The sequence below is a fragment of the Anastrepha obliqua genome, chromosome 4 (assembly GCF_027943255.1).
Source record: "Anastrepha obliqua isolate idAnaObli1 chromosome 4, idAnaObli1_1.0, whole genome shotgun sequence".
NCBI classification, from domain to species: domain Eukaryota; kingdom Metazoa; phylum Arthropoda; class Insecta; order Diptera; family Tephritidae; genus Anastrepha; species Anastrepha obliqua.
The window spans coordinates 28,153,154-28,398,088 of record NC_072895.1 but is presented as its reverse complement, the minus strand read 5'-3'; the positions used below and the strand labels follow the sequence as shown (position 1 = coordinate 28,398,088).

The window sequence follows — 244,935 nt, the reverse complement described above, 5'->3', positions numbered from 1 at the left end:
TTTTCCCGATGATTCGGCTACACGAGTTGAATGGCAAACGGCAAAAGACGTAAGGCGTAAGGCGAGTGGTACAGCGACGACGACCGCGATTCAATACTTTTGGGTATAACAGTAGCAGTTTGCCGAATTTGAGTTCAGTTCTTAAGGGTAGTTAGTTGGAAAACGGCGTCAAAATCGGGCTAACGGTGCCGCACAATTGGGTGGATAATAATTTTTTTTGTATTGTACTAAAACTAGTGGTGCAGCAGAGGGCAAGAGGCGCACAGAGGGCCTAAGTAGAAAAATGTATATATAAATTTGGTAGTAAATGCAGAAAAAGTGTATACGGCAGTGTAGAAAACATAAAAAATTCATTCAAAAATTGTGTTCAAATGTGAAAAATTCCGATAAAGCAGTTTAGCAGCAACAAAACGAAACGAATGCATTGTGCAACCCACCAAAAATCACACAAAAGGTATATGAATTAAGAAATTTACAAAAAACCAAAAAAAAAAAAATTGAAGAAAATAGAAGACGAAGGTGTAATGGAGGAAAATTTTTACTAAGTGGTTACGCTTACCAAAAAAAGAAACAAAAAATTTTACCAAAATTTCAATAACGAAAAAAATGTAGCCGAAAAATTCTTTGCAAAGAATTGAATGAGTGAAAAAAATTAACGTGAAAATTTTGTTGGGTATAACAGAGAAAACGGTGTAATGACCACGCAAGTGATGTGAAAACTGGAGTGCAGCGCGAAGGCGGCGACGAAGTAAAGTGGCAGGAGGGAGTTTTCTAGGTACAGAAAAGTGAGTGCGAGTTAACGCGAAGTGATGTTGAAAATGTTGGAAAAATTCATTACGCCTGCAAGCGCACACCAACAACACAGCGCGCACAGCATACACAGACGTGGCTTACTTGTTTGTTGTGTGACTAAAAATAGATTTCCCGAAATCGGTTGCATGCGTGAACTGATAAAAATATATGAAAAAAAAAAAAATAATAATAATTTTTTGAAATTAATTTATTTAAAGATATTAAAACTGAAACGATAAAAGCACAGAGTTTAAGAAAATTAAAAAAAAAAAATTATTAAATCTTTACCTGCACAATTTTGATCAAGCGAACGCCTGAGGTCTTAAAACCAGGCGCTGCAAAACTGTGCTACTATGTTAAGCACATTTTCATGCACAGACCTACATATGTACACACACATGTATATGTATGTGTGTGTATGTACAAGAGTATTCACTGATTACATTAAATGCGTGTGCATGCATAATTTTAGGCGTTGGAGCGCAAGATGCGACAACGACAAGCAAAAGTTACATTTCTTAAACGCCAAGGCACTTACCGTTGGCGCCGTTGAGTGGCCAGCAGAGCAGAGCAGCGAGCGCGGTAGTGTGCCTCTGTTTGTGTGTCTGTGACTGTGTGTGTATATGCACTCGTCACAGCGGCAAGAGGGCGTAAGTAGCGTAGAGCAGAGCGCAAGTAGTGCAGGTTCATTGTATTAACTCAATCCAGCGTGGAGGTGTGTGATGTCTATCGATTGAAGGCAAACACGAAATTTATTATAAATTACAGCAACCTACATCTGATAGTGTATCGTGTGTATTACATACATACATACGCATGTGGCCATACAAATATATATGTATGTATATATGAACATGTAAAGCTCCATATATCCTTTTGCCATATACATACACAAAAATTAGCGCTGGTGTTGGAGCGCCACAAATGTACATGAAAAATTATCACAGTTGGGGAATATCGAGTCTATACGAGAGTAGTCACTTAGTAGAGTCACCCAGTGCACAACAATCGGTCGGCTATCGGCTGTCAGCGCATAATTTTAGCGGCTCCAGAGTGGCCACTAAATGTTTCCACCAAATGCCTACCACTGCTTGTAGCACAGCCAAATTCCAACAACAATGCAACGCAATGTTGCTATTCTTAGGTTTAGCGCACGCACCAGAGCAAAAGTAAAGAAGTGCTGAGCATAAAGCGAAGTCGAGTGCGGAAGAGTAAAAATAAATTAGAGTGGAGTTGAGTAGAGACGCACACATTGAGTCGCATTCAGTCGTGTGAATTTGAGTCACATTTGCGCTAAAGTGCAGAGTTGAGAGCTACTTGGCATTCGTTGTTTGCTCCACAAAAGCAGCATCAAATATTTGTGCGGCTTAGTGGTGGGTGGTTGGTGTTTGTGTGTGTGTCTAAATATGTATCGGATATGTGTCAATGTGACTATGCATTAGCTGACTGACTGACTGGCTGACTGACTGAGTGGCTGACTGACTGGCTGACTGGCTGATTGACTGACTAACTGAACGAGTAATAAACGGTCTGCGGTAATAGCGGCATATACAAAGTAGGGAAATGATTACAGCAAGCGAAGTCGCGAGCTCGTTTTAGTTGTGAGTTCCAAATCAATCAACTTGCCGATGTGTGCAACCAAACACCGTTAAAGTTTTGTGTAGTTTACTTTCAATTTTCAACCCAGATATGGATGAATACTTAATGCTTTACTATCGATTTGAATTCCATATTCCACAATAGCGAAAATTTCAAGTGATTTCCGGCTCAAGTGAGGGGTTAGCCTGTCAAGTAGTTATTGATCTCTTTTCTCATACCAAAAAGTTCCGACTATCCGACTTCATATAGAAACTGGGATTTCCTGCGGTATCACTGTGTAACCCAAAAAATATCGAGCATAAAAGTTGCGAAAATCGATTCTATGTCTGAAATATTCAAGATAAAAGTTGCCTATGCAAGCTCTGAAACCAGTTCCTCAAGATATTCTAGAAGAGTAGCTCGTAAAACGGAAATATTAAGACATTTGTTTTTACGTACAAACAAATTAAATTTCTATTAGTATGCCGTGCGACTATCAAATGCATCAAAAAAAATTTCAAAAATATCAACTTAATATTTAAAGAATTATACGCACAACGAAAATGCATCCAGGTTCTTAAAAAAATATTTTTGTAACTATTCACCAGGACAAAAGCCGCCGTAGCTGAATGGGTTTGTGCGTGAGTACCTTTCGGAATTCAGAGAGAGAACATTGGTTCGAATCTCGGTGAAACACCAAAATTAAGAAAAAGTTTTTTCTAATAGCGGTCGACCCTCGGCAGGCAATGGCAAACCTCCGAGTGTATTTCTGCCATGAAAAAGCTCCTCATAAAAAATATTCACCGTTCGGAGTCGGCTTCTAAGTGTAGGTTCCTCCATTTGTGAAATAAAATCAAGACGCACGCCACAAACAGGAGGAAAAGCTCGGCCAAACTCTCAAAAAATGTGTACGTTTTTTCCTTGCAGAATCTGCTTGGGACTACTCACTTCCCACATGAGCTGAATATTGGAAGTTTAGAGCGCCTGGAGATTTGCGAATGCACCAATACTTTACGCATTCGCCCGAGTGTCGTCATTGCTTGGTTTTGCCTACAGTTGACACTTTCGTTTGCTCCTCCGTCTGACGTCTGCCGTGATAGTGCAGCCGAGATAGCAGAAGCTTTCGACAACTTCCACTGGACATCCGTTAATGATTATAGGTCTTGATTTATTGTGGTTGTCGCTCAAAACCTACGTCTTGGCGATGTTGACCTTCAGTACGACAGTGCATGTCAGAGTGACTAGTCTGTTCGCCTTTGCTTACATGTCAGTGAGTTTGTGAGAGAGGAAGCAGATATCATCGGGAAAGTTCAGGTGCTCAAGAAACTCCTTACGATACCTCTTTTGTGCAGGACCAATTGACCCATGATGTCGTCTAGGACAACCTTGCCTTTCGCCTGCATTGGTGATGAATGGGTCACTGTTGCCGTTGTCAAACACTGTCAGTTCAGTTTCTCATAAAGGGCTGTGATGAGATGGATTATTTTAGCGGGAACTCCCTCTCAAGATAACGCCAGCCAGTTTACGTCTGACTTCTCGTTTGGTTGTGTCGAATGCCTTCTTAAAGTTAACGAACAGCATAGAAAGCGGGAAACATTACTCAACTGATTGTTGGCTTGGTCAGCGCAGCTTCGATGAGGGCGATATCCAGCTTGCCAGTCTCTTAAAAAGCGTTCGATACACTGGAGTCTGGCTTGCACGATCGTGACTACAATTTTTTAGATGGCGTTGAGCAGGGTTACTCCTCGCCAGTTGCCGCAGTTGACTTTTCGCTGTAATTTGCAAATGGGCGATCAGTAGTTCTGGCTGTATGCCATCTTTTTATATTTTGAAATATCAAGGCCCTTTAAACAACTAATTTAATAACAAAAATGAAAAACTGCGTACGCAAGAAAAAATCTTTAGTTAATTAGTTAGCATATACAGTTTTTCCTGGATAGCAAAAAAAATTTATTTTTGTTGCACTGTGTTTTAGACTGAGCAAAATAGAAACGACAGGAGGTTTGTTCTGATAACTTCGAGTTTGTTTATTCAAAACAGTCCCCTCTGGCCTCGTTATACTGTTTTGCGCGATCTGAAAGCTTTTCGAAATAGTGTTTCAGGTCATTGACCGGAATGTCCTTTAGGATGTCGGTAAAAGCCTTTTGGATGGCCTCTACGGACGGAAAACATTTTCCTTTGATGGCCAAACGCAATTTTCCGAATAGGTAGAAGTCACAGGGAGCAATATAAGGCGAATTCGGGGAGTGGTTGATGGTTAAAATGCGATTTCTGTTAAAAAAATCAGTCACAAGAGTGGATTGATGAGATGTCAAGCAATAAGCGCCAGCTTCCTCCTTCGCGGTATTCAGGGCGAATTCGACGAATGCGATGCAACAAACGCTTCAAAACGCCAAGATAGAAAATGGCATTGTCGGCTTGGCCCATTGGCACGAACTCCTTGCGGACAATTCCTTTGGAATCGTAGAAACAAATGAGCATCGACTGGATTCTTGACTTCTCCAAACGCAATGCTTTGGGTGGTGGCTCGTCTGGGACCTTCCATTCGGCCCTTTCACTTTTTTGACTTTGTTTCATGTCCATGTTGGAAACACCACGTTTCATCACCAGTTACTATGTTGTAAAAGAAGTTCTCGTATTTTCTCGCCTCTTTAATGAGGTCTTTCGAATATTCAATTCTGAGCAATTTTTGGCCCTCAGTTAACTTATGCTGAATGAAACGTGTACAGACCTTTCGTAAGCCGATACGATCAGTTAAAATTCCATAAATCGATGTTTTGGAGATATTCAAATCCAATTCATTTCAACGAAGATTCCGGTTCATTTTTGATAAATTTACGAAAAATTTCAATGGAGTTTTCGGTGATTACTGATTTTGGGTGGTGATTACCGTATGTTCAGTGTCATGTGTACATTTTAAATGTGGTCAAAAGTGGACTTATAACTCCATTGATCACCGGTGCAGGGCAAGCAGAGTGAGGGTCAAATGATCAGCAGACTTTATGAAATGAATTGAGAAGCTCCCAATTCTTGTGAATTCAACCTGAACTTACCGGTTTGATTTAATTTGAATTGAAACACATAGAGATGCGATTTCCGCTTTCACACAAACAAGAAATCTTCAATAGTGAGTATGATGACTCCAACTCCAACTCCACTATTGCATACACAGTCTGTCTGGTTGGACATTCATTAATTGCTCACTCATCTCAACAGCTGTTCGAGTGGCAAAATAGTTGCACAACATTGGGAATAAGCCCCTAGACCTAAGTGGTGCCATCTACATTCACGCGGAGGGTGGCAACGCGCGTAACCAAGCCCAACTTAACCCTTGCTCGTTCTTTGATTTTCACAAATTTTCAAACTGTAAACAATACGTGACGTTTTGACACTACAAGATCGTACAAATAACTATGGGGTTATTAAAGTAGCTTCTACTCAAATATGAACGAGACGCTATCAATAAAACGGTCCGCGGATGACATATGGCAAAAATAAATTTTTTGTTTTTTGGTAGGACTGTTATAAGCTTATGGCGCTGAAGTTGACCCTCCCAAAAAATTGGATCTGGATGGTGTTACCCATTTTGGCTCTTCTATTTATCTGAAGCAAAAATGAAAAAAAAAATTTTTTTTTTTATTTTAATAATTTTAAAAATTGTGCTGAAGTTTACCCTTCCGAAAAATTGGACCTGGTGGTGGACCGGTGTAGTCCATTTGTGATCTTCTATTTATCTGAAACATAAAAACGAAAAAAAAGTAATCATCAGTACGAGTATGACTGTAGCCATGTCCCGTACTAGATTAAAAAAAAAAAAACAAATTTGACGAAATGCCGCGGTTTTGAATTTGACACTCTAAAAATCTGATTTCATCAGTTTTTAATAAAAAAAAAACCAAACAATTGAAATAATAATATGATTCTAGTACAGGTGATAGCCATTCATGTCTATTAAAATTTCAGACGATTCGATTAAATAGTTTTTTTCTTTATTTGACAACACCAGGCCGAAAAAAAATAGTTTTGAGATACATAATTGAATTTAAAGTTTTGCGAGTGGATAATGCGGCCAATGATACCACCGCGTTAGGAATCTGACTTTACCTGTTAAAACGGCTGTAGAATTGAAACTACTGGAAATATGCTTCCAAAAATTTGACAGTACATTCCTAAATTCGAAATATACAAAAAACAAAAAAACATCGATTTTATGAAAATTCTAGACGACCGAGACCCCTTTCGGCAGAAAAGCTGCTCTGTACTATCCACATCTTCCAAACATGATTGTGGATTGTTGGGGATGCCTAGGATGACCACGTATCATCTCCTTGGATTTTGCCCCATAATTATTCCTATTAGCACTCACGGCTCACTTCTCCTCTTTCTGAGAAAGAATTTTTCTACCATCTTATTAGGCCTATTCAGGAAATACTTGGTTATTTGTTCTAGCCCCATTACTGCACCAACTGCTCTCATATGATTTATCGATTAAAGCCATGATGCCTACGACTGTTACTGGTACGCCAAGCGCTTAAATTAGCTCCTGGGGACACTTAACTTCATTGATGCTGTATACATTCTCCCGAAGGCCGCCATTGCTTTGCTTAGCCTGCAGTTGACCTCTTCATCTGCTCCTCCGCCTGACGTCTGCCGTGATGGTGCAGCCGAGGTAGCAGAAACTTTCGAAAACTTCCACTGAACACCCGTCAATCATTATAGGTATTGCTTTATTGTGGTTGTCGCTCGAAGCCTTCATTTTGGCGATGTTGACCTCCAGTACGACAGTGCATGCCTGGGGTGACTAGTCTGTCCGCCTTCGCTTGCATGTCAGTGAGTTTGTGGGAGAGGAAGCAGGTATCATCGGGGAAGGTCAGGTGCTCAAGATATCTAGTGAAACTCTTAACGATGCCTCTTTTGTGCAGGATCAATTGGTTCATGACATCGTCCAGGATGATATCGAGGAAAAGAGGTGACAGGGGACAGCCTCGTCTTATGCCTGTGTTGATGGTGAATGAGTTGCTGAAGTTGCCGTTCTGAAACACTGTCAGTTCGGAGGTTTCATAAACGGCTCTGATGAGGTGGATTATCTTTGCGGGAACTCCCTCTCTAGTTAATGCCAGCTAGATTACGTCTGACTTCTCGTTTGGTTGTGTCGAATGCCTTTTTAAAGTCAACGAACAGCATAGAAAGCGGGAAGCACCACTCAAGCGAAATCCAGCTTGCTCGCCTCTTAAAGAGCGTTCGATACATTGGAGTCTGGTTTGCATGATCGTTGCAAGAATTTTGTAGATGGCGTTGGGAAGGATTATTCTTCTCCAGTCACTCAAGTCGCCTTTCTTGGGCAGCTCCACGGTGATGCTTATTGTCCAGGAGGAAGACAGCTTTTCATTGTCTTAAATATTCAAAAATTATTACGATTTTCGATCGAATTGAGGCTTGCCCTTTATTGTATCAAATTTCAATAGGCTATAGAATTACGTACGCGAAATTTGCAATTTCTGATCAAAATAATGCGAAATGGAAGTTGTGAAAATGCAATGCATAAAAAAGTGGAGCTTGAATTTAAATATGAAAATTTGTATTGGCTTATGCGTCTGCAAACAGACAACGTTAAGTCCGTTGTACTGCACCCTTTCGGGTCCGGTTCGCTTTTTAATTTATTTAAATTTACCTGACCTCCGAATAAATAAATTTTGTGGTGCCGAGGAGCCAAGATAGTCGCTTTTCAACACATCAGAGCCAAAGGCTTCAAGCCTGAGGCGAAGTGGAGCGAAGGCGGGGCAGACGCATAGAAAACGGTCCACCGTCTCATCCTCCTCTCCACATGCAGGGCAGATTGCACTGTCTGAGATACTTCGTCCATAGAAAGTGGCCCGTCAGCGGTCTAACAAGCTGCCTACACTCCCTTCTGCTTAATGACAGATAACATCAGTTTTCTCCATATGAAGCTCCTCTCAGCCTACCAAGCTCACTTGTGGGTCGAGGTAACCCGCTTTCTAACCGGTTTGGTTAGCTTGGTTGTAATGGCTACAGAAGGGAGTGGCAGAACGGGCTTCGGACTAAAAAAGTTGGCCTCAGAGCCCATCCTAGCTAAAGAGTCAGAGGTCTCGTTACCCGCGATACCTACGTGTTGCGGGACCCATATTAGCATCAGGATATTAAGTCTACCAACATAGTTCAGTCTGGATTTACAGGACTCAACTACCCTTGAAGTGGTTGGTGGGCTGTCTAAGGGCAGTGGACTGTGTGGACTTACGTCGTTTAGATTTGGGGGTTTTCTAGCCAAAGCAAAATTCAACTAATTTAAGTGCTTAAATGTGCCGTTGGTGCGCCTTGGTATATCCGTAGCTTTGATCTCGAACGTGACCTCGCACTTGAGTCAGTTCCAGACACAATAAAGAAGATGGAGTCAATAGGGGAAGAACTAATTTTCCTGTAGGAACGTTTTTTTAGTAAAACTTCTTCTTCTTCTTTTTAAGCATGACAATCCTGGGTGGACGGTGGCCGCGGTAGGCGAATGGGGCGGTGCGTGACTGTCATTCTGAATTCAAAGAGAACGTAGATTCGAATCGCGGTGAAAGACCAAAAATGAAGAAAAAGTTTTTTCTTATAGCGTTCGCTCCTCGGCAGGCAATGGCAAGCCTCCGAGTGTATTTTTGCACTGAAAAAGCTCCTCATAAAAAAATATCTGCCGTTCGGAATCGGCTTGAAACTGTAGATCCCGCCCTTTGTGGAACAACGTCAAAACGTACGCCACAAATAGGAGCAGGAGCTCGGCCAAACACCTAGCAGAAGTGTACCCGCCGATAATTTATTTATTTTATTTTTTCTTTAGTCCCGGGTGTACCACTGCTTCCGCAACTATCCGCTTCCAGATTTCTCGATCCGCTGTCAATCGCCACCAATTTTGTATGTGCATCTCTGTGAGGTCTTCGATAACCGAATCTAACCAACTTTTCTTTGGTCTGCCTTTAGTTCGCTTCCCAACGATTGCTTCTTGAAGGCCCGTTTTGCTGCTCTTTGCTCTGGCATTCTTTCCACGTCTGTATCTGAGTATTTTATGATGTTTCGCCCTTTTATAAGGTCTTCTAGTTCTAGATTGTATCGAATGCGATATGTGCCATCTGCAAAATTGATCGGGCCACATATTTTTCGCAAAATTTTCTTCTCCAATGTCGCAATTTAGTAATTTAGTTCATTTGTAGTATAGGGTGGGCCATGTAAAATTTGCTTTTTGAATCGGCTATAAAAAAAAAACTAATGAATATTTTTTCAAACTTTTTTTTATTTTGAAGATTGAACATTGTCATTTATGAATGAAAAATAATATCGTTCAAATGACTGCCACGACAGGCTTTACAGTAGGCCATTCGATCAACCCAATTTTTAAGCACATTTTCGACTGTTTGGGCTCCAATTTCATGAATGGCAACTTCGATTTCGTGTTTTAAAGCATCAATTGTCTCTGGATGGTTCGCATAGCATTTGTCCTTAACAGCTCCCCACAAAAAATAGTCCAACGGGCTTAAATCCCTGCTCCGAGGCGGCCAGTTGATATCGGAATTCAAAAACGGTGGCCAAAAGTTCGAGTGTAACTTTGGCAGTGTGACAAGTTGCACCGTCCTGTTGAAACCGAATGTCGTCCATGTCATCCTCTTCAATTTTTGGAAACAAAAACTCGTTGAGCATATCACGGTAACGCTCGCCAAAATGGCCCGATAATGCCGCCAGACCAAAAACCGCACCAAACAGTGACTCGTTGTGGATGCATTTGCTTCTCTACAGTAACGTGAGGATTTTCTGAGCCCAAAATCCGAAAATTTTGCTTATTGACGTAGCCACCGATGTGAAAATGAGCTTCATCAGAGAAGAAGAAGAAGACTTACCACTTTGGAAATAGGTTTTCAATATTTCCCAATTTTGTTCAAGCATGCGTATAGCGTCCCATTTCGTAAATGTCAAACCTTTAAGTAAATTATGAACACATTTGACATGTCATTTGTGTTACCATTCTCAAAAAAACAGGTGGTTCAAAAGGCAAACGCTATATGGCCCACCCTGTATATTGCAAAATATTTTTTCATATGCAAAATCCAGTATTCAATACCAAATTTGCCATGCAGGCAGCATCAGATACTTCAAAGCAAAAACAAAAATTTTAGCTCTCTCCAAAACTCTCCGAAATTAAAAAAACAGTCTCGCAAAGTGTAAAAATTTGGTGCCACCGAAAAGTATTTGCGTTTAATGAAACCATATTTTTTTTATATTATATTAATATATTTTTTCCATTATTATTATTCCCCTAAATACATACATACGTGCACGAAATAATATAACAAAAATAATAAACAACAACAACAAACGTGTTCCCTTGTGTCAACAACCTCCACAGCGTCATGTAAATAAATCGCCAAGAACAAAAATTATAAATCACATTTGCCAAGAAACTCAACATCGCCAACAGCGGCAGCGGCGGCGACAGCTACACTCATCACTCGCAGCAGCAGCAAAGACAACAGCCGACTAACCTGCCAACAACTACAAGTAAAATAGTCACAAGAATGCCGTTTGGGTCGACAGCCAATTGACCGACAGCAATCAAACGACAAAGCACCAGCGCCAACGGTAATAGCACCAGCAACAACGCCTAAAAGTAGATTATCGCAGCTACGCGCAACACAAGCGCACACAAACGCGCGTCCAGTGACAGCATGCAAGAACAAAATATTTAAAAAGCAATAAGAAAAATTATTGTCACTTGGCCAACCAACCAATCGACCAACTGAGCGGAGGGCGCACAGCCTAGACTACCACAAGAATTTTTTCAAGTAAACGGCAGCCGGCCGACGGTAGCAGCAACAGCAGTAGCAGCAGCATTTATTAGCAACCAAACCTGATCAAGAGCTCCCCACTTAACCCTCGTCGTAGTGTATGCGTAGCTGAGGTGAACCGTGTAGGCGGTTATTGGGAAATATTCTTCTGTCAACGGTAGTGCCAAGAAAGCAGTCAAAATTCACCGGCTAAGTAAGAGTGGTAAGTAGGAGATGGACGTGGGACATGCGCTTGCTTGCCTGAGCTTAGTATATAAATATTTATAGATATATATATATGTATGTATGTATATGTATATGTATATATATGCATACTGTATGTGTTAAATTACATGCATTTATGCAGGTTAAATTGCCGGCAAAAGCTAAATTGATTTCACAAACTTGGTAAATGCAAAATTTCTATGCAAATTTATTCATTCACATCCAATTCGCATACCTTTTGATGTACTCGTTAATATGTATGTATCATGCAATAATGTATGTACATATATTTATATGTATGTATGTAATCGTATATGATGAGCACACTGACTCATGTAAGTACGTAGATATGTAAGCGCTCAAGTACTACATAGTTGGCTTGGCAGGACCAATCTAAATGATAATAAAGTTGAGCGCCGTGAGTCGGCGACGTAGAACGGCGTAGAACGTAAGGACAAGCGCACTAAGTAGGTATTTGAATGGAGCGCATTCTAATTTGCAGGCATATTTATGAGGCAGGAAATTAAAAAAAAGGGAATTGTATGCTTAACATTTTCAGAAAGTAATAAGAAACTGTGTGAATTGTAAGAATTTTTTTTACTTAGTTTATTTTTATTTATTCACTTTTAAAATTAATATATTGGGTAGTCGAAAAAGTCTTTTCGTATTTCTAATCAAACTTGAACTCATTTTTTTTATATTTATAATGAATTTTATTCAACCAAATATGTACCATTTTGATCGACCACCTTTTGCCATTTTTCTTCTAGAGACATTATTCCATCAGTGTAAAACTCTTGTGGTTTCTCGGCGAAAAACTGCGACAAGTAATTTTCACAGGCTTCCCTTGAAGCCAACTTTACTCCATTAAGGGAGTGCTGCATTAACCGAAACAAATGGTAGTCCGATGGTGCAAGGTCAGCGCTATATGGTGGATGCATCAAAACTTCCCAGCCAACCTCTCCCAGTTTTTGCCGAGTCATCTAAGATGTGCGTGGCCTAGCGTTGTCCTGATGGAAGACGACGCCCTTTCTGCTGATCAGTTCTGGCCGTTTTTTTCGATTGCTTGCTTCACTTGTTGACAGTAAAGTGTAGAATCAATCGTTCGAGCAGGCTGGAGCAGCTCATAGTGGATGATTCCTTTCCAATCCCACCAAACACACAGCATAACCTTTGCGACCATTTGTTGAGCTTCACCACCCTTGCACCATGATCTTTTTCGCACATTATTGTCGTATTTGATCCACTTTTCGTCTCCTGTTACCATTCGCTTCAGAAATGGTTCGATTTTATTTCGTTTCAGCAAAGAATCGGAGATGTTAATTCGGTCCATTAAATTTTTCACAAACAATTCATGTGGTACCCAAACATCGCGCTTCTTTTTGTAACCAGCCTTTTTTAAATGGTTCAAAACCGTTTGGTGATGAATGTTTAGTGCCTTGGTGATGTCATGTCAGCTTACGTGACGACCCTGGTCAATCTTTTCCATAATTTCATCGTCTTTTTTAACGATAGGTCGACCGGAGCGAGGTGCATCTTTCACATCGAAATTTCCAGAACGGAGGCGAGCGAACCATTGTTGTGCTACACGAACTGATTCAGCATCGCCACCGTAAACATCACAACTTTCATTGGTGGCTTGCGTGGCATTCTTCCCTTTTTTATACAAAAATTTCAAAATATAGCGAATTTCTTCATTATTTTCACTCATTTTTGAACAGCTATAACTTTTTTTCAACTTCTCCGAATTTAATTTTTTTTTATTAAATGAAGCACTGGAGATAGATGACTCCAACGACATCTATTGACAAAATACGCAAAGGCTTCTTCGACTACTCAATATTTTATTCCACTAGCGCCTGTTTTCAACTTATTTTGTTAAAGTATTTTGTTTTATTTATATATTTATGTATTTTTTTTCAATAACTTCAAAATTTTTACTTTGTGCTGAAAAGTCTAAAAATTTGTCTTCTATTTAGAAGAATCCTTTTCGCCACTCTAACTCTTCAAGCATCCAATATGAAGGAAAATGAAGTCCGCACATGCAGATACTTCGTTTATTTATTTATTTTTAATTGGCACTTACACTTTTTTTGGGAGTTCGGCCGAGCTCCTCCTCTTAATTGCGGCGTGTGTCTTGATGTTGTTTCACAAATGGAGGGACCTACAGTTTTAAGCCGACTCCGAACGGCAGTTCATTTTTTGATGAGGAGCTTTTTCATGGCAGAAATACTCTGGGAATCTCGCCATTGCCTGCAGAGGGGCGACCACTAATCGGAAAAACTTTTTCTATCATTTTGGTGTTTCATGCTCGAAGATTCGAAACTACACCTAGACTTCGTTGACAATAAGGACTACGAGAATAGTTTCGGTCAACTTAAATGATCTTGATCTTTGGCTCCTAGAATGCGGATCTTCGGCGAGTTTTTCAAGCGCCTAGCGAATGAAATTATGACGCTTCGGCCGGAAATTATCAGATTGGCCGGCTTCGAATCTTGGACTAGCTGTATTTTTTAAGCTTTCAAACCAAGATCTCTGCGTAAAATTTCCCAAGTAGTGCCAGGAGATAGATATTGAGATGTTGCGATCGGCGCCGAATCGATTCTTCCAGATCTTTGGCAAAACTTTCATTTACAGCTGCAATATTCTCTTCACTTCGGGCTCTACGTAGTCTAATCTGTCGAGTATCACCCAATATGGTGAGATTATTATAAACTTTGCCGGTGGTTTGCCGAATAGTGCGTTCGGTAGGACGTTTATGTACACCAAAAGGTCAGAGCGCGCAAGGAACACATTTCACAGAGCGTAGATTTTCATGGTCCAATTGTACGACTTCAAAATGTTGTTCAGGTGTAAGACTTTCGATAATGAAATGTCAATGAATACTGAAAAAAATGTATTTAGTTTGTTGGTAGTCACGCGTTATCTGTCAAAAACCCCTATTGGAAGAAGTACCTTCAACATGATCAGCAAAACTTGTCCTGTTCTGAATCAGTTTTGGCTCCATGTGTGTTTTTTTATCTTCTTGATAATAAATTGAGTCCAAAAAAAAAAGTTAATGTAACATTACAATTTAGTGTTGTTCCTAGTCGGAACATAGGTCGAAGCTCTCCGGTTCTTGGGCATTTCGGTTTTACGGCTGAGCTAACAACCGTGCGCTACACCACGCACGTCAGTGGGGAATACATCTGGAGAATACATCTTAAGGTATCTAGTTCTACCTGTCATATCACATTTTTTATAGCGCGCCGCTTGCTCCAAGTTCATATACCCGCTTTCGACCGCATCTCACATGATGAATCAGACGTCGAGGAGAGTTAGCTTTTTAACGAAGTGTACATCTCCGACCTGTGTGGTCCGCGGAAGATATTTCATTTTTCTCCTACTACCCATATCTGGGAGGTATTCCCCTATCCGCCACCAGGGAATGCGCTCTCTACGGATAATAAGCTACCTCGAGCGCCATGTGCTCTCACCATATTTTCTTTCTCATGTTACGAAAGGCTTCGAAGCTTTTGAAGCATAATAAAGTCTTGAAAAAAATTATATATTGATTTTTTTCTCGAATATCTCTTCTCAAAACTATCACGTTCTCTACAGTTAAGCTGGTACTAGTAAGCAGCTTACAGGAGCATAATTCGAAACCAGCTCTTCTCAGCGATGGCCGTGTTCGGCAATGCCGCTAAGCTAATATGCTTAACGCGAACTACTACTCGCACGCACAATGTAAAAAACGTTGTAAGAACTCAAAATGATCTGTCGCGGGAGTTCGCCACATGAACGGACTCCGGTAAGGGGAAGGACTCTCGTGTGCTCTCTTTGATATTGCTCTTGCTCTGGTTATCAGAAGTTCAGGCGTAAACCCAAAGGAAACTATTTTATTTATATCGATTTAGTTGTTGGCTTACGCGGACAGCATAGACATTATCGCATCAGCGCTGCCTAATTTGAAAGAAGCCTTCGAAAGTATAGGAAGAGCAGCAAAAAATGTGCACTAAAAATAAATGAAGCCACAATTATAGCACTCTTCGGACTATGTCAGACACAATGTGGGTCAAATACTCGAAAGCGGCGATTATAGTTTTGATGTAGTGAAGAAATTGAAATACTTAGAAGTAACCATTGATCATGACAACAAAATTTCTGCATACATTGCTCACAGAATCTTTACGACGCGCCGCTTCATTACTCTCTACGCAATAACCTCAAGAACCGGCTTTTTGACAGGAGAACGAAGATTTCTCTGTATGGCTCAATTATTATTCCAACGGGTCACTCAGAGATGCATATAAACAGAAGCTGATGATATTTGAAAGTGGGGTTCTACGAAAAATCTTTGTCGCGATATCGAATGGCGAAAAATTGTACAGGCACCCGTCTGCCACAGCCATAGAAGAAGGAGTTGCACGCCGCTCAGATGAATTGACGGTGTAGATGAAGTCGCAGGTTTTTTGGGATTTCAGGCATGGAGGACGTAGGCACTGAACCGGGGCGATTGGTGTCATATTCCGCAACAGGCGGAGACACGAACAGGGTAGTCCATTAGTTCCTTTACTTTTAGGTAAAATTGTATAGCTCTACCTGAAAGAGATACCATGTCATAGACTGAATAAACGGAAATCAAATGAAAAGGAATATTCTCCAAGTAGTAACATTTTTCCAATCTGAAGTTCGACTTTGTGCATTCACTCAGAAAGCGCCAAGTTGGCTTTACCTGTTCCGCCTATTCCTCAACTTTGCAGCTTCTACTGAATTCTCGACGCAGAATTTGGATAATATCTTCAATAATCCAGTGCCTCGTTAGTATTCTCTTGAAATTCCGAGCTTCCAATTGCTAGACTGCCGCCTTCTTTCAAGCTAAGCCCTGGTTAAGCAACTCTTTTGTCAATTTTTAAGCCTTCATTGGTTAGGCCACCTTCAAATCACTGGACGAACCCTCAGCAAAAATAGCGAACGAGTGCAAATAAGCTCTGTGTGAGCGAATTCAAGGAGTGTATAGCGAATACCCAAACAACTTTGAAGCGAACGATTTTGGCAAGAAAAGTAACCTCCCTGTAAAATACCGAAATTCGAAAAAAACTATTTTCGTCATGCAAACAAAATATCACTCTCGCAGGACAGCATGACAATATTGACCTAAAATCGCGAATAAAAGACTTAACCAATTTCGAGCAAACTTTCTTTTCTTCAAGTGACAGACGCTAATTGAAAACCCTTGTGACTGAGTAGGATGGCTTTGGCAGCAAACGACTTTTACTGCAGCAGCGGTACTGCTGAAGGAAAGGAAAGGTTGCGTTAGGTGAAGTGGCTGCTCTTCGACCTAGGCCCAGTAAAGCGACACCGGGAAATCTCTCACAGAGTGATGCACCCGCATTAAAGATGTCCTGTAAAAATTCGTTGAGGCTCGGTACTCAATAAACTCCGCGCTCTTCGTTAATCGACTGTTCACTGAAGTGTTCACTCCTCGCTATTCGGCAAGCGTTCAAATTAGTGCATCTGTTATTTGAAGGAATCATAGAATCATAGTTCCTATTTGTGGAACTGAGAGGCCCAGAGAGTCTCAACGAAGTCGAGGGCATGAAATACCATGAAGTCGAAGTGCAAACCTCGTAAAGTATCTATCTATCTAAGACGGACTGCTGGGCAACTACTTCTCCGGGGGTGTTTGTCAGGGTGGCCTTAACCAAATTGGCCAGTTTGCTGCTGTTGCCCAGTCTTGCAAAATTCCGGCGATTTGGAAATTTATTAATAGCAGATGCTTATATGTGTTGCAATCACAACATTTTTTAATGTTTTATTGAAGTAAGAAAACTTGGTATGTTGTTGAACGTCTTGGCGGGAAGCCAACTGGGTATTCGCCCAAAATGTTTTCTGCTGCAATTTAAAGTATCAATGTAAGAATGCTGGAAAGACCTTATAAGATGTGTTAAGTAGCGTAATTCCGTGGAAATTTTCAAAGGAGGTTTTGTTGTCTTTTTTATAGAAGGGGGGAGTTTTATAGTCGCTTGAAACTTGCACTTTCTTATACTATAAAACTGCATACCCAGAAAAATTCTTAAAACTCCAATTAATAGTGCATAGGGCATACCTCACAGAAATAAGTATATGTGCAAGGGTATTTTCATATGGAAAACTATAAAGAAGCAGAAGGAAGGTTCAACCAATAATTTTAATATATATTTACAAAAATTGGAACAATAAATCATACTGTGGGCAAAAAATAAGGTAAATTTATTTGTCAAACTTCGCGGGATTAAAATTTCGTTCTAGTTATTTTTTTCATGAGTTGGCAGCACTGTTAATAACATCTGGGCCAACTTTCATGTGAATGTCATTATCATTAATATATTTACGCTTGTGTTTACCAAACGACCAAGAGTGCATTTTTCGATTTTTACAATGTCTGATTTGATTGAGCAGAGAAGTGCCATCAAATTTTGTTTGCGGAATGAAATTTCGGCTGCGGAAACGTTTAGAATGTTGCAGAAGGCATTTGTTGATTCGACCATGTCGCAGAAAAATGTTTATAAGTGGTACAAAGACTTCAAAGAGGGTCGAGAACGTGTTGATGACTTGGAGCGTTCCGGACGACGATCGACGTCAACAGATGACCAACACGTCAATAAAGTGAAGGAGTTAGTGCTCAAAAATCGTCGGTTGACTGTTAAAGACCTTACTGATATGATCGGAATATCAGAACGATCTGTGAAAACCATTTTGAAAGACCATTTGGGCCTACAAAAAGTCAAATCTCGTTTGGTACCGAAAACTCTCAATTTCTTGGAAAAAAGTCGTCGCGTTGATGTGTGTGAAACAATACTTTCAGACTATCAGGACAAGCTCAAATGCATCATTACGGGAGATGAGACTTGGATTTAGGCTTACGACCCTGAAACAACCGACCAATCAAGAGAATATCGTGCTAAAGGCGAGGCCAGACCGAAAAGAGCACGTCAAAGTCATGATGACAGTTTTTTTCGATTTTCGTGGTGTGGTGCGCTATGAATTCCTTCCACCTGGCCAAACTGTTAATAAGGAATATTATTTGAGCGTTATGCTTCGTTTACTTGAAGCAATTTGTCTAAAAAGACCAGAATTATGGGCCAACAACTCTTGGTTTTTGCATCACGATAATGCACCGTCTCACACTGCACTCGTTCTTCGTGACCATTTCGCCAAAAATTCCACGCATGTCGTTCCGCAACCACCGTTATCGCCTGATTTGGCTCCGTGTGACTTCTGGCTATTCCCAAAACTCAAGAGACCACTCCGGGGAATGCGTTTCGAGTCGATTGAGGAGATAAAAGCTGAATCGAAGAAGGTGCTGATGGCTATACCGGAAATGGACTATTTGGCATGTTTCGGGGATGGGAAAAATCGTTGGCATAAGTGTATTTCATCGAGAGGGGATTATTTTGAAGGGGATGAAATTGATTTAAAAGAATAAATAAAGATTTTTCATTTTACAACCAAATTCACCTTACTTTTTGCCCATAGTATACAACAAAAATTCAACACGACTAAACTTATTAAATTAAAAAAGAAATTAAAATAACTTCATATGAAATAAGTATATGTGCATTGGCCTTTCTTTATACTTTTTTCAACGTTTCTATAACTTTCGATTTTCTAATAATTAATATGTTTTCCATTTTGAGAAAGGACATCATTTATACGTTATAGTCATTATACGGCATAGAGTCTGTCAAGTTTTGAAGAGTGAAATCACCTATCTTATCCCACTCTTCCACTAAAGCACCTTTCAGGTCTTTGATTGTCTCAAACTGCCCACCTTTTTTATAAATACGGGCCGAAAATATTCCCCAGAGGTCCTCAATTGGGTTTAAATCGGGACTTAGTGCTGGCCAATCCAGAACTGAAATTTTTCTTGCCGATAGGAAGGCCCTAGTTAAACGAGCCCTATGGATTGAGGCGTTGTCTGGCTGGGTAACACAGTCGTCTCCGTATATGTATGTTTCCCACAAACCCAATGAGAACATCCTCTAATATTTCAGCATAGAATTCCGCCTTGGTTCTAGTCGGAATAAAACAAATTGGAGATTTTCTACCATGTCCGAAAGCGGCCCAACTCATCAAAGACCTGCCACCGTGGTTCCGCTTATGGTGCGTTTGCCGTGGCTGGATAAGGGCCCGCCAATATTTCTGGCAACCATCTGCACCATCTAAGTTGAACTTTTTTTCGTCCGAAAATACAACGTTTTGGAATTCGCTTGTCGAAAATTGATATTTTCCGGCAAATGCTAAACAGGCCTTAATGCGGCGTGCTAATGGTCTTGGTACCGGCTTCCGCAAACAATATTTAAGTGCTACGTCCTCGAACAAAATTTGATGTATTTGTCTATCGGTGACCTTAAGACTTAAATGGTGTTTGATTTCCTTGCATTTCTTTTTGGGCAGCCAGATGACAAATTTCTCTTTTGCATCTGCTGTGGATGTTAGCTGGCCTGCCGCTTCGTTTGAGTTGACCATAAGTTTCGGGATTTTTAAGAAAGTTGCTGATGGTATTCCTACGAGTATGCCGATTTACTTTAGCAGTCATTTCATGAATACTTGTGCCACTTTCGCTTAGCCCTTTAATCAGACCACGCTCTTCACTGGATAAATGGCTTCCACGTGGTAGTCTACAGATTAACCCATCAAAAGAAGTAATCCATTTTACTTAAATTTTTCTTTATGATACCAATGCGAATAGTTAAGTTGGACTGCAAATACAGACCTTCTCATACCAAACAAAAATTTACCGTTACTATCAAGAAAGATATCGATATAAAAAAACTTTGCATATATACTTATTTCTGTGAGGTATTTGAGATGTCAGAACGCTTGACACAGCTTTAACACCTGCGTAACAGTTAAATTCTGCTTTAAAAGCACTGACAAAAAGTTCTAGCGAAATTTCTTTTTAAGGTATTGAAGGAATGAACTACGATTTCTGGTTTGATTGATCGTTGATGTGCAGTTTATAAGACCAACTTATGGCTGTCACAGTCGTCGTCGTCGAGGTTTTGTGCGATTTCTATGTTTTTGGCCAGCTTTCGCCAGTCTTCACTGTCCATTAGGCCGGGTCGATTTGTGGGGAAGCAAAAAAATCGCCCATTACTCTGTGAAAATCATATTCTAGGGATCAAAATAAGAAACTTTGCCGAAGGAACCATACCTCTAAAACGAATTCTTATGTCCCCCAATTTGGGTCGAACTTTTAAGTTTCTTTTCTCATGTAAATGCCAAAAATGGTGATATTTTGAAATGATTGTATGAGGAACCCCCCAGGAGAGTTCCAGGGGGTGTGCCACTGGCATGGGTGGAGGGGCGTCCAAAGTTAGTGGGGGTCGGTCATACATTTGGACTCGATTGGAGCACTCTAAATGGGTCAAAGTGGGATTTTTCATTCGACCCAAATTGGGGGTCATCAGAATTTGTTTTAGAGGTATGGTTCCTTCGGCAAAGTTTCTTATATTGATCCCTAGAATACGATTTTCACAGAGCAATGAGCGATTTTTAAATCGACCCGCCCTACTGTCCATAGTTCCTGCCTTTCTTTTCAGATCTTACTTGGGATATTTTTTTTATTATTCCTTGCGCCTACTCAATTCTATCCAACGATCAAAGCGCTTTGCCTTACCAGGAAATGTGTAGTCCCTGATTGTCTACAGCAGCTCCTTGCGCTCACTGTTCTTCAGCTGCATAACCAACTTGGAATTTTCCAGAGAACTCCACCAGACTGATTACCCTACACCGCATTGTCGATTTTTTTGTCTTACACTAATAGCTTTTCTGTACCCCACTGAGCAAAGCAATCCATGTCTTCGTGATCCTTTTCCCATTGTAATCGCCATTAATTTGCCTTAAGAAATCCACTTATAGATACATTTAAATGTATTAGTCCGAAACAATTTCCCTAGATGTATGTAATCGCATTTCGAAAGCAATTTGGAAGAAAGAAAACGCCGTTTATCTATTAATAATGGAAACCAAGTAATCGTAGACTTGGTCTCTCTGAGCAATTACGCATTTTACAAAGCAACTGAAAAGCGAGTAGATAATTATCGTAAACGCTTTTATATGAAAAACATGACCTACATATCAAGCGACTCAGAATCGACTATCAACTGAGGCACGCAACTCTCCACGAAAAGCCTATCGCACGCATACAGTGGCCACTTGAATGTGTAGTATTTGTTGTATTTGTAGATACAAGTAGAACATATGGATGTACATACAGACACACACAGCCACACAATCGTACCCACACATAAAATGGCAAGCGTTTAGCGGATCAAGCGATGAATTATCAAACGTCGGTTCCGAGAAGTCAGCAATAAAACAAATTTCAGTTGATTGTGTGTATGGAAATATATTTATTTATACGTGTAGAAGCAAGTTAATACATACACTCACGGTGAAAATAATAAGTACACCATATTTTGGCCTATTCATACAACTTTCCTTTCTGTTTTTGATTTTCATAAATTTTTTGTAAAACTATGGGTATGGGAAGGAGATTGGCCTCTGGGCGCAACTTCCTGTAGGACATAGTAGCATCATGGAATCAGATCTCTCCTTCCTTCTCCATACTTCATACTCTCTCTCTCTCTCTCTCTCTGATCTCTCCATCCGCAAACAGGGTTTTAAGTTAGGGCTATCTTTCCGAGCAGGCAAGTTTGGAAAGAGGGGAGAGTCGGCACTGATATATATTAGGTACCTCTGTTTTCACTGACGGATCCAAGATGGAATTTGGAGTGGGAGCGGGGGTTTTCTCTAAATTAGCCAATATTTCATTCTCCTTTAAACTGCCGGAAACAAGCAGCGTTTTTAAGCAGAGGTCTTCCCGATCCTGCAGGCATGCAAAATGCTTAAGGATCGCTGTTGGGAGGGAGGCATTAATATTTTTTCTGATAGTCAAGCTGCGATCAACGCCTTGTCGCCGCCGTATTGCAGCTCTCTTCTGGCTAACTCCTATAAGGAGGAACTCAAACGTCTCGAACGTGCAGGAAACATTTCTCTAAACTGGGTTCCGGGGCACAGGAATATAGAGGGAGATGAAATTTCCGATGAGCTTGCCAGGAAGCGGTCGACAGAACCGGCTTCAGTTGTCCTCAGACATCAGTGTCCCCTTGACTGTTGTTAAGGGGAAACTGCACAAATTCTTTCTAAAAAAAGCGCAAGACGGATGGAGGTCAACTAAATAAAATATTAAATATGAATATAAAACTGCAAAACCTCTCTGCGCAGAAAAGTTCGCATTACTAAATCCAGAAAACTATGGCTTGCATGAAACAATTAGTCGTGCACAATACCCCAATCAAACAATTTGTTTATTTACTTTTTTTTGGGACAGACTTGCAAGTACGGCACTCAGACACCATTAAGTCCATTGTACTGCACTCGAGTTCCCTTTTAATTTTCTTTAAACCTACGTGACCTCTGAAGAAATCTTAGTAGAACTTGTGATGCCAAGGAGCTAAGGTCATCGCTTCTTAACACATCAGTGCCAAAGACCTCAAGCCTGATTCGAGCGAAGGCGGGGCAGACGCTAAGAAAGTGGTCTGCCGTCACATGCTCCTCTCCACATGGAGGGCAGAGTGCACTGTCTGAGATGCGCTCCTTTTCCATGTGCTTTGCCCATAGAAAGTGGCCCGTTAACAGACCAACCAGCTGTCTGAAGTCCCTTCTACCAATATAGGAGGATTTGCGACAGTCGCTCGCACATGACAGGTAACATCAGTTTTGTCCATCTGCAGCCTCTCTCAGCCTGCCAAGCTCGTTTGGGGGTTAGGGTTACTCGGTTGCTAACCGTGGCTTTGATGGCTGCAGAAGGGAGTAGCAGAATGGGCTCCGGGCCAAGGAAGTTGGTACTAAGTCTGTCTTATCTGGATTTATTTCCAGTTCGTCGTACTTCCAGTTCGTCCGTCCAGTAGACGCAATTCACTTGCAGATTTTTCTGAGTGCACTTGTGAGTATTTCACTCATCGTTTGAGGACATTTATCCGAGATGATAACAGCCAAGTCGTCAGCCTATGCTGTCAGTTTGGGTCTGCTATCTCCAAGTTTGATGAGTATTTGAGTCTTCGCTAGATTCCATAGAAGATGGCAGAGCACTCCTCCCTGTGGAGTCCCTCTCTTTGACTTTGTTGCAATTGTACTGAACCCTCATTCGAGGGTCTCAAAAAGCGCGCTGACTTCATACATAAACTTGGTTGCACTAAAATTGAACGAGGTATAAAACTACATACCCAGATGAGGTTTGAAAAGTTGAACATTTCGATGAGAAAATTTTGAAATTTGTTAAATTGTTGTGAATTTTATGCTTTCATTTATAAGGTTTTTGTCATAAAGGGTGGTTAAGTTTTAAGGGCCGGTGTTGATTTTAAATAAAATACAATTTGTTTAGGAAATTATTATTATTCCTCCTTATTATGATTATACTGGTATGGCTCAATTACGAATAGAACAAAATATCGGCCTCGGCGGCACACCTCCATCCAATGGACCAAATTTTCGATGACGCGGAGGCATAATTGAGGTTCTCTACCATTAATGTGCCGAATTATCTCATCCTTTAGCTCTTGAATTGTTGCTGGCTTATCGACGTACACTTTTTCTTTCAAATAACACCAAAGAAAGAAGTCCAACGGTGTCAAATCACATGATTTTGGCGGCCAATCGACATCGCCGCGACGTGAGATTAGTCGGCAATCAAATTTTTCGCGCAAAAGAGCCATTGTTTCATTAGCTGTGTGACAAGTGGCACCATTCTATTGAAACCACATATCGTCCACATCCATATCTTCCAATTCGGGTCATAAAAAGTTCGTTATCATCTCACGATAGCGAACACTATTTACAGTAACTGCCTGACCGACCTCATTTTGGAAAAAAATACGGCCCAATGATGCCACCGCACCAAACAGTCACTTTTTGTGGGTGCATTAGTTTTTCGGCAATCACTTTTGGATGATCATTCGCCCAAATGCGGCAATTTTGCTTTTTGACGAATCCACTGAGGTGAAAATATGCCTTATCACTGAAGATGAAGTGCGCGATATGCATTTTGATTTGAACGCCCGTTTTCATAATAAGCCTGAATAACTTTAGCGCGTTGCTCCATTGTGTATCTTTCCATGGTTCAAATTGTGTTAGTCTGAAATTGAAAAATGTCAAATGAAATGCAGAGAAAAACCTAACGTTTAGGAATGGTTCACATTTAACATCGGCCCTTAAAATTTAACCACCCTTTACAATAAACAACGTTTTTGTAAAAAATTTACGAAAAAATAATTACCATGAAAAATTCTGCCAGTATTGCAAAAGCTTAAAAATAAAACTTTAAAAGCTTAAGTGCCTTAATTATGTGAGCTCAAGTGTACCTGCATATGTAGATTTTCTGTAGCGATTACACTGTGGTACAAAAAAAAAGTTGCAAAAAAACTTTGGATCGGATATGGTGAGGGTTGTAGCTTATGAAAAACTGAAAATAATGGTATAGTTGAAATTTCCAATACACCCCCAAAATCTCATTTTATGGCCATAAAACCGTTTTTCAGTAGGTTGATATGAACAATCACTCCTAACTTCGCCAATTTCCATCCGATTTCGAATTTGCTTTTTTAGTTCGAAAGAACAAAAACAAGCCTTTTTGACAGTGTGTTAACATTTTTTCTGAAATGACAACTGACGAGACTGTAGACGGAAGTATTTGGAATTTTTTTATTTTTTCTCTATTTTTTCGACTTTGACATAATTTTTACGATATTATCCGATATTGAGGATTTTTTTTAGTACACTACTGTTATAGTAAATTTAATTTTGCGTCAAATGAGCTATATTTGACTGTAATTGAATTAAAATTAATAGAGTTGTGTGGGTTTTAAGATTTTTTCTTTTTTTACTACGAGATTTGGTATGCGTTTCGAAGCATGAAAATAATAACAAGTGTCTTTATAATTATAATAATAATTATCTTTATAATTATAATTATAATTATCTGTCCATAAATAAGTATGGCATTCAAACTCATTTTGCTGAAGTAAATACATACGAATGTCAGCTAATGACTAATGTGCCTACACACACACATACACACACGCATAGTTATGCGCGCCGGTATTTGTATGTTTATGGATTTGTGTATGAAAATAGGCGCCCCTATAAGTGTGCTCTGAAAAAGGGGTCGGAAGTGGAAGCACATTTGACAAGGTTTTCATGTCATTTATTTATTGACAGGCACCTGAGTTCAACTCAACGCCTGCGCGCAATAAAAAATATTCCATACATACCAATGTTTCCAAAATGAAATAGAATGCGAAACAAATTCGTTTTTATGTACTTCTTCTTCTTCTATTCAATACTTAACTTTTTTATTACGAACACATAAACTTTGTTATGCTTTTCCACTTCGATTGATTTGGATTGGAGATACGGTTTTAGCATTCGGCAGCAGCGCAGTCAACGACTTTGCTATTTTTAGCGCAGAGTAGAATATTTTTATTGATTTCAAATGTCAGCCTTATTTTACGTTCATGTTGCAATACCAACAACGCAACATAAGTAAAGCACAAACAAACAAACAAACAAACAACTGTGCATACCAGCAGAGGCTTCTCCACTTCTCCAATAGCCCGCTGTAATGTATGCCATTACATACCTATTGATTAATGCTCTTACATTGGCGAGCTCGTGCGCTCGCTCACTCATTCGTAATGTTGGGCTCGTGTGCGCTAATGGCAACAGCATTGTTGTTGTGGCTTGCTGAATGTTGGCAGTGACTTAATACAAGCATGAACAACACACAGCTCTAACCATTGTTATGCGGTGCACAATAGTTTATGCACACCCCCACACGCATGCCGTTGTAGGGTAGATGGATGTTGGGTGCGTTGTAGGGGCCGGATGGGATGAGCGTCGTAAAAATGCATCTAAGTGCGTGCTTTTTTCTTTTTTCTTTTTTCTCGAGAGTATAAATCGTAAATGACGATATCGTTTAGTCGTCACTGCTGCGAATCGTAGGCATTGATATGCATAAGCCTAAAAGTGTGTGTATACACTTCGGTAGGAGTATGCACTCACCTGAGAACGAGGTGAGGGTGAGTTAGTGAAAGAGAGCAAATGAGTGAAAGAGATGAAGTGTGAGCGAAAGATAGTGGAAGAGTGAGAGAGCCAGCTAAGTTGCAGAGCAAATGACAATTGGGAGTAATCGATTATGAAATCGAGAAATTCTAAGTGTGAAGAAGATTGAGTTGAAAAAATTACAGAACTTTAGGAAAAGGAGCAGGTCACGTAAGTCGTCTGCCTTGCGAAAAAGCTTCAATAGAATTGGCAGAGTAAAGGCAAATTCAATTGCTGTTTTCACCAATTTACAAGAGCGAGCAGAGATAAGTACACACATATGTACACACACATATGTAATATACACACATATATGTATAGAAATACACACTTGTATGCACTTCTATACATTAGCGCTTTTAACGCTCTTTCTCACGTGGAGAGCAAGATTCACTTATTTGTAGTATCGCTCAGTAATTTGTAGTGTAACTGTCAAAAAATCGACCCAACTGTCAGCGTATCTTCCCTTTTGTCTAATTTCGCCATTCTGCTAGTATTTGCCAACATTCTATTTGTGCACTTTCTTATTTTTACCTTTTCTATTTTCGTTTGCAAGTTGATTTATTTGTTTTCTATTTTGGCGCGGAAATGTGCATTTTATTCAATATCTCTCCTTTTGAACTAACTACCAGCGAAAACGCCAACATTATCGAAGCTGGGGATGAGTTCTACTACCTCGGTAGCCAAATCACAGATGCAGCAACTCGCATTTGTAAAGCACAAACTGTGTTTCATAAGCCAAGCAGACTGTGGCGATCTCGCACCCTGTCACTAAAAACAAAACTTAAAATCTTCAACACCAGCGTAAAATCAGTTCGCTTAATATGGTTCTGAGACCTGGCCTGTGTCTGACCACATAAAAAGACGCCTTCAAACGTTTGTCAACGTTCCGTATCTTTTGGGCGAAAACAATATCCAATATGGACCTTCTTCTGCTTAGTAAAATATATATATATAATTGGCATATTTGTGGTGTGCGTCTTGATGTTGTTCCACAAATGGAGGGACCTACAGTTTCAAGCCGACTCCGAACGGCAGATATTTTTGTGAGGAGCTTTTTCATGGCAGAAATACACTCGGAGGTTTGCCATTGCCTGCCAAGGGGCGACCGCTATTAGAAAAATGTTTTTCTTAATTTTGGTGAGAACTGACGTTCTCTCTGTGAATTCCGAATGGTAGTCGCGCACCAACCCATTCGGCTACGGCGGCCGCTGCTTAGTAAAAGCTGCCCAATTAATTTCGAAATAAAAAGACGAAAATGAAAACCATACACTCCGTAGAGCGGACGACAATGTTGCTAAAATGGCTTTTCAATGGAATTCGCAAAGAATGTCCACGCAGAGGTCACCCACGTCAAACTCGGATGCGCACAATCTCCCTCGAGAGTCCTACCACCGCCACCTTGGACCAAATCAGACACATAGCGGCTGACACAAATTTTCGCCCTATATTCCGACTAGAAGCGATGTATTATGCATTGTAATACTTTTTTTAAACAGGACCAGCTGTACTCCTCAGGTAGCTCATAAACTACAAACTCACATCTACCCCATAACCAGAAAGTACAAGAAATGTTTAAATAAAACAATACAGAGTTAAATTTCTGGCAAATTTATTTTATCTCCTTCAAAATATGACACGTCTGAAGCAACACACCTGTGCCAACGTTTAACCCAGTCCTCCATGCACCCCTGGTAAGCCGGCGAAGGGATGGCCTTCAGCTCCTTCGTCGCATTCTCTTTGATCTCCTCTATCGATTGAAATCTCCTTCCACGAAGTGGTAACTTCAACTTGGGAAACAAAAAGAGGTCGCACGGGGCCATATAAGGCGAATACGGTGCTAGCACGATGGCATTTACTTGGTGTTTGGTCAAATAATCCAACACAATTTGGGCTCGGTGCGATGGCGCGTTATCATCATGCAAAATCCAAGAATTGTTTGCCCATATTTCCGGCCGGCCAGGCAGACACTAATCCGATCCGATGACGCTAAAAAGTGACAGATGTGTGTCTTACAGTCCTACCAACATAAGAAAAAAATATGGATCGGTTCGGACCATGTGCGCTGTTCGTTTAAATTAAACATTCCCGGTACTTTTTGAGCATAAGTCAAAAAGTCATCTCAACTAACGCATCTCCGATTTAGTTGCCGAGTTTTCTCTATTTGAACACTTCGTGGTGTGAAGGTTGTGGAGAGGAACGAAAAGTGATTACCTACAGTTGTGTGTACTGCCTCATATTACCGATGAAAATAATTGGGCCTGTTATATGCGCACACAGGGAGAGCCAAGATGCATAAATCTTAACCCCACGAGAACCGGGCATTTGAGGAGAAGGTGCTGAGATGAACTCATCTTTTCTATTAGGGATCTCTTTTAGGACGAAAGTAATACCAGGTCTCTTCGCGTGAACGCCTAAGAGTCAATGTCTGTCAAGCTGTCTGGAGGACGAAGTGGAATCATCTCAGTGGCTTCTTCTCAGCTGTCCTGCTCTCATAGGGCAAAGATTTGGACTGCCCAGACGTCACTTTTTTGCTATTCCTGCAGATAATGCGGACCTGTCGAAATTCAGCAACAACATGAAGCGGTGAATACGCACGTAATTAGCGACTATTGAGCGCCATCCTCTAATCCAAACCCCCTTCTTCCTATATCTATTTGTTTGGTACTTTTCCATCCTTTTTTATAGCGACCTGAAGTACATCATGACTGTACTTTTAATATATAGTAGTTTCCCATCATCAAAGTACAGGTCTACAAAGGAGCTCCGTTCCCTAAATTACTTGGGCTACTTATTTCGATGGCTCTCACTCCGTAATATCTCATTAACTTCGCCCGTCCATCAAACTTCGAGCCATCCATGAACAGATTCACCAGCTCCTGTTTCCAAATACTGTATCCGCTCTCTCTTTCCATGAGGAAATATGATTGGAGAACGTCCTGCTCGGACACAGAGAGGGTTTACATGGATCAGTCACTACGTAGATTAAACTAAAAGTTTCTAAGAATAGTGGGATGTTGGTAGCTTTCGTCTAGCTTTCAGTCCGAAGCTCTCAGTTTGATTGCAGCAACAGACTTCGATGCCTGCGTGGTACCCGTTGGTTCAGCATTCCGCTAAGCGCTAGCGTAGGCGCGTTCCCAAACAATCCACTAATTCCAATAAGGGTAGATCATGAACTCTCTGCAGCTTCTTAATCGACTCGTCTTTTCCAGCGAGTTCCACCAGACCAGCACTCCTTACCACAAAATTGCCTTTATAATTCCGCTATTTAGCCAGAATCGAAACTCTAAGCGAAAAAACTCTAGGTGAGACCTCTCATATTTTGTGAATGGCATCATTTAAGTATTTCTTAATCCTTTCCTCAAATATTTGACTTGTTAGCTGTTAGCTTCATCTCAAGGACGAAGTCCTGGTACTTGGCCCTGTCAAGCAACATCAGCGTAGCACTCCCCATTTAGAGATGGAACTTGAGGTGTCTAACACCTCCTCGTGAATAACACAACCTCCACTTTGAGAGGATGTATCGATAGTGCGAATTTTTACAATTGCGATTAGGGAATCTTGCATCAATTCATACAGAATGTCCAGAGCCTTTCTTCTAACAATAAGTGGCACGTTATCCACGTAGGCAATCACCCTATAGCCTATTAACTACAACAAAGCAGACTAGAGGTGAGAGAACACCTCTTCTTAACACTTTATCGACCGGTAGCCTATAAATAGGCTTTTCGATTGCCAGCGCTTATTGACCGGTAGCCTATTAATCGGCTTTTGGTTATCGACGGTTTTTGTCAGTGGGTAGCTCTTTTTATAACTACGCAGCGCCAACGTCGTTAATTATTTGCAGCTTTGTACTGACCTCTCCTTTTATAAAACAAATACAAAATAAAGTATAAATATCAATAAAATTCCATTACTTTAAAACAAAAGGAATAAGAACAACACAATGCATAGTGAAAATTTAGCCGGTACTTACTGAGTGGCAGCCTCAACCACAACCGGTCGATAAAGTGTTAATTAGCGCGATAACCGTTTACGCGATTTTGGCCGAGTTTAACAAATCGCGCCAGTCGTTTATTTCTCGTGCTAACTGGCGCCAGTTGAACCCACCAAGTGAAGTCACGTCCTTCTACACCTAATCTTTACAGCGCATAGCGGACTTTTCTCTTCCTCTGCTATCACCAGCTGGTACCACATCGAATACTTTCAGAGCCGAAGCGTTTATATCCATGACCCAGCCAACGTAGCCGCTAGAACTTTATTCGCTGTGCTATGTCTATGTCGTCGTAAAGCTCATACAGCTCATCGTTCCCTCCCCTGCGATATTCGCCATCGCCAACATGCAAAGGTCTAAAAATCTTCCGCAGAAACACCTCCTCACTAGAGAACACCTCCTTGCGTAGTAATCATTCTCGGTTTCAGCCAGAGAAAGGCGTTACTCCACTCTACCACAGCCATTCTGTCGCTAAGCATTCGAAGCATTAAAGTCAATTCCGAATCCAGTTTTTCCAAATTGTTCTCGAAAGGGTAACTTTTGCGACGCAAAATTCGTAACTCTCCCCAGAGAAATTTTAATCACGTCAGAGTTTTGAACAAAGTTTACTCAAAGTATCGAAAAGGTACCTCTTAAGTAAAGTACCTCATCTGATACTAAGAACAGGGTGACCTTTGTCACATCTTTGTCATATCTTTGCCTTTAATTAGGTGCCTATCTTGTCATCTAACTCAATCCCAAATACCTCTTTCTCTTGTCGGGCAAACGATCTGACCCTTACGAGTAAACTAAACTGACCCATAAAGAGTAAATAAATATCTGGCCAAAGTTTAGCCATTTTTGGTAAAATCCGATTCAACACAAAATGAACCCTCCGGCGGAGGCCGAAGCGAAAGAGGAGGCTCGGTCAAGCTGAACCAATTTTTAATTTTTTCGCTAAACTCAGGAAAAAAAATTTTTTTTTGCGCAAACAAACTCGAGCAAAAGCATTCTCGTTTACTTAAAAACTGTTTTTGGTTATTTTTAAACACAAAATTCATACACAAATTCATTATGTCGTGTAGGGCATAAAAAAGAAAATTCGCGCCAAAAAAAAACGCAAATTAAGATCAACGAGAAAACCACGAAAAGTTAAAAAAGCGTCTTTGGAGAGCTTAACGTGTTAAATTCACACCCACACACACACACAATGAAAGTTGCAGGCCTGCGCTGGGGTAGATGCCGTAGAGCGAACCTCTTGATGTAACTAAGCATGGCAATTATTTATATGCTTCAGCCGTTGGGTGGGTGAGCGGTGATTGTGATGAATGTGCACTTTCCCCGAATGCGTGACTGCGTATGTGTGCGTGCTTGGCAAATAATACTAAGTTCGCACAAATGCACAAAAAGTGTAGAAAAATATAGCAAAATGTAGGAGGAGTAGGCGCTGCACCCTAACAACAGCGACACGTCATGGCCAGCCGCCGGCCGTAAGTGAGCTAATGTAATCTTTTTACTACTGTGCAGCACTGCTGTTTGTGTGTGTGTGTGCTTTTTATTTTGTTTTGTTCTTATTTTTTGCCTAAAGTTGTACCTATGGCTAACTGTACTCAATAGAGACTTGAAATCAACTAATTTCAAACTGTTGTGGTTCTGGGAACGGAACTTAAATTTTACTTTTTAAAAATTTTACTTTAAAAAGAAAAATCTATTTCATGCGGCAAGTTATTGGATTGTCCGGAAAGAAATTACCGATTTTTTTAAAAGAAAGGAAATACATTTTTATTCACACTTAAAACTGAAATTGAAATTTGAAAAGGTCGAGCCAAGGAGCACCAGGTGATTTGGTGGCTCCTAAAACACTCAGGCTAAAAAAGCCATTGTATTTAAAACTCTGGAAAGGGGGTAGATAGTCAAGGAGAAAGAGATAGGAAAGAATAGAGACAGAGATAGAGATAGTTAGTCCTGTGAGAATTTTCCAGATTATTTGACAAATCTGTAAATATCCTCCAGTTTTAGAGAACGAATATTACTCATTCTCAAGACATCGGAATCTAAAACTCGTAGCAGAGCTCTAGCAAAGGCAGGACACTCACAGAGAAAGTGCTCAGTGCTATCCGCCTCCTCCAAGCAAGACAGGCACATTTGGTCCTCAATAACTCCAATGGTGGTCATATGCTGACCCCATGGGCTGTTTTCTGTAATAATACCGACCATCAACCGAGTTTGTCAGTTTTCTGTTCGGACCTTTCACAAAACACTTTGCAGTTCTGCAGTGTTTAAGACCCGACCATCGCTCTTTATGTAGATTGCCTACATAATCGCTGATCCAATTCATGATTCCTGCGGAACTGATTTCAATTATTGGCTCTGGCCCTTGTGGGGAACCGCTGATCCTCATTTCCAGCTCATTTCGTTTCCTTGAACACCGGAGTGTCCTGGAACCCATATAAGTACAAGCCCTTTTTGTCTTGCGACAGAATTAAGCTTCTTCTTACATTTTTGACCAATCTTTGAGGTTTGTTTCGCGTTCTCCAGGGCCTTCAGTGCAGCCTGACTGTCACTGAAAACTCCAATCTGCTTCCCGCTTCATCTCCTCTCGATTATCCATTCGGCTACTTTCAGGATGGCAAAAATTTCCTTTTGAGGAGCAGTTGCTATTCCTCTCATAGTGTAATGATACCTATTATTCTCGTTTAAGTACCATCCAGCTCTAGACCCTATTTTGTTCTTCGAGCCATCGGTAAAGAAAATATCCGTCAAACCTCTTGTAATGCACTCTGGATTACTCCATTGCCCACGCAAAGGAAATCTGACATCAAATTTCCTTCCAAAGGAAACTGTGGGTATCAGGTCGTCTCCATATCAGATGAATTATCAAGCTCGTCCTCAATTTCTTCGTTAGTCAGTGTTCGATTCATCCTGAGATTATTTCAATAACAACAACTAAATTCGTTTGATAGGGAATTACATCCCACACTACAGCACTGCAGGGATGCATATGTCCCGATGCAACAAAACAAGGTAAATATGTATACAGACGAACTTATTCTTATATATGTAAATGTGATATGCAATTTACCTTTTCCTTTCGTTACGAGAAACAGAAAAATTGTTCACTAAAATACGTAGAAAAAACTAAAAATATTAGGTTAGGTTAGGTTGAAGCGGTTGTCCACACTCAGGCTCATGGCCCATTGTGATGCCGCGTGGGGAAGTAGCCCCTATCCCTCCCGAAACCAATGTGTGCTATTCAAAAATTTCGCAAGACCCTTAATTTCGACAGAGGCAAGGTCTTCTAATTCGTTGAAAAAATGTCCGCCCAAAATGGCGAGTCTACGTCTGGATAGAGTAGGACAGTGACACAGAAGGTGCGGGGTCATCTCTTCCTCTTCCTCGTCTAGGCAACGTCTGCATACCCATTCTCTGGCGTGCCCCGCAATGACTGAAATCAGTGTTAAGACTATGCTTATCTCTTCGTAGTAGAAGTTCTGTGCGTTTAGCATTGAGAGTCGGCCACATCTGTCAGGCTATTTTGCAAGTGGCTTCGTTACGCCATCTTTCAATCGCTGCTCTTACAATTTCCTCGCGGCTACGTAGTCTACATATTTGCTAGGGCATACCTATATCATTGTCTATGTACTCATCAGTCAATTTGGTACCGATTTTCGCTAGTTCATTGGCTTTGCAGCTCCCTTCAATGTCACAATGGCCAGGAGCCCATGTTTGAAATGACTCAGCCAACTCGTTAGGAGATGCGCGGCATTTCATGGCTACATTCGGGATTGTCGACTGTTTTGTAAGGAATTTTATCGCCACCTGGATATCAGTGAAACTGTAGATATCATCTCCAGGTATCGCATCACACTGTACCAGTGTCACGGCTTTCATTATTCCCATAAATTCAGCCTGAAAGAGACTACAGTAGTTGGGAAGCCAAAAACTGAAGGAGTTCCCCAGATGCTCGGAATATACACCTCCGCCCACCCTGCCCTCGAGCTTTGAGCCATCTGGGTATACATATATGTCTTACCACGTCCCGTTCCCACTCTTCCCTCGAGGGTAGGAGGATCACGAACGTTGTAGTGGCAAGTATAGGCGGAGATGTATAGTCCACCTGTCTGGGAAGCCCCAACGTGCCGGATTTTACCATAGCCATAGTCCCTGTTTGACCACTTACTTAAAGCGCTCAGCCTTATTGCTGCGCTGCCCGCAATGTACTTTGCCTGCAGGTCTACCGGAAGGAAGTTTAATATCACATATAGTACATTCGATGGTGTGGTTAATATTGCAGCGGTTAGAAGAACAGATGCAAGTCTTTGGACCCAGTCAACTTTTTTAATGTTCACGCCCTTCTCTAGAGCATTCCACCATATTGCAATACCGTAGTAGAGAATTAGTCTAATTACTGTATTACTGTGTACAACCAGTGAATCATTCTGGGTTTCAAACCCCATTTTTCCCCAATGAGCCTTCCGCAGGAGTATAGCGCCGTCGTATCTCCATTTGCGTACTCTATCTAAGACTGTGAGACTCCAATTTAGCTTCCTATCCAGTACAACTTCCAGATATTTAGCATTTTCTGTTACCTTAAAGGGTTTACCCCCTAAAAGGCTTTTTTGAAGAGCCGGTATTTTATGTTTTCTGCTGAAGAGTATCAGTTCCGTTCAGTGACGGTGCATTCGGAACTGGTCAGGGAATGCCTGACCTCTCTTTCGACTGCGTCCGACTTCTTTGACATTAGCCTCATCTGGGTTCCTGGTCGCAGCGACATTGCGGGAAACTGCGAGGCGGATGAGGTGGCCAGACAAGTGACATGTGAGGTGATCTCCCCGCGAAAGGAGAGAATTAGGATCCCCCTGGCTACCTGCGGTCTGCTCCTGGAAAGACGGGCATTGCGCCAACTCATCGAGCGTTGCGCAAGTACACAAACTTGTAAGGTCGCCACGTGTGGACCGGGGCGCTCGAGCGAGCTTCTGAAGTTGACAAAATATCAGCCCTCGAATCTCGTAGGTTTTCTCACAGGTCACTATGCGCGAGGAATGCATGCTGTGAGACTTGGAATTACCTCAAGTCCCTTTTGCGATGGATGTATGGAGGTTGAGGTGGAATCATCTCAGCACCTTCTCCTTAGCTGCCCTGCTCTAGCGAGGCTAAGATCCAGGCATTTTGGCTCTTACTTCTTTGCCACGCCTGGTGATATAGCTGGCGCTGACATTAAAAATCTGATGAATTTCATCAGTAGCACAAAGCGGTTGACGCAAACATAGTCATCGTTCGTAATCCGCACGCTCCTAACCATCCCAGCACCACCTCTCTCCGCCCTCTCCCCGGATCCCATCGGTTTTGCTCTCTCACCTTAGCTCCTTCATAATGGTATCACCAAAACGAAACCGTTTTTCCTCGTCCAAGTGTGCTCATACCTTGGGCAACCATACCAGCCTAACCTAAACTAGGACTTATATATCCCCGCAGTTTTGAAAGGGTTAAGATACTATACTTTCGAAATATCGATAAAACAAAAAAGTCGATTTTTTGAAATTTCTAGACCACCGGGTCCCCCCCTTAAGTGTGAGTGCATATGAGGACTAGTTGTGGGTTTATCGAGGGCATCAACCTTACCTACCGAGCGCATGGACATTCTTATGCTCACGCGCGCTCTGGCCCTTCAAATCTAAATGCAAATCCTGTTGTGGAAACTATTAGAGTTTTACTATATTTTTAGCAAATAAACATGGAGAAAGATTGTAGGGGAATAAAGACCAAAGATATGGTTTTCTATTTCTGATATCTACATGCGTGTGTGTGTGTGTTTCTCAATATGCCATATATTTTTATTTATAATAAGTGTATGTATGTATGTGCACGTGCAATACTTATGCACGAAAGTTATGGGTGTATTAAGTATTTATTGTCGTCTAGGTGGCCGTTGCACGCGAGGCTATTTTCAAACGCGTACGTAACTCACGATGCCATCACCGACATCGCTAACACCCTTAACGTCACCTTTTCCACGCATATAAAAATAACTCTGTGCCAATGTGGGTGTGTGGGTGTGTGGGCGGCGTTTGTTGGGTGTTTGTTTTGGAGGCAGCCCAGCAGGCACCCGCGTCTGTGGTTAGCAAAGAAAGCGCAAGTAGATGTAGCGGCGCTTAGTGGGCTGTTGTTGACCGTAAGGCGGTGGAGGCGGATGTTGTTCATAGTTGTATTGCGCCATGTTATTGCAGCATTAGCTCGCATTCTCGTTCTTCTTGTTGTTGTTGCTGTTGTTGCTCTTGTAGGCACATTAGTTGCGTTATTGCGGTTCGTTCTATTCGTTTGTGAGTCGACTCGTCGATTACATTTCGTTTCGAAAATTCGTTTGCAACCTATTCATTCATAAAGCTTGCAACAACACCAGCCCATAGCAAATGGCAACAGCAACAATATCAGAAACAAACTACAGCTCAGCTTGAAAGTGTACACACACAAGTGGCAGTATCAAGTAGCCTACTCAGAAAACTTTGTGTGCGGTTCAACGTTTGTTGTTGGGTGGGCGTGCACGGCCACTGGTAGCTGGCTTAGGTAACTTACTCGATTTTTAAATCGTTTGAATTGAATTTCATGTAGCCAAAAGGCGGAGGCGCGGGCGCCGGGGGTCAATTCTCGAGTGAAAAACTGTTTGCATTTTATGAGTGCCCCAATGTATTGTACAACTACAAATTCATAACCCATGCGCGCCATTTTTCCACACACACACACGCCCCTCACTTAACACACCCGCCACTTTTGCGCCGATACGAAGGCGTGGAGTGAAAGCTTGAAAATGGTGGGTGTTGGGTGGCATCTGTTGGCTAAACCGTTTCATGTGGAACTAGTCAAAGTTGGGCACTTACATGGAAATTGCGTCTAAACCCATACACACACACACACACATACACATACACATACATACACCTATACCAAAACATCTCTTTTTAATTTTTATATGAAATTTGCAGAATCTCGTGTGTGCGTGTGTGTGCGCGTGTTTGCTGCCGGTTGAGTGCATTTTAAGTAGTTTTTGTGTGCAAACAAGAAATTAGCATTTATTTCTGCCATAAATCGTGCAGCTAAATGAAAAATATTCGCATATGCACATTTGCACATTTTTAGCGAGCAAAATTTTACTGGTTGGGTAGCTTCGAACCCATTCGCTTTTTATGGTTTTTGGCTTCACAACACAAAACAAAAAATTAATATTTTCTAATAAATGCTTTTGAAAATAAATTTAAAGTTGCATGTCCTGATATTTTACCGTTTTAGCGTCAATCTCTGATAAGGCGCGCTGGCAAACTATTCACTTTGCGCTAGATTTGCTTTTAACGTAGGAGGGCACATCGTACCCCCCGCCACCGGCGGCCGTCGTAGCCGAATGGGTTGGTGCGTGACTACATTTCGTAATTCAGAGAGAACCGAGGTTCGAATCTCAGTGAAAGACCAAAAATGAAGAAAAGATTTATTTAATAGCAGTCGCCCCTCGGCAGTCTATAGCAAACCTCCGCGTGTATTTCTGACATGGGAAAGCTCCTCATAAAAAATATTTGTCATTCGGAGTCGGCCTGAAACTGTAGGGAGGGACCTTTTTGTGGAACAACAGCAAGACGCACACCACAAATAATAGCAGGAGCTCGGCCGAACACCCAAAAAGGGTCTAGGCGCCAATTATATACATATATATAAGCATCGTACCCCGAACCAAACCTCCTACCGTTAATGTACACATATCTTCCCGATACTTCTTCTACGTTATTGGCGCGCTAACCGCTAACGTAATTTTGGCCGAGTTTAACAAAGTGCGCCAGTCGTTTCTTTCTCGTGCTAACCGGCGGCAATTGGACACACCAAGTGAAGCCAAGTCCTTCTCCACCTGATCTTTCCAACAGACAGGAGGCCTTCCTCTTCCTCTGCTACCACCAGCTGGTACCGCATCGAATACTTTAAGAGCCGGACCGTTTGTAACCAGTCGAACGAGATGACCCAGCCAACGAAGCCGCTAAATCTTTATTCGCTGCGCTATGTCTATATCATCGTGAAGCTCTTACAGCCCATTGTTCCATCGCCTGCGATACTCGTCGTCGCCAATATGCAAAGGCCCAATAATCTTTCGCAGAGTCTTTCTCTCGAACACTCCAAAGGATGCCTCATTGGATTTTGTCAGCGTCCAAGCAACTTTACTACGACAGATCTACTCTGCAAAACTTAGTCGAAAATATGTGCGAAGCGCACAAAATCCCTACTCAGTTTCGGCAAACCGGGCAGCCGCCTCACATTCGATGCTCTCTACAGGGCATTGCTCCCTCAGTCGCGACTTTATTAAGACACTTGAAGATATCAGATCCATGAAGGCAATTGCAACTCCCCGCGGCATCACAAGAACGTGCAGCCTAAATTTGCCTCATTAACCAAACTTTGGTTGCAGATAAGTCATGGAGCAAAGCGCACAACTAGAAGGTTTCTCCATCGGTACACAAATCTTAGTATTGCAAGCTCACTAATGTTTCAAAGAGAGGGCTGTCGAAGTCTGATAGGACTGCATGCCGTGTTTTCAAATTGACCCGCACAAAGGATAAAAGACGCATGAAATGTGGGTTAAGGTCTTTCCTTAACCGTGGATCACATTGACGGTATGTGCCAAGCAGCACTGAGCAAGCTAGACTTAAGTTGATGCGGGCAGTACAGCTGCGGAGAATACCAAAAACAGAGTTGTGTTCCAAAAATAGCTAATCCAGTGGGCAGAGATATTATAACTTATTTCTTTGGCTGGTTATTCAAAGAAGTTCTTTTGCAAATATGCAGTACAGTGGCAAAAATGGTGTTCCACACCCTCTACTTTGTAGTCATTCTAGCTGAATTCAAATTCAAACGCGATTTTTAAGTCACTTGAGCTACGATTCCGAGTGTATTTTTGTCATGAAAAAGCTCCTCATAAAAGATATCTGCCAGTCGGAGTTGGATTTACCTTTCGCGCTACCTTCAAGTGCCGCTTTTGGTTGGGCGATTGGGGGAGAGCCGAATTAACCGCCGGTCTTTCGTCGTAGTCTTTCGAGGGTCCTTTGTTTCTTCATAGTCTCTGCTAAGACATCGCATGCTGCCATCCATTTTTCCCTGCTCTGCAGCATGGATTACACGAATGAATCTGGGTCATAGTTTCCCCCAAATATGCTGCGAAGCTTCAATCTAGAGCCATAAAAACGCTTACATTCGAAGAATACGTGGTGGACGTCTTCTATCGCATTTAACCCACAGTATTTACAAGTGGGATCCGATTCATGTTTGAACCGATAGAGGTATGCTTTGAAGCATCAATGCCCAGTTAAAAACTGAGTCACGTAAAAATCCACTTCTTCGTGTTTTCTTTCGAGCCAGCTTCGGAAGTCTGGAATGCAGCGAAAGTGTAGGTACCTCCATTTGTGGAACAACAACAGGACGCGCGCCACAAACAGGAGGAGCAGCTCGGCGAAACACTTTAACAATTTGATTGGTAGTGATTATTTTGCACCGATATGCTAAGCTGAAGATTCGGTGGCAGAGGAGATGTACTATTGGTGTAATGTCTCATACAGTTTTGCTTATCTATTTACATTTTTTTGTATGCCAGTTTTTTAAGTTGCTTAAAGAAGTTTTATTTTTCAATTTTTTATAAAAATATTAAGTTTTTTATAAGGTGATAATGATAATGATAAGGGTTATATGACTTTCACAAAAACAACGTAGGAATAGCTAATTCATTTCTTAAAATGTTAGTGCTTGAGAGGATAGTGTAGGAAAATAATTTTAAAATACTGTAAGGTCTATGAAAAACTAAAAATTTAAGAAAACAAAAAAAAAAAATTAAAAAAAAATGGAATGTAGGCATCAAATGCTTTTTTCAATTGAACTGCCATATTATTATAGGTGGCTTGTGCTTTTGTTTTTTTTTACTTAATTTGTTTGCATTTTTCTGCTTTGATATGCTCACTTATCTTACGTGCGACACATCCAAAGTAAAAATTTAGTACTGCGTTAGACGCTTACTTTTATATGAACTAACTTTTAGCTTTCATTGGAAGACTATGCAGAATACCATTTTGCGTTTTCGTTCATGCTCTCGTATTTCTTTTTGTTACATTTGCAGATTTAGAAACGTGACAGATACAATACCAAGAACAAACAAAACAAAAAATATGAGTAAAAATATGAAAATAAAAAACCATACAGATTTACACTCTAAACGTTGTAGCACCCATTCGGGCTTAAACTAGGATCAGTTGTTTGAAACTTAAAAAAAATACAAAAAAGAGAGAGCACTCAAGCAAATTTACATAGATTACTTATTGCGTCGCCTTATAATCCTAATCACACATGCACATGCATACATACATACAGATGCCATTGCATAGCCGTATGTGAAAAAGGAAGGGAGCAGAGCAAACCAAAAACTAAAACTCAAGAAACAGACAACACAAAGCAAAAGCAAAATATAAGAATTGAAAATAAAAACTGAACTAGAGTATACCCCTCCACTGAAGGAAAGGTAATCGAAGAGCAGTGTGAAGCGCGACAGAAACCGCGGATTAACCGCGGCATATTATGTCACGAGACGATTACAATCCTGTAACTAGCTCTGGTGTTCGTAGCCCGGGTCGCTCAAGGCGGCTCACGGAATTGCCAACAGTCGATCGGTCGCCATCACGAGACTACGGTACACGTGGAAGTCCTCTAGGTGATAACCCCAAAAAAAAAATACAATTTTAATATTTATGCAAATACATAAATTATTGGTTTATTTGAAGTTTTTTGAGATTTTTTCACAGTTTTCAGTTGTAGTCTCTGATAAGCAAAAATGCATTTAAATGGAAATGGCAACAAGCAAACAATTATGATTTTAGTTATTTGAAAAGGTTTGCAATGCAAAAGTAGTGACCAAGCAAATTTGAGTTGATTATCTTAAGCAAACAGCACCAAGCAGTTAATTAGAATAAGTACTAAAACTTAATGCGTACTAGAAAATTAAAATTCAAATTAAAATTAAATTATTTATAAGAACCAATTTGAATTTCAACTAAGAGGTGGATTGTGTTGCAGCAACTGGCTAGGGCACAAATGTCATCAAGTTAATGAGCAATAAAATATTAATCCAAATTTAGTACTTAACAAAAGTGCCAACCAAGTTAGTGGATAAGTACTAAAAATAATTTATTAGAGAGTACTAATAATGGAGTTAATTGTTTTGTTAAATAATTTCTTTAATTTTTTAGTACGGTTTGAATTACTTGTAGAACTTAGAGTAATTTTTAGTACTAAAAATGTATTACTTAATAGGAATACCAATTTAATGAGCGCAGAAGTACTAAAAACCATTTATTAAAGTGTACTAATAATGAAACTTTTATTTTTTTGTTAGAAATTCCTTAAAATGTTTAGTATTTCTTGATTAACTAGTAGAATTTAGTACAATTTTCAGTACTAAAAATGTATTATTTAGCAAGAGTACCAAAAAATTAATGGAGAAGTTCTAAAAATAATTTATCAGAACACTTAACAACAATACCAAACAATTTAGTTGAAAAGTACTAAAAAAAATTTATCAAACTGTTCTAATAATGGAATTAATATTTTTTGTTAAAAATTTCATACAATTTTTAGTACTTCTTGATTCACTAGCACAACTTAGTATAATTTTTAGTACCAAAAATGTATTATTTAACAAGAGTACCAAATAATTAATGGAAAAGTACTGAAAATAATTTATCAGAGAGTATTTATAATGGAATTCATTTCTGTGTTAAATAATTTCATTAAATTTTTAGTACTTCTTGGCTCACTTGTAGAACTTAGTATAATTTTTAGTACTAAAAATTTAATATCTAATAAGAGTACTAAACAAATTAATGGGCATGTACTAAAAAAAGTTAATCAAAGTGTACTAATAATGAAATTAATTTTTTTGTGAAATAATTTGGTTCATTTTTAGTACTTCTTGATTGACTATTAGAACTAAGTATAATTTTTAGTACTAAAAATGAAATTCCTTTTTTTGTTAAATAGTTTTTTTCATTTTTTAGTACTACTTGACTTACTTGTGGAACTTAGTATAATTTCTAGTACTAAAAATTTATTAGTTAACAAGAGTACCAAGCAAATTAATGAGCACGTACTACAAAAACTAATCAAAGTGTACTAATAATGAAATTTATTTTTTTGTTAAATAATTTCTTTCATTTTTTAGTACTTCTTGATTGACTATTAGAACTTAGTGTAGTTTTTAGAACTAAAAATGAAATTAATTTTTTTGTTAGGTAATTTCTTTTATTTTTTTAGCACATTTTCATTCGCCAGTTTATTTAATTTTTAGTACTTTTTATTTTGGATTAATTTTTCTGCATCATTTAATTAAATTTTTTTGAAGTCATTAATTATTATTATATTTTTCATTTCTAGCTAATAGAATTTTTTAGAACTAAACAATAGAATAGAATAATAGAATTTTTTAGAAACTAAACTAATTTCTTACAACTAATTTATTCTTAGGGGCTTCATTAATCTTACTAGTAAAAGGGTGCTAAAAATGTGTGCTTACAACTTAATTAAAAAGTATTATAAAAAGAATTTGCCCCAAAGAGCTGATTAATAAGTACTAAAATATTTATTTAAATGAAGCTGCAAGGAAGAAGAAGACGATTAATTTGTTTAATTTAATAAATTAGTTCAAAATAATTTACACTAATTTAAATAATTATTTCTTTGATTTAATTAGAATTAACTAATTAATTTATTTAATTGATTTTCAGTATTTTTTTCTTAATTAATTTGATATATTTTTTAGAACTTCTTAATTAATTTTTGTATTACTAACTACAATTTTTAGTACTTCTTGATTCACTAGCACAACTTAGTATAATTTTTAGTACCAAAAATGTATTATTTAACAAGAGTACCAAATAATTAATGGAAAAGTACTGAAAATAATTTATCAGAGAGTATTTATAATGGAATTCATTTCTGTGTTAAATAATTTCATTAAATTTTTAGTACTTCTTGGCTCACTTGTAGAACTTAGTATAATTTTTAGTACTAAAAATTTAATATCTAATAAGAGTACTAAACAAATTAATGGGCATGTACTAAAAAAAGTTAATCAAAGTGTACTAATAATGAAATTAATTTTTTTGTGAAATAATTTGGTTCATTTTTAGTACTTCTTGATTGACTATTAGAACTAAGTATAATTTTTAGTACTAAAAATGAAATTCCTTTTTTTGTTAAATAGTTTTTTTCATTTTTTAGTACTACTTGACTTACTTGTGGAACTTAGTATAATTTCTAGTACTAAAAATTTATTAGTTAACAAGAGTACCAAGCAAATTAATGAGCACGTACTACAAAAACTAATCAAAGTGTACTAATAATGAAATTTATTTTTTTGTTAAATAATTTCTTTCATTTTTTAGTACTTCTTGATTGACTATTAGAACTTAGTGTAGTTTTTAGAACTAAAAATGAAATTAATTTTTTTGTTAGGTAATTTCTTTTATTTTTTTAGCACATTTTCATTCGCCAGTTTATTTAATTTTTAGTACTTTTTATTTTGGATTAATTTTTCTGCATCATTTAATTAAATTTTTTTGAAGTCATTAATTATTATTATATTTTTCATTTCTAGCTAATAGAATTTTTTAGAACTAAACAATAGAATAGAATAATAGAATTTTTTAGAAACTAAACTAATTTCTTACAACTAATTTATTCTTAGGGGCTTCATTAATCTTACTAGTAAAAGGGTGCTAAAAATGTGTGCTTACAACTTAATTAAAAAGTATTATAAAAAGAATTTGCCCCAAAGAGCTGATTAATAAGTACTAAAATATTTATTTAAATGAAGCTGCAAGGAAGAAGAAGACGATTAATTTGTTTAATTTAATAAATTAGTTCAAAATAATTTACACTAATTTAAATAATTATTTCTTTGATTTAATTAGAATTAACTAATTAATTTATTTAATTGATTTTCAGTATTTTTTTCTTAATTAATTTGATATATTTTTTAGAACTTCTTAATTAATTTTTGTATTACTAACTACAATTTTTAGTACTTCTTGATTCACTAGCACAACTTAGTATAATTTTTAGTACCAAAAATGTATTATTTAACAAGAGTACCAAATAATTAATGGAAAAGTACTGAAAATAATTTATCAGAGAGTATTTATAATGGAATTCATTTCTGTGTTAAATAATTTCATTAAATTTTTAGTACTTCTTGGCTCACTTGTAGAACTTAGTATAATTTTTAGTACTAAAAATTTAATATCTAATAAGAGTACTAAACAAATTAATGGGCATGTACTAAAAAAAGTTAATCAAAGTGTACTAATAATGAAATTAATTTTTTTGTGAAATAATTTGGTTCATTTTTAGTACTTCTTGATTGACTATTAGAACTAAGTATAATTTTTAGTACTAAAAATGAAATTCCTTTTTTTGTTAAATAGTTTTTTTCATTTTTTAGTACTACTTGACTTACTTGTGGAACTTAGTATAATTTCTAGTACTAAAAATTTATTAGTTAACAAGAGTACCAAGCAAATTAATGAGCACGTACTACAAAAACTAATCAAAGTGTACTAATAATGAAATTTATTTTTTTGTTAAATAATTTCTTTCATTTTTTAGTACTTCTTGATTGACTATTAGAACTTAGTGTAGTTTTTAGAACTAAAAATGAAATTAATTTTTTTGTTAGGTAATTTCTTTTATTTTTTTAGCACATTTTCATTCGCCAGTTTATTTAATTTTTAGTACTTTTTATTTTGGATTAATTTTTCTGCATCATTTAATTAAATTTTTTTGAAGTCATTAATTATTATTATATTTTTCATTTCTAGCTAATAGAATTTTTTAGAACTAAACAATAGAATAGAATAATAGAATTTTTTAGAAACTAAACTAATTTCTTACAACTAATTTATTCTTAGGGGCTTCATTAATCTTACTAGTAAAAGGGTGCTAAAAATGTGTGCTTACAACTTAATTAAAAAGTATTATAAAAAGAATTTGCCCCAAAGAGCTGATTAATAAGTACTAAAATATTTATTTAAATGAAGCTGCAAGGAAGAAGAAGACGATTAATTTGTTTAATTTAATAAATTAGTTCAAAATAATTTACACTAATTTAAATAATTATTTCTTTGATTTAATTAGAATTAACTAATTAATTTATTTAATTGATTTTCAGTATTTTTTTCTTAATTAATTTGATATATTTTTTAGAACTTCTTAATTAATTTTTGTATTACTAACTATATTAATAAAACTTAATTTAGTTAATTTCTCTAATAATAAAAAAATTTAGCACCACAGAATTGAATTATTTTCTTAGAACCAGTACAGATATGACCCTTTTGCATTTATAGTATTAACAAATAAGTATTAGTACTAAAACATTAAGAAAAAAATATTAGTACTAAAACACAAACAAAACATATTAGTACTAAAACCAAAATCGTACTAAAACATGAAAAAAAAATTGGTTGTACTTAAAATAAAATGAAAAAAATATTAGTACTAAATATTATTATAAAACTTAATCTTGGTGCACTAAGAAATGAGTTAAAAGTTCTAAAACGATAATTGAATAATTTGGTTTCAATTAAATCAATTTTAGCAAAAAAATTATTAATATTAATGGCATAAAAAATAAATACAATAAATAAAATTAATTAAAGTTTTTTTTAGTTAATTAATTTAAATTTTTAAGTAATTTTTAAAACATAATAATGATGTGCACACATCTTTAAGTTGCTATACATAATTTCAAAAACCGTGTGGGTTGTTAGTTTCGACAGAAGTTTAGTATTTTACTATTTTTAGTACCAAGAAAAAAGATTTCAAATGATTTTAGTACTAAAAATCTTTTTTCTAAAAATAGTTAAGTACTAAACTAAGAGAAAAGTGTTTTAGTACTAAAATCATTTGAAATCTTTTTTTTAGTACTAGACAAATGTACTAAATTTCTGTTGCAACTAACAATTTTAGTACTAAAATCGTTTAAAATCTTTTTTCTTAGTATAAAGAAAAAATATTTTCAGTACTACAATCATTTGAAATAAATTTTCTTAGTACTAAAAATTGTTAAGTACTAAATTTCTGTTGAAACTAACAATTTTAGTACTAAAATCATTTGAAATGTTTTTTTTTAACCAAAGAAAAAAGATTTAAGTACTAAAATCATTTGAAATCTTTTATTGAAAAAATATTTTAGTACTAAAATCATTTCAAATTTTTTTTCTTAGTACTACAAAATCTTTTTTCTTAGTACTAAAAATACAAATGAATAGCTCAAAGCATTAAAAATTAGTTACGTAAATATGTATTTAACTAGTACTAAAAAACGTAACCGTTAAGTAGCAAAACGATTTTATAAATTATTAAGTACGAATTAATTAAACTTTTTAGTACTTATAAATGAATTAAGCGAAAGCATTTGTGTGCTAATCGGTTGCTGCAAAATAATTAGAAGTACTAAAATAAGCTTATTACCTAAGTACTAAAATTATTAGTAGTGCTAGTTTTAGTACTAAAAACAAAAATCTAATTAGTACTAAAACAAATTAATTAAGGAATACTAGAAAATTTAGCTATTATAAATACCACCAAATGATTTAATTTGTTAGAGCTAAAAGCTTAGGCTGCGCTCTCAGTGACATCAGCTACCGAAATACGAGTATCTGCGACCATATCAATCACTATAGAGAACTCCATGACGGAATTTGAAAACAGTTCAACAAAAACTTAGAGATAAACTTTCACTGGCTATCTTTGAGCTACATTTTTGCACCAAAAGGATGCAAGGGAAATATGACAAGAAAAAATCTTTGCCAAATAAACTTTGAATTTCGAGAACAGAGCATTTTACATTAGCTTTTTATGTCAAAAAACAAAAAGAAAAACAAACAACTAAGTTGTAAAAATACGCATTTCTTGGTGGTTCCTTTATTTCTCAAGAGAAATATTTTATTTTATTACTTTTTTGCAAGGCTATTTGCTACTTATGGCCAGGGATTTATGCCTTATGACCCTTTCCTGAATCATTAAAAATTATATCCAACATTTAGCAGGGCAGAAAGATTTGCGCATTCGCAACATATATTCCTATGAAAGCAGAAAAAAATGTTGCATATCTTAAGGCGGACTGCCTATTTGCTATTTTAGTTTCCATAGACTGGCAGTCAACTTCTTACTAACTCTGGACAGTGTACCCCAATCAAAGTGCCTACTCCACTAGCCACTTTAGCACCGTTCGCATAAAAGTTAAATGAATTACGTTTGGAGCCAAAGGCCTTACGCCATCCTTCTTTTTCGATAGTAATCTTAAACTTCTTGCCCCTTTAAAAAGCGGGGCCATGCAGTCCATATAGTCCTTTCATTATTCACCCATAAAATGGCTGCTTCACTGTGCTGGGACTTCTCTGAAAGAAAGCGGCCATTCAAATCCATCCGCCCAGTCCCTTTGGTGCAAACACGGATCATCCGGATCACAGTGTGATTATGTATATAAGTATATATTTCCTTAGGTCCCAGGTGCAGCATAAGGTCCCTTGTATAGGTCTCTTATTTGCAATACTATTGATCAATATTTACATAGGTATCTAAGTATGTATGTATGTAAGTACTTCCCTTCTGTTCTCGTGCAGTGATGTATGAAAAAGAGAATTGGTAGTGAATTGGATTGAAAACTTTTATTGAGCATCTAAATTAAGAATTGCAATGTATCAAATGTTTACTCTCATATATTTGCCATGCACTCGCATACGCACACATGCACACGCACACACGCGCATTTAAGCCACGTTGTTTGCATTTATGCGTTATCAGGATTTTTACAAAAGGCCAATAAATCAATACGAATGCAGTATTTGGTAAAGGCATAAAAAGAATATTTGTAATTAATATGTGTGTATGTGTGTGCGTTGACATTTGACCTCTCCGCGTGGTGTGCCTGAAAATATATGAGCGTGAAAATATATGTACATATTTATATTGAAAATTTTTATTAACTCATAAATAAATGACGACAATTTGTATATTCGTAGTTGTGTGTGTGCAGCAGGGAACACATGGAATTGGCATGTGCAGTTGTTTGCAGGAAAACGGAATTTAAAATTTGTTCAACTCAGAAAATGCAAATATTTTTGCGCCACTGAGTGAGGCTAATTGCACGACAACAGTTTTCAAAATATTAAAAACAAGAAACTAAAGTTATATAGAGTTGATTATTATTATAGTACAGTTTTTTTTCTATTTTTCTATTTAATTTTTTGGTACTGAATCGCATATTTGACTGATGGCAAAGTGGAGAGTGAAATTGTTTAAAATTTTCAAAGAAAAATGTCTTTGTAAATATCTGTCCAAATTTTACCCAAAAAGGTTTGAGAACGCAATTTTTATTCCTCGCTTGGGCTTTATATTTTTTTTCAAGTCACAGTAAATGCTGATACAAAGGGTTTTCGAAATAAGAGGTGTTATTCCCGTAAAAGCTCAATGGTTTCGTTGCTTGTGTGACACGTAGCGCCGTCTTGTGGAAAATAAACGTTGTCCAGATCAATACCATCCAATTACGGCCATAAAAAATCGCTAATCATCTCTCGATAGCGCAATCCATTCACCGTAACTGTTGCTCCAGCTTCATTTTCGAAAAAGGACCAATGACTCCGCCGGACCATAAACCGCACCAAACAGTCACACGTTGAGGATAGAGAGGCTTTTCAACAATAACTTTTGGATTTTCTGAGCTCCGGATCCGACAATTTTGCTTGCTGACGAAGACACCGAGGTGGAAATGGGCCTTATCTTTCCAGATGATTTTTCGATGGGATTCCGGATCATTTTCATGCATTTCAACGACCCAATCAGCAAACACACGACATTGTTGATGATCGGCCGGCTGGAGTTCTTGTGTTAACCGGACTTTGTAAACCTTAAAACCCAAATCTTTATGCAAAATACGGTGTAATAACGTTTGTGGGATGCCTAATTCCAAAGAATGACGAGGAATGGACAAACTTGGGGTTTCCTCAACACTTTCGGCTTCAACAGCACTATTTTCGGCTGTTCTTGAGCGACGTGCACGAGTTTTTATTCTTCACATCACTAACTTGTCCCAACAGCTCGAGTTTTTTCACCAATATCTGTATTGCGGTCCGACAAGGCGCTTCACGATGACCCAAAAATGTTCGAGTTTTACTTTTTTTTCTGACTATGTTCAAGCGGGGGATGAAGATGTTGCTGTCTCAGGATCACTAACCAATGGCGAAATTTTATCTGCGACAGATAAGAATGAAAAGAGCAACGATGAAGATGAAGTTGATCCATCAGAACCTTTGGCAGAGGTGTCAGTTATGGTGGCAAGAGCCTCATTCGATAACTTACAAAGCTTTTGTCTACAAAACGAAACTGATAGCACTTTTTCTCCTTAAAAAAACAGGCTAGACTTCTTCGAAATGTGCCGCTTACTGAAAATCTCATGCACTGATCACATTTTTAACTGTGAGGTTCTTCGTCGAATGCACCAAGGCAGACAACTCCATGCGACAATAAAGGGAAGAGACTGCCTATCTGGGGCATATTTTTTGTAATCAAAAATGCAGACCGCTTCAACTCATCCTGGAAGAAAAAATTGAAGGTAGACGTAGGCATAGACAGGAAACAAATGTCATGGCCGCGTATTATTAGACAAAGGTTGGGAATCGGCAACATTAGAGACCTATGGAATGCGACGAGGGGACGAATTAGCTTTTAGCGAAATCTCAAAATAGTAAGGCAAGATATATAATAGTTGACGTGTGTCCGGTGAAATTTGTCCAAAGCTTCTACTAACTCGGCTGCATTTTCACGGCAGAAGGCGGAGCAGATGAAGATCACAACTGCAGGCTAAACAAAGCAAGGGTGGATGCGGGCGAATTCTTACAGTATCGACGAGTTCGCAAATCTGCAGACGCTCTTAACTACGAATATTCAACTCATATGGGAAGTCAGTAGTGTCCTACAGATGTAAAACATGGCTGGTTTCCCACACCATCCCAAAGACGCTTCAATCTTTCGGCTACAAATACCTCTGCACCATCTGCAGTTTATTCTGGCCGAACACCATCAAGAACGAACGACGCGCTGTGGAGATCAACGAATGAGGAACCTATCCTATGACAAGCAAAATGCAGAAAGTGGCAATGGATAGGTCACAGGCTTAGAAAACAACCAGATAGCATTACGAGAACGACCACGGACTGGAATCCGCAAGGGAGTAGAGCTCCCGGTCGGCCAAAGAATACTTGGCGAAGGTCGATGTTGCGCAAGCCAGCATATGCCGACATGACATGGGATGGCGCGAAAACAACAGCTAAGAACCGTGTACGATGGATAAATCTTGTCGAGTGAACAACGAAACTTACAAATTGTAAATAAAAGGGTTTATGCTTTCATATAAGAAGCAGTACATATAAGACGCAGAATAGCTGACCCACGACACAAATACATACATATAAGGTGAAGAAATAGATGAAGGCTAAACAAACGAACTAAAATAGATCGGAATCTTTTTGTAAGCTCACCAAGGCCCATGTGAAAGAATTTATTAAAGAACGACAGGTCTGTGAAAACAGGAAATTCATACAAAATTGTGTGGGGAGTCAAAGGCAGCGGCGAGCTCAATAATTTAAAAACCTAAAGAGCATCAAGTACATTCTTAAACCTGGATAAAGCGGGCTTACGAACTCTCACTCAATACTATGTGGAACATTTTAGTCAATTGCAGGTTCGCGGTCTAACACAATAAACCACATTGGTGGTCGCAGTGCCTTCTACTTCTTCTTGAATGGTGCGATAAAAGCTTAAGAGATTTTGGCTGAGTTTAACAAAACCCCCCAGTCGTTCCTTCCTCGTGCTAATCGGCGCCAGTTGGACACTCCAAGTGAAGACAAGTCCTTCTCCACCTGATCCTTCCAACGCAGAGGAGATCTTCCTCTTCCTCTGCCACCACCAGCTGGTATCGCATCGAATACTTTCAGAGCCGGACCGTTTGCATCCACACACCTAGTGAACCCAAGTCGTTTTCCACCTAATCTTTCTAACGCACCACCTCATCTTTCTTCCTCTGCTACCGTCAACCGGTACCGCATTGAATACTTTCAAAGTCGGAATGTTTGTACCCATTCGGTCGACATGACTTAGCCAACGTGGCCACTGGATCTTTATTCGCCATGCTATGTCTATGTCGTCGTGAAGCTCATACAGCCCATTGTTCCATCGCCTGCGATATTCGCCGTCGCCAATGTGTAAAGGTCCAATAATCTTCGCAGAACCTTTCTCTTAAAAACTCCTGGGGACGCTTCATCGGATTTTGTCAAGGTTTAAGGAACTTTACTGCGGCAGATCTAATCTGCAAAGCTTGACCGAAAATATATGCGAAGCCCATAAAATCTCTACCCAGTTTCGGCAAACCGGGCAGATGCCTTACATTCTCGCTCTCTACAGGGTATTGCTTGCTTGACCTACACGCTTGAGCGTTTCTTGAAATGACTGCTGTAGAAGTTAACTAGGTAATGGATTCGAAATCTCAGTCGCGACTTCTTTAAGGAACTTAAAGATTTTAGATCCACGAACATCAGAAATCTGACGAAATTGATTTTGAACCTAAATGGGTTTGGAGGTAATTGCAACTCCCTGCGGCATCACAAGAACACGCAGTTTAAATGTGCCTCATTAAGCAAACGAAAGCAGATAAGTCATCCGCACAACTAGACGGTTTCTCCATCGGTACATAAATCTTAGTATTGCAAGCTCACTAATGTTTCAAAGAGAGGACTGTTGAAGTCGGATAGGACTGTGAGCCACATTTTGAAATTGACTCGCTGAAGGGATTAAAGATGCATGAAATGTGGGTTAAGGAAAGAAATCGTGAATCTCACTGATGGTATGTGCCCAGCAGCACTGGGCAGGCTAGACTTAAGCTGATGCGGGCAGCACATCTGCAGAGTTGGGAATACCAAAAACAGAGTGAGGCTCCAAAAAGCACTAATTCAGTGGGCAGAGATATTATAAATTATTTCTCTGGCTGGTTATTCAAAGAAGATCTTTTGCAAATATGCAGTACAGTGGCAAAAATGGTGTTCCACACCCTCTACTTTGTAGTTATTCCAGCTGACGTATCGAAAGTTACCCCTTATTACCATTAGACAGTAGTTGCCACAAGTTAGTGGATGCCTATGGAGTCCACAGTGGAGTTTTTAGCAACGCTTCAGGGAGCAAAGCACCACATCGCGTGGCTAACCAGTTCAGAATGTTGAAGAATTCAAAAGCGAACTATGAAATGATACTTTGGTTTGCGGAGATCTAATGGTAGCTCTTTTACGGTCCAAGGTTCACAAGAGAACGTGCCGAGAAGAGCCGTGATCGTTGGAAGGCATTCAATTCAAAGCAGGGATGATGCATGGAAATTTGTCGAGCGAATTTTGCGTACGATACGCCAGCAGGACGAAGAAAGGCGAGCAAGTTCCATCTGCTTCGCAAGGAAAATAATGGCGTCTCCATTAGTGACGTATAACCTCCATTTGGCGTAGGTAGAGAGCCTAGACGCAGGTTTATTTTGTGGCTCCACCCTCGATGTAGTGCAAATGCGGTCACGGTGTGGAAGTCAAACGAAGAGCGGAGATATCTTTTAGTAGGGTCATGCGCCGCATATCAATGCTGGGACGGGCTCATTCAAACTGACATTTCTGACATTTTTAGCCTCCCCGTCCCAAACAAAAAAAAAATTTGTAAAATAAAAAATTGTCTGTCGGTTAAATTGTGTTAAATATAAGGCAATTTTTGAGCTCCAAAGCTGGCGCTCCTGTGGCTAGCGACTCAGCTTGTGGAACTCTGCAGTGGTTTTCCTCAGTGATGATGGCAGACGTATGCCAGTTTAGTCTTCACGAAGACCGCTTATGAGAGCCACTTAATTGTGCACTTAGAATTTTGATAGATTTTCTACAATGTCTCTCTTACTTCGCCCATCATTCAAATGTACAAAAAATTCATTATTTATTTATTTTTTTCTTTTATAAAAATCTATTTTTTTTTTCGAAATATTTAATCTAGAATAATTACTATTAATGTAGTCAAGTAAGAACATTTTTGTAAATTTTTTTAACTTTCAGTTTACTTACGTATGTACGTATATACATTGATTAATATATATGAAAGTTGTACTTGTAATATTCTAATTTATTGTTTTTTCTTTATAAAACAAAAAACTGCAAACTTGAACCTAATCTTCATTTTATCTTACATCACGCATGCGCATGAAACATTTTTCTGTTGCATTTATCATCGCTTGGCGCAATCATTTTCATTTTCATTTTTCGTTTCAATTTCATTTTCTTTTATTGTGGCAATATGTTGCATACTACCATAAACGCACACATACACGCACACACACATAATATATGTATACACCCCCTCTCCCTCCTTGATTGTCAAAAGTAGTTTAGAAGTAACCAAATTTAGGCTTAACTCTTCCCAATTGGCCATCAGGCAAAGATTGCCTGTGCAGTCGTGGAGACTGCGTCGGTTTGTTGCAAGACGCCTCGCACTCATTTCTACACACGTCTAACAAATAAAGGTTCCTTCTTTGTGTCGTAACACAATAAGGCAGCAAACTGGATTACAACTATGGTTAGTCAATGCATTCATTCATTCATTAATCGCTCCATTCATTCAATGCGTCAATTAGTCGGTCATTAATGCATTCAACTGACATGAATGGCAACACTTAACTGATGAACTCGTTTAATTTGGTATTCCCATATTTGAGTTTCGCGCCTTAGCCAGATTTTGTTTGAATGTTACATTTGCAACTGACCAGAGAGCTGCGCTTGTCACAAAGCAGATTTTATTTTTCGTATTCTCACTAATCCCGTGTGACAATTTAGAGAATTTTTTTGCTTCTTATTTAATTTTAATAATTTTTTTAATAAAAATATATCCAGTTCATTTCCTCACAAAAACCATATAAATTCAAGTTTCAGAATTTGGATTGTTTTTTTTTTTCAATTTAAAATTAAAAGAAAAAAAAAATGTATATTAAAATTTGTTTAAATTAAATTATTTTTAAAGTGAGAAATTTTTATGGAAATTAAAAAAAAATAATTAAACTAAAATTCTTTTTAATTACATTAAGGTTTTTTTTAATTTCCATAAAAATTTCTCACTTTTCAATCAGAATTTTTAGAAAAATTTGTCGGGTACGCATTTTTATAGCCCGCGGAGTTTTGGTGTAATAAAGCGCAAGTTTGAAGTCGCTGAAAAGTCACTTGATTTTGAAAAAAAAAAAACTTTTTTTATCCATAAAAATTTCTCACTTTTTATAAGAATTAAAAAAAAATCGAGTACGCAGTTTTACGGCCCTTGAATTTTAGGAGCCATTGGCGGCCTTGCACTTTTTCTACACTAAAAATTTTAAACGGGCTTCCGACTTAAAAAAAAATATGTCGGGTACGTATTTTTATTGTCCGTGAATTTAAGTACAATAAAGCGCAAGTCTGATATAACTGAAAAGTCGCTTGATTTTGAAAACTAATAAAACTTTTTTTTTTTTGCTGCGATGTTGTCTATTTTCTGCACAAGAACGCGATTTTCTAAGTTCTCCATACAAATTTCTCGTTTATTTATAAGGATTTTTAGAAAAAAATTCAGGTACGCAGTTTGATAGCCCGTGAACTTTAGTGCCCCGTAACGGTCTCGTCCAGTGGCTGAAAACCCGCGTGGTTTTTGAAAAAAAAAATTATAATTTTTTTCCGATGTTGTCTATTTTCTGCACAAGAACGCGATTTTCGAAATTATCCATAAAAATATCACACTTTTTAGTCAGAATTTTTCGAAAAAATTTGGGCTTCGCAGTTTTATAGCCCGTGAGTCTTAGTAGCCCGCGGTCTTGTCCAAAACATTTTAAAAATAAAAAATTATTAAAATTAAATAAGAAACAAATAAATTGTCAAAACTTGTCAATAAGTCACTGGTGGAATGAGCTCTTATTATTCTTGATTGGCATAACAAACAGCTTATGATCGCTCATGGTCTCTCATGGTCGAGTTCAGCAAATCATGTAAGTCATTTCTTCACCTACAACAGCAAGTGCAGCTAAGTCCTTCTCCACTTGGATTTTCTAATACAGAAGTGACTTTCTCTTCCCATGCCAACAACAGCGGGTACCAAATCGAATAATTTCAATGCTGGAACATTTGTATTCATTCCTAAGATTAGGCCCTGCTAGCTAAACTGCAAATAGTGTTATCTAGTGCCGGAATTTTTAATAGCGATATTTTTCCCTGCATCAAACTTGGTCAGTAATCCCGTGAAAATAGAAATACGGAACAGTTTTACTTTTTAACAAAGTCCCTTTCAACTCTATACCTACAATTCGCCCAACACTTTACAAATTTTGTAAAGAAATCCTAATATATAGAGAGCGATTTCTTGGCGCCCTTAAAATAATGATTTGTCTCATCAATGACCAACAATTTTACAAGAAACACTAGTTCACTTCTACATCTAAAAAATAGACTGCAATTTCACCATTTGACTGGTGCGATAACCGCTTAAGAGATTTTGGCCGAGTTTAACAAAGCGCGCCAGTCGTTCCATTCTCGCGCTAACGGACGACAGTTGGAAACCAAGTCCTCCTCCGTCCGATCATTTCAACGCAGAGGAGGCCTTGCACTTGTTGGCAGGAAAGACTCTCTGTTGGATTTCCAGGCTGTCTTTGTTATCGGTCTCCATGCTGGTTCAAGATTAAAGAAGTCCCTTACAATCTCAAAATCATACCTGCAACAGTGGGTGCTGATACGCTAGTGCAGTGACTGGTTTTTTGATGACAGGAGGTACTTCGTTTTGTCGATCCAATAGCTCAACATGATAACTACTATTGATAATTCCATCTTTTTCAAGGTATTCCTTGTGAAACGCCACTAGGATATCTTCAGCTTCAATTTATTCAACTTGCGAATAACTTTTTTATTTCCAAAGCCTCACAAACCTGTATCTTCTTCAAATTCGAGTGTTCTACAAACATCAAGTGTCCAACATCATAGCGAGTACACCATTTATTGGGTATGTGTCCGCACTTCTCCTCCAATTTGTGAGGTACGCCTATTTATTTTTATGCCGCCTCTGAGCGCCAAATGTATGCTATGACCGTTTTTTTAAAGCAAAAAGAAGATTCCACCTTCTCCTCCAGATGGCGTGTGCAGAAAAGACTTGAAGCAATCCCAAGTCTCATCGCATAGACCCGTAACGGATAGTCTCCGGCAATGATACGGACCAAATCAGACAGCTGCGGCTTTGTTAACCTTAGAAGCTCCCTCGAGCACTCCCAACCTACCAGAGGCCCGAAGGATCTCACGACTTCGCACGTTTGCGCACTAGCCCAGCGCTCACTGAGTTGACGCGAGGCCCATCTCAGCTCAGGAGTAGACCACAGGTTCTTAAGTTGAAACCATCTCCAAGGACCCTGTATAACTAGCTCATCAGCGCAGCAGTTTCTCTCTATGCCGCTGTAATCGGGAGCCCAAATGAGCCTAATATCGAAGTATTCGACTGCAATCGAGAGAGAACGCACAGCCAACAAGAGCACAAGACTCAAATTGTCGCTTGGCTGTCGGAGTAAATCCTTTGCAGTAGATACAGAAGTAAGCAATCAATTTCCTGCTTCTTTAAATTCGGCTACCTCCACTGTAAAAACACCACAGTGGTCCAGCAGTCTAAATTTGAGCTTGATAGAGAGCTCCTCGGAGAATACTCCCCCTTCAACTCTTCCGTCCATCTTCGAGCCATCCGTAAATTGACTGACTCCTCCTCAATCGATTCCCTGCTTCTTTAAGTGCGGCCCCCTTCGCTGGGAAAACACTATAGTGGTCCAGAAATCTAAATTTGAACTTGATAGAGCGCCCCTCGGAGAATGCTCCCCCTCCAACTCTTCCGTCCAACTTCGAGCCATCCGTAAATTGACTGACTCCTCCTCAATCGATTCCTTGCTTCTTTAAGTGCGGCTACCTTCGCTGGGAAAACACCACAATGGTCCAGCAGTCTTGAGCTTGATAGAGAGCTCCTCGGAGAATACTCCCCCTTCAACTCTTCCGTCCAACTTCGAGCCATGGGTGGTAGAGAGCTCCTCGGAGAATACTCCCCCATCAACTCTTCCGTCCAACTTCGAGCCATCCGTAAACTGACTGACTATGGTGACCATATGTCGTCCCCGTTGATTGTGCGCCGTACTTAGAGCTATTGGCACTCGTAGTTCACTCTTTCTCTGTGTGAGAATGAATTTTTCTCCCATCTTGTTAGACCTTTTCAGAAAACACTTGGTTCTTTTTTAGTTGTCAGTACTGCATCAACGGTTCAACTGAGCTCTACTAAGGCAAGTCCTGATTTACGCGATCTTTCACGCTAGGCTTGAACCTAAAAATTTCAAAGTAAAGAACCGCAGTCCGTCCACTCATCGGCCACCCATTCGTGGCCTTGAACACCTCATCGGCCCGGCAACATACAGTGGCATGTAAAACAAAGCATAAAAGAAAGGCTTCGAGTGTCCACTTCGTGAAAAATAAAATGCGAAAATTGTGCCGAAGCCTCTTTTGCAGAACTAAAGAAGCGCCAGCAACACTTCAGCCCATTTTGTACTTTGTTTATGATGGCATAATTAAAAATATGCATATGTATGTGTAAGTGCACAATTTGAGTGGCTCGACGTATTATTATTGGCAAGGCAAACCGTTGCTGATGCTGATAACATCGCTTTTCCACTTTGTTGTACTGTTTGATAGTAGCCCAGTGCACGCACAACAATCCCAAGGCGATAATTAAAATTTCCATAGACCGGTCAAAGTTCCTCATCCACACAAACACACACATTTCCGAAGCTAAATATAAAATTAACGCCTTTAGTTCAGGAGCAGTTTCATGCACGCCCTTTAGCACACACATACATGCACGAAAACCAAACACACACACACACACACATACTCGCATAATAACTACTTTTTCCAATTAGTTGAACTATAAAATTATATGAAAGCTTTTGTCATTCTAGTTAATTTTCGTTTATTTTTCTGTTATTATTTCCATTAATTAACTGCTTTTCACTCTGTTGCCAACAAGTAATTCATTGCCAACATACTCATGCATATGTATTTGTGATAGCATTGTATTTTTGCCTACAATTCTCAGTTTTTTTTTGTTCATTTATTTAATTTAATTTTTTTTTTTCCTTTTTTAGTTCAACACTTGTTAAGAAATTTTAATATTTTGAAAGCGTTCATTTAAATGCTTTGACACGTACTAGCAATTCCAGAAGAAATACGATAAATCCCCAATGCACTGTTTATTTTGATACGTTACCCGATTCCGCAATAAACCACCTGATCAGCCAAAAAATTAAAAGAAAAATATCCCCACCAGCAATCACCAATTAACTAACACCACCGACCACTCTTCACAACCACATCCATAATCCTTGCGCAATCACGTCTCTCTCTCTCTCTGTCTCTCTACTATCACGTATCACATCCCTTAGCCTCATCACCCTCATTATTATCATCGTCATAATTGTGTGAATTACAGCAATGGGCAGTCCATACTATAGAGACATGGATGAGCCAACAAGTCCAGCCGGTGCGGGCCACCATCGGAGCCGAAGCGCCAGCAGACCACCGATGTCACATGCCATGGATTATCCAAGTAATTTGAAATTTTTTATTTATTGCTCAATAAAGCTGATCTCTAATAATAGTCAGTTAACTTTAAAGCACAGTTACAGTAAGATCGAATATTAACTGACAGTTAGCGTTTATATTAAGTGGCTGCTAACTGCTGGTTAAGAATAAATTTGAGCGAAAATTTTAACCCCATTAAATAAAAGAGCTGCATCCATAAATGAAACGCTAATTGTCAGTTAGCGGCAAGCAATCTGTGCTAGGTGATTGACGCCTTAACCTAACCCCACTTAGCTGGCGGTTAACCTTGAGCTTGAGAAATCAGCCTCAATCGAAAGTGGGCGTTATTACCGTTACACATATCTATTTTCTACTGTTGCTTTCATAAATTTGTTTAAAAAAATCCTCACCTATTCTCTTTCACACAGGAACACGCTATCAGTCGCTGGATCGCGGTGGTTTGGTGGATCCGCATGATCGGGAATTCATACCTATACGTGAGCCACGCGATCGCTCACGTGATAGATCGCTCGAGAGGGGATTGTATCTGGAGGATGAGCTGTATGGACGATCGGCGCGACAAAGTCCCAATCCTATAGGTAAATTTTCAAAAAATTTTAGAGAAATAAAAAAATGCGCCTTTTACTTAATAGCAAAAAAATAACTGAAACTATTTATATGCGAGTAGTCAAGTACATTCCCGCTCCTCACAAAGAAACATAGGCTTCCTATAGTCTACCCACTATATTAGTTTTTAAGGGTGTGCAGATAACTTTGATGGAGATTTTTAAGTACATAAGACTCATATTAGATAGGCAACTCATGTGGAAGTCTTATATTGAAGAAAGAATAAAGAAGGTCAACGGCGGATTATACGCTTGCAAAGAAGCTAAGACCGCGCGTTACACATTGGCACTACACATCTGCAGTGACGTCATTCTTAATACGAGTATATGGCATACTTGTATGGTGACCATTTGCTCAAAAGGCGATTTACGCCAAGGTTCAATGAACAGCCTTTTTATGCATCTCTGTTGCTTGAAGAACTACCTCAAACAAACCGCTGGAAGTGCTACTCAACTTGCCTGCACTAAATCTTATAGGGAAACACGTGGCCGTCGCCTAGGCGCTTAGGCTTAAAAGTACGGTGCTATGGAAAGATCAGTGATTTGGGCACGCCTCTAGTTTGCGTACTCTAAATAGCCGCAAACAAATGAACGACTATTCCTAGACTTAGCTCCGACAGACTCCTCAAAACGAGCGTACCATCAAATGGAGAGTGGCAGACACCAAGGCCATGGAAAAGGACTATGAAGAAGAGAAGCTATGAACTATTTTCGAAGGAATTGGGACCTGAACTATCCGTACGGCTACCAGTCTACTGCAGCCTCTATCAGGCGGAAGTTTTAGCTGTTCTCGCTAAAAGAAGTGGCACGCCGTAACAAAAATTTGAGAGCTGATATTTTGCCAGCCTTAGAAGCTCGCCCGAGCGCCTCCGGTCCACACGCGGCCAGAAGGATTTCGCGACCTTACACGTTTGTGTACTTCCCCAGCGCTCGCTGAGTTGGCGCGATGCTCATCTTTCCAGAAGCAGACCGCAGGTAGTCAGGGGGATCCCAATTCTCTCACTTCGCGGGGAAATCACCTCACATGTTCCTTGTCTGGCCAACTTATCCGCCTCACAGTTTCCCGCAATGTCGCTGTGACCAGGAACCCAGATGAAGCTGACCGCGAAGTTTCTAAGGATGCTTGAGTGCCCATAAGTGAGGTTGAGCTTAAAGCTCCAGCCCCTCAGTCTGATTGCGGTACGTGTAGCGGCTATTCTGCCTGCGATGTCTACGGGTACTAACTTTAACATTACGTTGAGCGGCAGAGTAGGAGTCGTTCGAAGCGCCCCACTGATTCCAACGAGTACCGACCTCTAAACTCTCACCAGCTTCTTCACCAATGTCGACTTATAAGCTTGCTGTCAAGGATTATACCTAGGTACTTCACCTTGTCAGAAAGCATCAGAGGAGCGCCCCCTAGTGGGGGAAGTTGAGCTCTGGGTATTTTATATTTCCTCGCGAATAGGACGAGCTCCGTCTTAAGAGGATTCACCGACAGGCCTTAATCCGTTGCCCATCTAACAACTACATTCATCAAGTTGTACAGAGTATCCACAAATTTTCCTCTAACGATTAATGCCACGCCATCCGTGTAGGCAACCACCCTGCAGCCCCCTTTCACCTACGAACTTATTATGTATCCAGTGAATTTTGTTATACGCCGACTCCTGTCTACCTGATTAGTATTATTTTATTTTTTATTTTTTTGTGAAACTTTCAAGCACTAGGATCCATGATTTTAGCTAAGTTGAAGCTTTATAACATTTTTTACATACAAATGTAGAACGACAAAGGATTAAAACAACATGACGAAGAGACCTTTGAGGCACTTAATACTCCATAAATGGCACAATTAAGTGAACTCTTAGCAGAAAGTAAAATCAATATCACTTTTACATCATCTACGTCATCTCCCGCCATAGGAGTAACAAATTAATGAAACGCCATTCAAATGTAGAACAAAATTCAATTTTTTTTTTCTACAACTCATCATTTCCACCAATCAAAATATGTTGCCTAATTACTCAATATCAAACACTTTCTCCCTTATGTTCACTTATTAGGCTACCAAACGGGCTTACCATCATCGGATCGAGCGTATCTGGGTGATTTGCAACATCAGAATACAGATTTGCAGCGCGAATTGGGTCAGCTGAAGCGTGAATTGGAGCTGACAAATCAAAAATTGGGCAGCTCAATGCATAGCATAAAAACGTTTTGGTCGCCGGAGTTGAAGAAGGAGCGTGCGTTAAGGAAGGAGGAGAGCGCCAAATATAGTTTGATCAATGATCAGCTAAAGTTGCTGAGCACAGAGAATCAAGTAAGTACCCGGCATAGCTGCCTACTATTCACGCTACAATGCAGTGGATGCTGGTGAAAGCAGCAGCATATTAAAATCCATTATTATACGTCTGAATCAAAAGCTTGAAAATATGCAGCCTTTTTATTATTGAATCGAGTTGGAAATCATGGGCAATAAATTTATTTTCTTTTTCAAAAATTTGGCATGTTTCAAAATAGAAATAAAGCGCGCTAATAAATATGATAGTAGGAGTTTTTGAAAAGTTTTGACAATTTATGTGTTTTTTGTTTAATTTTAAGAATTTTTTTGTTAAAACATAGTCCGTTCTCCTAAAAAAACCGTATCGTACATGTAAATCCTTTTTTCCAACTTTGTGAAAATTAAAAAAGAGCATTTGAAATTTTTATCCTTTTATTTTGCACTGTTAAAAAATTATTGTGAAAATTCGTAGCAATTTTAACAAAACACAAAACATTTCACCATATAAATATACGCGAAATTTTTTATTTTATTTTTTTTAACACTGTTAAAAAATACCGTAAAAAGTTTAAACAGTTTTAAGAAAATAAAAAAAAAACATTTCGCCATTTAGAGAATACTCACTACACTAAGTGTAAATTTTTTTTATATTTTTTTTTACACTTTAAAAAAAATAGTCAGAAATCGAAGCAATTTTAACAAAACAAAAAGAAATTTTTATCATATAAAGAATACTCAAAATTTTAATTTTTATTTTTTTTTACACTGTTAAAATATTATAGCCAAAATTCGTAGCAATTTTAACAAAACAAAGACTATTTCTCCATATAAAAAATATTCAAAATATTATATATATTTTTTATTTACTCTGTTGTCAATGTCAAAAGCAAAGCAGTTTTAAGAAAACAAAAAACATTTTACCATATTCAGAATACTTAACATTTAAACTCATGTAAGGTCAGTCAAAGAAATAAAAAAAAAGAAATTAAAAAAAATGTTTATGCTAATGAAAAAATATAGTAAAAAACCAAGGCAATTTTCAGCCACTTGAAACTTGCATTTTGTTATAGCACAATTTAATGTGCTAAGAAACTGCATAACCAAAATTTTTCTAAAAGTTCTGATTGAAAAGTGTAAAATTTTGAGAAAAATTTGTTGAATTTTTTTTTCTTTTTGTGCTTCCACAAGGCTTGAAACTTATATTTATACGAGTATGGCTTTTATAAGATTATAAGAAATAATTATATTTTCATAAAACCTTCATATTAAAATTAAATGAACAACAAATAAATTTTCGAAATTTTTCAATCAGTAAATAATCAGTAATAAATCAATAAATCAATGGCTATTTAACGCAGCGCACAAGAGCATTTTAATAAATATGTTGTATGTATTTAACATCTCCTTCTCTTTACATTGCTCCACTATATTTTAGTAATGTTAATCATAACAGAGTACTCAGCAATACTCAGTACTCAGTAATCTTGCATTAAACTGCAAGAACAAAGTTCTCATAGTGTTACGCTATTTTTGCTAACATTAGACTAACATAACAGAGTTCATCATAACAGAGTACTCAGCAATACTCAGCAATACTCAGCAAAGCCCTGCAAAAAACTGCAATAACAAAGTTCTTATAGTGCTACACTACTTTTGCTTACATTAACCCAACATAACATAGTGCTCACATGCTTTAATACCTTTATTGAAATTAAAAAAAAATGTAATACAGTTTTTTAATAATAATATAATTTTCTGCATATTCTTACAATTAAAGATTTTCTTTTAAAAAAATGTTCATATCAATGATTTTCTATGATCGCCACTCCTTTCTGCAGAAACAAGCAATGTTGGTGCGGCAATTGGAGGAGGAGTTACGCATGCGCATGCGGCAGCCGAATATTGAAATGCAACAACAAATGGAGGCATTGTATGCGGAAAATGATCACTTACAGCGCGAAATAAGTATATTACGCGAAACAATTAAAGATCTGGAGTGTCGCGTAGAAACACAAAAACAAACGCTTATTGCACGCGACGAAAGCATCAAGAAATTGTTGGAAATGTTGCAAACTAAGGGAATGGGTAAGTGCAAAGAAATAGATTTTAAACTTATTGTAGCTGTGGAAATAACTGAACTTGCTCCAAATATTTATTTGAAAATATGAAGGCAAACCTGTGAAAAAATCCTAACATGTTTTTATAAACTTAAACTTATTTCCAAGTATCATAGGCATGAAAGTTTATTATAACTATGTAAGCTTATTAGAAGATATATAATTTGTATATATGTTTAGGTATAGTATAGTAGACCCAGATCCTACAGTAGATCGAAGAATTCATCAATCTGATTCTGATTGCTTCGATTACGAAGTTCTCACAAGGACCGTCACGTGGCATGATAAATCCTGCTGTGCTGAAACCAGGTAGATTTGGCATGCACTGTTACACGGAAATTTCTACTTATGAAGTGTCAAATATCGTATGATTGGGTTACCAAATATGAATTAAAGTTTTGGCTGATGAAAGTCTCTACTATTAAAGTGGTAATACAATTAGAATAGCTCTTAGTTTGCCATCCATGTGACGGTAGCGCCGTCTTCATTTCGAAAGAAATAAGGAACAATGATGGCGGCAGCGTGTAAACCGCACATAAAATGGACGAAGTGCTCTATGAACTTCGCGAACAGATTTTTTATTTATTTATTTTTTTTTTCTAAGTAAATTTTCCCGATTTGAAAACGTTGTTCTGGCGCTGTTAGCGCCTTACTTACGTAGAAATGTCAACACAGTTTGCCATTCTATATCAAGCAGCTAAAAGAAACACCCAAAGTAAGTTGCTTAAAGATCTATATGACTCCGAAAGATCTATATGACATAAGGATCTACTCCGTTGACTAGGATTGATGTTGGAATGATCAGAGATATTTTGAAAATTAGCAGTCATCGCATTACCAAATCTATGGGGGACCACCTAACTAGAAGCCTAAAGCAACTTCTCTGTATATGAAGAGCATTGCGTTAAATACGGCACTTGACAGGGACTTGGACTGAAAAGAGTTGCCTAATCCTAAGCGAAATTTTAGATCGATAATATGCAATTAAAAGAAAAAATGTATAAATACAGGAAAAGACGGTTTCAACCTAAACCGCTATCTAAACTCAACTATATTAACTTGACTCATCAGTCAAAAAACCAATTCGATTTGATTTTTCTTGCTTTTATCCGTTCGTTGGTTCAAATAAGACGAAAAAAATGTGGATGCAGCTGCCGGGGAACAGTATAACATATTCGAGGCTCCTTAGGTCATTAGCTTAACATTGCATTAGAAGAACATAGTATTCTTTAGATCAAATTCTGTAGAAGGAAACTTTGAAATCTTATTAAAAGTCGCCTAAAAAGTGGCTTAAAGTGTCACATTCAGGAAAAAATGTTTCAGCACAGCGCGGGACAGACGGAGCTAAAGAGAATGAAGCCGGATTTTTTTATTACAACTGAAAACAATACAATTTACGTTCTTGCTTAGCTTGGCTAAACAAATTGTCTTCTGTTGTCCAGCATTGGGTTGGCATTTTTTGTAATTTTTTTTTTATATTACATTTCTATTAAAAAAACATTTATTTTACAAAATTTTTATTAAAACAAATTTTTTTGTAATTTTTTTATTTATTATTTATTTTTAGTACTAAAATTAAATTTTTTAAATACATTTTTTTATTGAATTTGTTTTTTATTTGATTAATTTTTTATTATAAGTGTTTGTTATTTTAGTTTTGTTTATATTTTATTTATTACTTGTACTTATTATTAAAATTGAAATGTTTGAAAGAATTTTTTTTGATTAAATTTTGATTAAAAGTAATTTTTTTTAAATATAACAGGTGGTTAAGTTTTAAGGGCCGGTGTTGATTTTGAATAAAACACATTTTTTTTTTTTAAATTATTGTCATTTCTCTTTATTATGATAATATTGGTATGGTTCAATTACGCATGGAATAAAATATTTTTCAAATAACCGCCGCGGCCTCGGCCGCACACCTCCATCCGATGGTTTAAATTTTCGATGACGCTGAGGCATAATTGAGGTTCTATGCCGTTAATGTGCCGAATTATCTCATTAGCTCTTGAATTGTTGCTGGCTTATCGACGTATACCTTTTCTTTCAAATAACACCAAAGAAAGAAGTCCAACGGTGTCAAATCACATGATCTTGGCGGCCAATTTACATCGCCGCAACGTGAGATTATTCGGCCATCAAATTTTTCGCGCAAAAGAGTCATTGTTTCGTTAGCTGTGTGACAAGTGGCACCGTCCTGTTGAAACCACATATCGTCCACATCCATATCTTCCAATTCGGGCCATAAAGAGTTCGTTATCATCTCACGATAGTGAACACTATTCACAGTAACTGCCTGACCGGCCTCATTTTGGAAAAAATACGGCCCAATGATGCCGCCGGCCCATAAACCGCACCAAACAGTCACTCTTTGTGGGTGCATTGGTTTTTCGGCAATCACTCTTGGGTTATCATTCGCCCAAATGCGGCAATTCTGCTTATTGACGATCCACTGAAGTGAAAATGTGCCTCATCACTGAAGATGATTTTCTTCACGAAGTGCGCGATATGCATTTGGATTTGAACGCCCGTTTTCATAATAAGCCTGAATAACTTTAACGCGTTGCTCGATTGTGTATCTTTCCATTATTCAAATTGAATTAGTCTGAAATGGAAAAATATCAAATGAAATGCTGAAGAAAACTTGACGTTTAGGTGTGATTCACATTCAACATCGGCCATTGAAATTTAACCATCCTTTATATGTTTTGTTGTAAATTTTTTTTAAATTAAATTTTTATTAAAATAAATTTTTTTTTCATTAAATTTTTGAGTATTTTTTTTCATTTTTTTTATTTATATTTATTATTAAAATTAAAATTTTTTATATTAATATTTTTTTACTAAAATTTTTATTAAAAGTAATATTTATTTTCATTGTTACTGGTTGGTATAAGTATATAACGAGCTATTTGTTTAGGGTTTTGCGTTATAACTATGAGTTATGATACTCCGCACAGTCCTTGCAGAGTAGTTGGCTGCTGGTTGAGGTGATGCCGCTATTCACGCTTCAGTCGTTCTTTCCACTCATTCCATTCAGTGCGAGCTAAAGCTTTGCTATTAACATGGCGAGAGAGCTCTTTCATGTGCGTTATGACATCTTTGCGTAACCGCCAGCAACTGGCTCACTACCAACATCACGTTCGAGCTCGCTACTGCGTACGAGCCAAGGCGCCACTCAAGACTTTGTTTGAAATTAAATAAGACACAAACAACTTGTCAAAAATCGTCAATAAGTTCCTGCGCTATAATTATAAAACACACTGTTTTATAAATATTATATTTCCCATATCAACTGGCTAGGATTGAAAACAGTGTATTGAAAACGCTGTATACAAGTTTAGCTGATTCTTTAAATCTGATTTTGTATATAAAATTGATGAATTTCAGAGAATTATCGCAATAGCATTTCATTATTTCCCTCGCTTTCTATTTGAAACTTTCGAATTTCTCATCCAACTCTTACAGGTAAAGAAGAGGAGCGACAAATGTTCCAGCAAATGCAAGCCATGGCCCAAAAACAGGTAATTACTGTTTAAGTTACATATGAAAGTCAACAAAATAATTCGAAAAAGTACAAATAAAAATGAAATTAAAAATTAAAAAAATTATAAAAAAAATAATTGCGCCAAAATAAGAAATTTCAATACAAAATAAACCCATACAAAGAAAACAAAAGAAATTTTCAAACAATAAGCAATTCACGCTGAGTTTAAAAAAAAAAATTGTGGAAAAAGCGCTGTGGCCACAAAATCATTCATTTGATTTGCAAAATCCACATAAAACACCCCAATTCAAAAGAAATTTCCTCACAAATTTTGCAATTTTTCATACTTTCCTTTACTACTACATGAAGTTGGTAGTAAAAACGCTCTTTGGTTGTGTCTTTCGAAAATTTTACATAGCGTAAAGTTTTTTGTGTTTTTTTTTGTGATTGAGCAACATTTGAAAATTTACACCGAAAAAAATTCAATACTCATTACTATGTTTAACTTGGCTTTAAAATTATTAACGAACACACACATTCACAAGATGTTTTTTTTTGTGTTTTTTTTTTCTTTAATCTGTATGAAAATTAAGTACTTTCTTACTCGTTATTTTTGAATCATTGTTAGCATTTTAGAAATTTGCTACGAAACTTTTCTAATAATATGCTCTTAAAACGTATATGATATGCTGATGCTCTGTTATTTAGCGTAACAACAACTATTTAATGCTATACTATTTTATTTTTTTATTTTTTTTTTACTTTGGTTTTTTTGATTTCTCATCTGTCATTATGCAGCTCATCATCATAGGCAAAAGAATTGTTTTTTGTTGCAAGAAACTTTTTTGTTGTTGTTTTTTTTTTTAATTTTTCATAAGCATTTAATATGAAAGAAATCTTTATTTTTTGTTGTTTTTTCAAATTTTTCGTAAGCATTTAATATGAAAGAAATGTTTTTGATTTTGTTTTTTTTTCAATATTAATAATAAGCATTTAATAGAGAAGAAGTTTTTATTTGTTGTTTTTTTTTCATATTCTTCATGACCATTTAATATTAAATAATTGCTTTTTTTTTGTTGTTGCTTTTTTTCAAATTATTCATAAGCATTTAATATGAAAAAATTCTTTATTTTTTGTTGTTGCTTTTTTCAAATTATTCATAAGCATTTAATTTGAAAGAAATCTTTATTTTTTGTTGTTGTTGTTTTTTTTTAATTCTTCATGAGCATTTAACAGGAATGAAATCTTTTTTGTTGTTGTTATTTTTTTCAAATTTTTCATTAGCATTTAATATGAAAGAAATCTTTATTTTTTGTTGTTGCTTTTTTTACTCAAATTCTCCGTAAGCATTTAATATAAAAGAAATTTTTTTGTTGTGGTTTTTTTTTCAAATTCTTAAATAATTGTTTTTTTTTTGTTGTTGCTTTTTTTCAAATTCTTCATAAGCATTTAATATGAAAAAATTCTCTATTTTTTGTTGTTGTTTTTTTTCAAATTCTTCATAAGCATTTAATGTGAAAGAAATGTTTTTTTTGTTGTTTTTTTTTCAAATTCTTCATAAGCATTTAATATGAAAGATATGTTTTTTTGTTGTTGTTTTTTTTTCAAATTCCTCATAAGCATTTCATATGAAAGAAATTTTTACTTTTTATTGTTTTTTTTTTTTTAATTCTTCATGCGCATTTAATATGAAAGAAATCTTTTTTGTTGTTGTTTTTTTTCAAATTCTTCATGAGCATTTAATATGAAAGAATTTCTTTTTTTTTGTTGTTGTTTGTTTTTCAAATTCTTAATGAGCATTTAATACAAAATAAATGTTCGTTCTTGTTTTTGTTTATTGTTTATTTAACATTCGACTCTAATTCATGAGATCATCGGCTCAAATGCTGCGAAAATATAAAAAATTCGAACGCAGCTCAGATTCTACGCATACATAAAAATCATAATTTTTTTTTTTTTTTGTTTAATTTTTTTCCTCATAATTTCATTGAAGCGCACACACACCTACAAGAACACATACCCACACAAACATGCCTAGAAATTTGCTCATTACATTAACTTGATTATTAGTTTGAATTTTCGTTTGGTTGTTGTTACTTTTGGAATTGTTGTTGCTTTAACTTGCATTTGAAACTGTATTTAGAGCTAAAACAAAAGGAAAAACAAAATGAAAAAAATCAAACAAAAAGAAAACAATGAAAAACCATTTGACTACCATTTCGTCGTGCATACAAATATTTCATATTTACTAGTACAACCATTTACCTTTCATAGTGCATACATACATACCTAGTATGTACAAAGTATCTATGTGTGTGTAAGTAACTGTTAGTGTAGCATTCACTCGTAAATATGTTCCACCACCACCACCACTCCCTGTGCGCCGAAATTCAAGCCGAAAGTAATAAGTCAGCAAACAAATAAATATTCCTAAACTTAGTTATGAATATATGTGTATGTGTGTGTATATGTGTGTATGTGTGTATGTGCATATGTGTATGTGTATGCACTTTTGTGTGTCGGCAACATTGATAGAGCAGAAATTTTAATTTCTCTAAAAACCCTTGTCTCCAAATATGCATGCACACATACATGCATACACATATATATATACATATACACATATATATATACATATACACACATATATACATATACACATATACATACATCCTTAGGTATGAATGTAAGTAAGTAGGCTCATAGCATACGAGTATTTAGGCTGTAGTGATATTGACATGGGACAGCTACAATGCGCAGTGAACTGTTCCAGATTCATAGTAGAACAGCGCACTCACACACACACTCACACGAAATTTGCTGTTATTTATGTAATGTAGCACCTCACCGTATCCTTGTCCTGCTCGTCCTCATTTCTCACGTACACACACACATGCATACATATTTCCAATACATTATGTTGCCCATTTCTCATTTCATATTCATGTCTTTGCTTTTTCTACATGATTATTGCTTTCTTCCTACATTTTTGCCCTTTTTACAGTTATTTTCTTTTTAAGCATCCAACTATTTGTTTTTGTTTTTTTTTTCATGTTCCATCCCTTGACAAGTTTCTTAAGTTGCGAGTGCATCTGCATATACAACAAAATTCAATTTGATAGATTTGCTTGCCCTCGTATCCCCACACCGCTCCACTCGCCTGCCTTCTTTGTTAATCTGACCCGTATAACTTAAATGAAGAAAAATATTACCGTAATATGTTTTCGCAAACTACGTACTTTACTCGTACTTAGTCTATTTGTATTTTCCGCTCATTTGTTGTATTTGTTATGTTTTTCATTTTCATAATACTCGTCTTCTTCTTAGTCGTCTTCTTCTACTACTTTGCTACTCTGCTTAAAAAGCTGTCTATTTATTTATTACCGCAGTTTCATTGTTTTTGTATTCTGTGCAGTAGCGTTTATTTGTTGTTGTTATTTTACTTATTGCATCGTTTTGCACTCCGTGTGCTGTTTGCTGTGTACTGTATTATATTTGTTGTTGGTTTTATTCGTTTTTTCTTCACTTTTATATGGAACGTAGTTTTACAAAGCTCCCTATTTTAATTTGCTCGTGATTTCCATGGTATCTTTGCCTTTTAATATCACTTTTTCTATTTTTACGTACATAAAGTCCCACTTATTATGCAGATTCTCCTCAACAATTGTTTCTTGCATTCATTGCGCTATTTATAAAAATATTCAAGCATACGGTGAGGCGCTTTCACCTGAATTTACGTGCACTAGTCAAATATGTAAATTTAAAAATTTTCATAAAAAAGTGTACATAGACGTCTCTTTAAGTCTCAAGCAATCAAGGGTCCATTGTTTGGAACATTTTTTGTTTAAAATTTGTGATAAGTAAATAGGGTACTAAGGGGTTCGGCTCACATAGGACAAAGCCCATGGGTTCAGCATATGATCGCCATTGGAATCATTGAGCGCTCGACTTTCCTGTCTCACTTGGAGGAGGTGGACAGCACAGAGCATTTGCCCGGTGGGTGTTCTGCCTTTGCTAGAGCAAGGCTACGTATTTTGTCTTCCGATGTCATGAGAATGAGCAATGTTCGTTCTCTCAAACTGGAGGATGTTTACAGATTTGCCAAAGAATCTGGAAAATTCTCACTGGACTAACTAGTTTTGTCTCTGTCTCTATTCTTTCCTTTCTCTTATACTTTTCTCCTTTCTTCCTTGACTATCTACCCTTGTACTGTCCAGAGCTTTGCATACAATACGCTGTGTTTTTTTTTTTTTTTTTGGTGCGTGAGGTAGGGTTCAAAATGCCTTCGCACTTACAGCGACCGTCGTCTACTGCGTCGTGTGGTGTGGCCACTAAAACGATACCTCCTCTCCTTCTGGGGAGATACCCTTCCCGGAATTGCTTTCTATATTACTTCGGGAGGGCCCAGAACGGCATCCATAAAGGACCAATTCTATTCACCCACGGCTGGGTCCATAGGCTCGTCTTCTTGTGTCTCTATCTGTGCGGTTTCGCTTTGTTGCACTGTGTCGAGGTCAATCTTTTTTTTTTCGTAGTACGCTTTCGATGTATTTCTTTACCGCGTTCCAGTTTTCCCGGCGTTCGAGCATTTTGCTGATTATATTGCTCGGCGCGATGTCGCCAATCTGCTCCCTCAGAGCATTTCTTTCTGCGAGCCATCTGTTACAACTAAAAAAACGTGTGTTCAGCGTCATCGCTCGGTGCTTCGCAGTATATGCATTTGGAATCGGTTACCTTGCCCATACGGTTGGTAACTCCGGAAGTATACGTGGCTCGAGAGGAACTGGGTTAAGAAGTAGTTCACTTCTCCGAAGCTCCTTTGGACTCGTTTGTCAATTGATGGAATAAGTTTCGCCGTCCATCTGCCACTCGGTTCAGTGTCCCATCAGCTTTGCCACCGCAGCATGATTACGCGTCTCCGTTCTGGGAAGTTAAAGGATGACGTGTTTCTTCTTGGAATCCTACGCATCCATTCGTTCCCGGACCATGAGGTCGATGGGTATCTGACCGCTGATCATCAAAAAAATTGCAGCGCCTAAGACATTGCGGTAGGCTGAGGCAACTCTGAGTGCCGCTGTTCGGTGCACAGCCTCCAGTGCTTTGCGCTTGGATTTGCAATTCCCCATACCTCGCTGCCGTACAGGAGAATTGAGCTTGTTGCCGCCATAATTAGCTTTCTTTTACTCTGTGTTGGCTCACCGATGTTTGCCATTAATCTAATTAGCATACCCGTGACCTTTGCTGCTTTGGTAGCCGCATGCCGTATCTGGGCCCAGAGTGTAAGCCTGCAGTCAAGTTGAATACCTAAGTATTTTACTATTTTTTGGGTCACTAAGGACGTGTCGCCTATTTGCATGCTGACCTCGAGTGGCATGTGACCTCCTGTCATAAGGATGACTTCGAGCTTTTTAGCCTGAGTGTTTTTATTAGAAGTTACCATTCTCTCGTTTCTCTCGGTGCTTCTTGGTTTGCCCTTTTCAAAATTAGTAACCCTACCAGGTTTTTTGTTTCTAACTAAGCACAAATGCCTCTCCAACCCCTAAATACTGAGCTAACCAGAGCTAATTTAAAAAAAAAAGGCGAAAACTCAGCAATGCGAACCATTATACGAAATATCTTATGGTGAATCACGAAATCTTTGTGATTTATAATAATTTTATCAAATTCTTATTAATCTGCTTCAAACTCTTCTTACTGACCGCCTCAGTCGAATGGCTTGTGTGTGAGTGTTACTGCGTGTGAGTTGGGTCTGCTTTTTAACATCAAATGAGAAAATTATTTCCTAATATCCCTCATCCCGCAGCGGGTAACGAAAGGCATCTACATACATTCTTCCTTTGAAAATGCTACTCATAAAAGCTACCTGCCTTTCGGAGGCGACGTAATATTACACTGTGACCTTCAATTTGGAGGATAACTCCAATATGCGTACCAGCCCCATGAGGGGGACCTCCGTTTTGTTTGTCGTTGGTTTTTATTAATAGCCGAGGCTCTGTTCAGTAATCCCTGAGAAATTCATAGTGGGATTCTCGCAACTTTTGAAGTGTTTTCAAAGAGGGCAAAAAATATTTTTCATCAAAAATTTTGAACGAAAAAATTGAATTAAAAGAAAATAGGTGAATCAGGTAAATATATTTTATCTCCAAAAACTAAAAAGCAATTTTTGCATTTCCAAAGTGCCGAAAACATTTGATTTTGAAATTTTCAGCATTGCAAAATCTCAAATTTCCCCTACGGCTTTTTAATAAACAATGAAATTGTTTCCCAAACTAAAAATAAATAAAAATGTCAAAAAGCGCCGAATTTATTTCATTCTGAAACCCTCTATACCAACATTTTCAGTATTGAAAAAATCTCACATTTTTTCCAAAACTTTTGAACAAAATAAAAAAAAAATGTTAATTAAAATTTTTATATGAAACATATTTTTAAATTTAAATTCATTTCAAAATATTTTTAATTAAAATTTTTGTATGAAAAAAATTTTTAAATTTAAATTTTGAAATGAAAAAAAAAATTGCTGAATTTAAGTTTAAATTAAAAAAATTAAAAAAAAAATTAAATTTAAATTAAAAAATTTTTTTTTCGAACTTAATACAAAAATTTTCAGCATTGAATAAATCTGAAATTTTGTCCCCAAATATTTTGTTCAAAATTTTTGGGGAAAAAGTACTTAAATTAAAATAATTTTTTTTTTTTTGAAAATTCTATACCAACATTTTCAGCACTGAATAAATCTGTAATAAATCTCTACACAAAATTATTGAATTTTTTCCCAAAAAAAAATTTTTATTTAAATTTTGAACTTTTAAAATATTAAATTTATATTAAAAAAATATTTGTTTTTGAATACTCTATGCCACAACTTTCAGCATTGAACAAATCTCAAACTTCTTCCAAAAACTTTGAGCAAAATGCCTACATTCTATCTTAAAAAACTAAAAGGAAATAAAATATTTCAAACTGAATTTATTTCATTTTGAAAGCCTCTAAGCCAACATTTTCAGCATTGAATAAATCTGAAACTTTCCCCAAAAATTTTAAACAAAATGATAAAATTTTTTCAAACAAAAAAAATTTTCAATTTAAATTTTTAAAATATTAAATTTAAATTAAAAAATTGTTTGTGAAAAAAATTTAATCATTCCGTTTAAGATTTTTGGAGGAAATTTCAGATTTATTCAATGGCGAAAATTTTAGTATAGAATTTTCAGAAAAACAAAAACAAAAAAATTTTAAATTAAATTAAAAAATTGTATACTTATATATATACTTTTGTTCACAATTTTTGGAGAAAATTGGAGATTTATTCAATGCTCAACATGTTGAATACTCTATCCCTAAGTTTTCCGCATTGAATAAATGTCAAATTTCCTCCAAAAATTTTGAACAAAATGATTAAATCTTTTGGAAAAAAAGTATTTAAATTTATATTAAAAAAAACTTTCTTTGAAAACTCTACACCAAAACTTTCAGCATTTAATAAATCCCAAACTTCTCCAAAAATGCCTAAACTTCTTCCCAATAAAGTTAGAAAAAAAAATAAAAAATTTCAAAAATTACCGAATTTATTTCATTTTGGAAGCCTCTATAGCAACATTTTCAGCATTGAATAAATTTGAAATTTTCCCCAAAAATTTTGAACAAAATTATTAATTTTTGTTTTTTTTTTTTAATACTTATACTACATTTTTCAGCATTGAATAATCTCAAATTCTCTCCAAAAACTTTTAGCAAAATGCCTTAAAATAAAATAAAAAGTGCCGAATATATTTCATTTTGGAAAACTCTATACCAAAATTTACCACATTGAATAAATCCGAAATTTTTTTTTCTAATTTTTCCAGTTTGCTTCTTATTAAGCCTACCCAATTTTCCGAAAAATTTACAACAATCATTTAATAATTCAAGGGTACAAACAAGTACAGTTCCACGTCAAAATACGCAGTTACGTCGGACTATATAAACTCAAATAGGAAGAAGCTGCCGTAACAACAGCACAGACGAGCACAGTTTTATGATGAAAAAATACAAAAAAAAAAGAGTAGTAATGACAGGTCAAGTTTGTGGATTTTCATCCCGCCACTTAAATTATAGTACAATTAAGGTCCTTTACATATCGCTGAAACTCCTGCTACCTCCCTAATCAGAATACCAGAAAGCAAGGCAAGTAGCCCTATATTGGCAAAAGCTCAGTGAAAATTTATTAAATATTCATCAAAGCTGAAGCAAAAATCAACTTGAGGGTCACTCAATTCGAAGTACTTTTATTAAATTACCAAATGATTTTTTTATTCAAAACTTCAAGCGGATGCTGGGCACTTAATTGCTGCTGCTGCTAACAGCCAGTCACACTTTTGTTATTATACGAGTTTATGCGCAGTTATCTATCAGCAAGAAGCTATTAAGGCCACGACAACTAAAGCGAATGCCAAAAGTGCGTTGGCACATAAGAGGAAAACCAAGAACAATAACAAAAAAAAAAAACACCAAACGGAAATAACTTAAAGTGCATACAGATTGATTTCATATTGCGCTAAGAGCAGAACTTTTTTTGTGTGTGAATAATCATTTGGCAGCGTAAATGGGGGCAATTGAACATAGAAGACATAGAGAGAGAGACACATCCACTCATACATACATTCGCGTACGTATATAGAACGCAAAGCAGCGAGCACAATTCACGGACCGCTGCGGGCAGCCAAGCAAGCACTTTGCGTGACAAGAGCAACAACAACAACCACGTCTGAGATAAAAGCGCGGCAATGTGCCCGAAACCAATGGTGTGACAAGCTGGCGCATATCCTTCAGCTTTCCACGATAGTCGACGGCAGTGTTTGCTGCAAAGTGAAGTGTTTCACACTGAGTGTGGCACATGCACAGTGATGATAGCCAATAACAACGACAAAAAGTAGAAAATTGTGGAAGAAATTAGGTCACTAATAATTGCGTGGTAATAGAATCCATGTAGCTCTGGATTTATGGCCACCGGCCATAATGGCAACATGAAAGGATATCTTGTAAAAACGCGTAGCCTGTAATTGCATTATACGACCGATCACAGAGAAGCGCTGGAAGCGCGGCGAGTGTAATAACAACGGCCACCAGTAGGGGCAGGGTAATTTTAGCATAGCGGCGACCATTTCATGGATTTGCTTAAGTTTTGACGCAAAATTGCAGTTTGGTGAATTATTGCCACTAAGGCGTTGCTTGTTTGGTCACATATGTATGTATGTATGCATGTATGCGCGTATGTAGCGGCTATGCGCAACCACTTCATCCTTTGTGGCACCTCCTGTTGCGTGTTCGCTACTCACTCTGGCATGCACTCGCTCGTAAATTCCTACGAATGTGTCTTAATAAAATGCTTCTTAAAGCGTAGCAAATGTGCATATCTCATGCCACCAATGCTCCACTTGCCAATGCCTCTTTGCACGTCGCCTAATTTTCAATCTTTGCTCCTCCCTCTCACTTTCGTACTCTAATCCTTTTGGGCTGCTCGTTGTAAAGTAACTAACTTTATATGCGGAATTGTCGTATTGGTTTCCGGTTGCGGCGCCAGCGTAATTTACGCACCTCCTCCTCCCTTTCTATGCCGCGCTGCAAGTGTTGTGCCAGCTTGGAATTAATAACTTCGCACGCAAAGGATGTAGTGAAGTAATAAAATCCTTTCGAAAAACAAAAAGGTAGCACATTTAGGAAATAAATACCGCCGGACGCAGTTAATACTTACACAGTTTTTATGCGGATTCGACGACTTTGTTTTCTTGAATAGTGACTAGGCTAAGCAAAATGCCTATAGCTACCGTTAGCTACCGATGTCATGAACTGTACAAGCAAAAGTATGTAGGCTTGAAAAATGAATTCCTGCTGAAGCTAAATAAATTACAACCATGTGATTCTGTATTTCCCTCCCTAATATATGCGTATCGAAGTAAACGGAGTATTTAGAATTAAAAATAAGTATTTCGAAGGCCTTTGACTTTGACTCGCAAAGCAGTTGAAGCCCCCAAGGTAGCCATGAAATGCCGCACATCTCTGAAAGAGTTGGCTGAGTCTCTTCGCCCGAATAGAATACGGATGCCTGGCTATTGTGACATCGAGGAGAATCGTAGTGAAGATGGACTAAAGAGAATCCATATAGAATTTCTTCTCCTCCTTCATGATTGGCGCGAAAACCGATTAATAGTTTTGACCGAGTTTAATTAAGCCGCCAGTCGTTCCTTTCTCGTGCTTACCGATGCCAGTTGGGCACACCAAGTGAAGTCAACTCCTGATATTTACAACGTAGACGAGGCCTGCCTCTTCCTCTGCTACCACCAGTTGGTACCGCATTGAATACTTTCAGAGCCAAGCCTCTTTATCCACTCGGACGACATGACCCAGCAAACCGAGCCCTTGGATCTTTATTCGCTGCGCTTTGTCTATGTTGTCGTAAAGCTCATACAGCTCATCGTTCCATCGCCTGCGATATTCGCCGTCACCAACGTGCAAAGGTCCAATAATATTCCGTAGAATGTTTCTTCAAAACACTCCAAGCGTCGCCTCATCGGATGTTGTCATCGTCCAAGCTTCTGCACCATACGTTAGGACAGGCATGATGAGAGCCTTGCAGAGTGTTACTTCTCAGTTGCCTACTTAGTCCAAAGTAGCACTTGTTGGCAAGAGAGATTTTACGTTAGATTTCAAAGTTTGCATAGTTATCGGTGTTAAGGCTGGTTCCTAAATAAACGAAGTCTCTTACAACCTCGAAATCATAACTGTCAACAGGGACAAAGGTGTCGAAACGCGTCTGTTTATTTGATGGCGGGATGTGTTCGTTCACCACCAAACCCATTCGCTTTGCTTCTTTATCATTATTATTTTTTTACTTTTCAAGACTTGGCTTACTGTGAATATCTGGTCGATTGTGAATTTTCCTGCTCTAAAACCCCTCTGACAAGATTCAATCAGTTGATTGGTGGGAGGCTTCAGTCTTTCTCACAATACGCTCGCTAGGTCCTTATATGCGGTACTTAGTTACCAAACTACCTAATAAATCCATAGAGATTTTTATGGCTGTAAGGGTAAGCCATGCAAGCTACTTGGGCTCGAGAAATTAGTGGAAAAAATGTGGTTTCTGGTGGTTGACTCTCATGCCAATCTTTGGTGAAAAAAGTTGCGTGCTCTTCTTCACGAGCTCCTATTGCTCATCGTGAGCATTTTACAAATGCGTTAATGCCACATATTTGCTTGGAGGCTTGCAATTCAAGCTTTCGGCAATTCTTGCGTGTCGTTAAAGATGCGTGCAGCCTAGCAGCCTGATGGAATACAACACCCCTCATATTAGTGAATTATTTCCACTTCTGTTGTTGTTGTTGTAGCAGTAACTGTGCCCTGTCAGTGTAGGATAATCACCGGTCGTCTTCGTCTAGCTCATCTAACGGTAGCCCCAGGAAACTACCTATTTCGACAGGTGGGGTCCAGAGGGAGAGGAGTGTTAGATTAGTGGGTTTGATGGGGCATGTAAAAAGGTGGTTAGTGTCGTTAGTAGTGCCTTCACATGCCGGACATATGTTTAGTATGTCGGGGTCGATTCTGGATAAGTAGGACTTTAACCTGCTTCAGTAGCCAGAACGTAATTGTGTCAAGGTTACTCGGGACTCTCGGTGAAGTTGGAGCTCTTCGTCTACGATGGGTGGTGGTTGGACTCCGATAACGGCATTCGGTGGTCGGTAGCTTAAGAAAGTGGTGATGGTATCCCGATGAATCTCGTTGGTGATCTATCTCTACACTGTCCAATCCAGCAGCTATCTGTCTGTTTCGTATTGGATCTCGTCCGCGTAATTGACATGCCTGGGAGGTGGCTCAGGCCCAAGCAGATGTCTGCATGGGTGAGGCCTGCAGTAACTTCCTAGCAAGAACTGCTTGCTGAGCAGTTTGTTGTGCTCCTTCGCAGGTAGCATATGAGCCTCGTCGAGAAGATGTTGTATTAGGGATATCAGTAGACATCCTGTCGCCGTCCTTATGGCAGCGTTTTGGCAGGTCTGTAGCTTCCTCCACATCTATTCGATCGCCGGCTGCGATCTGGTTAATTGTTGACAGGAGAGGTCTGAAGTGAGACTCGATCTGATGGGCGCAGCTCATAATGAACGATGCTTGCTAACGCCACAAAACACTGTGCAAAATCCTGCTTAGCCGTTAATCTTAGGCATTTACTCCGATTTCGAACTGGCAAGTAGGGCCCTTTGCTCGATGCTTGTGCGCTCACAATAAGTCCGGGAATGCCTGATTTCTCTCTCAACCGCATCCGAGTGATTTGATATTAAGCATGTTTTGGGTATCTGATCACTGGAGCATTGCAGGGTATTGCTGGGTAGATGAGTGGACGATCAAGTTCATCTCATTCTACGCGTAATGAGTGGATTGCGATTTCCTTAAAAAACACAATTGTTTGTTTCTGAAAAGACCTGAGAAGACCTCGCTCTAACTCAGCATGCGCTTAGTAAGTACACAAGTGAGCCGAATTGGAATATCCTTCGGGTCATACATAGATCCAAAGCACTAGAGCGCAGTTCTAGAGTCAACAAAGCCTTATCGCTCGAATTTTGTGGGTGCGCCTTCCTGACATTGTACGCGTTGTGAGTTCATAATACTTTGACTCCTTTCTGTAATAGCTGTCTGAAGCATGATGGGCTGAGACTCTAGCATTTTGGATCTCACTTTTCCATGAATTTTATCAGTGGCTTAAAGCGCCTCGGTAGTCTATCGTAAGTACACTAGCCTGCCATCCCAGAGGTTGTGGGTTCGAATCCCACGTAAAGTACGGTCCTCACACTTTTCCAAAATTTACCTGCTCTCCCTGTTTCTAAAAAAACACAAAAACACTCATTCCTCAACTCCAAAAACGTATCCTTTCCATCCGCACAATAGTCAGCGCATTATTTGCATTGTGGCTGCTAAAACAAGCAAAAAAAAGCAAAGAAAATCACACAGTTACACATTGCATCAGTGGCGCCAGCAGGAGGAAGCGGGCAGCCGCGGTAATAGCGCAGACACACGAAATTTAGCGAAGTCCTCAACCATCTGTGTGATCCTTTTGGTAGAAAAATGTGACACACAGATGGCGCTCCAAGCAGTAAGAAAGCGTTGTTCCTAAGCAACGATAGGTGGGAATTCCCACTACTTAGGACTGATAGCGGCAGGCTAATCACCTTCCCTGTCAGAAATCAAATAAATTAACGAAACCAAGGCGGGCGAAGTCTTGTCGAGGGCTTATGATCCCGAGAGGAGTGAACAAGGAAAAAAAGGGGGTTAATACAACCGCAAGTATGCGTCGTTCGATCTTCTCGACAACCCTCACATAAAAGGCCGACATATCAGCAAAAGTTATTTCCAGAAAAAAATTTATTTAATTTAATCTCCATTGCAGAAGCTGTGCGTAGCTTTCCTAGAAGGTGTCCTCCAACCCAAATCCCATCAACCTTGCCGAACAGGTCTGGTTGGCTGTAGATATTTGCCTGCTTGAGGTCTTAAAATGTTGTCAAAACGGCGCTTTAGGGCTACTTGGGGTGTGCCTGAGTGGTACTTCAACCTTTTCACCTACCCACCTAGAGAGATTTTGGAGTACAACAATTTTTCTTTTCTTTTTTTTCTTCTTCAATCTCTCTTCTTCTTCAGAACCCTAAAAATCAAGTCAGTTCAGCAACTATGCGCGTCTTGAAATTTTAATTTAAATTTTTTAGCCGGTCGTTATATCCGGTCAGAGGCTTGTACATAAGCAGCATTTGCTAAAACTGTTTGAGAAATATTTTAAAATTAAGATATTAATATTTTAAGCTATCCCAAAACACAGCCAATCGTCTTTTTCATGCATCATTTCAAAAATTTCCTAGTTACTAAAAACTTAAGCCAATTTCATTTCGAATTGGTCAATACGAAAGTGCGAGCAGTTGCCTATGTGTTCCTCCATTACTTCTATTTTCTTTTCAATCTCTATTTGTTTGAATTTATTTATAAACAAGAATTAGGTGGCGCATCGCAGAGAAGGGCAAAAGAGAGCCCTGTGCCTGCTTGCGCCCACTTGGCTATATTTAACAACCCAAAAAGCACAAAGTAGCGCACACCACACAAATAAATAATTGCGCATAACTCGGTATTTTGTGCCAAATAAAAAAAACTATACAATAGATTTGCTACTGCGGAATGTATTTATAAGTAAGGCTGCAAAGTGCTCACGAACATGCTAGGCTTGTCGACGCCAGCTGCCCCAATCGCCAAATAACGATAACCGCCAATGAACCACCAAGCAATGCGCCATGCCTATCAGCTATCCAGTCTAAGCCACCAACCAACCAAATAACTATATAAAATATCCAAACAACCTTGTAATTTACACCGCCCTCTTGATTATGACCCTCAAACGGGCAGCCTGCTCTACAGTTCGCCATTCTCCACTCACCACTCACCACTGCTCAGCAATCCCAGTCGAGCATATGAAACTTTCGCACACGTCGCTAACCGCGCACAATGTCCTCGATATTTTGGCAGCACATAAAAATCGTACAATTTAACATGTCCTTGAATCCGTTGCGACACACACAATGCGCGAATTATACGCATAGCTTGGCGTACGCTCTGCTCGCTGCTGCTCTGTGCTTTTTAAGCTGTGCGGAACGCGACGACACGCGTGTGAGAGGAAATAACAAAATGGCACGAAAATGGCAATGGCAGTGGATGGCAAAGTTTATGGTGGAAGATGGATTAAGACGAGCATAATAATAAAACAAAATTGCGACTACCACTATTTTGTTACTATGAAATGTGGACGTTGTGTTTGATGTTGGTATTACCGATGGTGTCGCTGTTGTTGTTGTTGTTGTTGTTTGTGTTGTTGCTGCCACTTTAGTGTACTACGCTTAATATTGTCGCTGCTGTTGCTAGCACTACTTTTTGCACCACTTGCCCCTCATCCAAATTAAGTTCTGTTCGGCTTGTTTTTGTTGTGGTTGTTGTTGTTTTTAGTTAACAAAAGTATTTATTCTTTTTAATTATGCTACGTTTATAGTCGTTTGTTCGTGGCCATTCACAAATTATGCTGTCAGTTGGTGAATTACGAAAATACAAATGAAATCAAATAGAAAAATGTACATGTCTAGTTTTGTTGCTCATACGCCCTGTCATATATAGTGAGAGCATACATATTGTTGCTCATACGCCACGTACATTCATCTAAGTGATGTGTTCGCGTTTATCATGGAATACTCTGCGAAATATTAATAGCAAATGTGGCTGCTAAAAATGGTTTTGGGTTTTATATTTATTTAGTTAAGTGACTCCAAGTATTTAATTTCAGTATTTTTATTTAAAAATCTTACTTAAAATGAGCAAAGGGAGTCTCTTTAAAGGCGCATGTATATATATATCTGAAATGAACTATAAAAAATGTGCTGTGATATGGATTTTGGCGTAAAACTAATTTAATGAGAGCGCTTAAAACTGGCTCGGACCGACGCAGCTGTTTCGTATAAGTCACAATCAGGAATTTCAATTCCCGAGCTAGCTTCCGTTCATCCGCAATAACGCGTTGAAAAATGCCTAGCAGGAACATTCACGATTTAACTGCACAAATAAACGATTTCTGATACCTCTCGAAAAACAATTCAATGGCGTGTTGTTATTTGACCGTGGAGGGAATTATCTTAGCAAATCCTTTATAGTGGTTTTCTTGCTTGTGATTAGTTGTTCACAGCGACGGAAAGGAGTGCTGTGTATGTACGAAATATGAAAATTTTTGTTTCTTTATTTTTTTTACGAGGTGTAAAAGCAATCCAAAGTCGGTGTGGGACTTTAACGCCACTAAAAGCACCTCAAGTCCAACGGTTCATCCTAGAGGGATATCGTTTTGGTAATTACATCTGGAGGCCGTCGTGAGCAATAAGCTCAATCAGTCAGTCCTATTCGTCTACTGTTCGTCTTGCTGCTTTGTATCAAAGCGACAGTTATGGTTGCTGCCTCGTTCGTCTCGCATCGATCCTTCGTCTCCAATCAATGTTGCGAAGTTCCACGATAATTCGAGTTGCAAAAGCTTGCATTACCCTCCATTTTTCATTCGACTCAAGCATTTGTGGGACTAGGTTAATGGGAGTCAGAAACACACCAGTTGTTCTTGCCAGGTCCTCGCATTCCTTAACGAACCTGCTACAATAGAAGGCCACATCTTCGACCGTCTCCTTTGCGTCCACGCATTCAGGACAATAAGGGCTACCAGATAAGTCTAGGCGATGCAGATATTTTTGGAAACATCCGTGTCCCCTTAATAGCTGCGTTAGGAAGAATTCAACGTCTCCGTGTTTCCGGCACATCCACTCGTTAATCCGTGGGATCAAGTTATGCGTCCACCGGCCTTTTGATGACTGGTCCCACTTTGATTGCCAGTCAGCTATCGAGGTAGAACGTTCTGCTTGTTTCAATTCGGCTGACGGCTACATACCTTGCGAGCAGTACAACCCCTTCTGTAAGTTTTCCCGGATGTTTATAGGCATTTTGCTAGCTATGACTCTGATTGCATTGTCCGACACCGTTTTATAGGCACGTGCGGTCCTCAACGCACTTGTTCTACTGACCTGCAGTACTTTTTTAAAATGACACTTTTTTGCTTCAGCCCAGATTGGAGAGGCGTACAATATTCTGGAGTCTGTCACAGTGGAAAGAATTTTTCTCCTGGCCCGCTGTGGTCCTCCTAAGTTCGGTAGCATGCCCATAAGTGCATTGTTAACCTTTGTCGCCTTCACACTAACAGCTTTAAGATGTTCCCTGAATGTTAGTCTGGCATCACTGTACATGCCAAGATATTTTATAGCCTTTGGGATTCTATATCGTGGCCACCAACTGATATTGACAGCTTTTCTTCCTGCTTGCTCCTGCTGATCAGCACCAACACCGGCTGGCGTTATCCAACCGCCTTTGTATGCTTGTTATGGCATCATCACATACATTTTGCAGTCTATCGATATGTTTATCAAACCCACCGAGTGCACTATCGTCGGCATGCTCCACTATGGTTGTGTTAGCGGGCCTTTCGGTTTTAAGAATGCCATCGTACATAGCATTCCATAGGGTTGGTCCAAGAACAGATCCTTGCGGTACTCCACCTGACATGCTGTAGCTCTTTGGGCCCTCCTCTGTATCATACTGCAGTACTCTCTGCTTTAAGTAGCTGCGGATAATTCTAATAATTTATTTTGGTACCGAGAAGCTGCTGAGTGCATTCAAAATATTTGCCCAATTGGCTGTATTAAATGCGTTTTTTATGTCTAATCTTATAACTGCACATTTTTTCGTCGCTCTGGTGTCATTGAATTTATTAACAACCTTTTTGGCCAAATCAACTACTATCCCTCTTGCATCAACAGTAGATCTGGCTCTACGAAAACCTAACTGATTGTCTGAGAGACCTCCTGGCTCATCCAGATACTCCCGTAATCTTTCGCTTAACATTTTTTCGAATACCTTCCCAACCGTATCGAGCATACACACCCGTCTGTATGACGATGGCTGATCGGGCTGCTTTTCCGGTTTTAGTAATAATATTGTACTAGACGCTGTTTTTTCCACCTCTTTGGGAATGTACCTTCGGTCAGGCACAAATTATACAGGTTTACAAACACGGCCGGATTTGAGTACACCGCCGCTTTAAATGCTGCATTCGGTATGCCATCGGGCCCAGATGCTTTGTTGTAATTAATTCGCGCCAATGTGCTTAATACATCTGGCACTGTAACCGCATGAATTTCATTATTTTCTCTCACTTACGTACAAATTCTGCTGCTTACCTCCTGTGGAGGGAAGAGTGAGATGACAACCTTTTCAAGCAGTTCTGAGCAAGTTGGTTGAGGAGCTTGTGGACCTCTTACTTTGGACATGACTGTCTTATAGGCAATAGGTGGATTGTCATCCGCGTCGTCGATCATTTTTTTTAAGCAAACCTTTTTACTTGCTTCTACATGAATATCCAGACGCTTACGTGAAACATGTGGGACTCGTAAATGAATAATTCCGGCAAAAAATTTAAACGAATAATTTCTCAAAATAATTTCCGTAAAAAATTAGTTTTTCTTCTTATTTGTTCGGTGATATTTCAAAGTCTAATTATCTGATTTAACTGAAGCTAAATGTTGATATTGTTGTATGGAGATGACAGTAATAGTTCGAAAGAAAAAAAATTTATGAGCGGCGAGTTTCCATTTAGTTTGCTATCTTCCGAACGTGTCTTATGGGCAGTAGTGCTTTTAGAAACTTTGTTTAATTTAGTCATTTCTGCAAGTGGAATTCAAGGCCGAATGCAAAATAACGGCAGATGAAATAAATGAATCAACTTAGAATTATGCCTTTCATTTAAGTTCTGCCCTTGAACTCAATTTGTTGAAGACAATTTTTTTTTAGGTACTTAATAAGGGCAAAAAAATAGCTAAGTCCAATGAAACTTCCGATATAGATTCACGTCGAACTTATTGTGAGTCATTACCATTAGATTTCTGTAGCCATAAATCAGTGAAAAATGTAAAAAAAAGTGCAATTGATTTTGCAAACCCCGACACACTCACTGTTCCTCTGATGCAGCTCCAGCAAATGGTGAAATTCTACCCCATACTTCCAACAAAAAAAAAATAGAATTAATTCAAAGTGTTAAAAGCCCACAACTTAGAGTACTCACACAAAAGATGTAAGAAATTATAAAAGAAGCTCATGAATTAATTTCCATTTATCTCTAATCATTTACGACCCTCACCGCAACAGCTCGACTTGGAGAAGGAGATTAAAAAATTCGCTACTGAGGAGAAGGGGGTAAGTTGCTGTGTTGCTGTAGAATAGCAGACAAAAAAAATCACATAAAAAACAACACTCAGTCAGTAAGCTCGTAAGTTCGCTAAAAAATGCAAAGACGGGAGAAAATTCAAAAACAAAAACAATTCCACCACGCTTAATTAACACTCGCCGCGCACTGCTGTGTGATTAGTGTTTGCGCAAATTGTCGGGTCCTTGAGTATTGCTAACTTGTTAACGCTCGGCACTGAATGCTTACGTATGTATGTGTGAACCGTTTTGTAAATTGTTTGTCTGTCATTGTGAATGTGCATATGGCTGTGCGTGTGTCTGTGTAGGCCAACTTTCTACGCCCACTAACAATACAATAAATAACAAGACCTTGCCGCTAGCAAATGCAATCATGCCTCCAATACCTTTGCATTTAAATACATATACATGCGCACATATACATGCGCACATAAACTATGTAAAGTAATATATGTATACGTGCGTTTGTGTGCTGTTTTGTCAGTTGGTAGAAAAAATGAAAAATTAACTTGACTGCTTGTTTGTAAATAGTAAAAGTGAAATCACTAATGCAGCCAGTCAATTCATTAGATTTAAATGGCCCAGTTCATTCATTCACTCACACCATAAAACACACACACACAACCAGCGCTTGTTTTGTACAGCCACTTTTGTAGGTCAAACTAATAATGAATGAGTTTTTGTTTCGAAAACAGCAAATCATTTTGCACCCACACACGCGCATATGACAAGCATCAATTGCTAGTTGCTACACACTTACAAAGTACACAATAAATTACTTAGCTGCTCAATTGTGTGCTGTGTTTATTCTACCTTCCATTTCCCAGTCGTTGCGATTTAATTTCATATTGTAAATAAAACTAGCGACAAAGTTGTAAAGAAAAATAATTTGGCTCCATTTAACTTAAACTTTTTCCCAACATGCAATTATCGGGTAGCTGCCACAATTCTTCGTAACGTGAATGCGACCATGTAATGGCAACTCGCATGTGGTTGGCAGGTGGCTGGCTCCGTTCGTTCGTTGTGGGTGTTCGATGTTGGTGTTTTTTCGCCTATTTGTAGGCAAGCGTGCAACAGCCAGCGGGAATAGAATACCGAAAATAAATTGAATTTACAATTCATGCACAAAGCAAACAAATTACTTTACTTCAGCAACTCCAAACGCTGCACCTACATTCACGCGGACGATATGAGTATTAACCCAGCAAACATATTCGGAGTACGCTCGGAATATATGGACCGAAGTGAGTCCTATGTTTGTAGGAAATATTGACTATCAAGACGCATAAAGGAATCGTTTATGATAAGACCCTTAGGCGAATCGTTTATGAAATTACTCATAAATGAATCGTTTATGACTCACATATGAATTATGAAATGACTCACTTATGAATCATGAAATGACTCACATATGAATCATGAAATAACTAATATGAATCATGAAATGACTTATATGAATCATGAACTGACTCATAAATGAATCGTTTATGACTCACAAATGAATCATGAAACGACTCATAAATGAATCGTTTATGACTCACATTTGAATCACGAAATGACTCACATATGAATCATGAAATGACTCACAAATGAATCATTTAAGACTCACATATGAACGTTGAAATGACTCACAAATGAATCGTTTATAACTCATATATGAATCATGAAATGACTCATAAATGAATCGTTTTTGACTCACATATGAATCATGAACTGACTCCTAAATGAATCATTTATGACTCATATATGAATAATCTGTGGGCAAAAAGTAAGGTGAATTTATTTGTCAAACTTCGCGGGATTAAAATTTCGTTCTAGTTATTTTTTTCATGAGTTGGCAGCACTGTTAATAACATCTGGGCCAACTTTCATGTGAATGTCATTATCAGTAATATATTTACGCTTGTGTTTACCAAACGACCAAGAGTGCATTTTTCGATTTTTACAATGTCTGATTTGATTGAGCAGAGATGTGCCATCAAATTTTGTTTGCGGAATGAAATTTCGGCTGCGGAAACGTTTAGCATGTTGCAGAAGGCATTTGGTGATTCGACCATGTCGCAGACTGGTACAAAGATTTCAAAGAGGGTCGAGAATGTGTTGATGATTTGGAGCGCTCCGGAAGACCATCGACGTCAACAGATGACCAACACGTCAATAAAGTGAAGGAGTTAGTGTTCAAAAATCGTCGGTTGACTGTTAAAGACCTTGCTGATATGATCGGAATATCAGAAGGATCTGTAAAAACCATTTTGAAAGACCATTTGAGCCTACGAAAAGTCAAATCTCGTTTGGTACCGAAAACTCTCAATTTCTTGGAAAAAAGTCGTCGCGTTGATGTGTGTGAAACAATGCTTTCAGACTATCAGGACAAGCTCAAATGCATCATTACGGGAGATGAGACTTGGATTTATGCTTACGACCCTGAAACAACCCACCAATCAAGCGAATATCGTGCTAAAGGCGAGGCCAGACCGAAAAGAGCACGTCAAAGTCGTTCAAAAATAAAGGTCATGATGACAGTTTTTTTCGATTTTCGTGGTGTGGTACACTATGAATTCCTTCCACCTGGCCAAACTATTAATAAGGAATATTATTTGAGCGTTATGCGTCGTTTACGTGAAGCAATTCGTCTAAAAAGACCAGAATTATGGGTCAACAACTCTTGGTTTTTGCATCACGATAATGCACCGTCTCATACTGCACTCGTTCTTCGTGACCATTTCGCCAAAAATTCCACGCATATCGTTCCGCAACCACCGTATTCGCTTGATTTGGCTCCGTGTGACTTCTGGCTATTCCCAAAACTCAAGAGACCACTCCGGGGAACGCGTTTCGAGTCGATTGAGGAGATAAAAGCTAAATCGAAGAAGGTGCTGATGGCTATACCGGAAATGGACTATTTGGCATATTTTGGGGATAGGAAAAATCGTTGGCATAAGTGTATTTCATTGAGAGGAGATTATTTTGAAGGGGATGAAATTGATTTACAAGAATAAATAAAGACTTTTCATTTTACAACCAAATTCACCTTACTTTTTGCCCACAGGTATACATAATACGAATGTTTAAGAGTAAATATGACTCATAAATGAATCACCTATGACTCATGACTCATACGAACTCTGTACTACACTGCTCATTTATCACTCTAAATGTTTGCTGGGATGTCAAAAAAGGATGTATAAAAGGCTGAATTGCAACAAAGCGCCTCAAAGACAGCAAAAAACGAAAAAATGCACCAAACTCCGCCATTTTATTGGTTACTGCAAATTTAGTTTGGGGAAAAATAAATCCAATATTTTCGAATAGAATTTTTGCGTAAAACGTTTAAAACTGTTCTGTGGTCGATATTTAGCACCTGCAAGATGCCACGAGTACTAACATGCCGCTCAACTTAGATTCTTTCTCTGAGACCATTTTTGATAACACAAATTCACTCGGAGGAATAAAGGTGTCGGATGTTTAAAAAACGTGGCTTAACAAGATTTTAAGGTCCCCAAGTACAACACTGAAATCTGATATTAAAAACTAAAAATGGTGCATCCTAAAAGGCAGACGTTTATTTTTTTAACACACAAATTCAATTGATTCGGTAGCTTTCTGAGTCGTTGATTTCTAAGCTGCTCCTACTCATCAAAAAAGGTTGTAACTACAGCAGATCTACCGCCAAGTAGTTGAGTTCGCTTGAAAATTATAAAATAAAATAAAAAAGTGGGTCTCATTTTTCCTTTAAGCAGGAAAGTATAACTCAACAGACCATCCGAGAAAACTATGTATGTAACTAAGCATTGAATTCATGTTTTGAGTTTACAAGAAAAATGTTCACAGTGCCAAAAAAAAAAAAAAAGATGCTAGCATTTTGCGATGGAGTTGCGGATAATCACAAGTTTTCATATAAATTAAGAATTTTTTGAGAATTCCTGAAAGAAAGAAAAATTATTACAAACTTTTAGCTAACTTATTGCAAAAGCTTACCAAATTCTTCACAATCTCGTATTTTCATCACTCTCTGCTTCCTTCGCTTTCTTTTCCAATACTCAATCAGTTGCTGCTGTGTCAAACAATATCCTTTCCACGCTCGACCGATAGGGAATTAAGGCAGTTCCATGAAAAGTGATCATAGTTTCAAGAATATTTCCAACACTAATCAGTAATGTCATGGAAGGAGCTCTGGGATTGCTCAGCTATTGGGCAACAGACTGTGGTTTAAGTGTGAACCCGAGTAAAACTGAACTGATGCCATTCACTATTCATTAATAAAAGTAAGATACCAAACTTTAATCTGACAACATTAAACGGCGTTAGTCTAACGCTAGCCCAACAAGAAAATTTCTTAAGTGTTATCCTAGATCCCAAACTCAGCTGGAGGTCCAATGTAGAATACAGAATGAAGAAAGCCAACATAGTACTTTACTCGTGTAAGGGAATGTTGGGTTAAGTAGGTCTCCAACCAATGCCATCCGATGGGTCCTACGCAGCCATTGTAAGACCGATACAAAGATATGGGGGTACTAGTCTGATAGCCCGCTGGGGAAAAGAAATGCAAATAACTCGAGCTGAACAAAATACAAAGATCAGCGTGTATTCTAACTACAGGAGCGCTCAGCACCAGTACTACTCAAGCGCCTAACGTGCTATCACATCTATTGTCATTAGACTTACACATGAAACCAAATGCGCTATGGGACTAAGGAAGCTGGACAACAAGTTCGGACGGTCATAGCCTGTGTCCGCCTACCTGGAGCATCACTGCTCATAAACAAATCAGACTTCACAACCCCTGAGCTTAACTTCAAGAAAGATTTTATGGCACTTTTTCCACCGAGAGCCGAATGGAGGATAGGGAAGGTGATTGGTAGACTCGACATTGAAATAGACACTGACGGTTTTAAGATGAGCTGTGGTGTTGAGCCGATCAACTTATTCAAATCACTTCGACTTCCCAAATATGTCATTGCCTTCCGGGCAGAAAAATTATTAAAATACTACAAAGCATTTCATGCAAGAGTAGCTAACTTTTCAGATAGTCAAGCAGATACCGAAAAGAAGTTGAAGGCGGAGGGTGCGAAAGAAAGTATTTTCCACTATTTATGCGCATTTGCAGGTGTTACTAGAGCAAGAGGTATTTCTGTCGGTAAGCAAGTTAGTGAAATCTCAGATACAGAAACCAAAAGTTCGCTGCTATACTTGGCTCTCATGAAATGGACCTGACTCAAAGCAAACAAACACGACATCACACGAGAACAGTGGTAGTAAGATGGCGCTAGTCGCTTATTAGGCTTTTTTCTGTAGAAATACTAAATCACTTAAACAACAACAACAACTCAATCATGGTTATTTTCTTCTGCTGCAGCATAGCATTGCGTATTATGCCACGTTCAGTGGTGCAAAAGATCTTAAAGTCCAAGTGCAAAACTGCCTTGCTTCTATTCGTAGCGCAAGAGCCTTCCTCAAGTCAGCGGGTAAACCTTTTTTTTTTTTGGATTTTGCTCTGTATAGTGCGTATATGTACGTGTTCGATTAAAACAAGGCGAATCAAGCTGGTTTTAGGTTTCACTATAGTATAGACTCTCATTTCCCGCACAAGAACATTCACAAAGGGACTTGGACAGTCCCTGGAACCTCCTTATCCAATCAAATTGGCCATGTTTTAATATCGAGACGATGGAAATCCTCAATAACAGGCGTTCACTCATACCGCAGTGCAAATATTGATAGCGATCATTTTCTAATAAAAATAAAATTTAATCATCGCATAACCATACAAGTAAGAAAAAGGTTTAACGAGACCAAAATGGAACACAGAACAACTTGCACATCCTACAAACGCCAAAATATTTCAAAACTTATTTCTGCACCAGCATGAGTCGCACGCCCAAAATGAAAATATCGATACAGAGTGGGAGAATATAAAACTGTCTCTTACTAACGCCGCTACTGAAAGCATAGGAAAGCTGACTAAAACAGAAAACAATAAATGGTTCGACGTTGAATAGCTAAGAAAATTAATGAAATGAAAATCGAAGTTTTTTTTCTTCACTCATCTTATAGTAAATCATTTCAAGAATGTTGTGTCAAAATTTTAAGTGGATCGGAGCAGAACTCTCAAAGTTATAGCCTTTGTAGGCACTCTACCGCGAATGCGGAGCATAGATAATTTTTCAGAGTCATTTTTTCAAACGCGTTTTTCCCGAAACGACTTCTTAAAAGTCGGTGCCAATCACAACTCCGAAACTATTCAACCGATTCTTTTCAAATTTGGCACACGTTTTCTAAATCAAAAATACCTCCCCCCCACACTGTTTTTTTTTTTATTTTTTTTTTTTTTAAGGTTGTTTTTCACTTACAAAAATGCGAAATTTTTCGCCAAAAATGCTCGTTTTACGTTTTTTTGCCACCAAAACTAATATACAAAAATGAAAAAAAAAATTTTTATTCATGTGGGGGGGAGTATTACGTCATACTTTAACTGAAAAATTCGACTTTTTTGGTTTCAGATGATTCTACGACGAATGCCGATTGGCACCGCAGAGCACCTCTCGAAAAACATATCTCCAAAAAAACTCTGTCACGGGCTTATTTGTCAATATTTTATTATTAATATTTTTTAAAAACTTATTGAAAAGATGTACAATAACATGCAACTGATTTTATTAAAGTATCTTAAGCCATATTTCTGTAAAAAATTCAAAAAAAAAGTGTTTTTGTTTTTAGCGCTAAACCCTACCACCCCCTTAATCTCCTTCTTCATTATGCGAAAAAAAATGAAGTGAAGTTTGGAACCCTTTTTAGTCGCTCAGGAATAACAATCGCGTATGCGGATGATGTCGCAATAGTGGCAAGGAACAAAAGATATCTCATTGAAACCTTCTGTAATATTGAATTTCGTTCAAAATCAGTAGGCCTTAGTATAAATGAAGGCAAAACTAAATATCTGAAGGTCTCCCGCAGCGAAGAAAGACGAAGTCCTGGAAACATCCAATCGGGGCATTAACCTTTGAAGGTGTTCAACGCTTCAAATATTTGGGAGTGTTAATAAAAAATGACAACAGTAGTTACGACACAATACCAGACGGAATAATGGCAGCAAACAAAGCATATTACGCACACACAAAATTACTGAAGTCCAAACTACTCACACGTGAATGTAAACTCCGCCTCTACAAGTCAATAATACTACCGGTGCTGTCTTACGGCTGCGAGTGCTGGACATTGACAAGCAAAGACGAAAGTAGCTTAAGAGTTTTCGAACGAATAGTACTCCGAAGGCTGTTTGGCCCCATACGTTGCAACGGCGGAACGTACCGAATACGCTACAACGATGAGTTGCTAAACTTATGCCAGGGAGAAGATGTCGTGGAATACATTAAATCTCAAAGGCTTCGATGGTTAGGGCACACTGTGCACATGGAAGACAGCCGCCCCCAAAAATCTTTTTTATCAACGAATTGTCTAATGAACCGAGCCCGAGCATGTCCAAGGTTAACCTGGCTTGACCAAGCCATAGCCGACCTGAAAAAGCTACGAGTTAGGAGCTGGAGATATATTGCTATGAACCGTGCAGATTGGAAGAGGATTGTGGATGAAGCTAAAGCTCACCCTGAGCTGTAATCGCTACCTGATGGTGATGATGATAGACTCTCAGAGCACCGTAGGAATGCCTTTTGCTACAAACGATCATATTTCAGACCTCGGCGAAGTAGCTCAACCTCATACCGCTAGCGGTGATGTGGTCAAGTACAAGTTGAATGCATTAGCGTGGCCAATGGACAAAACTATAAAAACTAAACTTATATTTGGCACATACACTTCTGTTAGGAGTTTGGCTGAGCCCCTCCTCTTATTTGTGGCGTGCATCTTCATGTTGTTCTACAAATGGAGGGAGCTACACTTTTAAGTCGACTCCGAACAGCAGATATTTTTTATGAGTCGCTTTTTCGTGGCAGAAATAAAGTCAGAGGCTTGCGATTGCCTGCCGAGGGGCGCCCGCTATTAGAAAAAACTGTTTCTACCTTCGCTTGGCGATTCGAACCTACAAATCCATTGGGCTATGGTGGTGACTTGAATCTACAAATCCATTGGGCTATGGTGGTGACTTTACTTCAGCAAAAAATATGTTTCAAGTCTTGCCATTTAAGAAAAACTCATTTTAAGCTCTACTTTACCCCTTTAAAGAATTCACGCACTACTTTTATGTTGTTGGTAACATTGCGTTGCCTCGTCGTAACCTAATTTATTCCCCCGCCTGATCATGACTTCAGCAATTTCGCTGCATACGCACGCTATTTATTATTAATAAAGTGGCAAGTTGCGGCAACTTAGGGGCAAGTGGCACATCTTTGCAATGCCAATGGAAGCGCAGTAGTGTCTGCTACTATTTTTAGAATTTTAATCAGCACTTATGAAATTCTCCAAAGCCAAGGCGAACGCGCATACCAACACGCATGCATGCACATACCTACACACACACTCTTGCATTTCTATAAAGTCAAGTTAACTGCAATTAAGAGATGAGAAGTTTGCCATCAACTTTAGTGAATATTGTGGCATGCAGCCATGGCAAAAATAAAAGTAAAGCGACTAAATAAGAGGGCCGATAATGCAGGCAAAGTGCACAATAGCCTCTAGAGAACAACAAAATCGACATTGAATGCCAGAAGGTAGTTTAAGTATTTTAAGGATGGTTGAAATAAAATAATTACACGAACTACCAGCGCCAACCGCGTTTATGCATTTGGTTGTGATGGCAGCGGTGTGCAAGAAAATATGCGGCACGGTAGTGACGGAGTTGTGTGCAACATCAGCATAATGCGGCCGCACTGTTGGCAATGAAGCTAAGTAGCGAAGTTGTGTGTGCATGCGTGTGGCATGAATGATGAGCGAAGCATAAAAGGGGACACAAGCAAGCCTGTAGGAGTAATTAAGCAAAGAAACGCATATTAGAGTGGGTGTGAGTGCGGCTGTGTGTGAGCGTCTAATTTCGTACGAAGTCAGTGCATAGACTTTCGCAGACGTAGATGTGTGTGGCTCACCTGTATGGGCAGCCTCCTGCAGTGTGCGCATTCCTCGACTTGCTGGTTGCTAACAAAGTTGCTCATACGCCAGGTGGGGCATACGGCAGACATTTCGCTTGCTTGTCTCGCATTGTGTGGCTTTGAAGTTACACCGCTTACGTTTTTTTACGTTTTTTATTCATTTCAACTTTTCTTCGTTTCGTTGTTTGTGTCGCCACAATTCTTATTTATTAAAAAGTTGCGCCGTTCGTAATTACATGCCACAAATGCTGGTACGCGAGTATGCGCGCGTGTGTGTGTGGGTGTGTGGCGCAACGTCGGCATGCCAGTTGCCCGTTGTGAAGTTGTCGCGTGAAGTGCCTGGAATTGAAGTGCAATTCAAGTGTTGCAAACGAAATGAATGACATTCGGCATGCCACCTGGCGTACGTCACATCAGCCATAGCTGCCATTGGAGCCAGCAAAGCATGCAACCAAATGTAGACATTTTTTCTCACACACATTTATGCAACCGCGGATTTGTTATTTGCATAACAAAATGCTGCTCAATGTTTGACGGGAAATGGCGGGTGTGGTGAGTGGCAAGTGGGGGGCGGTGAGTCGCAAAAAATGGCGAAAAAACGACAAATGATAATGATTGCATTCAGCGGCGCCGACGATTGTGTTGGCATTGGCGACGGTGGCGGAAATGGCAAAAACAGCAAATGCAAACAATGTGCCACATTAGATACTACTTACTTGCAACATAAAGCAGCCAACGGCAACAAAACAAAGTAAATTGCGAAAAAGTAATAGTGTAATAAACATGCAAATAAATAAAGCGAAGCATATAACAACAACAACACACAAACACTCGCACATGCAAGCAAACAGTATGCAGCTACCTGCCAAGGGGAGGCCAAAAAATTCGCGCGATGATAGAAAAGGGGTGTGAAATTTACTGTGGAGTTATTTTTGCTACTCGATATGGAGCTCATTTCAGTGCAAGGCTCGAAGACTTCCCAGTTGATTAATAAAATTTATTTTTGCAAGAAAAAAGGCCTTGAAAATATACCGAAAAATCTCAGCTTCACTTCATCATCAGCTGTTAAACTTTTTCCTCGAAGTATCTTTTCTTTATTTTTCAAAGTGAATAACTATTTGAAGAGGCTACATCTAGACTGCAGGTGGAATAGTTGAGTCTGCCCAAATGGCTCACACTTATCTAGACAGCCACATTGATTTTTAACATCCCGACTGATTTGGGGATTTCCGGGGATTTGGTTGATTTGATCAAAAACATGCTAATGCGCAGATTTGTTACCGCCACCCTAAGAGCTTCAAAGATACGGAGAAAAGTTAGCAGAGCAACACCTCAAGCCGGAGTGCTCTCTCTCTTTTTCTACGTGCTGGCAATATATGTTTTGCTAAAGGGACTGGAGCAGAGTGGAGCCTACATCGGAGCCTACTGCCATTGCAGTAAGAAGAAAATCTCCCAAAACGCAATACGGCCAAAACAAAGAAATATATTCTTATTCAACAAGAAATCTTTATATGCTAAAAAAAGTTTTTATAGTAACGAAATTCTTTAAAGGACTTTACAAATTTTATTTATTATTATAATTTTTTTTTTTTAAGGAACTTTGAAATTTCAAACGATTAAATTTTCAGAAGAAAAACAAACTTCAAAATGCTCCAGTCTCTGAAAAAAGAATAGTATCGCAAAAAATCACGAAATTCTGAAACTTTCGATCCCCTTTATTTTCTTCAAGGGGGAAGCCTGCTTTAGAGGCTTCAAAAAATCGATTTTTTCGTTTTTTTTTTTTTTGGGAAGGAAATAATTATTCGATTGAAACGAAACTTTCAGGTTTTATTGCTATATATTTCAACAGTCTTCACAATTTTTTTCTTTAAAATATATGTCATATTATGCCAGGTACAAGCATTTTACCGAGGCACCTCGAATGTGCATGTGTCGTGCGGCGGGAAAGATGCAGGTCGCAATTTTCAACTGAAACCAAAAACCCAAAAAGTTTTTTATTTTGGTATAGTTTAACTTCTAGTTAAACCAAGAGAATTAAACAAAAAGTGGGAAATTCAACAATTTTTCACTAATTACAAAAAAACTCACTTTTTTTGGAAAAACAAATTCACTTTAGATTGTTTAAAAAGTGGGTTTGTCATAACTTTCTTAAGATTTTTTAGGTTCAACTAGAAGAGAATTAAATTCCTAATACAATCAATGTAATCGCGTTTCGATAGGTCGTTTAACTTTTTCCTATCTTTCCCGCCAGTTAGGAAAAATCGCAAAAATAAAAACCGAGAAATCGCACTTCGAGCGATCCGGCCGCTCGTATACCTGCTCGACGCTTGCTCACACTTTCTTCTGTAACTCCGAAAATATTTTGAATTTGCTTCTGAAATTTTGAGGACACATTCTTGGATAGTTTGGGAAGACATTTATGCAAAATTAAATCGATTTTTTTAGGCCTCTAAAGCAAGCTCCCCCCTTAAAAAAACCGAAAAAATAAGCGCAAAAAATCATTGCTGACAATCGAATTTCGTTAAATTTTCATCTTAATATTCCGACAAAAAATTTTATATCATCACGGAATTTGTATACAATTTTTATAAAACTTTTTATTTTCTGAAAAGAAAAGAACATTATTGCAAAAATCACCAAATTGTTTTGAGTCTTCAGCCAAATTCTCAAACTTTCAATCTACTTTATTTTCATTAAAAAAAACAAACAAAATAAGCGAAAAAAAATTTTTTTAAACTCTCGAAATTTTAAAAAAATTTATCTTCATACTCCCACAAACAAATATTATATTATCGCGAAATTCTTACAAAACTTTTATACAACTTTTATTATCTGAAAAAAAAAATATTATTGAAAAAATTGCGAAATTTTCAAAATTTCGATAGCCCTTAATTTCTAAAAAACAAAAGGAATAAAAAACTACAAAAAAAATAGTATTTAATTTCTAAAAAAAAGCAACAAATTTTATTGAGCCTTCAGCCAAATTCTCAAATATTCGATCCCCTTTCATAAAAAAATAACAAAAAAAACGCCAAAACATAGAAATGTTTTCATACTTTGAAGAAAAGCTTTATATGATCACGAAATTCTAAAAAAACTTTCAGACGCTCCAGTTTCTGACAAAAAATAATATTGAGTCTCTCGTTAAAAATCACGACATTCTTAAAATCATTGCTTACTCTCGAATTTTTTTTTAAATTTTCATCTTGACATTCCGACAAAAAAATTTTATATCATCACAAAATTCTTACAAAACTTTTATAAAACGTGTATTATCTGAAAAAAAAAAATATTATGGAAAAAATTCCGACATTTTCAAAATTTCCATAGCCATTAATTTCTAAAAAACGCAACAAATTTTATTGAGTATTCAGCCAAATTCTCAAAAATTCGATCCCCTTTCAGAAAAAAAGACAAAAAAAAAACGCCACAACATAGAAATATTTTCATATTCTGAAAAAAGCTTTACATGATCACGAAATTCTAAACAAAACCTTCCAGACGCATCAGTTTCTGAAAAAAAAATGGTATTGAGTCTCTCGAAAAAATCACGTAATTCTTAAATTTGATCCCCTTTATTTTCATCAAAAAAGAACCAAAAAAATAATCAAAAAAAATCATTGCTGACTCTATATTTTTTTCATTTTCATCTTCATATTCCGACAAAAAAAATTTTATATGATCACGAAATTCTTAATAAACTTTTATCAAACTTTTTATTTTCAGAAAGGAAAAGAATATTTTTGAAAAAATCACATAATTTTCAAAATTTCGGCAACTCTTATTTTCTAAAAAAATAAGCAAAAACTTCATTAAATTTAATAATTACTCTTTATTTTCTAAAATCAAATTGCGTTGAGTCTTCAGTCTACTTCTCAAACTTTCGATCTCCTTTCACCAAAAAAAAAGACAAAAATAATACATTAGAACAAAGAAATATTTTGATATTCCGAAAAAAACTTTATATGATCACAAAATTCTAAAAAAGAAACTTTCAAGACGCTTCAATTTCTGAAAAAAAAATAGTATTGAGCCTCTCGCCAAAAATCACAAAATTCTGAAATTTTTCTTTCCCTTTATTTTCACTAAAAAAAAAAGTAAACGATAAAAAAATTGCTGACTCTCGAATTTTTTTTAAATTTCGTCTTCATATTCCGAAAAATAATCTTTATATGATCACGAAATTCTAAACCAATCCTTCTAGACGCTCCAGTTTCTAAAAAAAATTGTATTGAGTTTCTCATCAAGAATCACGAAATTATCAAAATCTCGATGTATTTAACGCAATTTTCTGAAAATCGAGACTTTTGAATTAAGTCCTTTAAAAAATGAAATTTACTTGAAGAATTTCGGCACCATAAACACTTTTTTTATTCCTCTGCTGATATTATTTTTTATTATTACTTGGCTACTAATTACCCGATTGTCAAATACGATAAGCCAGTATTCTAACCTCGAGTAGTTCTGTACTCAGTTCTAATGTCCTTTAGAGCTCATTTCCACATGAAATCCTCCATGAAAACCCCCTTTATTTACAATTATTCTTCTAAAATCGTCCAAAAAGATGCTGCCTGAGCTTCAAAAAGCAGTAGCGAACATTTTCAAGCGATTGTGTCACCTTAAACGCCTAAACAGTGCACTGAGGCATGAAGAACGATTTTTTTGTGGCTAAAAATTGAAAACATAGACTAAGACGATCTTCACGCTGCCTATGGCATAATCGAAATTTTGCGCCTCAAGTTCTTTATCAGTGAGCCGCCTCGCCAATTTCAATAGGCTACCTCGGAGCTGCGATTTCACATACTACATCACCACCTTTTAGTTTTGCTTCGACTCATGCACAGGGTTGATACCAAGTTTCATTCCCATAACAGTTTTTTTTTGTTTTTTTTTCGTTTTTTTTTTTTTTTTTTTGTCGAGACACCTAGCAAGTGCAGCACTCAGACATTAATTAAGTCCATTGTACTATACTGGGATTACTTTTTAATTTTCTTTACATCTACCCGATCTCCGAAGAAATCTGAGTGGATCTTGTGGTGCCAAGAAGCCAAGGTGGTCGCTTCTGAACACATCAGTGCCAAAGACCTCAACCCTGATTCGAGCGAAGGCCGGGCAGACGCTAAGAAAGTGGTCCACCGTTTCATCCTCCTCTTCACAAGCTGGGCAGAGTACACTGTCTGAGATGCCTACCTTTTCCATGTGCTTCGCCCACAGAAAGTGGCCCGTCACCTGTCCAACCAGCTGTCTGCACGTTAACCACGATACCCACGTGTCCCGGGTCCCATGTTACTACACCTAATGTGGTTGGGGGGCTGTCTAAGGCCATGAGCGCAGCTTTGCTGTCACTGCAGACACATATAGATCATATAGATCTGCCCCTCCCTCTGTTATCCACAACAAAGTTCATAGCTTCTTGGACTGCATACACCTCCACTTGAAACACAGATGCAAGAGCAAAGTGCAGTTTTGTCCCTCTGGATTCCACGTATGTCCCAGAATTGGAGCCGTACTCGGTCCTAAAGGCATCCGCGAAAATGTGAAAACAGTGTTTGCCAGGCTCATTTTCAAAGTTTGACCCCAATTAAGCATCTGACAGCACCACACTGTATCTCTTTTCAAGTACGACCCTTGGTGACATGGAGTCAAGAGGCATAGGGAGAATCGTTGGATCGAAGTCCATGTCTTCTTTGTTTTGCAATGCCGAACAGAAGCCGTACCAGTTCCCATATTGTTTTTTAGCCTGCAGATGGCCTTCAAGGCCTTTCCTTGGATGAAACCATCAACCATAGTTGGCTTACCTGTTCATTTGTAGAACAACAGCAAGACGCACGCCACAAATAGGAGAAGAGCTCGGCCAAACACCGCGCCATTTTTTCAGTATTTATTTATTTTTCAGTATATATTTTTTAACTGTTCTCGTTACAAAAATTTAAAAATTCGTAGCAACACTTCACTCTATGTGACTTACGAAGTTGTTTGAGCATTCGCACCGCCCACCTTCCGCTGATTGGTTAACGATGATGAGCAATCTTCTTAGATGATACTGCAAATATTTCTGTGATTTATTACTTTGTCAAATCTGCTTCTTACGGAAAAAGTATTTGCGCCTTTGTTAACACTAACTGAGGATAACTCCTCAATCGGTCAATAGCGTCGCTATTCCTCCTTAAACTTCCTATCTTGGTTTAATGGAGCAAGAAAATTATAAATTATTACTTTTCTGGGACAGGCGTCTACGCAAACATATCCCAACACTTTCATAATAATATGTGGAATTTTATTTTGCTCAGCAAGGAACTTGGTTGGTTGGTTAAAGTGGTGATTCATCCAGAATCCAACTAGCGCTTGCGCACCATTTTGTTGTCACACACTCGCTACCGACTTGATTAACGGTTATTTACGGCATGACTATATCTAGTCGGTGCGGTTTAAGAACCCACTTAGGTCTTTAACGTCTAAGCCAGACTCTCGAACAGTGGTTTTCCCAGGCTTGATATTCTCTTCTCCCATAAGGCAGGTCATTCACAGAGGAAAAGGAAAATAATTTCCTTATCTCTGACTGTTTACAGCTGTGCCAGTGAGGGATGCCCGTTAAGGCTGCTTGTTCCTGACAGACCAAAAGCCAGTTATGATTGTCGTGAGTCTCCAGGCGTCCCGTCGTTTCATGTTTCTCAATGTTGACGATTGTTTCAGGTTGTAGGTAGAGGTAAGAAACTTAAGGGGGTAGTATGGTATTTTTTTTTTCATTTTTTTTTTTTTTTTTTTAAATTATTCTATAACATCTTAAGATTATTGTGTGAAAGTTTGAAGTTCATTAGAGTAAAATTGACAAAGACACAAAGGATTAAGTATCTACCTCTCCAACCGGATTTCACGCTGCCGAAAATCTTTAAACGCGTTTTTCTCACACTTGCCTTTTTTACGGTCGGTGTCCACTGCAGATTCATATCTACTGCACCGATTCTTTTCAAATTTGGTTTTTTTGTTTCTTTACTTTATTCACGAGGTAATGACGTCGAGTTTTTTTTTTTTTTTAATTTTGTCATATTTTAAAACAACAAAGTTTTCAAGTTTTTTTTATGAAAAATCGGTGACTTCAAAGCGCTTTAAAAAATTAAAAAAAAAAAAAAATTCGACGTTGTTACCTGCGAAACTTTATTAGCTGATGAAATCAATTTGGTTTTTTGATTTTAGTTGATCCAGTAATGGGTTCTGAGGGACACCGCAATAAAACTTTTTTATGAGACGTCCGCGAAGATTAACTGCTACCAACTCATTTCTTCATAAAAATCAATGAAAATTTCACACAATATTCTTTAAATATTTATTTATTTATTTATTTATTTATTGTCTTTGAATGGATACATTCTTACAGACTATATTAAGCTAATGTACAAATCAACTGTGTCGACAAAAAAAATTTCGAAAAATATGCTTGTTTTACACCGAATTAACCATACTACCCCCTTAAGCGCTGTAAAAAAACCAATTTTTTTCAATAGACTCCAATAGAATTGTTTGTTCCGAGATTTTTCTGAGGTTCCTAAAAAGTTAAATGTGGTTTTATAATTGCCTGGATTTACTGGGAAAAATAAAAAAAAACCAATGATTGGCGCGAACTACAGGGTTTTGCAAAGGGATGTTATTTTGATATTCAAAGAAAAATGCTATTTTTTAATATAAATGATCGGATGTTTATTTCATTATAAAGAGGAAGGTACGCCGTTAATAGTGCAAAATAACATGAGGCAAATGACCACCACGACCACGTGCACAGGACAATATCCTTTTCAGGAAATTTTCCTTAACAGAATTACAAAGTGGCTACCCTATGTCCTCGATAGCCTCACGAATTCCATCTTCGAGGTCTTGAAGCGACCCTGGGCTGTTGGCGTAGACCTTCTCTTTCACGTGGCCCCATAGAAAAAAGTCACAAGGTGTTAAATCACAAGATCTCGGTGGCTAATTGTGATCACCTCTTCCAGAGATAACACAGTCCGGAAACTTTTCCCGTAAAAGATCAATGGTGGCTTCGTTGCTTGTGTAGCACGTAGCGCCGCATTGTTAAAAATAAACTTTGTCCGGGTCAATACCAACAAATTCCGGCTATAAAAAATTATTAATCATCTCTCGATAGCGCAATCCATTCCTTGCGTAATCATGTCTAATTTTGTGCCAAAAAAAGAGCATATGCGGGAAGCTCTACTTTTTTGCTTTCATTTGAAGAAATTGGCTGCCGAATCGCATCGAATGCTTGTGGGGGCCTATGGTGACAGTGCATTATCGGAAACAACTTGCAGAGACTGGTTTCGTCGGTTCAAAGACGGCCATTTTGACTTGAGTGACAAGAAGCGTGAAAATCGGCCCAGAAAAGTTGAGGACCATGAATTGCAGGCTCTTTTGGATGAGGACGATACCCAATCGCAAAAAATGCTTGCCGAGCAGTTAGGTGTCACTCAACCAGCCATTTCCATGCGTTTACGTGCCATGGGAAAGGTCCAAAAAGTCGGAAAATGGGTACCCCATGAATTGAACGATAGACAGATGGAGCGACGCCAAAACACATGCGAAATCTTGCTGGCTAGGCATAAAAGAAAGTCGTTCCTGCATCTTTTGGTGACTAGCGATGAAAAGTGGATATACTTTGAGAATCCTAAACGAAAAAAATCATGGGTCGATCCCGGCCAACCATCAACTTCTTCATCAAGACCTAATCGCTTTGGACGCAATACGATGCTGTGCGTTTGGTGAGATCAGCAGGGTGTCGTTTACTATGAGCTGTTGAAACCTGGTGAAACTATTAATTCTCATCGCTACCACCAACAACTCATCAAATTGCGCCGTGCTTTGCGTGAAAAAAGACCTCGTTATGAACAAAGACATGAGAAGCTGATTTTCCTCCACGACAACGCCCCATCGCACACGTCAAGAATGGTCCAAAACTACTTGGAGACAATCAATTGGAAGGTGCTACCTCATCCCGCTTATTCACCAGACCTGGCCCCTTCGGACTATCATCTGTTTTCATCGATGGGTCACGCGCTCGCCGAACAGCACTTCGATTCGTACGAAGACGTCCGGAAATGGCTTGACGAGTGGTTCGCCTCGAAAGATGAAGAATTCTTTTGGCGTGGTATACACAAATTGCCCGAGAGATGGGAAAAATGTATAGCTAGCGAGGGCAAATACTTTGAATACATTATTTTTTTGCTTTCTATAAAAAAAAGGGTTTTTTTTACTAAAAAACAGCGGATTTAAGCTTATACACCGTATAAAAAAGGCGAAAAATATACCCCACGTCATCATTGCGCGCACTTTTTGGCCTCCCCTGCGCAAGTTTACAATCACCAAGAAAAACTGTGCATGAAAAAAGAAACATATAAAAGGTGGAAATGCAATCAGTTGTAAATTTCTACACACATACACACCCACACATATACATACGTGTACTACATAGGTATGTATGAGCCGCCGGCTTGGTTACGAAAGCAACGACTTGCATGTCGAGGGCGTCGAGGTGACGTATGCGAAGACTTGCAAGCAATTTAAATTTAAATGTCAAACTATTGATTTATCGACACTGTACAGTTGCAGCTCCCACACGTGGATCGCCCCATCAACAACATAGCCCCGGGCTAAGTGCTGCATTCTAGTAGCTTTGCGCTTATTGAGCTACGCCCCCACCCACACACTCACATACACAGGTATATGTACGCATATGTGATTACGAATGATGGACGTGTAGATGTGTCTACCTGCAATTACAGCAAAGTACTGCAAAGTGCATTGTTCCTCACTGCATTTACCTACACAGCATACGCACACACACACACACACACGCACCCACTAGCCAGTGTACATTTGCATACACGCGCATCACTGGCACAGCAAATGATCTTTAAATGCAGCAAAATGTAGTGCAAAATTAGTTTAACGTCTTGCCGCGTACTTGCTGGCTATGTTGCGAGCAGCAATCGCTTGACTTTAATGGCAAATTCAAGGATATCAACACAGAAAACACAGTTTGTTGGCTCCGCCATGGCCGCAGTTTGCAGTTGAAACTGCTTTTAATAGCGAAAATTGGCGCACATAAGTGGGAATCATTTCGTTTCTCGTTGGTGATGAGATTACTTTAATAAAATAGTGCGCTCGGTAATAAAAAGTTAAAGTCGAATTGATTTCGTCGTTGGAGAATAGAAGAAAAAATCTACTCAGCAGGAACAAAATTCCCTAATAGTGGCGATACTTTCGAGTGAATTTTAGTTCGCACATGAAATTGAAGCTAAAATTCATAAACGAAATTTTTGTGTGTGCGTTGAAGTGAAGCTTCGTGGCAAACTACATAACTACGCGGCATACAGTTACGCACCCGCTAAGCTGCTAATATTCCACAACGACCTTGAAGGTGAGCGATATTTTTTTATTACAATGAAGGCCGTAGCTGGCACAAAGCATCGAAAGCTCCAGAATTTCTTAATATATTACTTTCGCTGCAGTGTGTTTTTTCAGGCAGTTTCAAGAGATTAAATATTTCCTTTGCACAACTGGTTTTTGTGCTATGAAATTGGCATTTTTTTTAACAAAGCCAGAAATTTTTTGTAGTGAAACTTCTTATGCGTCGATGGACGAGCGAGAATGGAGAGTAAAATTTCAAGGCCATGCAACGTTTTGGGCATTTTCGTTCCGCGAGAGAGAAATGAGATATAACGTAAAATAAAAGGAGAGAGACAGAAAGCTATACCTTATAGGTATATATCTTATATACACTTTAGGCTATTTTTCCTGAGTTTTTCCTTGTGGTTGCTTTGCTAATTTCTAGTGAGAAATAATACTGCCTACTTTTTGGCGCTAGTTTGTTGCTGCAAACTTGTAGGAAATGTATTTTTGGTGCCTACTTTTTGGCGTTATATTTCCTTGGTGCCTACTGTTTGAGGCGTTTTTTGGTCCTAATTTTTTGGCGTTTTTTGGTGCCTACTTTTTGGCGCTTATTTCCGTTTCCTGGCTTGTGCTTGCGCCTACCATAAAGTACTATCCATTCCGACGTCGGATACCAATAAGGTATTGCCTTGCGGTAATTTGTGCCGTTGCTGCGGTCCTGGAATCGCTGCGTTTGTGCGGCTGATAAATGCTTGGAGTAGTGCGCGTTGTTGCCACGGTTTGCATCCGACGTTTACCTTCACCGGTCGACCCTTCTCGTTTTTTGTAAATTTAGTCTATTTGTATTCCCTGCAAATGTTGTGAATTTATTTATTCTTTCTCTCTCTCTCACTCTCATTCTCTCTCGGGCCTCTTTCTCTGCCTTGAAAGTTTCACTTCTGTTATGTGTACTACGCTACAAGCATTTTTTTTTGTTTTTTTCGCATGACTGTTTCTGAGCCTCTGCAATGTCCTAGCATCGTTTAAGCAAGCATTGTTTTGCTCTGTCCAACCCAACCCATATTCAATGCTGAGTTCGGCTCCTCCGTTAAAATTTTATTCACATTTAGCAGCTCGTTGTTAGTTCCTTCACCGACTGTTTCGTCGTCCTCATTACAGTATTCTTCATTTAAAGCTGTAGGTTCCGAATGAGGTTCAACAATCCCTTGCTCGATTTCAGATTGGGAGACTTCCTGCGTAATTGCTGAGCATAAACTGAGTACCTCCGCCTCTATTCCTCTGCATGTTATAATTTTTTTTTTTGGTACTGACGATGCTGAAAGTTTCTTCAATGTCCAAGAGCGCCAGCACAAAAATTGTCAAAAATCAATGCGATTTTGGTGCTACTTGAAATTTGGTCTTTGTGATATGAAAATTGTGAACTCCAAATTATTTTAGGAATTCTGATTAAAAAGTGTGAAATTGTGATAAAAATTTTTGGATTTTTTTTTTAATTTAGACAAAGGCTGAAACTTGGGCGCATGTGGTTTTTGTGGAAAAAGGGGTTATATTTTCATAAAAAATTATTATATTAGAATTGTTCTAAAAATTTCATCTCGGCACTCAGGTCTGGCCAGAGCCCTCTTTTTTTTATGAGGAGGAAGCATCGAAAGCCTTACCCCGTCAGTGTGGGACTTTAACCCAAACTAAACCTCCTACCGTCAAAGTACCGATCCCCTTGGTACTACCGTCAAGTATTTCGTCGGGAGGCGGTTTGAGCGGTGCACTCAACTACAGTTACTGTTCTTATGCAAAATGTCACAAGCTGCAACTGCCTATTACCACCACTGTTAAGTCATATCTGAAGAGAACCACCCCTGTCAAATCTATATGCCCCCTCCCCCCATGTCCATGTTCGTTACCATAGAAAAGTTAGTTTCTAATAGTGGTATCGTCAATTTACCTGCGTTTTCATCTCTGGGTTGGTTTACTGCTATTCGGACAGAAGGGAAGAGTTGACAGTAGACAATTACTTTGTAATCCCACCAAACCGATAACAAAACCTTATTTAGATGAATATCAGCTTTGTTGTTGTTATTGTTGCTTTAACAGTAATAGAAGCCCGTCAGTGTAGGGTACATCCCCGGTCGTCTTCGTCTGGCTCATCTAAAGGTAGGCCCAGGAAACTTGCTGTTTCGACGGGTTGTGGTGGCTCAGGCTCAAGCAGGTGTCTGCAAGGCTGAAACCTACGGTAGCACCCCAGCAGGAACTGCTTGCTGAGCCGTTAATTGTGCTCCATTACAGAGAGCATTTGTTACTGGTTGTGAAGGTGTTGAATAGGGGACATCAGGAGGCAACCGGTCGCTGTCCGAATGGCAGTATTTTGGCATATATATAGCTTTATCCACTGCGTGTCACTAGTTCCAGGCGACCAGACAGGCGCAGCATAGTTTAGGACCGGCCGACCAATTGCCCTAACAACGCGATAGCAACAGTTCTTTGTCTTTGCCCCAAGTACTGCCGGCAAGCGACTTGAGGACCTTGTTGCGATGTTGGACCTTAGTGGCAATTGCGGTTGTATGCGCTGAGAAGGAGAGCAAACTGTCAAAGGTCACACCAAAAATTTTGGGTTTGTTTACCATCGGAATTGGTGAGTCATCGACTTTTACCCCGAGGGACAGTTTGGCCTCCTTTGTCCAGTTGGTAAATAGGGTCGCCGTGGATTTAGCGGGGAAAGTTGGACACTCCTCGCCGTAAATATCAGCTTTTGATGCTGTTTGAGTTGGTTCACCTGGCTTGCTCCACGATCTTTCCCGCTTGATATTGTTGTAAACAACCCATCTTTTACCGCCAGTTATCAGTCGTTTTAAAAATGGTTCATTTTCATTACATTTCTTTAACAAATCGCAGCTGTTAATGCGTTGCGTTAAATGCGTTTCTTTCAGTTCGTGAGGAACCTATGTATCGATTTTTTGAATATAGCCAGGCCGGGGTGCGCGGCGTATTTTTAAAAAGTCATATTTACTTATAAAAACCACATTGCGCCTATGAGTAAAAACTGTAAACCTTTAGAATTTCAACACCTGATTGACTGATTGATTGGAATGCTTTCTGAGCAGCCTCCTCTCAATATTTCTTGCTGTATCGCGCAACTATTTTTCAATAAATTTTTTTTATTAATTTTTTTTTATTTATTTTTTTTTTTTATTTATTTTTTTATCAACTTTATCTGATGCTTGTCCTGGAAGGTTTCTTCAAATTTAATTTCCCTTGCGCACTTTTACGACAGTTGCGCCGGTTTTAGTTTCTAATTTTAGCACATGCGGCGCTTTTAAAAAATTTCTCATTGCAGTAAAATGTAAAAACGAAATTCAGATATTTTTTATTGTATGGTAACGCTGCTCTTGCCTACGCGCTTAACGAAATTTCACATGCGAAAATGTTGAATTGGGGCTGTCAAGTAATCTGTGTGCCAAAAATATATCTACACATACATATACACTTGCACGCACACACATGAAAGTGTCGTAAACATAAAATCTACGGTTTTATTTCCTACCAAAGTAAACACAGACACACACACAAATGAGCGCCTGCAAATGGGTACAAGGATAGCAGCGGCCATAAAAAAAATTGAAAAAAAAGAAAATGCCAAAACAAAAACAAAAACGAAGAATGCAGCAACAGTAATGCCAGCAGTTAATGCTCACAGCAGTGACCAACTAGCAAATATGCACGCACACACACTCTCTTCACACACACACACAGTACAGCACAAACATTTTCATACGCGTGAACGCATGGTGTCAAGTATACGGTACTTACAAAGCAGACAAATCAATAACACCGAAATCCTCACTACAAGATGAGCTTACGCTTGGCGCTATTGGCGTAAGCCCAGCATAAGCTTTCAAGCCGTTTCCCTCTCCCGCACGTTGCGTCCCCCGTCACGAATGCTGGCTCAAAGCAAAAGCTTCGTGAGATGCGAGAGCATGCGCGCCTAAGGAGGAACAACAGAGAGAGTTAACAATACAACGAAGGGAGAGCAAATAAGTTGCATATTGGGGAGAGCGCACCACCCAATGACGCAAGCGAGGCGGAAACATACTGGAAGCACACTGGAAGCTCAGCACATGCAATGTGATGATAGTAGCGTACGAGTGAGCTTTTGTGTGGTGTTGCATGCGCGGCGCCCACAGCATAATTGGCAAATGCAATTCTCAGCGCAGCAAAGGCGATGCTCCGCCATGTTACCAGAAGCGCTCTGAAAAGCTTCGCTGGCAGCTGGTGCGGGCAGTTGTGTACGCAACGTTGAGGCTAAAAGACGCAAAACGGATATCAAAGCGATTGTAATAGCGCCACTCGGTCGACTCGCTCCTCGCCTACACACACACTCGCGCGCACGCCTAAGCACAAATATATGAGAAAAATGTCAGTGATTTAGTGCAATAAAAATAAATTCAGCACAACATAGCGGAGTGTGTCCACTGTCAGACAGTCAGGCAGGCAGCCAGCAAGTAGCAGCGAATGTGTGTTGCGCGTATTTCGCGTAGAAATCTAGAGACGCACGCGGTAACGGGTTACGTAGGCACACTCGTGAATCGGGCAAGGGAAAAGTGGCATCCGAAAAGCTTAAAAATTTAAGGCATGAAAGCAAAAAATATAGGCAAATCGTGCGTTAAATGCTGCTGAGCAGCCTTGAAGGCGAAGGATTTGCATAATTCGTGAAAAAAAGCGTAAATCGAAAGTGAAAACGCGAAGTTAAGTGCCTGAAGTCGTTAAAAAAAATTTTTTTGTTTTGTAATTAAAATAACAAAACTACGCGGAGTTGTAACAATTCGCGTGTGGCGCAAACGGAAAAACGCATATCAATTAATTTGCCACAGAAAAGCGCATTGCGAATATTGTTGGTTACGTTAGTGCGATTGCCTGTAAAGCAGAAAAAGTGACGAAAACGAGAAAACGAGTCCTTGAAAAGGATGTCATTCAATTACTGATTATTGTGCCTTTTCACAAATCACAAATTGCAGCAGCAGAAGTACGCGAGTATTTACGTAGCCAGCGTTTAATGCCACCAATTTAGCCAACGAGCGCTGCCAATTCGCCAAAGGCAACGAAAAGCAAATTCGCGATAAGCAAAAAATTATAGAAAAAATATTAAGTTTTTGAAAAAAATTAAAAACCACCGCGTTTTGTGTTTAAGTCAAGCGAAAAAAGTTATGTGAAATTTACTTTTTTTTGTGTTTTTGTAATTCTGCTGCTGTGACCAAAGCAAAATCAATATTTTCTAAAAAAAGCAAAACGAATAACTAAGAAAAGAAACGAGACAAGCGAATAAAGAGGCAACAAAAGCAAACGCAGCAACAATAGCACTGCGCTAACTGTGGCAACTACAACAACAATAATAACTAGCAGCAATAACGGCGACAACGAAATCGGGACAAATTTCAAGTGAACCAGCAGCCGCCAGCAGCATAAGAAAAAAAAGAAAAAAAACGCAAAAAAAATAACAACAACAAAGGTGCAAGTAACAATAAGCAAAATAGCAGAGCAGCTCAGCGCGGCGCAGCGCAGTTTTTCATATATGACCCTTTGGGGCAAAAGCGAGTAAACGACAGACGCGAGTGTAGCAACGCTGCAGTCGAGGACGTGCAGACTCCCAGCCAGCAACAAGGACAGAGCAGCGCAAAATAAGAATAGGCACAACAAAGGAGACTGGGCAAAATAGACAAATTCTGTAATTTTAGCCATTCGAGCAGAAATTAGGGAATAGCTAAGCAACACAAGGCAGGCAGAAATCTGTAAAACAAAGCGCAGCCACGAGCCAGTCAATAATAAATACCAAACTTGCAACCTCACTTAGGCGTTTGTGTATGTGTGCGCGTCTCTTTGTTGCATAGGCATAGAATTGCGGACTAAAGTTATGGGCAGCACGAAAAATATGAGCGCTCAGCTATCAAGTAACTGTAAATGCAGATAAGCACAAAGCAGTAAAACGACGAACAAAACTGGAAAAAAAAACAGAGGGAGGAAGGCGCATAGCAAACAAAACAATAAGCGCATTAAAACAAGGTGAAAAGAGAGAATTTTAAAAAGAAAAAAGCAAGAAAAATTGACAAAAAAATTTAAGTAAAGCAAAGCGTCTAAAGTGTGCGCCGACATAGTGCCCTTAAAGTACAACTAAAGTTGCTCATACGACGTGTTGAGCCAGCTAATAAGTGTTACTTGGTTGGCTATAGAAGTGCAAGCGCGAAGGGTGCTGGCGTGCTGGAAGACGACGTGCCAGTTGGTGGTGAGAAAAAGTAAAGCAAACGGAAAAGTAAAGCAAAGGTAGCGCTGAAGCAAAAGGAGTTGCGGCGCCACAAGCAAGCCAAAAGAGTTGCAATATCAGCAAACGCTGGCTGTTCACTCAAGCAACACATTTACTGCCACTTCACTGCATTCGTGCCAACAACGACCTACACACATACACACATATACGCATACATGCAAGCATATGTATAAATAGCAATACTACCAAGAAACAAATATTGGCCAAGAAGAAAGAACAAGCAAAACAACACAAAAAACAAAAGTTAAAAACAAAAAAAAACCACAAATACCACAAGCAAAGCAAAGCAAAGCGCTCAATTACAATTACATACATGGAAAAGGGAAAAAGTTAACAGCTAAGCAGTGCTAAAATTACACTAAGCGTAGCATAAGCACAACGAACAGTCGTCTCGCTCACCTGCCAACCCAACTACACCGAAAATATCTGCTTACCGAAAACTAAAAACCACCAGCACCGCCAGCCAACTAGCGTTCGGTTTTTTTCTTATTAATTTTTACTTTTTGACCCGCGCATTCTAGCAGCGTTCACGCCGTTCGTCAGGCGCAAAAAAAGTAGCAAACCAACAAATCTACTGCAAGGCATTTCATTCACACACCGCGCGCCGTTCGCTAACTTATGGACAATGCCTACGTCTACTATAAGGTAGTATTGCGCGTGCTGCAGTTGCGTGCCAATCACCCGCACCAGCTGCGCCTTGCCGCAACATTCATATAGCAACAATAACAAAAACCAAATAAACATAAGCATAAGCATGCCAAGCATCAGCAATTGCATCAATGAAAAACAATCAAGTCACCACCAGTCATCGATCATCTAATTGTTGTTCATGCACCGTAAACTCGCATACGTAGATTGAAAGCACCCAACAGACAATCAGTCAATCAGTCAACTAGTCAATCAATCAAACAGTCAGTCAGTCAGCCATTTAATGTGGAAATGCAAATTTGCCAGCATAAAATATTGAAATAAAATTAACACCACTGCTACTACTACCACCACCACTACCACTAACACCTACTAGAACACTACCACTGCAACAAAAGCAAGCATAAACAAGAGAAAATACTGTTAAGCAAAACCAGGCATGCAAATAATTCATCAGTAAATCAATAATCGTGAAGTGCCAATGATATTTGCATGCAATAACTGTAATTGCCAGAGTTGAATCAAATTTTTTTTTACAATTTTTTTATGGCTGAAACTTAACTAAAAACACCAAATTTTTTTATAAAATTTGTTTAAACTTAACTAAAAATCACCAAAAATTTTATAAAATTCTTTTTACTTGAAACTTAATTAAATCTCAACAACTGAAACTGAAACTTAACAACAACAACTTACTGGAACTTAACTAAAACTCAACAAAATTTTTTTATACAATTATTTTATGTCTGAAACGTAACTAAAAATCCCCAACATTTTTTTAAAAGTTTTTTTTCACGGCTGAAACTTAACTAAAAACACCAAATTTAAGGAAAAAAATTTTTTTATAGATTTTGTTTATAAGGTTTTTTCATAGCTGAAACTTAACTAAAAATGACCAAATTTAAAAAACAAAAATTTTTATTGATGAAACTTAACTAAAAATTAACAAAATTTGTTTATACAATTTTTTTTATGGCTGAAACTTAACTAAAAATCAACAAATTTTTTTATAAATTTTTTTTTTCATGACTGAATTTTAACTAAAAATCACCAAAATTAAAACAAAAATTTTTTTTAGCTGAACCTTAACTAAAAATAACCAACTTTTTTATAAAGTTTTTTTTCCATGGCTGAAACTTAACTAAAAACCAACTAAATTTTTTTATAAAGATTTCTTTTATTGCTGAAACTTAACTAAAAATTAAAAAATATTTTATTGCTGAAACTTCACTGAAAACCACCTACAAAGCACACTAACAAAACAAATTTTATAAATAGTTTTTCACTCACGCATTGCATAGGCAAGAATTTCAAAATAAGTTGGATTAGACGGGCTGCGCTTTAATCTTGAGTTGGAAGTTCCGCATTACCATATTCTTTCTGGTAAAATTTGTGGAAAACAAGTGAAGGAAATTCTAAACAGCCAAAATTGTTTAGAATTTTAACTCTGTAACACTTGGGCTGAAAAAACCCAAACCTAACAAAGAAAACCGCTTTTTTTGTTCCAAATTAGCTTTATTCATCGCTTAGGAATGGCCACAACGGCTTTAGGAATGGCCACTGCACTCACTCCACTCCACCTTGTAGCCAATCGGTCGGCCGTTAGTGCAGTCCTAAGGCTTCCTAATCTATTTCACCTCAAAAAGGGAAATCTTAGAGGGCATGTACGAATTCTGGGTTCAATCCTTACGGTCTATGATAAGTTGGAAAGAAAACTAGAACTCACCAATAATTTCAAGGTGGTCATCAGTGACCGCTCAGCATGGAGAAACAATGAAATAACTTTAAAACAGGGCGCGCAGGTATGGTTTACTGATGGGTCCAAAATGGAAGACGGCAGTGCCGGGGCTGGAGTTGTCGGACCACACTTCAAGAAGGCAACTGCAATGAGAAAAACAACTTCCATTTTTCAGGCGGAGGTCCACGTCTTAGAGCTATGTGCCAGGGAATGTCTTCGTGCAGGGACGCGTGGTGTCAATATCAACATTCTCTCTGACAGCCAAGCAGCTCTAAAATCGCTAAAAAGCTGCCCATTTCTAACAAGGTTGGACTGGGAATGTCTTAAAGTTCTCGAAACTCTTACTTTGATGTGGGTACCAGGACATGAGAGGCACGAAGGGAATGAAATTTCGGATACTGCAGCGAAAAAGGGTGCAAAAAGAGTATCGGTCCAATGAAGGAAGTGTTGATCCTGAACCTTTCTGCAGGGTAAACAAAAGCTTCAGAAGTGCCTTTTTACGTGAGCGGCAACAACGAGGCCTAATCGAGTACTGGGGAGCCCAAACGGGCATGGGACTATCGAAAAGACTCATAGATCTAGAACGGATAAAAACAGCAGCAATCCTCAACCTAAGCAGAAAGGATATAGAACTTTACACTGAACTACTAACAGGACAGGTAAACTTAATTATCACATGAAAAAGATATCTGTGATAGAAAACGATTCTTGTAGACTCTGCAAAGTGGCACAACAAACAGCAGAACATCTCCTTTGCGACTGCCCAGCAGTGGTGCGATGCAGACTCAATTACCTGGGAAATGGGGTTATAGATCCAAATCTTCTGGTAGAAATTAAGCCTACAGCAGTTTTAGGATTTATTAATAGCCTAAAACTGTTCGAGTAGGCTACATGGCTGCACAATATCTTCTTAGGTTGCAGTGCGCAAATTGCCATTTTATAATAAAAAAAATACCATAAACGAGTGCCTCCACATACTAAATCTTGCAGACTCGCATTTGTTTGGCAAGCGCATAGATGATGGAATGCATTATCAGAAGGGTCTTAAGGGGTTAGGGATAGTCAGAAGCCCGAAATTTATATTTTCAATATTTTTTTTGTTTGCTAGCCGATTGCTTTATTTTACAAAAATAAAAACATCAATCAAAATCCGACTAGGCTTAATTTAATTTCAGAAAAAAAATTAATACTTGCAAAAGTTATCGCTGTTTGTCTGGAGCTCGTTTCTCAATAAGTCCCTTGCGGTGATCATCACAAGTCCTTGGAGATTTCGTTTAAAATCAGTCGGACAACAGAAATTAGTTTTATTAATAGATAAACTCGTGCCTGATCGAAGCTTTTTTTTCAAAATTATTAAATTAAAATGACGGCCTCAGGAACAAATTTTCAGATTTTCGAGAAAAACACCGACAATTAATTGCTTCAAAAAATCGAAATTAAAAAAAAAAATCCTGCGATCAGGCACGAGTTTTTTATGTTTTTCAGAAGAACTTTAAATTTTATTAAAATCTCCCAAGCAGTTTTTGAAAACGCATTTAACGTTTTGCTATCGATTTCTGTAGAATTATATGAATTATTTAATTACTTACACTGTGCCATCTATTCTTGGGCCATATAAGAGTTCTGCAGCCGTCATAGCAGCTTCCAAAATATCGACTTGCTGTCGCCTACGTACCATTCTACCTTCTCGAGTGTTATCGTTAGCGCGCTTATCTGCCTCTTTTATACGTGCAGCATCCGCTACTTGCTCTCGAACGCTCCGGAGCGCCCGAGCGCCCTTTGTCAATTGTTGAACAACTCGAAAAGTATTTGTCGGAATCATTAAAAATGTTCACACAATATTTCCAAGATATTATAAAGGGTGGTTAAGTTTCAAGGGCCGGTATTGATTTTAAATACAATACAATTTTTTCAGGAAATTATTCTCATTTCTCTTTATTATGATAATATTGGTATAGCTCTATTACGTATGGAACAAAACATCGGCCAAATGGCCGCCGCAGCCTCGGCGTCACACCTCCATCCGATGGTCCAAATTCTTGATGACGCTAAGGCATGATTGAGGTTCCATGCCGTTAATGTGCCGAATTATCTCATCCTTTAGCTCTTAAATTGCTGCTGGCTTATCGACGTACACCTTTTCTTTCAAATAACACCAAAGAAAGAAGTCCAACGGTGTTAAATCACATGATTTTGGCGGCCAATCGACATCGCCGCGACGTGAGATTATTCGGCCATCAAATTTTTCGCGCAAAAGAGCCATGGTTTCGTTAACTGTGTGACAAGTGGCACCGTCCTGTTGAAACCACATTTCGTCCACATCCATATCTTCCGATTCGGGCCATAAAAAGTTCGTTATCATCTCACGATAGCGAACACTATTCACAGTAACTGCCTGACCGGCCTCATTTTGGAAAAAATACGGCCCAATGATGCCGCCGGTCCATAAACCGCACCAAACAGTCACTCTTTGTGGGTGCATTGATTTCTCGGCAATCACTCTTGGATTATCATTCGCCCAAATGCGGCAATTCTGCTTATTGACGAATCCACTGAGGTGAAAATGTACCTCGTCACTGCAGATGAAGATAAAGACGAAGTGCGCGATATGCATTTTGATTTGAACGCCCGTTTTCATAATAAGCCTGAATAACTTTAACGCGTTGCTCGATTGTGTAACTTTCCATGGTTCAAATTGAGTTAGTCTGAAATGGAAAAATGTCAAATGAAATGCAGAAAAAATCCTGACGTTTAGTTGTGATTCACATTTATTTTTAGCCCTTGAAATTGAACCACCCTTTACTTTAAGAAAACGCAAAAAATCCAATTTTTTGCAAATTCTGACTACCCTAATCCCTTAAATGATTTTAATTTCATGCCGATCGACTTCGCCGATGTTATTTTCTTTACTAGAACGACTCTACGCTTTTGAGGGCACAAGAGCCGCTTGGAAAGCAAGTGTATTGCGGAGTAATTTTAAAAACTGTGGAATGCTCCACTTTGCGCTCTACCCCAACTACCTTGAACTTCGTAGCAGCCGCCAGCATATTGAAAAGTATAACTACGCGCCGCTGCCGACTCGGCTGCTTTCAAATCTATTGAAAATGTGCAAGGGCACGCGCGATCTCATCGTCGTTCTCTAAATCCAAAAATCCTTTCAAAACTAACCTATCCTCTTCTGGCAAATTAAAGTAACTTTCTTACCAATTAATGCGCGCACGCATTTATGAATAAATGCGGAATAAATAATGGATTTTTTAAGCACAAAAAAAGTACAGTAGCGAGTTAAAATGTTTACGCAGCATAATTACTCATAACGACAATATTGCAAAACTCTCACATAAAAAAACAGCCTTAACGCAAGCAAACAAAATTAGCAACAAAACAAAGAGGCAAAAAACAAAAAAGCACACAAGCAGAATATGTATTTAACATATCGCATGAAATAACGCAGACAAATTCTCAAATGAAAATATCCAACAAAAGTTAGGGAACACAGTTGGGTGGCGAAAGAAACTTGAATCCTTGAAAACAATACGCACACGTACGTTGCGTACGCATAGCCTTGAATGAGAAGGATTTGCAACAATAAAAACAATGTATTTTAAGACAATAAAACGTTACAACAACAAGCGATTGTCACGAATTCCCTGCAAATTCCAAACGCACACGACAATCAACGAGCTATGCAGCCTTACTAATTTGAATTGCATACTCGCCTATGCATACATAGGCACACGCACACACATATACATATATAAGTGGATGTGTGACTTTTGTTTAATTTCCCTCCCTTTTGTTGCTCGGCATGTTTTTGTTCCAGTTTAATTTTCACTCACTTTTTTTCATTTTTTGCATAAACTTCACATGTGTGTGTGTGTGCCCACTTACTTACATAGCGAAGTTCATATTGCATTAGTTAATTCCAACTTCCACATCCTTCAATTACACTCAACCTGTTTTACGTAAATGAAGTGTTAGGGAGGTGCGGCGTCTTCTTCACCCATTGTTGTGTGTTGGGCTTGCAGGAGTTGCTTGTCTCTGTGGGGAAATGCACAATGCCACAAATCCACGTGTACGTACTTTTCCTCTCATTGCGGCAAGTGCTTTTATTTAGTAAAGTTACAAAAGGGCAGACTCGAGGGGCTCCGATTGCAGGGGTTGTTGAAAAAGACTAAAAGACAAAAAATTCAAGTTTTTTTTATTTCGAAATACTCCAAGAATAAATCACTTCACTCATCATTGGTTGGCGCAAAGCAAACTTCAAAAGCTGTGGTATGTGGTTATTTTCTTCAATAGTTCGAACAAATCAAATACTTATCAGCTACCTCAAAAAATTGTCAAAGGTTTTGAAAAATAACTTCTTCTTCAACATCTACTTGAAGAATGTTCCAGTTGTCAAAAGGCAAATATTATATATAAATTGCCGTGGTACGCTAAGAGCTTAAAAAAAAAACGGAACAAGTTTTACTAGAAACTTGTGCAGACCAATAGCCAGTTCTTATATTGGGTAGTCGAAAAAGTCTCTTCGTATTTCTAATCAAACTTCAACTCATTTGTTTTTATATTTATAATGCACTTTATTAAACCAAATATGTACCATTTTGGTCGACCACCTTTTGCCATTTTTCTTCTAGAGACATTATTCCATCAGTGTAAAACTTTTGTGGTTTCTCGGCGAAAAACTGCGACAAGTAATTTTCACTGGCTTCTCTTGAAGCCAACTTGACTCCATTAAGGGAGTTCTGCATTGACCGAAACAAATGGTAGTCCGATGGTGCAAGGTCAGCGCTATATGGTGGATGCATCAAAACTTCCCAGCCAAGCTCTCCCAGTTTTGGCCGAGTCATCAAAGATGTGTGTGGCCTAGCGTTGTTCTGAGGGAAGACGACGACGCCCTTTCTGCTGATCAGTTCTGGCCGTTTTTTTTCGATTGCTTGCTTCAATCTCATCAGTTGTTGACAGTAAAGTGTAGAATCAATCGTTCGAGCAGGCTGGAGCAGCTCATAGTGGATGATTCCTTTCCAATCCCACCAAACACACAGCATAACCTTTAGAGGCGTCAATCCTGGCTTTGCGATCATTTGTTGAGCTTCACCACCCTTGCACCATGATCTTTTTCACCCATTATTTTCATATTTGATCCACTTTTCGTCTCCTGTTACCATTCGCTTCAGAAATGGTTCGATTTCATTTCGTTTCAGCAAAGGATCGCAGATGTTAATTCGGTTCATTAAATTTTTCACAGACATTTCATGTGGTACCCAAACATCGAGTTTCTTTTTGTGACCAGCCTTTTTTAAATGGTTCAAAACCGTTTGATGATGAACGTTTAGTGCCTTGGCGATGTCATGGCAGCTTATGTGACGGTCCTGGTCAATCTTTTCCATAATTTCATCGACTTTTTCAACGATAGGTCGACCGGAGCGAGGTGCATCTTTCACATCGAAATTTCCAGAACGGAAGCGAGCGCGCCATTGTTGTGCTACACGAACTGATACAGCATAGTCTCTGTAAACTTCATAAATTTCATTGGTGGCTTGTGTGGCATTCTTCCCTTTTTTATACAAAAATTTCAAAATATAGCGAATTACTTCATTATTTTCACTCATTTTTTAACAGCTATAACTTTTTTTCAACTTCTCCGAATTTAATTTTTTTTGGTTAAATGAAGCCTAAAATGTCACCTTTCTAACACCATATGATATGACACAATGTGATTGGTAGCACTGGAGATAGATGACTCCAACGACATCCATTGACAAAATTCGAAAATACTTTTTCGACTACCCAATATGATTTTATTGTTATTATTGATTGGCTGTTTGTGCACTGCGACCTGAATAGATCTATTGTACAGCCATGCAACCTACTCGAAGGCTATTAATAAGTTCTCAAACTGCTGTAGGTTTAATTTCTACCAGAAGATTTGGATCTATAACCCCATTTCCCAGGTAATTTAGTCTGCATCACACCACTGCTGGGCAGTCGCATAGGACATATTCTGTCGTTTCTTGTGCCTCTTTCAAGAGCCTACAGGAATCGTTTTCTATCACAGCTATCATTTTCATGTGATAATTAAGCTTACAGTGTCCTGTTAGTAGTTCAGTGTAAAGTTCTATATCCTTTCTGCTTAGGTTAGGGATTGCTTCTGCCTTTATCCGTTCTGGATCTGTGAGTCTTTTCGATTGTCGCATACCCGTTTGAACTCTCCAGTACTCGATTAGGCCTCGTTGTTCCTGCCCACGCAGAAAGGCACTTTTGAAGCTGTTATTTACCCCGCAGAAAGGTTCAGCACTTATGAAGGGCGTGTTTGCCCTCTTTTCCGCTAAAGCTTCCGCAATGTCATTCCCTTCGTGTCCCTCATGTCTCGGAACCCACATCAAGGTAACAAAATTTCTTGATCTAGCATCAGTTTCGAGAATTTTAAAATATTCCCAATCCAACCTTGATTGAAATGAGAAGCTATGCAGCGATTTTAAAGCTGCTTGAGTGTCACAGAGAATGTAAGTATTGGCACTACGCGTGCCTCTCCGTAGGCATTCTCTGGTACGCAGCTCAAAATGAAGTCGTTTTCCCCATTGGAATTGCTTTTCTGCTCTTCTATGATAAATACCAGCATGATCTGAAGGAATTAGATTGTTTTGGCAGTTGCCTTTACAGAAGCTACATCGGTGAATTCGAATCAAGTGTAAAGTCCAACCCTAAGGCGTTTCGGAATTTCATAAAATCGAAAAAATCGTGCTCATTTATTCCCCATCTGTCCTTTGCAATAACAAATTTGCTGCTGCTAATCTGTTCGCAGACTTTTTCAAGTCATTATTTATGTTTCTTGACGATGTGTCTCATTTCGACTTTTCATCTGCTATTAATTTTGCACCTGATTTTGACTCAATGTCCATGTCAGTTGACGAAATTCCTTTTTCTATATTTCAGCTAAAACATTCCTCTAAGGCAAATGTTGACGGTATATCGAGCCTCCTGTTAAAGGGCTCTAGCCGTTAGTTATACCTCTAGAAATACTATTCAATATGTCACTTCACAGTCGTGAGTTTCTTCTCTTCTTCTTCATTGGCGCGATAACCACTTACGCGATTTTGGCCGAGTTTAACAAAACGTGCCAGTCATTTCTGAAGCCAAGTCCTTCTCCACCTGATCTTTCCAACGCAGAGGAGGCCTTCTTCTTCCTCTGCTGCCACCAGCTGGTACCGCATCAAATACTTTCAGAGCCGGAGCGTTAGTATCCATTCGGACGACATCACTCAGCCAACGTAGCCTCTGAATCTTTATTCGTTGCGCTATATCTATGTCGTCGTAAAGCTCATACAGCTCATCGTTCCGTGGTCTGCGATATTCGCCACTGCCAACGAGCAAAGGTCCAAAAATCTTGCGCAGAATCTTTATCCCTCTTTATATCGTCATCGTCCACGCTTCTGCGCCATACGTTAGAACGGGCATAATAAGAGCTATCTAGAGTGTTAGTTTTGTCCGTCGAGAGAGGACTTTACTACTCAATTGCCTACTTAGTCCCAAGTAGCACTTGCTGGCAAGAGAGATTCTACGTTGGATTTCAAGGCTGGCATTGTTATCGGTGTTAATGCTGGTTCCTAAGTATACGAAGTCCTTTACAACCTCAAAATTATAACTGTCAATAGTGACGTGGGTGCCCATACGCGAGTGCGCCGATTATTTGTTTGATGCCAGGAGGTACTTCGTTTTGTCATCGTTCACCACCAGTCCCATTCGCTTTGCCTCTTTATCCAGTTTGAAGAAGGCAGAACTAACAGCGCGGTTATTATTCCTGTAACTGTAGTAACTGTACGCTCTTATAAAATATTGTACCTGAGCGATTAAGTTCTGGGGCTCGTACGATGCTCTTCAACATCAGGTTAAAGAAGTCACACCGCAGCGAGTCACCCTGCCTGAAACATCAGTCGGTATAAAACGGCTAGGAAAGATCCTTCCCAATTCTGACGGCGCTGCTGGTGTTGAGCAACGTTTTACGGGGATACTAAAGATATCGCGGCATTCAGGTAACTCCTTTTTGTACTGAGTTTCTCGATGCTCAGAAAAGTTGCTAAGTTGCTACGGTAACTCCCATTTAAAATATGGAAACAAGCGTGACATATGCAGTTACAGGCCTATATCCAAACTCTCCAATACTTCTAAGTTATTCGACTGCAAAGTTAAGGATAAGATTTATTTCCCCGTTAAAACACAGCTTCGTTTTCGTTTCGCAGTTTCGAACCTTGCAGTTTTTAGTTAATACTGCCTCTCAGCGTTTTCTTCTGGAAGTCAAAGCCTCTATCTGATACACCATCTAACTTGCTTTGCTTTCTTGCTTGCTTTCACTCAGGTCTTTTGCAATTATTTATTTCGCATTTAAGCAATGGGTGGTGCATTGTCATCTGAACCCTTCCGTGCAATGTCCGGCGCTCCTCAGGGAACTCTCTGTCAGTATTCTCGGTCCAATCCTTTTCGTATTCCTCGTTAATGACTTTAGTTCTTCCTTTTCATATGCTCAGTTTCGGTTATACGCTGATGACTTGAAAATTTACTCATTAATAAATTCTGCAAATGATATTTTGCATCTCCAAGCTGAGATTGACAGTCTTTATTCGTGGAGCGCTCAATCTCATCTTTATTTAAATATTAAAAAATGATCTTGCTAGCCATGTCCTGAACACTGCTGATCAGATAAAAGACCTCAGTGTTATTTTTGAAACGAATTTTACACTCATTAATCACATTAACTTATCATTTCGCAATCTTATGCGTTGCTGGGTTCCATACGGCGGAATCGGCCGGAGTTCTCGAATCCATACATATTAAAATTACTTTACACCCCTTTTACACGATCTCGTCTTGAGTATGCCACTATTATTTGGTGGCCGTATCATCAATTGTCTACCAATAAGATTGGAAAACTTCACAAGGTTTTTCTTAAGTATGCTTTGCTGTCCTCACGATTTACTGAACCTCTTCCACAAGTAATGCTCATTTACTAATTTTAAATCTCAAACTTCTAGTAAGTAGAAGACCTGTTCTCTCCATAACTTTTTATACATCGCATTATAAAGGGAGATTTTGACTGTGCTGCCTTTCTGGAATAAATAAACTTTAATGTTCTAAGCAGAGAACTTCGAAATTCCTATCCTCTTTATGGAAGTAATAACAAATCAAATTATGCTCAAATACGATGGTTCATCCTACAGGCATAAATATTTGGTAATTTACCGTCTGGAGGCCGTCGTAAGCAATAAGCTACATCGTCAGTTGCATTCGTCAGCTGTTCGTCTGGCTGCATTTTGTCAATATGGCAGTTGTTCTTCCTGCTGCATTCATCTAGCATCAGTACTGGGCCTTCAATCAGGGAAGTTGCCAAGTTCTCTCTCTCTCTCTCTGAGCTTCACAGTCTGTGGTAGACTATAGCTTCATCAACAATCCTCCTCCAATTCAGTCTCTCTCTTGCCTCATTTCCCAATTTGCAAACGCTCATCGTTTAAAGGCTGTTTCGACGTCACCAAGCCATCTCTTTCTTGGTCGGCCTCTTCCTTCTCCAATTGGATTCAAAGTAAACACGCTTTTTTGGAATCATTCGTTGAGCATTCTTATGATTTGGCCATTCCATCTAATCCGCTGTCTTTAGGCTCCTGGAATTCTATATCGTGGCCACCAACTGATATTATAGCTTCTCTTTCTGCTTCCTCTTACTAATCAGCACCCGTTCTGTTTTTTTTTTTGGGCAGCTAGTTCCAAGCTGCCATTATTCAACCACCTTTCTTTGGCATCATTACATACATTTTGCAGTCTATCAATATGTTTATCAATCACGACGAGTGCGCTATCGTCGGCATACTCCACTATGGTTGTGTTAGCAGGCCTTTCGGTTTTAAGAATGGCATCGTACATAGCATTCCATAAGGTTGGTCCAAGAACAAATCCTTGCGGAACACCATCTGACACGCAGTAGCTCTTTGGACTCTCCTCTGCATCATATTGCAGTACTCTCTGGCTTAAGTAGCTGCGGATGATTCTAGTAAAGTACTTTGGTACCAAGAAGCTGCTGAGTGCATTCAAAATATTTGCCCAATTGGCCCTATTAAATGCATTTTACAAGACGTATGGATAACAGATATGGAATAGCCTAAGGGTCTAAGGCCAATAGCGCAACTTGGCTGTCGCTGCAGACACATATAGATTTGACTCTCTATCTGTTTTTCACAACAAAGTTCATCGCTTCTTGAACAGCATACACCTCCGCTTGAAGTACAGATGCATGCGTTCCAAGAGCAAAGTGCAGTTTTGTCCCTCTGGATTCCACGTAGAATCCAGAGCCGGAGCCGTGCTCGGTCATGGAGCCATCCCTGAAAATGCGAAAACAGTGTTTGCCGGGCTCATTTTCAGAGTATAACCACGGTTGACCTTCTGGCAGCACCATACTATATCTCTTGTCAAGCCCGACTCTGGATGGTATGGAGTCAAGGGGCATGGAGAGAATCGTTGGATCGAAGTCCATGCCTACTCTGTTGTCCAATGCCGGACAGCGGCCGTACCAGTTACCATGGTGTTTCAGCCTACAGATGACCTTCAAGGCCTCTCCCTGGATGAAAACATCAAGTGGTGGTAGACTAATCAGATCATCTAATACCGCGCCTGAAGTAGTCGGAAAGGCTCCGACGCAAAGGATGGCCACAGTGCGTTGTAGTCTCAATAAGATCCTCCTGACTCCCACGAGAGGCAGTCTACTCATTCAGAACACTGATGCATAGGTGATAATAGGTCTTATCATAGCCGCGGAGATCCATTAGACCTTGCTGGGAGAAAGACCCCACCTTTTCTCAAAAACACTCGTGCACTGCCTGAAGGCTGTGAGTGCTTTGGATGTCTTTGTTTCAACGTGAGATTTCCAGAGGAGTTTACTATCGAGTATTACTCCAAGATATTTAATTTCTTTGTATACCTGGATTGTATCTCCTTTTAGCTTAAACAAAACGAGTCCATCAAGCTTCCTCCATCTGGTGGAGAGAGGGGCTTGCCGATAACCCATTCGCACAGCTCCTAGTGTCAATCATATGCAGAGTTTTCTGCACTTTCCTACAGATGTTCATAAGCGATGGGTCTGTTACCAAAGAGGCAACGTTGTCCGCATAGGCTTGTGCGTAAACTCCCGAGTCGTTAAAGGGGATGAGCAGAGATCACCATGCACCAAAGCAACGCAAACGGCACTTAATGAAAAAGTTATTCAAAAACAATTGGATCATTACTTTTGCGCCTCCTTGTAGTACAAATTTTCCCCGCATGGCATCTACTGTTTACCAATACTTCGCGCGTGGATCTACTACCCCAATGTTGATGGCGCGCAATGGCGACATTTAAACAACCAACCAGTGTCACAAAACAACAAAGTTAAAAATACCTACACGCGGCAAAGACTTTCGCAAACGCGCCACATAAACGAATGCGCACATGAACCAACAGCCTCCAACCCTTAATGTTTTGTAACTTTTTTAACTAGGCATTCGGCGGCTGGTTAGGTGTGCAATGGCGAGCAGGTGGCGGTAGTTACTGAAGGTATGTCGCTTTGACACTTTGCATGCCCCATTTGTTTTTGTTGCTGCTGCCCCTGCTTCTACTGTCTGTCAAGACTGGGCATATTTGTTTGTATGTGCCTCAGTGCATATGGAAACGAAAAGCAAAGCAAAGAAAATGCGCAGAAATTCACTGTGTACGGGCGTGTGTGTGTACGCCATAGAAGCATTCCCTTAAGCTCAAGTCAAGTCGCAAACAGGAAAGTAGTTAGCCAGCAGTGGCGGCTAAAGATGGCAGCTGACGCCCAAAGCTCACCACCACGTGCCCAAAGCCTAATTTGAAAAACATTTGCTAGAAAAATATGTGCATGGATGCTTGCATATTTTCATATATAGGCAGGGGCGTAAATACATAAGCATGTGTGTGTGTGGATGTTGGTGTTAACATGACGCAACACAAAATGTCACATGCTTAGGCAGTACACTTCATAAACGTCACTTGTTTTTATAATAAGGCCTTGCGCATGTATTTGGTTGAGTACGCATTTTTTTATACAGGCACAACTGCTTATCTGCTCGTATGTTCAGCTGCGTGTGTGTGTGTGTAGGTGTGTATACATGCCAACTATGAGTGCAGTCACACACATGTTAATTACCTATTTTTATGCCTGTGCTGACATACGTATGTATGTGTGTGTGAGCATATGAAAAAGCCACCAAGAGTATACGACTCGCTACACCACATTTAAGTACAGTTATAGGTTTGTATGTGGGTGTATTTAAGTAAAAGTAGCTAAGGAGCAGGCTAGAGATGGCAGCGAAGTTTCGGGAATCTAAAAGTCAGAAAGAACAGGTCTGGAATGCCTGTCTAAATTTATACTTCAAGCAGTGCGTTTCGCAATCTATTTTTTCTTATTTCATCATCTTTTGGCTCTACAGCTCTTTGTGAACTTTGGCCTGCTGCACGTGGAACCTCCATACGTCTCGTACGCTTGCGACTTTTTTCCAGTTCGTTATCCTAAGTTTCTTGATGTCGTCCTCTAGTTCGTCGGTCCATCTTGTTCTCGGCCTTCCTCTTGCTCTAGTGTTGAAAGCTCTGGCTTCTACGATTTTCTTCTGCGCCCTCGTACCGTCCATTCTTGTTGTAATGTGACCCAGCCATCTTAACCGCTGCGCTTAGATGAAACGTATAACATTTTCGCCCTTTATCAGTTGATCTAGCACGTCGTTTCATCTTATCCGCCACTCGCCGTGATCTTTGATTGATTGCTCCGAAAATTCTTCTGAGTACTTTTCGTTCGAAGGCTTGCAGTTTTGTTTCATCTGCTTCAATTAGCGTCCACGATTCAGCTGCATGGCATAATACTGGTCTAATGATGGTTTTATACAGAGTCAATTTGCATTGTCTGTTTAGTAGTTTAGATTTGAAGAGTTTCGTTAACGACGCATACGATCTGTTCGCTGCGGGAATTCTCTCATCGATGGTGAGGCTCATTGAATTGTCTCTACTCAGTTTGAAGCCTAAATAGGTAAAGGATTCAACGAATTCAAAAGAAAAATCGCCATTTAATTTTAATATAATAATTTTTCAATGAAAATAATGCTCAATCTACTACCAAAAATGTTAAAGGACTTTCGAAAGTGAGGTCTAGATGTTCGGTGAAATGATTGAAGTGCCAGCCTGGTACTCCCCAATTAGCATTAAAGCCGTTTTGATGCCATTTTGAGACCCCCAACGGGCAGATTTATTACAGCCAACCAGAGTTGTTGACGTAATGGCGAAGGTTGATGGGACTTTGGATGGCGCACTGCCCCAGGCTGTCAAAGAAAGGGGGTGCTCCTTCATCGACCTTAATCGTCTAGCTGTCAAACCCGAACATTTACAGAGAAAGTGCTCAACAGTCTCCTTCTCTGAAAGGTCCCCACATCTTCAGCAATGGGGGTTCGGTTAGGTTAGGTTAAATGGCTGCCCTAGTTTAGGTCACACTTGGACAAATATTGAAAATTCGTCCGTTGTGATGCCATGCAGGAGAGAGTAGAAAGGAGAAGGGAAGGAAGAAGGAGCCTTGGGATTGGAAGCGATGCATGGACATCAGCATTTTACGACGACGCCGACGGTGGCTGATTTACGTTCGTAATTAGCCGCAATAAGCTACTGACGAACTTCACCAAATGTGTGATATTTAGACTCGCTATATCCACAGGCGTAGCGAAAAAATCAAAGCCCAGATGTCTAAATCTTTGCCAGACGAGAGCAGGGAAGCTGAGAAGAATGTGTTGAGATGATTCCACCTCGTCCTCAAGACAGCTTCCGCAGAACGGACTTGAGGCAATCTCAAGTCTCACAAGTCGCATGAACACCAAACGGACAATGTTCGGTAAGGATACCCACCAAATTCGAGAGCTGAGGCTTTATTAGCCTTAGGAGTCCCTTCGAGCGTCCCCGGTCTACCCGTGCCCAGAAGGATCTCGCGACCTTGCACGTTTGCGCACTAGCCTAGCGCTCGCTGAGTTGACTCGAGGCCCATTTCTCCAGAAGCAAACCACAGGTTCTTAAGGGACAATGGGGGTTAAATAATAATTTGTGCCGCTCGCCCAATAACCGGTAAATACAGCCACGAGTTTTGAAATTGAATGGCGTGGAATCTCCCTTTCTGAGTCTTCCGTCTATTGTACTGGAGCCAGAGGGTTTTCGAAATAGCACATGAAGAAATGGAGCTCCATCTCCATTGCGCCTTTCTGAGAAATAATCTGTGCAAATCCCCTTTAACAACTGTCAGGTGGATGCCGATGAGCGGGTAAGGTAGTAGCTGGAATAGTGGAAAATTTTCTAACTTGTCGAAAGACCTTCATTGAATGTTTTAGGAGGGTGTTTTAGGAGTCTGAGTGCAACTAGTGTACTATTTTCGGAGATAAACCTCAAGTTAACCCTACGATTTTCTTGCATGAGTAAAGTTCGGCTGAGGCTTTCCTCACTTTTCCTTCTACATTTAAATTTCGATTCAATTTTCTCTTTCACATCAGGCCTAGGTATCGTGCACTTTCGCTGAAAGACAAGTCGATTCCATACAATATGGAAGGTCTTGCATCCGGTAAATGATGTTTCCTTACTTACTTAGGTGGCCATAACAACCCGTTACCGAGTTACGACCGACCTCACTAGCTCTCTCAGACGCCTCTGCTCCTCTGTACACCAAGCGAAGGGTTTCCTTCACCTGGTCTTTCCACCGGAGCAATGGTCTTCCTCTGCGTCGGCTCCCTTGGACTTCGCCCTCGAATACCTTCTTTGCTGGAGCTTCTTCATCCATACGCACGACATGCCCTAGCCAACGCAGGCGTTGGATGGCGAAGCGTTGAACTACGTAAATGTCGGCGTTCATTCTTGAACGGTAGTCTTCGCCAACGTGCACAGGACCGAAGATCTTACGAAGAACTTTTCTCTCGAACACCCCAAGAGCGGCCGCATTGCTTTGTGACACTACCCATGCTTCTGCGCCATGAAGCAACACGGGTATGATGAGCGTCTTATAAAGTGTCAGGTTGGTCATGCGAGAGAGGGCTCGACTACTCAATTGCTTACTTAGCCCATAGTAACACCTATTAGCAAGAGTGATTCTCCGATTGATCTCCAGACTGATATCGTTGTTGCTGTTAACGGCGGGGCCAATATAAATAAATTCTGGCACAACTTCGAAGGTATAGTTGTCCGCAATGACGTGCGTTCCTACACGCCGTGTGTTCCGCGTTGTAGACAGCATATACTTCGTTTTACAAATGATGTTTCCTGGTTTTAGTAAATCAATGCGGGACTATAGCAAGCAGCAAAACGGCTCCTAGTTTTACTAGAACGTTGAGTATCTGCGCCGCCATTCCAACCCAAGCCTATATTGAGAAAGTTTCTCAGCAATTTGACGCGCACTCAGACTCCTACGTAGGGTATGAAAACAGACCAGTGCTGTATGACCGATCATATGTCTACAAGGCGTTTAATTGCTCATCATACCAACTATTTTTTCAAGCATCCTAAATTTCTATGACTTCCACATTGGCGATGGCAAAGTATTGGCGAGAGGTGATCTCATTGTACCCAGACCGAAATGAAATTCAAATTAAGAAGTCGTTGAACGTTTGCTTTCCCAATAGATTTTCAATCTCAGTCTTTTCTACTACCAATCCAATGAGCAGTTCGGCCGGCACACAACTGAGCAGGGCTCTCGACGGAACATCAACGTGTTTTTCATTCGAGATATCGCTCTAGAACCGGCCAAATGATAGACGGAAGAGAGGACCCATTTGTATGGAAAAAATTAAAAGTTTCGCTTGTGATGCCTTTGCAGAGAAAAAATAAGAGCAAAGAACAAGACAAATGGGATAGCAGTGACGGCGTGGATGAAGACCGCACGAAGACAGAATTATGGTTATGTTAACGGCTTCATGCTACAGCTGAAGTTCATCAGGCGATTAATAGGAAAGAAGTGATAACCAAGATGCCCAAATCTTAGGCCCTCAAGAGCAGCTTAACTTAGAAGATGAAGCTGAGATAATCATCCTGCTTACAGCTGACGCAAAACCAAACTCGAAGTAATGCCGAGGCGACCGCCGTAGCTGAATGCGTTAGTGCGCGACTACCATTCACAGTGCGTAGGTTCGAATCTCCGCGCATGAAACTACAAAACAAAGAAAAAGTTGTTTCTAATTGTGGATGCCCCTCGCCAGGCCATAACAAACCTCAGAGTATATTTCTACTATGAAAAAGCTACTCATAAAATCCATCTGCCATTCGGAGCCGACTTTAAATTGTAGGTACCTCCATTTGTGGAACAACAACAAGCTGCATGTCACAGATAGAAGGAGGTGTACGGCCAAACACCCGAAAAGGGTTTTTTTTGTTTTTTTTTTTTTTTTTTGATAGGCGTTGTGGGTAGCGGGCTACCCTCAAGTGGCCTTCTGAAACTAATCGCATGCCGCATTCCACTGTTGCTTCGAGCGCAACATGTGATGTACGAATGTTTCCGAAGGAGTTTCTCCAAAGTTCTATAGAGTCTTTCTTTTGCAGAACGGAAGCGCGAGAAGCGCAGTAGTCGCCATAAGGATTGTCGTCGTGGTTAAACCTATATAGGTATGCTTTGAAGCATCCATGTCCACTCAAAAACTGAGTCAGGTAAAAGTCCACTTCTCCATGTGGCCTCTTTAACCAAAACTGTAGGTTGGGAATGCATTTGCGCCATCCAACGCCCTTTGGCCGAGTTGTCCCACCTAATTTGCCACTCGTCGCTGCAATTATCTCGTAACACGGTCCGAGTAGACGGACTTATAGGTCGCTGTGCTCTCGCTATTTGGGCAGTTTCCATTGCTAATAAGCCTAGCGGGTACATGCCAGATATTACTAAGGCTGCATCGTGGGACACCGTTTTAAATGCGCTACAAACGCGTAGTGCGCACAGCCGGTAGGTGGACTGTAGGCCTCGAACGTTTGATACATAATCCGTTTTATTCGCCCAGATTGGAGCACCATACAAAATTTGGATTTTCACGACATTAGCCAGAAGCTGACGACGATTTTCTTTTGGTTCTCGTACGTTTAACATCAGCCTCGACAGCGCCGTCGTGGTGGTGGATGCTTTTTTGTTGGCGTACTCGAAGTGTGCTTTGAAAGACAGCCTTTTGTCTATCATTATGCCCAAGTATTTAATTGCGGGAGTGGTCGTTATGTTGAAGTCTCCGATTCTAAAAGAGAACTCTTCTGGCTTTTTTCTGCTGAATATAAGGATTGCTTCGGTCTTTTGTTGCGCTAGGTCTAGCTTATTTTGGGCTAGCCAAAATTGCACGCTGAAAACCGCACGGATCGCATTGTTGCGGATATCGTCTAGATGTCTAGATTTTTAGCCGTTATCACAACGGCAATGTCGTCGGCAAAGCCAATTATCTTGGTTCTTACTGGAATCCTCACACGGAGAACACCGTCGTACATTATATTCCACAGCAATGGCCCGAGAACCGTTCCCTGTGGAACGCCACTTGTTATTTTAACTTTCACTTCGTCCCTTTGATGTACTGTACCATAGAATTCGGCCATCGAAGTAACTGCGCAATATTCTCCTCAGATGCATGGAGACTCTAATTCGCTCTAAGGCGTCTAAGGTTTTCGCCCAGTTTGCAGAGTTGAAGCTGCATCTCTGACGTCTAGGGTGATAATCAGGCAGTACTCTTTGGTGTCATTTAGCCAGCGGGTGCCGCTGATTGCTTTCCTTGCAAGCTGGATTGCTGAAAATACTGCATCTATCGTTGACTCCCCCTTTCTAAACCCGAATAGATTTTCGGATAGCTCGACGGCTCTTCCGCTGATTTACCTGGTTTTGAAAGCAAAATTAAATTTAGGCCTTTCCAAATTGACGGAAAGGTGCCCTCCGAAAGGCAACTATTGAATAAGTTGCTAAACACTTTGATTTGTTGGTCGATTGCTAGTTTTAAGCATTTATTTGGCACTCCATCCGGTCCAGGGGCTTTTGAGTCTGCTAAACTGCTTTTAACACCCGAAAAGGGTGTAAGTAAGCGCCAGTATGCCAAGTCTCACTGCGCGCATAGTCAGCGTACAATTTATTGTAAGGGCATCCACGAAATTCGAGAGCTGAGGCTTTGCTTTTACCTATGGCCAGAAGAAGCTCCAGACATCTGCGAACTCTGCGGGGCATCAAATATATAATGTAGGCAAAAAGTAAGGTGAATTTGGTTGTAAAATGAAAAATCATTATTTATTCTTGTAAATCAATTTCATCCCCTTCAAAATAGTCCCCTCTCGATAAAATACACTTATGCCAACGATTTTTCCAATCCTCGAAACATGCCAAATAGTCCATTTCCGGTATAGCCATCAGCTCTTCGATCCAGCTTTTATCTCCTCAATCGACTCGAAACGCGTTCCCCGGAGTGGTCTCTTGAGTTTTGGAAATAGGCAGAAGTCACACGGAGCCAAATCAGGCGAATACAGTGGTTGCGGAACGATATGCGTGGAATTTTTGGCGAAATGGTCACGAAGAACGAGTGCAGTGTGAGACGGTGCATTATCGTGATGCAAATACCAAGAGTTGTTGGCCCATAATTCTGGTCTTTTTAGACGAATTGCTTCACGTAAACGACGCATAACGCTCAAATAATATTCCCTATTAACAGTTTGGCCAGGTGGAAGGAATTCATAGTGCACCACAGCACGAAAATCGAAAAAAACTGTCATCATGACCTTTATTTTTGAACGATTTGACGTGCTTTTTTCGGTCTGGCCTCGCCTTTAGCACGATATTCGCTTGAATGGTCGGTTGTTTCAGGGTCGTAAGCATAAATCCAAGTCTCATCTCCCGTAATGATGCATTTGAGCTTGTCCTGATTATCCTGATAGTCTGAAAGCATTGTTTCACACACATCAACGCGACGACTTTTTTCCAAGAAATTGATAGTTTTCGGTACCAAACGAGATTTGACTTTTCGTAGGCCCAAATGGTCTTTCAAAATGGTTTTCACAGATCCTTCTGATATTCCGATCATATCAGTAAGGTCTTTAACAGTCAACCGACGATTTTTGAACACTAACTCCTTCACTTTATTGACGTGTTGGTCATCTGTTGACGTCGATGGTCGTCCGGAGCGCTCCAAGCCATCAACACGTTCTCGACCATCTTTGAAGTCTTTGTATCACTTATAAACATTTTCCTGCGACATGGTCGAATCACCAAATGCCTTCTACAACATGCTAAATGTTTCCGCAGCCGAAATTTCATGCCGCAAACCAAATTTGATGACACTTCTCTGCTCAATCAAATCAGACATTGTAAAAATCGACTCTTGGTCGTTTGGTCGTTTGCACTCTTGGTCGTTTGGTAAACACAAGCGTAAATATATTACTGATAATGACATTCACATCAAAGTTGGCCCAGATGTTAGTAACAGTGCTACCAACTCATGAAAAAAATAACTAGAGCGAAATTTTAATCCCGCGAAGTTTGACAAATAAATTCACCTTACTTTTTGCCCACAGGAATTTGTAACAAATATATGCGCGGGATTGCCATCAGCTATATTGCCAACATCTCTATTAAATACCCTCGTATGTCAGTATGTACGTATGTACCTAAAACTGTTCGCAACTAAGCGCACCTTCAACCTTGCACGTCCACTTGAAAGCTGAAGATTCGCTGGTAAATTTCAGTAATTGTCGGCTCAGTTTTAACTATGCGCACACAGACGCAACCGCACATAAACACGACAGTAGTAACTGTAACTAGTAATGCCTGCGGCTGCCCACATCTACGAGAGTGCGAGTCCACCCTCTACTTCTTTTTTGCGCACATTCTTGGTCAATTTTTTTTTTTGCTGTTTTGCAATTCGTTTTTCTTGTTGCCACTGCTCTGTCGCCCCAGCAGTAATTTTATGTCGTTATGCCGCCATTGCCCCTGTAGCTGTCTCGAGGCTTTCTTTTTTAGCGACGACTACAATGCCGCCACTGCGTTATCAGGCCAAAATGACACACAAAACTAAGAAAAAGAAATAGAAACCCTGAGATAACCAAAAAATTGTCTTTCTATTTCTGTCTTCATTACCATGGGAAACCAGAGACATTTGGCGAGTGTGTGTGTGTGTGTGTTGGAGTGTGTATGTGTCTGTGTATATGTGTGTGTGTGGCTGTATGATGCTATTGTTGTTGCTGCTTGATTAGAGAAGTTGGCACCGAAAAGTAGAACTTGTCCGAGGACGAAAACTGCTAGTCGTCCCCTCCACCGTCATGTGGTGGCACACTTGCCACAACCGCAGATGGCATACAGTTATTTGTAGTATCAGCATTTTAACTGCTTTGCTTAACGCTTGCAGAGAAATTCAGTTAAAACATTTATTTTGCTCTCGTTTTCTCTGCCCAAACATACTCTTCCCGCGCTCCCTACCTCGCCGTATATCTCTTTAGGTGCATAGCTGTGTGTATGGCATACTCTGTTATTCATATGCACATATATATGTATATACACCTCATACACACACTCACACACACACATACACACTTATGTTGGCGCTCTTTTCTTTTCCTCGCACGTATGCGTTTGCTTTCTGCCTCTTCATGCGCAATCAAGCATCCACTGCTGTGTGTCGCTGCTCGTCGTTTGCTCTCAGCTCTCAGCTTACCGCCCGTAGGCGTCCTGATGTCTACGTGCTACGTGCCTTGTATTTGTAAATGGCCTCCTTTCTACGCCTAACATTCTACACTCTACACTCCTCTTTTGTCCTCTTTTGTGTGGTTTATCGTCTGCGCTGGGTCGTTGGGTCGCTCGCCTAGCAGTTAGTTACGCAAGCAATGATTTTGGCCCAAAATGGAATTGTGACTTTTTCATTCTTCGCTTTATCTATGATTGCTTTCGCCTTAAGTCTGACATTTCAATTTCAATTTTTTTGGCACTTATTTATTTCAGACCTCATGAAATGTTTGTTATTCACTTAATATACGCCATTATTTATGTGTGTGTGTGTGTGTGTGTGTGGGCACTCGTACTTGTGTGCGTGAGCATCTGCTTGTTCATGCAAACACAATAACTTACTAATTAACTCACAGATAATTCTTACAAATCCTCCATTCAGTCATTCGGATATTTTTTGGGAATTCTTCAATTTATCAAACTTATCTGAAAACGCGTAAATATGTCGGTGTGTGCACACTTAGGTGAAATCATTACTTTTCCAACTTCTCCGCTTAAGCTCAATCAATACATTTCCACTTCATTGCCTCGCATTCGACCGTTCGTTCATGCAACATTTTTTTCATTTTATTGGATATTCGATATTCGTAGCTTTTTGCTTTCTTCGATTGGTTTTCTAGTTTTTTCCGGTTGCTTTCAAATTAATCATTTATTTTAACCTCAATAATTATCCTTGTTTTTCCAATGTGTTTATTTGTGTATGTGTATGTGTAGGTTGTTTTGCCTCATCCTTGCTTTGCATGCATGTGTTTGTATTGGCAATGAAATGCGTGTGAAAACTTTTGCTAGATGTGCCAAGTATTTTAGTTATAGTTCCAATTATATTTACCCACATTTAATGGAAATGACAGAAGAATTATTTCAGAGTTCCGTTCTTGCTGATCCAAAGAAATCATTTTTAAATAAAAGTTACACAAAACCAAGCGAATAAGGTAGCCAATATTGGAACTGAATGGATTAAATGTTTAAAGCAAAGCTAAGTGTTAGTAATGCAGGAAGAGATTATCAATTCTTTGCGCCGAAAGTCAGAAAAGTAATATTTAAATTATAAAACAGCGTTGGTTCATATTTTTTTAACACCTTTGACAGTTTCGAAGGCTTGCAGGTTAACAAATAGCAAGAAAAATACTAGAGTTAGGAAAGAGAGAATTGAAAATAGTAACACATGGGCTGAAAAGTCCCGGACCTAACAAAGGTAACACATTTTTTTTTGTTCAAAAATTAACCTGCTTCATCAACGTAATTTCCATCACGAACAACGCAATCACTCCAGCGCCGCTTTAACATTTCAATCTGACGTGCAAATCGATTGTCAGAATTGAGTATAGGGGCGAAAGACCAATCGAACCATCTAGTAGCTGGTTCCCTCCGAAGTTTCCCTCAGCACTCAGCTGGTGCATTTTAAAATTATATAAAATAATCTTATGTGGTAAAGCGAATGATTAGAGGCCTTAGGGTCGAAACGATTTTAACCTATGCTCAAACCTTAAATGGGTAAGAGCCTCACTTTTCTTGATGTGAAGGTTGAGGTTATGATGTAATGTGCCCAGTAGGCCACTTTTGGTAAGCAGAACTGGCGCTGTGGGATGAACCAAACGTAATGTTATGGTGCCTAAATTTTCTAGAGCAACTTAACTTTTGTCTCAAAATAGCGAATAGCCACAGCTTCAACGATAACCTCTTCTTTCGCGCGAAAGAATAACCGAAAGCGATAACGTCTTCCACCGGCGAGCAGTTTTTTTAGGACGGCGAAGAGCCAGCACACGCTGGGAGCCAATCCGGTGAATGCGCTGGATGTGGGAGCAATTCGAAGTTCAATTCATGTAGTTTTGCCACTGCTTTGATGGACTTGTGACACGGTGCGTTGTCTCGATGAAACAAAACAGTGAGCATAGGCGGCACCCACTTTGAACAGAGCTTTCTCATAGTCAAGAGCTCATGCAATATAAAGCCAACTCATTCTTTTGATATCTTTACGATGTCAGCTAACTGACGCAACTGCGTTTTTCGATCACTCAAAACGATTTGGTGGATTTCTTTGATGTTTTCTCACCTCATTTGGGCGCCCATTGCGTTGTGCATCACCGGTGTCTCTGCGACCACGTCAGTCAGTCTAAAATCAGCAAACTATTAGTTTATTGCTGTTTCTGATGGAGAAATGGAGCATAGTCCCCATAACAACTCTCAAGCCATAGCTTCGCTTGCGCGGTATTTTTTCCCATCAAGAAGCAAATTAAAACTAAAACACGAAATTATTTTTAATCCACTGTTTTGAGGTTCTTTTGATATCTTTGGGTGACAAAATGTTAAGGTTAGGCAAAATCTTGATTTTCAAATTAATTTTATTAACTTTTATAAAAATTTAGTTCAGCTTCCATATCAAAGCCTACGTACATTCAAGTTTCAAACTTTCCACAGATCTAAAAAAAATTCGAGAAATTTTCATGATTATTTAAAAAACTTTAATCAGTTATAAAAACTGGGTATGCCGTTGAATTTCCTATTAGAGTTAAATAATAAAGTGGCATAAAGTGTAAGTTAGAAGTGGCTCAAAATTTGCGTTGATTTTTCGTAAGTGTTTTCCTTGACGTTCGACAAAAATTGCGAACTCAAGCCACTGGTCCTTTTCTGGCTGTACGATGTAGTGGCTTCGTAATTTTAACGTACGAACGCCTGGTTTGGTGGGAAGCTCTGCGGAAGAGCTATAATAGCACTTAACTGCAGCGGGTGCAAAGGACTACTTACATTGGCATCACCAGAGCATGTAGAACAGTGCCTCAGTGCTGTCGTGAAAATCGTTTCGCACATGCTTCCCATCGACTTTCACGTTTTTTCCTGATTACGCTGCTCAAAACGCAGTCAGGATCAAAAAGGTTGGCCTCTGGAGATAATCTCTCAAGGAACATGGTAGCATTTTTGGGCAGTTAACACCGTACATCTCTGATCTTCGGAAAGATCTCTCTTTGAGGGTCGCGCCAGGGCAATCCTTCCAAGTGCGCGGGATTAAAACAAGGGGAAAATCAATATTGAGGCTAGTGCCTCGCCTTCAAGGACGGCTCCAAGATGGAATGGGGAGTCGCAGTAGGCGTTTACTCTTAATCAGCCAATTTATCTATCTCCTTAAAACTGCCAAATACTGTTAGTGTTTTTCAAGCAAAAGTCTTTGCGATCCTGGAGGCATGAAAAATGCTTAGGGAACGTGGGAGCGAGTGCGATATCAACATTTGCTCCGATAGTTAAGTGGCGATCAAGGCTCTGACGATGTCATTGTGCAGATCCAAACTGGTCAACTGTTGTCAGGAGGCGATCAAATCTCTTGGGTGTGCAGGTAACATTTATCGCACATGAGTTACTGGACACAGAAACATTGAGGTAAATGAAATTTCTGATGAGCTTGCCAGAAATGAGTCGACCGAATTGGTTTCAGGGATCTCCTACCCGGTCAATGGCACCCTCCTGAATGTTGTTAAAAGGAATTGCACAACTTATTTCTCAGTAAAGCACAGAGCACATGGAGCTCCATTTCTTCATGTGCTATTTCGAAAATCCTACGGCCCCAGTACAATAGACGGAGGACACAGAAAGTGATGGGGCTCCGCGCCATTCAATTTCCAAACTCGGAGCTGTGTTTACCGGTTATTGGACGATCGTCACGCACACAAAAAAGCTGGAGTTACCATTTAACTACCTAGAGTTACCATTTAGTTCCCATTGTAGAAATTGTGGAGGCTTTTCAGAGGGGGAGATTATTGAGCACTTTCTCTGTGAGTGTGCAGGTTTTACAGCTAGACGATTAAGGTTACTGGATGCTTCTTTCTTTGACAGCCTGGGGCAGTGCGCCAACCTAAATCCCATCAACTTTCGCCAGTACATCAACAGTTGGTTAGCTGTAGTTATCTGTCCGTTGGAAGTCTCAAACTGACATCAAATTGGCTTTAATGCTAATTGGCGAGTACCAGACTGGTGCTTCAACCATTTCACTTGCCTAATTAATTTGGTATCAATAAGAAAAGTATTGCACATCACCCCAGCTATTCCTACTAATACTACAACAAAATAACAAAACAAAAAAAGTATCGGAATCAGAGCTGTCTGCTCTCTCTGTTTAACTTCATAGTCCCCATTAGCCGCTACAACTCCTCGAGAGTCTTTTTTTTTTTGCAAAACCACTTTTCGAAATTCTTAGTGTTTACATACCGTCTTCCACCAGTATCTGTCTACTATTGTTACTATGTTATTTTCTACTTCGTTTGCTTACCATAGTCTATGCCCTCCTTTGCGCATTTTCTCCATATAACGAATGCAGATTTTTATTTTATGGAGTAAATGCGCAACACCGTAAGGAAAAAAAATTGCCAAAAATCAACGGAACTTTCTAGCAACTTCAAACTTGCACCTTCTTTTACTAAAATTTAATAAGCGATAAAACTGCATACAAAAAAACTTTGCTAGAAACTCCAAGTTTGCTTGAAAAACTCTGGAATTTTTATGAATTTTTCAAATTTAAAGTTTGAAATATGAATTTATACGGGCTTTATTATACAATGAGTTATACTTTTATAAAAAAAATTATTTAAATTTGAAAATGAATAAATATTAAAAACTTCTCAAAAGTTGCCGCTTTTAGCATTTCATCTTCAACTTTATGTTCACACAACTTTGAGAAATGATACTGGCGTGGAAAATGACACTTGCCGCTCTTTCGATTCATCACTTCGCTGCTCGCTAGAGCATTTCGCTGCGCGCCAAATAAAAATTTGTGTGTGAAGCAACAACAATTTAGCGTTGTTTGTAACCGCTAAGCTCACAAGCGATATGCTTAGGCCAGAGCTTCCAAGTAAAAGTAGTTGTTTCGGCGTAAGAAATTTAATCAAAGCGCAACCATTCAAATTGTGAGAAACTTCTAGTTTCCGTTGCCTAGGTTTTGTTGCTAATGAACCAAATAAAAAATGGGTATTATTTAAGGAGACCTAAAAGTCATGCAACCAATTTTATCAGTAACCCAAAGATGAGCCAGCGATAACTGCTTTAGGTCGTAGTATTATCAGATGCAAGTCTCGCAGATTGAATTTGTATGGCGTAGATGAATTTCACACGATTCATAAAAATATCCAGTATATACAAATCTTAAATACTAGTAATTAGTTATGTTAGTGAAGTTTTTAGTTTAGTTAGTATACATTATTTACCTTTTATCTAAAACTTTTTATTTAAAAAACCAAAAAAAAAAAACAAAAAACCATCCATTAGATTTAAAGAATTTCTGAAGTTCTATGCGTTTGTTTTTACTACTTAGCATTACATAGTTTTTCAATTAAACGCTTTGCTGTAATTAAGCTTTTTCTCATTTCTACTTAATTCACCTTTGCTTTGTTCTTTCATATATATACATTTGTGCTTGTAATTGAACAAAATCTACTTTTGAATGTATTGTTGCCACTTTTGAAGTATTGCAATATGCTGAAATTTTCTTCAAAACCTTGACTATTTAATTGCATAATCAAAAAGTAATATTGTGTTAAATATATATAAAAGCAGATCAATGCACAAACAGTTATAGTGTTTAATTAGCCAAAATCAACTGAAACAACAGCTACAAAAACAATAACAAAACAGCATACTAACTAACGAACTAATATAAAACTAACTAACTAGCCAAATAAAAACAAAATCATTTTGAAATCAAACCATGAAAATAGTGAATCTCTATTTGAACCATTGCTAGTAGTTCAATAAGGAAACGAAGTATTTAGCAGTATTTGAAAATGAAGAAACAAGGAAGAACGTGAGCAGAACTAGAGGCTAGCCGAACGAACGAACGAAATGAATAATTCTTTTGTCATTTTATTGCCAAAAGATAGATTTTTTCACGAAACTTATCGATGGTTAATGGCTCCAATTAATTGGCTCTGTGTAAACGGTGCATTGTGCTACCAATGCGCCGACACAATTTTTTTCGTAAAATAGTTTATTACATATTATTTGTTGTTTTTTTATTTATTGTTATTCTAACGTGATGTGCGAAAGTAGTAAACAAACTAAAACGAAAAAGAACAACACTGAATACAGGGAAGTTATTACAACCAAAAAAAATTTTTTTAGTTTTTATAAACTAACTCGAAATTTAAAATAAATTAAAATAAAATAAATTTAAAAAAAAGTTTTAATAAAAATTACATGAAAAGAAAAAATTATTGCAAACAAAAAAAATTTTAAACATTTTAAATTTAAAAATTTAAAACACTTTAAATCAAATTTTTTTGGAATTAACAAATAATTAAATTAAAATATAACTAAAAATAAATTTAAAAAAATAGAAAACAAACTTTTTTAATTAACGAAAATTTAAAACAAAATAAAAAAAAGAAATTAAACGAATTAGAAAACTGAAAATTGTTTTTGTTATAATCTTTTTTTCATAAAAAAGAAAAATAAAAATAAATATTGTTTTTAGTTTTTATAAATAAAATGGTTTATAATTTATAATTATAATATAAAATATAATATAATTATAATTTATAATTATAAACCAACGAACAGATTTATCTTTACACAAAATTTAAAATAAATAAAAAAAAAAGTTTTAATTACAATTACATGAAAAGAAAAAAATTATTACAAGCAAAAAAAAATTCAAAACATTTTAAATAAAAAATTTTTTGTGATAAAAAAATAATTGAATTAAAAAATAACTAAAACTAAATTAAAAAAATAGAAAACAAACGTTTTTAATTAACGAAAATTAAAAACAAAATTAAAAAAAGATTAAACAAATTAGAATACTGAAAATTGTTTTTGCTACTACTAAGTAAAAACAAAATTAAAATTAAATTTAACAAAGAGAAAGTAAAATTTTTTTCATTAAAAAAATTAAAACCAAATTAAAAAAAAACGAAAAAAAAAACTTAAACCAATAATTTCCATTTTCTGATTGCTTTATCCTGCTTTATCCTCTATCCTTTATTCATTTTTTAAATTTTTTTATCAATTAAATTATTAATTTATTAAAAAAAATTTTTAAATTTTAAATTTCTTTTATAAGAATTAAAAAAATTTAAGTTCAAAAAAAATTTCATGTAACAACAAAATTAAAAATAAATTAAAAAAGCAGAAAACAAAATTTTTTAAATTAAAAAACACTTAAAATAAAATTAATAAAACAAATAAATAAAAAAAAGAAATTAAACAAAATTTTTTTAATTCCTTTTTAAATTTTTTTTAATAAATTTTTTTTTTTTTAATAAAATATAAAAATTAAAAAAAATGTATATATAAAAAGCTTTTAGTTTAAAAAAAATTATATATAACAACAAAATTAAATACAAATTTAAAAAAGAGAAAATAAAATTTGTTTCATTAAAAAAATTAAAACAAAATTAAAATAATTAAAAAAACGAATTTGAACAAAAATTTAAATTTTCTGATTTTTTTAATTCATTTTTAAATTTTTTTAAACAAAAAACAATTTTTTTAATAAAAAACTTAATAAATAACTCCTTTAATAAAAACTAAAAACAAATTTAAATACAAAATTTTGCTTTTCTAATTTTTTTTAATTTGTTTTTTTATAAGAATTAAAAAAATTCAAGTAAAAAAAAATTTTAAATAACAACAAAATTAAAAATAAATTTAAAAAGGTGAAAACAAAATTTCTTTAAATAAAAAACATTTAAAACAAAATTAAAAAAAGAAACAAAAAAATAAAAAAACGAAAGTAAAACAAATTCAATTTTCTAATTTTTCTAATTCCTTTTTAAATTTTTCATAACCAAAACATTTTTTAATAAAAAAAAATTTAGTTTTCTACTTTCTTAGTTTCTTTTTAAATATAAGAAACTAAAAAAAATGGAACAAAAAAATTTAATTTCTCATAATAAAAAAGAAACTAAAAATAGGAAAACTAATTTATTTTGGTTTAAAATTTTTTAAATTTTTGTTTTAATAAAACCAAAATTTCACTTTTCTAATTTTTTAGTTTATTTTTAATTATAAGAAATTAAATTTTGTTTATTTAAATTTTTTTAATTTCTTATATTTGAAAAGAAACACAAAAATTAGGAAATTAAATTTTTTTAATAAAAACTAAATTTTAGTTTTTTAATTTTTTAGTTTACTTTTAAATGCAATATTAGGTACTAATTTTTTTTAATATAAGTTTTTTAATTCCTTACAAAAAAAAAAAAATTAAAAAGCTTAGAAAATTTAAATTTTTTATTGAATTTTTTTTAGTTTTTATTAAAGGAGTTGTTTATTAAGTTTTTTATTAAAAAAATAGTTTTTTGTTAAAAAGAATTTAAAGTAGAATTTAATTAATCAGAAAATTGATTTTTTTTTAACTTGCTCACAAAATTTTTTTCTATGATCAAAGAAAATAAAAATAAATAAATGCATAGAAAAATACAAATCAAGCAAAGTAATTTTAATTTGTTCAAAAAAATGTAGAAGATTTCAAGCATAGAACTAAAAAAAATCCATTACTTGATTTGTGTTGTGTATATGACACACATTCAAACATTAACACACCAAATTAATTTAATTTATTTTAAATAAAATAAATAAATTTAAAACAAAAAAAATGTTAATTAAAAAAAACTAAAATAAAACTCAAATAAAAATATTAAAAAAAATTTAATTTCCCAATTAAAGAAAAACAAAATTTTTTTCAATATCAAAATAAAAAATTATAATTAAAAAACAATAAATAACAACATAAAAATATTTTAAAAATATTAAATATTAAATATTAATAAAGAAAAGTCGAACAAAGCAATTTTAATTTGTTTTAAACAATTAAAAAACAAATCAGTTTTCAAGCATAGATCTAAACAAAGAATCTATTACTCCAGTTGTGTTGTTCATATGCCACACATTCGAACATTAACGTACAAAGTTAATTAAATTTTTTTTTTGTTTTTCAATTAATAAATAATAATTCTTTCAATCCGATAATTGATACTGTTTACAATAAGCTTTTGTAATACTTTTTGCTGAATGAAAATAAATCAAATGCATTCCTGTTACTAATTAATAAGCGAATGCGCCGTTACTCTCTCTCTCTCTCTGTCTCTGTATAATTGAACATACAATTTTCTCTTTTATAAGTACTCGTATATTTGGTACTTGGAATACTACCACCACATGCAACACTGATTTCGAGAAACAAAAGTAGCATTCACTCTTATTCGCCTTAGAAAATTTCATCCGAAAAAACAAAACAATAGCGCGCGCGATCAAATGTGCACAATGGAACGATAAAATGATAAAATAATTAATGGCGAAAACGTGTAACCCGCGTTGAAGCAACGATGATTGGAAGTTTTCAATTTTTTATTTTTTTTTTTATACTAAATACTTGAAAAATTTCCCAACTCAGAACTTAATTCACTTTTACTCTTGAACTGCAGTTTTTCAACTTAACTACTACAAGTATATATAAATATATATATTACTTTTTGGTTTTGTATATACAACTTATTACGTATGAATATATAACTCGATATATTTACATAATTAACGATTTGTTGATACACACCAAGTGAACGGCGAAACGCAAAGGAAACTAGAAAGTACAAAATTGTATATAAACATATTTCAATAATTCAAAAGCAAGTTAAACACACAACTTTACCAAAGAACAAAAAATCAAATAGATAACCCAGCAGCTGAGTAGCAGCTTAAGGCTGTAGAGTCCTATGCAAGAACAAAACAAAACAAAAAAAAAATAATAAGAATAATTAAAGTAAAGTAAGCTACGTCAGCCAGCCAGCCAACCAGCTATTCGAGCAGTCTAGCAATTTAGCAAGCATACCAGCAAGAAACCAAGCAAATAGTTAATCAGTCAATCAGTCAAGCAAACAACCAACCAAACAAGCAGTCAATCAACTGAACACCCTCACTCCTCTCGCCAGTCGCAAACGCTCACAATTCAGTTATGCAACTCGCAACCACAATGCACCCCTGGGTAGGGCAAACATTTCCTTGCATTGTGTCATTGTCTCATTGTGTATGTCTCTGTTAAAATGTTACCGTTATGAACGAAGATATTGCAAATGCAAAATATGAAGCAAAGAGCGAACAGCGTTAACTCTCACTGTATGCAATTAGACAGCAAACGGCACGCGCACACACATACACACACATAAACTATCATACAAAGCGCACACTTGCATACTTAAATATACTATGTACACACATACATACATAGATCGGTGAAATGCAATCGGCAAATAAATACACGTTCGTTCATTAAAAACCAAAAACAACAAGGCAGCAAGCAAACAAGCGCCACAAACTAGTTTTCGTAAGATTTTCTTACACTTGCAACAAAAATATCGAAAAAAAAAAATATATATTTTTTTTTTTAATTCATTTACCAAACTTCATGGAAACACACACGCGCGCACTTACTAAGTATTTGCCAATTTTTTTTTCAATAAAACTCTTACTCATTCACCAAAACCCAAAATAAAAAAAACAAAAAGCAAACAAGCGCCACAAAATATTTTTTCGTAAGATGTTCATGATTTTCATACACTTACAGCAAAAAAGTAAAAAAAAACCTTTTACATTTAATTTTAAAAATTACAAAAACAAAACTTTTTTAATTTGATTTTTAAAAAGGATTTTTTTTTTAATTTTTAAAATAAAAATTAAATTAAAAAAAAATTTTTTAAATTTAAAGTGTTTTTTTTTTTAATTTTTAAAATTAAAATTTTAAGTTTTTTTTAATTCTAGCTTTTGTTTAGTATTTTTGATTAAATTTTTTTTATTAAAAACAAATGCATTCATCAAACTTCATCGAATAAATCATCAATAAAAGTCTTACTCGTTCACCTATACCAAAAACAACAAGAAAAAAGGCAAACAAGCGCCACAAACTATTTTTCGTAAGATTTTCTTACACTTACAACAAAACAATAAAAAAAAATTTTATATGAAAAAAAGTTAAAACTAATCTTAAAGAAAAATGAAAAAAAATTAAAAAAAAAATTTTAATTAAAAAATTTTAAACTAAATTATTATTTTTTAATTCATTCATCAGACTTCATCGAAACACACACACGCGCACTTACTAAGTATTTGCCAATATTTTTTTTTTCAATAAAAGTCTTACTCGTTCACGAAAACCAAAAACAACAAGACAAGCAAACAAGCGCCGCAAACTATTTTTCGTAAGATTTTCTTGCACTTACACCAAAAAGATTAAAAAACAAATTTTGTATATGAAAAAAAATTAAAATTAATCTTAAAGAAAAAAAATTAAAATTAAAAAAATTTTTTTTTTATTCATCCATCAAACTTCATCGAAACACACACACGCGCACTTACTAAGAATTTTTTATATGAAAAAAAAAAACTAAAATTAATCTTAAAGAAAAATATTAAAAAAAAATTAAAATTAAAAAGAAAAAAATTCTTATTCATTCATCAAACTTCATCGAAACACACACACGCGCACTAACTAAGTATTTGCCAAAAGACTTTTTTTTCAATAAAGTTACTTACTCGTATACATCAAATTTGCTTGTGGTTGCAACAATCGCTCATTTATTTTCCTGTTTTCTCTTCCTGTTGTGTATCATTTTTTAATGTGTCTCTATGTCTCTGATTGTAACTGTCGCTGTCTCTATTGTTTTTGTTTTTTTTTTGTTCACTCTCACTTCTCTCACTTGCCTTAACTATTCTCAACTTGTTCGATATGATTGAAATTTAATTTTCCATGTCATTCTTACTGAATAAATCAATGACAACACATACATACATATATTTTTGCACGTTACTTCTATATGCATCTAAAACTTTGCCTAATTTAATTATTTTCTGCATTTGACAACAGTCTGAACACAGCCGAATATTAGCCGAAAGAGTTAGGGACGGAGAGCAACATAAAATATTGGGCAAATATAAACCAATCACAACATTCGTTTGCATTTATTGGCACACTCAGCACAATACGCACATATACATGCATACATACCAACATACATACACTGATGTGCAGTTTTGAGACACGATTTCGACCATTCCAGAGCACTTTACCCTAAGTCTCTCATATACACGAAAATGTTTAACTTTTGAGCGCAGCAGCTCCCTTAGACAGTTCTTAAGTAAAAATAAACTCAATATTTCCTTCAATACAGCAGCAACTCACGTCACGCTTAACACAAATACTACAACAACTTCTTAAGCCAAAGTGTAATATAAATGATGAGTGGATTTTTCTATATTTTTCTTCATTTTTTTTTTATTACTTTTTTAATGACCTTTCTCCCAAATACACTACTACCCACCCAAATCTGCTACACTTTGCAGAGAGGCTTGCCAAATAAATTAATTAAAAAACAAAGACACTTTAAATAATTTTTAAATAAATTTTATATGAAAGAATTTATGAATCACAATCCTCCTCAAGTCCTTTTCAAATTACTCACTTCAAGGCTTTTAAAGTGTAATTACTTAAAAGTTGAAAACAAAATTATTACAAAACATTATTGTAAATTAAGCTAAACATTTTTAATAATTTTTTAATCAAATTAGTATTCGTATTTTAGGTGATATTTCGGAATTTCTTAAACTAAAAAATACAAATAAAAATGCAAATAAAATCAAAATTGTAAATAACAACAAAGAACGCAAAACCAAATCTATTGAATGCCACAACTGAGCAGCCTAATTTGTCATACAGCTGCATTGGTGAAAAAAAAATTTTTTTTTAAATGCATGTCAAATGCAATAATTTTGCGAAAAAACCGATAAATTTTTTTATGTAACTATTTAATTATATATTTTGAAAAGTATTCATACAAAGCAGCGTTAAGCAAAAATTGAATGGGGCCAGTAGTCCGTAAGTGTTCGCTCAAAATCTGAAATTTTGGTGATGAATATGATGAAAGGAGAGACCAAAACGAAAACAAAAACAAAAATCAACAAAAAAAAAATAAACAAAAAGGAAAAAAGTCAAACAGAAAGCCATTTATAAAAGCATAGAATTAACTAAAATATATATTTAACGTTAACAGTACCATTACCAATACCAATACCAGTACCAGTACAAGTACAAGTACCAGACAATTAATTAGTATGCAGTTGAATATTTTGTTACTTAATTTAGTGTGCAAGTACTTGAAAATTGTTCAATGTATGTAGTTATATGATTTCGTTTGGCGCAGTGTGTGTTCGACATGCGTTTGATATTGGATATTTGGCGCATACACACACATACCTATAACTAGCAAATAAATATTTAGTATGCCACGTGCCCCCGCCCCGATAAGTGGCAGCCCGTCTAACCGCACCCCGTATGGCGGCACGTATTGCGTGCCATCGTCAGTGTGTATGTAGATGTGAGTTCAAGGTCATGCGCATTCTACATCAGCCAGTTTGCATTGACCGCACGCGCAAATAGTTAATCAGCGAGCGCAGTAATCGCACAATCGCTGCCAAAACCTCTTTCCAAAACAACCAAAGACCAAGAAAAAACATGCAAACAAACAAACAAACAAACAAATTTAATTGACCTCACTTAAATACTTAGCTCATACAAACAACATACAAGCAAGCCAACAAACAACAATAGTAAGAGAGTACAATAAAAACATACTTAGCACATTTCCAAATAAAAACGCTCTTCTTCTTCACAACCAACCAACCAAGCAAGCAAGCAACCAAGCAGGCAAGCAAGCAATTAACAAAGAACAACAAACAAAACCAATGCAATCAAGCCAAGCAAACAATCTCAGAAACAAGCAAATAAACAACTATCCAATCAAGTCAACCAATCAAACACCCTAACAAAAACAAAAAATAAACAAACAAGCAAACTACCCAAGCAAAAACTCTTTCAAATCGCCCATTTCAGATGTACGGCCTCTACGGTCCGACCGGAAGTCCGCCGCTACCCGACATAATCGGCCAGTATTACGCGCCTGCCGGTTATGGTCTCGGTGTTGGCCCGCCACCACCACAGAGCGCATACGACATGTTCGGCCCCTCCGGCTCGGCTGGTTATTTGTACGATCCCACAGCCACCACCACAGCTGGCATTTACGGTCAACATCCATCGCCGATACGTCGTCGTCGTTATAGCATTGCTGGCCTGCCATCAGCATCGATGTTGAACGACTACTATGGCCTGTATCAGCCGCAGATGCATCAATCCTCCTCTTCGAATATAGTGAATCTGTTGAATGAGGCGCACAAGTCCATTTCACGCTCCTCCCAAATACTAAATCAACATGCGCGCATGCAACAGGCCACCCAACCGGTTACACCGCTCTCCAGCTATCCCGGTCGTATCATTTCAAGTTATCCGACATTGCATCCGGGCGATACATCGCCACCATACCTCAGCGATAATCTGATGCAGATGTCGTCGAGTTTCTCATCACAGCCGAATATGTACTTCCAGCAGTATGCACCCACGTCGGCGGCGGCTACGGCGGCAGCGGCCCAACAGCAATCGGCAGCAGCAGCAGCAGCGGCGGCGGCGGCGGCAGCAGTAGCAGCACAACAAGCGGCCACCGGTGGCCATTTGGGCGGCGGACGGCTATTGCGGCCCGCTTACTCAGTGTCAAATTTAAATTACTTGAACTATCCGAGCAAATACACTTCAGGTGGTGTTAGTGGTATTGGTGGTAGTAGTAGTTATGCGAATCCATTCTCTCAGTCCATATTCAGTCAAAATGATATGCCATACAGTATGAGTACGTTGCTACAGCAACGCAATCTAATGCCATCGCTGCACGCCTCCAATCCGGCAATTTCGCAGTACTATCAGTACGCCGCACAGGCACCGCAGCCACAGGCAACGCATCAGCATCCGCTTGCCTATAATCTGCAACAGCAATTTGCGGGCACACAACATTATGCACACCAGCTGCCGCTCGGCGCCCAGCACCCGTCGGCGCACATCCACCACTCGGTGCAGCAGCAGCTGAATCCGATGCATCAATACCACGTGCACCAGCAGCAGCATCATATGCAAACCCATCCGTTGGCGGCGTTGCGTGAAACTAGTGGACCGTTTGCGGCCACACTTACCAGCAGCGCGCTTGACGATGCGGCGCTGACTGGGCGCGGTGGCCTAAGTGCAGGCGGTGGCGTTGGTGGCGTTGGCGGTGTGGCGACTGGTGCGTCGGGCGTGGCAGCTGCGTCGTCGGCATATGATAGTATGCATACTTTGCCGTCATATCATCATCATCAACAACAACAACAACAGCAACAACAAGCACAAGCGCATCATCACCTCAGCCATCTAAGCCAGCAACATCTCAGCCACCATCACCCCACAACATCAGCCCCATTAAGCCATACAAGCACACCATACTATCACCATCACATGTCGCCATATTCGAAACTAGATTTAGACTATCCGAAACTGCCATCCGAGCATAAACGACAAGTAAGTTTCAAATTTGACGTAGATACGCTATCTTTAGACTCCTAAGGTTAAGTTAACAAGTAACAGCTGCAAAACAGCAGCAAACAGCAGCAACCACAACAACAACAACAATAATAACAGCCAGCAGTATTAGAATAAATTGAAAGGAATTCGGGTGCGATTGATTTATTAGCAAGAGCGAAGAAAAATCAAATAATAGCAAAAGCGAAATTAGTAGAAAGAGTCACAAGAAATTGAATAATAAAAAACTAAATAAAAAATTAGGTTTGAAAAACGAAAAATAAATTTTATAGAAAATTAAAGCAAATAAATATCAGACCACAAAGCAATTGGCTGCAAGCAAAATTAGTAGATTGGCAAAACGAAAAGTTTAATTCTATTTACGCAGCACTCAAACGAAGCAAAAGTCGCACGCTTACGAAAAAGTTACAATAAAAAATTTTTTAAAAATTAAAAAAAAATTTTTTTAAATCTCAAAATATCTAATAAGTTAGTTGATCACATGGATGGGGTGCGCAGTGCAACCACAGCGCAACTGCTAAACGCTGCTTGCATTAACGCTGCCTATTTACTACTTCACCAGCCAGATGTGGGAACACTACAGGCGCGCAAAAACAGACGCCTAACATAAATCACATACTCTTGAACGGCAACAAACAATTGGTAGAAAAGATTGATTAGGACCGACGACGACGACGACAACGACGACGCGGCACGACATCAAGTAAACTGATATGTATGTAGTGGTGTCTGAGGCTCTTAGCAGCTGAAACTCAAGCTTAGCATCTAACAAAAGAAATGAGTGCGCGCAACAACGCAAAAGGGCGTCAAGAAATCAAATCCCCTTCCCTAGTTAGTTGTTTGTGTACACTGAGTCGTACTACTCTACAGCTCTCAAGCAACAACATGCGACTAACATCACAGGAGTACGTATATTGCTCGTATACTCGTATAGAGGGTACGAAAACTGAAGAACGCTGAGCGAAAACGTTTTCACATATCATGCGCATACACGCGCATACAGGCGCATAATAAATGCATAAGTCATAAACGTAAAAATGTAACGAAAACCAAAAACCAAAAAAAAAAAATAAATAAATAAATAAATAAGAAACAAAAAAGACACATCCAACAGCAAATATATTCAGCAAAATCGGTGCATTGAAAGCAACTACAAAGCAGTTACATTTCAACTACCAATACATACGCATATGCATACAAATATATATGTGTATGTGTAATTAAATATTATATATAGTCCATTAATAGCGTTGTGTGTCACATGAATGCTGCTTTTACGTACTTACAATACTTACATATATACAATTACAATATAATAAACACACACACACACCTATATATATATATATATATACAAATATACTCGGTCGCATACTCGTCATACTCGTAAAAATGGTGCTAATGAAGGCATTTAGGCGCAATGGCAGGCGTGAAGTAGTCAAATATTTACTAGTATATGAATAGTTAAAACAAAAACAACAACAACATATATAAGCATATATAAGTACGCGCGTACACACGTACCCACGTACCCACATATATGCGCGTAAAATGAGTAAGTACTGAATATGATATACAAACATTCACACACATACACACACAAACGGCTAACAATTAATAAACCGTTATTACTTAATGAGAATGCCAAGGTAAATCTTTAATGTGTATATAATTAGTTAGAAAACATATGCGCCATTCTGCATATGTATGTGTGTGCTTTTAATGATGATCACCCCACGCCGCGTGCTGAGCGGTGTTAGCCACAGATTGCCGCTTCAACGAACTCATCCTTGGTGTTATTAGAAAATTATGTTATTATATTTGCTGAAACATCAGTGATTATTTCAGGACTTGCACCCACCCCTCTTCTGAGCATGTATGTGTGAGCTATGTTACCAGTCAAAGTCAGTGGTCAAAGTCGATGCGTTTACGAACTGGGGTTGAACAGATTCCTGCAGAGCAAAAATACGTCAATAAATATAAAAAAATTTGCTGCACTGTTCATTAGTACTTCAACTTTATAAAAAAATGTATTTTAATTTTTTTTTACCAAAATTAGTATATAAAAAATCACGTGACCCAAAGTACAATGAAAAAAGTTGCTCCACGGTCTGCAGCATTTCTCTTTGAAATGTTGATGGATTTGTAAAAAGTAAAAAAAATTCTCGTAAAATAAAATTGTAGTTATAGTCTGTCGAGGCGGATTTTGGAATTTCGAAAAATTTTACAATTTACGGCATTTAAAAAAAAAAAGTATGCGTTTTACGTCTTAAATGTCACACTTTAATTATGTTTATAAATTTTTTTAATAAAAATATCAAAAATCCGGCTCAACACACTATAGAGAAAACTCTTTCGAAAAAAAATATTAAAAACTGTATGAGTTATCATGCAGACCGTGCCGAAAAATCGATTTTTTGAAAATTCCGGACGTATGTAACGCCTTAATAGCAGCTACAGCAAGGCGAATTGAGTGCCTTAGGTGGCGCCTTTAAAAAACAGTCAATTTATTTGTCGCGATTTTGTCAAGTCTGACGTCAGCTTCCTTTCCGATACGAAACAAACGAACAAAGCAAACAAAAGGAGTAGCAAATATACAGTCTGTGTCAGTAGAAAATACCGGTTTTTTTCTTGTAATTTCAAGATATATTTCGTTCTGCTTTTTTCGGTGTAATAGTCCACTCAAGGGCTACGACGCCACTGCTAACTCAGGTTAGTGTCGTTCGAAACTTTCCCGCAAACACAACCAAACAAAAATGAATGAGAATTACACGAAGCGTTTCGAGGCGTAATTTTTATGCACGCAATCGAAAGGGCCGAAATTATCTTACGCCGCTGCTGCAAAAGTGATTAAAAAATCAAAAAAAAGTTGCTGTGAAGTGGAATCAACGATAGAAGGTGTACAAAAACGTTGATGACTTTTCCGAGCGCGGCTTGAAGCGAGTGACGACAAAAAACCGGGATAAAGTGATCGTCCAACTTTTTAAGCGGGTCTTTGCTTTGTGACTACACGACAAGCACGCACAATTCGTGCTAAAATGAGAATAGATGTGTGTATCAACGCCGTCGAACGACGATTGAAGGAGGCGAACATTTCCTATCGTCCCACATCATCAAAACCACTGCTCTCAGAAAAACTCATTGAGAAATAACAAAACAAGCAAATGGCGTCACAGTAATGGACTGGTCTTCCCAGTCCTCAGACGCCAACCCCATTGAAATTGTGTGGGGAATTATGAAAACGTATCTTGCCGGAAGTCCAGTCCATGATTTAAAGCAGCTCGTGCGTCTAGTTCGCAAAATTTAATCCTGTTTGTCGACAAGCTACGCAGAAAAGCTGGTTCAAAGCCACGTTCTCTCTGTGAATTCCGAATGGTAATCACGCACTAACCCATTCGGCCGCGGGGGCCGAAGTGCCGTGTTTTAAATTGTGAAAGCCCAAATTAATACAAAGCCTCCAAATACAGTTTGTTTTCGTTTTTATGCAGAAGACGCCGTGGCAGGAAGTATGAGTGTGTGCGTATACTTTTTTGTGTTTGGTTGTTTCCACTGCTTTCATCTACTCTTCTTCTTCACAAGCAAGTAATTTTCCACTTCCTTTTGTTTTTTTATTCATGGACTCTTACGACACGGCGAATTCGAAAGGCGCAAACTATTTCTCTATCATTCTTGAAGATACAGCATGAGCAGTAACAGATCAAAAATGAGTCCCGATTTACACAGAGAGACACTGGAAATTCTCTTTTGATGTTTCATGCGCGATTATACGAGCAAAATTGTTTTCGGCAACATTCGTTGCTTTTGATGTATACTTCTTCAGCATCTTCCGAGGTTCGATATCTTCTACAATCCGTAAAATGTAAAGTGGAAAACATTCGTCAACAGTTTGTTAAATATTTTAATGAAGAAGGCAAATTGGGCTAGTTAAATAATATGAATTTTTCATTATTTATATTCATATATAAATTTACAATTTTTTGCACTTGAATAAGAAAAATTTTATAAAAAATATTTCATATATTAAAAAATTTTAATTAAATTAACCTGAGTATCTAGAAATGGAAAAATAATTTCGAATTCAACATAAAAATGTCCCACAAGTTTCTTAAATCATATCTAATTTACCAGCAAAAATCATTCTGTATTTTCCCACCAGCATTTTGGTGTTTGTAATCGTTGATTTCTTCCATTTGATTGAAAACCAACACAGAACTTTCTCACACAAAAGAAGAAAACGCATGAAGCAACTGTCTAAAATTGTCTCGCAGCCAACTTTAAGATTGAAAATACAAATAGGAAACACAAAACCTGTCGCCAGTACGGCACACAAAATCGTCTCTCTCTTCCCCGTCCGTCCTTCTCTAGCGAAAATAAAATTTTTCCCTTCCAAATGTTTCCCTGTGTAAATCGGCACTTATGAACTTCCACATTGCGACTTGCCTAAGGGTATTTCTAACTGTGACGTAACAATTGGCTAAGCAAGAAAGAGAACGGCGAGGTACGAGATAACTTTGCGCATGAATAATAGTAAAAATAAGAAGGAAATAAAAATGAAAATCAAACAGAAACAGAAATAAAACAAAAAGTTAAAAAAAAATAGTAATAATAATAAAAATATGAATAAAAATCAGCAAAAAAGGCATAGCAAATTATTACGTCATCCAGTCAGCTGATTTGGTTGCCGTAGCCAAATGGGTTGGTGCGTGACTACCATTCGGAAGTGCACAGATTCGAATCTCTTGTCGCATTTGAGAGGCAATTTTTCTTCTACCAGAGGTCGCCGTTCGGCAGGAAATGCCAAACCTCCGAGTGTATTTTGCCATGGAAAAACTCCTTTCCAAAAAATCACTTGTCGTACGGATCGGATTTTAAATTGAAATAAAACAACGAAATTTCAAATTTATTGGGCAATCTTTATTATTTTTGTGTAGAACCATTCATGACATTTATTTTTTTAAGATAATCCCTTTCAAATGTCGCTGCAGGACTTCAGTCGGTCGGCAACTCGTGAATAACTTTAGTGATGTTGCGCTCCAATGCTTCACTCGAAGCTGATTTATTCACAATGCATTTAGATTTTGCATACCCCCCACAAATAAAAGTCCAAAGGCGTGATATCACACGATCTTGATGGCCAATCGGCCAATCCACTGGTCCGAGACGAGATATAAATTGCTCACCGAAACGATGACGCAGTAAATCCATTGCTTCACGGGCTGTATGTCAACTAGCATCGTCTTGTTGGAACCAATGTTTTTGTGGAGATCGCAGGCTTCAATTTATAGGCATCTGACATCAAAAAGTCGTTTATCATGGCGCGATATCTTTCGCCATTCACTATTACATTAGCGTCAGCCTCGTCTTTGAAGAAATATGGGCCGATGATTCCTCCAGCCCATAGGCCCCACCAAAACGGTTGTTTTCAATGGATGCAACTTCTGTTTCTTGGTTCTTCAATGGCTTCGGATTGCTCTTCAGCCCAAATACGGTAATTTTGCTTATTGTCGTAGCCATAAGTTCGCCTGAGCGCGCGATGAACACTTTTCACAGAGCGTCGATTTGCGTAATACAATTTTATGATTTCTAAGCGTTGTTGAGGCGTAAATCTTTCCATGATGAAATGTCAATGAATACTGAAAAAAATGTTATATTTAGTGTGACAGTAGTCACACGCGATCTGTCAAAAAACCCCTATTGGAAAAAGTATCTCCAGTCTGATCACGCTTTACATGCAGTTAACGTCAAACCAAATATTGGCCAGTTTTTACTATTTATTTATGTACTTTTTTATTTCATTTATTCTTTTATAAGAACACTGTGCATACTACAACAAAACCCATTCAAAGCAAATTTTCAAACTGGGAACAAAATTTGTAAGAATTCGACAAATTTTTATGAAAGTTTCAGGCTCTTTACTCATAAAGTGCCAGTTTCGAGTAAGTCAAAAATTACACTGATTTTTGAGAATCTTTTTTGTTCGCGTTCTTGTGCATTTTCTCCATTTAATGCCTACTTCACATTTTTCTTATATGGAAAAAAGCACCCAATACCGTCAGCAGAAAAAATTGTCAAAAATGAACGCGATTTTTGAACGACTTTAAAGTTGCATTTTATTATACCAAAATTCAATAATCTAATATAAAAAACTGCAAGCCCAAAATTTTTCTAAAAATTCTTAGTAGAAAGCTTGAATGATCAGATGGTCATTTGTCGACTTTGACGGTCATTTGCCGAGTTTTTATAAATTTTATAGAAAGTTTGAAAGTGTGCTTTCGATGGTTTTTGTTGTACTATGTAGTATACCTTTATAAAAAAAATAATTGAAATTACCAAGTAAATAAAAAAGTAGTCAAAACTTATTAAAATGTTGCGTGCGCTTTCTTTTGACGCTGGCTGTATATACTTTATAAGTCAGCTCATTTTGTCAAATTCACTGAGAGTGTGCGGTTCGCAGATGTCGTCGCCTTCTGTATTCTCCCCACTGTGATAACAGATGATGAAGAGAGCGCTAACTATGTCACCACATTTCAGCTCCATTTTGTATCATTCAAACGGCAGAAAAGCTGCATTTATAAAATAAATATACAAATTTTATTAAAATTATTCCTGAAAGGAAAGCCCTGAAAAGGGATCCAACCACAAAGCTGGGGTCACTTAGGAAATCTGATGGCGCCTTCACGGAGAAGCAAAGTGAGGTATTCAGCTTGCTGATGGACTCTCACTTTCCAGGTAATCAGATAGGCATTGGCCGGCTACAGCCCTAAACGAAAGAGGCTGCTATCAGAGCTGCTACACCTACACTCGGCGTGACTGATAAATGAAGATCTGTGGTAAATGAAGCCGCCATTCAAATGATTCTGTTATATTTTCACTTCTGATTTTCAAACTGTATTTGACTCTGTCAACTTTGTTGTAGTCTACAGCGTCAAGGCGAATCTATTATGCGAATTGAGTATCTTAGGTGGCGCCATTCAAAAACAGTTACTTTATTTTTCATGATTTTGTCATCTCTGACGTCAGCTACCATCAGCTGATTTGGTTTTTTTTCGCCGTGTCATGTGGCTCTCGTCAGCGTCGAATGAAACAAAGCGAATTCATTCTTTGTTTTCGACTTTGCAAATTCCTTGCTTTGACAATCAATTACACAAAACATTGTTGTTGGTCTAGTGCCACCACCTTTAGTGAATGTCCAGAGCACATTTTTGATTTTCGAATTTCCCTGATCACAAATTCACATCTGAAAAGCAACGGTATAGATTCAACGGCACGAAACAAAATTAATTTCGAAACAAATTTAAAAATTAAAAGATTCAGATTCTTTGAGTTCCGGTGAAAGTCCAAAAACTCTGAGATTCTGAAATTAAATAAAAATTGTGCCTTTATTTCACTACCATTTTAAAGTTTTATGCCGCCTCTGAACGTTAGATGGTTTTTATGAGGAACTTTTTCATGGCAGAAATACACGCGGAGGTTTGCGTTTGCCTGTCGAGGGCGCTCGCTATTAGAAACCCTTATTTTTATTCCGGTTTTCGCACCAACCTCTTCGGCCACAGCGGCCGCCAACGTTTTTGAATGTATAGCCTTCTTTTTGGGAGAAGCCACTTGACAAAATAATTTCTTAATTGACGAAAGGTATTCAACAGAATTCTGAGGATAATAATAAATGAGAAATAAATAATAATATCTAATAATAAATAAATACTTGAATAGCACGACACTGCCTTATATTCGCCTGTTGGCTAATATTCCGAGGATAGATTACAGGAATATTGAAGATTTCATAGTTCATTGGATATTTGAAATCCTGCAATTTTTTTATTGTCTACTTTGTTAAAAGCTGGGCTCAATAGTTCAAAGGAGGTGCTGAAAAGTTGAAGAGTGTTGCTGTGCATTTAAGTTCAGAAGTTAGTCCCTTTTTTCATCGCTTTCCTGGATAATACAAGTAAATAGGCCAATCCTTTTTTTCAAATATATAAAATTATAGGCTTTGCCCGATCAAATCTCCGTTTAAGGGCAAAATATTAAGAAAAGCTGAATTCTTAAAAGTTTAAAGTTCACTTCTCAAAATTTTTTTGGAAAATATTTAGGCTTTACTTTTCTATCAAATATAAAAAACTTAAATTGCATAGACTTTGCCGGATCAAACCTCCGTTTAAGGGCAAACTATTAAGCAGAGCTGAACTCTCAAAAGTTTAAAGTTTACTTCTCAAAATTTTTCGGGATAATATTTAGGCCTTACTTTTTTATCAAATATAAAAAAATTAAATTGTATAAACTTTGCCCGATCAAATCTCCGTTTCAGCGCAAAATTTTAAGCAGAGCTCAACTCTATTTAAAGTTCACTTGACAAAGTTTGCTTAAGACTTAAATTTAGGCGATTACTTTTATGGCTTTCAACCTCTCAGTTCACTAGTTGCAGCAGAATTTTAAATATCGGTGATATTACTCAAATTTTTTTTACTTATCCAATTTATGAAAATATTTTTAGTGTTTCCCGAGTCTTTGACTTTGTTTCACAAACTCCACTATTACTAACTTCTTCCGCTCAGCATTCGAAAGGCATAATTTTTTAATCAGATTTAGAAGCCAACATTTTACACTCAGAAGTAAAAAAAAAATTACTGTTTCTATAGAAAATTTGGTGTGCCCAAGTTTTACTGATCTCTCTTGAGTGCGCAGTTATTGCACTTTTTCCGCCATCTTTGAGCTTTGAGGCTGCAAGCAACTAAGTCACGTTGGTGCACAATTGAGTTTCTATAGTAATTTAGATTCCTTGAGAGACGAAATAAGTACCAAAATCTCAAGTAAAAAGCTCAAGCAATCTTTGTTTGTTGTAAATATATTAGAGTTTCTCCTTCAAATTACGCCTTGTATACTTGGACTACTAAAACTGCAAACTTTATTTTATCACTGCCTAAGAAAGACTGCAAAATATTGGTGGGAGTACTGACGGGGGACACTGTCGTTGTACAGATCAGCCAGCACTACTTAATCTAACCTACGCCTTTCATCTGCTTCTTAATGTTGTCGTACAATTGGCGGCAGCTGCTTCTTGTCAGTGGCTTTTTCATGATGAAAATATTATCGTAGGTTTTTGCTTGTCCTGAAGCTAGCGCAGAAAAATATTTTTTTTAATTTTTGAAGTTTAACATCTGTAGTGCGCTTCGTATCCGGGGCCGACCGAATGTAAGTTGCGCATAAAAAGGGTGATTAAGTTTCAAGGGCCGGTGTTGATTTTGAATAAAATACAATTGTTTAGAAAATTTTTCTCATTTCTCTTTATTATGATATTACTGGTATGATTCAATTACGTACGGAATAAAATATCGGCCAAATAGCCGCCGCGGCCTCGGCGGCACACCTCCAAAGACCACCAAATGCAAATAGTTTCTTATCTAAAGGGTGGTTAAGTTACAAAGACCGGTGTTGATTTTGAATAAAATAGAATTTTTTTATAAAATTATTGTCATTTCTCTTTATTATGATAATATTGGTATAGCTCAATTACGTATAGAACAAAATATCGGTTAAATGGCCTCCACGGCTTCGGTGGCACACCTCCATCCGATGGTCCAAATTTTCGATGACGCTGAGCCATAATTGAGGTTCTATGCCGTTAATGTTCCGATTTATCTCATCCTTTAGCTCTTGAATTGTTGCTGGCTTATCGACGTATACCTTTTCTTTTAAATAACCCCAAAGCAAGAAGTCCAACGGTGTCGTTGACGTTTAGGTGTGGTTCACATTCAACATCGGCCCTTGAAATTTAACCACATATTGACTTGACAATTAATTCCAAAAAAATTCCGTTGATATTTGTGTTCTTTTTTATATTTAAATAGCAAGAAGAATGCCAGGAGCGCTTTGAGAACAAAGATATATTTCGCTTCTGAGGCATTGGAGGAATTTTTAATTTTTGGAGGAATTTTTAATTTTTGAGGAATTTTTAATTTTTGGAGAAATTTTTAATATTTAGTAGAATCATCCTTTTTTGGAGGATTTTTTGATGCATATTTAGTATAATCACAAAGTAAAAGCACACGAGAAATGACAAAATGAATACTTAGTCGTAGCGGAATGGGTGAGTGCGTGACTACCTGTCGGTAATGCGTAGGCTCGAATCCCCGTGTATAAAAAAGCAAAATGTTGGAAAGAGTTTTTCTAATAGCGATCGCCCCTCGGCAGTCAATCGCAAACTTCCACGTGTGTTTCTGTCAAGAAAGAGCTCCTCATAAAAAATCATTTGCCGTTCGGAGTCAGCTTAAAACTGTAGGTCCTTCCATTTGTGGCACAACATCAGGACGCCCACCACAAATGTGAGGAGAACCTTGGCCAAACATCTTACTACAGTGTACGCGCAAATTATTTATTTTAATTGATAAACTCAGTTGTCAGTTTTGATCATAACGACGGCGCATTGACTTTGACTACTCCATTCCATGCTGCTCTCCATACTCTCCGTATTTGGCATTCCACTACTACTTATAAAGATTCTCTAAAACGTGATTTGAATAATACTCAGTTTGAATAATACTCAGTCCAAAAACAAAAATACTAATTAAGTTGTACTTCGGAATTCCCCATTACTCTAAAGTCCTTTTAACATTTTTGTTTACAAATTGTTTCCGACCCCCAGCATTGTCGGAAAGCAAAAAACGCAGCTCAGTGGCGTATGCGCATGATTTTTGAAAACTTTGACATTACTTTTTTTGTTCACTTATATAAATTTAGAAAATATGTTAGCATAATTTAGAAAATACGATCTGAATCTATCTGCAGTAGTAGACATACAAACCTATAAAAGTATTGAATTATTATTGTATGCGTAAATGATAAGTTTCCATTGGAAGGAAAAAAGTGGTAAGAAAGAAGGAGTAAAACACCAATTTAATGTGCCATGCCATTTTTGTGTATTACAAACACACATATAAATATATACAAACATAAATAGGCATAGAAGTAGGAGAATGCTTAGCAAAGCTTTACTATTGCACTTATAAAACTTATTGAACTTATTTACTTATTAACTTACTTAGTTAACGGCAAAACAAAAAAAAACACAACTGTTTGAAGCAGCAAATGCAATACTTAAGTAAATATTGTAATTTCTTTTAAATTACAATTAAAATACAATACAATTTGTTCGAAAAATTTACTTAGAAGTCCACCAGCAACAATTACTTTTACTCAATTGTATTGAAGTGACAGAGAAAGGGAAAATATTATTGTAAAAAAAAACGAATATAAGAACTTAGTTGAATTGAAGTTGTTGCAGAGAACTCAGGACAATTTTCACAAAGTTAAGCAAAAATATTCAAAGATTAAAGAGAAATTAATCAATTAAAGTAGATATTAAAAATAAATAACTCTCGCTAATATCTGCGTCTAACTGCCCGTCAAACGCGTTGCTAACAACAACAACAACAACACTAATTCAATGAAAAGTCAAAGCGAAAATGCACCAGCAACGCAAAAAGCAAAGCAAAACCAGTAAGACTGTATATATGAAAAATTATATGTAAAAAATGGGAGCAAAAATACAATACTAGATAAAATATGTTAAAAAATTTTACATTATTCTATGGGAAAATTGTTACTTTTGATGGCAGGCTTATAAGTGAATAGAAATTTAAATATCTCAAAAAATGCGTTTTACTTGCAAGTCTTACTTGTGGGTACTTGGTTACTTTATAGACTTTCTTGTGCAAAACTATAACGCGAGAGCGAAATTCAAATAAAATTTAACGCTTCCTTTATTACTATTTAAAATATAAGCAAAAAGAAAAGAGTAAATTTAAAGAAAAACATTATTTGGAAAAAACAAAAAAAATTAATCAAAACACAATTACTTAAAAGAAAATATTTTAAAATGCATTATTCAAAAAAAAATTTTTGGAAAAAAAAATTATTTAAATAAAAATTATTTAAAAAAAATTACTTAACAGGAATTACTTAAAAAAAAAATTTTAGAAAAAAATTTATTTGGAAACAAAAATTATTTTGAAAAAAAACTATTTAAAAAAAAATTATTTTGAAAAAAATAATTGAATTTTAAATTTCAGAAAAAAATTATTTCGAAAAAAAGTTTATTTTTGAAAAAAATATTATTTAAAAAAAATTTTTGGAAAAAAAAATTATTTAAAAAAAAATTTTAGGAAAAAAATTATTATTTTCGCCAATAATCATCCCAAGAAATACTACACTCTCTCTTAAACGGACACCTAACGAACTTAAATCTTTGTTCGCTTTTGAGAGGTGGCTGCTTATGAGGAAAGTGTTATTAAAGTTTCGTTAAGAAAATGCGCGTAAATATTTTTAGAAAAAAGTTATTTGGGAAAAAAAGTTATTTAAAAAATTTAAAAATTTAAAATTAAAAAAAAAATATACACATATAGATATATAAATTTCTTGGAAAACAAAATTTAATTTGGAACAATTTTAGTTTTGAAAGTAATCGGCGTAAGAAATACAATGCACTCCCTCTTAAGCGAACACCTAAGGGACTGAAAAATTTGTTCGCTTTTCAGAGGTGGCCGCTTATGAGAAAAGTGTAAACAAAGTTTCGTACAAAAGTCGGCGTACACATTTTTAGAAACGAAATAATTTGGGAAAAAAATTATTTTGAAAAACAAAAATTATTTAAAAAAAATGGTTAGGAAAAAAAAATTTTGTAAAAAGGCTTATTTAAAAAAATTTGTAGAAAACAAAATTATTTGGAAAAAAAATTATTTAAAAAAAATTCTTATTTTCGTTACAAAAAAATTATTTTCTATACAATTTTCAAAAAAATTCCGCGTAAAAATTCTTGGAAAATAAAATTTAATTCGCACAAATTTTTGTTTTGAAAATAATCGGCCCAAGGAACACCTAAGGGACTGAAAAATGTGTTCGCTTTTGAGAGGTGGCCGCTTATGAGAAAAGCGTAAACAAAGTTTCGTAAAAAAATCGGCGTAAACATTTTTAGAAAAAAATTTTAGACACGAAATTATTTGGGAAAAAAAATTGTTTTGAAAAAGAAAAATTATTTGGAAAAAAGAATTATTTTGAAAAACACAAATTTAAAAACAAGAATGTTAGAAAAAAAATGATTTAAAAAAAAATTTTTTAAACAAAATTTTTAGAAAAAAAATTATTTGAAAAAAAAAATTATTTTGAAACAAACAAAATTTTTAGAAAAAAAATATTTGGAAAAAATATTATTTTGAAAAAAAAAAAATATATTTATAAAAAATTCTTATTTTCGCGAATAACCGGCCTCAGAAATATATGTACAAAAAAATTATTTTCTATTTAATTTTCGAAAAAATTCCGCGTAAAAACTCTTGGAAAATAAAATTTAATTCGAACAAATTTTTGTTTTGAAAGTAATCGGCCCAAGGAACACCTAAGGGACTGAAAAAATTGTTCGCTTTGGAGAGGGGTCCGCTTATAAATAAAGTGTAAAAAAGTTAATAATATATGAGGGCTGACGTGTTATGGGAGGGTTGGCCGCTCAAGAGAAAATATGTTAAAACAATTCTTCAGGATTTGATGTGTGTACTGAAAAAAGTTTTCGCTTAAAAGAGGTGTTAGGAGAGAGTACACAGTATTTGCAAAAATTTTAACGAATGTTATTTTCCAAAAATAGACGGCAAAACATTAAAAAAATTAATAAATTTCAAAAATTGTTTTTTAAATTTTATTCCAAAATATAATCAGCATTGAATCTAAGCGAAAATGAAACAAAACAACAAACTTCCTTTTACAAAACCAAAACAAAAACGCAAGCATTTAATAAAAAATAATAATTTTTGGTGCCGAAAAGCGCATGCATTTTTTAAAGTAATTACAAAAAACAAATACAAAAAACAGACAAAAAACAACTGCGCATACAATTTACAGAAAATACAAATTTTTTCCCCAGCTAGAGTGTGATTAGTAATGAAGGTCAATTACAAAAGTAATGTAATGTTGTTCATAATGCAATGCAAACGTTGAAGAATTTGAAATAAAAATGTGAAAATTGTGAAAAAGCAAAACTACAGATAATCGAAAAATAAATTTATGTAAGGTAGTTAAATCGAATTGTTGAAACAAATCTAATGTGAATGTATGTATGTAGAATAGAGCTACAAATAATGTATTGTATTAGCTTGTAATGGTTAGTAATTATTACTTAAATACATAGAAATAGAAAGAGAAAAACAAAAGCAAGAAATCGCATATTATTGCATATTAAGAATGTACTAAAAATTTATTAGCAAAAACAAAATATTTACCTACTCGTAAAAATGTTTTACTTCCAACTTGCAAAGTTTTACAACGCTACTAACACATTTACTTATACACATTTGCTTATTGCTTATGTATGCATTTAAAGCCCTGTTATTCTTACTGAAGCATTTGTACTGCCCAGGCGTGCAGCATCGCCCAAACATAAACGCAAATAATCCAAACCATTTAACAAATTTTTAATTGATAATTTTTATTCTAAAACGGAGCGAAATGTTGACTCAGGGGTCGAGCATCGATAATAGACAATTTACAGTTGTTGGCCAAGCATATTTTAGGTTGATTTTCCATACAACAAAAAAAAACAATACTCCTCAAACCTGACTCTGGCCGAGTGCGGTAAGTAACCAGAGTTTTTCCTCAAAGTGTATGAATTCTAAATTCAAAAATTATTGCATCGCCAGCGAATTTATTTCGTGCAGAAAACGAGTTTCTCAATAAGAACTATCCTTTTTGTTTTTTAAGTAAATGTCAAACAAGAAAATGTGCAGCTAACATAGAAAAGAGCTCAACTCCGATCCGTTTGCGCATTTGCTGGAGGACTGCCATCAGATTTTTCTTTTTTGCAGAAATGACCGCCAGTTCTTCTCTTTCTTTCCTGTTCAGTGTAAAAACTTGTCACTCATTTAAGGAAATTTCACACTTTTTGAAGAAAAAATTAATAATTAAAACCAAAATTTATATTTAGTTTTCAAAAAACGTAATAATTAAAAAAAACATTGATCAATTTGAAAAAAAAATTATAATTTTGAAAACAAAAAAAAAACACAAGCTTAATAATTTACAGATTTACTCAGATTTATTATTTATTATTATTATATCATCATAAAGTTATTTAAAAAAAAAATTTCATAATTTAAGAAAAACTGAATCATTAAACATTAAAATTTTATAATTTTTAAAACAAATTTACTAATTAAAAAAATCACTTTAATGGTTTTGAAAAAAATTTAATAATTAATTGGGATAAATTGAATAATTTTCAAAAAAATTAATCATTTTGAAAAAAATTTAATACTTAAAAAAAAATAATAAAAAATGGATAGTTTTGAAAAAAATTTAAATCTTAAAAAAATGATAGTTGGGAGAAAAATTTTATAATTGAAAAATAAAAATTATTTTGGAAAAATTTTAAAATTTTAGGTCTATACAAATAAAATCTAAATAGTAATTACAAAAATTATCCAGTTTGAAAAAAATTTACTAATTTTTCAAAAAACTCAATAACTCTTCAAAAAATTTAATAATTAATAAAAAATTAAATACTTTTGAAAAAAATCTAATAACTAAAAAAATATGTAGTAGTAATAAAAAATATTTACTAGTTTTGAAAAAAATTTAATAATTTTGAAAAAAAAATATTGGAAATAAATGATTTTTAACAAAAAATTAATAGTTTAAAAAAAATTTTCTTTTTTTAATTATTTAAAAAAACTTTCATAATTTTGGAAAAAATTAAATAATCTAAAAAAAATTTAATCAATTTGAAAAAAAATTAGATAATTTTGAGAAAAATTTAAGTTTTCAAAAAAAAATTAATAATTTTGAAAAAATCTAAAAATTAAAAAAAAATTTAGTAATTGTGAAAAAAAGTAAATATTTGTGAAAACAATTTAATAATTAATTTAATAATTAAATTAAATAATAATTAAATAATAATTTAATTTAATAATTAAAAATTAATAACTAATAAAAAAAAATTATTTAAAAAAAATTATATAATACTGAAAATAAATAATTACTTAAAAAAATTAATAGTTTTAAAAAAATTTTAATAATTAAAAACAAATGTAAGCATTTTGAAAAAAAAATTAAATAATTTCGAAAACCAAAAACAAAAGCAATAAATAATTTTGAGATTTATTCAAATGTTGATAAACATTTGATAATTAAAAAAAAGCAATACTTAGAAAAAATTTGATAATTTTGAAGAAAAAAATTTAATAGTTTAAATCAATTTTAATAAATTTGAAAACAACTTAAGAATTGTGAAATGATTTCAAATGTTGATAAAAATTTAGTTAAAAAGTTTCATAATTTTGAAAAAATTTTAATAACTGAAAAAAAAATATTTAATCAAATTGAAAACAATTTAATAGTTTTGAAATTTTTTCAAATTTTAATAAAAATTTGATAATTTTGAAAAAGAAAATATTTAAAAATAAATATTTACAAAAAAATTTTCATAAAAAGAGGGTTTAATAATTTTGAAATAAATTTGATAATTTTGATAAAAATTGATTCATTTTAAAAAGGAATTAAGAATTTTGATAAAAATTTAATAGTTTTAAAAAAAAAATTTTTTAAAACAAGAATATATAATTTTGAAAAAGCTTAATACTTAAAAAATTGAAATCACTTTGAAAAAAATGTTTACTTTTTAGAAAAGTTTTAATCATTTTGAGAAAAAATTTAATAATTTAAAAAAGCAAAATTATTTAAAACATAATTTTGATAAAAAAATTATAGATTTGAATGAATCACTATTTAAAAAACATTTCATAATTTTGAAAACAAAATGTAATAGTTTTAAAAAAAATTTAATAATTTGGAAAATTCTAACCATTTTGATAAAAAATCTATTAATTTTAAAAAGGCATTTAATCATTTTAAAAAAATTGATAGCTTATAAAAATCTAAACTTAAAAAAAATTTAATACCGTCTATACAAATTCAAGTTCAAAATATTTATAATTTAAAAAAAAAAAAAATTTTTTTAATTTCATAATTTTGAAAAACAAACTTTTTTAATTTCATAACTTTGAAAAAAAACATTTTTTTAACTTTCATAATTTTGAAAAAAAGTAATAGCTTTGAAAAAAATTTCACAATTTAGAAAATGGTTTGTAATCATAATAACTTAAAAAAAATTTTCGTAATTTGAAAAAAATTTAATATTTCAAAAAATAATTTAATAAATTTGAAAAAGATTTAATAATTTTGAAAAACATGTAATATTTCTGAGATTTATTCATGGTTGAAAATTTCGGTATAGGCTTTGTAATGCGAAAAAGTTTCCGTTTTTTTCCATTTTTATTATTATTTTGTAATGTTAGAATAAACATTTTTTGGGAAAAAAATTGTTTGAATATTTCGGAAAACATTTCATATTTTTGTAATTTTCGAAAAACAACCTGCCCCAGATGTAATTCTTATTTCTTTTTTTTAATAGCTGAAACTATTGGACAACAATTTTTTTTTTTTTAGTTTTTGGGAAAATATTTGGTATTTTGTCATTTTTGAAAAACAACCTCCCTCAGATTTATTTCTGTTGTTGTGTTTTTTAATAGCTGAGGCTATTGGGAAACAAAATTTTGCTGGTTTTTTGGAACATTTTTTTGTTGTCATTTTTGCCCCTCATTTAGAGCTGAGACTATGCTCTGTAGTCTCTGCAAGTTTCATATTAGTACACTCACATAAATTTTCGAGCTATATTCAAATACGCAGAGCGAACCAGTGAAAGAGTATTTTATCATAAAAAAATTAAAAAGTTGAGTTCGCTGCATTGAAGTCTTTAAAATCAAGTCTCGAACACTTTTCCGCGCATATAGAACGAAATTACACAAAGTGCATGCCCAATATAGGCCGGTAACTTCCATGCCTCCATTGGCTTGTTTGCCTACTTCTTCTTCTTCTTAATTGGCGCCATAACCGCTTACGCGATTTTAACCGAGCTTATCAAAGCGCGCCAGTCGTTTTTTTCTCGTGTTAACTGACGCCAGTTGGACACACCAAGTGAAGGCAAGTCCTTCTCCACCTGATCTTTCCAACGCAAAGGAGGCCTTCCTCTTCCTCTGCTACTTACCAGCTGGTTTTTTGCCTACTGGACCCATGAAAATATGGCCAAAGCCGTAAAATTGCACTAACGACCGATTGATTTGAAAATTTGAGGAGCGAGCACTCCGATTGAAAAATTCTTTCATATGATATCTCAGGGCTTGAGATGAAATTCATGTGGATTTGTGGCCGTCCGATGGGACATATTTTGTTTGTTAAGTTGCTTTTTTTTTGTTGCTTTAAAAATATGCCGCATCGTTATAGATGATTTTCCAATGAAATTGAGAAGCAACTTGAAGAATGCTGCACAAGGGCTAGTGGCTCTAGAAGAGTGCAAAGTAATCCTAGCAAATATAGTTTTGCCGGAATATGATTTGAGTGATGTTCGATGTTAGAGAACTGCGTGGACTCGCTTAATTTAGATTTCCCATCGCGATATTCATAAATGAAAGAGCGCAAAGTGCAGCACACTTGCCGCTTGCACGCTTAACTATTTTACTGAGAAAAAGTTAAAGTAGTTAAGAGTTTTTAAAGCAACGACAATAGATTCTAGATTTTTTAAAATTATCATTCTATCGTTGCCGAATTTGCGGACCTTAAAAAACCAACTATCAGTGACAGTTAACCAAAAAAATAAACAAAATGGATAGTTTCCACTGCACAATCGCTTGGTTATGTAATTTTTAGAAAAAACAACAATAAAGTTTATTTAAAAAAAATTGCCTCGGCCAACAAAAAATATCCATAGCTGCCCAAAAACGGCAAACCAGCACTTTTAGCAACGACAGTCAACGATTCGAACCGAAAAAACAAAAAACAAACTACAAAATATCTTGAATGAATGCATAAACTGTGAAATAGAGCAACAACATGTGAACGAAATTGGCAAAGTACCAAAACGAATAAGCAAAACCAAAAATCAAGAAAAATTTGTGTAATTAAAATAATAAAAAAAACCAAAAAAACACAACTCTGCATTTTGCATACAAATATATCGAATACAATAATACTCGTACTCGTAAATAACTCAGACTAGCCAATATTTCAGTGTACTCGTATACATGCATACATACTTACAAAAACAACTTGCATTTAAACAAAAATACCGTCAATGGTACTGATACTATTTACGTATATGTAAACTGACTGTTATTCTTTTTCGATTAGCATATACAAGCATACATACAGGCGTACCCGCACACGTGCCCACGTGCGTGCTGCTGTACGCATACAAACAAATGTAATGGAGATATACAAATATATGTAGAGGATAGTTGTTAAGATGATGCCGAATTATTATTCAACTATCTGCGCAATAATAAAGTTAAAACAAATTAAAATTGTATTTGTGCATACATACATATACAAATACATAACAAAAACAATGCATAGCTAATACGAATATAATCTTAAGCTAAGTTCCATTATAAGTAGTTTAATACTGGCAAAGTACGCAGAATTCCTGGTGCATTCAAAACAAAAAAAAATGTATTTGCTATATAAACTCTTTCGAGCGTTCGATTTTCCTAACAAATTTTATGTGCATACTTACCTACGTATTACAAGGTGAGGTGAAATTAATGACCCTATCGGAAGATTTACACTTTTTGCAAATGGTGTCGTACGTCAACCATATTTGACGCCGGTGAACCCCGCAGCTGCGATATACAAACAGCCAAGCAATGGGGAGCGCGTAAAAGTCAAAATAAAGATTTCCTGCACTAAAAGTCAACGTCTTTTGTACTTAGTAAAAAAAGTTATTCAAATACAAAATTGGATGATTAATTTTGCGCCATCTTGTATAATATTTGAGTTTTAGGCTTTAAGCAGTCAAAGATTTTCATATGAAATATGCGAGTTAAGAAAATCCGTCGTCCTCTCTCTTTGCGAGGGTATTTTTTATTTTTATTTTTTTTTTTTTTTTGTTTGCTGTTATTCACTTTTAATTTATAAAATGGCGATTCCATTTCAAGTGATCCGAAAGTTGTGGGCATCAACATAATTTTATTTAACTTATTTGTATGTTTGAGTATAATAAAAAGTAAACCGTAAAAATTGTGAAAAAGATGTAATAAATTAAATTGAATTGGAGTTGATTAAAAAATTATTCAGTGTTGAAAATTTTCGTAAAGAGTTTTTTCAAAAGAAATATCTTGTGTTCTTTTTAACGCTTTTACTGATTAATTTTGAAATTTTTTAGGGTAAATTTTAGGGGAAAAAATTTGAACAAAAAAACATTTGAAATTTTTAAGGGTGAATTTTAGGGAACAAATTTTGAAAAAAAAAATTTGAAATTTTTTAGGATAAATTTTAGGGGAAAAAATTTGAAAAAAATAACTTTTTTATCAGAATATGTTTTAACAATATGAAATTTACTTTTTAATTTAAAAATTTAAATTGAATTGGAGTTGATTAAAAAACATTTTTAATGCTGAAAATTTTTCTATAGAATTTTTTGAATATAAATATCTTCTGTTACTTTTAACATTTTTATAAATTAATTTTGAAATGTTTTTATAAAATATAAGCAAAAAAAATGTAAAAAAAAACATATTCTTTTTATAAAAATATACTTTCAAAAACATGAAATTTACTCTTTAAAAACAAAAATTTTTTTTTAAGTTTATTGAAAATTATATTTGTGTTCAAAATTCAAATAATTTTTTTTGAAAAATAACTCCTCTCAATTGTTTTTTTTTTAGCTAATAACTAGCTCCATGCTTTAATTACATTCTTTGTTCAAAATATATTATACATTTATTTCAAAAATATTCTTTTAAAAACATTTTTTTTTTTTTGAAAGTTTACTGAAAATTAATATTTGTGTTCAAAATTCAAATAAATTTGTTTTGCCATTTTTGAAAAATAACACCACCTCTTGATTTTTTTCTGTTATTTTATGGCCAATAACTAAGACTATGCGTTTTGCTGACCAAATTATAAATTTTTTGTTCAAAATATACTTTTATTGTAAAAATATACAATTTTTTTTTAATTTTTTTCTAAGTTTTTTGAAAATTAATCTTTGTGTTCAAAACTTAAACAAAATTTTTTTTGGCATTTTTAAAAAATAATATACTTCGGATTATCTTTTTTTATTATCTTTTGTTTTTTTGTGTCTAATAATTGAGTCTGTGCGTTTTTTTTAAATCATTTTTATTTAAAATATATTTTTAAAAATATAAAGTATTCTTTGAAATCAATTTTTTTTACATCTATTGAAAATTTATTTTTAGGCTCAAAATTTAAATTAAATTTTTTTTTTAATGTTTGAAACACGCCATCATCTGCTTTATTTCTTAGTTTTGTCTTATGCTGGTATTCGCTTTTTGAAAAGAAATATCTTCTTTTTCTTTCTTTTCAAATTTTTTAAGATAAATTCTCAGTAAAAAAAATTTGAAAAATTATAGTTTTTTTTTCAAAATGCACTATTAAAAATACAAAATGTTCTTTTAGAAACAATTTTTGGAAGTTTATAGAAAAATAATTTTTGTGTTCAAAATTAAAAAAAAAATAAATTTTTTGGTATTTTAAAAAAATAACATCTCTCGGATTATCTTTTTTTTGTTTTTTTTTTTTTTTTTTTTGTGTCTATTAACTGAGTCTATGCGTATTTTTGAAAAAAAAAAAATTTATTTAAAATATATTTTTAAAAATATAAAATATTCTTTGAAAAACAAATTTTTTTCCATCTATTGAAATTTTATTTTTGTGTTCAAATTTTCTTTTTTTTGTAATTTTTGAAACACGCCATCATAAGTTATATTTCTTAGTTTTGCCCCATACAGGTACACATTTTTTTGAAAAAGAAATATATATATATATATATATATATATAAATATAATTATTAAATTTTAGTTTTAATCAATAATTTTTTTTTTAAACTATAAAATTTTTGTTTTAATTATTAATTTTTTTTTTTAAATTATGAAATTTTTTTTCTCTGCAAAATTATTAAAATTTGAGTAAATTCCAAAGTTATTAAATTTTTTTTTAACTACTAATTTTTTTTTTAACTATTTTTTTATTTAAAAAATTTATGTTTAAATATTTTTTTTTCTATATTATGAAATTTTTATCAAAATTTAATTAAATCTCAATAAATTTTTTTTTTTTTTCAAAATATACTTTTCAAAACATGAAATATACTTTTAGAATAATTTATTTTACTGTTTAGTTTTGATGAATTTATTTGAAATTAATTTTTGTGTTCAAAATTTAAATAAAAAAATATTTTTTCTGACACCTTTGAAAAACAGAACCTCTTAAATTTGTTTCTTTTTTTTCTTTAATAACTGAGTCTAATTATTTTTTTGTTCAACAAATGCTTTTAAAAATATAAAATATATTGTACTTTTAAATTTTAATTCAAAATTTTGAAAAAAAAAATGTTTTTGTGCCTTTTTTGAAAAACAGCGCCTCTTGGATTTGTTCCTTATTTTTGTCATTAATAGCCCAGTGTATTTTTTTAAATACATTTGTTCTTTTTTCAAAATAGGTATGCTTATTTCATATTTTTTAACTTACTTTTCAAAAACGATTTTTTTTTTTTAATTTATTGAAAAAAGTTTTTTTTTGTGCAAACATTTTGAAAAAAAATGGTTTTGTGCAATTTTTGAAAAACAAAACCTCTCAATTTTTTTTTTATTTTTGTCATTAATAACTGAGCCTACCTTCTTTGTTTTTAATTAATTTTGCTGTTCAAAATATACTTTTTAAAAATATAAAATATACTTAAAAAATTTTTTTTAAATTTATTTTTTGTTTTTTTTTTAATTTATTCAAACTTTAATTTGTGCTCAGAGTTTAAATAAAAAAAATTTTCGACATTTTTTAAAAACCGGATCTTTTACTTTTTCTCTGATTTTTGTCATTAAGTCTATTTTTTTAAGTACATTTTTTTTTCTCAAAATAAGTATGCTTATTCATATTTTTTAACTTACTTTTCCAAAAAAAATTTCTTTGCAATTTATTAAAAATTTATTTTTTTTTTGTAAAAAATTTTGCAAAAACAAAATATGGTTGTGCCATTTAAAAAAAAAATCTCTGAACTTTCTTTTTGTTTTTAATCTTTTTTTTATTTTTTTTTTTTTATTTTATCGTTTTTAATTAATTTTTTAGTTCAAAATATACTTTTATAAATATAAAATATACTTTTAAAAATTATTATTTGTTTTTAATTTATTGAAGCTTTAATTTGTGTTCAGAGTTTAAATAAAAATATATTTTTGGCATTTTTCAAAAAACATTTTTTCCTTATTTTTGTCATTAATAGCCGAATTAATTTTTCTAACACATTTTTCTGTTCAAAATATACTTTTAAAAATAAAAAAATTACTTTTTAAAAACAATTTTTTTTCTTTAAATTTATTGTATATTAACTTTTTTTGGTTCCAAATTTCTGGAAAAAAATATTTTTGTGCCATTTTTGAAAAAAAGCACCTTTGAGATATTTTCATATTTTTGTCAATAATAACTGAGCCGGGTTTTTTTTAATTAATTTTTTTGCTTAAAATACACTTTTAAAAACAAATTTTTTTTAGTATTTTCGCAAAATTTAACAAATTTCAAAGAAATGATCTCGAGCACTGAGAAAATATGTTATATGAAAATTTTCGTGCGGTTGGGGTTCACACTTTTTTAGATATATTTACACTTTTTTGCTTCCGAGCGCGAATAATTCCTATCCGGGAATACAAAATTTATATATATTTGCTTATTTTTATTTTCATAACTTTCTAGCACTATTATTATTTTTTTTTTTTATTTCCATAATTTTATATATTTATAAAAATTTATTATAATTTCATATATTTATACATTTATATTTTATAAATGTATTACATTTTTTATAAATATGTTTGACTTTTTTTGTTGAAGACAGTAGCCGATTTTCTTCGCATATGAAATATTTCTCAATTTTTGTTTTTTTTTGCACTTCTCACAACTCGAAAAGAATTTTATATAGCAAATATTGCAGAATTTGTTGCAGTATCTGTCATAACTTTCAATATTTTAAAACTAACTGAGGCATTTATTGAATATTACATTGTATTCCAAAGCAGTATTTATACTTATACTTATACTTATATACATGCGATGCATACATACATACATACGCTGAGTAAAAATTCGGGCAAAAAGAAAAATGAATAAAAAATGTAATTAATATTGCTAACAAAAAAACAAAAAACAACAAAAACAAAAGAAAACAATATTATAAATAATCTTCAAACTTTACTGAAATATAATAAAAAATAAAAGTAAATAAATAAAAAAAACTAACCTAAACAAAAAATCTCATACATTTTGGCAATGCCTACTCTGTAGTACACCCACAAGATGTTTATGATTTTAGCAAATACACCAACCATCGTACACATACACGCAATTATGCGTCTATCAACAGTTCACACGCATACACACACACACAGGCATGCACGTGCCAGCGGATTTTGAAAAACTAGTAACTAAAGCAAGGAAATTTCAAAACATCAACTACGCAGTCAAATATGCATACTTACATCCATACACACATATATAGGCACTCATACATACATGCATACAAATGCACACAATTGGATGTTTGTAAAGCACACCACCACAGCCCCTTGGCAACATGAAATGCAATACACAAATTTTGTAATTTTCATCGACAAGAAAACACTAATTATCATGCCCTGGCAAGGCATTCATAAAAACAAAAACAACAAAAATTTGCACACATCTCGTGCTCAAGCGCATACAGAGTTACAAACTGCGGCAAATATTTCCATTCAGTTCATAAATTTCATGCACTTTCATATTCACGCTCACAAGCGCGCGCTCTCTCTCTCGCTCTCTTTCTCGCTATCTGCATAGCCTCTCTTTCGATGAACATTCATAAGCTTTCGTCATTTTCAGCGTTACACTAAAAAAAAAATGCACACATTTCTCATTGCCATTCAACGTAAGGCAACTGAAGTTGTCGTCTCTTTAAAATACACACTCACACAAACATACTGTGTAACAGTAAATTAATATATCGAAATTTATTTTTTCCAAATTCTACCTTGGTTGGCATTTAAGTTGGACGAATTCCGTCTTGAAATACAAAGAAGGGATCAAGAAATATTGGCGATGGCGGCCAAAATGAAAACGTTAGAAGAGCAACATCAGGTAAATAAATGATTGGTGATTATGAATTCTCTTACACACAAGCATACATATGTATATGTACATTACAAATAAGTATTATAAAGGGTGATCCGAACACAAGCTTCTTCTTGAATTGAAAATTATATTAGTTTGGGGAAAAAAGAAATCCAATCTGCAAGAAATTTGCGCAAATTATTTAAAACTGTTTTATAGTCGATCTTTAGCTCCTGGACGATGCTACGAATACTAACAAAAACCTTAAATTGTTTGATCGATGCTTTACGAGATAAGGATCACTACAGATGGCGAACAATGGATTTCTTTTTCTTCAAAGTAATCCTAAATTTAGGTACTAAAAAAGTAGTTTTCCGTTGCTATTCTCGTAGTGCGTCTAGAGAACCTAATTATTCAAGATTTTGTTCGTCTATTTCTGGCGCTACCCCGCAAGTGACTCGAATGATCCTCGGACGCTATAGGCATCAAATTGTGCGCATCAAGCCAATCTTCCAGCACATCACTGGGAAAAAGTTTCTAAAAGTGTCAAATCGAAAATCTGAGTGGGCGAATTGACAACACCAAAATAGCTGAGAAAAAAGATTGATTATGTGCTGAGCTGCATGGCTTGGCGTGCCATCTTACTGAAACCAATGAGCGGCCAACGATTTCTTCACTTTAAAAAGTATTATTATTATTATTATTATTATTAGAAGGCCATTACGCACTGCGACCAGAGCTGATCTATTGTGAAAGTCCTATTTTTGTAACCCTAGAGTTTACGGCTTTTTAAAAATTTTAGCACAATTTTAGGTTTGTTGTTCCAAAGATTGCATGGAAATACTACGATACCACCAAGTGATGAAGTCTCTGTCTGCCCAACGCTGGACATTCACAAAGCACATGTTGTGAGCTTTCTATGTCCATTTCGCAAAAGCGGCAGACTTTGGTCTCAGACAGACCAATATTATTTAGATGATACCTCAGGATGCAGTGACCTGTAAGATATCCTGTTAAAAGACGCAGATCTACTCTTGGGACTTAGAAATAGTTTGGTTTGACGCTGACCGGCACAGTTTAGCCAGTGTGTAGCAAATTTCCTTTCTTCCCATTTCCTAAGGAATTCATTAATGTGGCTTTTTGTGAGTCCACAGAAAGGCTCAGGACCAGTAAGTTGCATATTTGCTCCTCGATTTGCAAGGTCATCAGCCATTTCATATCCCTCATGTTCTTCATGTCCCGGAATCTAGCCTAGTGTTACTATGTTGAGGTTTCCTAACATGTTGAGAAGGTTCATCAAGGCAATCATTTACCAATTTAGAGGTGATAGTTCTTGATAGAAGGGCTTTTAGAGCCGCTTGGCTATCTGAAAGTATGTAGATGCGAGTACCTCTCATTTTCCTGCTAAGGCATTCTCTCACACATATTTCAATGGCATGTATTTCTGCTTGGAATATTGTTGGGTAGAATCCCATCGGAGTCGATTTTTTGAATTTAGGCTCATTGATTCCTGCCCCTGTTCTGCCATTTTCCAATTTGGACCCATCAGTAAACCATAGCTGAGAGCTACGGTTGAAAGTGATCGAATTAGTTCTCCAGTCTGTGCGTTCATTAATTATAGCTTGGAAGTTCCTGAAGAGTATCGGTTTGTGTGATAGTATATCATCCCTATGAAAAATGTGAGTATGTAGGAAGTCTTCTAAGATCTTTAAATGTCCTTTCATATCCCCACTTTTAAGTTCAGCTATACCTTTTAGTCTTAAGGCACTCGAGCGAGCTTCCCTTTCAATCCGTGGAACATGTTTTCATAGCCCCTGTAATACCAACACATATCAGGCGATGCAATTTGTTTAATTCGTTTGCTGCCTTACTTTGCTTGACCTTGGGCCACCATGCTAAGGATGCATAAATGACTATGGGTTTCCCAACTATGGTGAATGTCCAGAAGGTCATTCTGTGGTTTAGTCCCCATGTCTTACCAAAAAGCCTTGTGCAGGCCTTGGGGCCTTCGAAGTAACTCTCTCAATATGGGAATTCCACGTAAGCGTTTTGTCAAGACTAACGCCAACATAGTTCGCTTCTGTCGGGAGCTGAAGTGTTGTTCCATTAAGGATCGGACATTTGAGATTTATGTTCCTTCTCCTAGTAAACGGTATAAGTGCTGTTTTGGATGGGTTTATGAAAAGCCCTTTTTCCGTGCATCATTTGTTTATTATTGGAAAGTAGCTAAGCATGGCTTTGTAGCGGCCAACATTGATCTCACGTAGACTAGCACGACGGTCAATGTTCAATAATTCACGAACCCGGTTCACATCTTCGTCTGTTTGCGTCGTCGAAGGTCTTCCAGATCGCTGTTCGTCTTCAACGTCCTCCCGGCCTTCCATGAACGACTTGTGCCACCGTTTTACCAGGGCACTGAACAGAGATTGGTCCCCGTAAACCTCCTTGAGTAGCCCAATAGTTTCGGTACTCGTTTTGTTTAGCTTTACGCAAAATTTGATCGAGTAACGTTGCCCCAACGATCGCTGCATTTTCGCCACTGCAAAATCCTAACACACATTTAAAACAGCTTTCACGCGCTGAGCGATGTTGACTGCACCGCTGTTGCCAGCGAACTGGGTCCGGTTTCTAGTCGAAGGAGAAGGTCCAACGATCATTTTCCCCCACCAGCCGATTCGGTTGACCGCTTGGCAGACGCTCCGCGTGGGAAGACTCATTACTTTTCAATCAAACCCTGTAGCTTCTGACCTCTGTAAGCTAGAATCACGAAATTTCTGCACGCACTTAAGTGTAGCTGCCGCAGTGAGGCCTTCATTGCCGCATTTTCTTGAATGGCTACACCGTTTTAGGCAACAAAGCGTTCACTTTCAAAATATGTTTGCAATATTGCTGAAGGCGGGTCTCTGCGAGGCTTCGACCAATCAATATTATTATTCCATACTCTTTTAGGATCTTAAGGAGGCCAACCAGTTTAACCTAACCTATTCTGGCCCGCTTTTGAGGCATTGATCGATCCGTTTTATCCCTCTTATGATCTGGTAATGACTATAGTATTTCGAATGGGAAAGAGCTGCCAATCATTTTGGCAAACAAAAATTTAATTCGAAAAGAAACTTGTGTTTAGACCACCCTATAAAAGCCTGAATTCACATCTGCTTAGCGTATGCTTCAGCTTTTGTGAATTGAGTCAAGTTATGTAGAAATTATGTAGAAAATTGTTCCCTCTCCCTCCTGACAATTTGTAAAAAAAAAAATTTTTAAATTGTTGTACGTCACAAATTGATATTTGTAAAATTTATAGGACTATCAGCGGCACATAGCGGTTCTCAAGGAGTCGCTATGTGCCAAGGAGGAGCACTACAATATGTTGCAGACTGATGTTGAGGAGTTGCGCGCCCGCCTGGAGGAGAAGAACCGCCTAATTGAGAAGAAGACGCAGGGCACACTACAAACGGTGCAAGAACGGAATCGCCTGACTAGTGAACTCACCGAATTGAAGGATCACATGGAGATTAAGGATCGCAAAATCAACGTGTTACAGCGAAAGGTGCACTATAATAACGAAATTCATACAACACTAATACCACCACGCTCGACCAGTACCACATCAACATTTACACCAACCCAAACATACTACACTGAACTTTAAATAACTTGTTTGAGATTTTTGCAACGAATAGACGAAAATAAACTAATATAAATTAAAATTTCTTTTCATTTACTTTTTTTTTGCTATTGGTTTTCTACTCTCTCTCTCCACTCTTCCCACTCTTGCGTTTCTATACTTTGCTGTTTTTTTTTTTTTTGTTTTGTTTTTTTGTGTTTTTGTTACCATTTTATATGCGCCACTCACAACACAGATTGAGAATCTTGAGGATCTGCTTAAAGAGAAGGATAATCAGGTGGATATGGCGCGTGCACGTCTATCGGCAATGCAGGCTCATCACAGTAGCTCTGAGGGCGCTCTCACAAGTCTCGAAGAGGCCATTGGTGATAAAGAGAAACAAATGGCCCAACTGCGAGAACAGCGAGATCGTGCCGAACATGAAAAGCAAGAGGAGCGCGAATTACATGAGCGTGAAATTGCCGATTATAAAATCAAGTTGCGCGCACTCGAAAGTGAAGTGGAGAAATTGAATACACGCCTGGAGCGTGCCGTCACCGAACGCGAACGTCTCGAAATCAAATTGGAAGCATCACAAAGCGAATTGGGCAAATCGAAGGCGGAATTGGAGAAGGCCACCTGCGAGATGGGACGCAGCAATGCCGATTGGGAGTCGACCAAACAACGTATCGCACGCCTCGAATTGGAGAATGAGCGCTTGAAACACGATCTGGAACGTTCACAGGTACTGGAATGCATATAAGTTAGGTATAAGATAGAGAAAATGAGCTTAGTCTAACCAAAAAAAAAAAAGGCGCGCTATTTTGCTCACACTCTCTCGCTCTCTCTCTCTCTCTCGCTCTCTGTCCAATTCTCCAATGCCGATAACTACATATATACGATATTATAAATATATGAATAAGCGTTGAATGTTTTGTGACCCTAAAATTATTAGCCTACTTAAATGCATAATCAACCTGCATACGCATTACCAAATCTTATAATAATAACTAACTATAATACTTATGTATTATGAATATTTGGATGTTAATCCATAAAAAAAAAATCCAAAAAAAAAAAATTATACTTTATGCAAATAACTATTTAACTTATTTACTCAATTTACTTATCTATAAATGTGTGTTTTTAAGCAATAATGTTTTACTGTGCTATTATTATTTACATGTACACATTTACTCCACTCAACCACCTACCTATCTACAACTATGTTCTACTACTATTACCACCTACTACTATAACTACCACCATAATAGATGCAGCTAGAAGAACAGACCACACTACATAAAGTAAGATTTTTTCTATGAAATCCCTAAGAAAATTATCATTTTTGTACCTATAGCTCACGAATAGCATTAAAATTAATCAACTAATCTAAGCTGTTGCATAAATCAGAAGGGAAATATAAACTGTGATTTTTATGCTATGCATAAGTAAAAGGCTACGTAAATGCTCACTAACGAACAGTGCGCGAGAGTTTACACATTTGAGTAAAGCAATCAAAGCAAACGAGCAATGCGTGAGAGCTTGCGCGCACACAGCTCCTTTGAGTAATGCAATGAAAGCAAGCGAGCAACGCGCGAGAGCTTGTGCGCACACAGCTCATTTGAGCAATGCAATGAAATCAAGCGAGCAGCGCGCGAGTCTCAACATAGCAACAGTAGATTACTAATCATCTATGAATTACTATGCAAGAGCAACAAACAACAAAGTGCATTTCAAGTATTTAGTAAAGTACCGTTGCTATGTTGTATGCTCTCCACAACAATTTCATTGCTATGCGCTCCATATATTTCAAGTCTGCACATGTTATGCTCTCAAGTCTATATTGCTGAAGTGAGAGTAACTGTACAGAGAGAGCACTTACGAAGCCTTTATCACCGGTTACGCTTCATTGCACTGTATATAAAAATTAGTAGTTGCTAAAAATATTTACGAATTTGTTGTTTTGTTTTTGGAAGTACAAAAAAAAAGTTCAGATTTCACATGTACTAGCAATATAGGCGCGCACACTTATTACTAAACTTAGCATTTAAAATATATCTTTGCTAAAAAACTCATAAATAATTTGCATAACTAAACGTCTAAATCGTTGTCGTGTTGCACCACATAAGCATTCATACCAGCAGAGTTATTTTTTTATTAAGAGAAAAAAAAAAACAAAAATTCAACATTTGGGGTATGCGCAAGCGTGTCACAAGTAACGTATTGTTGTATGTTGCGAACTATGGACGACTAAAAATCTATATTAGGCATAGTGCACTAAATAATTAATGCAATTAGCGCATAGTTAAAACACTCAAAACTGCAGATTTAGTGAAAATGAAAGCCTTATTTTAAGTACCACTAAAAAATGAGTGTCGCGACCTTGCGAAAAATAGAATTTTTGGGGGCTTGCAGCGTACCGTGCAAGTATTATTATGAATTTTCATATAGTTGGGAAAATAGTTGCTCAATGCTTTCAAGTACTCTAAACATTTATTTAAACCTGAAAAATTTTACGCACTAAGACTATTACGGCACTTGTGACACCTTGTGCGCCACCGCAGTGTGTTGAAGCAAACATTTGACAGCAATGCTAATTTATTTGAATATAGCACCAATACCCAACAGGACTAACACTAACACTTCACAAAATTGCTACTAAAAAGCACTACTGCTTGGCATTGAAAACCTGCAGACATACAAATACAAAAACATAAATGAAAACTTGCAGTGGCATTCCCTGCCAAAAAACAGCCGATTGCGAAAGTTCGTACTAGAAAACCTAACTAAATTCCAAAAGAACATGAAGAACCATTTACTACGTAAATAAATATAATTCAAGCATATAAAGGGTCTTCTAAGAGAGACGCCTAGATGTGAGTAAGGAAAAATTCCTGGACGGTACCTTTTTTAATGTTAGCTTTGACATTTGTAAAGGCGACAGATGTGCAATTCGATAAGACAGAAAAAAATTGAAGCATATTATGAAAAATATCAATTATATCGAAAATATCTAGATGGATCAGCTGATCACCACCCGCTGTCCCGCTGTAATTCTATTCCGGGTCTTAGGTTTTCATGTAACGACTGTTTAGCGAATTTTGCCTGTAGATTACCAGATGTTAGACCTGCTCACGGTGGGCATTTAAATGATCTGAGTTTTCACATATAATTGTTAAGGGCCGTATTTTGAGTAAAAATAGTGAAACCTCAACGAATCTAAATTTTACATATTTTATTAAAAAAAAAAATCTAAGCGCATTTTTTGAAAGACCCTTTATATATATGCTAGATATAGTGGTGATGCTGAGTTCACAATATGAACGAATTTTGCAGTCAAAATATGTGCATTATTAGAAAAATACGTCGGGTGCATACAGGAAGCGAAAGAAATATAGCACCTCAATATTTGGAGCACCTTCGACTATTTGTTTGTTTTTTTATGGAGATTTTGTTTTTATTTTTTATAAAAGCATTATTCACTATCTACTAAAAAACCATATTAATTCAAATTTTAAACTTTATACAAAAATTGAAAAATTCCTGTAATTTTCAACAAAATTTTGAAATAAATAATAAAAAAATATTAGACACGCAGTTTTATAGACCATTAAATTTACTACAACAAAGAGCAAGTTTAAAGTGGCTAGTGAATCCAGCCGATTTTTTATAAATCTTTTGCTCGGCAGCGTTGCCTATTTTCTTCATATAACAATTCAACGGTTTTTTTTTTGTTTTATTTGGAAAATTTTGAGCCACTTGACTGTCTAATAAAAAACCGCATTAATCCAAATTTTAAACTTTGCAAAAAAATTAGAAAAATTGTTCAAATTTAAAAAAGAAATTTAAAATTTTTAATCACAATTAAAAGCAAAAACTAATAGATACGCAGTTTTATAGTCGATCCAAGTGCAAATTTTAAGTCGCTAGCAAATCCAGCCGACCATTTAAAATTCTTTTCCTAGGTGGCGTTGCCTATTTTCTCCATATAACAAATCCACAATTTTTTTCTTTTTTAGGTTTTGAATACTAAACTGTTGAATAAAAACCACACTAATCCAAGTTTTAAACTTTATACAAAAATCAGAAAAATTGGCAAAATTTTCAACACAAATTTTAAAATCTTGAATCAAAATAAAAAAAAAAAAAAAATTTGGTACACAGCTTTGTTTTAAGTTGTTAGAAAATCCAGTCGATTTTTCATAATTTTTTTCTTGGCTATGTTGCCGATTTTCGCCTTACAACAAATCCATGAATTTTGTTGTTTTTTTATGTAGACAATTTTGAGCCACTTCAAACTTGCACTTTATTATACTAAAATTGGATGTGCTAGAAAATGATACACAAAAATTATTGTTTTAAATTCCCTTTAAAAATTTAAATTCTCATTAAAAATATTTTGAAATTTTTATGAAAGTTTGCCGAACGTTAATAATTCTTCTACCAAGTTTGAAGAAACAATAAATATAAAATAAAAAAAAAAAATAAATAAAAATTAATTTTTTAAATTATCATTAAAAAACTTAAACTTTTTGGGAAAATTTGCCGCCTGTTGATAAATCTTGCAAAAAGTTTGGACAAATAAATAAATACTCAAAACTACGCAAAATGTTGAGATGCTATATATTTTTTGCGAGCTGTAAGCTACAGAGCAAGTTAAACTCCTGCATATGCAGGATACATCTCGACTTGCCAAAGATACCTCTGTCTGGAAAGAGAGCCTATACGATACTGGCTACCTCTTCTCAATTCATTCCCCTGCACTCTGACACCGACCTCGCCGGAGCAGCATGTTTTTTAAACCTATGGTTAGATGACTTCGAGCACAACATTTAGTGTAGCAACAACATAGATTACAAAGGCTGCTGAAACAAAAACAACACATAGATAATTTGCCAGCTTACGCCGAAATTATGTTTATCCTCTAGATTTATCACGAATGCCCTGCAGTGCGCGCAATTTTTTGGCGCCACAACCTTGAATTTAGCAATGCAGTTTTGGATAGACATTCATTGTCGACATTTTGGAACAGAAAGATTAAACTTTGACCAAAATTAACTCACTGAACCCTGTAAAGTTTATATGAAAGTGATTTGCAAAAGCCATTCTGAATAGCCATTTTCGTCATGCGAGTTGTTAAATCATTTCTATTAATTGGATTACACCTTACAATAGAAGAAGTTTTTTAGGAAAAATTGTATATGCGCGTGAAACTATAGATTTTATAAAGAAATATTGCATACTTGGTTTTCATTTTCTGTTCTTTCCAAAAATTACTTTAAATACTTATACTCACACCATGATATTAAAAGGGGACCTCAAACGAAAGATTATCCTCCATTCAGCTTTTAAAAAAACTGCTTTTTATACTTTTCGTCAAGGCAAATATACTGCAATAAAGTCTTTCGAAAAATTTATCTTTAAATATGCTTGAAAATTCCTTATGAACTCTTTTGAAAAAAAAAGAAACTATATGTGACAGGTAGACAATTTCGTAATGAATTTGAAGACCTCAGTTCTGCAGAAATCAGGGATATTCTAAAACGTTTAAAAAGCACACACTGGCTTAGGAGAGATAATGACAAGTTCCCCACACGGCATCACCATGGGCTATGAGCCCGATTGTGTCCCACAGGATAACCGCTTCAACCTGAACTAACCTACAAGGTGGCGCAAAATTAATCACCCTATCGAAAGATTTATAATTTTCGCAAATCGTGTAGTACGTCAAGCATAAACTAAACACAGACACTCGAAATCATTTATTTTTTTTTATTTAAGAAAAAATTTCGTCAAAGACAAAATTGGATGATTAATTTTGCGCCACCTTGTATATACATATGGACATGTAGTAATAAGTACCTCTACTTCGTTTTCCTCTAATTTGCTATTGCGCTTTTCTGCTCTCTTAATATATAAAAACATAAGAAAATATTTAAAATTTCCTCTTAAGAAGTAAAGTATACGCAGTGGTTGCCACTGTTCGCTTTTCCTCTTCTAAATTTTAAAGTTCCTTAAAGTAATAAATTGCTGAGAAAATTAAAAACTGAGTATGCAGTATTACTACATTTAATCTATAGTTTGCCACGCATATGCAATTTTTCCTAGATAAAAAAAAATAATTTTTGTCGCAAGATTTCAATATGGAACCAAAACCTGATAACAAATTTCATGGAAATAGAAAACAGAATAAAATGAATTTCAATAAATCAAATATGTTTCTTAATATCTCAGCATTTCTCGAGTAGCGCAATCCTATAGCGCAGCGAAAAACTGTTTTAAAGCACTGTTAGGCAGGCCTCTATTGAATTAGATTTGACTCCATAGAAGAACTCAAGCAGCGAAGCAAATGAAAGTTTATGACGGCAGCAAATAAAATTTTACTCGCTCAAAGAGAGAATTTAATGGAGATTACATCAAAACTTCCAAGCCTGAAGGTTTATGAGCTCAAAAAGCAGACTTTATGGAGGTTGCCTCAAAAATTTCCTAGCCTGAAAGTTTATGAGCGCAAAAAGCAGACTTTATGGAGGTTACATCAAAAAATTTCCTAGTCCAACGCAGCTGTCCTAGTTCTGTATTCAAACCCTCATTCGCAAAAATTTAGTGGACATTTCTTACAACTCGGTTTACTAAAACTCAGATCTACGTCCCCATCTAATCTCCTAAAAACACTAAGCTCCAGTTCTGATCTGTGTGAAACCACTGTCGCCCACTGATCAGTCAAGTTCACCCATTCTAACTTTACCCAGCTTCCACCCTTAGTTTCTGCTGCGTCATAAAAAATTGCTAACGACGCGTTTGCTGTTATTCAATTCTGTTCACTTCATCTGGCTGTCGGCTTACGTCTCCTTTGTTTTAGACAATAGAGATGCCAAGCAATCAATCTCTCAGGCTAACTAGAGCGAAATTTTAATCCCGCGAAGTTTGACAAATAAATTCACCTTACTTTTTGCCCACATAGTATGTATCTCTCCCATGCATGCTGAAGCGCTTTGCGCTGACTTTCGGATCCATTTTGCGGAGTGACAGGGTCCCACTTATAATAATCCAATTGGAAATTTAATTTGCGCATATTCTCCCACTTCATAAACTTTCACTTTTGCTAAAACAAAAACCAGTTTAGCGCTTTCATAATTTTATACAATCACCTTCTGATGCATTTCCCACCCCCCCAGTAATGCTTGTGAAATTTGCTCATTAAGACTAGCGCATTGACGACACGATAAGCCGTCCATCTTATGAACTCTCCGCCACTGTATACAAGCATAGATTTACCATACATACAAACACAGCCAGCCATTCAAACTATGTACAATATTTTATTGCACGCATAAATAATATAAATATCTTAGTATCTACCAAATCAGCTAACATCCACCAGTTCATTTCAATAACCTAAAGCGCTCGAATATTTTTACCAGAACTCCGGCACTTTAGTTGAGCTAACTTTTAAGCTTTGGAATGCCACATTTTAGGCGCTTCATATGTACATACAAGCATACATACATAGTAGCCAACTCAGCAGAGAAGAGTTTTCAATAATAATAATTCAAATACTTTTCAGTCTGTACAAAAATTAATGCTCGAATCGGGACGTTTATCGGTAAGTGACTGTCCGGAATTTTTACTCGTTTTTTACTGCATCATTTCGAAAGCATCCAATTCGCAAGCATACGAAATATAGGCATGTATTGTATTGTAGTTTTTATCGCTACTGTACCTCATCAAAATCAGAAAAAGTTGTTCATATGTCATGACAACACGCAGCTCCATGCATTTTCATTCTATGAGCGGAATTAGAAATATAAAGAGTTGAATTGGACTAAAAAGTAAAAGGTAAATGGGTGCGCGGGTTAAAGTCAAGTGCAGTGTTCCCAGGGAAACAAGGTGCGCTCAGGTTCGTGTGGTCTCCGTTATCGATTTGAAACTTCTCATGATTTGTTCGAAGTTTGATATTTAGAACTCTTCCTTTCGTAAGATTGGCCGTCCATCGATTTTTTATAGATGCATAAAGACCTCATCTTCGATTTCATTGTCTCACGATTTTCTAGAGCACCCGAAAACCTCTTACTTTTTCCTGTTATAGCACGCCAGTCGTGCCAGGCGCTCGTTAGCTCATTTATGGAGTAATGCACCGTCACTTCTCAAAGAGTCGAGTGTGAACGCAGAAAGCCTTTAACATTGTTGGAAGGAGCATAACGAATAAGATTCCAGGTTCAGTGAAGCAGAAACTAAATACAAATTTGTTTTTTAAATATTTTGAAATTTTTGGAAGAGAATTTCATAACTAAAACCTTTGATATATGAAGAGCATAAATGTTGCATTTTTTCGTAGTAAACTTAAAACCCACAGCCTTACATGTTAGCTTTCAAAATTTTCAGTAAAAAGACGGCGAATGTTGACTGATAAGTAGATACCAAGTCAAGTAACTAAGTGTTAAATGCACTGCTTTTCATTGTGATGTAAATTTATAGATGTGAACTGAAATACTGCAAAAATGTATTTCATTGGAAAAGTGAAATATTCAGAATTCTTAACTCCAGAATAACCAATGCGTTGGGAGAAGTAAATATGCAGCCTTATGTCTGTGTGTATGTATATGATGAATGTAAAATAAATAATTATTACAAAAATATTACAATTGCGCTTCGTCAGTTTGCTTAAAAAATGTACCAGCGACCATTTCGTGATATCAAAACTTCATTATCAAAGAAATAACCCAAAATGCTTGCCTACATTCAGGCGCACTATCACTGTTTGTTTGAGTATTCCAATAGCAGCTATAAAATCACTGTCCAACAGTCGGTGTATTCGAGTATTTTTGTAAATTACGGGTAAACGCTTATCTTGAGGGAATTTGAGCCTTCAGTCACACCGACTGAAATTTTTTAAGAAATATTTTCGTGGAGCATTTTAGCTCTCAAATGAGGCATTCAAAGTAAATTTTCGGAGTTTTCTTAAAAACAGCGCAAATTGAGTCATAAAAAAGGTGGCTTAGGAGTGCAAATGTTCCACAAAAGTGAATCTTATCAATTCAGTGAGTCTTATACAAATTCATTACTGCAGATTGGCAATAATGGAGTCAAATTGATTCATAACAAGGGAGGTCAGGGACTTAAAATGCGATGCAAATATTCTTATAGAACTCCACAAAAGAGCAATGGCAATAATTTTCTATACAAAATCGGCTTATGCCACTTTTTGCAGGTACTCGTCATATAAAGATTTCTATGATCCACTGAGCGATTCCATGTCAAGTAATTAAAGACACTTGGTTTTTTTTTTTGGACACTTTGGTCTTTAATTTGTCTGAAAATGTGTATATTTGGAGGAGTTTGAAGCAGTAAATTTTAATAATAATACAAAATTAATATAAATAATATAATATAAAATTATGATAATAAAAAAATTATAATGAAAATTTTGAAGTAAAGTAGAAATTCTTGGTTTTTTAGCAGTAAAAAAAACTTTTAGACAAAATACATTTTTGAAAAAGGATTTGAATAGGCGGATTTTTACAAAGGACAAAAACAAATTCCAAGAAAATTAAAAAAAAAAAAAAAATTTAATTTATAATATTTTAATTTAGTCACTTAAGTGAAAATTTTGATATGAAGTTTTTAAAGTAGAAATCATCGGTTCTTTGAACATTAAAAAACATTTTTTTGAGACATAATAAATTTTTAAAAAGCATTTGAGTAAGCTGACCTTTACATAGGACAAAATTAAAACAAAAGAAAAAAACAAAAAAAAAAAAAAACAAATTTGTGTATTTTACCCTAAATTAAAAAAAATAATTTATGTGATCGTTAAATTTGTTAAAAAACACCAAGATGCAAAAGTTTTTTACTTTAAAAACTCCATACCAAAATTTTCAGCTTGAATAACTCTAAAAATTTTTTTTACTTTACTACAATTTTTGATATGAAGTTTTTAAAGTAGCAATCGTCGGTTCTTTCAACATTAAAATACAATTTTTTTCCAACAAAATACATTTTTTAAAAAGCATTTGAGTGAGCTGATTTTCACAAATGACAAGAACAAATGACAAGAAAATTAAAAAAAAAATATTTCCAAAAATTTGTTGGTATATTTTATACTAAATTAGAAAAAAAAATTAATTTATATAATTGTTTAATTTGTTAAAAAGCACCAAGATGTGAAAATTATTTATTTGAAAAACTCCATGTCAAAATTTTCAGCTTGAATAAGTCTCAAAATTATAATTTCTTTTATTTTTTTTCATTTTATTTTTTACTTAAATGAAATTTTTGTTATGAAGTTCTTAAAGTAGAAATCGTCGGTTCTTTTAACGTGAAAAAAATTTTGTTTGCAAATAAAATACATTTTTAAAAAAGCATTTGAGTAGGCTCATTTTTACAAAAATTTTACATAAAAAGAAAATTAATATATAATTATTAAATTTGTTAAAAAGAACAAAGATGTGAAAATTTTAGGATGGAGTTTTCAAACTAGAAATCTCGGCTATTTTCTAATTAAAAAAAAATTCTTTTTGAGATAAAATGCATTTGTTCAAAAACATTCCAACAGACTGATTTAACGAAAAAACATGCCAACAAAATTTAAAAAAAATGATTTCCAAAAAATTGTGTATTTTATCCTAAATAAAAAACAAAGTTAATTTATAAAATTTACAGAAGATTTTTGCTTTAAAAACTCCATGCCAAAATTTGCAGCTTGAATAAGTCACAAAATTATCAACTTTTTTTTAATTTTTTCAATTTACTTTTCGTTATTTTGTTAAAAAATATACCAATTTTAAGAAAAATTGAAGACCTTGTCCAAAATTTAAAAATTTTACAATTTATTTACTTAAGTGAAAATTTTGAGAAGGAAAGTTTTTAAAGTGGAAATCATCCGTTCTTTTCTAAATTGAACTTTTTTTCTATGTAGAATACATTTTTCAAAAAGTATTTGAGTAGGCTGATTTTCACAAATGGCAAAAAAAAATACCTACAAAATTACCAAAAAAAAAAATTATTTCCAAAAGTTGTATATTTTTTTACTAAATAAAAAAAAAGAATTAAAAATTTTATAAAATTGTTAAAAATAACCGCAGATGTTTACCTTAAAAACTCCGTTTCAAAATTGAATAAATCTCAAAATTATTAATTTTTTTTTTAATTATTTCAGTTTAGTTTTTATTGTACTCAAGTCATGAAATGCAAAATTTGAAGACCGTGACCAAAATTTAATAATTTCACGATTTATTTACTTAAGTGAAAATTTTTGTAAAGAGTTTTTAAAGTAGAAATCTTCGGCCTTTTCTCAATTTAAGAATTAAATTTTTGTTTTGAGATAAAACACATTTTTAAAAGGCTTTCTGAAATGAGTGAAAATTTTGATTTTAAAATTTGAAATTTTGAAATTAAAAATTAAAAAAAAATGTTTAGGTGCAATACATTTTTTAAAAAGTATTTGAGATGGCTGATTTTCACAAATGACAAGAAAAAATGCAAACGAAACTATTAAATTTTTTTTAATTTTCCCAATTTACTGTTAATTACACGAAACTATTTTTTTTACCTACAAATATACCAATTTTCAGAAAAATTTAAAACCGTGTCCAAAATACTTGGATCACTTGACATGGAATCACTCCACCAAAAAATTTGTTTTAAAAATATATATAAATTAATTCAAAATTATAAAATTTTTAATAAAAATTATTAGATTTTTTTTTAATTTTCTCAGTTTACTTTTTATTGCACTCAACCATTTTTTTTACCAAATCGAGATGCGCTAGTTTATAACGGCAACTTACTTCGCAATTGGTCTTCTTAAAATGTGGGCTCAGAATCACATAAACGTTTTTCTAATCCAATAAAAAAGAATTGTCACTTGCTGTGCAATACATTTTGAGAGCCCAAACTTCACTATGAAGCAGCCGAATCAAACGCGAATGTTCGTCATATATACACACACACACACACGTGCATAATGCGATCCATGCATATGTGAATGCTCTTGTAAATAGAAAAATGTATATATATACATACATACATACATACATCTGTATATTGTAAATGTTGTGTTGTTGTCAAACTCTGTACATACATACATCTCAGTGTATTTTATGCATAATTTTCCTGCTGTATAAAAATATTGCACGCTTCCCATTCCTTAAGGGACCATTGCACATGCATACATACATACATGCATTTGTGTATATGTACAAACATTTAAATTGCATTTCCCCTAATTACGACAATTCGATTAACCTCGTTCCTGTGTACACTTAGACCACATTCGGCCGCACAACAATGACAACTTCACAGGAACTGGATCGGGCACAAGAGCGCGCCGACAAGGCAGCTGCGGAACTGAGACGAACACAGGCTGAGCTGCGCGTCACACAGGTAGGAGGCATTTACAATATTATTGATATGACCAATATACAACTACATACATACATGCATAGACGTATACATATACACATATACATTTACATAGACATATACATATTAATATATATATATATATATACGATATATACCGTATTCCATATGGAGTTCTTAATTGCATTTGTTTACCGATATTTTTCATCGCAATACATACGCACATACTTACATACTTACATACATGCATACGTACATGCATTTAGTATATATGTAATGAGTATCTATTGAAAGTCAAATGTATCAGCTATCGTAATTTACTTAAATACATACATACATACACGCATACCAGCACACACCTTCGACCGCATCTGAGTGATATGGAATTTATGATTCATAGGAATATGACTTGAAAGTGGTGTTCATATTCTATTTGTTTCAATTTGATTGTACTGTATAACGGCAAAATGTTGCATAGTTCATGAAAAACGCTTTTTCATTTTTGTGTTTGTTATTTCATATTTTTACAAATAATAGCGCATCTCAGTGTAATTTAAGCCAATTATTCAGTACAAAAATAAGATTTTTCATATATTTACACGTATCTAACAACAATTGTGCCATAAGAAATACCTATTTACATCGCACACCATTGGTAGGGTGTTGGATGTTACAAAATTACAACAACAACCAATTACAAACGCAAAACTTAAACATACAAAAATTGCACATGCAAAAAAATTCCAAAAAAAATTTCAAAAAAATTACAAAAAAATTACAAAAAAAATGTCAAAAAAAAAATTTGAAAAAAATTACAAAAAAAAATCCAAAAATAAATTCAAAAAATTACAAAAAAAATTTCAAAAAAAAATATATATTGGGTTGGCAACAAAGTAATTGCTGATTTCACTCATAGGTGGCTTCGTTGACTTTTTAGGTTTGCAGACGTAGGACAAATGTAAAACACATTTTGTTATTTTATAGTTGGCAATTCAGCTGTCAATCAGTAAAAAACGTTTTTTCATCGGTTGGGTAGTTTTCGTTTGGCGTTCGTTGAAAAATGGAAAAACAAAAGGAACATTTTCGTCATATTTTGCTTTTTTATTTCCGCTAAGGGAAAACCGCATCGCAAGCTCATTAAAGGTTATGTGCTGTTTATGGTGACGAAGCCTTAAAAGGATGGCAGTGTCACAATTGGTTTGCCAAATTTCGTTCTGGTGATTTTTCACTTAAAAATGAAAAACGCTCTGGTCGTGCAGTTGCAGTTGATGACGCACTAATCAAAGCAAAAATCGGTGCGGATCATCGTGAGATTGCAGAGAAGCTTCATTTATCACATACATCCATTGAAAATCACTTAAACCAACTTGGCTTTGTTCAAAAACTCGATACATTCGGGTCCCTCACGAACTGAGAGCAACGCATTTAACGCAACGCATTAACAGCTGCGATTTGTTAAAGAAACGTAAAGAAAATGATCCATTTTTAAAACGACTGAAAACTGGCGATAAAAAATGGGTTGTTTACCAAAATATCAAGCGGAAAAGATCGTGGAGCAGGCCAGGTGAACCAACTCAAACAACATCAAAAGCTGATATTCAATGCGAGGAAGCTCCAACTTTCCCCCGCTAAATCCACGGCGGCCCTCTTTACCACCTGGACAAAGGAAGTCACATTGCACCTCAGGGTAAAAGTCGATGACACACCAATTCCGACGCTAAACAGTCCCAAAATTTTGGTTGTGACCTTTGACAGTTTGCTTTCCTTCTCAGCGCATACAACCGCAATTGCCACTAAGGTCCAAAATCGCAACAAGGTCCTCAAGTCGCTTGCCGGCAGCACTTGGGGCAAAGACAAAGAACTGTTGCTATCGACGTTTAGAGCAATTGGTCGGCCGGTCCTAAACTATGCTGCGCCTGCCTGATCGCCTGGAACTACTGGCACGCAGTGGATAGAGCTCTAGACTTGCCAAAATACTGTCATTCGGACAGCGACCGGTTGCCTCCTGATGTCCCCTATTCAACACCTTCCCAACGAGCCACAAATGCTCCCTGTAATGGAGCACAATAAACTGCTCAGCAAGCAGTTCCTGCTGGGGTGCTACCGTAGGTTTCACCCTTGCAGACACCTGCTTGAGCCAGAACCGCCTCCTAGGCTGGTCAGGAGGTACCTATTAAATTACTCTGACGGGATCCAGAACAAAGCTAACAGACATTTACTGGACCAGACAGGGTTTAGACAGTCGATATACGACATTCACCGGGAGACCTTCACCACCTTCTTAAGCTCCCGCCCCGTTCTGGATACTGTAGCAGGTTAAACTCCTACTTATCCAGAATTTATCCCGACATATCAAACATATCGCACCCTAAATACAAAAGGGTCACAACTCAAAATTTTCCACACTCGAGCTTGACTTGTTTACAGTAGCACAGAAAACAAACTATGTGACATATCACGCTGAAATTTGCCATGTAAGCTTATAACAGTCCTACCAAAAAACAAAAAATTTACTTTTGCCATATGTCATCCGCGGACCGTTTTATTGATAACGTCTCGTTCATATTTGAGCAGAAGTACATTTTGAGTTGTGACCATTTGTATTTAGGGTGCGATATGTCCGGCAATTGAAGATACCCCGCACAACGCTAACCATCTCTTCACATGCCCTCTAAAACCTACTCATCTAATACCCCTCTCGCTCTGGACCCAAACCATCGAAACAGCACGTTTCCTGGGCCTACCTTTAGATGAGCCAGACGAAGACGACCGGTAATATTCCCTACACTAACGGGGCTTCTATTACTGTTTAAACAACAACAACAACAACAAAGCTGATATTCATCAAAAGACGGTTTTGTTATCAGTTTGGTGGATTTCCAAAAGAATTGTCCAGTTTGAACTCCTACCACCCAACCGAACGATCAATTCTGATGTCTACATTGAACAACTAGCGAAATTAAACAATGCAGTTGAAGAAAAGCGACCCGAATTGACAAATCGAAAAAGTATTGGATTCCATCATGACAATGCAAGGCCACCACACACATCTTTGGTTACTCGGCAAAAATTATTGGAGCTCGGTTGCGATGTTTTGCCACATCCACCATATAGTCCTGACCTTGCACCATCTGAGTAGTTTTTGTTTCGATCTGTACAAAACTCCTTGATTGGTAAAATTTCAATAATAATGATGATGTCAAATCGTACCTGATTCAGTTTTTTGCTAATAAAAAACCAGAAGTTTTATGAACGTGGGATTTGAAAGATGGCAAAAGGTCATTGATCAAAATGGGCAATACATTACAGAATAAAGTAATTTAGTTCCATGAAAAAATTGTCATTGATTTTCTAAAAAAAATTCCGCAATTACTTAGTTGCCAACCCAATATATTCGTAACTATCATTTCAATCGCATTCAAAACTTGCACATTTCAACTAACAGTACACATATTTTGCGCAAAATTAATAGAAAGTATTTACATACGTACCTCCATATACACCACAGGAAAAAATGATAAGACCAATGTTAATATATTTAAAATAAATAAATCGAAATTAAAATTTGAAAAGGTCAAACCAAGAAGCACCAGGAGATTTGGTGGCACCTAAGACACTCAGGCTAAAAAGCCCATTGTATTTAAAGCGCTGGAAAGAGGGTAGATATTCAAGGAGGGAAGGAGAAAAATATCAGAGAAAGTGATAGGAAAGAATAGAGACAGAGATAGAGATAGTTAGTATTGTGAGAATTTTCCAGATTATTTGGCAAATCTGTAGATATCCTCCAGTTTTAGAGAACGAATATTACTCATTCTCATTCTTTTCACAAAACACTTTGCAGTTCTGCAACGTTCTAGAGCGGACCATTGCTTTTTATGTAAATTGCAGGTAAATTCCGTAATCGCTGAACCAATTTATGATTCCTGCAGAACTGTTCCCGATTATTGGCTCTAGTCCCTGTCGGGGGAACTGCTGATCCACAGTTGGCCAATTCATCAGCAATTTCGTTTTCCAGAATTAAGCTTATTCTTACATTCTTGAACAATCTTTGAGGCTTGCTTTGCATTTTCCAGGGCCTTCAGTGCAACCTGACTATCAATAAAGACTCCAATCTGCTTCCTGCTCCATTCACCTCTTAATTCTCCGTTCTGCTACTTTGAGAATGGCAAAAATTTCCGACTAGGAAACCAGTTGCCATTCCTCCCATAGCAATGGCTTATAACTATCGTTTAAGTTTTGGGCTGGGGAACAAGTTCGTAGCGTTTTTAACGAAGACTTTTACTTAGACAAAAACCAATAACTATATCAATAAGTTAATCAATGATATATTCGCCATTGCTGCTTACAACCTCTTTCCACCTCCCAACCAGTTTGTTGATGCCATTCTGCCGAAAATCGACTGGTCTGGTGTCAAAGAAGTTGTTGAGCCAGTTTTTAAATGCGCGGACCCCTTTGTTCTCTGAGTTGTCGCCCTTCATATGGTTTGACAGGGAACGGAAAATATGGTAACCAGTCGACGGATGCTGAAGGACTTCCCATTCAAGCTCTTGGAGAGCGGCTTTGACGACTTGTGTAACATGAGGCCTGGCGTTGCCGTGAAGAAGTATGGTTTGACCATGTTAATCAGGTATTTTCAGTCGAATAGCCGAATAGCCTCATTCATGCGATGTAGCTGGGCAAAGTAGAGCTCCTTGTTGACCGTGGCATTCTTTTCGAGCATTTCACAGTGCACCATGCCCTCCCAGTCCCACCAAACACACATGATAATCTTCTTTGAATGAAGATCCGACTTGACTCTCGGCTTTGGTGTATCTCCTGGAGCCACCCACTCCTTTCTCTGCTTCAAATTGATGTATAGGCTCCATTTCTCATCTCCCGTGGCGATTCGGTACAAAAAGCGTTGTTTATGACCGCATGTTGCTCGATCGCGGGCGAGATGCTGAGAAGCAATTTGAAGGCGACTTTCCTCGTTTTTTTCGTTGAGCTCGTGAGGCACCAAGGCTCCCAATTTTTTGGTTAATCCCACTGAATGAAGGTGATTGAGAATCGCTTTATGATCGCAGTTCATCTTTTCCGCCAATTCGCGACTGGTTTTGCATCTGTTCTCCTTCAAAGGTGATTTGAGGCGTTTTTCATCGAATTCAGAAAGCCTTCCGCCTTCCAGGATGTGTCAACGACGTCAAAGTCGCCATTTTTGAACATTGCAAACCATTTCCGTGCTGTAGACTCACCTGTGACACCTTTTCCATACACGTCGCCAATGTCCTGGGCTACTTCGGCAGCTTTTTGACCTCGATGAAAAGCAAATGTATCGAATATGTTGATTTTTGCCTCCTGAGCTTGCCATTTATAAGCCTCAAAATTAATAAAAAATTAAATGACTCAAAAAAACTGTTAACATAGTTTTGTAGAGCAACAAGAGTTCTATAGAATGAATGCTTTCACCTTGTCAAACAGCAAACAAATAAAGGAAAACATGAAACTGCTGCGAACTTATTCCCAACTCAGCACCATCCGGCTCCAGCAGCTTTTTCATTCGTGCACCCATCGAGCTTTGGCATCTTAGTAAACTCTTTCCGAATCTTTAAAACCTTTGATCACAGAATCAAATATCCGCCACTCGTCGGATCTAGCAGCAACTACTCGGTATATCTCTTTGAGACACAAAAACAAAATATTAACGGAAACATATCAAAAACACCACTAATAGTGGGCACACAAACATATAAAAATATTTAAATCCATACAAATTTACATTTTTACTCCCACTTACTCGTAGGGACAAATAAAACCTAAAAGGTGGTTAAGTTTCAAGGGCCGGTGTTGGTTTTGAATAAAATAAATTTTTTTTAAGAAATTATTGTCATTTCTCTTAATTTTGATAATATTGGTAAAGCTCAATTACGCATGGAACAAAATATCAGCCAAATAGCCGCCACCGCCTCGGCGGCACACCTCCATCCGATGGTCCAAATTTTCGATGACACTGAGGCATTATTGAGGTTCTGTCCCGTTAATGTGCCGAATTATCTCATCCTTTAGCTCTTGAATTGTTGCTAGCTTATCGACGTACACCTTTTCTTTCAAATAACTCCAAAAAAAGAGGTCCAACGGTATCGTAAACGTTTAGGTGTGGTTCACATTCAACATCGGCCCTTGAAATTTAACCACCCTTTACATATCAATGCACTTTAGGCGCCACTATATCAATCAGCGCTCGTAACAAAAACAAAATTTATAAAATAAAAATAGAAATTTGTATATTAAAATTTCACAAAAGTCAAAAAAGCGCAGCTCTTTGCACCAAAAACCCCAATAACTATAGAAAAACTTAAAAAAAAAAATAAAAAACCAAAAATTCAGTTTCATTTAAAGGCGAAAACATTAGTTCATTATAAATCGATCACACATATACATGCACACATGCACACATGCACACATGCACACACGCACACTAACACACCGTCATTTTTATAGTTAAAATATTTAATTAAAATAAAATATAAATATGTGTCAACTATTGCTCTAGTACTACCTACTATTGCTATTGCTATTGCTACTACTACTACTACTAAATAACTACTAAATACTACTACTGCCTACTACTATTTATGTAAACTTAACTAATTCTCTCTAATGGTTATTTCCAAACAATTCAAATAACCGTGTTGTGCTTACGTTCATATTATAGGGCGATACAGATAAACGTTTTGTGAGTAATTGCTTCCAAAATCGCAAACAACAAGTATCCAAAGTTTCAAGATCCTCGTTTTGAGTATATCAAGTACATTATATACATACATACATATATATCTATACATAGAGTCTAAATACATGTCATGCGCTCGTCACTACCTGCATACACACATACATACATACATACTCGTACATGTAACATAACTACCTATTCAAAAAGCTCAATCGTCTATCGAAAACATTCGTATATTCGTACACTCGTGCATTCATGCATTCGTGCACTCGTGCATTCGTGCATTCGTATATTCGTACATTTGTATACATATTCGTATTGACATGCCATCGTGTCGTTGAAACCTCTCAGCATAAAAATTCCCACCTACATGTGTATGTATGTACATACAGCCATCCGATGTTCTCACTCAACCTATCAATGCCGCCCATACTAATTAACTTTTTCGATCAAGCATAATTTTTGCTAATTCATTTCCACATAAACATCTGACGTTTAAAAAGAAAAACTAAAAAAAATGTTTACTAATTTTTTGCTCAACTCTTGCGCATACCGATTAAGCAAATTCTCTTGCATATTTTCGTTAAATTTTTTATTCGCTGTAAAGTAACTTAATTTGCCTTAGGCGCTTTTGCTATTTGACGCTACGCTAGCAGAGCTGCTTTGTCGAGTTGTTTGTTGGTGCAGCTGGAACAATCAATTTGTGTATGTCTGTGAATCAAATAACAGCCTAGTAAAGGGTGATCAATTTAGAGGTATTGGATTTTAAATTGAAGTTCAAATATATATACCTATGAAATGAGATTTTCAGCTATTAGTCCATAGATGTCGCTAGGAGTATTTTTAAAACTTCCCAAAAGTCTTGTTGTTTTTCGTCTGTCATCTGTGAACAATATTCAGTTCATTGTTTGTTACGTTTCATACAAAAATGCATTTTTGTCGCTCTTAAAAATGTCGAATTTCGTGCCTTCAAACTGCGATTTGCGGACATCGTGAAACCATTTGTGAAAAGCTGCTCTCCCGGTTCAAAAGGAAGTCTTTTTTGCATCGAATCGTTACGGATGATGAAAAATGGGTGTATTTCTCCAATACGAAGCGTAAACGATCGTATGATCCGCCCGGCCACTAGCCAAAAACAACGGCCAAACCAATGTTGTATGTTTTCTGAGATCAGCGTGGTATGATATGGTACGAGCTTGTTGACGAAACAGTTGACGGTGCACGCTACCAACGACAATTGGCCGATTTGAACAGCGCTATACACCTAAAACGCCCAGAATATGCCGATAGGCGTCACAACGTAATTTTTCTTGATGACAATGCACCGCCACATCGAACAAGAGCAACCCGGGAATTGGTGGAAACGTACGATTGGGAACCGCTGGTGCATGTGGCTTACTCACCAGACTTGGCGCCTTCCACTTGTCATTTGTTTGCATCGATGGGAAACGCACTTTCCGAGCAGCGCTTCAATTCTCACGAAGAAGCCAAAAAATTGCTCGATGAGTGGTTTACGGCCAAAGACGGCCAAGTTTTTTGGCGCGGAATCCACAAATTGCCTGAGAGATGGGGAAAATGTGTCGCTAGCGATGGCTATTATTTTGAAGATTAAATTTGTAATAATTTTTTGTTAATGAACCTTTGAAAATGAAAAAGAACAACGAAATTTCAAATTGATTGTGTAGAACCGTCCATGACATTTATTTTTTAAAGTCAATCTCTTTCAAATGTTGGCCGTAACTGCGCCGTAATTCGGTTATGCGTAAACACCAACTTTGAATAACTCACTGGAAGACTTCGGTAAGTATTTCGTCAATAACTTTAGTGATGCTGGGCTTGAATGGCGCAATCGAAGCTGGTTTATCCACAAAGCATTTGGATTTTACATACGCGCCACAAATAAAAGTCCAAAGGTGTGATAACACACGATCTTGGTGGCTAATCGGCCAATCCACTGATCCGAGACGGCAGATAATTTGCTCACCCTAACGACGACGCAGTAAATCCATCATTTCAGGGACTGCATGTCAAGTAGCGTTGTCTTGTTGGAAACAAATGTTGTGGAGATCTTCTTCTTCTTAATTGGCGCCATAACTGCTTACGCGATTTTGGTCGAGTTTAACAAAGCGCGCCAGTCGTTTCTTTATCTCACTAACCGGCGCCAAAGGAGGCCTTCCTCTTCGTCAGCTACCACCACCTGGTGCCGCATCGAATACTTTCAGAGCCGGATCGTTTGTATCCATTCGGACGACATGATCCAGCCAACGTAGCCACTGGATCTTTATTCGCTGCGCTATGTCTATGTCGTCGTAAAGCGCATACAGCTCATCCTTTCATCGTTTTAGAGACCACAGGCTTCAATTTACGGCGTCTAACATCAAAAAGTCGTTCATCATGACGCGACAGCGTTCGTCGTTCACTGTTGCATTGGCGTCAGCCTCGTCTTTGAAGAAATATGAGCCGATGGATCCCTCACCCCTTAGGCCGCACCAAACGATTGTTTTCAATGGATGCATTGGCTGTTCATGAATGACATCGGGTTACTCTTCAGTTCAAATACGGCAATTTTGTTTATTGAAGTAGACTAAAGTGGACCACATCGCTGGACGGTTATGTACACCAAAAGTTGGCTTGAACGCGCGATGAACACTTTTCCCAGAGCGTCAATTTTCGTAATACGGTGCGTATCCCGAAACTTCCAAATCCTTTCGCCTGCGGAATTGGAACTGTAGTATTTTTCAAGCAGAAATTCGCAGGATAAGGGAAACTTGCAACATATTTAAAAAACATCTACAACAACTATCGGAAGCATGCAATTTTCCAGATAGTTAAACAGCTTTAGCTTAGCTATAAAGTCACCAACAACCAATTCAAACATCGTCAGACAATGCATAGAAGAACTTAATGCTTCAGCCGACAGACATCACTCTCATCTGGATACCTGGCCAGACCAAAATAAATGGAAATGAGAAAGCTGGTGAGCTGCCAAGACAGGTGTCATCCCATAACGAGTCCGAAACCGTGGAAATAGACTATCCCCAAAGTCTGCGCAAAAGGCAGATATTCTCGCTATTCCAGAAGCAGGTCGTTAACAAATGGACTAACGCGAATACTTGCAAAATAACTAAACAAACGTGGCTGAATTTTAACAAATCCAGAACTGATGAGTTGTTAAGAAAGTCATGAGAAGACATATTCAGCATTCACTAGCCTAAAGTGAAACCGTGCCAAGAAGATGGGGTGGCCGTGCAACGATAAAAGTAGAAGCTGCAATCAAGAAGAATCTAAGGAAATAGTCTTTCACCAACTGTGTGACTGCCCAAGTCTGAGTGCGCTACGACATAGAATGCTGGCCTACTCGATGCGGAATGCTCGATGGCCTACTTGAAAGACATTGCAGAAAAGCAAAAAGACGACATAAGCAGATTCGTAGTCAAATCAAGATGGTTCGACTAAAAACAGATCAGTGGTTCTAAAAGTTGTGCATCAAAATGGCATCTTTTGTGCTGATTGGGTCTGAGATGTGTCACTCAGACAACACCTCCACCGCCACTACCCGATCCAAGTGCAAGCAAATACATTGGTATGCACATAAGGGTTCCTCACTAAAACAAAAAGTTACGGTTTTTCTCCCGAAATTATTATATTTTTCGATGGATGGAACTCTGCATAAACGGCGCAAACTCCTGGGCTAAAATATCGCAGCAGAAGAGGAAGTAAAACTCAATAAAAACGGATAAATACTAAAATTTTTTGGAAATGTTGGGCTCAGAGAAAAACTATGAATCCATGAAGGGGAATGAATATTTCAGAACGCACTGCTTGATCCCCTCATAATAATAAAAATAAGAAGCAATCGTAATATTTTAAGCCATTCGCCAAAATATTTCGGAAAAATATTAAAATCTACGTGAGCTTATGTGATTTAAAAATACTGCAGCAACTGATTTCACATAAAAATTGGATATAGAAATTTTTTTTGCAAAAAATTAATTTTTGTAGCCTTTTAAATATCTCCAAAATTTGAGTTTTTTTATTAAAATTAGTTTTTAAATTTTCTTTTCGGACTCAGCCACCGATTTTACATAGAAATTGGATATAGAAAATTTTTTTGCAAAACAAAATTTTTTTTTAGCTTTTTAAATATCTCCAAAAATCGGAGTTTTTTATCAAAATTAGTTTTTAAGAATATCAAAAAATTATTTCAAAATAAAGTTATGTGAATTTTCGGGCTCTGCAATTCATTTCACATAGAAATTGAATATCGAAAATGTTTTTGCAAAAAAACAATTTTTTAACTTATTAAATATCTCCAAAGTTAGCGTTTTTTTTTTAATAAAATTAGTTTTTAAAAATATTTTTTCAAAAACACCACATGAAAAAAAGTATGTAGATTTTAGGACTCAACAACCGATTTTCCATAGGAATTGGAATTCGAAAACTTTCATATTTTTGCGAAAAAAAAAACTATTTTTTAGCTTTTAAAATATTTCAGAGAAACGAGTGTTTTTAATAAAATTAGTTTTTACAAATATTTTTGCAAAAAAACAAACCACATAGCTCAAAATTATGGGAATTTCGGGACTTCGCATTCGATTTTACATAGGAATTCGAAAATTTTCATATTTTTGCAAAAAAATATTTTTTTAACTTTGTAAATATATCTCCGAAAAAACGATTTTTTTTTTATAAAATTATTATTTTTAAATTTATTTTCGGACTCGGTAACCAATTTTACATAGTAATTGGAACTCAAAAATTTTCATATTTTTGTAAAAAAAAACTATTTATAGCCTTTTAAATATCTCGAAAACTACAGGTTTTTTAATGAAATTAGTTTTTAAAAATATTTTTTCAAAAAAATCACATAAAAAAAGTAATGTGGATTTTCGGACTCATCCTCCCATAGAAATTTGAATTTGAAAACTTTCATATTTTTGAAAAAAAAAAAACTATTTTTAGCCTCCAATCCTAGAGTTTTTTTTAAATAAAACTAGTTTTTAAAAATATTTTTTCAAAAAAATCACATGAAAAAATGGTATTTGGATTTTCGGAGTCTGCAATCGAGTTTACATAGGAACTGAAATTCGAAAATTTTCATATTGTTGCGAAACAAAAAATATTTCTTAGCTTTTTGAATATCTCCAAAAATCTAGTTTTTTTTTAAATTAGTTTTAAAAATATCAAAAAATCATTTCAAAATAAAGTTATGTGGATTTTCGGACTCTGCAACTAATTTCACATAGAAATTGAATACCGAAAATTTTTGTGCAAAAAAAACAATTTCTTTATTTTATTAAATATCTCCAAAATTAGCGTTTTTTTTAATAAAATTAGTTTTTAAAAATACTTTTTCAAAAAAATCTCATAAAAAAAATAATCCATCCAAATAATCGGACTCAGCAACCGATTTTACATAGGAATTGGAATTCGAAAATTTTCATATATCTGCGAAAAAAAAATGTTTAGGTTTTAAAATATCTCTCAAAGAAACGAGTTTTTTAATAAACTTGGTTTTTAAAAATATTTTTTCAAAAAAAAAAACAAAGCACATAGTTCAAAATTATGGGAATTTCGAAACTCTGCATTCGATTTCATATAGGCACTCGAAAATTTCCATATTTTTGCAAAAAAAGTATTTGTTTAGCTTTGTAAATATCTCCAAAAATTGAAGTTTTCTTAATAAAATTAGTTTCTAAATTTTTTTTTCGGGCTCGGCAACCGAGTTTACAGGAATGGGAATTCGAAAACTTTCATATTTTTGTAAAAAAAACTATTTGTAGCCTTTTAAATATCTCCAATCCTAGAGTTTTTTTTAAATAAAACTAGTTTTTAAAAATATTTTTTCAAAAAAATCACATGAAAAATAATTATATGGATTTTCGGAGTCTGCAATCGAGTTTACATAGAACTCTGAAATTCGAAAATTTTCACATTCTTGCGAAAAAAAAAATATTTCTTAGCTGTTTAAATATCTCCAAAAATCTAGTTTTTTGTTTTTAATTAGTTCTTAAAAATATTTTTTCAAAAAAATCACATCAAAAAAAGTTATGTAGATTTTCGGACTCAGCAACCGATTTTGCATAGGAATTGGAATTCGAAAATTTTCATTTTTGGCAAACAAAAAAATTTTTTTAGCTTTGTAAATATCTGGAAAACATTTCATTTTAAAAATGCGTATGATTGAAAGAATTTATTACCTTTAATTTAATGTATCACTTCTTTTGCTCATTTAACGGACGCTCCAATTGTTGAAAATTTGTTGGATCAACTTTTTTTTCGTTAATACAAAATTATTCTTTGGTGATATCTCGAAAGCCACATCACAAAAAAGGCTGAGAATCTTCGAACTTAGTGGCTGTTTTAGTTCGATAAATTGGATGATCTGGTTCTTGGGTTGTTTTTTTCTGTTTTTTTTTTGCTGTCCAGAAAGTGTCGAATTGATTGTTCCAGTGCAAACGAAACTCTTGGGAACTACTTAATTAATTAATTAAATCGATAAATAAAAAGTTGTATGGATCATGTTTTTTTAGCTTGGATAATCTGTTGTAAATGTTGTGTTTATTTGAAGCAAATCATCGCCCTCATGTAATAAGAAAATCGTGCATACACTAAAATTACAAAAAAAAAAAAACAAACAAAAAAAATAAAATAGAAAAAATCTTCATGATTTCATGTTGAAATTTCATGTGCATTCATGTTCTTATTCTTATCGCTTTTCAACTGTACTCGTGCATAACTCCACCCAATCGCTAGCAGAAAAATCAAAGCAATGAATAACACGCACGCGCACCTCTGTACATATCGCCAAAAAAAAGTCAAATGATTGCATAAACCGCTCGTTTCTATGTCATTGCATTGCTCGTGCTCGTTCCACTCTCACTCTCACTCTAACTGTCACCAAATACTTGTTTGGCTCTTTCCACTTTCTGTGTTCCATACTCGTGCATACATACTTACATACATAAGTCACCCAAACAAATGTTCGTTACTTTGTTAAAGACTTTTCCATTTCAATTTGTTATTCGTTTTTTTTTTTGCATTTTAGTAAGTAAATTCTTGTAGTTGTTTAAAAAATCCTTTTGTGCAAATGCCATGAAGCAAAAGTTTCGATTCAAAAGATTTAATATATTCCATTTTTTTCCTTTTCCTCTTCCCCCACTTTCTCCGCATTTCAGTCGGATGCAGAACGTGCTCGTGAAGAGGCGACAGCGTTGCAGGAGAAGCTCGAGAAGAGTCAAGGCGAAGTGTATCGACTCAAGGCGAAGCTCGAGAATGCACAAGGTGAACAGGAGAGTTTGCGTCAAGAACTGGAGAAGGCGCAGAGCGGCGTTTCACGCATACATGCCGATCGTGACCGGGTAAGTTTCGAATAGAATAGTCTCAATGTACAGTCAACCAGAAGAGAGTTCATCCAAGCAAATACTTTAACATATTTAGGTGGATAAATTATAAAATATTTATTTCTTAACAAAAGAATTTACAATAGCAAAGCTAGCCATCATAGCCATCTCCAAGCTGGTTGAAAAGAACTCCCATTAACCAATCCTAATCGGGTGAAGGTGAACTTTACACTTAATTGCTCTTTACTGCTAACTGCTCTGTTCGCTCTCACAGCAGTCGACCCCCACTTGCATAGCAACTGCGAGCAAGCGTATGATCTTTTCTGTTAACTGCACTGGCTCTCCCAGCAGCCGACCGGCACTTGCATAGCAACTGCGAGCGATGCTTTAGAGTCGTATGTGTATGATGTTCGCTAATTGGACAGCAGAGAATATGTTCGTTTACGTATGTAGGTGACCAACAGTTATTTCTGATTAACTTATATAAAAGCTGATCAATTTATAGATGATTGGATTTTAAATTGAACTAAAACAATTAAAGATTATAATTTATTGAGCAATCTTTATTATTTTTGTGTAAAACCATTCATGACATTTATTTTTTTTAAAGATAATCCCTTTTAAATGTTAACTGCAACTTTGTGCTCCAATACTTCAATCGAAGTTGGTTTCACCACAAAGCATTTAGACTTTACACACCTCCACAAATAAAAGTCCAAAGGTCTGAAATCACACGATCTTGGTGGATAATCAGCCAATCCAGTGGTGCAAGATGACAGATAAATTGCTTACCGCAACGACGACGCAGTAAATCCATCGTTTGACGGGCTGCATGTCAAGTAGCGTCATCTTGTTGGAACCAAATGTTGTAGAGATCACGGACTTCCGGCATCTGACATCAAAAAGTCGTTTATCATGGCGCGATATCGTTCGCTGTTCGTTTTTACATTGGCGCCAGACTCGTCTTTGAAGAAATATGGGTCGATAGATCCCTCAGCCCATAGGCCGAGCCAAACGGTTATTTTAAATGGATGCAATGGCTACTCTTGAATGGCTTCGAGTTCCTCTTCAGCACAAATACGGCAATTTTGCTTATTGATGTAACTATTAAGCGAAAAATATGCCTTCCATCATGAAATGTCAATGACTACTGAAAGAAATTATATATCCAATTTGACAGTAGTCACGCGTGTTCTCTCAAAAAACCCCTATTGGAAAAGTACCTCCAATCTGATCACCCTTATAATGACTCTAAGAACCGATGGTGAATAAAAGTCGCCCATTCACCATCGGTTCTTAAAGTCGCACATTTTCAAAAGCAAATTCTTTTTCTTCCCCTTGATTGGCGTTTAAGCGATTTTGGCCGAGTTTAACAAAGCGCGTCAGTCGTTTCCCTCTCGTACTAACCGGCGCCAGTTGATCTTTCCAACGTAGAGAAAGACGTCCTCTTCTTGTAGGCAAGACAGATTCCTCGTTGGACTTCAAGGCTGCCACTGTTATCAGTCTTAATGCTGGTTCCTATGTAAAAAAATCTGCCTGAGGGATTAAGTTCTGTGGCTTATACGATCCTTTCTAACGTCAGGTTAAAGAAGTCACACGGCAGCGAGTCACCTTGTCTGAAACCTCGCTCGGAAAAGTTCTTCCCAATTCCGACGGCGCTACTTGTATTGAGCAGCGCCATTGTGCATACCCGATTAGTTTTACGGGGGTGTCGTATGTCAGCTTTGAAATCGACGAAAAGATGGTTTGTGTAGATTCTCCTTTCATGAATATTTTCCAAGACTTAGCGTATTGTGAATATCTGGTCGATGATTTACTTTCTATGTTCAAAGCCACACTGATAAGGTCCAATCAGTTGGTTGACGGGGGGCTTCACCTTTCACGCAATACGCTCGCTGGAACCTTATAGGCGATATTTAAAAGACTAATCCCACGACAATTGGCACAGATTGCAGAATTACCCTTCTTATGGATTGGGCTGGACACACTTAAATTCCAATCGGCAGACATGCTTTCATCCGACCACATTTTGCATAGGAGCTGATGCATGCACCTTACCAGTTCCTCGCTGTCACGCTTGAATAGCTCAGTCGGCAGTGCGTCGTCTCCTGCGGCTTTGTTACCATTTAGTTGCATTATCGCAATCTAACCTGGACGTGGTCGACAGTAGCTGCCAATGTTTGACAAGCTCGAGAATTATTCCATCCATAATTTAAGTACGTTCTGGATGTCAGTCACCAGATCGGCGTCTTTGTTCTTACAGGAAAACGCCACGGTTTGGAAACGTTATAAGCCGCCGAACTTACTGGTAGAATTTTCGGGCATTGTTTTTACTGGCCAGCATCTCAAGCTCCTCGCGCTCACATATTCCGGTCTCTCGTTTCTTCTTTGTGACAATACGTCGCTCTTCCTTTGTTGTTGTTCTTCCTGTTGTAGCGGCATAAACATTCTCCATCATTTACGGGAAATGCTGCTAAAGTGCCAGTCCTTGGTCGAATATAAATTCGGCTCGTTCCGGTTACGTAGAACCGACTGTCGTGGCAACGTCTCTCTTCCTTTCTTCTTTCGATCCCACATGGCTCGCATTGCGCCTAATCCCAGTACGGCTCTATAGGCGGCATTCCGTTTTTTCGCGGCAGCTTGACATTCCTCATCATACCAGCCTTTATTTATCACTCTTAAATATCTCAAATATTTCTTTACTCACCACGCATTCTTTTATCGCAACCAATTCATTTAATAATCAAACAAAATCACTCACTTTCAACCGCTCCGCCCCCAACAGGCCTTCTCGGAAGTGGAGAAGATGAAGGAGGAAATGGAACGCACGCAGGCCACACTGGGCAAGGCACAACTGCAACAAGAGAAGCTGCAGAATTCATTGGATAAAGCTCAGAATGAGGTCGATCACTTGCAGGAGAAACTCGACAAATCGGTCGCTGAAAACCGCCGTTTGGTGCTCGAAAAGGAGAAGCTCACCTACGACTACGACAACTTGCAGTCGCAGCTGGACAAGGCGCTGGGACAGGCGGCGCGCATGCAAAAGGAACGCGAAACACTCACACTCGACACGGATCGCATACGCGAGAAGTTGGAGAAGACGCAGGTATGTACCGCTAGCCGCCACACACACACACACACGCATTTACTTAGTCATTGTATGTACATAACTACTTACATAACAAATTTGGAAGCTGTACTAATCAAAAATAGAGTATTTGTTATGTACCATCTATGAATATAACTCTACTAATAATACGTTACTAAAACGGCTATGTATGTGTATTAGGGTGGTCCAAAAATGCATGGGAAAAAATTTATATTAAAATTTTTATGCTGCCGCCCCCCATAATGGTAAAGAATGAAAAATAAAAAGACCCGTATTTTTTTTTTTTTAATCAGACCATATTTAATGGTGCCGCCGGGGCTTTGAAATATCCCATGTATTTTGCATGGGAAAAAAATACTTTTTCGTAGATTTCATGTAAAAACCTGGAAAATGAATATATTTTAACCGGATAACTCAGTTTCTCTTCATAATTGATCAGGGAATAACAACCAATTATGAAATACTTAATTTTTTTGTATTAACTATTTTTTATAGAACCCCAAAAAGCTCCCATAAAACGAAAATCTAAGAAAAAATCGAAAAACAATATTTTATATTACTTTTATGAAAATAGTTAATACAAAAAAAATTAATTATTTCATAATTGGTTGTTATTCCCTGATCAATTATGAAGAGAAACTGAGTTATCCGGTTAAAATTTATTCATTTTCCAGGTTTTTACATGAAATCTACGAAAAAGTATTTTTTTCCCATGCAAAATACATGGGATATTTCAAAGCCCCGGCGGCACCATTAAATATGGTCTGATTAAAAAAAAAAAAAAATACGGGTCTTTTTATTTTTCATTCTTTACTATTTTGGGGGGCGGCAGCATACAAATTTTTTTTGGACCACCCTAATGTGTATGTAGTATGTACTTACTTACACAGTATGTTCAATAAATAACATAACTTTTCAGATGTAGAATAAAACACGTATCGTACTGTGTTTGAAAGTTATTTTTTTTTTCAAAATAGTCACCATTTAACTCGATACAACGTTCAGAACGATCAACCAATTTCTGCATGGACTTTTTTATGTCATCTAAGGGAAGGTTCTTTAACACCTGTGTCACGGCTGCTTGAATGGCTGGAACATCATCATAAAACGCACCTTTCATGGCAGTTTTCAATTTAGGGAACAGAAAATAGTCGCATGGTGATAGATCAGGAGAATACGGAGGGTGGTCGATGACACAAATATGTTTTTGCATCAAAAATTCACGAACATTTTTGGTTTTGTGAGGTGGTGCATTATCATGCAATAAAAACAGATGTTTCCCCTCTGGACTTTCAGGTCTTACACGAACAATTCTTGACCACAAACGATGTAAAACTTGTAAATAGTATTCTCCATTAATAGTTTGACCTTCTGCAACAAATTCCTTGTGTACAATACTACTGTGGGCAAAAAGTAAGGTGAATTTATTTGTCAAACTTCGCGGGATTGAAATTTCGCTCTAGTTATTTTTTTCATGAGTTGGCAGCACTGTTAATAACATTTGGGCCAACTTTCATGTGAATGTCATTATCAGTAATATATTTACGCTTGTGTTTACCAAACGACCAAGAGTGCATTTTTCGATTTTTACAATGTCTGATTTGATTGAGCAGAGAAGTGCCATCAAATTTTGTTTGCGGAATGAAATTTCGGCTGCGGAAAAGTTTAGCATGTTGCAGAAGGCATTTGGTGATTCGACCATGTCGCAGAAAAATGTTTATAAGTGGTACAAAGACTTCAAAGAGGGTCGAGAACGTGTTGATGACTTGGAGCGCTCCGGACAACCATCGACGTCAACAGATGACCAACACGTCAATAAAGTGAAGGAGTTAGTGCTCAAAAATCGTCGGTTGACTGTTAAAGACCTTACTGATATGATCGGAATATCAGAAGGATCTGTGAAAACCATTTTGAAAGACCATTTGGGCCTACGAAAAGTCAAATCTCGTTTGGTACCGAAAACTCTCAATTTCTTGGAAAAAAGTCGTTGCGTTGTTGTATGTGAAACAATGCTTTCAGACTATCAGGACAAGCTCAAATGCATCATTACGGGAGATGAGACTTGGATTTATGCTTACGACCCTGAAACAACCGACCAATCAAGCGAATATCGTCCTAAAGGCGAGGCCAGACCGAAAAGAGCACGTCAAAGTCGTTCAAAAATAAAGGTCATGATGACAGTTTTTTCGATTTTCGTGGTGTGGCGCACTATGAATTCCTTCCACCTGGCCGAACTGTTAATAAGGAATATTATTTGAGCGTTATGCGTCGTTTACGTGAAGCAATTCGTCTAAAAAGACCAGAATTATGGGCCAACAACTCTTGGTTTTTGCATCACGATAATGCACCGTCTCACACTGCACTCGTTCTTCGTGACCATTTCGCCTAAAATTCCACGCATATCGTTCTGCAAGCACCGTATTCGCCTGACTTGGCTCCGTGTGACTTCTGGCTATTCCCCCGAGGAACGCGTTTCGAGTCGATTGAGGAGATAAAAGCTGAATCGAAGAAGGTGCTGATGGCTATACCGGAAATGGACTATTTGGCATGTTTCGGGGTTTAGAAAAATCGTTGGCATATGTGTATTTCATCGAGAGAGGATTATTTTGAAGGGGCTGAAATTGATTTACAAGAATAAGTAAAGATTTTACAACCAAATTCACCTTAGTTTTTGCCCACAGAGTACCCTTGGAATCGTAGAACGTGATCAACATTGTTTTGATGCTTGACTTCTGAAAACGCAATGTCTTTGCTTTTGGCTCCCCTTTCGTCTACCATTCTGCAGATTGACGCTTAGTTTCAGGGTCATATTTGAAGCACCATGTTTCGTCGCCAGTTATGAGCGAATCAAGAAAATCTGGATCGTTTTCAGCTGTTGAAATGATGTCTTTACAATGCTCTAAACGAGCGATTTTTTTCTCTTCATTTAATTGGTGTGGAAGTGGAAAGCGTGCACAAACCTTTGTTTTACCGAAATCGTCAGTTAAAATGTTCCAAATAGTGCGAGTAGATGAATTTAATTCTTCAGCCAACATTCTTACAGTGAAATTTCCGTCAACAGCAATGATTTCGCGGACTTTTTCCACCAATTCAGCACGATTACTTGCTTCTGGACGACCAGGTCTTTCATCATCATTCAAATCTTCACGACCATTTTTAAATCGTTTAAACTAATTACAGTAGACCCTGGATTATCCGTCTCTCTGTTATCCGTCACCTCTGTTAACCGTCACCGTTTTAAGATTTTCCACAATACATATTGCAATAATAGTCATGAAACAGTCGAAATCATGTTGGAACAAAACTCCTCGCGCAATACTTTTGTTTTTCACTTTATTAATTGATTCTCTTTTGTTTTCGTTCGCTCGATAGAAATGCATGTAAACGCAGCAGAGCAAAGTAACGGTTATTTTGTCCATTCTACCCAAAACAAATTCTTGGAATTATTTTTCGATGTGACATTCAGTACAATGAGATTTTCAGTTTGATTTGAATTTTATGATGAGCAGACATTTAAAATGGAGCCTTCAACAACAAAAAAAATACCGAAGCGTAAACGAGTAGTGGTCACTATTGAAACGAAATTAAAAATGATTGAGGAAATAGAAAAAGGTTCAACAATTATTTCATTAAGTGAAAAATATGATATTCCACGCACGACGATTCAAGATTTTAAAAAAGATGCCACTCAAATCAAACAATATGCTGCGTCGATGGAATCTTTGGGAGGTCGGTCAAAAAAACGCAAAACGATAAAAAAGGCATTAAATGAAAAAGTCGATGAAGCATTATTCTTGTGGTTTAATCAAATTCGGAGCAAAGGCGTTCCATTATCTGGTCAAATATTGAAAGAAAAGGCATTATTTTTTAATGAAAAACTAGGAGGTTCGAAGGATTTCAAAGCTAGCTCAGGTTGGTTGTATGGCTGGCAAAATCAACATGGCGTGAAGGAAGTTTCGATACAAAGTGAAAAGATGAGCTCCATATGTGCCAACGAAATCGAAAAATGCACAAAAAATTTCAAAATTTTCGTCGAAAATCATGGTTTTACCCCAGTTTTCAATGCTGATGAAACGGGTCTGAACTATAAAGCACTCCCAAAAAAGACACTCGATTTTTGTATGAATAGCTATGCGCCTAGATGGAAAATGCAAAAGCAACGAATAACATTGATGGTTAGTGCAAATTCAAGTGGTTATAGGCTCCCATTAGTTGTAGTTCATCCGTCTAAACGTCCACGTTGTTACATAAAATCAAACATGAATGCTCTTCCTGTGGCTTATTATGCTCAAAAGAATGCTTGGATGGATCAAACGATTTTTCGCGACTGGTTCATGAACAGTTTTGTTCCAAATGTTCGAAATTATTGAATGTCGGAAGGATTATCACAGCAAGCAGTTTTGGTTCTGGATAATGCCTCATCACATCCAGTTGAAGATTTAAAAAGTGATGATGGTAATATTTTTTGTTATTTCCTGCCACCGAATTCAACTGCAGTTCTACAACCCATGGATCAATCAGTAATTGAAACTTTAAAGCGTCGATATCGGAAAAAAATTATTCAGGACCTCGTTTCGCAAGAGAATATTGAGTTGGCAGATTATTGGAAGAATTACAACATTAAAAACGCAATTGATAATGTAGCTGATTCATGGTCTGAGCTATCGTCGACAACATTGGAAAAATGTTGGAACAAACTATGGCCAAATACAGAATCGCCTTCGAATAACAGTGACGATGCCTCACAGGCTAATGTTGTGACTAGTACATCTTCGGCTTTGCCATTGGAAAATAGTGAAACGATCAGTGAATTGTTGAATTGTGACGAAAATGATTGTGGTTATGAGCTTTTGACTGACGAACAAATAATTAATGAAGTGAATGATGAAGAAGAAAATAATGATGATTACGATGGAACAGATAACAATAATGAAAATGGTCACAATCCTCCTGCTTCATTTCTAAGACAAGAAGCCAAAATTGCTGCATCAAATTTAGAGAAATTTATCGCCTGGTATGAAATGCAAGATGAAGCCGGCTTGGCTGACACGATTCGTTTGCGCCAATTTCTTCTTTTCGCAAAGAATAAAACTCAAGCCACTCTAAAGCAAAAGACACTAACTGAATTCTTTTCAAAAACAAACTAAACTCGTAATAAAATAATGATATAATCATGTAATGCATGTAAATTTTACCGTTTGTTCATTTCTCTCAAAATTTCAGTGTACTTTTCGATTCTGTACACAATCTAGAGGTTTGTTTCTGTTAACCGTCATTTTTGATTATCCGACATAGCTGGGTTACATTGACTGACGGATAATCCAGGGAGTACTGTATATACATTTGAACGAGCTAAACAATCATCACCATAAACTTTTTGCATCAATTCGTACGTCTCACTAAATGTTTTTCCAAGTTTAACACAGAATTTAATATTTGCTCTTTGCTCCATTGTATTTTTTCGACACAAGCACGAAACATACTGTCAATAAAAGGCGCGTAACTTTTTAATCTGTCAAACGATTTATATGAACCTTTTCAATATGATCAAAGTTTAATAAATAGCTCTACGTGTTCCATGATTTAAATAAAAAAAGTTCTGTTATTTATTGAACATACTGTGTATGTACTACAACTCTCACTTCTCTGATCTGGAGCTATGCTATAACAACTAATACTTTGTATGTATACTCGTATATGTGAATGGTGTGAGCTAAATGTTGTTATTGTGAACACTTAAGTTACATGAGAGTATATGAATATTTTATTTGTAAACTTGCTAAAAAAAAAAACAACACTAAATTAGATGCAACTAGCACGCGTGCAAAAGGAGCGGGATCAGTTCTCGGATGAGTTGGAAACACTCAAAGAGCGCTCCGAATCATCGCAAACCTTACTGATGAAGGCGGCGCGCGACAGAGAGGCCATGCAAACCGATTTGGAAGTGCTTAAGGAGCGCTACGAAAAGTCGCACGCCATACAACAGAAACTGCAGGTAATGCCATACAAACATACGCACCCACTCAATTATAGTTACACGCCAACCAGCACTTCAATGCGCACCGAACCAATCGCAATACATTTAAGTACTCACATGCAATGTCATACTTATACATATATACATACATGCATACATACATACATACGTTATGTAGGTACATATATGCGCGTTGTATGAGTTGGCTTCTAAGATGCTTTACATACTCGCTAAGTTTTCAATTCCATATTTGATTTCAAATTTTAACTTCAATTTGCATGCATTGAAGTTTCCGATTGGCTGTTTGTAAATTGTGTTCTAACCCTAGATGAGCGTGCCTATGTATTAAACATCTATGCGCCGTGCATACAACTCTTCCATTAGGCCGCCATTTGGCCGTTAGAAGCCAAAAGCTCTAATTTGCGCTATGCTCGTCTTCCTCTTTGCAGATGGAGCGTGATGATGCCGTCACTGAAGTGGAGATACTTAAAGAGAAGTTGGATAAAGCACTCTACGCTAGTCAGAAACTCATCGACGAGAAGGACACCTCGAATAAGGAGTTCGAGAAGATGCTGGAAAAATACGATCGCGCACAGAATGAGATTTATCGATTGCAGTCGCGCTGTGACACTGCCGAAGCGGATCGCGCCCGCCTGGAGGTCGAAGCGGAACGTTCTTCTTTGGCCGCGTCCAAGGCGCGCGAAGATCTGCGCAAATTGCAGGAGGAGAGTACACGTCTGCAGGAGGCCTGCGATCGTGCCGCTTTGCAATTGAGCAGAGCCAAAGAGAGTGAGGACAATGCACGTGTCGAACTTGATCATAATCGTGAACGTTTCGATAAGTTACAAACGGATTTGCGTCGTTCACAAGGCGAAAAGGAACATTTACAATCGGAGCTGGAACGTGTCACGTACGAATTGGAGCGTGCACATGCCGCACAAACCAAAGCCAGCGCCAGTGTGGAGGCCGCTAAGGAAGAAGCTGCGCATTATGCCGTTGAGTTGGAGAAGATGCGCGATCGCTATGAGAAGAGTCAGGTAGAGTTGCGTAAACTCCAGGACACCGATACATTTGGACGTGAGACCCGCCGCCTTAAGGAGGAGAATGAGCGCCTCCGTGAGAAACTTGACAAAACCCTTATGGAATTGGAGACCATACGTGGCAAGTCGCAATATGAGTCCGAATCGTTTGAGAAATATAAAGACAAGTATGAGAAAATTGAGAATGAAATACAGAATATGGAATCCAAACTGCATGAGACCACCCTACAACTTGAATTGTCCAAGGGCGAGGTTGCTAAGCTACTGGCCAATCAAGAGAAACAGCGTAGCGAATTGGAGCGGGCGCATATTGAACGCGAGAAGGCACGTGACAAGCACGAGAAACTGCTGAAGGAGGTGGAGCGATTGCGTCTGCAGCAACAGTCGGCCATCAGCCCTGGCGATTCGGTGCGCGCATCTATGTCGGCGGGCGAGCGTCAAGAGATCGATCGATTACGCGATCGTCTTGAGAAGGCGCTACAGTCGCGCGATGCCACCGAACTGGAAGCGGGCCGTCTCGCCAAGGAGTTGGAGAAGGCGCAGATGCATTTAGCCAAACAGCAGGAAGCGAACGAATCGACGCGCATCGAATTCGAACGCATGTCTGCCGAACTCGGCCGCCTGCACGATCGTCTCGAGAAGGCAGAGGCCGAGAAGGAGTCACTACGCCAATCGGGCCGCAATGGCGCAGACAAACCGCATCCACAACTCGAAAAGCACATGCAGAAATTGGAAGCCGATTGCAAGCAATTAGCCATAGAACGCGAGCAGCTGGTGCTGCAATTGGAGAAGAGTCAAGAGATATTGATGAATTTCCAAAAGGAGCTGCAAAATGCCGAAACGGAATTGCAGAAGGCGCGTGAAGAGAATCGCAAGCTACGCAACGGTCATCCAGTGGCGCCAGCAGCACCCGCAGAAATACAAGCCATGCAACAGGAAATCCAAATGTTACAGCAAAAGTTGCAAGAATCAGACAAAGCGCTGCAGGCGGCTAGTGCTGTTGCCGGCGCGAGTGGCGCCAATCGTGAGGAGGTCGAGCAGTGGCGTAAGGTGCTCGAGGTGGAGAAGAGTCGCGCCGAAATGGCCGACAAAGCCGCACAAGAAATGCATAAACGCATACAAGTAAAGAGATAATAAAATTTATGAATTGATATTTTTTCTCCCCCCCAAAAGGAGAGTTAATAACTTCACACCATTTTGCAGTTGATGGACCAACACATCAAGGAACAACACCAACAAATGCAGAAGATGCAACAACAGATAGCACAACAGCAGCAACAACAGCAGCAGCAACAACAACAAACCTCCGGTAATGCTCAAGAAGTCACGAAGGAGCTGGAGAAGGTGAAAGGGGAACTGCAAGCTGCCTGCACGGAGCGCGATCGCTTCCAGCAACAACTGGAATTGCTGGTGCAGGAGCTGGAGAAGAGCCAGGTAAGTGTAGCTGATAAGCGGGATAATTTTTAATCCATCTACATATATACATACATACATACATACATACATACATTTATACGCATTAACATGAAATTCCAGTTATCGAATCAGGAACAAGCGAAGCAACTGCAGACTGCGCAGCAGCAGGTACAACAACTGCAACAGCAAGTGCAGATGCTGCAACAACAAGTACAACAGCTGCAACAGTCAGGCAATGCCGGCGCGGCCGCCACCGATGTTCAGCGCCAACAATTGGAGCAACAACAAAAACAATTGGAAGAGGTGCGGAAACAGATCGACAACCAAGCCAAGGCTACGGAGAGCGAGCGCAAGATCATCGAAGAGCAGCGCAAGCAGATCGAGGCCAAGCGTAAGGATATCGAAGAGAAAGAGAAGAAAATGACCGATTTCGATGTGCAGTTGCGCAAGCGAAAGGAGCAAATGGATCAGCTGGAGAAATCGCTGCAGACACAGGGTGGCGGTGCGGCCGCAGCCGGTGAACTCAATAAGAAGCTCATGGACACGCAGCGACAGTTGGAAGCGTAAGTTGCATGCTCAAGTTTCTAAATAATCGCATAAAATGAATATGAAATGTAAATCGCATTCTGACTCATTCACAGCTGCATCAAAGAACTACAAAGCACCAAAGAGGAGCACAAAAAGGCCACCACCGAATGCGAACGATTGCTGCAATTGGTGCAAATGTCGCAGGAGGAACAGAATGCGAAGGAGAAAACCATTATGGACTTACAACAGTAGGCGATATATATTTTCTGCATTTTTGCTCTCCTAATCCTTCTTAATTTTCATTTACAGAGCCTTAAAGATCGCTCAAGCAAAAGTGAAACAAGCACAAACGCAGCAGCAACAAGATGTAAGTGCATTTGAAATTTGTTTTTTGTCGGGACAACTAGTAAGTGCAGCACTCATACACAATTAAGTCCATTGGACTACACTCGGACTCCCCTTTCATTTTTCTTTAAATCTACTCGACCTCCGAAGAAATCTGAGTAGGTGTCTTGTGGTACCAAGGCGCCAATGAGGTCTCTTCTTAACACATCAGTGCCAAAGGCCTCTAGCCTGGGATACGGTACACTAGGCAGGGCTAGTTTACTGGGGCGGCAGCCCTTGGTCGGGAGAAACCCGAGTCATTCCGGTAACGTAGAACCGGCTGCCATGGGAATGTTCTAAACTATGCTGCGCCTGTCTGGTCACCTGGAACCAGTTATTCGCAATGGACGAAGCTTCAGACCTGCCAAAACACTGTTTTAAGGACCGTGACAGGATGCCTTCTGATGTCACCTATACAACATCTGCATAACGAGGCCCAAATGCTCCCTTAAGGAGTTACAGTTAGTTAAGGAGCACAAGAAACTGCTCAGTAAGCAGTTTCTGCTAGGGTGTTACCGCAGGCCTCACCCAGGCACATCAGGAGGCATTTCCTCAACTACGTGGACGAGATCTCAGACAAAACAAACAGACAGTTACTGGATCGGACAGTGTACAGACAGGCCATAAACGACGTTCATCGGGAGACTCTCACCACCTGCTTAACCTCCCGACCCCCGAATGCCGTTATCGGAGTCCAACCACCACTAATCGCAGACGAAGAGCTCCAACTTCCCCGAGAGTCCCGCGTAAACTTGACACAATTACGTTCTGGCTACTGTAGCAGGTTAAACTCCTACCTCTTCAGAATCGACCCCGCCATACTAAACATATGTCTAGCATGTGAAGGCTCGACACAACCACCTTTCCACATGCCCCACTAAACCCACTCATCTCACACCCCTCTCCTTCTGGACCCAACCCGTCGAAACAGCTAGTTTCCTGGGACTACCGTTAGATGAACTAGACGAAGACGACCGATGATTACGAAGGCGGTGCAGACACACAGGAAGTTGTCCGCCGTCTCATCCTCCTTTTCACAAGCTGGGCAGAGTACACTGTCTGAAATGCCTACCTTTTCCATGTGCTTCGCCCACAGAAAGTGGCCCATCATCGGTCCAACCACCTGTCTGCAGTCCTCTCAGTCTGCCAAGCTCGCTTGTGGGTTGTAGTAACCCATTTGCTAACTGTGACTTTGATGGCTGCACAGAAGGGAGTGGCAGAACTTCTTTGACCCAGAGCCCATCCTAGCTAAGGAGTCAGAGGTCTCGTTAGACCGATAACATCGTGTCCCGGGACCCATGTTAGCATCAGGCTATTATGTCTACCAACATAGTCCAGCCTGGGCTAACAGGACTCGACTACTTTTGAAGTGATTGGGGGGCTGTCTAAGGCCATGAGCGCAGCTTGGCTGTAGCTGCAGACACATATGTATATGTAGATCTGCCTCTCCATCTGTTTTCCACAACGAAGTTCATGGCTTCTTGAACAGCATACACCTCCGCCTGAAACACAGATGCATGCATTCCAAGAGCAAAGTTCAGTTTTGTCCTTCTGGTTTCCAGAGACGGAGCCGTGCTTGGTCCTGGAACCACCCGTGAAAAAGCGAAAACAGTGTTTGCCGGGCTCATTTTCTGAGTCTCCCCACAACTGAGCCTTTGGCAGCACTACACTGTATCTCTTTTCAAGTACGACGCTTGATGGAATGGAGTCAAGGGGCATGGAGAGAATCGTTGGATCGAAGTCGGTGCCTTCTCTGTGCCGGTGAGGGGCCGTACCAGTTCCCATTGTGTTTCAGCCTGCAAATGGCCTTCAAGACCTCTCCTTGGATTAAACCATCAAGTGATGGTATACCAATCAGAGCATCTAATGCCGGGCCTGAAGTAGTCGGAAAAGCTCCGGTGCAACAGATGGCCACAGTGCGTTATAGTCTCGATAAGGCCCTCCTGACTCCCACGAGAGACAGTCTACTCATCCAGACTACTAATGCATATATGATAATAGGTATTATCATAGCCGCGGAGATCCATTGGACCTTGCCAGAAAGCTGTCAGTGCTTTGGATGTCTTTGTTTCAACGTGTGACTTCGAAAGAAGTTTACTATCAAGGATAACTCCAAGATATTTTAGGGTAGATCAATACGCCCCTAAAGAGTCAAATAAGGCCGGCTGTGCGTCGGTAAAAGATGTCCAGACAAAATTTCTTATGGACTTGAAATGCAGACTCAGTTTTTCATTTGCTCATCATTTAAATTTTTTAATGGTCTTTCAAGTATCGTAGAAATAAATTTTGGAAACAAATGTTTTAAACACTCATCGTATTCTTCTGCTTCAATTCATCGCGAGCTGACAAGTGTCTCGGCGCTACATTAATCTCAGATGCGTTATGATAACTTGTTCAGTTGGGTCTTAAGCCGCCAAGACATAGAAGAACAACTTAATGATGTGCTTTCTCAATAGCCCAAGAGCCCAGAATATTGCTTTTCCCTGGTATCACATCCAACTGCTATAAATGGCCCGAAAAGAGCGTAATCCTAAAAGAACTGCACTTTATTTGCAAGGAAGCTACAAGTGCTTCATCAGATAGGTTTGATCCATCAGAGTGTAGAGGACCTACTTAGATCTAGAGGTCCATTGTGATACCACACGCTTGGGCTCAAGTTTCCCTCTCTCATTCGCTCTAATTCCCAATGAAGTGAAACTACTTCGTCTCTTCGAAACATCTCTACTAAATAATGAAATATTGTGCAGAGCTGTGGCTTCCAAAGATGCAAGAGACAACTTAGTTTATGGTAAACGCATCAATAGAATACCTCTGGTCCAGGGTGGATTCTATACCAGCTCTGAGGAGAAGTATTTAGAGCAGATTTGCTCCTGTGGCGATAGATAAGAGTTGAGGTACGGTGCACTAGACAGAGCTAGTTTACTGGGGCGACAGCCCTTGGTCGGGGAAAACCCGAGTTAATCCGGTAACATAGAACCGGCTGTCATGGAAATAGCACGCATGCCCCATAAAACCCACTCATCTAACACCCCTCTCTCTCTGGACCCAACCTGTCGAAACAGCAAGTTTCCTGCGCCGTTAGATGAGCTAGACGAAGACGACCGGTAATCTACATTGCACTGACAGGGTTTAGTATGCTGATACAACAACCACAATAATAACAACAACAGCGACGTCATGTTCTGACAAAGTCACTTCTTTCTAGTTCTTGCAACAAAAAAAAGTAAGCAGATAAATACGGGGTGAAGTAAAAAATAAACAAGACTGAGCTAAAATAGAAACGACAGCAGCTTTGTTCTGATAACTTCGAGTTTATTTATTCAAAATAGTCCCCTCTGGCCTCTGGCTTTTCGAAAGAGTGTTTCAGGTCATTGACCGGAATGTCCTTCAGGATGTCGGTAGAAGCCTTTTGAATGGCCTCTACGGACGCAAAACGTTTTCCTTTGATGGTCAAATGCAATTTTCCGAATAGGTAGAAGTCACAGGGAGCCACATCAGGTGAATACCGTGAGTGACTGATGGTTAAAATGCGATTCCTAGTCAAGAAATCAGTCACAAGAGTGGATCGATGAGATGATGCATTATCATGCAATAAACGCCAGCTTCCTCCTTCGCGCTATTCAGGGCAACAAATGCTTCAAAACGCCCAGATGGAAAATTGCATTGACTGTTTGACCCATTAGCACGAACTCCTTGCGGAAAATGCCCTTGAAATCGTTAAAACAAATGAGCATCGACTTGATTTTTGACTTCTCCAAACGCAATTTTTTGGGAGGTGACTCATCTGGGGTTTTCCATTCGGCACTTTGACGCTTAGTTTCAGGTCCATGTTGGAAACACCAGATTTCATCACCAGTTACAACGTTGTAAAGGATGTTCTCGTCTTTTCTCGCCTCTTTAAAGAGGTCTTTCGAATGTTTAATTCTGAGCAATTTTTGGTCCTCAGTTAACTTGTGTGGAATGAAACTTGCACGGATTTTTCATAAGCCCAAATCAGATCAGTTAAAATGAAACAAATCGATGTTTCGGAGATATTAAACTCCGATTCTATGAATTTCAACGATGATTTCGGTTCATTGTTGATAAATTTACAAACAGTTTCGATGGAGGTTTCGGTGATTACTAATTTTGGGCCCGTAGACTCATTGTCATTTATGTCCTTACAACCATCTCTGAAACGTGTAAATCACTCATGAACTCTGGCACGAAATAGACAATCAACACCATAAACTTTTTTCTTGAATTCAAATGCTTCGGCCAAGGTTTTACCGATTTTAAAACAAAATTTGATATTAGCTATTTATTCTAAACTGATTTTCGTACCGATGACACAAATATACTGACACTTTAGACGCAATAACTTTGTTTCCACTGATCCAAATGTCACCAAGTTTTCATTGAAAGTCAGCTAGGGATGTAACTTCCAACGCAGTAACTCATTAAAAGATGGCGCCATCGAAAACATTTTTCTGTCTTGTTTACCAGTCTTGTTTACTTTGGACTTCACCTTCTACTAGAACTGCACAATTCTGCATAAGGGCGGACTCACTTTTCCTGTTCACTGTCCGGCCAAGTTTTTTAATACATGGTTTTATTTAGTGGTTCATTGCGAAATACAGTAGGATTTTGAATCTCAATAATTTAACTGCTTGTTAGCCCTTGAAGTGGGCTTTTTTGTCTACGCATCTCAACGCATGCAGGCGATCTTTTCTTTGTAGAGAACACGGGTAGGTCTGATGGTCTTGATGGTAATTTTCAAGTCCTTTCCCCGTCTAACAAACTGCGAGCGCAACAAAAGTTTGGCACTCTAAACACAACAAATTTAGTTTTCATTTCATTCTATTTTTTGGTCTTCAGCGTTTTTGTATGAAACACAATATCCGTTAAATGTCCTGGGCTATTTGAAAATTTGAAATGACGATTTAGCATAGTTCGGGCTCCACGAAGCACTGCAAATATCTCGCACTCATTGGCGCAGATCATACCTTTCACGTGGTCTCAGGGAACGAAGTTCAATAGTATCAAATCACAACATCTCGGCAGCCATTTGACCTCGTTGCTTCGAGAGATAATGCATCCAGGGAACTTCGTTCGAAATAGCGACTGTGTTGCAAGTGTCACCGCCCTACTGAAACCACGTATTTCCCAAGTCCATGTAAATTATTGTTGTTCAGACCGTAAAATATTTGTAATCTATAATAGGGCTCTTTTTTCGGCCAATACTTAGCAAGTGGCGAATAGATGAAGCAACTGGTACAAACGAACATATGTCGGCAACGCAGGAAGAGAGCTGCCTTAAATTATTAAATATGCTGGTAAGGCAGTGCGGCCTGATGAGCTATAGCCATACTCGCTAGCGGCGAATCTCACTCGATAACTTTGTTGTTGCTTTCGCATGCAAATTTGTCGTCAAATTAATGGAGCATAGAGATAGCGAGCGGGGCAATGGCGAATAGAAGAGTCTTAATAACGTTAAACGTTCACTGCATCTGTATTACCGGCATCTTTGCCGAAGCAGTACGGCTCGATAATGCCGCCAACCCGAAAACCACAAACGAAACAGTGACTCGTTGTGCCATGTGCATAATTTTTACTTGAATAACATAGGGATTCTCAATACCCCAACTGTAGCAGTACACCAACTAATAGGACCAACTGTTTCAATTTTTTTCGCGTTCACATGGCAGTCGGTTCTACGTTGCCGGAACGACCCGGATTTATATCCGGCCAAGGACTGTCCCTCCAGCAGCATTCCGCGTCCATGAATGGAGAAAGTTTATGCTGCTACAACAACAACCAACTGTTTCGCGAATCTCGGAAAAAGATGATTCCAACAGAGCTTCATATCTGTTTTCCGCCATTTTGGTCTACAATTTTCAATTCAAGCGCTCCCCATAACATCACCTTCACGGCTGTGATGCCGACTCAAGTACCTTTCCTCTTTCCTTAAGTCATGGAAATAGTAATAGTATCTATCCGACCCATCCTGATTGAACTTCTTTTCATCACTAAATACTACTTTTTTTTCCTTCACTGGGGTCGTTATTTGTGGCAAAACTCGAAGCCATGAGTTCCTTTGCAAAATCGAGGCGGTCTTCTTTGCGAAATTTATTCAAAAGTGTTTTTTTTTTCTTGTGACTGTTCATGCTTCAGATGTGGTGCTTTTAGAATAGCTCTTCGAACGGTGGATTTACTGGCTGTAACATTTGCCATTTCTTTCATTTTTACTTTTGAGAGCGGCATTTAATACAATCCTAGGGTTTTTGAGGGTTTCCTTCAATGTCAAAGCCATCGCAGTCCTACCTTTGTATTTCTTGCCATAAGCGGCACCTTGTTTCAAGTAAAGATCGACAACATTTGGACTTCGACCATTTTTTTTTTTTTTTCGAAGTTCCTCTGAAGTCAAGTTATCGATTTGTCCTTTTTCGCGATCTGTTAAGCCTTTCTGTTTCCTATTTTATTAGAATTAAGAAGTTTTCGACCAAACAAAACTAACGCCTTAAAAATCTTACTATACTTCAAAATGAACGCCTTTTCATAGCTTTAATGCGCACTGCCTCTATTCCAGTAAACCAATAAATCAAACAGAATATTGCAGCTGCTGAACTTTAACTCCTGCGAGATGCCATTAGATGGCATAATATTTTGATGCTTTTTTATTTTCGAGCAAAGTACAGTCTTTTCTCGTATTATAAGATAACCCTGGGGTTACTAGATCAAAACGGTTGCTTTAATAAACATTTTTTCCATAAGAATTATTGCCTCTAATCAAGTGAACCGGACTGTGTACCTATCTGGTTTTTTTCTCCTATATGTCAGTATAGTCAACTGAATTGAAAGCTGAACTAGTCCGAAAATGACATGGACTCTTCTTGTATTATTCACGAAAATGCATCAGACTGAGCTCGCGTTGATTCCGAACTAGTCTCAAACTAGTCCCTAACTAGTAATGAACTAGTCGCTAACCAGTCCCTAACTAGTCCCTAACTAGTCGCTAACCAGCCCCTTACTAGTTCCAAATTGGACTTGAATTGTCTACGTAATTCCTATTTATTGCACGTAAACAAAAATTAAGGTCTGCGTATTAAATATGATTTTTTGCCTTAAAACATAAAACTTTTACGATTTCTGATTATAACCATTCATTTAATTGCTTTCTTTCAGGCTGGACCAGCTGGATTCTTGAAGAGCTTCTTCTAAAGCGCATTATTGGAAAACAACAAGATGCTAAGAAGCAACGAGAGCAACAACAAGCACTTTTCATTAATACATTGTACATTTGACTAACAGTAACCTCAGTATTGATTTCATTATAATAATGAGCAATGAACAATGGACATGAGATATGAATGTATTGGAAATCTTTTTTTACTAAACTTTTTGCTGATTGCTGTCTTTTTCTAATCATTGTTTTTTTTTCTAACAAAATATGCAAATTAATGTTTAATATCGTGAATTACCTGCTGTACTCATTATTCTTCATAACTACTAACTACTTGCCACTAATCTACACACCTTAACAAGCAAAACAAAAAAAACAAGAAAACAAAAAACAACAAGCGAACATAGCCACATACATACTACATACCACAGGAAGCAGCTCCGTTGGATGGCAAACAATGTGGAACGTGGAACTATTGGACTGTGGGATAGTGGGATTGCTGGATAGTTGGATTGTTTAGCGCCCATTGCCTCACGCTCTCTCTCTCTCTGTCTCCCTGTACAGAAAACTCCCAACGCATTACTGTTACCATAAACGTGTACGAGCATGTATGAACTTGTATAGTTTAGTGAATGGCATGTGATGCTTAAACACGGAAGGATGCTTGCATGGAAGGAAAATATGCGGGTTTAGCAGAGAAATGCAAAAGGGAAAATAAAATTTACAATTCGCAAATGCGTTGATTTGGCAAAATAAGAATGCAATTTTTTGGTGAGGACACAAATGTCGCAGAACTATAGAAAATTAATACAAAAAAAAACAAAAAAATAATAAAATACAAAAATAAAAACTAAAACATGTAAAAGCAAAGCATAAAGAATTATGAGTGTGTGTTTAGCCGAGACGAGTAGGAGTTGCGAAAAACCAAACACAAGTGTAGCAAAATAGACGTGACAGCTAGAGAAAATATATAATAAATATTAGGAAATTCAAGTAAAATTAAATGAAAACAAAATAAATGCAAAATATTTAATATATAAACTGTATCCAGAGTTATAGTTAGATTATTGAAAGAAGGTGAATGCAAATAAATAAAATTAAATAAATAAATAAATAAATAATGTAAATACTAGAACAAATTGTAGCAAACAAGAAAGCAAAGCAACAACAACCTTTATTTCAAATGATTTAACTAACATAGAAATATACAAATATAAAAAATTTACATAGATTCATGCTACATGCTACATACATGCAAACGTACATACTTATACTAGTATATATGTAAATGAGAACTTGAAAGTATATACATACATACAAACATGCGAGCATACATAGAATACCACAGTGTATTAGTGGAAGCTGCAGCCATGCCATGCAAATTTGGAATAGCAAATAAGTCATGCATATACACACATATTTGCATATACATATACATACTAACATATAAAGTAAAATTAGAAGAAAAGAAAATATACATATGCATACAAATAATATGGTTATAAACATACATACATACATTAGAATAACCAAATCAATGGAAAAGCAAAGCAAATATTCATACTCGTAAAAAATATAGTACATACATACATATAAATATACATATAAATAGTATGTTCAGCAATATATTGATTAAAAGTACCTTTAAAGCAAATTGAAAGCGAACATTTCAAACCGATTTACATATGTACTTCAACGCAGTGGCACTCTCACATTTCTCTCTCACTTTATGCTGCAACAACAGTTCGCCGTGCGCTGATCAACAACCACCACCACCTAATAGTTGTTATTGTATGTACTGTAATTCTCCAACTTTTCAACGTAACAATAACATTTACTTAACATACGCGCGCATACATACAGACACAAGTGCTTGAGTAACCCACACTAATGTACACACACACACATATATCGTATACATATATGTATATTTATATACTGCATGCGTACAACTAACAGCTATCAACTACATAAATGTGTATGTGTGAGTAATTAACTTAAAAAATATATACCGCCCTTTACAAAAAAAAAAAACAACAACAAAAAACATAAGCAAAGTAGGGTACAGCAACCTTTAGGTAGTATATCAATGCAGCAGCAATTTAAGGAAAGCGTTAGGCACCCGTTACAAGCCCAAAACTCAAGCGTCTACTCGTCACATATTTCAGCTCCAAAGCAATTATGGCATAAATGTCAAACTAAGTAGTCTTTGCTTTGCAAATTACCTACACAGCTAAGCGACATGCATATACAAACATACATACATACAAACATGCAAATGTACATACTTATATACAGCCTTTGCCTATTATGCAAGCCATATCACTGTGCCCATATCTACTAAATACTTAACACTTCTAATTAGGTAACTCAATTTGTATAGCAACGCGTTAACTTTAGTTTGAAAAAATACAAAAACGAAATTAATTCATTAAATGCTTTCACTTATTTATTACCTGTCTGTATGTATTTGTTTGCTTTTTTCATTAATATCAAATTGTATGTCGAAAATGTATATTAAAGTGCGAATATACCTAAGCTCATTAATAACATGCAAATATAGCCATGTATGTACATACAAATATGTAAATAATTTGATGTTGAATAAAATTGCATAAAAAGTATCAAAGCATAAAAAAATATGATTAGCTAAATTTCACAGTCAAATTAGTTTTGACTGCAATTTAAATGCATTGCAAACAGAAAACACACACACACACAATCATCAGCATCAGCAAGAAGCGCGTATTAGTACACAAAACCTTAAGATCACCAAAATACTTCATTGCTGCTGTATGCAAATGTTAAGGAATGCTGCATAGCCGCATTGCACTCAGTTGATTGTGTACCAAAAATGTCTATTGTTAAGTGAGAAAAATTGAGAAGCGGCATGAGTGTAAAGCTTAACTATCGAGGAAATAGCAAAATAGAAATATGAAACAAGCAGGAAATAGAAAAATAGAAATATGAAGCCAGCTTAACGGATCAAACAGGGTATGCAACTGTTGCCACGTAGACCAATTTTTCGTAATTTCGCACTTAACACATTGACGCCCGGGAGCGAGATTTCTCTTTTTCATTAGACATTTCTTGGCGAGTGGAACCGATATTTTTCTTTTTGGTAACAGTAAACAATTCATTGATTGTTTTCGTTCATAGGGGTATTTAGCGCGTTCGGCAGGCAATGGGAAGCCTGCGAGTGCATTTCTGCCATGAAAAATCTCCTCATAAAAAACCATTTACCGTTCAAAGTCAGCTTAAAACTGTATGTGGCTCCATTTGTGGAAGAACATCAAGGCGTACACCACGCATAGGAGAAGGAATCGGTCAAGCACCTAACAGAAGTATACGCGCCAATTATTTATTTTTATTGGGTTGGGGAAAAAGAAATGTCATATTTGTGACCGAAATTTGACGATTTATTTAACGTACTTTGAATTATCCGATTCAAGTCAAATATGCCCCGTTTTTGTCGCAAACTTGTTGCCATTTAGAAGGCAACTTCATTATCCCCCCTTTATAAGACCCCCCTCCTTATTTGCAAAAAACTCAGACAACCAGTTTTCGCAAGCCTCTTTTGAGGGGCGTTTTGCATAGACCAGAAAAGATGATAGTCACTTGGTGCCAGGTCCGGACTATATGGTGGGTGCGATAGGACATCCCATCCGAGCTCTCGTAGCTTCTGGCGGGTAATCAAAGATGTGTGAGGACGAGCGTTGTCCTGGTGGAATACAACACCATTCCCACTCACCAATTCTGACCGCTTCTGGTCAATCGCCTGCTTCAAACGGTCAAGTTGCTCACAGTAGAGGACCGAATTAAGGGTCTGGCCATAGTTGAGCAGCTCATGGTGGATAATTCCCTTCCAATACCACCAAACACACAGCAAAACCTTCCTGGCGGTCAGTCCGGGCTTGGCGATGGCTTGGGCCGGCTCGCCGCTTCTCGACCACGATCATTTTCGCTTGACGTTGTCGTACGATATCCACGTTTCATCGCCAGTCACCATCCGCTTCAAAAATGGGTCAAGTTCGTTCCGTTTTAACAGAGAATCGCAAGCGTTGATTCGGTCCAAGAGATTTTTTTGCGTCAACACGTGAGGCACCCAACAGTTTTTTTTTGGAATCCAATCTTCTGCAAATGGTTCCAAACGGTTTTGTGGTCTACACCTAGTTCCTGACTAATCGAGCGAATGCTCACATGCCGGTCTCGTTGGGTAATTTCAACGATTTTATCAGTCTCTACGACGATTGGCCTACCAGTACGGGGTGCATCTTCGACATCTACTACACCAAAACGAAATCGATCGAACCAACGCTGTGCTGTGCGAATCGTTACAGTATCAGGCCCATAAACTTCACAAATTTTTGCCGCCGCCTTCGTTGCATTTTTACCTAAAAAAGTAAAGTATGACGAGTTTCTTGCTTGGGGGACTCCATCTATGACGCGCTATAACTTAAGACTGAAACGTACGATCACAACACTGTCAAAGAGACACTTGTTGTACAGATTGTCGTCTTCAAATCGCCGTTTAGTGTGACCCGATGCAATGAGTACAACGCAAGATATGTTAAATTAGCGGCGAGCATTTGTTTAGGTCTGCGAACAGTCAGTAGCCGGTGGGAGGTGAATGCGCTGGATGTGGGAGCAATTCGAAGTTCAATTCATGCAGTTCTGCCATTGTTTTGATTGACTTGTGACTTCTTGTTTTTTGGTCAACAGTGAGCACAGGCGGCACCCACGTTAAACAGAGCTATCTCATAGTCAAATGTCTATGCAACGTAAAGCCAACACGTTTTTTTTTTGATATTTTTACGATATCAGCTAACTCACGCAACTTCATTTTTCGATCATTCAAAACGATTTTGTGGATTTTTTTTTGTGCTTTCTGGTGTTACCGCCTCATTTGCACGTCCACTGCATTGTGCATCATCCGTGTCTCTATGACTACGTCAGTCAGTTTGAAGTCAGCAAACCATCGTTTTATTGTTGTTTCTTATGGAAGGAAATTTGTAAGCCATTACTTTGATTGCATGGTATTTTCCCCATCAAGAAGCAGTTTAAAATTAAAACACGAAGCTCTTTTTGCTCCATTGTTTTGAAAATAACAACAGTAGCGTCACTCTTAGCACAAAACTCACGAGATAATGAATAGAAAATCATGAAATTTTAACAGCTGTGTTTTTAAGGTTAGTACTAACTGAAAAAGTGGTGAATGCAATAAAACTAGTGGCATCTATGTGTTAAGCCCGAGACTTTTCAGTCCATGTGTTATTATGATGTGAAGTCTTTTGCAGACTTTTTCTTGAGTTTGGTGAAGGTTATGGGATTGGCAACAATTTCTGCGACAAGAAGGCTTGAGTGGGCAATGAAGCGTCCCAACTTTAAAGGTCAATTTGTTTTTGCAATTGCGGACTTTACTACAAATTATTTAACAAATAGAAAAAATAATAAGTAAACTGGTCGATTTATTAGAAAATAAGGTTGGTTTAATAGTCCGGGGATACCATCAAACTTGAATAAAGTGCATTTTTTTCAAAAAGCAACTTTCCCAGCTGTAATCGGAAATCTTCAATTGCATTTCTGCATGGGAAAAGCTGTGTGTCTGCCTCTCGATTGCGACTTAAAGCTATACGTGTCTTCAGGTGCTGCACAAAATCAAGGCGCAGCCACAACTAGTTACTTTTTGTAATACTAGTTACTAGTTACTTTTAGTACTACCAGTTACTAGTTACTTTTAGTACTACTAATTACTAGTTACTTTTAGTACTACTAGTTACTAGCTACTTTTAGTACTACTAGTTACTAGTTACTTTTAGTACTACTAGTTACTAGTTACTTTTAGTACTACTAGTTACTAGTTACTTTTAATACTACTAGTTACTAGTTACTTTTAGTACTACTAGTTACTTTAGTTACTCTTTTTCGTTGTCAACAGTTGGCGTCATACCGTGCCTGATCCTTCACATTGATATGTATATGCATACATACAAAGAAAGTACACATACATTTACATTAATTCATGTACTTGAAATACTGTCTTGAACATACATACCTTCAAAAAGCAAAAAAAAAACAAAACAAAAAAATTTAAAATCTAAGACATCACTGCCATGTTGCAAATAACTAATTATTAAAAATATTGTATCTACAAATTATTTTCGCTAAGCATGTATGTATGTACGTTTAGTAAATAAAATTCTGAATTTAATGATTGCATTTAATTATTTTATTTAGTACTTACGTAGTAATGCACACAAATATGTCACGGGTGTTGTTTTCTTTACTCGTTTTTTTTTATTTCTGCAAATTTCAATACTTTTTCTGCTCAACTAACCCCCGTATTAGATGATGTAGTTGATGCGGACAATTGGAATTTAGTTGTGCATTAAGCTACAGATAAAACATGCCATATCAATTAATTTAAATAAATATACAAATACATGTAGAAGCGAAGCTAGCGAGAAAACTATGGCAGTAGCCATGGAATAGTTAAATTTGGTAGCCTGAAAAATAGGAGATAGTGAAATAAAAGTAGTGAATGCGCATACAGCTGCTTACAGGTAGCATACGAGATATATGTAGGTATGATATTTGTGCATATGAGTGTAAAATGCTAATGATAGTGAGATACATGTGTATGTACGCACACATACATATATGAGTTTTTAGTACATAGATATGTTAAGCGTTCATATGCGCTGTAATTGACATTGACTGGCACTGACTATGAATAGAGCGTAGCGTAGCAGTTAGCTTTGTTTGCTTCGACATGTTGCGTTCGTATTTACTTTGAATACAAATATGCATACATACTTATATATTAATGAACATATACATACATACATATATGTATTGGAAAAGAGCTAGAAAAGTTCACCAGCATTTATTTAGAAAAGTATGTATTTCTGAAAAGCGAAAAACTAAACATAACCATAATCCAAGCATGAAAGCACACATTCTCACACATGCACACACACACACACACACAGGAGCACGCTGAAGATAATGCAAATAATAGAAAAATGTAATGAAGAACCATAATTAGTAAAGAGCTTGAAATATGTATGTAATTAGCAAAATATTATGTAGGTACAGAGAGCAACCATATCTCTCTCTCTCATTTTGAACGTAGCGGGATAGTTTTGCGCCTGCATGTAGATGGTATGTAAATCAGTTAGATTGTAATTCGTCTGAAAGGCCTTACAAACTTTAAAGCTTACATACATATATAGAATTTTATGCAACTCGAGAGAGCGTACATACGCGCTCAATATATGCAAACGCATGCAAGTAGAAGAGCGTAGCCCATGTGAAGCATTTCATGATATGCGTGTGTGTGTGTGTGTGTGATATCACACAAGCACCTGACTATGGAAATTAACTTTTTGCATGGAAATCTCTAAGAACACAACACAAGACAACACGAGTTATGCCTTATTCTACTAAACTAAAAAATATAATACATTCATAATACAATAATAATAATTCAACTCATGCCTACACACTTACCAATACTAGCAACTATCGTATGTTCCATCAACATGGAAATTTGCTTAGCTTAAGGAAATAATGCAAATACCAGCAAACACATACACACACATATGCATGTATGTGCAACTCATTTGCTGTTAAAAAATCAAATAAAGTGAAAAAAATAAAAAAAAACTTAGATACATACGGAGTATTCAAACCATTTTACCCACTCATGCTTGGTATAGAAATACATACATACATACATACATACATACTTATGTAGGTGTGAGAAAAAAAATTGTGTTTCTTTTTGTACACATATTCCAGCCAAGCATGATAGGCTACTTCATAAAGCCTTATCCATGTAATGCTTTAACACACAAAATCAAGGCGTAACACATCCACCAATCCTATCAATAAACATTTTTCATAGCAACAAAAGTAAAAGCAACAAATAAGAAACTTTAATGGCATTCATTATTCATATACATGCACATACACATACACATACACATATGTAAGTATGTCACAACATAAAATGCTGAAGTATGTAGTAATGTTAGTGCAAAAATGCATGTGTATGTTGTTAGTTAAGAATGTATGTGTCTATCTACATACATACATATACCAGGTAATTGTGGTAAGAAAAGCAATCTTAGGCGAAGACAATATACTTTTACAAAACAATACAATCCAACAAACATATTCATAGTTAAAGAAACACTTTATAAACTTTGCTAATTCACTTCCAAGCACACACACACACACCCCCACAGACACCTAGAAACATAAAAACGTACACGTTAAAAAACCAACAAAAATTAAATGGAAAAATTCTACATATCCGTAGTTGTTTCACAATTATCCTACCATAATACATTACAAGCGCAGGCATTTCTCTTTGTTCTTTGTGTCTTTTCTCGCCAACTTCATTATGTCAAAGTTGGGCCGAGCAACTCTCAGCAAGTTCTGTTAAAGCACGTCTGCATTTGCCTACCATTCCCATCAATGTTATAATGCAGTATGTTAACATTAGTTCGGTTGTCTCAATCAGAGAGTTAACATTATTTTATGAATTCTCTATGATTAACATTTTTCTCAATCGGCTAACATAATTTAATTTTATGAGTTCTCAAGACAACTTCTATGGAACTTTAACATTATTTTATGAGCTCTGTATATTTAACATTTTTCTCAATAGGCTAACATTATTTAACATTATTTTATGAGTTCTGTATGATTAACATTTTTCTCAGTAGACAAGACAACTTCTATGGAAATTTAACATTATTTTATGAGCTCTGTATATTTAACATTTTTCTCAATAGGCTAAAATTATTTTATGCGTTCTGTTTATTTAACATTTTTCTCAATAGGCTAACATTATTTAACATTATTTTATGAGTTCTGTATATTTAACATTTTTCTCAGTAGACAAGACAACTTCTATGGAAATTTAACATTATTTTATGAGCTCTGTATATTTAACATTTTTCTCAATAGGCTAAAATTATTTTATGCGTTCTGTTTATTTAACATTTTTCTCAATAGGCTAACATTATTTAACATTATTTTATGAGTTCTGTTTATTTAACATTTTTCTCAATAGGCTAAAATTATTTTATGCGTTCTGTTTATTTAACATTTTTCTCAATAGGCTAACATTATTTTATGAGTTCTGTTTATTTAACATTTTTCTCAGTAAACAAGACAATTTCTATGGAAATTTAACATTATTTTATGACCTCTGTATATTTAACATTTTTCTCAATAGGCTAACATTATTTAACATAATCTAATGAGTTCTGTACAATTAACATTTTTCTCAATAGGATAAACAATTTTGTTAAAAAGTTAACGTCAACACTTAATAATTAGCATTTCTCTCGATGGGCTAAGCAATTTCTATAGATGTACTACGTAAGCACTTGCAACAAGTGAAAATTCTTGTCGATATATCACACATACATACATACAAACACATACTATAAATATTTGAATCTAATCTACTTGTTATCCCCGCCGTCGTGTTTCCCTTAATAAAATGGCATAATGCAATAATAAAAGGGGGCACTATTTTTTATTAGCTTTCTGTCATTTCACTTGAAATATAGACGAGTATGTAGATAAGTTTATTCACCTTCCCATTTCTTGGAAATTAAAAGCAAACATACAGTTGCACATATTTCATGCAGAAATTTGTAAATTTAATCCCATTTAAATTTGTACCGAAATTTAAGCCCATAAAACAATATTAAAGCAGTTAACTTTTTTGAAAGTATAATTAAAAAAATTTGTATTAAAGGGTGATAAGCGCAAATTGAAATATGTATTTAAAAAAAAAAAATATGCAACAACAAATATATAAAACATTAAAATAGGCAAATTAAAGTAAATAATCAGCGTCACACATAAATATTTTTATGTCCGTTGTTGAATTATCCGTATGTATTTATTATATTAAAACAAATACAACAGCGATTATTAGGAAAATTGCAAAATTCGAAAATTGCATTGATTAAAGCGATGATAATAGAAAATAACACAAATTTATTCAGACAAAAAGTTACAGTTATTACAGAAAAATTATAAAATATTTATATATCAAAGCCAACTAGCATTAAATTCATAGTTAATTGATTTCAGTTTTCATTGATGCGTTTTTAAATAAAACTAACTAATTTTTTACCTCAGTCAAAATGGAAATCTGATAGTGAAAATAAAAAGTAAATAACCAAATAAAGCAAATTATAGAAGCAAAGTCACTACACAAAACAAAATTGAATTGTAGAAACTGGAACTGTGGAACTTGTGGCCGAGGTGGCGAATTTTTTGGCGGTGTACACAACTGTACATACATAACCAAAACAAAAAGGAAAAACAAAAAAGAAAAAAGAAAAAACAAATAAAAGAAGAAACAAAACAAAACAAAACTGCAAGAGAAGAAAACACAGATATGAATGCGAATGCAATAACCACGCATAAATAAATATACACATACATACATACATACAGAGAAACTACAAAGAAATAAATATAAAGACAAAATTGAAAAAAGAAAAACACACAAAAACAAAAATAAAAACAAATACCAACAGAGAATACTCATGGTCAGTAAATTACATAATAATAATAAACTCTATTATATTTCATACTAAGAACAATAGAAAAATGCAGATTTAAGATTAAACAAGGAAAACAGCCGTTGAGGTGAACTTTAAATAAATACAAAATATAGCAGCAAATTTTTCTGTAAACAATTTTTTAACAAATTCGGTGATCTACGATATTAATAAATTACTATTATAAATATATATATACATATATATAAATATATATATATAAAATTATAAATATGATATATAATATTAACAATATGAAATAAAATAATGTTTTTTAAGCAAACAAATGAAAAACCAAAAAATAAATAATTAAACAAATACTTATACATATATACAAAGTTAAGTAATGATAATTAAAGTAATATTAAAATATGTAATAGACAAAAATAAGAGACAAAAAAAGCAAGTAAATAAAAGAAAGTAATAACTCAGCAGACACAGTGGACATAACATTTTCAACACCTAAATTACACTTCACAGTACACACACAGTTAGAAAATGAAATGTGAATTCAAATATTGTTATCAACCAGATATAACTGTAACACTAACAACCGGAACAACAGACAGTACCGACATGAAATTGATAATATAGAAGAATAACGAAATGATTATTTAACATGTTCATTATATATAAATGTCATTAAAATGTTCTTCAAAAACTGCCTACAAATAAAATATATTTAAAATGATATTTAACCAAATGCGTTTTAATTTACAAAAGGGCAAAAGGTTAATGTTAACGTGCATTGTTGCGCAAGGTCACTTTGGCAACCCATTTCGCAGTTTCTCATCTCTCCGTTTTTCTCTCATTCGCCAATCAACAGCTATCAAATAGCAGCAAATTTAGTTCATTTCTATTTTGCCGTTGACGAAAGCGCATGGGCGCCGCAAAAAACAAGTGTAAGACAAAAATTGTCTATTAACGTTGATATCGTACTTCAAAAAGTATCGGGAATTTTGAATTTTCGCAGATTACGAATATTCGATTTTCGATTTTTTTGTGGCGATATGTTGGTACTCATGTCTCTCACTCATGCCGACGAGTTCGGCCATTTTGAATGTTCAGTTAATTGTTGACTCCTGCTTTGCTTGCATGTGTTTCGGCTCATCTTCGATGTTTACCTATTCAAAAAAAATGGGTCAAAGAACCTGTCCCAAATTTTGTGTGAAAAACGAAATTAAGTGCGCGGATGCATTTCGAATGTTAACTTTGTCATACGGAGAAGCTAATTTGGACCAAAGCAACGTTTATCGCTAGTAGAAAATGTTCTCAGAAGGCCGAGAAGATGTGAACGACGAAAAGCGTGCCGGACGCCCGAGCACTTCGACAACAGACCAGAACAGAAAAAATTGATGAAGTGAAGAAAATGGTATTGGCCAATCGTGGAATCACCGTTAGAGAAGTTGCTGAGGTCCTAGACATATCGATTGGCTCGTGCCATTCAATTTTTATCAATGATTTGGGCATGAGACGGGAAGCCGCAAAATTCGTACCACAACTGCTCAATTTCGACCAAAAGCAGCATCGCATAAACATTGCTACTGAGATGTTGGACTCTGTGCGCGACGACGCAAATTTGCTCCAGAGGGTCTTAACTGGTGACGAATCGTGGGTTTATTGTTATTACGCGATTTTGGTCGAGTTTAACAAAGCGCGCTAGTCGTTTCTTTCTCGTGCTAACCGGCGCCAGTTGGGCAAACCAAGTGAAGCCAAGTCCTAGTCTCCCTGATCTTTCCAACGTAGAGGAAGCCTTCCTCCTCTCTCTCTCTCTGCTACCACCAGCTGGTGCCGCATCGAATACTTTCACATCCGGAGCGTTTGTATCCATTTGGACGACATGACCCAGCCAACGTAGCCGCTGGATCTTTATTCGCTGCGCTATGTATATGTCGTCGTAAAGCTCATACAGCTCATCGTTCCATCGTCTGCGATATTCGCCGTTGCCAACGTGCAAAGGTCCAAAAATCTTGGGCAGAATCTTTCTCTCAAACACTCCAAGCGTCGCTTCATCGGATGTTGTCTTCGTCCACGCTTCTGCGCCATACGTTAGGACGGGCATGATGAGAGCCTTGTAGAGTTTTAGTTTTGTTTGTCGAGAGAGGACTTTACCACTCATTTGCCTACTTAGTCGAAAGTAGCAGTTGTTGGCGAGGGAGATTCTACGTTGGATTTCAAGGCTGGCATTGTTATCGGTGTTAATGCTGGTTCCTAAATATACGAAGTCTTTTACAACCTCGAAATCATAGCTGTCAACAGTGACATGGGTGCCGATACGCGAGTGCGCCGACTGTTTGTTTGATGACAGGAGGTACTTCGTTTTGTCCTCGTTCACAACCAGACCCATTCGCTTTGCCTCGTTATCCAGTTTGGAAAAGGCAGAACTAACAGCACGGTTGTTAAGGCCGATGATGGCAATATCATCGCTATACGCCAACAATTGTACGCTCTTATAAGTGTTTCACTCTTCTCTCTAGAAACTCGATATATTCGTATGCAGCATAATTCACTCGAAAGCCTTGAGCTGAAAAGGGTGATGACATGGCATGTCTTATGTTGCTCACAACATCTAACACCAGTGGCTGGAAACTTCATGTGCAAGGCAACAGGAACTTCTGTGGATATCTATCTCTCTAGTCATTTCCGCTTTTAGCCTTTTGTATTGGTCAAAATTGTTTTCACCAGAAAACAACCATAACATCTCAGGTGCTTCAGGGTGTTTAATTTTGCTTCGAAAGAATTTTGTATAGAAAGCATTGATTGATCGCTGTTCTCGTATTATATTAATAAGAATTTAGTATTTGTAGTGTGCCCAACGGCCAAGACTTCGACCAAAGAGATCTTTTGTGTCCTGCTTCACGTTTTAGCAGTAGGTAATATTAGTCATATGGTACGGACTTACTACCATTAAGGGTTTTACATCAGGAAACCACTGGAACTCCGGAGAGAAAAATACAAATTCCTCAGCGTAGAAATATCCTGGAATTCCCTTGAATTCTTTATTACAAAGCCAAGCATAGATCTAGACTGGGCAATCATAAGGTCTATATGCTTAGTAAACGAAATTTTCGATGTAAATGTGACCCCCAAGTCTTTCTTTTCATACATCTTTTTGAGGTTGGTATTGCCCTACTTGTAATCGAAATCAATCGTAACTTTGCGTCTACTGAAGGACATGTGCACGCATTTACCAGCATTAAGAGGTAAGGAGTTATCCATATAATTTAATGTTTGAAGATTATTTCATGCAAATGTTGACCGCAACTGCGCTTCAAATGGTCCATCCGCTTAGTCCAATTTTGTCATACTCTTTCCAATGCTTCAGCCGGTATCTCACATATAAATGGTTTAATGTTTTCTTCCAATGCCTTTATTGAAGAAGGCTTGTCTGAATAGACATGAGCTTGAACATAGCCCCACAAAAAATAATCTCAAGGCGTTATATCGCACGATCTGGGTGGCCAATTGACAGGTCCCGAACGTGAAATAAAATGTTCACCGAACTCGCTTCTCAACAAGTCCATTGTTACGCTTGCTGTGTGGCGTGTGTCACCGTCTTACTGAAACCAGTCAAGCTTTGCAAGTCAAGCTCTTGCATTTTGGGCAAAAAAAAAGTTGGATATCTTTTCACGGTAGCGCTCACCATTCACAGTTACGTTAGGATTCGCAGCATCTTTGAAGAAGTACGGTCCAATGATACCTCCAGCCTATAAACCGCACCAAACTGTGACCCTTTCTGGATACATTGGTAGTTCTAGCTCTTGCAATTCTTCTGGCTGATCTTCACTCCAAAATCGACAATTCTGCTTATTTACGTATCCATTGATCCAAAAATGAGCTTCGTCGCTGAACACAATTTTTCGATAAAAAAGTTGATCTTCGGCCAAGTTTCCAAGAGTCCATTCACCAACGATTCAGCGTTGCGGTAGGTTGTTCGGCTTCAAATCTTGCACCAGCTGTATTTTGAAAGGCTTCACACCTAAATCCTTTCGCAAAATTTTCAACGTTGTTGAGTAACAGAGGCCCAATTGCTGCGAACGGTGACGAATCGATAATTGATGGTCATCATTAACACTGGCCGATACAGCTGTGATATTTTCTTCAGTTCGCACTCTACGTAAGCCTGTTGGTGGTTTGATGTCCAATAATGTAAATTTGGTTCTAAGTTTAGTCACAATAGCTCGAATAGCCGCTTCAGTGGGTCGATTAAACTGACCATAAAATGGAAGAAGCGCGCGATAAACTTTTTATAATAAAATTCAATGATTTGCAAGCGTTGTTCGTTTGTAAGATGATTCGTAGTTAAATTATAGACCAAACTGAAGATGTTTGACAGTGAAACAAAACACGAAACGTGCGTCAGCTGCTTAAACCAACTGTTTAAAAAGACAATAGCTAAAAAATCACCCGTTATAAGGTAGTCTAACCAATTATTCAATAATTTGAATATATTCTCTAACTCACGAGAGACTTTCAAATCAAAACTTAATCTGGAGATACTCTTTTCGAATTGTGACTAATGTATCGCACAGTATTTTTTATCAAACATATATTATATTTAAGCTTTAGTATTAGTAATCCATTTGAGTTGCACTTTAATTGATGAAATAATTAATAAATAAATAAATAAATTCTGCAGATCGGACAGTGTCAGAACGTTCCTTGTTTTTTTCGCGTCTTGCAACAGATTATGCATTCCAATGGAAAATTAGAGACTTTTAAAGGCTGGAATTTAGAATAATGTCTATTGGGCAATTTTTGGCAAACTATAATGTCTTTATTAATGAAACTTGGTGGAGATGTTAGTGAGGTGTTAAGGAACACTCTTTATAACTCCAAATTATTCGGGAATTAATAATTTCGTAATTATTTGCCTTCAAAATGCCCTCGGGAGCTTCACTATAATTTGCCATATTACACTATATATTTTTTAACACTTCACCAAAATTCACCAAATATACACTCACACGCATGTTTTTACTTATTTTTATCCTTATATTCGAATTATTTTTATTAAAATTAAATGCAAATGCATTTGTCAATATAATCACTTTCCAATTTTAAACGCGAATAAGAAGAAGAAAATGAAAACAAAAATATGAACAAAAACTAAGTATTTGAGTTTAGTGTTAATGTTGGGGATGGGGGTTATTGTGCCTCCTTACTACATACATGCATATGACGTTTTAATTTTGGGTTCAATGGTTTTAACACCGAAAGGAGTTCTACGCAAAAATACTGTGGATTGCGTAGCCGGAGTTGGACTGATGAGGGTTAGTTTTTTGAAAGGAAACGAGTTTTTTAATAAAGACAACTACGACTACCCTATTTGGTTTGCAGACATTATAATCGAATTTTTGTGGAGAAAATATATAGTTATACTAGCATTACTCAGTGGGCTTCGCACCACCATACATAAAATGTGTTTTTTATTATAAGTTTTCTTTATAGAACTCGTAAAATGTTTAAACAGTTTAATTAATTGATTTTTTTCATTCAACATACTTTCTAAAGATGTCACAATAGCCTTTTCTGTACTTTTTAAAATTTGATTGTGGTGGTCACCTATATACAAGTAAGGTGAAAGAGCCGATAAAAACTTGTAATTAAACTTTGATTCTTTAATTTCCATTTAAATTTTTTACGCTAAATAAATTATGCTAAAATAAATAAAGTTAAAAATGTTTTTCCAGGTGCTCCTGGAGCATTCAATTTTTTATTATATTTTCGTCCAAAATGACTTGACGGATGAAATTGAATCGCTCACTTTAAATTTTGGCGTACATATCGACGATATATTGATGCGAAAGTTGATTGCATCGCAAAATAAAATTGTTTTCTTGAGGGCGAATCATCAATCGATATGAATAAAAATTCATCGCACTGACGGTTTTCGTTGATTTTTGACCTGCAATGCAAAAATTAATTAGCGTATGAAAATTATTTAAAAATCATATTTAAACAAAAATAAAATGTGTATGTACCAGTTGTTGGATTTATCATTGGTATGTTGATATGATAGCCATCGTCCCCTCTCCAAAACGAAATGGGGTATTGTAATGCATCATAACAGCGATGGAGTTCTGAAATACGTTGTTATTGCTCATTTCTACGATACAAAACAATATCTCGTGGCCGAAACTGTTCACCAACCACAACAATGGCTACTTCATCAATCGTTGGTACATTGAATCGTCTGGTGTGCTCCCCAATGGTGTTTTATCGGCTTTTATTATAATTTTGTGGCCATCGGTGGGCATCAGATCGACTGCCACTTTGAACAATTTCACCAATTCATTGTGTTGATAGAACATTGTTTGCAATTCATTCACGATTGATCTTCTCGTATTCGTCGAAATTGCACAGCGCTGATCTAATTCACGATTCTCATCACCAATAAAATATGTTTGCAAAAACTGAATTCCAACGACAACAAATTAATATTAACATAATACACTAACAACCACAACAGTACAACAGAAACGCTCATAAGCATAAAATGTCATAACTCAGGAACGGCTGCACCGATTTCAATCAAACTTCACACAAACCACCTCCTCAAAGATAGAAAAGAACTCTAAAATTTTTGTGTCAATCGGTTCGGCGGCTCTTGAGTTATAAGATTACCAAGGAAATGTAACTTCTTTTTATATATATAGATTATAATGTTACTGATCCTACTATACTTAGTTACATGATAACCCTATATACGTATATACCTATTTCTATATTATACGTACTCTTAATTCTAACTTAATCTTACTCTTATATTTAATTACTTATGCTAACTATTATTTAAACCAACAACTGTTTTACATACTTTCTCACACTCTACACCCACACGCTTACTCACGCACTTAACATACACACAACATGCATTCCTATATTGATTGCTAGTTTTACTTTCTCCCATTCTCATTAAATGTAAAATATTAATTAAGCTTTAAGCTAAGAAGAGTCTTTGTAAAAAGTGAGTTCAATAAAGTTCTTTGACACAAGAAGACGTTTGACTTCTTTTCTATATTTATAAAAGGCATGAGGACCCGTTTGTTAAACTGATCGAAGCATGCAATACACTTATAAACCGTAATTTTTGGCTTTTAATTACTTTATTATTTTTTGTGATACGCTTAATATCATTGTTTTTAAGTTTCGATGAGTTGTATGTTTTGATTTTCAAAAATATTTCTCAATTTTAAATTACAGCAAAAAATACTGAAGCTTTACAATGAACCTTCTACTGAACATTCCTGCATACGAACTTCGTTTTTATTTCAGGCGTATGGCAACACCAACTTTTCGCTAAATTACAGAACTTTAACATTAAATTACTTAAAAACTATAAGCCTCTGGCAGGTACAGTTTTAAGTTTTAAGATGGGGATACACCCCTCTAAACCCCCTATTACAAAGCGATATACACTATACTAAATATTTCCCCTTTTAAATACACTATTTTAATTTTTATTTTTTATCTAGATGCTTTCCATTTCAATTCAACCGGGCTATTCGGGTCATGTTCTCCGATTTCGATGTAACTTAAATATGTTGCTCTCTGGTCAAAATAATGAGACACGTATTTTTTTGTTCGCCCGAAACAATTTTTTTTCAAGAGTTATCGGCAATTTTGTTTTTCGGCTCAAACTCGATTTTTTTTAATTATATAAGAAAATTTTTTTTTTAAATGCTCATAACTTAGTCAAAAATAAACCGATTTTAATAATTTTGGGTTCAAAATGATCGTCGTTACTTACACGAGCGATTTCATGTAGAAACAGTTAGAAAAAAGTAGTCGAACATTTTTTATTTCGCAAAAAACAAAAAGTGCGAAACAGGTTTTTTGCTCAAAAATTCATTACTCAAAAACAACTCATTTTAGCTACTGGGCATTCAGCTCAATTGAAGTTTGAGGTGTCCTCTTGATTTAGAAAAAGTTATAAAAAAAAAAATACACGTTTTGAAATATAGAATTTCGAAAAAATTTCAATTTTTTTTTTTGTTTTTGCTAAATAAAAAAATGTCGACTCCTTTTTTGCAATTGTTTCTACATGAAGTCGCTCGTGTAAGTAATTACGATCATTTTGAACCCAAAATTATTAAAATCGGTTCATTTTTGACTAAGTTATGGGCATTAAAAAAAAATTTTCTTATATAATTAAAAAAAATCGAGTTTGAGCCGAAAAACAAAATTGCCAATAACTCTTGAAAAAAAATTTTTTCGGGCGAACAAAAAAATACGTGTCTCATTATTTTGACCAGAGAGCAACATATTTGAGTTACATCGAAATCGAAGAACATGACCCGAATAGCCCGGTTGAATTGAAATGGAAAGCATCTCTAATTGTTATGGACAAATCGGCTGAAAATGAATATATGAAGTGTATAAAATTTACTTTGTATTCAATCTATGGCTTTCTTACCATCTTTTTTAACGCCTCTAGCCTTTTCTAACTTTTCTTGAGTCAATTTAATTTTTTGTATGACACTGTTTTTACTGCGCCCAAGAAGAAGTTAACCGCTGCATGAACGGTTTTAACTCTTTGCAGTTTTAATATAGTTTTTTTCTCAAACTCAACAATAAAAACGATTTCACTATGAAGTTTTTTTGATTTGGTACAACAAATGCCCGTTTAAAACAAATATTTATGTCTCGC

At 36.8% G+C, this 244,935-nt stretch overlaps 2 protein-coding genes across 2 annotated transcripts; both read left to right on the top strand.

Moving 5' to 3' along the window:
• Nucleotides 1-11,233: 11,233 nt before the first annotated feature.
• On the top strand, nt 11,234-150,753 carry LOC129244066 (uncharacterized). Its single transcript, XM_054881680.1, has 8 exons — nt 11,234-11,394; nt 59,155-59,271; nt 59,675-59,845; nt 61,918-62,174; nt 63,974-64,220; nt 67,721-67,776; nt 149,307-150,674; nt 150,745-150,753. Exons 2-8 carry the CDS (start codon nt 59,157-59,159, stop codon nt 150,751-150,753), a joined length of 2,223 nt encoding a protein of 740 aa, XP_054737655.1. The 5' UTR covers nt 11,234-11,394; nt 59,155-59,156.
• Nucleotides 150,676-226,909, top strand: LOC129245048 (plectin). Its single transcript, XM_054883011.1, has 16 exons — nt 150,676-150,848; nt 175,987-176,076; nt 179,351-179,596; nt 179,910-180,398; nt 180,928-180,960; nt 187,221-187,259; nt 191,921-192,037; nt 205,904-206,086; nt 208,854-209,174; nt 214,984-215,172; nt 215,604-217,316; nt 217,398-217,628; nt 217,731-218,173; nt 218,252-218,386; nt 218,448-218,505; nt 225,687-226,909. The coding sequence occupies exons 1-16, from the start codon at nt 150,786-150,788 to the stop codon at nt 225,720-225,722; spliced, it is 4,386 nt and encodes a 1,461-aa protein (XP_054738986.1). The 5' UTR covers nt 150,676-150,785; the 3' UTR covers nt 225,723-226,909.
• Nucleotides 226,910-244,935: the final 18,026 nt, after the last annotated feature.

Bases quoted from the DNA above. Each gene is read 5' to 3' on its own strand.
- LOC129245048 (XM_054883011.1), top strand. From the start codon at position 150,786: ATGTCGCCATATTCGAAACTAGATTTAGACTATCCGAAACTGCCATCC. The intron at 187,260-191,920 runs GTAAGTGACTGT...GTGTACACTTAG, and splicing joins TCGAATCGGGACGTTTATCG to ACCACATTCGGCCGCACAAC. The intron at 206,087-208,853 runs GTAAGTTTCGAA...CGCCCCCAACAG, and splicing joins TACATGCCGATCGTGACCGG to GCCTTCTCGGAAGTGGAGAA.
- LOC129244066 (XM_054881680.1), top strand. From the start codon at position 59,157: ATGGGCAGTCCATACTATAGAGACATGGATGAGCCAACAAGTCCAGCC. The intron at 59,272-59,674 runs GTAATTTGAAAT...TCTTTCACACAG, and splicing joins ACATGCCATGGATTATCCAA to GAACACGCTATCAGTCGCTG. The intron at 67,777-149,306 runs GTAATTACTGTT...CGCCCATTTCAG, and splicing joins AAGCCATGGCCCAAAAACAG to ATGTACGGCCTCTACGGTCC.